The sequence below is a fragment of the Rattus norvegicus genome, chromosome 2 (genome assembly GCF_021556685.1).
Source record: "Rattus norvegicus strain SHRSP/BbbUtx chromosome 2, alternate assembly SHRSP_T2T, whole genome shotgun sequence".
Classification (NCBI taxonomy): Eukaryota; Metazoa; Chordata; class Mammalia; order Rodentia; family Muridae; genus Rattus; species Rattus norvegicus.
In genome coordinates this window covers 195,018,660-195,305,124 of record NC_141535.1, presented here as the reverse complement: position 1 = coordinate 195,305,124, position 286,465 = coordinate 195,018,660, and the positions used below count along the sequence as shown (strand labels likewise).

Sequence of the window (286,465 nt, the reverse complement as noted above, 5' to 3'; positions counted from 1 at the left end):
GAGGCAGTAGCTGCTGGCATGTAACTGCCATCACCCTGCAGCTCATCTTGGTTTGTCATCTTCATCTGCCATCGTCAGAGGCTCCCTTCACTCCTCAGTGAGACAGTCTCCTTTTCTGAAGTTGTAATGTACTTTTTCGTTTACTTCATTAAAACGAGTAATTTGGAGTAATTTTTCTCACCTTGGAATAGTAATAAAATATTCTGCATGCTTTGAGTCCAGCCACCGTGTGTACCCACATAGAACAACAAATATTGTCAGTCCTGTGTCTGAGTTTGGGTTTAGGAACCAAGGGTCAGAAGGAGAAACAATGGGTAAGTACTGTTTCCTTTCCTGATCTATACTCAGGATGTTAGAAAACAAAATGGGCTCGTATAAACTATGTGTTGAAATCTGCATGTGAAGAAACACTCATAACTCAGAGGAGGAGAATTGGGCTTTGGTTTGGGTCTTGCGCTTGTTTCCGGTGCTTCGTCTGTAGTGAAGTAGCCCCACAGCCATCTACACCACTCCTCAAAGGACACCTTGGTTTGCTCATTCAGGACAGGATCTGGAAAGCCTGTCTGTGAGAAGCAAATGAATGTGAGCATTGAGCCTGTCTGACTACCCAGCTATTAGCATTAATGACTCAGAATATGAACATGGATATTCTTCCAATACAGTGCAGCTCTTAGGTTCATCTTGGGTTGCTTTTCTGAAGTTTCATCTTGGATCTATTGACTGTGCAGTCCTCTTCACTTTATCATATTTAAATGTCCTGTAAGGACAGCTAGAGGCTTTGAACTGGCTGCCTAGTTCTTTTTCGGGAAGGCAACATGGATCCTGTTTTCCAGATATTAACAGCCTTCAGAGGAAACTTGGGAGTTGCAAGTGCTTTGGGCTTGTTAAGAAGCAGACAACTATAGCTCTAGGCCCAGCTGCTAATTGCTTGTGCAAGAGACTGGTTGTTTCCATAAAGGAAATTTTTTAATAAATCCTCCCATTTTAAACAGTTGTGTGGTTCTTACTTCAAACTGATGTTTTCAGTAATTTTCTTTAATCTTACCCATGTTCAAATTCTTACACTACAGTTGAGGGCATTCAAAGCAGAGAAGAACATGATTTTTATGTGCCTATCAACAGTTACTGTATTTATACTCTCTGAATTCACGGTGTACATCACCATGTGCAAAGTCCTTTCCTTGTAGACTTTTAATCTTTAGAAAATGGCAAAAGATCGTGCTGGGGAATTGAGTGAGAGGACACCCCAAGTGCTTTCTGTGCAAACATAGGGACTTGAGTTCAGATTTCTACACTCTCACGCCCGTATGAAAGGTGAGGCCTAGTGTAACTGTAATCCCAACTCAGGGAAGTGAAGACAGATGCTCCCAGGAACTCACTGTCCATCAAATCTAGCCAGATGGGGAGCTCCAGGTTCAGTGAGAGACTCCATCTTAATGCAAAGTGGAGAGCAAGAGACGAAGACACTCAACATTGACCTCGGGTCTTCACAAGCATGTGCAGGGGTACATACACTTACACATGTGCACATGGCACACATACCACACATACAGATAGATAACACTGCTGAAACCCCCACGTGTTTATTACAACGAATACTGTAAAAGTTGTATGGTACAGAGGGCAATAGGAATGAGTGCGTGGCATTCAGACCCTGCCCCACATGTGGCCCATACATATACAGCCACCAAACTAGATAAGATGGATGAAGCAAAGAAGTGCAGGCCAACAGGAACCGGATGTAGATCTCTCCTGAGAGACACAATCAGAATACAGCAAATACATAGGCCAATGCCAGCAGCAAACCACTGAACAGAGAACGGGACCCCCATTGAAGGAATCAGAGAAAGGACTGGAAGAGCTTGAAGGGGCTCGAGACCCCATATGAACAACAATGCCAAGCAACCAGAGCTTCCAGGGACTAAGTCACTACCCAAAGACTATACATGGACTGACCCTGGGCTCCAACCTCATAGGTAGCAATGAATAACTTAGTAAGGGCACCAGTGGAAGGGGAAGCCCTTGGTCCTGCTAAGACTGAACCCCCAGTGAACGTGATTGTTTCGGGGAGGGCGGTAATGGAGGGAGGATGGGGAGGGGAACATCTATATAGAAGGCGAGGGGGAGGGATGGGGGGATGTTGGCCCGGAAACTGGGAAGGGGAATAACAATCAAAATGTAAATAAGAAATACTCAATAAAGATGGGGGGGGGGGAGGAATGAGTGGGTGGAAGGTTTATATGTTCTTGTGTTGGCTATGTGAGGAAGAACTGAAAATGTGAGCTCATGGGACTGCATTGGAGAAAGAAAGGCTGTCACACGGGGAAAGGATGAGAACAAGTGCTTTACTGGAGCATGTGCTGGGCATGTTGGAAGACTAATGACGAGGTCAACGTGGCTGGAGGACAATGAAAAAGAGGAAGAATACTGTAGATAATAGAATTCACTGGATTGAATATAGACAAGGAAAATCACAAAAAACACAACATAGAATCAATACTATGTCATCAGGAACACTGTTGTGGGCTGGGGTGTGGGGTGTGGGGCTCAGTACATTAGAGCACTTGTTGCTCTTGAAGAAGGCCCAGAACCCAAATGGCAGCTCTTGTTCTGGGGATACTGACCCTTTTCTGGTTTCATGGGCACTGCCCTGCACACAGGTGAATATATATACATGAAGACAAAACACTCATATATTCAGCATTCCTTATGAGGCACCAGCTCCCGACAATTTGGCTCACAAAGTTGTCAGAGAGGATTGGGAAAAAAAGCTCTGACCCTTAGTTCTGTGTCAACTGACATGGTTAGTTTCCCCTCAGGTTAGCATAGGCAGGACACTCTGGGTGTTCTGTAGGTGCTAGCTCTCCCTCTCTGTCCTTACATCACAGGCAGCAACCCCTCTGTCTAAGGTTATGCTTTGTCATAGCTTTTAGTCACGTCTGGTAGGTACCAGCTTCTTCATTGACATCCCATTATCAGGCCCTTCTTGTGGGTGAGAAATCCACAGGCCACAGCTACTAATGCAATTCCTGGCCAGCTTGCCCAAGGAACATCTGGGATGAGGGAGTGCTAGACAGTCAGCCTTCCTAATTTGAAAAGTAGGACTTGGAGCTGTGGGGGTGAAGCCTGCCTGTCCTCGTGAGTGGTGTAGAGCTAACAGAAGGGGGAAGACACTATTTGATCCTATATTTCCATCAGAGTTGGAAGGCCTACACCAAAAAGCTTTGAAGTTCTTTGGACCCCTGACGCCACTGCTGGAAAACCGTTTTCTGGAATCTGAGCTTACTTGATACTTGGAATCTCAACAGAAGTTCTGAACAGTTGCTTCACTCAGATTGGCCTAAGGCTCTGTGATGATAACCAAAGTCCTTGGGCCAGTGGTGGGTGTGACTTGAACATGGACATGGTCTGAGGTGGCCAGGGAGCTGGTACACGGGTTCATTTCATTTGGAAGAATTTTTCTTGCTTTTTTTATCCCCAAAGTACTTGATGCAGGCCTAGGGAGGAGGTGGTGGATCAGTGGCAGTGTGGGTCTAGTGTAAGTCCAGGGAGTTAATTCCAGCGCTTTCTCTCTCTCTCTCTCTCTCTCTCTCTCTCTCTCTCTCTCTCTCTCTCTCTCTCTCTCTCTCACACACACACACACACACACACACACACACACACACACACACACACACACCCTACCCTATGTAGGGTTCTGATGACCACCCCTCTTGCACAACTTCCACACAAGTGCCTGTGGACCTTCTGCCTTTCTGGCAAGCAAGGCCTGGTGGGGAGACAATGCCTGGAGTGTAGCCAGAGGTGGGCCTGGAGGTAGAGAAGGCGCTCACCACCCAACTCTCAGTTTCCTTCCCTGCTACACTGCTCACCCCACCCCTCCCTTAACAGTCACAATAAGGGGAGGAGGATCTAGCAAGCTTGGTGTTCCCATTAGAGCATGGCAATTTAGGAAAACATCCTGGGGTAGGAAGGTCTGGGACCAGATGCTGATGCTAAATAAAAACGAAAAAGGACCTCCATGGAGGTGATCCAGGTCAGGAAGGCTGGAGGAAAGAGGCTAGGCAAGAAAGGGAGGAAATCGGGGGGGCTAGGGCAAAAGAGGACTTCTCCAGAAACTATTGAGAGAAAAGTAGATCATCACCTGAAAGGCCTGAGCAGTCCAGTGACAACAGAAGGTGAGGTAGATTCCACAGCCAGCCAGAATTAAAATAGAGTTGGCTTGAGAAGCCAAGCAGGGAGAGTTTTGTACAACAGCTTGAGGAGGGGGCTGTCTACTGTTTCCTGCTCTGACAATAACTGGTCATGGCTCCCCTCTTTTCTGGGAAATGAACTTCCGGTGCTGTGAAAAGCAAAGTAGGAGGGGGTCAGCTAAGAAAGGCTTGGCCACTGGCGGTTCCTAAACAGGATAAACTAAAGGTTGGCTCAGCTCAGAGCTCCCTGAGAAGTGGAGATCACGCAGGCAGCAGCCCTGTGCTCAGTATCGGAAGCAAAGGTGCTGAGTAGTCACTAGCTCGGAGGTGGCCACAGGTCTGCAGGAGAAGGAGAGTACTGCAGAAGCAGAAGCCACTGACCAATCCAAGTAAGCACTGAGGGTTAGGCCAAGGCACAGACAAGACCTACACAGGGCTGGAAGAGAGGGGCTCTCAAACTTGGAAAAGGCAGTCTGAGCAGGAACTGAACTTGTTGGGACAGTTCAGGCAGACCCAAAACTTGAAGCACTTAAGGTAACCCATCTCCTTGGTGGGTAAAGTGGGTGAGAAATGCCAGAAACGAGGCCAATCAAGCTAGCTGAAGGTCTACTTGAGTAAGATTAGGTCTCTGACACTTGGGACAGATAGGAAGACAGAATCAAGTCACAGATCCCACATCCAACTGGTATCCTTACAAAGCCCTGACCCAAAACCACTCTGCCTGACCAGAAGAAGGGAGATGCAGTGTTGGGAAGAGTTACAGATAGCAAAGGTACAGAACACTGGCTCCTCTTGTCTCTACACAGGGTAGAATCCAGTCAGGGATCCTGCTTGAGATGCAGAGAAAAGGAAAATTTAAAGTGATTAAGATCCCCTGTGAGAGGTTGGCCCCGAGCTATGGAAGACAGATTCAAGGCCTCTGACCAGCACAGAGATGCTTTCAGGGGACCGTGGGGGTGGTGAGGGAGCGAGGACTCCAGTGGGAGACTGGAATGTAAGAATAAGAACTTTGTTGCAGAGACAAAGATGACTCTTTGGTGTTGGCTGCATGGGTGTACAGTGGGCTAGGAGGAACTGAATGGAAAGGATGGGTCGCTCAAAGGGCAGGGAATCTTGTCAAATTCAGGCTTCGTAGGGACACCCCTCTCCCCGAAAGTGGCTAGAGAAAAGGAGTGATGTGACCAAGAAGGTAAACATCTGGTCAACAGAATTTGGCTCATGCAACTCCATCCCTGGCCTGCAATTGAGGCTCCAGGTTGTCAGGGAGGGAGACTTGGGTACCTAAGACATTGGGTGCATCCTTAGGGAAGGGGAAGGCCCTGAGGCAGTACAAGCCCCAAGTACCTTCCTAGCCTGGCCCAGACTATCCTTCCCCATTTGACAAAAAGTATGTGTACCATTTGACAAAACAGACCAGGTAAGCCACATCTGTGAAGTGGACAAAACCACATTTATGCCCCTCTAATCCTTGCCACAATCCTGTGATAAAGTGAGAGTCAATGTGTACTTTTTAGCAGAACACCAGGGCTTAAAGTAAGCACTGTTTATTTTCAGCTTTATCTATGGTTAGGCAGGAGATGGGTTTATAGTGCCATTTCTGTGGAACCTGTGTGCTGGTGTGCTGTGCCGTGTGCCTGACAGCATTCCTGCTACATACAAGAGCAGAGGAGCCTCCAGCAGGTCAGGCCATACGCTCAGGCTCTCACAGTAAGAAGCCTGGGTCTTGATTCCTATCTATTTGACTCCAGATCAGGAATTCATAGAAATACTGGTACTGGCCAAAACACCTAAGTGTCCTGGTTGGAGAGATCACCTGGGGTGAATTTACACTTCTCCGGGGAACTGCAGACAGGCCCCATTTCCCCCCGGACAGGCTGGACTCATGATTTTATCCTGCAGAGAATGTTGGGGTGATGAGAAAGAAAGGGCCTCTCCTATGGCGCCTCTGGGAACAGGTGAGGATAGTCGGTGGAGCTGAGCCAAGTGTCTGTTCCTCAAGATTAGTTTGGGTTAGAGATCACCCTGAGGGTAGGCTACAGAAGAGCATGGGGGAGAAGTGGTAAAGAGGAAACAGAGATCTGGCAGGCTCTACCAACTGTGCCCAGCAGGGAAGGGATCTTCCAGTAGATGCTGTGGTTGGAGATTATCTACAGACTGACCACAGACAGGGTTACAGAGAGGCAGGTAGATCCCTGAGAAGATACCTAGGCCAACTAGAGGCCTGCCAAGGAGTTAGGCCAGGTGTGGGGCAGGCCTGTATGCCAGGAAGGGTATTAAAGGCACTCCCAGCTTATTCACATGTCCCAATTAACCATAAAAGGAGCCCGAGAGGCAGAACTAAGCTGTCAGTTTCTTTCTGCCTATTCTCACGATCTCCTTCCCTGACATGTGGCCCCGCATGCCGCATCACTAAGGCCAGAGCATGTCTTGTCACCTCTTCACTTCAGCAGAGTGAGCACTCTCCATCACTGTCTCCTCGAGAGCCAAGGAGGTGGACAAAGTAAAAGCTCTATGAGGTTGGGTCTCCATAAGCTCTCGTCAGCCAAACGTGACCTAGTAGTTGGGACATTCTATCAGTCCCTTTGAGACCCCACAAAATTCCTCCAGTGGGTAATGAGCACGCCGCTTGTCAATCATGAGGAGACAAGAATAATCTCAGGAGACAAATGTTATTCTGGATCTGGCTGTGGAGCAAATATGGACAGTTTGCCAGGTAGCATGAACACAAGATTGGAAGTCAGTTACAAACTGTTTCAATCCCAGCTTTGTACTGTGTGACCTTGAAAGCATTAACTTCTCCGAGTCTACTGGGTAAAATGAGCAACCATTTCCTGGGTGTAGCAGAAAAATAAAGATCAAGGTGACAGACACCTGTGGGTTCTCTTAGAAGCCAAAATTACTTGCTAATCATTTTGTTTTGGTCCCTTGACCCTTTTCTGGCCAGGTGGTGGTTAACTGGATTTCTTTGTGTGCCTTGGTAGCTGTGGAGGCCAGCTTTCCCATTGCTGAGTTCTCTCCTTCTGTCACAGTGCCCAGTCAAAGAAGGAGTCTGTCACGTCAGTCGATTTAAATAATGTGAACAGTGACTAGTCCACAAAACAAATGAGTTGGCTTCCTACACCGTCCCAGTCCTGTGTCCTCTTGAGTAAATGTGTCATATGTGCCACCCTTCAGGGTGTGGGGTTTTCACATGTTCATTCTCCACACACATTGCAGCAGCCATCAGAGGCAGCTACAGTTACCTTCCTTCACCAGAGACAGAAGTTCAGTGGGGACAGAATGGATGAGGACCCATTTGACCAGAAAGAGCGAGCCTAGCTGATAAACACCAGGCCAGAGCAGATAGGCCTGATGCCCACAGGCTGGAGCTTGGAACTGCTTTCCTTTTTGAGTAGCCTGATGGGGGCAGCCAGCATGGCAGGGCCCTTTGACCCCACTGATTAATTGTTCTGAAAGAGATAGGCACATTGCCTGACAAAAAGCTACAGATTAAAAAAAAAAAAAAAGGCCACCTATCATTTAACTGCGTGGGAACTTGCAGGTGACCCTTCCTGCTGTTACTTTTACCTCCTCATCCCTATGCCCTAAGCTCTTCCTTCCTCCACCCAGTCCCCTGGGAGTCTAGACTGCAGGCAGAAGAGCTTCTCTTGTGATTTTTCTTCTCTAATTTGCTCTTAATGCTCTGGGGGCAGCAGGCGGCTTGCCTCTAATTGCAGTTGTCACACCTCATCAAGCTGAGCTGGGTCTGCAGGAGGGGGCGAAGGAGGAGCTAAGGCAGCCTCCGAGCTGGGCTTGAACAGGGGCCTACTTTGTTCTCTCCTGGCTAAGGGGTGGGGGCTGAGATGGATTCCCTGGGTCCCAGACTTGCACGCCTGCTCACTATATAAAGTGCCTGGCATCAGCCCCACCCTCAGGGTCCCCTGTTGACCTCCAGGGTGATGCGGGTAGATGTGTCCAGTTCGCTGAATGACTATGAGATGTAGACTAAGAAATGTTCTCAATGTATGGGTATTATCTCTGGGTTCACCCCAACCATCTGCTGCCCTGCAGGAGCATTAAGATAGGCAACAGGGAGTCAGGATGGGCTCTCACTGCTGGACCAGGCAGCGTATGACTCTAGGGTCCATTGATAACCATGAGATTGGCCTGACCTGTTTTTCCTCCTGGCAGCCGAGTGTGCTCTCAGAGATGGCTGCTTATGGAATCACCGGGGTGAACGCACATTGCTTCTCCTCTGCACTTTAGAGATCTGGGAGCATCTCAGGCTTCCTCAACACCACATGCACGCACGCACGCACGCACGCACACCCCTCTGCTTGTTCTGCGTCCCCAGCACCCAGCCATGGGTGAAATCTTGGTCCTAGGAAGGGCTATAAATAGGGATTTTCCTATTTCCGGTGCTCCATTCTGGGATACCAACCCTTAAAACAAAAACAAACCCCTTGCCTGCATCAGTGCCTTGTCAGGGAAGCAGACCATTAAAAAATGGTTGGGGGTCCCTGAGACAGGTCTTTATTGGGAGTTCCTCTGGGAAACCTGAGGGCTAAATGCCCCTTTGCATATAGAATGTTCAAATGAGGTCTTGGGTAAGGTAATGGAGGAATATCATAGGCTTGTCCTGGACTCCTTTCCTGCCTCTCCCAATTATTGTCACATCCAGCCTCTAACAACAACAGTGCATGCACACGCATACACACACACATACACACACACACACACACACACACACACACACACACACACACACACACACACAAATACACACATTCTCTCCAGGGACTCAGCTCAGCCTGGCCTGTGACAGCCTCTCTCCACTGTTCTACTGAGGCCTGACTAAGAACTCTGCTTTCTTTCTGAGGATGGGAACTTGCATCTGGCCTGAAGACCATGCCATCTGCCCACCCTCCCCCAGGGCCCTCACAAGTCTGCATTTTAGGTCAGTGAGCATCTCTCGAATTCAGACCCAAACAGCTGTGTTAATGTCAAAGCCCCTACAGGAGGGTTCTAAAGCCTTGGGACTGCTTGTGGCCGGGGTTTCAATATGTCTGGGCTCTCCTGTGCTGGAAAAAGGGAACCGTCCCGAGCCCTTAGAAAGGCTCCTCTTCTTGACTTTCTTCGAGCGTCCTGCTCGTGACTCAGAAACCATAGGAGTCATCCAACCAGGCTTCTCCTTGAGCAGCCGGTCTCGGTCAGGCCGCACACTACGCAAGAACTTCCTAAAAATGTTTGCAGTTAGGGCAAACTTACGACCCAGCTCTCTGGACTGACCTTTTTCTCCTTTGGGTTCACCGGATCCCCCAGTCTCACCCCTCTCCCCGCCCTTTTCCAGTTCTGGTAAGTCTAGCCAGTTGCCCACCAGGTCTGCGAAAACATTGTCTCCCAACACCAGAGGCTGCCGATTTCTGCCCCGTGACATCAACGTGGAGGTCCAGTCATCTGGCTCCACCCACTCTATCCCTTGTTGGGTACAGCTCTGGTCCTCTGGCATCTGGGTCTTGGGAAGGACAGCCAGCTCCTTCCCACAGATACTCCTACGGCATGGAAACTTGGGGCTGCCGTCAAAAGATGGTTGACTGGAGGAGGGACAGGCAGCAAGCCCAGCAGGCCCTCCACTACCCTGCCAGCGAGGGCACTCGGTCTGTTCCTGTGAGCTCTTAGGGCAGCTGAAGGTGGGCGCGCCTCCAGAGATCTCCAGCTGTTCCAATGCTGTCTGCACCTGTAAGAGCTTCAGTTCTTGAAGTGCACCCATCATGCAGTTCATCTGATCCTGTAAGCCATCCCCCACCTCCTTCATGGACATCTGTACGGAGAGAAAACACAGGGTCACTGAGTGCTGGGGCTGCAAGGGAGGGTTACCCTTCACAGCCTGGAACCTCAACCTGTAACCTCTGAACATACACTTTTAGGGGCTTCCAAGTCAGCCATTGGAACTTCACCTATTCAGTCTGCTGCAGGGCAGGCCTGTGTCAGGAGAGGACAGATCTGAACACTGCTAGATAAGAGAATTAACATTAACAGTCATGAACTAACCAAGACAGGCACTGTTCTAAACGCTGCTCAGCGTTTCTACCACTTGCTAAATCCACAGTACGCTGAAAGGATAATTTTATGTTGAAAATGCATTCTGTATATCTAAGCCATCAAACATCACAGCTTGATCTAAACTATGTCAAAGTGCTCAGAATTTATATCATCCTACAGATGGAAAGCTTATCCAATACAATCCCATTGCCTAATAATGAAGTATTGACTTCATTACTGCACTGCATAGGCAGAGAGAGAGAGAGAGAGAGAGAGAGAGAGAGAGAGAGAGAGAGAGAGGAAGAAGAAGAAGGAGGAGAAGGAGGAGGAGGAGGAGAAGGAGAAGAAGAAGGAGGAGGAAGAGGAGGAGGAAGAGGAGGAGGAGGAAGAAGAGGAGGAGGAAGAAGAGAAGGAGCAGGAGGAGAAGGAGAAGAAGAAGGAGGAGGAGGAAGAGGAGGAGGAGGAAGAGGAGGAGGAGAGGAGGAGGAAGAGGAGGAGGAGGAGAAGGAGAAGGAGGAGAAGGAGAAGAAGAAGAAGGAGGAGGAGGAGGGGGAGGAGGGGGAGGGGGAGGGGGAGAGAAGAGACAGACAGCCATGGTGGCTTGCACTTGTATTCCCAACACTAGATTTGAAGTACAAATAGAAGATGAGGCAGGAGGATTACTTTGAGATTAAGGACAGCCTTGGATATGTAGTAAGTTCCAGACGAGCCTGAGCCATAGAGTGGTACTCCATTTCAAGCAAGCAAACAAACAAACAAGCAAACAGAAAAATCTAAAATGGCTTTATGGGAATGCCTTGTCCAAAACTCATCAAGCTGGGGACTAGTGTTTTATGTGTTTGTTGGGTTAGTTGGCTGCTATGTGTGTATGTGTGTGTGTGAGTGGGTAGAAATGTATATAAGTACATATGTGTATGTATATGTCAACTTACATTAATAGATAACCCTATTTTAATCCCCAACTGCTCTTTGAGATTGTACTGTTATTGCTTCCATATGACAGGTAAGGAAACTGAGGCCCATAAGCGATTAGACAGTAAAAGGTGGAGCCGAGTTCAGTCTAAGGCTGTAGTGACAGAAGCATACCCAGAGAGAGGGCTTGGAGGTTAAGGACACTGGCTGCTCTTCACTGAGGACCCAGATTCAATTTCCAGCACCCACATGGTGGCTCACAACTATATGCAACTCCAGTTCCTGGGGATCTGACACCTTTTTCTGGCTTCCTCAGTCCATAGCCCTATATGCAGACCAAATACCCATGCATGTGAAATTTTTTAAAAAAAATTTTTTTCAAGAATGATAGTAGCCACTCTTGTCCTTTCTGTGACATTGCTCCCTAATGGATAATGGTGGCAATAAACACTTGAGAGTATTTACTACGTGACAGGAATCACGCTGCAGAAGCTAGGTATCTTGTCTCTTCAGTCTCTATAAACCCCAGACGGTTGCTTTTCTCTCTACACTGAGTGAGTAAGCTGTAGCAGGAGGGAAGTAAGGGACGCGACGCCACACAGCTCATAGAGCCAGGCCTTCAGCCCAGGTCTGTCTCAACAGCAACCAGTGCTCGCAGATGGCTGGGCAAGAGGGCCAGACTTGAAGGCTATTGTGTCCTCTATGGAACAGTAGAGGGGGGAGAGGAAAGGGGCACTCCAGAGAAAGCATAGGCCTGGGGCTCCTTCTAACCGTTCTTCACATTTGACTGGTCAGGAGAGAGACCAGGGGACTCCTCTGTGCCAGAAACCCCTGCCCAACCCTGCCAGAGCCCTCTACCCCACCAAGCACCTGTTCCCTCACGCCTGGCTCCAGCATTCTCCTTGCCTTCTGAGCCTCGCTGACTCTGTCATACCAGAAGCAGGGATTCTGGGGTCAGTTCCCCTAGCCCCATGTCTTCCGTGCCATCTGGAAGGGGCTGAGGGACTCACTTGACTTGGGTGAGGGCCCCACTTGTTGGCTGTAGAGGGGAGGCTGCTTCTGATAACATTCACAAAGTTTCTACCCCCTGTGCCCAAGCTGCCTTGGGCCTGCCAGCTCCCTCCCTCCATCCTGATCAAATTACTCACAGTGAGGCTCTGTGCAAGAACCATCTGTTTTTTTAAGCCCCCCAGAGACTCACGGGATCATTTTACCTCCCAGTCTTGCCTTAGTGCCCAGAGCTAAGTCCAAGGCGTGGGGGAGTGGGGGACTAAAATAGGGGAGACACAGAAGCACCACAGTGTGGGCTGTCAGTTGGCCCTCTCTGGCTTCCAGGTTGAATCTCCTGCCAACCCTGGCCTGGTAGGGAGAGATCTGCCCAAGCTCCTTTGAGCCAGCAGCACTAAAGGTCAGCGGAGGACTGTCAGCCCGAGGGTGAGGGCCTGGAGGCCTTTTCTAGGCTGCAGAGTTTGCCTTGCTTTGTGCATTCTCCCGAGACAGGGAGAGAACTGACACAGGCTAAGAGCCCTGAGATTTGCTGGGGGCACATATGTGCCACTCGAGTGGCAGGAGACACAGAACCCATGGAGTAGTTGTGCCCGTCGTTGGTAGTCCTTGTCCTGACCCCTTCTTTCACACATCTATTTACTACATATTTACATCAGCTGCTGCTGGTATAGACCAGACTCTGGGATGCAAGCCTGGCTCAGCTCCTTCCTGAGAAATTGCATTTCCCTCCAGTTGCCCTGTTGATCCCCACACTCCAATCTACTCCCCTGTCACCCGGAATCTCTATTCAGTCACTGTGTTCCCGTGTAACTTGTTCCTGCGCTCGGTTGGAGATATCCTGCTTCTTTCCTTCCGCGCTGGGAAATGCTACAGAAGCTTCCTCCACACTTCCATTCCGGCCCCAGACCCATGAGTGTCTGCCATTCTTCCGCATGCCCATCTCCATCCTGTCACCTCACTTGGTACCTCTCTATTGTCAAAACTCAGTTATTATTGGTCTCCAAACTGTTGTGACCTCCAGACAAGACCCATGATAAAAATTATAATTCCTGAAATTTGAATCCATGTCCCGTATGTCTCCAGTGTGCTCCTGCCAGGGCATCCTCTTAGATCTTTGAGGTACGTGTCTCCAGAGTCCTACTTCTGTACTGGATCCATCTACGTCTTAACCATCCACAGTTTAAATGTTCAGTTGCTCATGAAATATTTATTGAGTAGCGGCTGTTTAGAGGTAGAGACTGAGATCTGCATGTCACTGTATCATCCCAGAGCCCACCTGACACTTTACATGACACTCATAAACCATAGATGGGACTACTGACTCCCCTCCCCACAACATCCCTATACGCTGTTTGCTACCTGAAGTCTCTTATTAGACAGGGAGAGAGAGAGAGAGAGAGAGAGAGAGAGAGAGAGAGAGAGAGAGAGAGAGAGAGAGAGAGAGAGAGAGAACAAACCAGGGCCATTTCCCAAGGTTTCAATTCACCAAGCAACAAGGAATCTAAACTGGCAGGCTTTTATCCAGAAGGAGGGACACAGTCAGACCAGAGGTGGTGGGAGGAATGAAATGACCCCATTCAGTCTCCTCCACTGTGGAAAAATCCATAAGAAATAAGGCTGACATTTTGTACAGTTTTCCAGCGGGAATGAATGTGTGTGGGAATGTATAAATTCAGGGTTGTCCATAAGACAGGGCCTCCTTTGTAAGAAAACAAGGACTGAAGTTGTATCCATATTGAAAATATTCTGTACTGGTTCAGAACTTGGGGTCTAGAAATAAAAGGAACGGGGTTCAAATCCCAGGTCTGTCATGTAGTAGCTGTATTTTAATTTTTCTATAGGGTAATGTCATTTATTAATTTGTTCTACTTTCTTCAAAATCTTGTTTGTTATGCAGTCCATCTCAGATTCAAATTCATAATTCTCCTGCCTCAGCCTTCTGAGCGTTAACATTATAGGATGAGCTAGCACACCCAGCTCAGTTTCTCCAGTGGCCTGAAAATCTTATCCTCCTGCTTTCCCCCTCCCAAGTGCTGAGGTTATAGGCATGCTCTCCATGCCCAGTTTTATGCAGAGCTGGGAATCAAACCCAAGGCTTTGTAGTAGCCCGGCACTGGAACAATTGAAGTTCATTGCGGGCTCTATTTCTCCATTCTTCTTTTTTAAATTTTTTTAAATTTTAAACAAATTTTATTAGATATATTTCTTTATTTACATTTCAAATGTTATTCCCTTTCCTTGTTTCCTGTCCATAAGCTCCCCTCCCCCCCTCCCCCATACGGGTATTCCCCCCATACATTCCCTTTACTGCCCCTGCATATTCCCCTGCACTGGGGGCCCACCCTTGGCAGGACCAAGGGCTTCCCCTTCCACTGGTGCCTCAACAAGGCTATTCTCTACTACTTATGCAGTTGGAGCCCAGGGTCAGTCCGTGTATAGTCTTTGGGTAGTGGTTTAGTCCCTGGGAGCTCTGGTTGGTTGGCACTGTTGTCTCCATTCTCTAGAGTAGGAATAGTAGTCTCTGCTCCGATAGCTACTGTGCAGACTAGATGAGGCAATAGTTTCCTCCATGGACCAAAGAAAGCATCGATGCAGGCTTCCAGTGTGCCTTCAAAATATTTCTTCCTTTGCGAATCTTCACACATAATGATGACAGGATTCCATGTCTGACCAAAAGATGGTCTGACCAAAGAGAACACTTCTTTTGTTCAGCTCCTCATTCCTCAACCTGCCTTACTCAGGCAGAGGAAGGGAGGAAAGGGAAGCACAAGCTTCCTCCTGACCACTCACACTGACTTCCGGGAGCCCAGCTTCAGGCAGAGGACAAACTGTCTCTAAAGGGAAGGCAGCTATGAGAGGGATGAAAAGAAGGAAGCTGTGGAAAGCTGGGAGGGCCAGGGGCGGTGCAAACAGTAGCATCCTCTGGGCCCTGTGTGAGGGGAGCCAAGAGGACAGCCTTTCCCACCAACCCCAAGGGGATGATGTCATCCATGGACAAAGAGCCAGAGGCTGTGCTGCTCTCTTCACTCAGGGCGTGGGACCATCTGGGATCCCAGGGCTTCTCTTGTCTTAGAACCAAAGTGGGAGGATGTGAGCAGTGTGGGGCGGGAGCTAAGAGACAGGGTTAGCTTAGACAACCAGAAATAAATAGTTCTGAGTACTCATCTCCATGCTGCAGCCTCTCAGTATCTCAGAGCTGCAAGGGTCCAGTCATCCCCTACTTGCTTTTGGGAGTCAACTGGTAACATCCTGAGATCTGATTGGTTCTCATCTGAGTAGACATGGATCCAACAGCCCTGCCTCCTCGGCAGCTCTACACCATCAAATACAAAGTCCTTAAACATTTCCTAATGGAATCTCTTCGAGAAAGGCTTCAAAGGTCTCCTCACCCACACCTTTGCCCTCATATCATCCCCAATTCATTGCTTATCTCCTGCCTTGCTTAGGATTTGTATTTTTATCAATACATTTTCTGCATATCAAATTTTAGTCTCTCTAGATGTAATCTACTCTCGTCTTCCTGGTGTGGTCAAGAGTCCTGTGCTGTAGTCTGCCCTGACACACTTGGTACTTGTCATTGGGAAGGTTCACCTGTGGTCTTTAGGTCACTGGGAAGATTTTACCTATGTTCTTTAGGTTGTGAACTTGTGCAATGTCAACCCTCCTGTGTCAGGTATGTACCCTTTTCGTTGCATTGCCGAACACCGCCATTGCTCTGGGTAGCTGGCGAGGGCAGGAGAAAGAAATCCCATTTGATGGATTTAGGAAGTTAGGGGTTCCCTCAGATCATCTTTTCTAGAGCTACTGTTACCCAAACACTCTTTTCCAAGCCTTGGCTACGTTCACTGTATCTTCAAATTATTTAAATTTCTATTTAATGTTTTACGTAAATCTACTAATGTTATAATCAATGAGTTTATAAAGGAATTTTCATGAGAAGTATAACATAGGCCATCAAAAGGTGGGAGCTGTAAGAATACATGTACTATGACTCCCGTCCTAAGGCTTTCTGGTAGGAGAACTGGGATCCAAAGGTTGCCCCCCTTCCTGTAGGCCAGTTGGAGTGCTGTGGAAAGCCAGGCCAGTCAATAAGAAGTGGAAGAAGGAGTTACCATCAGATGAGGAAGAAGCATGGAGAAACCATGGTCTGAGGGTTTCCAAACCCCAGTTCTGTTTCTTCCTACTCAGGGCTTCTAAGAGGAGAAAGCAACTGCCTGCCATTGGACAGTAGATCCCTCCATCTTGAGTCATGGAGCAGGAAGGGGTTGTGGGGTCAGCTGTTTGTGGACAGACCCTCTCATCAGCACTGGCTTGGCCCTTTGTGGTGTGGGAGGAGGAGAGGAGTTAGATGGAGATGCCAACATCCTCGGCTCCCTTCCCAAGTCCTGCCTTGGGCCCCTGACTGATCCTGCAGCTGTGCCCTCCTTCCATCCATCTCACGCCCTCTCGGAGCTCAGCCGAAATCCTTTGACACAGGCTCAGCTTTGCCCATGGACTTGGCAGTGTGCCCTGCCTCCCTTCCCCACCCCATTACTCACAAAATCCCCACACAGTTCCTTTCAACCCATGGGGAAGCTAGGAGGAGGCTCTGGGCCGGAAATGGGAAAAGCCCCACTTTTGCCAAGTGACCCATTCTCCAGCTCAGTGAATAGGGACCTTCTTGACTCTTGGCTAGAACTTTCAACAGGAAGGTAACACGGAAACTCTGCCAAGAGCTGCAGCGGGGAGGAGGGTAAAGACGGGAGGAAGTGAAGGGTGAGAAATGATGAGCCTACTTTCCCAAGAGAACCATCTTTTGGGGATCACATGGTCAGGCAAGAAGCAGATGGGGAGAGAGGCCCAATATTGCCTGCTCTGGGAAGCTGGCCTCTCAGCCTTAGCCAGGCCTCTTTCCTCTGATAGTATTAGCCCATCTCTCCTGCAGTCAGCTCAGGAACCTGGAGAACTTCCCTGCGTCTCTCCTTCTTAGTTCAGATCATCACACCCTCTTTCTTGACCTCTTCTAAATCATGTTTCTTCTTCAGTCGCTTCCTTCCCTCATATGATATCCTGAGTCAGGATACATATCTCTGACTAGGCTGTTCTCTGGTGCACGGGGGGAAAGTCAGTCTTTAGAACAACACTCAAGGCTATTCCACCCACGATTTCCCTACATATAGTGTTCAGTCCAGCAAACTCAAGTTGGTCTTCAGACACCCACACGACTTCTGCCTCTGTGCCATCTGCCTATGTTTCATTGTGGGCCCACCTTTGTGTGAGTCTTCATCGATCTCCAAGGTCTCGTGCATGTGCTGTCTCTCTGCAACAGAGCACGTGCATCACAAAACTTGCTGCCCCTTTGTCAGAGAGCTGAACCATGACCCTTAGAGCATAAACTCCCCGTCTTTGAACATCCTTGCACATCTCACTGAGCAGGTAGGAACAGCGGCTCTGTCATCATCTGTCTAGGTCTGAATCCAACCCTCACTATTTATCACCTCTATGACCTTGGCCAAGTTGCCTAAACTTTTCCAGTCTCTATTTTCTTGTTTTAGAAATGAGAATTACACTGGGCATAGTGATTCACTGTAATCACAGCCAGTCTAGGTAAGCTTAGGCAGTGAGACTCTGTCTCAAACCAGCAAGCAAACACACACACACACACACACACACACACACACACACACACACACACACGAGAGAGAGAGAGAGACAGAGAGACAGAGAGACAGAGAGACACAGACAGACACAGACAGAGAGACACAGACAGACAGATAATAATAAAAGACAAAGAGAAGACAATAGTAAAAATGCAACTTCTTAGGTTGTTTTAATAGTTAGTTAATTATTTGGTATATTTTTTTTTCAGAACTGAAGCTTGAACACAGGATCTCACACTCGCTAGGCAAGTGCTCTATACTCAGTCACTATACAGCCCTAATATTTCAACATTGATACTTTAACATCGATATCCATATACACTTTCTTTTCTACTAAATAACTATTCCCTCCCTGAAGACCAAGTCTGCATATGTTTTTACTTGTATGTACACACAATGCTCATGTCTGGTCAGTGCCTTAAGCCAGTATGAACTCAGTAAAGCTGTCTGACGCTTATGCAGACCAGTCTGAGAAGCACGACATCAAGTTTATCCAAGACTGGGTCTGGTAACACACCTTAGTCCTGATCTTGGGAGGCTAGGAGAAGTAGACTTTCGAGTTCAAGACCAGATTTTACTTATATTGTCATTTACTCTTCACAGTAGCCATATGAAATAGGTATCTTTAATAATCCATTCTAAAGATGAGAAAAGCCACTAATATGCCAGGGTCAGACAGGGTCAAGGTTGACCTGACCCCAAATTCTATGTCCCTACTTACCCCAGACTAACTGACCCAGAAGCTCTCTTTCTTCCCCTGGGGAGAAAAAGGGGTGGAGTTTGCACACAGAGAATGAGATGTTTTTGCAGAAGCTTTTCTTTGTTAAAAAGAAGCGGGGGGGGGGGGGGGCAGCTGCTTTGCTCAAGACTTGAAAGCTCCAATTATAACTTTTCCACACCCTTCTTTTCTCCTTATTTTGCCTTTAGGTCTCATTCCTTAGTCATATGCTAGGACATCCTAAACTTGTAGCCACGAGTGACTAAAGAATTGCCTTCTGGGAGTTCTGTGTAAGTACTTCACCCAGCCTGTGAGAAAGAAGTCCACTGGGTGCTTCCCCAGGGGTCAACTAGGATGGACGTTTCATAATGTCCTCCTACAACATTCCCCTCCTCCAGGAAGTCTTCCCAGCCTAACTGAACTTCATGAGCTCTGATCATTCAAACTTTGTGTATTCGGTTTGTTCAGAATTGATCAGGACTCACTGGAAGTGCCAGTGAGCATCCTATGTCTGCGTCTCCTGTGTCCTGTGTCTATACATTTGTTGGAACTGTGAATGAATGCCGTGTTTAGGGAACAGCTGGTCCCAAGGCCTGTGTCCAGGCAGGCCTCTCTTTGGCAGCTGGAGAGAAAGGGAAGCACCAAACCTCGCAGCCCCTACCCCCACTTTAGAAGAGTGTCAGCTGCTGCCACTTTCTCAGCCACATTTCATTCCTGAAACTCTACCCTCCTCCCCTTCCAGGCAAGGAGAAAGGACCAGTGCTCTAGCTACCAAGTTAATTGAGCCAGGGTCTCTGAACTCTCAACCTCCTTCCTGCATTATTACAGTTCAGGCTTTTTGCTTCAGGAAATTTGACCATTTAGCTATGTTGGGTTTTTTTTTTTTTTTTAAGGAACAACTCTTCTTGGTTGAATTGCAGTGCCTCGGAAGGAACTGGATAAAAGAGGAAACACGGAATGCCCTGGACAAAGACATTTTCACAACCTGTTTAGACTGCCTTTTGCAACAGGCTCATCCCATAGTGTCTACAGGACATTCTTGAAGGGAATTTAATAAGCAAATGTAGATCTTAATCAGAATTCCATGAGCATCCCTAGGCAAGAACCAGGAAATCAACGGTCCTTTTGCATGGCACAGAAGATCCCGTCTGGAGTGAACCAACTGCAGACAGCCTGTATGTAATGTGTGTGGTACCCTACTACAGCCTGAGAGTATAAAGAACCCAAAGTTCCCTGTCCCCACCAAAGCCAAGACCCACGAATTCAGTCCCTACAGTCCACGGAAGAAGGCAGCTCAGGGGTAGCCTAGGCTAACAGCGCTTTGCTTTCCTCTCGGGGATACTGAGACCCAGAGATTCAGCTTTTCCACTTAGACACTGAGGTGAGGTATCACAGGGTGGACGAGCTGATAGCCCTGCCGGCTACTCTGCCAGGACTCTTATTCAGTTGGCACTGGGGAGGGAGCGGAGTACCACAGGGTCGAAGAACTCTGCCATCCCAGTGTCATTCTGGGACCCAGGCCAGGCAGTTGGCTTCCTCTCCAAGACAAAGGCTGGAGATGCTCAGACAAAAGGCCAAATGAAAGCTGAAGGGGAGTGGGTGACTCTAGTCTCCCCTTCTCCCAGGCATAGGGGCTCAAGGCCTTGGTGGGGGTTTGCAGATTAAAATCTGGGAGCTCAGCTCAGTGCAGATTTCTCTTCTTTTTTAAAAAATTCTCTTGACATCCACAGACTGTCTTCCTCCCCTCACCACCTCCCACCTAGAGTGATGTAAAATGCAAATCACTAAGAGTTAGAAAAATCCATCCCCATGCCAGGAACACCCACAAACCCTCTATAGATGCTGCTCCTGATGTAGGTGGCATGGTCCCAGGTTCCGGGCACAAAGAGGATTCTATGAGATTCTTTTCTCGGCTTTGATCCTCAGCCGTTGTCCATGATGATCTTGGTCTTTCCAGTACTGGCCACACGAAGTGGGACCATGAGGGATATTTATGGGCCATCATCCCAAACTAGCACGCCGTGCACATGAACTCTGATAATGTGCAGGGCATGGCACAGTTCAGAAGCTCAGCAGTGGACATCACCAAAGAAGAGGTTTGGGGGTCTCCTAACTTTCATATCTGCGAGTCATCACAGAAAGGGCTCAGGAGGAAGGACTAGAGAAGTGAACCATAACCTGAAAGGGCTGTCTCTTGAAACGGACCAGACAAGGCTAGGGCCAGGTCATCTTGGTCAGGGAGCATCAGTGAGGGCACCTGCTACTTCTGTTTCCCTTCTCTGCCCTAGGACCACCAACGCCTGCCTGTTAGACACTGCCAAGCAGGCAGAGTGGACTCTTTGAAGATAGGACTGGAAAGGCTATCTTGGGATCTTAAGAACCCTAAGCTGGGCACTCTCTGGATCCGGATCTGCTGTCTAGTGCCTGGATGGCCTGACTCTGAATAGAAAAAGAACATGGGAGCAAAGTGAGAAAGGAGGACCTACTGCCATGGGAGATAAAATGAAAGACAGTAAGAGGTTGAGTGGGAGGAGGAAGCTAAGGCAGTCTAGTTGAAGAAGGGATGGGCGGAGCAAAGATGCATATTACCTACCCCTCTGCCTGAATCCTGGTGGTAAAAGGAACACTAAAGGGGAGGGAGAGAGGGAGGGAGAGGGGAAGAGGAGGGGAGGGGAGGGAGAGAGCAGAGAGAGAAGAGAGAGGAGCGAGAGAAGAGAGAGAAAGAAATCAGAATCCACCTGGCTTCCCTAACACAGCCTTAACAGTCACTTATCCCTCTTTAGTGATTCATTCCCCCTCCTCAGGGTAGCACACTCACCCTCAGCACCCCGGGGCCCCGCACACTCCCAGCGCACTCCCCAAGCCCAGACCTGACATCTGGCCGAGCCTCCACAACTCCCGCTCTGCGATCTGCCAGGCGGCACCCCTCCTCCCCCGTCATTACAGCTGCCACCCCCCTCCCTGCTGGCAGACAAGCCTGGGCAGACAGCCGGCCAAGCCTGCCCCCGCAGCCGCGCCAGCTCTGCCAAGCCCAGCAGAGCTGGGGGCCCCGGGCGGTGCCAGCTCCCCACCAGCGAGCAGTCCAGACTGACCTCCTGCCCAAGACAGGGATCCGTCTGCGCGCTGCCGGAGCCCAGCACCCGACCACTGTCGCCCGCTGCCTGTGCCTGTCATTCCTGCGACTCTAGGCACTCGAGCCTTACTCCGTCTGTGTGCCTTGTCCCCTCTGGGTGTGCCCTCCTTTCTCTTCAGTTCTGTCACATTCAACTTGGCTGGGTGCTCTGACTCCCTGCTACTTGCCCATATCTCATCAGAAATCTTTGCCAAAGTTTGTTGCCTCTGAGCGACCGCCCTAGCCTCTACCTACCAGTTGGCATCCTCTCTCCTTTCCTCTCCGCGTCCGCCTGGTGCAAGGAGCGCGGGGCCCAAGCCAGGTACCTAGGTCTGGGTGGAGCAGTCCTCCCTGTCCCCCGCTCCTGCTCCGCTCTTACCAGCTCCTGTTTGAGGCGACGCAGATAGCAGTCCATGTCCCTGCTCTCCTTCTTCATTCGCCCATTTGCCGGGCTCGGGCTCACGGGAAAGTAGGGTTCTCAGTGCGCTCCGCGCCCCTATCCGTGCTGTGCTGAGCCTCGGCTCCAGCGTGGGGACTTCAAGCAACGTCCCCCGCCGCCGCGGCTCTCTGCCCCGGGGTAGGGGCGGAGGAAAAGTGCAGCAGCCAATGAGAACTCAGAAGGGGTATCTTCGGCCAATGGGAAGAGTGGTCGGGGTAGGGGGTGCGCGGGCCGGGCAACCCGAGTAAGTCTGTCAAGGGCTGTGGCAGCCACCAGCAGCAACTACTGGGGGACCCGCAGGTCTTAGTTAGGTTCTGTGGGTTCTGTGGGGCAGTGGAACTGCCAATGCCCCTAGTCAAGTGCATTAGCTCTTACAAAAAAAGAACGCAGTTTTAGGGCTAGGCATAGGGTCTAGGACTAGGCAGAAGGGTCATAGTGTTTCTTCTTAACTCCGTTCAGAGGGAAAAAAGCTCTCCTCTGCCTTCCCCCTGAAGTCCCTCAGAAGCCCCTTCTTTCTAAAGAGGATCCTGGAAGCGCGCAGCCCCACTTCATCTACCCCGGGACCACTCCTCGCCTGCGGAAGGAAGCAGCTTCCGCTAGGTCTCAGCCCATGTGGCAGTCTGTTGTGTCCAAGGTACACATGGTGATATAGAGTGAGAGAGTCAAGTTCTCAGCTTTCCAAAACTTTTATCGTGGGGGAGAAGGAACTATGAGACAAACAAGTAAATATGTGGATAGTCACTTCAGGGAGCAAGTTTTAATGGAAGATTTAAAGATGGGATGATGGGAGCTGTTTCAATAGAGTTGGCATGGCAGGGATTCTAGAATCAGGCCTTTTCCCCTCCCTAGATCTCCCTAGGGCTGGCCTTCTTGAATCTGGAAGAATAGGACTTGAAAATGCTCTGACTGTAGTCGACAGGCATCTCCCTGGTACCCAAGGTGCACCAACTCCCACGGGACCTAAGGGACAGAGTTGGGGCACAGCGAATGGGGTGCTTCTGCAGGCCAGCCCAACTAGATACTTCTAAAGCGGTCCTCCTGGCCGCTTGCCCGACTCGAGTTACCCTTGGTGAGCAAAAGCCTTGCCATTCGGCCGCCAGAGTAATTAGGGCAATTTGCTTTGCGTTGTTTCAAGAAAATTAATAGGGGAAAGTCTGCCCCTGGCAAGATTTTGGTGGTCTGCGTGGGACAGAAGCAAAAGGACGCAAGAGAAGGCGCTAAGGGAGAAGGCAGACACTGTGGGCATTCATTCGATGCCAGCTAAGATTATTTCTGCAAAACAAATTGAGGAGGTAGGTGCAAAACCTGGTGACTGACCGCGCTCCTGAACTCCCTTCTCACTCCTCTTCAGAGTGATATGTCACTCAGAACATTAGGCTGAACGGTGCTGGTGCTGTTGAATCTGTTCAAGAAGTTCACCAGTCAGAGCAGCATCCTCCACTGCGACCTTGGCAGCGGAGGTGGGTTCCCTACCCCGAAGGGCACCGGTTTTGTACAGTTAGACCTCCACCCTGCAGAACAGCAGCCAGTTGTAAGGAGCTCTCGGTAAACATTTGCAGATCTGTGGTTTTCTCCATCCCTGAAACCTGGGCATGAACATCCTTGGAATTTAAGGTACTCGCTGTGGTTGAAACGCCAGAAGAAGCAGTCTGTGAGCTCTTGACAAGAACCTAGCACTGTGGTCGGGGCTACAACTCAAATGCTTTCCTGGGCCTCAGTTCCTCCTGTTTATCACTTAAACTTATGTGAGTCTAATAGATCATACTCTTTACAAACCTCTCTTTCTCTTTAAAGATTTATTTTTATTTATGCCTGTGCCACATGTGTACAGGTACCCTGGGGGGCCAAAAGAAAGGGGTACAAATCCCTCGCCCTCCCCCTGAAGCTGCTCTTTCCAAGCAATTTTGACTCGCCTTTTTGGTGAGTGCTGGAAATGGAACTTTGGTCTTCTGGAAGGGCAGCAAATGTTCTTAAGCACTAGGCTGTCTCTCCAGCCCTACAAAACTGACTTTTGACAACCACCCATGAAATAGTCAAGACGTAGGAATGCATACCCCATTGTGCAGGTGAAGAAAGCAGCATTAGCAGAGGCTGCACACACGCCATCCGCTCTGAAAATGGAGGAGATGGCAAGAACAGAGCTGATAACACAATCTCTGTACAGAGGTCACAAGAGGACTTCTGGACGAACCAGGGATGCACGCATTGTTATATGGCTCCCGAGGACTTTGGAACACGTGTCCCAGCAACTCTGAAGTCCTTCTATGATGTTGGGCCATCACGAGCCTGAGGTCAGTGTCACTAAAGAGAGTAGAAGTGCCCCCTCCTACCTCTTTCTCTCCTCTCACTATCTCTACTTCTTCCAGAAAGCAATAGCCATGAAACGAACTGCCGTTCTATTTCTTCCCTTTTTAAGGGTCTAAGTGATAGAGAATAAAGCCTGTTGCCATGGTTATATAAACATGGGTAAATATTCCTGGCCTGAGAATGGGGGCTGGGGGGACATGATTCAGTTTTGCTGAAGAGGAATCAGATGGTTCAGCCACCATCCTCCCACCGTCTGAAACTCAGCCTAGAGAGACACTGTGTCTATCTCAGTTGACCGTAAATCCTAAAGGGGTCAGAGGTCTTGAGACTGGCCGTAGGCATCCTTCTCAAAGGCATCTAGTGCTGACATGGACCCCTCGAAAGGCTTGTGAGTATCTGCTCCCAGCTAATGGGGATAAGTGGTCGATAGACTTCCTGAGGGTGGGGGTGCATTTTCTGGAACCAGGCCCAAAGGTGTCAATCACTCGGCATTTGCACCCAGCTTGGTGAGGGAGGGTGCCCCCCTTTGTCCTGCTGCCAGAGCCCGAAGGTCCTGGCACCTATAGATGAGCTTAAAGGGAGAGGCAGAGCTAGCTGTGTCCCAACAGAGTGCATCCTGAACTAAACAATAATAATGCTGCCATTCTCCTGGCTTCAGATCCTGTGGCCCCACCTGAAAAGTCCCCACCCACCAGGTCCTGGCTCAGTTATGGAAGAGGTGGTGCCCAACTTCTCATCTCCACTGGCGACAGAAGAGCTGGGAGATACATGGCCACACATGTTCTAGAAACAGTAACATAATAGCACCCTCCCAAAGGGTGGAGCCTTGTCCCTGCTGTCCTCATTCCTCACCTCCTGTGGCTGCAGAGACCATTAGCCCCTTCCCCCACCTACCCCCAGAGCATCAACAGGAAGGGCTGACCTTAGAGATAAACATGTGTTGTTGGAATGTGTTCAGATACCACTCCAGAACAGCAACTCTCCAGGGAAAGGACTTGTCTCACAGGCTGCCCCAGAGGTGTCCATGTTTAAATACACTGAGGTATGGAGGGGAGTAGGCTAGACAGAGACTTGACTCTTCTTGGAAGAGGATAACTTCTGTTAGCATGGTATCTTCCTCTGCTCACTGTACATGGAGGACTGGCTTCCTGTTGCCAGGAAGGGCAGAGACAGTGAAGTAGCTTCTACAGTGGGAGAGCCTCTTGGATGCTTTATGACTTGGTAAATGACCCAAAGGCATTGGAAATAAAAGCGCCACAAGGAAACTTTAAAGATTTGGTCTATTATTTTTACTCTCTCTCTCTCTCTCTCTCTCTCTCTCTCTGTGTGTGTGTGTGTGTGTGTTTGTGTGTGTGTGTTTGTGTGTGTGTGTGTGTGTGTGTGTATGTGTGCCCGTGCATGCACACACGCTCGTGCCTGCCAGCCTGCCTGTCTGAATATGCCTGAGGGGGACAGAGTCTTCAGATGTCCCTGGAGTTGACATGAGACATGAGAAGTCTAACATATAGTAGAGTAGCCATTACTCTTAACTGCTAAGCCATCTCTTTAGTCCCAAAGCTCTGTAAGTTTTCTTTCTTTTTTCTTTTGTGTGTGTGTGTGTGTGTGTGTGTGTGTGTGTGTTGTTGTTGTTGTTGTTGTTTGTTTGTTCATTTTTTTTTTGAGACAGTGTTTCTCTGTGCATGGGATTCACAGAGATCTCCTGCCTCTGCCTCCCAAGTGCTGAGATTAAAGGGGCGTTGCCACCACTGCCTCAGAGCTCATAAATTGTAAGTGTCCTCAAAGAGTGCCATTATTCTTGTTTGCAATTATCTAGTCATTTAATGAAGGGCTAAGTTCATTTAGGCTCCTATTTTGAAGATGCAGTCCATTATAACCAGGAAGGCAGGAGGGCAGGAGCCTGAAACAGCTAGTCACATTGTATCCATAGTCAGGAAGCAGAGGACAATCATCCATTCTCCCCAGTTACAGGCAGGAGGACTGAGTCCCACAGGAGAGAATAGAATGTGGTATCCTGCTGCTACAACTAAAGAAAGAAGGGTGCGCCCTAAGGGCTGTGCACTAAAATGACAGCCATCCAAGGAGGAGGTCCTAGCAAGTTCTTGTCCACGAAACTTCCCCTGGTGCTGACACACAGCCACATGGCTTTAAGATCATGTGATTAGCCATGCAGGTGCTAATACTTATGGGAGGGGAACAGAAGGAAGGTGTTAGAGGAAGAAAAGGCACCGTTTTTTTGTTTGTTTGTTTGTTTGTTTTGTTTTTCAGTAAACATGACTTTTCCCCTCCTTTACCTGGACAAATCAGTGGGATTTCTTGTTATTGTTATTATGGTGGTCATTTTAGACAGGATCTTGTTTTGCTTCCCTGGCCTGGGGCTCCTTACACAGACCAGGCAACAATCCTCCTGCCTCTGCTTCTAAAATGTTGAGATTACAGCTGTGCCCGCTCATTAGGGATGTAAACAATTAAGCTAGTGTAAGTAACACATATTTAGTCTGTGGGCTGATAGTCATGACATGGAATTACTAGTAGCTGTGGGCTTAATGCTTACAGTGCCTAAGCTGCAGTTTCTTCACTCCCTGGGGAACAAATATTTCCATTTTGTAAATATTTGTCTGTCAGAAACTCGACAAAGAACACCTGAAGAATGTTAGGGAAATGAAGAATGTTAGTTCAGGGAAACATTTCCGGGTTTTGTGTAAATTTAATGCTGGTAGAAGTCAATTGTACTGAGAAGGCTATTGGCTTGCCCCCAGGACGCCCCAAGGACGTTCTACAATGTCTGGGCCTCTAGAGGTACACACTGGCTTCTCTGTAACCTTACCAGGCCCTGTAACTCGGGGCAAAAGCTCTTTCACTATCTACTACTTGGCCCCTTCTACCGGCTGTAAGCAAGCACCAGGGGCTGCCAGCTTGCCAGGGAGACACTTGTTAGCAAGAGATTAAGGGAGGCTATCTGCTTCTCCTGAGGCTCTGAGGTAAGCAGAAAATGAGGTCACTTCTCAGGTTTGGCTGCTAATAGGCTGGCTTCTAAGCCTCCTCTGGTGTTTTGTGGGGTCAGAGAACTGTGCTAGCACAGATCATTTGTCAATTTGGGGTACAGTAGAGATGTCAAGGAGAACACCCTGAAAGGAGCCAGAGCCAAAGATGACAGCTGGACAGGCGGAACTCTCTTCCTGGAGTTTGCAGTTGTCTGTACCAAGAGACTCGGGTTCCCAGATAGGAAAGGCAGGAGGCCAAGAAATAGCATCACACTTAACAAATGGATATGCACACCAAAGCATGGGAGCCGAGAACACTCAGGAGTTGAACGCTGCGGAGTTTGACGGCCTCCTCCCCAACATTGGGCGGACTTCCTTTGCTGTGATCATTCACCGTGACTCATTATCCATAGAAAAAGAAGGGACAGCGGGGGACGAATAATGACTCTCCAAATGGCCGTTTGTGCCTCTGCATGGAGAGTTTTGAAAATAACTCGATTTGAGATTTCTGATGTACAACATAGAATCTTGGAATTGCAGAGGAACTTATAGGAAAAACAAAACAAAACAAAACAAAACAAAAACAAAACAAACAAACAAAAAAAAAAAACGAAGGCTTGTGAGTTCATGGGAACACTGGGAAAGATGATAACCAGTCTTGGGTCTCTAGTATGCTGTTGGAAGCAGTCCTGACTTTACAGGTATAGAAAAAAGGCTTTCCTTGTGTCAAGCCCTGAATCCATAGATGTGTACACCCCCAGTTCTCTTTTCTGCAGATGAGAGAGGGAAGATATGAGGGGAGATACCTGACATGTGCCTCAGCCATACCCAGGGAATGCTAAATACACCCACTGATGCTGGCCCTGGCTATGACTCCAGAATCTACCCTCTCAACTATGCTACTCATTGTATGGCCTTGAACCGATAAGGTAACTTTTCTGGGTCTCCCTTTTGTCCTCTATGATTGCTACAGTTTTAAATATTCCTAGCACTCTGCATTTCCTGACCAAGCCCATGATTTTACCAGTCAAGAAAGTGAGGGACAGAGTGTTAGTTATCTGCCCCAGGTCACTTTGCTGCTAATGATAGAATTAGCACAGGAGTCAGGGCCAATGATCTGTGACCACTGTCCCCAGACAAGACCTCCTTTCCTTCTATCTCCTCCTGCCAGGTGTTTCTAGAGCAGGGCTTCTGTAGGTCATGACCTCTTTGGAAGTCACGTATCAGATATCATGCATATCAGATATTTACAGTATGATTTGTAACACAAGAAAAAGTACAGCTATAAGTAGCAACAAAATAATGTTATGGTTGGGGGTCACCACATTATGAGGAACTGTATTAAAACATTAGGAAGCATTAGGAAGGTTACAAACCACTGTCTTAGAGGTCTCTAATTCCTTCCCTTGGAAGAGTCCTGTTCAATGTTTTCAGATAGGTTGGTGCTGTTGGGGTAGAGTGTGCTCAGGCATAACATGAAGGATGAGTTTAAGAGGCCAGTGGTATTTGTCTAAGTATCCACAACCTGTCTGGATACTGCTAGCCTTTCCCATGTCATGAATAGTGACATGAGATGAACTCAGTGTAGACCTGCTATGGCACACATACATTCCCCTTGATGGTGTTTCTAGTTGTTTGTCTTCTATGGCAAACAACCTCGACATAAGCTTAGGTTATCTCAGAAGAAACTTTCAGCTGAGAAAATGCCTTCATCAGATTAGCCTGCATGCAAATCTGTGGGGCCTTTAAATGATTAATGGTTGATCTGGGGGGCCCAGACAACTGTGGACCATACCACCTCAGGGCAAGTGGTCCTGGGTTGTATGAGCAAGAAAGCCAAACAAGCCATGAAGAGCAAGACAGGAAGCAGTGGTCCTCTGTGGCCTGCTTCCATTCTGCCTTGAGTTCCTGCCCTGACTTTCTTCTATGAGAGAATGAAAACCGAAAGCCAAATAAATTCTTTCCACCCGAGGTTGCTTTTGGTTGTAATTTCCATCACAGCAACAGAAAGCAAGCTAGGATATCTTGTCTGAGCACATCTGCCACCGCCACTGTGTGTAGAGGCTGCTCATTAACTAGTGTGCAGCCTGGGGCGTGTAATGAGCAAGCCCGAGTGGCAAGGTGTGACAAGGTCCCAGCGGTACTAACTGATTGGTGTTCGCCACCTTTGCTAGAATCCCCATCCCAGTGCTCCGTACTGAAGAAGAGATGGGAAGGGGCGATGTGTCAATAGCATCATTGGTGTGTATCTGGGGTGAGAACAGCGGCCTGCGGATGAGGCATTGCTCTATTCACAACGGTGTCTGCCTGTATGCATGAGTGAGAGTCTATGTGCGGCTCTGACACCGAAGGAGCTCACACCTACTAGTGAGTAGAAAATTAGCTTTGGCAGGTGAGGAACTGGGTGACAGGTGAGGAAGCCAGCAGGGTATCACTGCTGTTCTCCTCCTCTTGCTGATTGCTGGGCTCACTAACAATATCTTCCCACCTCACCTCCTGCCCTTAATTACAATTAGATTGAGTGGAAATGACGTGGAAGGACTCGGGCATGTGGGCAGCTGATAGAAGAATGCTGGAGTGGAATCCTGATCTTTGGAAGCAATGCGTGTGTTTTGCAGATAGGCTGCACGAGGCCATTTGGGAACTGGCATTTTCCTGGTGGCCCAATAGTGCAAGCCATACAGCTTAGGTTCTAGTGGGTGGAAGAGAAGGCATTTAATCTCTAGGGACTAAATCCTAGGGGATTCTGCCATATGGTACAAAACTAGAGGCAGTGTGCACCAGGACTAGGAAGCAAAAAACCCAGGTTCCTGGACTGACTGAGTCAGCCTGGTAGTCTTTACTGCCTCAGTTTCTCTAGCAACAAAGCAGAGCTAGCAGCAATCTTACTGTGGTTTGTCTGTCGTGGAGGTAAAGTATGTGAAGGCCCTTTGAAATGTCAAAAGAAGTGTTCTAAATGTGCCTAATGCCTCAGTGCCAGGGGAATTTGCCAAGCCTCCTGGGAGGCAGCCGTCTGCCTCTGCATCAGTTTCCACAGCCTGCGCTCAGACAGGTCCTAAAGCGTTGCACATCTATAAATCCCATCACCTCTCTCCAGTCAGCAAATAAGGGAAAGCAGACTGATGCTCTGCCTCATCTGATCTTCTTACCAGTGTCCGCCCCGCCCCGCCCCGCCCCGCCCCGCCAGAGGCGATGATCCTGCCGCCCCCCTCCTCTTCCTCTGAGCCTGTCAGTTTAATTTAACAAGGTTGCAGGAGAAGGTTGATTTAATCAAACCAGTTGCTGTATCCATCCTCTCAGAGGTCCCTCAGTGTCATCACTGAGGCTCAGATTAGACAGCGACAATGATTTCCTTTCTGGCCATTGCCTTCCCTCCCTCCCTTTCCCTGGAGGGAGCAAGGGGGCAGACCAATCTGCCGGGACCTAAGAATAGATGCAGGAGGATCAGAGGAGGCGAACAGGCTCTGGCCCTAGAAAGCCCCTCTCCGCGCCTTACATGGCCTTGTTTAAGGCTGAGCAGCAACCCAGAGGGTGGGGAGAGAACAAAATGTGAGCGGAGCTGCTTTGCAAAGGCTCAGGGCTGCCTGAGGACAGAGCTATGCTCTCTCTGGTGGAAATATCTCCCTTACAGCAGGCAGACTGGAGCGGAAGGGCGGACAGGTGGTCGGGTGCTCTATCCCACCCCACCGTACTCGTGTCCAGGTTCTCAGCCCAGATTCTGAGATATTTGGGGGTAGAAGACAATGACAGTAGCAAGGTGAGGCTCTATCCAGCCTACTTTCTGAGGTTCTGTTCTTGTCAAGAGAACAGGAGCCGTACGTGACCCAGGGCTTCCAGGTATGCTGGAGTGTGAAGTAACTGGTGATGTGGTCACGGTGTGGGCGGGCGCGCGAGTGCGCGCGCACACACTCACGTGTGTGTGTGTGTGTGTGTGTGTGTGTGTGTGCGCGCGTTGCTTGTAGTAGTGATAGTGGCTGAAGGGCAAGATAAAGGAGGAGGGAAATCTGTCTCTGATACTGAAAGTTTAGAATTCCAAAATAAATCTTTCATGACCTGTGACCCTTTCATTTCTCTCTTTCAAGGCCCCTCTCTCTAGCAGCTCAAAGAAGAAAAACAAAGGGCTTGAGGGGATCCTTCACTGAAGATGGTGAAGTCTCCTTGCCTTTTCTCATTTGTGTCATATTCTTCCATTGACCCAGCAACTGACAGGTACACCCATCTCTAGGCCCCTTCCAGGCTCGTCTCTGAGCTGTTTATCTCTTGCTCAGATATCTAGCAGAACTCACAATGCATGGGAGACGAATATGGCCAGCAGAAACCCTTCCTGACATCTCCAGAGAGAATCCCTTCCAATGCATATTCTATTGAGCACATCTCACAGTGGCTGACAGCCGCTTTATCAATTAAATTCCACATCCCAGTCTTTAGAGACACCACAAATCTCCCTAGCTAATAAATCACAGGCCCCCAGTTATTGTTAAATGTCCCATCAGTCTCTAATAAACTCCCTGCCAAAAGGGACAGGTTATTTATTATGCTGCTGGGACAAGAATGAATTGGGCCCCTTTCTCAGAAGAAGAGCAAACATTCTGCCTTCCTCTCTAAAGATTGGGGCAGTGGTGTTAAGTGGGGCAATCAATCAGCTCAGGCCGTGAACAGAGGAGAATCTGGTACGTGTATATGTGGTATATGTGGGAGGCTTGCCTAGAGCCTCAATCCTGAAGCCGGCCGTGTAAATCCCATAGCCAGAGGTGGCTATTCCGAATGCAGGGGCTTAGACCTTTGGGATATATCACCCATCCCCAGTTCCATTCTGAGGAAGTACTGAGAATGCCATCCATGTGGCCATGGGGCACTTGTCAAAAGCTAATTCTCCATATTAGGAAATGACATCCAGGACTGAACGGAGTCACAAAACATTTTGTGCCTTGAGAGCACATGATGTTTCTTGAGGCAAAGTTGTGCTCCTCTACTGCACATGAACTGAAGAATAAGACAGAAAAAAGTGAAGAAGTCTGGGGAAAGAAGCTAGAAAAACTCTGCCTTGAGGTTCAGGGTAAGCAGCACACAGGCAGTGCTGGGACTTGGAAAGACCCAGGAGCCAGCAGGTATGCAACCCAGGTGCATACTGGCCTTGCTGTTATCTGCCTTAACAGACAGCAACCTCAGTGATGCATGCAGACCTGCAAACTAAGTTCTAACCCTCCAGTTTATTGTGACTCAAGTCCCATTTTCATTCTCAACCTCGGTTCTCTTCACTGTTATATAACACTCCCCTCCCTCCATGACATGCTCATTTTGTATTCCTTGTGGTGGCAAACAAGGCGTTCCATAAGATGGAGTCAAAACATCCCTTCTAGCCTCACTTCCCGGAACTGCTGCCGCCCCAGCCTCCGTTCACACTGAAGGACTCACCTTCTTTAAGCTATTGAGGTTCTTCATGTTTCCACACCCTACACAGACTGTTCCAGTACCTAGAATAGCTTCCAGCCTGCCTCCTAAGCTCTCCTGCCACCCCCACTCCCTGAGGAGGAGTTGGAGGGAGAAGCTTCATTCCACAGAAGTAGAGAAGATCAGCCCCACCTTTCAGGGACACCAGCTTCAACTCCAGGTACTGACGCCACCCACTCAGTGCGGGGCATAGGGAATGGGTCAAGGGCACAGTTTTCCTCAGAGTTTCATGTATCCTTTTTATTTTTTTATTTTTTTTATTTTTTATTTTTTTATTATCTTGAGTATTTCTTATATACATTTCAAGTGTTATTCCCTTTCCCGGTTTCCGGACAGACATCACCCTCCCCCCTCCCCTTCCTTGTGGGTGTTCCCCTCCCAAACCTCCCCCCATTGCCACCCTCCCCGCATAGTCTAGTTCACTGGGGGTTCAGTCTTAGCAGGACCCAGGGCTTCCCCTTCCACTGGTGCTCTTACTAGGATATTCATTGCTACCTATGGGGACAGAGTCCAGGGTCAGTCCATGTATAGTCTTTAGGTAGTGGCTTAGTCCCTGGAAGCTCTGGTTGCTTGACATTGTTGTACTTTTGGGGTCTCGAGCACCTTCAAGCTCTTCCAGTTCTTTCTCTGATTCCTTCAACGGGGGACCTATTCTCAGTTCAGTGGTTTGCTGCTGGCATTCGCCTCTGTATTTGCTGTATTCTGGCTGTGTCTCTCAGGAGCGATCTACATCCGGCTCCTGTCGGTCTGCACTTCTTTGCTTCATCCATCTTGTCTAATTGGGTGGCTGTATATGTATGGGCCACCTGTGGGGCAGGCTCTGAATGGGTGTTCCTTCAGTCTCTGTTTTAATCTTTGCCTCTCCCTTCCCTGCCAAGGGTATTCTTTTTCCTCATTTAAAGAAGGAGTGAAGCATTCACATTTTGATCATCCGTCTTGAGTTTCCTTTGTTCTAGGGATCTAGGGTAATTCAAGCATTTGGGCTAATAGCCACTTATCAATGAGTGCATACCATGTATGTCTTTCTGTGAGTGGGTTAGCTCACTCAGGATGATATTTTCCAGTTCCAACCATTTGCCTACGAATTTCATAAACTCGTTGTTTTTGATAGCTGAGTAATATTCCATTGTGTAGATGTACCACATTTTCTGTATCCATTCCTCTGTTGAAGGGCATCTGGGTTCTTTCCAGTTTCTGGCTATTATAAATAAGGCTGCGATGAACATAGTGGAGCACGTGTCTCTTTTATATGTTGAGGCATCTTTTGGGTATATGCCCAAGAGAGGTATGGCTGGATCCTCAGGCAGTTCAATGTCCAATTTTCTGAGGAACCTCCAGACTGATTTCCAGAATGGTTTTACCAGTCTGCAATCCCACCAACAATGGAGGAGTGTTCCTCTTTCTCCACATCCTCGCCAGCATCTGCTGTCACCTGAGTTTTTGATCTTAGCCATTCTCACTGGTGTGAGGTGAAATCTCAGGGTTGTTTTGATTTGCATTTCCCTTATGACTAAAGATGTTGAACATTTCTTTAGGTGTTTCTCAGCCATTCGGCATTCCTCAGCTGTGAATTCTTTGTTCAGCTCTGAACCCCATTTTTTAATAGGGTTATTTGTTTCCCTGCGGTCTAACTTCTTGAGTTCTTTGTATATTTTGGATATAAGGCCTCTATCTGTTATAGGATTGGTAAAGATCTTTTCCCAATCTGTTGGTTGTCGTTTTGTCCTAACCACAGTGTCCTTTGCCTTACAGAAGCTTTGCAGTTTTATGAGATCCCATTTGTCGATTCTTGATCTTAGAGCATAAGCCATTGGTGTTTTGTTCAGGAAATTTTTTCCAGTGCCCATGTGTTCCAGATGCTTCCCTAGTTTTTCTTCTATTAGTTTGAGTGTGTCTGGTTTGATGTGGAGGTCCTTGATCCACTTGGACTTAAGCTTTGTACAGGGTGATAAGCATGGATCGATCTGCATTCTTCTACATGTTGCCCTCCAGTTGAACCAGCACCATTTGCTGAAAATGCTATCTTTTTTCCATTGGATGGTTTTGGCTCCTTTGTCAAAAATCAAGTGACCATAGGTGTGTGGGTTCATTTCTGGGTCTTCAATTCTATTCCATTGGTCTATCTGTCTGTCTCTGTACCAATACCATGCAGTTTTTATCACTATTGCTCTGTAATACTGCTTGAGTTCAGGGATAGTGATTCCCCCTGAAGTCCTCTTATTGTTGAGGATAGCTTTAGCTATCCTGGGTTTTTTGTTATTCCAGATGAATTTGCAAATTGTTCTGTCTAACTCTTTGAAGAATTGGATTGGTATTTTGATGGGGATTGCATTGAATCTGTAGATTGCTTTTGGTAAAATGGCCATTTTTACTATATTAATCCTGCCAATCCATGAGCATGGGAGATCTTTCCATCTTCTGAGGTCTTCTTCAATTTCTTTCCTCAGTGTCTTGAAGTTCTTATTGTACAGATCTTTTACTTGCTTGGTTAAAGTCACACCGAGGTACTTTATATTATTTGGGTCTATTATGACGGGTGTCGTTTCCCTAATTTCTTTCTCGGCTTGTTTCTCTTTTGTATAGAGGAAGGCAACTGATTTATTTGAGTTAATTTTATACCCAGCCACTTTGCTGAAGTTGTTTATCAGCTTTAGTAGTTCTCTGGTGGAACTTTTGGGATCACTTAAATATACTATCATGTCGTCTGCAAATAGTGATATTTTGACCTCTTCTTTTCCGATCTGTATCCCCTTGATCTCCTTTTGTTGTCTGATTGCTCTGGCTAGAACTTCAAGAACTATATTGAATAAGTAGGGAGAGAGTGGGCAGCCTTGTCTAGTCCCTGATTTTAGTGGGATTGCTTCAAGTTTCTCTCCATTTAGTTTAATGTTAGCAACTGGTTTGCTGTATATGGCTTTTACTATGTTTAGGTATGGGCCTTGAATACCTATTCTTTCCAGGACTTTTATCATGAAGGGGTGTTGAATTTTGTCAAATGCTTTCTCAGCATCTAATGAAATGATCATGTGGTTCTGTTCTTTCAGTTTGTTTATATGATGGATCACGTTGATGGTTTTCCTTATATTAAACCATCCCTGCATGCCTGGGATGAAGCCTACTTGATCATGGTGGATGATTGTTTTGATGTGCTCTTGAATTCGGTTTGCCAGAATTTTATTGAGTATTTTTGCGTCGATATTCATAAGGGAAATTGGTCTGAAGTTCTCTTTCTTTGTTGGGTCTTTGTGTGGTTTAGGTATAAGTGTAATTGTGGCTTCATAGAAGGAATTCGGTAGGGCTCCATCTGTTTCAATTTTGTGGAATAGTTTGGATAATATTGGTATAAGGTCTTCTATGAAGGTTTGATAGAATTCTGCACTAAACCCGTCTGGACCTGGGCTCTTTTTGGTTGGGAGACCTTTAATGACTGCTTCTATTTCCTTAGGAGTTATGGGGTTGTTTAACTGGTTTATCTGTTCCTGATTTAACTTCGATACCTGGTATCTGTCTAGGAAATTGTCCATTTCCTGAAGATTTTCAAGTTTTGTTGAATATAGGTTTTTATAGTAAGATCTGATGATTTTTTGAATTTCCTCTGAATCTGTAGTTATGTCTCCCTTTTCATTTCTGATTTTGTTAATTTGGACGCACTCTCTGTGTCCTCTCGTTAGTCTGGCTAAGGGTTTATCTATCTTGTTGATTTTCTCAAAGAACCAACTTTTGGTTCTGTTGATTCTTTCTATGGTCCTTTTTGTTTCTACTTGGTTGATTTCAGCTCTGAGTTTGATTATTTCTTGCCTTCTACTCCTCCTGGGTGTATTTGCTTCTTTTTGTTCTAGAGCTTTTAGGTGTGCTGTCAAGCTGCTGACATATGCTCTTTCCTGTTTCTTTCTGCAGGCACTCAGCGCTATGAGTTTTCCTCTTAGCACAGCTTTCATTGTGTCCCATGAGTTTGGGTATGTTGTACCTTCATTTTCATTAAATTCTAAAAAGTTTTTAATTTCTTTCTTTATTTCTTCCTTGACCAGGTTATCATTGAGTAGAGCATTGTTCAATTTCCACGTATATGTGGGCATTCTTCCCTTATTGTTATTGAAGACCAGTTTTAGGCCGTGGTGGTCCGATAGCACGCATGGGATTATTTCTATCTTTCTGTACCTGTTGAGGCCCGTTTTTTGATCAATTATATGGTCAATTTTGGAGAAAGTACCATGAGGAGCTGAGAAGAAGGTATATCCTTTTGCTTTAGGATAGAATGTTCTATAAATATCCGTTAAGTCCATTTGGCTCATGACTTCTCTTAGTCTGTCTACATCTCTGTTTAATTTCTGTTTCCATGATCTGTCCATTGATGAGAGTGGGGTGTTGAAATCTCCCACTATTATTGTGTGAGGTGCAATGTGTGTTTTGAGCTTTAGTAAGGTTTCTTTTACATATGTAGGTGCCCTTTTATTTGGGGCATAGATATTTAGGATTGAGAGTTCATCTTGGTGGATTTTTCCTTTGATGAATATGAAGTGTCCTTCCTTATCTTTTTTGATGACTTTTAGTTGAAAATTGATTTTATTTGATATTAGAATGGCTACTCCAGCTTGCTTCTTCTGACCATTTGCTTGGAAAATTGTTTTCCAGCCTTTCACTCTGAGGTAATGTCTGTCTTTGTCTCTGAGGTGTGTTTCCTGTAGGCAGCAGAATGCAGGGTCCTCGTTGCGTATCCAGTTTGTTAATCTATGTCTTTTTATTGGGGAGTTGAGGCCATTGATATTGAGAGATATTAAGGAATAGTGATTATTGCTTCCCGTTATATTCATATTTGGAAGTGAGGTTATGTTTGTGTGCTTTCATTCTCTTTGTTTTGTTGCCAAGATGATTAGTTTCTTGCTTCTAGGGTATAGCTTGCCTCCTTATGTTGGGCTTTACCCTTTATTATCCTTTGTAGTGCTGGACTTGTAGAAAGATATTGTGTAAATTTGGTTTTGTCATGGAATATCTTGGTTTCTCCATCTATGTTAATTGAGAGTTTTGCAGGATACAGTAACCTGGGCTGGCATTTGTGTTCTCTTAGGGTCTGTATGACATCTGTCCAGGATCTTCTGGCCTTCATAGTTTCTGGCGAAAAGTCTGGTGTGATTCTGATAGGTCTGCCTTTATATGTTACTTGACCTTTTTCCCTTACTGCTTTTAATATTCTTTCTTTATTTTGTGCGTTTGGTGTTTTGACAATTATGTGACGGGAGGTGTTTCTTTTCTGGTCCAATCTATTTGGAGTTCTGTAGGCTTCTTGTATGCCTATGGGTATCTCTTTTTTTAGGTTAGGGAAGTTTTCTTCTATGATTTTGTTGAAGATATTTACTGGTCCTTTGAGCTGGGAGTCTTCACTCTCTTCTATACCTATTATCCTTAGGTTTGATCTTCTCATTGAGTCCTGGATTTCCTGTATGTTTTGGACCAGTAGCTTTTTCTGCTTTACATTATCTTTGACAGTTGAGTCAATGATTTCTATGGAATCTTCTGCTCCTGAGATTCTCTCTTCCATCTCTTGAATTCTGTTGGTGAAGCTTGTATCTACAGCTCCTTGTCTTTTCTTTTGATTTTCTATGTCCAGGGTTGTTTCCATGTGTTCTTTCTTGATTGCTTCTATTTCCATTTTTAATTCCTTCAACTGTTTGATTGTGTTTTCCTGGAATTCTTTCAGGGATTTTTGCGATTCCTCTCTGTAGGCTTCTACTTGTTCTCTAAGGGAGTTCTTTATGTCTTTCTTGAAGTCCTCCAGCATCATGATCAAATATGATTTTGAAACTAGGTCTTGCTTTTCTGGTGTGTTTGAATATTCCGTGTTTGCTTTGGTGGGAGAATTGGGCTCCGATGATGGCATGTAGTCTTGGTTTCTGTTGCTTGGGTTCCTGCGCTTGCCTCTCGCCATCAGATTATCTCTAGTGTTACTTTGTTCTGCTATTTCTGACAGTGGCTAGACTGTCCTATAACCTGTGTGTCAGGAGTGCTGTAGACCTGTTTTCCTGTTTTCTTTCAGCCAGTTATGGGGACAGAGTGTTCTGCTTTCGGGCGTGTAGTTTTTCCTCTGTACAGGTCTTCAGCTGTTCCTGTGGGCCTGTGTCTTGAGTTCACCAGGCAGGTTTCTTGCAGGGGAAAAGTTGGTCCTACCTGTGGTTCCAAGGCTCAAGTTTGCTCGTGGGGTACTGCCTAAGTCCTCTCCGCTGTGGCAGCAACCGGGAAAATCTGTGCCGCTCCTTCCGGGAGCCTCCGTGCACCAGGGTTTCAGATGACGTTTGGTGTTTTCCTCTGGCGCCTGGATGTGCACAGAGTGCAGTCTCTTCTGGTTTCCCAGGCGTGTCCGCCTCTCTGAAGGTTCAGCTCTCCCTCCCACGGGATTTGGGTGCAGAGAACTGTTTATCCGGTCTGTTTCCTTCAGGTTCCGGCAGTGTCTCAGGCGCAGGGGTCCTGCCGCTCCCGGGCCCTCCCCTACGGGAACCCAGAGGCCTTATACAGTTGCCTCTTGGGCCAGGGATGTGGGCAGGGGTGGGCAGTGTTGGTGGTCTCCTCCGCTCTGCAGCCTCAGGAGTGCCCACCTGATCAGGCGGTGAGGTCTCTCTCCCACGGGCTTCATGTATCCTTTAAAGCACTTGGACTTGGTGTGAGGATGAGAAGGATGGAGGAACAAGGAAGTCACTGCTCTGAATACCCAATGCTGTCTCCCTCAGTTTCTAAGAACTTCTCACTCCCACATGACAGCCACACAGAGCAATGGAGGACCTGAAAAATGTCAGTGGTGCATATGATTTCACACCAGCTTGTGCTACCTGCATGTTTCATGCTTGATCTTTTCCCCTGGCTGGGCTGCCAGCTCTTTTAGGACAAGCAGAAGTAGGAGTCCTGGGCTTTGCTGCTAGGCAGATCTAAGCCTAAGCTCTGGGATCCTGACGAGGTTCCTCTCTTCTGAGGGGTTACCACAGGGAAGTAAGGAGCTCCTTTCTACTGCATTAAAAGTCTCTTTGCGTAATAAAACCTGGCCTTCAGCTCACCCCTCTTGCCTTCTTAAAGCTCATTCTGTTATAGTTTAAATGTGAGATGTTTCCAACAGGCTCATGTATTTGAGCACTTGGTCCTCAGCTTGTGGTGTAGTTCTGGAGAGGTGGGGGACATGAGGCCTGTTTAGGGAGGGGATGTGGGATGCTGAGAATGGACCTTGAGGATGGTGACTCAGTCTTCCTTCTGGTCTTACTGCGTGCTTTCTGGTTTGCCAACATGTGAACAAATAGAGCAGCAACAGCTCCTGATGCCCCAGACGAAGCTGCTTCAACTATCCCAGACACCATGCCTCCCAGGTCAGGACAGACAGCGCCCTCTGGATTTGTGAAGTAAATCTCAGCTCACTGAGTTGCTTCTGTCAGGTGTTTTGTCCCAGCAATGAGAAAAGCAATACTCACTTTCCTTCCACTCTCATTTTAAGACATTCTAGAGTGTGCTCTGGGTCTGGAGAGATGTCTCAGTGGTTAAAAACATGAACTGCTCAAGTTCAATTTCCAGAATCCACATGGCAGCTCGCAACTCTGTTACTCCAGTTACAGGGGATGTGAACACCATGTTCTGGTCTCCTCGGGCATCAGGAACACAAATGCAGATACTCATTCAGGCAAAACACCCATTTTCTCTCTCTCTCTCTCTCTCTCTCTCTCTCTCTCTCTCTCTCTCTCTCTCTCCCCCCCCCTCTCTCTCTCACACACACACACACACACCATAGTAAACATGAAAATTAGAAGTGTGTTGTGCTGTGGCCTTCTGAATCTTAAGGCCTCTGGTTTTTACTGTGATAAGATCAACAGCTTCTGCTCATTCTCTGGAGTTTTATAGATTACACAAACTCTTGGAAGAGGTGGAAAACTCTCAGTTGCCTCATACGTTATCCCCCATCCCCTTCTTTAGTCATAGACTCCTTTCTAACCTGCAGTTAGACGAGCATGGATTGTGGGGGAAAAATATGTATATTTCCCATGGGCCCAGCAAGAAGTCTCCTTGGGCAAAAGCGCTTACTGCCAAGTCTGATGATCTGAATTCAATTTCCAGAACTCACTCGATGGAGAGAAAGAAGTGATTTCAACAATATAATTCCCAGACTCCCTTGAAGCCAGTTCTGGTCACTGAAATTCATGTAGAAGTGTAGTAGCTTTCTGAGAACACTCCTTTTTAAAAGAGGGCTTTCTCAGGCTGGAGAGATGGCTCAGCTGGTAAAAGACTGTCCTTGAAGAGGCCCTAGATTCGACTCCCAACACTACATGGCGGCTCACAACCAATATATGACCACTATTCCAGGACAGTGGTGCATCCAAACATACATGTAAGCATAACAGTCATATTCATAAAACAAAATAAATAAGTGTAAGGGGGCACCTGGCATAAAGACCTCTACTCTTTCTATTTTGACACTTCCTTCATCCTAATGTCTGGAATGCAGATATCATGGTTGGAGCGAGAGCAATCATTTGGTTAGCAGGATAGAAGCTTGGGTACATGTGAAACTTGTGGACTTGTTCTATCATGTTACTTTGACACAGGACTTCTCTATTAGGGAGGAATGAACTTCTACCGACCAAGGTTTCTAACTTGGCTCATTTTCAATCAGTCCTAATTTTGGCCCTTAGGTCTTCCTAACTCTCCACACCTTGGTTAGCTGGTTAGTCTTGACTTCTGTAGTACCTTGTACTTCCAGTGGAGAGAGATCATCTGTTGTCCTTGAGGTCACTGGCTCTAATTGTTTTGTTCTGTTTTTTTCCATCTTCAGCATTTGAATACTTAGTAGGTGTTCAGAAGATTTGTGTGGATGAATGAAAAACTATGCGTGGATTAATCCAAATATATTGCAGTTGGTTTGAGGGTCAAATGAGTAGAAGTGGCTGTAATAATTCAGTTTTCTTCTCTGCTTACCACATTCCCCCAGTGATCCTTAAATGCCGGGGCAGCTTCAACACCAGCCTTCCTTAGCATCCTACCAGAGATATCCTTTTAGCCTCTTCTTTGGCTTAGGAGAAGTCACCATGAATCTCTGTACCCATTCTGGGCCCAAGTCTCACTCTTACTCTCTTACTTCTTCAGTTCACAGATGTCTCCCTCTCAGGGTTGCTAGAGAGTCTTTACTGGCATGGCATGGATAAAGTACCAGAGACATTACAAGTTATGAGACATTAAAGATTTAGGTCTGGTTGCAGGAGGTAGGTAGACTTCAATGCCATTGAGAAGCCTAGATAGTTAGAGGCCCTGCCAGAGGCAAGGAGACTGAGACAATCTACCCAATAACTGTGTCACCCCCACATCCCATCTGCATTCCAACTATCTTTTGCCTTTGTGCTTTATCTTAGAGCACTTGTGTTTAAGACATAACATTGCTGCAAATTTCAACTCCTGAGGGATTTTTTGTTTTTGTTTTGTTTTGTTTTTAAAGATTTATTTATATCAGTACATTGCATCTGTCTTCAGACACACCAGAAGAGGGCATCAGATCCCATTACAGATGGTTATGAACCACCACGTGGTTGCTGGGAGTTGAACTCAAGACCTCTGGAAGAGCAGTCAGTGCTCCTATCCTCTGAGCCATCTCTCCAGCCCTTGTTTTTAAATATAATACAATTTAACCCAAATAACAGAATTGCAATATTTGTACCTGTAAAACATCATAAACAACAAATGTACTAACAGAATGTCTATAAAAGTGTAAAATGTTAAGAGCCAGGTTCTTTGACTGTGATTGGCATGAGTTTCACAGAACTACTGCTAAACGCACAAGGTCCAGAAGAGAACTTTAAGCAGGAATGTGTCAATCATTCAGTATTTCCTAGGTCTCCCAAAGCCTGAGGCTGGTGCTGGGATGAAGAGCCTAGAGTGACAAAATTCCTTGAGAAGTTGATAGTTTATTGTGAGGCAGAAAATGTAAACAATTCTCGTGGCAGGACTAGGTCTGTTTCCAGAGTGAAGTCTGAGGTAGTGTTTAAAGGGCAGCAGGAGCAGCATCTGAGGTTGGACCAAAACAACCCAACAAGCTTTTGGAAAAGTCTCCCATCTTTCGGTCCCCCCTTGATCGCCACTCCTTGCATGGAGCACAGCCAGGATGTGAGCATTATCTGTCCCAAAGCTATCGCAGGCCTAGTAAATCCTTGGGCCTGTTTGGAGAAGAGCCTGCGTCCTTCCCTACCTCCATGATGACAGAGCCCTGTGACTACTGGAAGGCTGGAGCATTTGTCTGGCTACGGAGGACTCCTCCCAGTGTCTCTGAGCCATTGCCGAGCACAGGTCTACGAAGTCCATTTCCTCTTCAGGATGTCATTGTTGTCTCAGACTCTGTTCTGTTTTGCTCAGAGATCTGCCTGCCTCTGCCTCCTGGGTGTTGGAATTAAAGGCGTGCACCACTGCCATCCTGCTAAGAGAAGCTTCTTTAATAAAACTACACTTGCCTATGAGTTAAAGAATAAGATTTAGAAATGCAGCTAGGGACTATGCTGGTCTAGCAAAGCAGTGTTAGGAGGTTCTCTTCTCAGATCCATCGCCTCACTAGCCCCAGGAAGTCAAGCTAGGTTCTAGTACCAGATGTGGTTCTGCTCCTGTTGCGTGGGCCTTCAGTCCAATCAGACAGCTGTGAGTTACCACGGTGATGGGAGTGGCACTATTGTGTCTTTATGGATATCCTGCCGTAACACTGCTGTGAGTCATAGGTATGTCAGGTGGGTAAGTGCCTTACCTTCTTGAACTTTAAGATGGAGACGATAGGATCCATCTCTTGGAGGTGGGAGCTCCTCAGGGAATTCGAGTCTAATAGATGTTAGCTGTCACCACAGCCATCATCATCATGACCATCTCACTTATCCCCATCATAATCACCCTCCACCAGCATCAACCGCTCTGGCATCTCCTTTCTTATTTGCTTTCTCTGTTCTCTTTGCTTTGCTTCTCTCTACAGAGCATCCCACCAGAACTTCAAAATTCATGCTTATAGGACCCCATTTCTCTGTTTTGCTTACTGGGGTTAAAATTCTGAAGCACAGGGCACAGACTGAATACCTGAAGACACAAGCAATGATCTTGTCAAAGACGTTATCAATGACCCTTCCCAGATATGTATTTACTCTGTAGCCCAGGCTAGTCTAGAACTCATTATATGGCCTAGGCTAACCTCAAACTTGTGCTAATCCTCTTGCCTCAGATTCTCAGGTGCCAGACTAGAAAGTACAAGCTGCCTTGTCTACATTTTATTTCACTGCCCATTCAAGCTGTTAAACAGTTAACCTCATTTTTGTGGTTTTAAAAACTACATTCAAAATGTCTTTTCTTCTGAAAATGCCAAATAATATAAAAGTAGACAAAAGTGAATACTAGAATCCTCTCCTCCCACTTCTTAGGGTTAAATGCCTTTATTACTACAGTATACGTTCTCCTGGGCACTTTTCATTACACACATTTAAAAAAAAGTAACGTGTGTATGTGTGTATGTGTGTATGTGTGTATGTATGTATGTATGTATGTATGTATGTATGTAATATTTGTGTGGGTATGTGCATATGCCAGTGTGTGTGTGTGTGTGTGTGTGTGTGTGTGTGTGTGTGTGTGTGTGAGAGAGAGAGAGAGGATCACTTGCAGGAGTCAATTCTATCCTTCCACCATGTGGATTTCTTGAGTAGTCAGGCTTAGAAGCATGCACCTTTATCTCACGAGCCATCTTCCATAATTTTGTAAAATTTTAAAAGCCATGTTTTTAAAAAGTTGTGGTCAAATCACTTACCAAGTTTAGTATCTTGGTCATTTTTAAGTGTACAGTTCCAATGTTAACTTACATTGATGAGAAACAATATTTTTGTCTTGCAAATCTCAAACTCTGAACCCATTAAATAACTCTTTGCTTTTCTTCCTACTTTTAACAACCATTCTATTTTCTACATCTATAAATCTGATTCACTCAACAGCCTCACATAAGACAAGGGTGCGTAGAGTAGTTCTCCTCTAACTGGCTAACTTATTTGGCAGAAGGTCCTCGAGGTTTATCCATAGCATTTGCCTGAATTTCCTTCCTTTATAAAGCTGCTTACTACCCCACTGTAACTTCCACTCTATTTATCAGTTCATCACCTTAAAAAGCTTGTTTCTGATGATTCTATAAACCTACGTGGGACAATACCTTGAAAAGAGAAAGGAAATATAACGGTTAATATTAACCATCCACTTGACAGGATCGAGAGTGTCCTGGAGGAGGGCCCTTGAGCTGCCCTTGGGTGATTGTCTCTCTTGGGTCGATTGATGTGGGAAGACATCCTACGTGGGCAGGACCATTCTCTGGTATGGGATCCTGGCATGTATAAACTGAAGAAAGCGGCTTCACACTAGCAAACACTCACTGTCTTCTGCTTCCTGAAAGTAGATGTAACGTGACCAGCTGCTTCAAGTTCCTACTGCCTTCACTCTCCCACCATAAAGGACTATATCTTGAACCATGGTGCAGAAAACCAAAAACAAAACCCTTTTCCCTAAAGTGGCTTTTGTCACCGTATCAGGAAAAGAAACTAAGAGAGGAAGAAAGAAGTGAGGAATGAGTTTTACTCTTTAACTGGGAATGTGGTTAAACAGTAAAGTTAGTATGCCAACATCATGGGTTTAACTCAGGAAAAAGAAAGAGGAAAGAAGTCATTTCCATGGCTCTGAGGTTTGTGGTCTGGACAGAAAAGATTCTGGATAGGGAGGCCAATCTAGAAGGGTTTTGCAATAGTTAGGATGACCAAAAGACCAAGGTAGATACTATGGAGATTGAAAAGGAGTGGATGAAACATTTGGAGACAAAAGAGGGTGAGGGCAAAGCAAAAAGGATTTCTCAGATTTGTCATTTGTGGATTAGGTGTGTGACAGATGTGGGTAACTAAGAGGAACCTTGAGATCTTTAGTTCTTCATGCGGATAGAGGATGCTTGCTTAGTGCTTTGTTAATTTCTAAGCATCAGCATCTGTCTTAATGTTTCCATTGCTGTAAACAGACACCATAACCAAGGCAACTTTTTAAAGGACATTTACTGGGGTTGGTTTACAGGTTCTGAGGCTCAGTCCATCATCATCAATGAGAAAAGTAATAGATATGCTTAAATTTGGAAGCCTAACTAAAGCTTTGTTCTAAGAGTTCTTTCAAAAAACAGTATTGTTTAGTAACGTGTCAGATTATGTTTCTCGTACCAGACAGAAGAGAACAAATCAGAACAGCTTTCTGTCCTCGTGGAAAGTGGGGGAGACAATAAACATAGGTAGTTATCATGAAGAAACTGACAGGTATGGTGGCACACACCTGTCATCTCAGTATTTGAAAAGTTGAGCCAGGAGGATTTCCAATGTGAGGCCAGCCTGAGCGGGCATAGGGAGACTCTGATTTAGAAAACAAACCCACCAACTATGCTAACCAAACCAAATAATCAAACATGGGGTTAGTGGTGGGAATAATGGGAAAGGCCAAGAAGCAGTCAGGATGGAAGCGACTTAAGATTTCAAGAAAGGCCTCTGTGACAGGGTAGGACATGAACGGGTCTAGAGGAAGGGTAAATGGTGTGCTAGTTGCCCACCCGAGAACGGAAGAAGGGCACACAAAAGATCCGTTGAACCCGAGACGTCTATTAGCCTAGGGTTTCGAGCGAGCGATCAAGCAGACCCTAGGGGTTGGCATCCAGTTCAGGCTTCCACTTAAATACTAGGCGACTCCGGTCACGCGCTCCGCACTGTGCTAAGCGCCGGGGGCACCTACATGACAGGGCTGTGCTGGCGTGGTAAAAGCCGTCGTTTCCGGGCGCTGTCTGAGACCACAGAGACCATGAGAAAGGTTATGGAGAGCGAAGACGGCCTGGCTTACAGTCGAGCTCGACCCAGGGAGCCGACTCCAGCCCGGGCGGCGACCGACTCGCGAGCTGCGTCACAAAGCACCTAGTGGACGCTCGATTCTGGAGCAGCGCGGCGCGGCCTGTCCCTCAGAGCCGCAGGAGGTGGGCGGCGCGCCCACCAAGGGCACGCGACGCGCCCACCAAGGGCACGCGACGCCCTCTGCAGGCCGCGGGCGGCAACACACTGGTAGCCTAATCTTCCCTCGCTCTTCCCGCTTCTTCCTCAGGCTACATTTTTTTTTTCTCCCGCTAGAGTATCAGCCTCCGACTTCCGTTCTTCCCCTCCACTTCCAGGTGTGTCCGTGTCTTCTCGGGGAAACAGCCAATAAAGTTTTTCTCCTTCTCGCTCCCAGGGGCCCCGCCTCAACTGTAAATATCGCGAGATCTGGAGGCGCGGCTACCATGGCGGCGGCGTTTGAAGCTCTACCGGCCTCGACAACCTCCGAATCCGCTATGGCGGCGGAGCTTGAGGCCGCACCGGTTCCGGCTGCGGAGCCAACTCCCGCCTCCCCGTGGAACCTGCGGACCGCTCACGACATCGGCGGGCCGCGCACACGTACCGGGGACGTGGTGCTGGCGGAGCCTGCGGACTTCGAGTCGTTGCTGCTGTCGCGGCCCGTGCTGGAGGGGCTGCGGGCGGCCGGCTTCGAGAGGCCCTCTCCCGTGCAGCTCAAGGCCATCCCGCTGGGGCGCTGCGGGCTTGGTGAGGACCAGGGCCAGCCGGAGGCAGGGTGGCGGCGTGGCCCCAGAGAGCTCCCGGTCCGCGCCATTGCAGGGCTCAGGCCAGGCTGTAGGCGCGCAATTGAATTTGAAGATGCTTAAGACTTTCTGTTTCTAGCCTGGAGTCCAAGTTGGAGAAGATCAGCGGTAGAGATTCAGGGGGCAAGGGGTTAGGAGAAATAGCTCGGTGGTTAAGAGATTGAGGTATCAAGCACGCCTCCTGCACGTCTGAGAGTCAACTAAAATACAGGTGGCAACTAGGTGCTCATAGGAAAGAACCTGTTCGTTCTCTTTTCCCGTATTTGGTATCTGGTATCTGGTGGCTTCAGTGAATCTCGGTAATGATACATATATAATTCTTTTCTTCCTCAGATTTAATTGTTCAAGCTAAATCTGGCACTGGAAAAACTTGTGTATTCTCCACCATTGCTCTGGACTCCCTTATTCTTGAAAACTATAGTACTCAGGTGAGTTTAACTCAGGATCCAGAAGTGTGTGTAGCACGTGGACTCTATTGAGAGTTATGAAAAACTAGTAGCTCCTACAGATGGTGAGTTTTATTATGAACGGGAACCAAAGCACATGAAAGTTACAGAAGTAATCGAGGTGGTAACCTTGGTGAGTTGTGGCCAAGAATATCATTATTAGTATTTTAAACTTGTAATTTTCTGTAATAAGTACATCTTGACTATTTGTCAATTGGAATCATTACATAATTAAAAATTCTGTTACTGACTGGATTGGGGTTAGACATAGAAGGTAGAAGTTCTGGATTATATGCTATGCTAGGGCAGAAATTTCAGATGATTCTCAAAGCCTTGCGAGTGTGTTGTATTGATCTCTCATTTTCTAGGTTGCCTCTGATGGTTTTAGGATTATTTTACTCAAATTAGTAGATTTGGGTTGGGGGGGTTGTTCATTAAAAAGCTTTGTTCGGCCAGTGTTACATATGAATGGTATCCTAGGCACTAGGGGTTAAGCAGCGAATTAGATGTGATCCTAACACTGTCTGGAGTGTTGTAGTGATGGCTGACTTCATTTAAGTTCAAGAGTGGCTTTTATGATTATGGATCTTCAATAATAGTTCCTTTAAACCCAGGATTCTTGTATTTGTTGTCTAGTATCTGAGTTCTATATACACCAAATCCTGAGGGATACTGAGTATACTTTTTAAGGACATTGGCTAGTCTGTTTGCAAATTAGAGTGTGTTTGCAAGTTTTGGCTTTGTGGTAGTTGGCAGCAGATGAAATTCCAAAGTTGAGTAAATTTCATGTTTTTAATTAGGGTCTTTATATTGTTAAAATAATGAGTGGCTCTGTGTGTGTGTGTGTGTGTGTGTGTGTGTGTAACAAAGTAATAGTACATAATATTTTATAATTGGGAAAAATCAGAATTAAGAAAAAGAGAATAAAGTACCAAAACCCCAAATCTATCATGTATACCTAGAGTTAAGGGACTTTTTAAAAAGTCTTATTCCTATTTTTTCCTTTTAAGCAGTATGTTATTTCCAATAGTTACCTTGCAGGAGTACACAGGCCTTCCTGCTGTTCTTCATGTGTATCTTACTACCTTTGAGTTTGCTTTTTCTCTCCTGAAGCATTAGTGTGTTCCATAACTAGCTCTATGCTGGATATTGAGGTTTCTTCTCAAATGTTATTTCCTTATGGGGCTCTTAAAACCTTTTTGTTTGAGGCAGGCTTGTCCTAGCTGGTCTGAAATCTGGAACATAGACCGGTTTTCAACTTGAGGCAGTCCTATTTCTGCTTCCAAGTAGTAGAATCACCTGTGCATACCAACACTCCTATATATATATTTATTTGTTTGTTTTGTTTTGTTTTTGAGGCAGGTTTCTCTGTATAATAGCTCTGGCTGCCCTGGAACCTACCTTTGTAGTTCAGCCTGGCCTGGGACTCAGAGATCCAAAGTGCCTCTGCTTCTCAGGTCCTGGGATTAAAGGCATGTACCACCACCCTTAATAGTTGTTAACTGAATAAATACATGGGATATTTTCTTTTGTCTTAAAATGAAAAGTAGAACATCACAATGATTGCATCACTCAAATGTATTCCTCTGACTTGTTAAAATATTGTTTTCTGATTAGATTTTGATATTGGCTCCCACAAGAGAAATTGCTGTTCAGATACATTCTGTTATCACAGCCATTGGAATAAAAATGGAAGGATTAGAATGTCATGTCTTTATTGGAGGGACTCCATTATCGCAAGATAAAACCAGACTTAAAAAGTGTCATATTGCTGTTGGCTCTCCTGGTAAGTCATTAATAGCTGTTGGTAGCTAATGCTCTTGAAGGATAGAACAGTGAACATGGCAATAGCAAATGGGCGTCTTTGGTGATGGGAATCATTACCTTCAGCATAATGGGGAGCATTAGACCAGTGAGACACATGGCTGGGTTATCAACAGGACCTACTCATCTCTATTCAAAAGAGTGTGGGAGAAGACACATGGGTAGGCTTCTGAGACCTGAAGTGACTTTAGGAAGCCTGTTTAAGCCATGGATTGAAGTTTCTTTTGTTATTCCCTCTGGTAATCTGCTCATAAACCACTCAGAATCAGAATCTAGGATCCAAGCATTTTGATAGCAGTCATGTTTATTTTCCATGTTTGTTGTGATGACAAGTGAGGGGAAAAGAATGGGTTCAAACAAGATGAGAATTTAAGATTACTAAGATCATGAGGGGTATGTGACTACACTGAGGATACTGAGCAGTGTAACCTGTGGATAAATAGAGTAAAGCACTCCTGAGGTTTGTACAGACTTGATATGTCATAAATATTTCAGGTTTTGTTGTTTTCCTGCCATATAGGTAGAATTAAACAGCTCATAGAACTTGACTACCTGAATCCAGGCAGTATTCGTCTCTTTATTCTTGATGAAGCAGATAAGCTTTTAGAAGAAGGCAGTTTCCAGGAGCAAATAAAGTAAGAAAACTAACCTGAATACAAAAACGCTGTACCGAAGCATCTGTCTTTAGCTTTTCCAGGGAGTGTTTGCTGTCTGCATAATTTTCACGGTATGTGTTTTCCTATATTTTAACAGTTGGATTTACTCCTCTTTGCCTGCCAGTAAACAAATGTTGGCAGTGTCTGCTACTTACCCTGAAATTTTGGCTAATGCTTTGACAAGGTATATGAGAGATCCCACTTTTGTAAGATTGAATCCCAGTGATCCAAGTCTGATAGGTATGTATAGATTCTACATTATCAGTTTGTGATGTTCTAGAGCTTTCCCTTGTCTAATTGGCTAGTTGTTACTGGAATTTACCAGATGTATTTGTTTTAACTGGGACTCTTGACTTCTTTGTAGGTTTGAAGCAGTACTACCAAGTTGTCAACTCTTACCCTTTGGCTCATAAGATTTTTGAGGAAAAGACTCAGCACTTACAGGAACTTTTTAGTAAAATCCCATTTAATCAAGCCTTGGTGTTTTCTAATTTGCATAGCAGGTAATATAACTTAGTTTAGGGAACTTAAAAAAACTAAAGAATAGGCATGGGGCAGTAGTTGAAAGTTGTAAACCTTTTTCTTTTTTTTTTTGTAGAGCTCAACACTTGGCTGATATCCTCTCTTCTAAAGGTTTTCCTACTGAATGCATTTCAGGCAAGTTCAGCGCTTTGTTTTTGTTTAATATATTACCTTGAAGCCTTCCATGTCAAGAGAGAAAAAACATGAGTGTGTGAAGTCAGTCTACTATTTTCTTTGTGTGTGTGTGTTTGTGTGTGTGTTTTGTTTTGAAGGAGTAACTTGGTGTATAGTAACAACTTAGAAAAATCAGGGATCTGAAAAAATTTTAATTAAAGTCTCTGAATTATATTTGCAAAGAACTTAATACTATAAAATAAACCTCATTGTCTTGAGATATATTTTGTTTCTTCAATATAATCAAATCATTATTAAAATGCTAAAAATTAAACATGGTATATGGTGTTGCATGTGCTCAAGAAGCAGAGGCAGGAAGGTCATGGGCGTAAGGCCATATTTGCCTGTTATGTTTTTGGTCAGTATAGACTGCATAGAAAGTAAACATGGCAAGACTAGCTGGGTTTTGATCCATCTTCTCCCCTCACCATCACACTTGGTCTTTTATATGTAAGTGCTCTTCTGCTGAGCTGTACCTCTGCCGTGATTTGACTTAATGGTCTGTGGAAGGCAGAAGTAACTCACTTCACCCACAGGGTTTATTAATTGCTGGATTAATAGAAAAGATTTAAAGAGTTTTTGGTCAGTGAGATCCTTTCAGTTTTATATGTTGTAGTGTAATTTTTAACTTGTTAGCTGGAGCATGCTCAGTATGTTAGACTATTTTTTAGTGAGCTGATAGCTTACTTAACTCTGGGTCACATTTCAAAACTAGATTTGTGGGATGTAAAGAGGAATCAGTGTTAAAAGCCCTCTGTGCCATCCTGTGCACAGAATTTGGATCTCAACACCCACATGACAAGCCAGGTAGTATTCTTACTCCTGGGGATCTGATGCCCTCTCCTGGCCTCTGCGTGCATAGGCACATGCAGCTGCATACAGTCAGACACAGAGACACAAGCACACACAAACTCACAGATCTTAAAACCAAGATTTGTAAATAGTTGGGAAGAATATTTTTCCCCTAAGTATTTGTTAGACTTTGTAATGTTACCATTTAAAATTGATTTTTGATTTTCAAATTGATAACCTAAATCATACTTTGAAAAATATCAACTTTAGATTTTAGCACTCAAATTTGCACAAGACAGAATTAACTAACTGGCTGGTATATTTCTGTAAAACATTAAGACTGAAAATTATGAATCTTATTGTGGGTTTGATAAATATATCTTAAAGTTTTTGTTGATGTTCTTGAGATGGGATCCTACAGATTCTAGGCTGGGCTTGAACTCTTAAATGTTAGGATGACAACAAATGTGTACCACTACACCTGACTTGCTTAGGTGTTTTAAGTGGTGTTTTTGGGGATGGGGTCTTTCTAGGTAACATGAATCAGAATCAGCGCCTTGATGCTATGGCTAAACTGAAGCAGTTTCATTGCAGAGTCCTCATTTCTACAGATTTGGTAAAGCTCCTGGGTGACTGTTGGTCTTAGCATGTGTTGTTATCAGGCTGCTGTCCTATTTCATGTAGGTACCTAACAGGTGCCAGAAATAAGAATCATCTTTTGGTTCTGGGGAAAGTGCTTTCTTAAAAATGTGTTTAATAAGTTTAATTCTACTTACTCATTGGAAATAGATTTCTTTTCCTCTGAATCCTAAATATTTGCCCATTTTAAATATGGCTTTTGGTTATATCAGAAGAGCATAGTGTGCATTGGTAGCCATGCTGTAACTAATACAAACATTTATCTTTAAGACTTCCCGTGGGATTGATGCGGAGAAGGTGAATCTAGTTGTAAATCTGGATGTGCCGTTAGACTGGGAGACTTACATGCATCGAATTGGCAGAGCTGGCCGTTTTGGTAAGGACAAAGGAAGTTTAGTGCTTTAACAAGACTGATGTGAAAGGTACTTAGACTGTTGTTTCTGTAGAAATGAGTTACTATGTCATGCCTTACTCTTAGGCACATTGGGACTGACAGTGACCTACTGTTGTAGAGGGGAAGAAGAAAATATGATGATGAAAATTGCCCAGAAATGTAATATCAACCTTCTCCCTTTACCAGGTATGTGTTTGTTTCCTTTTGACATTCTTTTATTATAATATTATTGTTTTATTTATTTATTTTGAGGCAGGATCTCTTTATGTAGCTCTGACTGTCCTAGAACCCACTATGTAGACTAGGTTGGCCTTGAACTCACAGAGATCTGCCTCCCTCTGTCTCCTGAGTGCTGGGATTAAAGGTATATACCACCATGCCCATTAGTCAAAAGTTTTGACATTCGTACAGTTGTAATGATAATACAGACATAATAAAAATTATATGTTCATTAATTTTTACCACAAGCCTGTGAAGTACATAGTGTTGCTAATCTGGGTCTTGTAGATTAGGACATTTTGGGCATACCTTAACATACACGTTAAGTAAAAGTGTTAACTGATAAGTAGAGATTTAAAGCTAACTACTTGACACGTGAAAAATATTCTACTGTATAGTTACAGGTTTTTGCAGTTTTATTTTATTTTTGAGTGGCTTCTAACTCAGATTCACCTTCCTCTAGTGCTGGGATTTTAGGTGTGCACCACCATGCCTAGGCTGAGAATTTCTTATTCTCCTTTATGTAGATCCTATTCCTGCTGGCTTGATGGAAGAATGCTTGGATTGCGATGTGGAAGTTAAAGCTGCGATGCACACTTACAGCTCACCAAGTATATCTACCCAGTCCCCCAAAAAGCAAGTTCAAAAACCAGAGCGAGCCTTCCAGTCTCAAAGAACTCCTGGTAGCCATATGCCTTCCCCCAGAAACACTTCTGTATCTACACTGTCAGCCAAATCAAAGCACGGCAAACAAAAGCTTCCTGTGAAAAGCCACTCAGAGTGTGGGATCCTAGAAAAGGCAGCTCCACCACAGGAGTTGGGCTGTACCACACATCCGGAAGAGCAAGTTAAGAACTCTGTTCAGACCTCTACTGAGGACTCCTCCAGTAACAGCCAGCACCAGGCCAAAGAGACCTCACCTGGGTCACTCCCTAAGATTCCTTGTCTGTCTTCCTTTAAAGTCCATCAGCCGAGTGCTTTGACTTTTGCAGAACTGGTAGAAGATTATGAACACTATATTAAAGAGGGCTTAGAGAAACCTGTGGAAATTATCCGGCACTACACAGGACCTGGGGCTCAGACTGTGAATCCTCAGAATGGTTTTGTGAGAAACAGAGTTTCTGCAGACAGAGTGCAGATGTTGGTGAGTAGTAGCCAGTCTGGAGACTCAGAGAGTGAGAGCGACTCTTGCAGCTCCAGGACTTCTTCCCAGAGCAAAGGCAATAAGTCTTACTTGGAAGGCTCTTCTGACACTCAGTTGAAAGACTCTGAATGTACTTCTGTGGGTGGCCCTCTGTCTTTGGAACAAATTCAGAATGGAAATGATACCTCGACTCAAGTGGAGTATCAAGAATCCCCTGAAACCCAGGTAAAGGCAAGGCATAAAGAAGGTGCTAACCAAAGGTCTAAACCAAGTCGGAGAAACCCACCACGGCGCTCCTCCTACCGAGTACAGACAGAAGCCCAGGAAGAGGGTTGGCATGACTGTCACAGGGAAACAAACGCGAGTTCTTCAGATCCCTACCAGGATTATGAGGAGTACTGGAGAGCGTATTACAGGGCATGGCAAGAATATTATGCTGCTGCTTCCCATTCATACTATTGGAATGCTCAGAGACATCCGAGCTGGATGGCTGCCTATCATATGAATACAGTTTATCTACAAGAAATGATGCGTGGTAACCAGTGAGGTTAGCATGTGCCTGAGACTGTTGACTGTCAACAGATCATTAGATACACATTCTTCACCTAGAGCAAGTAGGATTCGGTGGCATTTTGGAGGAACTTGAGAGGACTTGAGGCTTTCTACTGGGACACAATTATTTTTCAGATTATTTTTAGAACTTGGCTCTAAAGACCCCCCCAAGGTGCCACTTCATGTAGGCTGGTCCCAAAAGAAACCTTTAAATAGGTGACATATGCCACTCCTTACTTAAAAAACAAAATAAAAACAGTTAAAATTTGAATTTAATGTCATTCTGTCAAGTTTCTTACAAAAGGATTACACTACATTTCCTTTTTTTTTTTTTTTTTTAAAGATTTATTATATAGAGAGCATTCTTCCTGTATGTATCCTGCAGACCAGAAGAGGGCACCAGATCTCCTCATAGATAGTTACAAGCCACCATATGATTGCTGGGAATTGAACTTTGCTCTGAATGAGCAGCCAGTACTCTTAACCGCTGAGCCATTTCTCAAGGACTTGCATTACATTTCTGTATTGCTGCATTGTTGTGGAAATTTTGTCATAGTAGATCTTTGATGTTTTGGCAGGAAGGAATTTTTTTTAATATTCTCTGCTTCCAGTGGTAGTTTTATTAGCCATGAAAACAGATTTAGGTAAATGCACTGAATGCATTCCATCCATCTTCCTGATGAAGCTGTGAAGACGCCCACATTTCACTATGTTAAGTGGGCCAGCATCATCTGTTGCTACCTTCTGCTTATGTAAGAGGTAGCTTGTCCTCTTGTGTCTTGGGTTTTAAACTTTTTAGAAGATATAGATAGGTTGACCCCAGAAAATTTCTCATTCCTTAGTGGGATTGTAAACAGCATTTCAGAGGGCTCATAGGCCTTCCGAGGTGGATCTATGCCATCCTGGTGGAGACTTGACCTGGGTTGCATAGATCAGACCTGTGCTACTGTGTTGCTGGTAGACTAATGGAGGGTTATACCTCTGAGTGTTCAGTGTTTGACAGAAGGTGAGTTCATTCTGTTCTGACTTTTACTATAGTATATCCTAATCATGTTGATCTGTCTTAGAGAATTTTCTGTTTTTTTCCTCTTTTTTTTTTTTTTTTTTCTTGAATACTAGGATCTAAGGAGATCTATCATTTTTCTGAGATGGTGGGGCCTCTAAAATTAGGATTTAGAAAAGTTATATTTAGGGGCTAAGTGTTCTTTTGTCAGTCTGGGATCTTGCTGTGAACTGGCATTTAGGTGAGAGATTCCTTTATGTATTGAGCAATCTATTCACTTTTAAAAAGGAAAGTTCTTCATTGTGTACATACTTAGCAGTGTAGACTATCATAGTGTTGTCAGCAAATACCCATAGCCATTGTCATTTAATATGATATAGTCTTAAACTGCTCAGCTTTGACTTCCGTGATTTGGCATGGTCATATTCAGACATATGAATACTATACACGTATTGTGAAGTTACATGAAATAATTATACAAACCTAGATTAGATCCAATGTATCACTAAGCTTCAGAGATTTTTTAACTGCACACTTAAATAAGGTTCTGTCATTACTATGTAATTGAACTTAACCTCTTTCTACTCTTCCCCCCTACTCCCCGCCACAAGAGTCAACTTCACAGTTTGTCCTTGCTAGGGGATTTTAATTAGGATACCACAGCATCTTAATTAGGGATGAGGCTACCCTTTAGACTAGAAATTAATTGGATCTCTCTGGGTTTGTTTTGTGTTTGCTCCCCTTCCCCTTTTTTCTTTTGCTAGAAAATTACTTTAGTTACCTACCCTCTCGGAATCCAGCCTTCTCAATCAAATGAGACTTTGGAGCAGACTTTTGGGTCCCTTGTAAGATTTAATTTTTATATGATTCATAATGAGAAACTTTTATGAGGATAATTCAAATTTGTAAATGAGTCTTTATATAAATCAAGGTAATTTTTGAATTTTTAAAATCTTCAGACCATTCATGACCTGTAACAAGGTTAAGCTGGAATTAGGAGTTCATTATTACATAGAAATCTTGGTGAAACCTTAGGCTAGTTCCCCTTTCCTTTTTTAAAATTTTTTTCTTTTATTTGTGTACTCACATACACCAATGGAGGCTAGAAAAAGGTGTTGGAGCCCCTAGAACTGGAGTTCAGACAGTCATGAGCTATTCAACATGGGTGCTGGGAATGGAACTCAGGTCCTCTGAAGAAACAGTGAGTGCTCTTAACCAGTGAGCTGTCACTCCAGCCCTCTGGATAATGATGAGAACATAAGAGATCACAGGTTACTTCTTTAGTGACTTTTTTTTTAAAGTATCTTCAAGGTAAACTTCAGTCCCAGTATACTTAAAATAATTAAAGAATGATCTTATTGTGGGTCTTGTCTAAGATAAAAGAGTGGTTTGGAAGGGAAGTTTTTAAGGGCTTTTTCCATTTCCCTTTAAATATAATTTTCCTGGCCATTGCTGACACAATTCACAAGACTCTTATTGGGGCAGAATGTGTTTATTTTGTATTTTTTGAGTAAGTGCATGTACACTTCTTGATACTTGACATTTAATGCTTTAAACATTTTGTTAGGAGATGGGCATAAAGATGCACGTGCCTTTAATCCTAGCACTCAAGAGGCAAAGGCAAGCCGATCTCTGAGTTCAAAGAGAGTCAGAGCTACATAGTAAAAAGTTTTATTATATTTTAATTGTGTATATGCCTACATGTCATGGTGCATGGGTAGAGGTCAGAGGGTAACAGAAGTCAGTTCTCTCCTCCTACTCTGTAAATCTGGGTATCAAAACTCAGCATCAAACCAAGGGCTTTATGCACTGAACCATCTTCAGGTCCCACACTGAATGCTTTTTAATGAAAAAGAATTGCTGATGGCACTCAGAATTGCTGAATGAATACAGTTTCCATGTTTTGCCCAGCTTATTGAGCTATGGGTCTTTAGTGACACCTAGTGGGTGGTAAGGATGTGAGCATTAGAATGCTTAGAATGAATTAGAGTGCTTAGAATGAATTTCATAGTCGACTTGGGCATACTGTATCCCCCCGCCCCCCTTTTACAGTTTTCATTGGGATCTGTTGTTTGTGGAGAATGAAAGGATTTAAATGTGTGTCGTCAGATGGCAGAACATGAAAATGCTGCTTCTCTCATATCAACAGAATTGTTAAGGTTAAAGCAGATCTTCAAGATTCTTAACTACACCCTATCCCCATCCAACCCCTTTAAAATCAAGACAGAAACTGAAGGGAAGAAGTTAAAAAGTGACTGATAGGAAGTCAAAGATATATGACAAGTCTGAGCTTGTACTTCTGTTGCCCATCAGGTCTTAGAGGGAGAGGGGAAGTGGGAGAGGGAGATGGGTTTGAGACCTTGGTCTAAGTGGAACAAGTATTAGAGGATATATAAAAACCTTTTTGTTTAGTAACTGGTCCTTAAGAGAGAGCTGTAAACAAATTCAGCCCAGTGTTGTGCTGTTAAAACAGTGAACTTGTCTGAGGCATGTAGGAAGGCCAGAAGTGCCAGGAAGTTGTAATAGAGTTGCTTACATGGAAGGAGAAGAGGGGGAGGGCTGGTTAGATGAGGCCTTTACACCTAAGATTATGTCCCTGATCTAGCAGCCTGGAAAGCTGGCTGGTGTAAGGCAGTACTTTTGGAAAGGAAAACACTGGTGTTAAAAAGGCAAACCTGACTTGAAAGCTTGTGGCACATAGTTTGTTTAATCCAGGTTGGATACATCAGGTACAGCAGTGGCACAGGACTCAATACTGTAAATGATATGCATGTTATAACATTTGCACTACAGTTTCAAAGAAGACAAGAAACTTAAGAGCTTTTTCCCCACAGAAAGTTTTCACATTTGTCTTCCTGCAGTTTTATACAATGTATTTCTTTGCCAGTGTGATGTTGGTAAGCAAAGCCCAATAATTATACGAAAATAGAAAAGAACACACTTGATGTTTTCCACAAGAACATTAATGGGAGCGCATGACCTCTAAGGAAAACATTGGAATGTCTGGTTATCAAAAATATACCATCCCTCCCACCTCCCTGGTTTGTAAAATAGTCCATTGGTCCAAGGAGTCCCCTAGGACTTGGGTCTGTGCCCTGCACTGGCTAATGTGTTATCAGCCAGCACAGTTTAAGAACCTGCTAAGATAAATGTCATTCCAACATTTGATGAGAAACGTAGAATATCCTGAATAAAAAACAAGACCCACAAGGAACCCCTTTAAAAAGCCATTTTGTTTCAAAGCCACTTTCCCTTGGTTCTAATGCTTTTCCTGATACTGTTTGGCCTCCAAGTGTCATGGGTCATGACTGTTTTTCCTTTATCCCATCACTTTAAAGCTTTGCAAGTAATGAGAATTCTTTAGAGGAAATATAAAAGTGTCTCCTGTTCCTCTTATGGTGGTTACCATGCTAGCTAGCATGAAAGGGAAGCTATTACTTCAAATGAACAGTATTGGGATCCTTCTGCCTTACTTAGTTACCTAGTAATTGAAACGAGGGAGCCTGAATCACTAGAATCCATTAACAATTTCAAATCTAATGCTAGTTCAATTTCAGTCACTACTGCTATTTTTAAAAAGACAAGGAAAATGATCTAGGCATATAATGCTCCCAGGTACTTTCCCTACTTGCTTTCGGACAAGAAAAGGTCACGATCCTGAACTGCAGAGAAAACAACTGTATAAAGTCCTCCACAGTTCTGTATGTGACTTCTGTCAACTGCAGAGTTGACATCATCCACCACTTCCTTAACATCTGATCAATGTGGTCATACACTAGGAATGTTCAACTGTTGAGACTATCTACTGGTCTTTTGAAAGAGGTTCTGTACAGTTAGTCCTGAGCTTGAGACTAGTTAGGAAAACTGGGAATGAGGACAGAATAATGGTGTATTTCAGGAGGTCCTGCTAATTCAGGAATGCTTCCTTCCCCTAATCAACACTCTTGAAATCTGGCTTTTAAAAATGAGCAAGCCTTAGAGCAATGGAGCAGGATATAGAAGACACTCCCAGGACCCAAGTCCTGGATCAAATCATAATTTTGCCACTCGCGTGCTGTGAAACCTTGAGTGAGGCATCCAGCTTCTTTGTGCCCATTTCTTCTCTCTGAGTCAAAAATTTACTAAGGTGACTTCTTCACAGATTGTAGTGAGAAGCAATAGTATGCTTTGAAATGTCATCGTCCAAGCCTCCTCCTCATTGAGAAAGTCAAACGTTTGCCTGAAAGATCTTGGGCATTCGCTTGTTCATCTACTTCTTAGAGAAGTGATCACCCATGGCTGGCTCTACACAAGAAACACTGTTTCTAAGTTTATAATTTGTACTAGTACAGTCAGGTGATTTCCAAGAGCTATATCAAGTCATGTTGACATTTACACATGAGTGTCTCCTTATGACATGGCAACTTTGATGGTTCTTCTCCAACATAGTAGCTCTGTGAGGCAAGAGGTGTGATGAAAAACCTCAAAACCAAACCAAACCAAACCACATTAGACCAGTAGCCAAAGAGTCTTGTGCTCTGGTCCCTATTCTATCCTTAAAGACTATATTGCCTTGATGGTATCAACTTCTCTGCATCTTAGCTTTCTACACTGTAAAATGAATTAGTCTTTTAATTTCTCATATGCTCAATACTGTATTTTCCAAGTTATTTTCATTTATTATTTGAGTGTAGTCTTAGTCTTTTTTTTTTTTTTTTGTCCTTTTCTTTTTTTCATCACCAATGCTAAGTAAGGTTGAATGGAGTGGTGGAGTGGGGAATTTACTGATACCCTAACATGGTTTGTACACCGTGAGTCATTGCATCAGAGAGCTCTTGGTCTCCAGAAGAACGTGGTATCCTGGTTGTTGCCTTACTAGCTGATGAATCAGATTTACTAAGTTGATCGAAGTTTTGCCGCTGTGCTTCCCCGTGAATCCCCTTTAGCAGATATGGCTGTGAGCTGTTTTCTTGGGTTGGTATCTTTGAGCATAGGTGAGTTGGGTTCCTTATCTCTTGTCAAGACTAAAATGGGGGAATGAAAATGCAGACAGTTTAATGATTATTTTTAGGAGCTGGCATGATATGGGCTTTGGAGATGAAATAGAAACAACACAAGATTCAGGTCTCTGAAGTCAATAAAAATGGAATTTTGGAGGTGCAGGTTTTAAAATATATTTCTTTTCATGAGAAGCACAGTATGCTGCGTTGGTGCACTGTTCAAGTGACATGGAGATCCTTGGTTGAAGCAGCCATTATTCTAACTCTCTAACGACTTGTTCTGAAATAGAACGGTGGTTTGTATGAGAATTCAAGTGTTCCTTTTCAACTCTTCTCCTTATTCCACTCAGCTCTTAGGGCTTATCATGCAACTAGACATTCCTTTGTTCCATGATCCACTCTTCAAAAGGAAGATCCTCTTCTACTACTTGGCCTACCTGCTAAAATTGGGTCTAGCTTGGCTCTATGCCTTGGCTGCTAAAATATGTCTGAAGTTACTAGATTGGAAGAACCACTCCATTCCTATAAGGGGAAATCTTGAGGCCAGGTCTAGGAGAAAGGACTGTCGGGCCACTGAGGATGAAGACAGGGAGACAAACATGGAAGGAAGGGCCCCTTTCTTCCACCCTTCTAGCCACTTTCTGGTTTGGTACCGCTTCAAAACACCAGGACTCCTCTGCATTCAGGGTCACTGGGGCTGGAACCAGGAAGCCCCATGAGTGTCCTCAGGTTAACCGCTGTCTAGTTAAAACTCATCTAGATGGCTGTAGTGGGTAGAGAGAGTTTGAGCTGTAAATGAACAGCTTATCTTTATTTTAAACAGCTGTAGAATGGGTAAGAAATTCCAAACAGCTCATGTGCCTCAGATCCTAGGCTTCAGAGACTGCAATAGAGTATTTGGGGTTGAGAAGGGCAGGAAAGGACTCTTGTCACTAACCCTGAGGCTCACTTGCTCTGCTGTGAAGTGGTGAAAATGATTAGGAAGATTCCAGAAACACTGTTTCCCAGGCCCACTACCCTGCAAATAACTTGAACAAACATATCCACATTTTCAGGATATAATCTGCACTCCCTCATTTGTGTGGAGGTCATCAGTGGTTCCACACATTAGCTATCTTCAGAGATGAGGGCTCAGACCTCATGGCATCTTTTAGACCAGGCAATGATCATCTAGAGCCTCTTGCTTGCTTTCTTGCTTTGAAACATTCTTCATGAGATACACAAGCTTAACTTTCACAGTTCTATTTAGGAACCGCCTTGGGTGGTAAGCCAGGGTCTCCTCCCATCCTCCTCACTTGAAGATGCTCATGAAGCCTCTTGGCAGAGCTCCGCATGGACTTCATGGTGGATCCTAAAGGAGGGTACACAGCAAGGCGCTCTGGAACTGTGGGAGCTTCTTGGTGCTTCTGTCTTCATTGGGGCATAGCAGAAACAACTGCTTTCTGAGGTTGCTGATTTCAATTTCAAGACCACCCCCCCACCTAAACTGCAAAGATAAGTGGTTCCAATTAAAAGGGAAGCACCTCTGTTCATAATATAGACTTACCTCACCCTTAAACTCAGCCCACTGGCTTCCTTTCTTTTCTGTATTGGCATTCACTCGGCCTGACCCCAGGCACAAGTCTGCAGTACTTGGCAGTGACGGAGAAGGATTTACTGTCCACGGCGAGACAGATGGTTGGACACAGAAACAGCCAAGGTGAAGCAGATAGGTACAGAGACAAAGGAGACGGACGGACCAACGGAGCAGAAGGTTTGCTGTGTGGTTGCTTGACAGTTCTGTGCAGGTCAGCTGGGCAGTGAGGGCCCGGCTAAGGTGACCTCACCCATCCAGGGAATGGGGAGAGAACTCAGCAGTAACTGACTTTGAGCCTAAAAGCTTTTGCTATAAAAGAAGAAAAATAAAAACCAACCTCACAAAATGCATTGTTTTGGTTTAAAGGTGTTGGGTTCGTGGAGAAAAACATTTCACGAATATCCATTGATGATTTTGTTTTCCACCTTTTCCCATGAATAAATATTATCCATTAAGATCCTTGAAAAAGGTGCTTAAATACACAGTGTTATAATTTCTTCCTGTTTGCATGTGACGACTCGGCCTCTGGGCTGCTCTTGGTCTTGTGTTTTCCTCACTGGGGTCTCCAGAAACAACTGTTATTTGGTCTGAGGTACCCCCACCAGGCCCTGTCCAGGCAAGCAGCCTGCACCCCCTAATGGCCAATCCCCTACCCACCCCCTCCCTTCCTCTGGCCCCAGTAAGATGCAATGTCACAGGGCTATGTCCACTCCAGCAGGGGGATCCTTGGGTACCCTTTGCTGTTTCCTTTCCCTTCCAGGCACAAGTCTCAGTGCTGGAGGTGCAATGGGGCAGGCAGAAATAGTGGGAGGGAGTGGTCCCAGTGGCCACCCACCAACATGCCAGCCCCCTTTACTCCCCACTACCCCCTCAGGCCCTCTGTCCAGTGTTTTTACAAGGCAGAGACCTTGACAACATTGCTGGTTATGGAAGGAATGTTCGTGTTGGGACCTGGGCTGGCAGGGGGTGGCCGACTTTCTCCCTCTGGGGTTAGAGCTGGGGGAGTAGGGATGCTGATGATGGCTGTTGTAATCTGGGATGTTTTGCAGTTTGGTCTCAGTCCGTCGTCTGCTTTCAAATTAAGGCTGGAGCGACTGGGATAGAAAAGAGTGAAGTGAAAATGGTTCCTGCTATTGGCACCCAGTTCTCCCTTGATTCCCTGCACTGTTTTTGCTCTATGTTCTATCAAGGAACTCAATGGCCCTTGATCTCTCCCTTTAATAATCAGCCTTTAATTGCCATTCTAACTATTATTAACAATTACCAAATCATGCAGATAGTACTTATTCCCAGCCCAGTGGACTTATCACTTGTGATGCTATGATCTTTACGTTTTCTGAACTCTCTAACTTATTTGGATTAATGGGGAATGGCTTAAATACAGAGAAGGAAAGGTCCACTTGTGACTCACATTCAGCTTGGAATTAGCCGTATATACCACACAGCTGAGAAAAGTATTTTCTTAGGAAAATGACCATAGTCCATCTTTTCAAGTTTTGAATTCGTTCTGAGTCCCTCACCCCCACCACTTAAACCCACTTTTGACCTACACTGCTACAGTATCATCCTATAGCCCACGGAGACCATTGGATTAACTTTAGTGCAGAAGAAGGTAAGTGGGGGAGGAAAACAGAGGGGCCCCATGCAGTAGATAAAGGGAGCCACTAGGGGATCCCCGAGGTTCTAATGCTGAGCTTGTTTAATTCTGGAAAGGGAATGACTCAAGACTTTGGGGGTGGCAGGAATGGAAGCCACCCACCTAGTGGTGAGGGAGGGCTGCTCACTGCCCTGGATGTGGATGGTGCTGAGCTCTTGCATGCTGCGCAGGCGGGTGGCCGGCAGGTTGGAGTTGGGCAGGTGCGTGGTCTTCTTGCTACGGCGGGAGCAGCAGGTGGTGGTGAGGCCCGAGTGGCTGGACAGAGAAGGGCTTCTGGTGGATGGGTAGTTCTGCATTGAGCTCTCCATGCAGTTCTGCTCAAACATCTGCTCATCAATAAACTCGTGGTTCTGTGGGAGGAAGGAGAGAAAGTGAAAAAGAAGAAAGGAGGAAGGGCAGAGCTCCAGTCTCTGTCTGGCTGCCTGTCTGCTTGGGGCTGCCCGGATTACAGATAAGTGTTTGGGAGGGGTTTCATTTCCACAGGTGTCAACGTCAAAAGAATCAGATTGGCATCCCTGGGCATTAGATTGGGCAGGGACACAGTTGTTCAATCATTGTGTTTCATATACTCCATCTACAGCTTTGAGAAGAAGGACGAGAAGAGACCTAGTGGTATCATCAGAGCTGGAATCGATTTTTTTCAGTAAGCTCAGAAGTCATTGAATCTGAGTTTTCTTGTTCATCTTTACACATCTGGTGACTTATAAGTGTGACATAAGTTTGTAAACATTTTGGACCTTTCATAAAGTTGGAGGAACATTGTCCTTGAATGCAAAGGGGTCAAATTGCCAGGGCTAAGATTTTTTTTTAAATCTTTTTCTTTCCCTCTAGTTATAGCATACGGATCCTTAACTACCTGGCAGTACAGGATTCCCTGGGTCCTAGGGATTTCCTAGTGTAAGCATGGGAAGAGAATATTAACAGGGTTTTGACTGGAGGCCACAAGAGTGGCTTGTATGTAGCTAAAGCCAGGACAATTTGAAAGTTGCTGCTTGGCTAAGGTGATTAAAGCTCTGTGGCATTGGTAGTGAGGCTAAGACTGTCAGAATAAGGAGAAAGAGAAGTGTAAGAACAGTTCAGATAAAAGAGTCCCCTGTCAGCCAATACCAGGAGTTTCTAGGAAACTTGGGAGGTAGCATAGAGCTTGGCATTCAAGAGGAAACCTTGAAGCTGAATCCCACTGTCCCCTCTTAGCCCCTGGGAAGGTCAAAGGGAAAAATAGGAAAGGAAATTGGGTAGTTTGGGTGCAAAACCACTGGGAGCCTGAGCTGGTACTGGGTGTGACAGCAGAGACAGCATAAGCCCAGGAAGAATCAGCTGCACATGCAGAAAACCAGGCTAGGGGTAAGCAGAGTAGATCCACAGACTCAAGAGTCAGAGAAGAACAAGTGAATTTATAAAGTTATACCTTGATGGTGGAGGTTCGTACAGACAACAGGGGATCATCCACAAGATAGGATAACCCCTACAGGACAACATGCCAACAGAAGATAGAAACACCATTGGTTGTACATTCCAGCATTCCAGTCTTGACATTCAATTTCTCAATCCCAGCATTCCACCCCCCAAGTTCAACATTCCAGCCCCTGTTGCCAGCATTCTGCTCTTGTCCCAACATTTCACCCCTTGGTTCTGATAGGAGCCTGCTGAACCCAACATTCACTCTTTCCACACCAACATTCTTCTCTTCCTATCTCAACATTCCGCCCAGGGGTCCCACATTCCTTCCCTAAAATCTGGCATTCCAATATCCCATCTCTGCAATCAATCCAGCATTCTCTCAGATTCAGCATTCCATCCCTCCAACCCCAGCATTCCATCTCTTAAACCCCCAATGCCAACATTCCAGCCCTTCAAACCCCAAGGTTTTCACCCATGTCCTTTAAATGTATACATTCCACCCAGCACATGCAACTTGGAATGGGCAGTGGGGTCTGGGCCTATCCCATTGGCAAGCTCAGTTTCCTCAGGAGAATTTCTAGATATGCATAGATGGTTTTTGACCATAGATGTTGGGACCTGTGTTTACAGAGCACTTTCCATTCAGAAGATCTCATGGGGTTTCAACTGTCATCCATGGTATCCATTTTTGGCTTTGAGTAAGGGGTATCTAGCATCTGGGAGGCCAGGTTATGAGCTACTAGGAATTAAGAAGTTCCTTTCCAGAGTGTGCTGAGCCCTGACTCTAGGGTCCAGGGAACTTCTGGAAAGGAACAGGAGGATGTTCACTTCAGCTTTCTCTTCTGACTTCTCCCACCCTATGGTTCCTAGCACCTTTTGCCAAGGGTTCAGGGTTGGCCCTACTGCCCTTCCTCTCAGGCTGTCAATAAGGCACAAGCATCATTCCCATTCCAGCTGGGGCACCCTATGCCATGATCCCCTTAGCATTTGGCCTTTCACAATCCGAACTCCATACAAAACTGCCAAGTTACTAAGTGGGGTTGGGAATGATAAATTCTTGGCTAAAGAATATATATTCTGCCTCCTTCATTAATGTAGGCATGAAAGGGACCCATGGATTGCATCAACTCAGCTACAGGGGTGGGATGAAAATCTACCCTCAGGCTCAGCTTGAGTCTTTGAGGGTGATGTCCATTAGAACTAAGGGATGAAAAACAAAAGTTAGTCTTCAGTAATCAAAACACATGTTGGTGTTACAGGGGAATGGGAAGGCTATGGGAATGGCTTCTTCTCTAGAGCTGTAGGACACAGCTGATCTCTTACTCTGGTGACCTTGCCTCACCCCTTAGGGTCTTCATCCTAGAGGCTGAGAGACTATGGTTTTGGATAGGAAGGGGATGGATTAAACTATCTGGCCTAGGATGATAATGTGCGTACAGTCTTGGAAGGTCAGGGATGAGGCCTGAGGGGGCAGTAGGCTGGAACTCACAGTGGTCTTTTCTAAGCAGTGTAGCAGGTGGTGGTGCTGGCTCTCGATGAGTGACGTGGTCTTGCCCATGTGCTCCTCTTCTGGGGTGCCCTAGTGAGAAAAAAAAAATCAAGGATACGGCTGATGTCTTCTCCTCTCTCCAGCCTCTCCATTTCCTCATAGAAGATAGAAGGACATGGAAAAATCTTGATAAGCCATACTAGGACTTATCACCATAAAACATACTGGTCTTGGGCTGGGGGCCCTTGTCAACAGTGGGTTTATGGGCTGCAGTGATATTTTCTGGGAGAGATATGTTGGTGGGAACATTTGGAAACATGTCTCTGTCAGAGTCTAGATTGAAGCTTTCTGGGGAGTGCTGGTATGTGTGGATGAGAAAACATGTTTCTATTTTATCTACTCTGCCAGGTCTTCTGGACACTTACGGTCAGCTCCAGAGCTTCATTGAGGAGTCCATTGCGCTTGCTGTGCAGGTAGGCATTGGAGCTCCCTGTTTTGGCCACACGGATTCTGGCAAGGCGGGCCTTCTGTGATTGGCAGACAATAAGAGAGACAATAAGATACGAGAAGAGCGAGCCTGGCAGAGCCCATGACAGCAGCTGCCCACTGAGCTGCCCCAGCATTGTCTGAGAAGGGAAAATGAGCTCCTGTGGTCTCACCTTATGCAGCTCTATAAGATGATAGAATGGATCTGAGACCCGTGTACCTACTTTTGCAATTTAGCCATGGTCAGGACTCCAGGAATCTTCACAAACATTCAGCCTGGGTAGAGTCTTGGTAGAAGGAATATCCCAGTTTCAAGTTCTCTCTCCTGAAGCATTTGTTACCTTTCCCAATCAGTATTTCACAATGGCTTATGCCATTTGATTATCTCCTGTCCCTAACGAGACTGTATAGACCCTAGAGGACTGTGTGTGCTAGCTGTCCTGATTCTCTTCTGGATTCCAGTGTGGTTTGTTCCTCACATGCTTTAGGTTCCCGAATAATTATGAAAAAAGTGAAGAGAGCAATGGTACCAGCCACACCTCTTAACTGCCTTGTCCGTTTCCTCCTAGTACTTACCACTAAGGCAGCATACCTGCTTGTCTTGCTGCAGTTTCTCTCCTGTGGTAGAACGTAAGCTCTGGAGGGCAGGTGGTTTGCCTTCTTTGTTACCACGAGGCTCTTTATCTTTTTAAAGTTAAGAAGTGTATTTATAGGTCCACGACTGACTTTGGAAGTTATTAGTAGATACATCAATGGATGTATCAATATACATCTATGCTGCGCACAGAAGTGGGACGGATATACTGTATATAGAGGTGGGCTGGTGTACATGTGCAAAAAGGAACATATTCCAGTATATCACTTTGGCTTTACCTACCATGACTGGAACCCTTCCTGGGAAAGTCCTCAACAGACAACCCCCTGACCCCCACCCCATAGAAGGGCTGATAGCATCTTGGGCCAAGCTCATCTTGATTGCTGAGGGAATAGGAAAGGCTGGGCATATGATATATGCTGGCTGCTCTTTTTTTTCTCCATTAATGACTATTAGCCATAACAACAGTATAGCAAAAAACAGAGCACCAAACATCTAGTCTGGGACTGGAGGAAAGTCCTTTGGCTTAAAGTACATAGCTTGGGCTCTGTAGGTCTAGAACCAGCTCTAAGATAGTGCTGTAAGACAAAAAAGAGCCCATGAGATTCTTGTCCTACTCTGGAGTGGATGGTCCTCTTCCTGCCTCTGGGTACAATGACATGTACCTGGACTCTGAAAGAAGGAGTCTGGGGAGTTGTGGCAATTTTCATTTCTTGTTATCCTCTCCCAGCTATCCTGCCTTGGTTGGTTCACATGCTAAGAAAAGGCCATGAACTGTCCCCTGTTTCCTGGCAACTCTCCCACTGTCTAGCATCTCCTTGTGGGGACAATTTAACTCTTTTCCTTGGTCTTTGAATGTAGGGAAGAGGCTAGAACTAAGTTTGGAAGGTCTTCCTATAAATCCAAGGATGGCTGCTCCTCTACATGGAGAGAATGAAGAGGAAGACATACAAAAGAAAGGCCCATGGGCTGCTCCTGTCACTCCCCATTTCTGAGAACCATTTATTCATTCATTCATTCACTCCATGTCCAAGACGAGTCTGCCTAGTAACTCCGCTGCCTCCCTCCCATGGTAGATGCTGATAGTCAAGTGACTTCCTCACAGCTCATGGAGTTGGCTGCTGTCACTTTGGGGGAAGGCGAGGTATTGAGGCTGCATATGGAAATCCAATTGTGTAAAGCTCATTATAGCCTTATATAATCTGATTGCCACTTACAGCCAGACCTTTCTCATATGTAGGCTCTGTCTTTATTACTTTCCGGAGATGAAAGGTTCTCCTGTCCTCCTCTGTGGCACTTCTTTTAATCTTATCTCACTCTGGATTCTATTAAAGTAGAAGATTGTCACATCAAACATAGCGTATCATTTAATCATTCCCAAGCGGGATTCAGAGGTTTGAGGCATGCTTGCAGAACAGTATCCTTCCATGTAAAACGGGGTGGTGCTCTCTGCTTGGTTTTGTGTTCCTGACGGTCAGAGCCTTGGGCTTGTGCACATTCTTTTATTGCCAGCATCCAGTGCAGGCTCAACACTGAGCAGGAGTTCAAGCAAAGCTTGTGGTAGCCAAAGGAGGAAGAGCAAGCACGGTTGGCTGGAAGTCTGCTTATAAAGCTATTGTAAATGGACCCAGTCTCTGTGTGCATTGGTCAGTTTCCACTCTCCTCCGCAACCATAAGGACGCCATGAAAGATAAGAGAATGTAGAGGCCATGTGGGCTATTTCGAAGGCCAAGCAATTAACAATGAATTGATTTAAAAAAAAAACATGGAGTGCATTGGGGCAAGCCACTCAGCCAAGCTAAAAGAATGAACTAGAAAGGATTCAGCTCATGTCTTCTAACTAGGAAGCCAAATACAGCATCTTTCTCAAAGTGTCTTTCCCCTTCTTCCCTGAGCTTATCTTCATCCTGGTACGTTTCTAACTTTCCAGGCCAAAGCCAAGGAAGCTGAATCTTCAACAGGTACAAATGGAACTTTGGGGTGGGAGGAGAGAGATCCGGTACAACACTGTCAACCCTGGACTCAGCCAGGTACCACTACTGATCAAGATCATTCGGTGACCCCGGAGGAACCTGTAACAACTGAGACTTCCTAGCTGGCAGCTGGCAGCTGGCAGGGACACCCTGCACATGAGTCTTTGTATATCTTGCCCTGAGAGGGGCAGAAGGAAGACAAGGGAGAAATGGATACACAGGCAGTTGTACACTTAGACATTTATCAGAGAGACATTGAGACATGTTGATATAAACACAGAAATGCTCACCACTCTTGTTTGTGATAACTGGAAACCATTGCTATCCTAGATGTTCTTCAACAGAACCATCCAGTGGAACACTACTGAGGGGGAAAACTGAAAGTACATTTTTGGTGAATGGATTTTAAATAAAAAAATTTTTTTTCCAGACAGAATCTTATTGAGTTACCCAGGCTGGCTTTGAATGATGTAGCCCAGGTTGGCCTTGAACTTACGATTCTCCCATTTCGGCCTTCTGAGTATCTGGGATTACAGGCCTGTACCATTAGACCTGGAATAAGGGATTAGTGATACAATTTGAATTACTGTATGGGAATTATATGAATGAAAAAGGCCAGTTCTTAAAGGTTACTTGCCGAATGAGTACACATATGCAACTCCTTGGAAATGAAAGCATTTTATAGGTGCAGATCAGACAAATAGTTCCCAGGAGTAGAGGAAAAGGGAAGGCATAGTAAGAGTGTGTTCTCACAGTCATGCTGCTTCTGGGTCTCCAGGAGCTGCATGGGTGAAGAAAATGAAACACACACACACACACACACACACACACACACACACACCACCACCACCACCACCACCACCAGCACCACCACCACCACCACCACCACCTCCACCACCACCAGCACCACCACCACCAGCACCACCACCACCAGCACCACCACCACCACCACCACCACCACCACCACCACCACCAACAACAACAACAACAACAACAGCAACACAACCCAAACCAAAGCCCCTGGGCCAGTCTAAGGACGGGTGAATGAGGTTGCTTCATACCATGTGTGTACTGTATAGTTTTATAAAATGTTAGCATTAGACAAAAACTGGCCAAAGTACATAAAAGGTCTATTTATGGAACTACGTGTGAATCTATAATTATTCCAATAAAATATTCCTTGAGAAATAAAGGATATGGTACTGAGGGTGTAGTTAAAGGATAGAGCATTTGCCTACCGCAAACAAGGCCCTGGGTTTTAAACCCCGGTACAACAAAAGTAAAAATGTCAGAAAAACTAAAACAATCTCTCCTGAAACCAACGAATGTGGGTAAAACTATGGCAGGTGGAAGCTTCTTGAAGCCCTATCCCAAGTGCCTTTGCTGGACAATGTTGGCTCATCTCTAGTTCCCTTGGGTCAGAGAAGATATCCCTGCGCGCGTGGGTAGATGGGATGCACACATTTCTTTTGGAGCCTTACCCACCAGGTACTTGGGCTGGAGCTTACTTTAATGTCCTCGAATCTCCCAGAAGCATGGTCAGGGCTAAGGACTATCATCAGCTCCCCTAACCTCCTCCCTGTCCTGTCTCTCTACTTTCACTAAGTCCCCTGAGCCGGCCTTGCCTTGGCTCACCATGACGGATTGAGAGCTGGGAGCAGACAGTATTGTTTTTCCCTCTCACAGGAAGCCGGAGGTGAAGGAGACAGAGCTGTGCGACCTTGAGGAGAAACAGTATCCAGGCTAGGTGAAAACACTGTAAATATTTACTTATTTCAAAGGATAGAGAAAGGGGTTGGGGAGGGCTCCTCTTGAGTGGTTTAGAGGGAGGAAAAAGCCAGAGTTGGCCCTTCTGGATTTTAATCACACATCATAAGCTTTATACAGTCTGAGGGAAACATTCAATGCTGTACTCTTTGGGGATGAGCTTCTTTGAGAAGTAGGAATGGTGTGGGCAGGGAGGGAAAGGTGGCTCCAGAGCACAGCTACCTCTGGAGGGGCTCTCACCATGGAACCTGGCACTTCTGAGAACCCTAGCAGCTCTGCGGGGGGAAAAACCTGTGTCTGTGCTTGTCGGGGGCAGGAGGGGGAAACTAGGGGGGGCGGTGGATAGCAGCATGTGCCACAGGATTCCCTGGCCCCGGGGTTTAGATATGGGAGCCCGGTGTGATGGATTTAGTCATTGTTCACATTTACCAGCTGCCCTGAGCAGGGAAAGGTAAGACTTCCATTTCAGGGGTGTCTGGGAGTGGGGAGACCTTGACCTTGTGCAAAGAGATAGAAGGCAGATGCTATAGGGGACAGAGGACCTCAGGAGAAAGACTTTAAGGCTGGCAAAAATTACAGACCAGGTATGGGTGCAGGGGAATAGGAAGGTAAGGAGGAGGTAACACAACGACACACAGAGGTCATTTTTGGGTGTGGGGACACGCTTAGTATATGATTATATTATTCATTGTATATTTTGCTATTTGTCGTTCTTTGTAAGTTGTTGTGTAACCATTGTTTCAGAGTTAGCTTAAACTTGTGGCCTTTTATAACTTTGTTATAGCCAGTATGCACAGACCTGTTCTGAGGTTCTAGATTCTTTTGTACAGTGATTCCTGCTACCCAGGAATTACTCCTGCCAGTGGGAGCAAACAGTCTAGCTGTTAGGCCTGTCACAGGGAAGGTGCTTACATAAATGTCTGTGGAAGGGAAGGGATGGAAGAAAGAATAAAATGCAGAGAGCAAAATCCTCGTCTCATCCTCCAACAAGGTGCCCTTCTGTCCTTTGTACACAGAGACTGACCTCTGTGTACACAGAGACACGGGTCATGACCTCCAGAGCCCTGCACAATAAGGGTGCCATTTTCATCCCAGATCAAAAGGGAAGTAGACACGTCCCTTCAGATATCCCTTCTATTCTACTCTAGAATAGAATCACCCAGGAGACTGGTGAGGTACACTCAGGGAGTATCTATGTTGTCTATAGAGAGAGACCCATTTTAATGTGAATGGTGCCAGTATGTGGGCTGTGGGCTCAGATTTAAAAAAAAAGAAAGACAGCGGAGCACTGGCATTTCCTTCCTCTCTGCCACCTGTCTGTCAAGAGATGAAGACAATTTCCATCATGTGCTCCCCCTGTCGCCATGATGTTTGAAGGCCAAGTAGACAGACCAATCTTTCTGAAACTGTGAGCCAAATGGTCATCTTCTTTTAATTGTAAATGACAGGCATTTGTCACAGCAATGCAAATAACACAGGAAGGACCCTTGTAAAACTACTGCCAGGAACCATCTCTGGATGATACCTTGGAACTGGGGCGTGGCTCTGCTGTCCCAGGGAGAAGCCTGAAGGCCAAAAGAGAAGGGTTTCTGGGCACAGCAGCCTGTAGGCATCCTGCTCTGTATGGGTAGACAGTGGTATTTCACTTACTTGTCTTCTAAGTACGGACTTGGCGTAACAGAACGTTGCCCAGGCCTGGTGCTGACTCTCTAGTCATCGACTGAGTTCTGTGACTTGACACCCTGGTGCTTACTAACGTTTGATGTTCCACTTGACCTAGAACTCAGTGGCCACACTCTCTTCTCTTCTCACAGTGTTCATTTTCTCTTTTCTTCACATTTATTTTTGTCCCTTGGTTTTGTATGGGTCCTCAACAGGATATGAAAATGACATTTTGTTTCCTGGTAAGCTCTTGGGTGGGACAAGGAGGAGCCAGGAGCTGTTTGGCAGCCATGGCTAGGGGTATAGAAATGGGGCTATGGCTCAGTTCAATAGACTACTTAAACGGGGGACAATCAGGTTCTGTGTCAGTAACTGAAGATTTGTTGCATTCACAGCAGACTGGGACTGAGGACATTGGTGGGTAGGAGGACATGACAGTGCCTCACCTTTCCAAGCCAGATGGAGTCTATGCAGGAATCCTCTAAGGCATCTAGGCCTGGCAAGGCTGCCTGAGACCCCCACCCTTCTTACACCCCCAACCCTGCCTCTAAGGCTTACCTTCTGTGCCCTGCGTTTATCTGCTCTCTGGTTCTGATGGTAGATCCTGCTAAAGTTGGAGACTATGACGGGGACTGGCAGAGCAATGACCAGGACGCCGCTTAGGGAGCAGATGGAGCCAAATATCTTCCCAGCAATTGTCTTAGGCACCATGTCTCCATACCTGTAAGAGAGAGGGAGAGGGCGGGCACAAGAGAGAGGATGGAAGTAAGGGGCCATGTGGGAAATAAGTAGGGCTTCTCAGCCAATCACTGGCTTGCCCACACATTCATTTATTCATTTAGTCATTAGTGTGTCATAGTAGCTACTGTGCACAGGAGTAAGGGCTACGATCTCAAAGTGAGCAAAGGAAGCGAACCCCTTATGTTCATGGAGCTGACTTTCTAGAAGGAAGGCCACACACAAGTAGGTGATCATATTACAAAACTCTAGGAATAAGGTAACCAGACCCAGAAGACAAGCACTTATGTGGATTTTAGCATCAAGACTTAGACTTGTGGTTAATTTGGAGTATCTGTAGAACATAGAAACCCAGAAAGATCATTGGTGATGAGGGAAAGAAAGATCTTAAGGGAGGGAGGATAGTGGAACAGGGTGATAGGAGGGGGAAAGGGGAATAACAGGAGGAGAGGCTTAAGAGGGGTGAGGGATAGGAGGGAGGGCAAGGAGGGGTGGGGAGGGATGACTAATTCCAAGGATGTTTGAGAAAGCTAAATAGTAACCTACTATTTTATAGCCATGTATATTATATACACACATATACATATATACATACATATATATGAAAATATATATAATACAAAAGAGTTAATTGTAGTTATTCTGCATAGGACTTAATGCTTCTCCCAGAAGCTATAGGTTGCCAAATAAAAAGCCCAGTGCTGAGTGTAAGATATCTCCCCTTGAGTTGTCAAAGGTGTCCTGGAGACCCCCGAAACAACACAGTCTATTGCCACTGCTCTGGTTTGACCACCAGAACTTGGTAAGACTCTAAAGACAGCACACACACTCATCACAGGGCATGGAGAAATCAGTCAAGTTGGTACTGACCAGGAAGCTTCCTCCCTGCTGGGCAGTTTTCACAGCATTACAAAGTGCTAGGCAGGCTTCTGGGGTTGGGGGAAGTCAACAACAGTCTTACCCTGCTGTGAACCCTGTAAACTGTAATGATGTCAAGATATGATGACAAGGCAGAATGAATGTTATGGGGCAACCAAGAACTTGTGTTTAGGTTTAGGGCCTGATCCACAGGAGTCCCCACCCCTAAATGAGGAGCTATAAACATTTGATAGCTTTTAGTAGGGAGGAACTGTCAGCTTTCTGTGAAGATATGGCTCCTGGGAAATCAAACACAATCCAGGGGTGGCCCCACACCCAGAAGTACATGGGCAGCACAAACTGGAGTTGATGAAAGGTCAGAGACATTTCTTTGTGAGTAGATGGTGGTTGATGCAGAAATGAACAACTGTTCAAGTTCAGAGAACACCTGACTGTGCCATGCTCTGCCACAAATGAGGCACCTGTAATCATATTTATGTCCCCAGGCTCAGGGACAATCGTAGATGAAGGGACAGAAAGATTATAAGACTCAGAGGTAGGGGAAGCCCGAATCTAAAGAGTGTCCTCTAGCCATGACAGAATGGCAGTTCTCATGAACTTGTAGAAACTGTATTTGCCTCCACAAGGTCAAGCCAGTTAGTGTGGCTTTAGCATGAAGTGAGATGGGCTTCAAGCGTCCCCACAGCTAACTGAGGAGATATGGATGTTTGATGGCTTTGGGGGAAGCATGGACAGTCAGTTTTCTTTGAAGATATGGCTCATGGTAGGTTGATCACTCTCTAGTGAGTGGCTGCACACCAAGAAATATATAGACAGCACAAATTGGAGTTGATTGATGCAACAACCAAAGGAGGAAGAGGAGGAGGAGGAGAAGAATGATGATGAAGAGGAGGAGGAAGAGGGGGAGAAGTTGTTGTAGCAGTAGTAGTAGAAAATTGGGGCAGCTAGGAAAGATGTGTGCTGGTTATTTTTGTGTCAACCTGACAAAAGCTAAAGTCATTTTGGAAGAGGGACTCTCAATTGAGAAACTGCATATAGGTAAGTCTGTTCAGTGTTTCTTTCATTAGTGATTTATGTGGGAGGGTTCAGTCTACTTTAGGTAGTGCCAGCCCTGGGCAGGTGGTCCTGAGCTGTATAAGGAAGTAGGCTGAGTAAGCCAATAGGAACAAGCCAACAAGCACTGTTCCTCCATGGATCTGCCTCAGTTCCTGCCTCCAGGCTCCTGTCTTGAATTTCTGTTCTGACTTCTTTCTGTGACCGAGTGTGATCTAAGAGTTGTGAGATGAGATGGCCATTTTCCTCCCCAAGTTTCTTTTGATCATGGTATTTTATCCATCGCTAGAAAATCTAGCTAACAGGGAGCATCTGAGAAGGATTATGGGAAGCGTGTTGATAAATATGATCAAAATATGTTTTGAATGAAATTCTCAAAGATGTCTATTAAACTAAAGCAGTTATTAAAAGTCCTAACGACCCTATGACATGTGGCTGTTTCTATGAAGAGAACAGAGATGAATGCTGTGGTTAGGGAAGGTCTCACTGAGATAAGATCTGAAGTGTAATTCCCAGCCATGCAAAACACCTGGGTCTGGGTGTACCAGGCAGAAGGACGTACAGAGACCTCAGGTAATACAAATAGTTCTTTCCAAAAATTATCTAGGGGTCAGCAGGGCTGCACACAGAGAAGAGGGGATAATATACAGAAGGCTGAGAAGGTAGGCAGGACACAGCATTCAGCATCCAGTATGTGGCTGAGGGAGGGGTTTGGATCTGAGTCCAAACACATGAGGAGTCACTGGTGAGTTTGAGACAGAAGAGCAGCCAAGCTCTCATGTATGATAACAAAGAAAACAAACTCAGTTCTGTTCATGTGAGGACTTATAACTTACAAAGCTCTTAGAGGTTTACCTCCCATGAGCCCAGGAGTCCTTTGAACTTCAAATTCTTTACCCTGTTGTACACATGAAGTGACTGAGGCCTCCGTTCTTGCATAGTTTGGCTGTGTGTAGCTGAGATAGAGCCTGCTCATCTTGACTATCTCCTTTCTACCAATCATACCGTCTCAGAGATTCGTGTGGTCTCCGACACTCAACCCCCTTAGCCACTCTGGAATAATGCTGGACTCCTCCCAGCTTGGAACTCTCTTAAGTGTTTCACACGATGGCTGTTGCCCCTGGGATCAGTGTGGCCTGGCCCTTGCTCAGCCCCAGGCAGGCTGGCCTGAGCCTCCTTCCTGCAATCAATAAGATGCTCTCCAAAGCAGTTATGTTTAGCCTCCTCTTTACCAAGATAATTTAGAGGCCTTATGAAGGAAAGAACTATGAGGATTCCCTTGGTCAAAGCTGTGAGCCGTCTATGTCTGTAGCATGTCCGAGGAATGGTTGATGCTAAAATGAAGAAACGTAAAGGCAGTGATACTGAGGGGATCCACATGTCCTGGGTTTCCACAGAGGATGTGGAAGGTGACAGATTAGCCATGTTGGAAGCCTGAGTTCCTGACCTGAAAAGTAGTCCTGAGAACTGTTTTCCTCCCCTTTCCTTCTCACTGAACAGAGCCCTGAGTTCTGGCTTAAGCTGTCTCAGGCACATGCTACCATTAGGAGCAGTTCTGATCCTTCTGTGACCACCTTTACCTCTTCTTGGACACTCAGGAAATGGGGGGGGGTGAGAGCTTGGATTTTTTTTTACTAAGATGATCTGGGCTGAGACCCTCCTAGGCCACCATTAAATCACTGTGTGATTTTGAGGAGCTTTTACTTTGGACCTCAGGTTCTTTTATAAAGAGAGAACAACAAGGGCAACCAGTGTTAGGACCTCATTTGATACACGTAGGTGATGGACTGAAACACATTCACTTCTCTGCAGGCGTTCTGGAAACCATGATTTCTGTTGATCGGGAGCTCTAAAGATAGAGATTGTGTTTCAAATCCACACAATCCCAGTGAGGATGACGAGCAGTTTCTATGCAATAGATCATATTAGTTGAGCTTCTCAGATGACATGACAGACTGAAAGGTGGCTACGCCTCCACCACCATGGAGGAGTCTAAAGACGGCAGGCCAGAAGCGGGAGTCAGGAGGGCTGCATTAGACAGTGGCTGTGGCTGGTGAGAATCCTGAGCAAAACATGGTGGTGGTTTTAGACATTTGAAGAAGTAACGGGGAGGAGAGCTATAGCCACTGCTGGACAGATGGTCTGAGGGAGCAGATGACGGAGAAAACAGAACAACTCCACTCTGCCGAGAGGAACGCATTTCATACGGAGAAGACTGGGACCTATGCCCATCAGAAGGGTTTGGAGTTTGATGTCTGGGGGCGGGGGGAGTGGGCATGTACCTAGCTAGACTCAGTGGATTCCCTCACAGATGTACACAGCCCTACATGGAGATAGGAGGGAATTACAGGCAGGGCTGCAGAACCACTTCATGAGATCCCCGATCACAGTGTAACAGAGTAACACCAAGAGGCTAGAGGCTTACGATGGCTTTGTTGGTATTTTGAAATCGAGAAACCACAAACCAACAGGCTTGGCATCCATCGCTTCCGCCATCAGATTGCTGGCAGAACGCAGAGGCAGATTATTAAGCGGACAGCTTGTGAACTCTTGGAAAGTAAGCCGTGTTTGCTTTGTTATGCACACATCTTGCCAACTTAACCTTATTTCTTGTTTTGAGAGTGAGGTTAATGGGCTGGCAGATCAGGAGATGGCTAGAGGCCCATCCCGGCGTGACTTTGTAGGATGTCTTTTTGCCCCAGTTCTTTACAGTCTTGACAAGCTAGAGGAAGTGGTGTGGATGCAGAAGTGATTAGGAGAGGCTGAGCAACCATCTCGAGTCTGGCACTTCTTCAGGACAACCAACCGTGCTCATATGCCAACCAAAGAAGCACACAGCCCTGCTAGGACGGTCTCCTTTAGGGAAGGCATAAACATTCATGAAATAAAGAAGGGATCTACAGTTAGGTTTCCAGCATGTGTCCCAGAATCTTCCAGCAACTTGTATAAAACCAGAGGGAGGCAGTATGGCCTAATAATTGGGAGACGAGCTGGAATCAGACCTGGGTTTACACCCTGGGCCAGGATGACTCACTAATGAGTCAAATGACCCTGGGCAGTTTATTTAACCTGCGCCTGTTCCACCTATAGAAAGGGCTTCACATCCTCAGAACTGTGATAATAATTTAAAAACTTAGTTCCGTGCTTGAGTAATTGTTGTATATTACCCAAGCATGGATACAACTTGGGTAAAAGTTGTCTATAGTGTGGTGGGCTTGTTTTTCTGTTCATAGACTACTGTGTGGCCCTCACTCATCGACAGAACGTGAACTCTGTCTAGGAAAGCTGCTAGTCACAAGTTGGCCACGCTGTTCTCATTCCCTCTGGTCCTAGCAAGTTCCAAATAAGGCTGGGTCTTCCCTAAGCGAGGCCAATGAGTTTCCATCCCAGATTTATTGTTGACCACTTTGTTGAGATACAGAAAGTACACTAAAGTTCTACTAGGTAAGTTGAATATTTCATCAACTTTTATCATAGTTGTCTAGTTGTACTTTCTACCACTCTGTGGTAATCATTTGTTTCTATGAGGAATCAAATCCAGGGCTACACATTCTAAGGAAAGTGTACTACCGGCAAGTTGCTTCTTTCTCCACCACCTCCTCCTCCTCCTCTCCCTCTTCCTCTTCATCTTCCTCCTCTTCTTCTTGTTCCCCCATCCCTCCCTCCCTCTCCTTTCTTATTTCTGCTGTGTGGGTGTGCATGTGCGTGCGTGCGTGCGTGTGTGTGCGTGTGTGTGTGTGTATGTGCGTGCGTGTGTGTGCATGTGCGTGCGTGCGTGTGTGTGTGTGTGTGTGTGTGTGTACCTGTTGGAGAATGAACCCAGGGCTTGCTGCATGCTACACAAATGTCCCACCATGGAGCTATATCACATCCATGGGTCATCTTTATGACTCGTCAAAACCACACATTAGAAGTCTGAGACCATCCACAGCCCACTGATGCTGTCTCTGTAGGCCTCCCTACTTCGGATGTTTATCTCATGAACCACAGAACTTGTGTCTGACTTCTTTTTATTCATTGTGTTTAAGAGTCAACTCCTTCTTAGGGCTCTACAATATTCACTTGTGAGGCTAGGTCACCTTCTGTTAACCGAGTCACCAGCTGACAAGCAACAGGGTTGTTTCCACAGTTTACCAATTTTGCAGGCTGCTTCTTCACAACAAGGGAACAGCCGTGTATTAGCTTTTAAATGGCTGTGTTCTCATGAGCTGGGTCACATAGTAATGTTTAACAGTGCGAGGTATTGCCAGGCTCTTTTGAACAGAATAACATTTATAATCCCATCAGTGATGACTATGGGGTCTGGTGTACTCTTATCTAAGATAACACTGGTTAGTTTCTGTCTTTGTGATTATGGCTTCTGTAGTGAGTTCAAAGTGGGAGCTCAGTGCCTTTTGAATTGCATTTTTCTGATGGCTAGTGGTGCTGGAATCTTCCTCCCTCTTCTGGATTGTATCTTGTAGTATACATCACTTTAGCATGTCACCATGTGCTACTTAAGCTTGTTGAAAGTGTTCTCTGGGAGTGAGCTCCCTCCCTTGCTGTCTACAAAATTCTGTCTTAGAACAGGTTGCTCCCTCCTAACTCTGTAATAAGGAGAAAGAAAACCATCAAAATGGCTAAGGGCTTTAAAACATTGTATCATTGAGAACAGCTAGAAGATAAATTATTTCCCACCATGGTTGTTATTGTTTACACTATACCATTAAATGCATACCTTTGGGACGGGAAGCCAGAAACCCAACCATGAAGGAGATGGAAAGGTCTTTCTGCTCAGGACTCTCATCAGGAACTGCAGCTGACTGCCTCAGTTTCCCCCGCCTGGCTCTGCTGGATGAGTGTAAGCACCCAATGTGACGATGTTATTTGTCTGTTTTTTGTTCTTTTACTTGGAAGCCTCACCTCAACCTGTGTGAATGCTCTACTCTGCCTGGGACTCTCTCAATCAAGAACTCCAGCTGGCTGCCTCAACAATGCCTCCCCAGTCAATTCCTGCTGGATGCTTGTAAGCCCTGAGTCTGATGCGTCTACCTATTATTTGCTTTCTCAGTCAGGTGACTCCAGTCATCTCTGTTGGAGGCTTGGAGTGCTCGATTTGGCGCTGTTTTGCCATCTATCTGCTGCTTCAGCCTACCTGTTCCTTGCTATTTACTCCTTTTCCTTTTGCTTGCCCCACTCATTCAAAACCAAAAGCAAGGCTATTGTAGCTCATTCCTAGACCACACAGAGTACACCTTTGGGACCAGATCAATCTCTTTCACAGAACTTGAAGCTTCAAAACACCAGTCTATGGAGCTATTGGCAGCTACTGTCTCTGCAGTGGGTAAAGACCACACTGCTGTTAGGAAAGACAAGGACTGAAGCACAGAAAGGGATCAAAGGTGGAGTGTGATGGGGTTTGAGCTGTGGTTCTAGCTGTTGTTGAAGGCCAGCTGTACCCTCAACTTCCCCAGATCTCAGTGGTTTGGCCCATCCCCTCCGCCCCCTGTGGATCCAGCCCAACAGTGGTTATTATTTTTGCTTTCTCTTCTTTCATTTGGAGCCAATAAAGATGGTGACCAAGCTGCCACTGTTGATTGTCCTAAGGCGTTTTCAAGTTTCTTGATGATAGAGTAACTGTGAAGTGGAGTCTTTAGGAGGCCAAGGGATTTTCACAGGTGGTAATCATGGGTGAAATCAGCCAGGTTAATTTTAACAAAGACAAATGATACCACCAGCATTTGATTCAAGCAATCAATGACTTGCATAGCTGACAGAAATCTATATTAAAAGAAGAAGAAGAAGGTGTGGGGAATTGAACTTCAGCACTGTCCATCAGTGTGACAGTTTCTGAACTCCTCATGCCACCTTGACAGGAGAACAAGAGACATTGACAGGAGACCAGATCCCACCCAGGAAGGTGATTTAGGGAGTGGTTCTTCTCAATTCCTGATGCACATGGCTGCATTTCCAGGCTGTGCTACATGTTACAAGCCAGGCACCCTTACATACCTATAGCAGATTGCCTAACTGAATCCCACATGGAGAGGAGGCCACGATGCAGAATTATATTGAAATCTGCCATCTAAACAATGGGAACATTTTGCTTGAAGGAGTAGGACTGGGGTGAGGGTGGGGTTATGGAGGGAAGAAGTGCTGGATTATATTAATCCTGTGCTGTGCTGGATGAGGACTTCATCCTCACCTGTGGGGCTTATGGTAGCCCCCCCACCCCCACTCTCAGGCAGGGGTGAGAAGCCAAAGTCTATGGAGGACGAGACTGTGCTCAAGGTCAGTCTTGTAGCAAGAGGCAGAATAGTTGAGTTGTACCTGCGCTCTCCTACAGTCCTCTTCTGCCCTTTACTTCCTTCTCTCCCAGTCAGGAGAAGAAAGAAAGGAGTGAGTGGAGCTGGGTTGATGACAGTTCAGGAAGAGAGCTCTGAGGACTCAGCTGGAACCGTCTCCCTCTTCTCCACCCAATTCCACATCCCTAGTAGTTGCAGTATGGTACAGTGATCGAAACCGTGGGTCCTGAGTGCCAGCCTGCCTGCTGAGTGCCCAATGCCTGGCTTTGCCACTGACTGGTGGCTTTGGGCATATTACTTGCCTTCTTTTTTTTGGTGCCCTGGTATTTGTAGAATGGTGGAGGAAATGAGTCTCTGTCTCTGAAAGTGTTCTCTCTTCACAGGCATTTATCAGGTAAGCTTAGGCCACTGTTAGTTCTAGGCTGGACTTTTGCAAAGGCCTATAGACATGACTTCTTATGTTAACCAAAGATGTATGTGCTTAAAATGCAAATCTAAGGGTGTCATCGTCCTGCTCAATGTGTATCAAGAGATGTATGTGGCACACACAGGCAGAAAGGCCACAGGCAGTGCAACATGTAAAGACCATGGATAGTTGGCAATGCTGAGACAACATGCCTGTCACTTAGCAAGCCAAAGTAATAACCAGGATGGTCAAGGGCAGGTGTGTCAGGTGGGGGGCACACAATTGGTGATGGTTCCAAGTCCCAGTGGAAGCATGTGGCTTGCTTTCTCTGAGGAATTTCAAAAGAGGGTCAAGGGGGGAAAATAAAAATAAAAAAATCTCCGAGCTTAGAAAATCATTTAAACACAGAGAGTCATCTCTATTCCAAGTCCCCCCCCCCCAATTCCACCCTGGCTATGTAGGTGCATAGTATAGGGGCGAGAAAGCCTTTCCTGGAGCAACTGAGATGGCTCAGTGGGTAAAGGGGCTTGTTGCCAAACTTCACACTCTGAGTTCAATTCATGTGGCAGAAGAGAGAAATGACTCCATCAAGTTGTCCTCTGACTTCCACATGTGTGCTCTCCCTCCCCCCAATAAACAAGCAAGTCTAAATAAAATGTAAAACAAAGGTGATGTTTGAGGCACAGGAGACGGGACTCCACCCGCTAGCACGGGCACCTGTCTGTACTGCACAGGTGGGAATCCAGGATTCGGCGCTCTCTGCTTCCCGCCCCTTCCTTTAGCATGTCCTCAGAAATCCACAGTGATGTCTGGGCTGAGGCAAGAGCATGGAAGCTTACCTCCCTAATACAGAAGGCTAATTAATTTGTATTAGGGCTTAGGGATAATTAAACTTTTTATCTGAACTTAAGCTGCACAAACCACCCGCCTTGTACAGTTAATTGCGCCTTCGTTTCCTCCTCCAGGTGCCAGAAGATAAGTGCAGCTGAGCTGGAGGCTGCTTCTGCCTGCCTCTCGGGTGGGGCCAGAAGACCACTGGGGGAGTCCACTGTCACTGCATGCCAAGGGACTGTCCCTTTACTGCCACACTGTAGCAGCCCAATCAAGGAGGCTCATCCCTGATGCACCTCTACAAAGACCAAGTCTTGGCTACGCTGCCACACCTGGTCCCGAGTCTACCTTCTTCTCTAAGAAGCAATGACGAAGGCTTCTTCTTTGGGTGGGAACAGGAGAAGAGCCCTGAGGACTGGCTGGGCCACTGTGGTGAACCCTGGGAACTCAGAACTCTTGGTTCCTTCCAAGTGCATGAGCCCAGAGGACAAGAAGCACGTAAAAAACATTGAGCTGTTTTCTCTGGATAAACAAGGGTGCAGCCTCTCTCCGTGCCCTGGCCCTCTTCTGTGAGGCGGTGTGGCTGGAATGTGTGCATTTCAGTTTTTCTCCCCTGTCTGGGACACCACACATCACTTCATTTGCTCCCCCCAACACCCTAAGAAGGAGATGCATTGTTATCCTCAGATTATAGACCAAGAAACCAAAGAGCATTGTCAAGGTCACCTGGCCATCTAGTTGCAGAACTGGGATATGGGAGGGTCTCTTTGACTCCAGAGTCCCCGTGAACAACTGCTAGTCACTCTAAAGCTGTGGTCTGGAGGGGCCAACATGGCAGATGGCAGCAGGGCCCAAGAGTAAGGGAGAAATTTCTTTTTAGAAGGGATTCCTGAGGGAAAATTTAGAAGGGAAAATGAAGCAAAACTCCCTCAACTAAAACACACACCCTGCCGCTCATGTCTTCAAAGTGAGATGCTTCTTGGTGCTCATCTGCTAAGTAAGTCCCAGCTCCAACTGGGAGCAGAAAGATTGTTAACCCTAAGGAGTAGACCCACAGAGGAGAGCAGAGACTCAGAGTAGGGCCAACAGCCACAAAGGAAGCGATAGCTTAGCAGTAGTTTGTGTGTGTGTGTGAGTGTATGTGTGTGAGTGTGTGTGTGTGTGTGTGTGTGAGTGTGTGTGTGTGTTTTGTTTATATTTTTGTTTTGTTTTCTTGAGACAGGGCATCATATACCCCAGCTGGCCTTGAAGTCTTTGTGTAGCTGAGACTTGCCTTGAACTCCTGTCTCTCTTGCCTCCATCCCCCAAGTGCTAGGATCATAGGCACATGGCTCTTTACCCAGTAGTGATCTGTTTTCATTGGGCATCAGTGTGGGTCATATAGTCCTCAGCAGCCTTTCTTCTGGGGTAAGTTAACTGAAGATCAGGTTAAAGACACACTCAGGCTCACCATTCTGGGACTACAAACCAGGCAGGCTGACTTTAGGGCACTCTTGTCTTCACTGTGCCTTCCTGTAGGAAAGGACAGAAAAGCCTAAGGAGAAAGGGCAGCCCAGAGAGAGGAAAAGGAGATGGCAAGGGTAGAAGCTCACTGAGATGCTCCTCTGTGCTGAGGATAATATTCTAGGTCTATCTATACACACAGACCCCAGAGAAGGGCTACGTGAATTTCTAGGCCACTTTCTAGGTTTTCATTGCTAGACAAGGTTACTACCAGTCACAAATGCAGGCTCTTGCCAAGAGATGGGCAACACTATTAATCTCCTCACCTTGCTTTCTCAAAAGCCAGGCTGGGTGACAAAGCTGATACTCCAAACCAGGGTTTCAAATCTTAGTGTGCATGGGAACAACCTGGAGGCCATAGTAAATCAGGCTGCTAGGCCCTAACCAGTGACTTCTGATTCTGCAGATCCATGGTGGCACTGGCAAACCTGCACTCAAGGTTTCTAGGTGACATTGATATTGGTGATTTGGGAACCACACACCTCTAAACCATGTTTTTCCCATGTGACACATTTCTATAGACTCAGAATGTCAAGGGCAGGGTGTACAGCCGCCAGCTTCTGGTTACGTAAGTCACACCACAAACGAGGAGACTTAAGAAAAGTTCTGAGTTAGAGGGAGAGCCTGCCTGATGGTGCAGAGTGAGGTGCTGTTGACAGCATATAATGCACATGTGCATGCAAACACACAGATAAACACAGAGGCAGACGCATGAACATACAGACACAAATGCAGACACATCCACGAATAAACATAAACACACACAACAAACACAGATACAGTTAGATGCACAAACACAGCCCCCTTCTCTCCCGTTCTCCCGCCGCCCATGCTTCCTCTACATTGGAAAATCCATGCTCCCAGAGGCTGCAGGCCTCTCCACGACCTCTAACTTCCCTCCGAGTCCTTCTTTCCACTGAGAATGATCTGCTCTGGCAGCCCACACGCTTATTTCCAGATGTTGTTCAAATGTCACCTCCTCGGGCTCACCTTGACTTGGCAGTTGGCATAGCTGTCACTCCTGTCTTTGTCATCCATCAGGGCACCGACTCCTTTATGCCCTAAGAGACCTTGCGAAATGTCAGTTTTCCTCATCGGTTAAGGGCAGTCTGAAGGGGGAACTACTCATCTCTGGATCCCGGGTGCCCAATACGCTGCCTAGCGCACAGTAAGGACTCAACAGCACACAAGTCCATGAGAGTAAAGCAAGCTCTTCCTACTGTGTGGTTCTGTGAACTGGATTGGCCTTGGGGCTAACAAACCAAACTGCAAGCTCTAGAAAGGCAGAGATATGTACAAACTGTGCCCAGCACAGGCCAGACACTCAAGAGACTTGCTGAATGAGTGAAGAAACCATAAATTATTTTTCAGTGGGATTTTTCTTTTGGACAACTAGATCTCCAGAGGGTTCTATTGCCATAGGATATCTACCTCCTAAATGTGCTTAAATCAAAAAGTTGCATTTATTTATTTTTATTTATCTGTATGTGCCTATATAAGTTTATGTGCACCATATACATGCGGGTGCCAAGCAGGTTAAAGAGGGTGCTGGATCCCCTGGAGCCGGAGTGACAGGTGGGTGTGAGCCTGTCGTATGTGCTGGGAACTGAAAGTGAGCTCTCTGGAAAGCAGTAAGCACTCTTAATTTTTGAGCTATCTCTCCAGCGCCCTGCAGTTACTTCCTGATGAGATGTGTGGTTCACTTGAAGCAGATAAAATTCTGTTTTACTCCAATAAGAAGGAACCCATCACAAGGCAGAATCACAACCGAGGAGTGAGTAGGGAGCAGAGGAAGAACACCACTGTTCTGAGGCATAAGCCAACAAGAGCCCAGTGGTCTGGGATTTGCTCCTGGGCCAACAGGAACAAAGGACTACAGAAAACTAAGTTCAGTCCTGGGAGCAGACTCAATGGCTCCCAGAAGTCAACACCATATTTAAATCCTGCCCTCATGGAGACTCTTTAACCTGGGCCTTCAGAATTTCCACACGTCAAGAAAACAAGAACCACAAGGAAGGAAGCAATTGTGGTTAAGGGACAGAGGAGGAAAGTGGATTCAGACGTTAGAGTTATGATACAGAGTACTTATCTATGAAATGTTCTGTGAAACAACCAAAACTGGAGTTGCAAAAGTGAGCGAGAGTAGAACACTTCTGGGCAGCTTGGGGCAGGGACCCAAAGTCAGCACTTCCAGAAAGGTGCTCCGGGCAGCAGTGCGGGACGGCAGCTCTTGCTTATTGCTTCCTGCTTGCAAAGCACCCGGCCCAAAGGTGGGGCCGGGGACTAGAACTTCAGTCCAGTTCCTTCTTGTGGACAGCTTTGCAACTGGATCTTCAGATTTTCTTGTGAAAATGGTTCTATATGTTCCTGAATTTCAGGAATGACATGGAAAATTCCTTATGTTCAAGAGTAAGAACTGGCCTCACATTCTGGCTGGACAGTTCGAATCACCTGGCTGAGTGACCCCCTCTTAAGGAAGGTACACTCTCCTGGAGTCGTGATAAAGCGATAAGGAGAATAACTAGCATTTGATGAGATAACATGTGTTTCTTTACCAACTCCCCGGTGTCTCCATAAGATGACACGGGTCCTGTTGTGTTAGCCCACCTGACACAGAAAAGAGTAACTTCTCCCTTTTCTTTTCTCTTTCTCTTCTTTCAGATGCCGACCAGAACCTAAATTAATTAATTAATTAATTAATTTGATACCCTGGGCCTTCACTCTTTTTCTACAGCTCCTTCTGCTTGCCACCATGTGGCTGATCTCCATGGCAACGGAACTCCAGCAGCACAGCTTTTCTCTGTTCTCACAGTCCTGGCAGCTGTTGAGACTTACAGTTTACCTGCCCTGAGATTTTCTTTTAAATTCTCATGGAATTGTTTTCAAGCTTCAACCAACCAGCCAGCCAATCAGGATCTACTAGGATGGGGTGAAAAAGAATCAGTTCTAGGAGTAAAAAGTTAAAACTCCCACATTCATTAGGACTGAGAGTAATGATATCGGTTATCCTCACGATAGGATATCTCCTACAGAAGACCCTCTCTTTTCAAACTAATTCTTGAGGACCCCCATGTTGTTCCTTGCTTCTGGTCCTGCGTTCATTCCTAGTGTGACTAGTCGGAAAGCAGTAAAAAGCAGAGTGTGTGTGTGTGTGTGTGTGTGTGTGTGTGTGTGTGTGTGTGTGTGTGTGCATGCGCGCGCGCTAACCTTATCTCTGAAAGAAGCAATCTCAGTAGCCACACACTGCAGAGCTGAGCAAAGCTAGGTTACTATGAAGCCCAGTCTTTTTGGGTCCCCTGAAAAGCCCACTGACATGGACCAGCAGGGGTGGTGAATAGACAGCAAACCAACAGAAAAACTAGATGGGGATAGAATAGCAAGTGTCATCCGTCCATCTGTGGATAGAAACCAGGGAGAGACACAATCAAGTTCACCACTGGTCTCCCCTCAGAGAGCACATTCGGGTGGAAGCTGGGGTTTGCTTATTTACAATGGCACTTCCTAAATCTCTGGGCAGTTGTTCCCTGACCCTAGATGTGCTTGCTTTGAGTGTGATTGTCAGAAACATTTGTCCTTTGAGGAAGAAGTAATAGAAGGAAGGGTTGAGGTCCCAGAGGCTAAGATGCCTGGGCTCGTAAGGAGACGCCACTTAGGGTGGTAGGGCAAGTGGAATCAAGCCACATAGGCATGCGTGCCACCCTGATCTTGACTGGCAGGCTTTTCTGGAAACTGCACGTTGCTCAGTTCATTCTCCCCAATCTCAGATCCTAGGAATCCGTTCACCATTATCTTCCCATACTCCTGGGTGTATGAGTTGACCCAGAAGAGCTGTGAGGAACAGTACATGTCTGACCAAACCGTGGAGTTCCCTTAGAGACCTTGTCCCACAGGCGGGCACCATCTGCTGCTCTTTCTCCATATGTGCACCACAGACGCCCTTCTCCCTGGGTCAGATGCTCGGCCTTCTGCCACTTGGGGCTAGCAAGCATCCCAGAAATGGATGTGTTAGCGCAGCTCCACAGTGGAGCAAACCCCAGGACAAGCCTTTGATTAACAGCATGGCGGTCATGTGATACTGATGGGAAGGTTGGATACAAGGGATGAAGGCTCTTGAAAATACGCAACAGAGGCCTGGTGGGACCAAGGTCAGATGCCAGTGACTCTCAGGGGTGAAGCAGTGAGGCGGAGGTGGTAGAGAGCTAGGCTTTGGATGCTGGGAAGCTCGGCAATAAGCCTGTGACTTCCTATGTGCTGCTGGTTGATATGAATCTTCTCTGAACTCTAGTCTTGCCTCTGTTAGTCACATCTCATTCTGTTTTCTGTGGAATAGGTAGAGACAGACAGGAGGAGAAAGTTGGCAGGATGAAACTTGTCAGCTTGAGAGAGCCAAGTCAAATTAAGGTGCTAAGAGGTTAGGTATTGGAGCCTGTTCACAGCCACCGAGTATTCCAGTCAGCACACACTGTGCTCTTTCCTGCCTGGACTTTTGTATTTTGTCTGCACTCCTCTCCTCTGCTCTGAGCTACGCTGAGGCCATCTTTTCATTGGTGTGTGTGTGTGTGTGTGTGTGTGTGTGTGTGTGTGTGTGTGTGTAGGGGTGTTTCTCCTTCCCCTTCTTGTTCCATCCCCATCTTCTGAGGACTAGTTCTTCTTCTCCCATTAAGCTACATCTAACTCAGTCTTAGACTTACAGGCCTAGCAGGCCACCCTCACTAGCCTCTGTCCAGCCCAACTGGTGGACTAGAGTCAGTGCACCCTCTTCATCTCTCCTGTCTCTCCTCCTTACCTTCCCCCTCCAGCTCACTGACTTCCAGCATTCACAAGCTTCCTGGGTCTCATTAACTTAATCTGAAAAAACGAACAATAGGAACTTTCTACATGGGGCTTTTATGGAAGTCCAGCCCATCACAGCATTTTTCTAAGCTGGGAAGTGATAGCCTCTAGTTACCCTGCATGAAGCAAGCCGGTCACTACTGGGCTGCTCTTGCTGTCAGTTCATTTTTAGCTAGCCTCTTTGAGTTCCTCTTCTGCCTTTGGGGGACTCTAGAGCTTGTCTGATCCTGTACCAACATGACAGATCTCTAAGTTCCTCGGGCATAGCCTGCCTCCTCATCTCATTTGGCATAAACTGCTGGTAGCTGTTTCCCAGTTGCCTTTCCCTCTTCCCCTCTGTTGCCCGCTCTGTATAATGTGGTTCTGGAGTCAGAGACCACGTGCAAGCCTCTAGCTGTGTGACTTCAAGGCAGTGAGAGCCTCTAAACCTCGGCAACACCCAGACCTCATTGGCACATTTGGGTTCATGTCTTTCCAGTAGCAGGGCAGGCCTGGCACAGTGTAATGCCATTGCCCAGAAGAAGGCTCCACGGCTCTGCATGGCCCCAGTGCTTGCTGGGCACATGGCCAGCTGTTTAAAGGACACCTTAGGGTGGAGGGCTAAATTCAATTCACATTTCTGCGACAGTGTTTTCCTTGAACTTTTAACTGACTGGATTTCTGGGTCCCCCAAATTGTTAACAATTACTTCTAACAGTCTCAGGTACCAAAACTTGCTCCAGAGCCTGGGGCCAATTTAGTGTTTCCAGTGAATGGTGGAAAATTCTGAAGAGTCCTTTCACATCTTACAAGTTTGCAGCCCCGGGGCTTAGAGTTTCTGGGCTGGGTTTGATTAAGCTCAGTGAATTCAGCCAACTCTTGATCATTCTCCAAAGTATTTTTTTTCTCCCTTTTTCCTCTGGAAGGTGGAGATGGTACTACATATGAGATCTAGCTGGCCTGACTGAGCATGGGCTGAAAAGGCAGATACAGTAGGTGCCCTCTGTCTGCCAGGAACAGGAGATTTCGTTGGTCATTGCTCTTTGAGCCTTTGCATCTCTGTCTCTTCACTGTCGCACACTCTCCTCTGGTCCTGAGGAGAAACTCTGACACCAGTTTAACATCCTTCTAGTTCCACATTGCCCTCCTGCCCTCCAGAAACATGCCAGTGACAGCAAATACTTTTGTCTCCCTGGTCTCTGCTTCTCCAGTGCTCCTCCCAATGCTTGCCACTGTCGGGTTTCATTACAAATTTTATGAATAAATGAATGCTTATCTGATTCTTTTACAGTCCCTGCCTCTCAGCTCCCCATGTCCACAAGGGTCCAGCCAGGCCTCCTTGACCTGGTATCTGAACTTGTAAGCCCAGGCAGCCTTCGGGAATGCTTTCTCTCTCCACCACCTTCTCTCTACATGTGCATTGAGGAAAGGAAGAAAGGAAGGGAGGCCTTGGGGGTGCTCTCTCCTCCCATCTCTCTCTCTATGTTTGGGGGAGGGAGATGGGGAGATGGAGAGAGGGAGTGAGAGTGAGGAGAGGGAGGGAGGGAGGGAGGGAGGAAGGGATAGAGAGAGAGAGAAAGAGAGAGAGAGAGCAAACCCATCTCATACCATATACATGCATCCACACACATAACAGGCCAAAGCTAAAAGATACTTTTAAAATGATCTGTTCCTAACAGGTGAAAATTATTGCCAATTCTATATAGATTTAGAATCTATAAAGAAATCTAAAAATTAAGTATGAATCAATAAATGGGCTCATGACAATAGCTTTTAGATGAAGAAATACAAATGGCCAATAAATTGAAAAAATGTTCAATATCCTTAGCCATCGTGGAAATGATGAAAGTTAAAACTGCTTAAAAAACCCTAAGCAAACAAAAACTGCACTGAGGTTTAGTCTTGCCCCAGTTAGAAGGAGTGCTGACAAGGACGTGGGGAGAGAGGAGCTCTTATTTAATGCTGGTGGGGTGTAAAGTGGGGAAGCCACTATGGAAATTAGTATTTCATTAAAATTAAAACTAGAGTCACCACAGGATCCATTGATACCATTCCTGGGTACTTGCCTGAGGGGTTCTAAGTTGGCACATTGCATAAATTCTTGCACCTCTGCGTTTCTTTCAGTACTGCTCACAATATCGAAGATATGACCAAACCTAGATGCTCATCAACAGATGAACTGCTAAGCAGAATGTGGTGAGATACATAAAAGAGTTTCATCCAGCTATAAAGAATGCCATTACGACATTTGCAGGATAGTGGGTGGATAATGGGTAGAGTTTGAGATTATTTTAAGTAAAATAAGGCAGATCCAGAAAAACAAATATCACATTTCTCTATCTCTTTTTTTAAGGTAAGAAAAAAAAACCCCTTCACTTAATTTTGCTTATTTAGCATAAGTGAAGCCACTAACATTTAATTAACCTTTTCCTCTTTAATTTCTTTTTTTATTGGATTTTTAATTTACATTTCAAATACTATCCCCTTTTCCCCACCCAACCACCCACCCCTTCCTGCCTCCCCACCCTGACATTTCCTTACACTGGGGGGGTCCAACCTTGGCAGGACCAAGGGCCTCTCCTCCCATTGGTACCCAACAAGGCTATCATCTGCTACATATGCAGCTGGAGCCATAGGTCTGTCCATGTGTACTCTTTAGATGGTGTTTTAGTCTCTGGGAGCTCTGATTGGTTGGTATTGTTGTTCTTATGGGGTTGCAAACCTTTCCAGCTCCTTCAATCCTTTCTCTAACTCTTCCAATGGGGACCCTATTCTCAGTTCAATGGTTGGCTGCAAGCATTTGCCTCTGTATTTGTCATGCTCTGGCACAGCCTCTCAGGAGACAGTTATATCAGGCTCCTGTCAGCATGCGCTTCTTGGCATCAACAATATTGTCTGAGTTTGGTGGCTGTGTGTATATGGGCTGAATCCCCAGGTGGGGCAGGCTCTGAATGGCCATTCCTTCAGTATTTGCTCCAAACTTTGTCTCTGTATCTCCTCCTATGAATATTTTTGTTTCCCCTTCTAAGAAGGACTGAAGCATCCACACTTTGGTTGCCCTTCTTCTTGAGCTTCATATGGTCTGTGGATTGTATCTTGGGTAATCCAAGCTTTTAGGCTAATATCCACTTATCAGTGAGTGCATACCATGTGTGCTTCTTTATGATTGGGTCACCTCACTCAGGTAGGTTCCCTATTTGAGTTCCATCCATTTGCCTATGAATTTCATGAAGTCATTGTTTTTGATAGCTGAGTAGTACTCCATTGTGTAGCTGTACCACATTTTCTGTATCCATTCCTCTGTTGAAGGGCATCTGGGTTCTTCCCAGCTTCTGGCTATTATAAATAAGGCTGCGATGAACATAGTGGAGCACGTGACTTTTTTATATGTTGGGGCATCTTTTGGGTATATGCCCAGGAGTGGTATAGCTGGGTCCTCAGGTAGTACTATGTCCAGTTTTCTGAGGAACCTCCAGACTGATTTTCAGAATGGTTTTACCAGTCTGCAATCCCACCAACAATGGAGGAGTGTTCCTCTTTCTCCACATCCTCACCAGAATCTGTAGTCACCTGAGTTTTTGATCTTAGCCATTCTGACTGGTGTGAAGTGGAATCTCAGGGTTGTTTTGATTTGCATTTCTATGATGACTAAGGATGTTGAACATTTCTTTAGGTATTTCTCAGCCATTTGATATTCCTCAGCTGAGAATTCTTTGTTTAGCTCTGTACCCCATTTTTAATAGGGTTATTTGGCTCTCTGGGGTCTAACTTCTTGAGATCTTTGTATGGCAGAAGGGAGGATATCCTAGGAGAAGGAAGGGAACTGACAAGAGGCAGAAGAGATCTGGGGACACTGGTGAGGGGGACAAAAGAGAACAGGCGTAACAATGTTTATGTGTGGACATGTCATAGTTAAAACAGTTTCTTTTTCTACTAACAAGAAAATTAACAATAATGAAAGAATATGACCTCAAGGTAGGTACCACTTAAGCTGAAAGAAATATGTTCTGTGCAGGCTCAATATTCATGTATTTTGAAATGGCAGTTATCTGAAATTCTACAGGAAAAGCAGCAACACAAGGAAGCCAGGTAGTAGGCTTGGGGTGTGTGTGTGGATGGGTCACTTACTTTTCTTGTGTATCCTCACATCCTCGAACTTCCTCATGATAAAAAAAAATAAAGCTTAAGAGTTAAGAGAAGGATCACTGACTCTTTCCCCTGGTGTCTGGACTCCCAAGGCAGCTTGCAGACGAGAAGCAGCCCTGCAAGCTGAGAGTGCCGGTGTTTGCAGCCCTCGGGAGCTTGAGGCACGAGAGTCCAGAGTTGGAGGTCTACACAGTGAGACTCTGGCTCAGTAAAGAAAGGACATAGATAGGGAATAAAGGGAGGAGAAGGAGGGAGGGAAGAATGAGCTCCTCAAAGTCCGTATTGCACTGTAACTTTCTATTCATGTGGAGCTTTCTTGCTAACATATTACTTTTGAGGGCAGGGCTGTGCCTTCCATCTCTTACTTTACAATAGGGCTGGTTTCAGTGAACTTTTGATGGAAGCTACCCAGCTTTTTACCCTTGAAGAGCAAGATCTCCAGGGTCATTACCCTTGGTGTTGTCTCTGCGCTGATCCTACCCCAGCTTCTCCCTGGGTCTACCGGAGAGATGGCTGTTGCCACGTGCCATGACTCCCTTGCTTTTTGGATGATCAGAGCCTCTCCATCTCCTCCACTGGTTGGTCAGTACTGAACTTAACTTAGATCCTAACGTGGGCAAGGGTTTAAAGGTGTGCTGCAAGGGGCTGACAAGGAACCTGAGTCCCAGACTCCCCTGTAACTGGTATGTCCACCCACAGATGTAAGTGTGACAGACTTTCTTTCTTTGAACATTCCTTTCTAACCTCTCTGCTCTCTGCCCTTCAATTAACCTTCTGTGTCACAGGGCTGATATGGCTGCAGCCTGCAAGGAAGAGAACATTATAGGGTCAGTCTTGGGGCTCCTCTATCTTTCCCCCATAAACCTGACTGCAGTAGGAAATTCATCTGTGGTCCCTGAGGAAGGGTTGCAGTGGGAAATATATCTGTGGTTCCCGAGGGAGGGTAGGAGATGATAAAGTAGCTTTGCTATGGTCCTTGGGAAGAGTATGACTAAATAGCATGTTTAAACACTTATTGGTGGACAGACACTGGTCCTGGATTTTTGTATTAGTTCATTTAATTCTCCTAACAAGTCTCAGAGAGTAGTTCTGTGATTGTCCCAATTTGGTGGGCTAGGAAATAAAGGCTGGGGGAGGTTAGCTAATAAGCACCAAATTACATAGCTAATGAGCCAGAGTGCTGAGATCTAAGCCCAGGCAATCGGATTCAGAGCTCATGGACCATCGTTCAGTGAAGGAGGGATGCCACCATCAGCTCAGAAGCGAGCATGCTACTCCAACTCCCAGAACACCCCCTTCCAATCCCATAACCCATTTGGTCCCCTCCAGGAAGAGTGCACAGGGCTGCAGTGTACATAGCAGATCCTTCCAGAATGTTGCAGGGGGACTGTGATGGGTAGATAAAAAAGGAGGGGCTGGTGTGTTTTTGCTATGGAATGGGGCTGGTTAGCATAGCAGGGAGGGCAGCTGAGGCTGGCAGACAGGAGCTTATTTATGTGCTTTCTCTTTGTCAAAGGGTCCTTTTCTAATGACTCAATCGGCTATTAATCTCAATGGAACATCGACTCCAACACTGAGATCAAAACAGTAAGAAAATCTGCAAGAAGACAATGCACCCATCTTGGTTCATTCTGGACAAGGGCATATGGGGACACTGGAAAACAGTTCTTCCAAGGGTTGCCAAAGATCTGCAGCCAATCTTTTCTCTTGTCCTTAACCCTGTCCTAAGCCACACTCTCTCCTCCCCAGCAGTGGAGTCTTTCTTAGGCTACATACAACTGACCAACACGCAGTCTGTTTTAATTCACCTCCTGCATAAATGATAGGGAAGTGAATGATAGAAATAATCCTGAGTCTCCAAAGAGCACAAATCAACTCCTCCTAAGGAGTTTGGCACCACAGAGACCTTAAACTATAGGGAAATGAACACTTTCCTTGAAAAAGTGGGTAGAGCTGTGGGGAAGAGGAAATGGAGAGATGAGGGCAGGGAGTTGGAGAGGAAGGGAGGGGGAAAGAGGGCCTTGGAGATGGAAGAAGAGGTGTGGAAAGTAGAGTAGGGGTGTGGAGAACAGGCTGGGGAGGCAGAGAAGAGGGAAGGAGCATCGAGATGATTGTAGGAGTCAGGGGAAGGGCAAGGATGTGCCAAGGAGGGCAGGGCTGTGGAGAGGAGAGGAGAGGCATGAAGGGGAGTGCAGGTTTGTAGAGAGCATGATTTTGTCCTTTGCTTGGCTTAGAGGAAGCACGTGCAGAGAATTCACCTACAGCCCAGTAGAAGACAGCACCTGGCTTGTGGGAGGAAACATAACTGCACAGCGAACTCCTGTTTTCATAAACTCTGCAGAAGTGTGGGACTAAGGTATTCTGAAGAGGCTACTGGGTCATTTCATGGTAGCAGCAATAGGGCAGGCACAAGACCCAAAGGAGAGAGGCATAAGTAGCTCCTATCAGGCTGAATCCTAAATCCTCAGTCCATCCTCTCTCTGAGATCGTTCCACTAGGCAAGTAGTATTTAGCATCTCCCCACAGGCACCCTTGCTTGTTGAGCCACTGGCCGACGTGGGCTTCCAGCTTCTGGGACACTTGCCTGCTCATTTGTGTTCTCCAGCTACAGAAGAAGAGCTAAGAACAGAGTCACTTGAGGAGAGTCACATGTTATTCAAAAGACCCTCCATCCCCAAACAGGGGTCTAGTTTCTGCTTTACCATTTCCAAGTGAGAAGGTTCCTTGTATGGAAGTCCTGCTCACAGGATATCTCTGCTGATGGCTGTCCTGGTCCAGCTCACTTATCTGTCACTTCGTAGACACTTCTGTGGTAAATAGCTTCCACTTCCCACTCCCGTGCCTAGTGTAGTGAAAAAAATGACGGGACTTGAGTTTAGAATAACCCCGACTCGACTCAACTCAGGCCTTCTGTTTGGGAATCACTTGAGTAGGGTAGATTTTTTTCATCTTAAATTTCTCATATGTAATGCGCAGGGCGGGGAAATTCCTATTTAATCATCTCACATGAGCTGTAAGGAGAAATGAGAAAAGGACACTGGTACTAGAATTGATCATTTTGAGTAAATTAATCTGCCAAAGATAACTTAAAAATACACAGTGAATAAAACACACAGAAGCAACAAAACAACAGAGATTTGGGAGGCCATACTCTCTGAACTCAGGTAAACCTGGGACTTGGTCCAGAAGTAAGAGGGCAAAGAAGAAGTATAATTTTGCAGATTCCCCTTTCCTACCCAGGGTTAGAAGCCTGAAGACATATTCTCCACCCATGCAAATTCCGAGTTCATTTCTAGGTTAAACGCTGGAAGCAAATATAATCGCTCACTGGTCTTACAACTTTAAGTTGGGTTAAAGTGGTCATGGACTGTTGGTCCACTCAGGTGTCTGGAAGAAGAAAACGGAAGTCCTTTTTGGAGAAAAAAAATACTTATTTCAAACTACTGGTAATTCCTTCTAACAATTTTCAAACACACTGACTAGCACAGAACCACAGATAACCACACAGACAAGGAAAGAAGGCACCATAAGTGAGAACCAGATGAAATTATAAAGGGATGTACAAATAACCGAAATATGAGTGTTATTGGACTTGGACAACTATGATTACAATCACAAAGATAAAAGCTTGAAAAACTTGCTGGAAAAAAATGGCTTGGCAACTTTGGGAAACAATTTCAAACAGAAACTCAAGAATTAAAAAGGACAATAACTGAAATTAAGAATCCAATGTATGTTAACTAAACATACCTTATGAGGAAACCAGTACACTGCAGGTTAAAGGACCTAGAAACATAGATAGAATGAAGAACATCTGTGTCCTTGTGCGAATCCTAGCTTGTAGCACTGGGAATTCAATAAATGGCATGCCTCCCTCCTCCTTTCAGGTAAAAAAGTTTCTAATCTCGGAAAAAAACTTCTCAGATTCATTTGGCTTACTATTGATCATTCTATCACCCCGAGTTTCCTCAGCACCTCTGTTCTTGGTATTCCTACTGACAGGTCTCGTTTATTTCTTGAGATCAATTAGTGTAAGAACTTAAGTCATTTGCCACACTTAGGGCTTTGGGTCAAATGTTTCCTGTTCCACCAAAAAGGAGGAAGGAAGGAAGGAAGGAAGGAAGGAAGGAAGGAAGGAAGGAAAGAAGGAAGGAAGGAAGGAAGACAGAAAATGAGTCCAGGTCCTCCTGAGCCCAGGTGATCTGTATAAGGATATCCCATAGGATTATGGGTCAGGGGAATTTCCAGTATGGCTTCTTGACCCTCTCTGCAATGTATGCTGGACAGGAAAATTGCTAAGATAACCACAAATGTCCCTGGTTTCAGAATAAACAGAGAATGTGCATATGTGATCTTGCTTTTCTCTTTCCTCAGAGCTTGTCATCGTGGCTCATTCTGGAAACACTGATGGACAAAGTTAATAAGAGTGGTTGGTTACCACTAATAAGGCCAGCAAAGTTGACAACTAAACAAGAAACTATGTACTTGGACATCATTTAATTGTCTTCAGCTGTCCAAAAGACTTTGAGGCTCAGGTGGATCTCGACAGAGATGCCCATTCTGTGCATCGACTTTTGTCACAGAGATGCCCATTCTGTGCATCGACTTTTGTCACAGAGATGCCCATTCTGTGCATCGACTTTTGTCACAGAGATGCATCATTTTCAAGCACAGGAGCAATAAGAATGAAGATGCTCTGATAACAGCATAACATCTCTAGGTCCACTCTGGGTCATCGATACCCCTGACCAGAACCTGGGCCAACGGCTTGTTGCTCTTCATAGGCCCCAAAGAATAAGAAAGAAGGATGGGAATTGGTTCTGAAGAAGATAGAGTCTTGAGAGCTTGTCAGTGGGCACTGTTGGCTCTGGCCAAGCTTGATGAAAGTGCTGAGCAAAAGGCTGGACGCTTTAGGAGTGTCTGGAGTTTAGGGATGTGGTTTCGTGCAGGTAGCAAAGATCAATGGAGGTAGCTGTGCTTTTATGAGGAAGAACCTACAGAGTCCAATACTCCATTTTTACCAGTTCTATTTCCACAATCTGGAAAATTTATGCCATATTTCCTCTGTGTGTGTGCGTATGTGTGTACCCATGCACATGCACTGACCCACTCATATTATCAAGGGTTAAAACGGTCTTTGTGTGTCAGGACTCGACTGAGCAGTAGTGCTAAAGACTCAAGACTGATGAAGATACAGGGTTCTCAGCATACCGCTGGGCTGTGCACCAGCTACAAGAGGTCACACTCAACCCTGATGGCTCTCCCCTGCTCCCAGCCTGCTCTAGAACTCTTTCCATTTACTCACTGGTAAAATTTACTCCCCTCCTCGGCTAGTCAAACGGTTTTTTCACAGCTCCTTTCTGGTCTCTAAAAACAGCACAGGAAATTTCAAGCAAGACGCCGTTTCCTGGTTCAGCATCACCCAGGGGAGACAGGATATTATGAGGTCAAAGATGGCGGACCTGCTGCAGCTCTTGTTTGTCCACAACCATGTAGTGGGAGAAGGTGGAGGAGGTCAGCATGTAGAAGTACCAGAATCTATTTGTAGTTCCACTTTGAATAAGCTCAGAGAGTGCTTGTATCTCATGTTCCGTGTGGCTTTTATTCTCCTCTTCTGCTGTGGAGTCAGTTATGCCCTGGACTTAGTATCTTCCAATTTCTGGTCCTGCTGAATGGGCCTTTTGCCCCTCATGCAGGATACCACCTTGGAAGAGTAGACCTCTGGTGGTCCTGGGACCCAAGGAGCTCTGCTGCTCTGCGCATTTGTGTGCCCACATGGCTGCGCCTGCAAGCCCACACTGAATGTAAGCTGATTGGGCCGGACTTCTCTGAGCTCCCATCCTGACTATAGAAACAGCAGGTGTCTGAGAAGTATCCTTTCTCTTCTCAGCGAGAATCTATAGCCAATTAGCTGAGCCCAGAGAGGTGGAAAATGCTTCTGTCTAGCCCTGGAGCGAAAGCAAATTTGGTGTTTCTTGTAGACACCTCTGTGAAGGACAGGGATGCAGGCGAGCCCCCAAGAGCCCGAAGAACTGGCTCTCACTGTCAGCCCCAGGCTTTAATAACAGAAAAGGCAGTGGAACACTCCACTCTGTAGCTTAAAATAAGTGCAAAACTTGGCGGTCATATCTTTTTCGCAGTTGGTTCTGTGGTTGTTTGCCTGTGTGTGCATGCAGAGAGCAGGAACTCTCCCTCGGGTCCAACAAATTGGTGGCCTTGTTTTGAGGGTCTGTGGCAGCTGTAAGAGGCAGTGATCCAATAAGGAAGGGCTGAAATAATTGGTCTCAGGATGTAAGCTCCCTCTGGCCTCTGCCTGTCACCCCCTCCAGCTACAGGGCCTCAGGCAGGCTGACATAAACCAGCTGGTGTGACGTCTTTCTGTCACCGAGGTCAATATTTCCTTTTATCAGATTGTATATGTATGAGACCGTGAAGGTGGCAATACAAGGCTTGGGCTATATACGTGAGAGGCTCTTGTCTTTCACTATGTGGAATATGTGAGTCTCAGCAGACCACCTCCGACTGTGCCTCACTCCCCGTCTGCTCAGTAGGTCAGGCGATTCTTGTATCACCTATCTGCATGGAAACAACCAATCATGCTTATGAAGGGGGAACTGTCCCTCGGCCTGAGCTAGGTGTTTAGCACACACTGCCCAGCTGATGACGGTAAGGCTTAATAGAACAGCAAAGGTTAAGTGAGGTATACAAACCCACAAAATACTACACCAGTATGAAAGCAGATATAGTTCTACTGTTTGTTGGCTACTCAGACTTAGAATATCCAGACAATACCTGCTAAGTTATCTGGAGTAACCATTCTTCCCAACCCTAAGCACTGACTGGGTCCAGAGGGCTAGATTGGGAAATAGATGGGAAATGAAAGGTGAGAGGAGGAGTCCTCATGCAAGGCTTGAGCATGTATTTCTGGGCTCTGGAGTGCATGCCACTCACTGAATCCCAGAGTCAAATGTTCTTTCAGGATCACCCACTCCCATCGGCACCCACAGCCAGACTCGGCTGCGTAAGGCTGAAACTTAATTATGTTTTAAAAATCTATCGCTTCCATTAGGTATGACTAGCGTTCTATTTTAAACTTCCTCTGCGGAATGTTACTCACTGGGGCTAGGTGAGTAACATTAGCATTTTTCTTTGAGATCTTGAGACCTAGAGAGCTCAGGCAGACTTTCTTTTTCTTACGCCCCACCTGCCTGCTCTCTGGGCACCGCACAGAAGTGTTCCAATGTGGTGGCAGAGTATAAGAACAGGGAGAGCTCAGGGTGGGGCTCTCACTTATAACCCCAATCCTCAGGAGGTCAAGGGAGGAGGATTAGAGCATCTGCTGAGTTCCAGGGTAGAGCTACACTGGGTGAGACCTGTCTCAAATCAAGCAGCAGCAGGACATGTCTCTCAGAGCTTCAGTTTCATCACGTGGAAACCAGGGTTAACACATTACTGGTCAGAGTGAGGTCCAGTAGGCAAAACTTGGAAGGGCTGGGTGGCCCTACTTAGTGCATGTTCCAAAATGGCTGTGGCTGAGGGGGAAGGGCCTGTCCAGCTGCTCTGCATCAGAATGATCTCAAGGAACAGAGACCAGCTCCCTGGCTCTCACACCCTGAGGATCCTCCTCTCAGCTGATGCTCCCCTTTGTGGAGTGGCCTCTGTCTGCCACGCTGTGCACTACGGGTTATGGGAAATACAGAGATGATGGTGTTGGGGGCATCCCTTGGCGCCCACCACTACCAAACATGGAGCAATACGAACACATGAGTGCTGGGTAGAGTCCTTTGCACAAAATCAATCAATCAATGGGCCACATAGGTTTTGTGACTGTTGATTCATGCCGAATACTGCTAAGCACTTCTTCCCATAGGACTTTGATTTCAAGCTTCATGAGAACCTAGTGGAACAGGTTCACAGAGGGTGAAGCTAGAACTCCATGGAGTCGCCTTGTTTATAAACAGTAGTAAAAGGCCTCAAGCCAGGTCCTACTTCACAAGAGCAGTTAGTGGACACTCTTGCCCTGACTGCTGGGCATGGAGGGGTGCAGCACCCCACAGAGACCCTGCTGCCCACACATCTAAAGTTCCAGCTTTCATCATTGCTTGCTCAGCTCTCGGGCATCCAGAAGGATGCTCTCCCAGTATCTTCTGCCCCTCACCCCACAAAGATACAGGCTGCCCTCAGGAGCCAGTGGAGGCAGGGAAGCTTGTCTGTGTCTAGATGGCAGGTAGGCCTGGATATTCCATTCGAGCAGAGGAATTGTAGTCTATGAAGAATCCAGCCATTATGTGGAGAAGAGCTTCTAGCAGGACAGTGGAGTGGGGCGGAGGGGAAAGGGTCATGGTGGCCTTACAAGAGCTCTGGGTCATTCTTACAACCTAGGATCAAAAGACAGCAGTTCTGAGGGGGGGCCCTATCAGCCTCCAGATGCTTAAATTAATGCACAATCTAATTTAATTTCCCTTTCAGAAATTATGCATTCCTAAAAAATACATGTAGAGTCAGAAAGGAGCTGTGGCAGCGAAGAGGCGAGCAGTGGCTGGTAAGCTCGAGAGGTGTCCCTCCCTTGGCTGGGCCTGTCTGGTGTTCTCGGTTGGAGCCTTCCACCCCTGTGTACAGCACGCTCATCCAGGTCAGCAGAGGCAGCTGTCCGAAGCTGAGATCTGCTTGAGGCTCATGCCATCCCAAGTGAGGCTTAGCCACAGTGGAGCCAATGGAGTCCATGTTGCTCCTACCTGTGTTAAGTACAGCAGCTCTGCCTGGGCATCAGATGCTGGCTCTCTAGCTGGGTCAAAGGTCCTGAATAGGTTAGACTGGCACTGAATATATAACATGTAAACAGCTGTGCAGGCTTCAGGCATGGCTACTATTGATTCCTACAAGAACCCTGCAGCAGCAGATTCCCATTCTAATACCTAGACCAGGAAACTGAGGCTCAGGTATTCGATTGCCTTGAATTGTGCAAGGTATCCATCCAATGAGCATTCATTCGTGGTCAAGCATATGCAAGTATGTCCCTTTGTTGAGGGCCCTGGCTTCCCAACTACACGCGAGTGCTTTTTCTGGGCATTTGTGCGATGTATTGGAAGCACCTGGCATTCATCAAATAGAGAGCGGTTATGACTTAGCATAGGGTAGGTCACCAGGAATAAAAGTGAATAGCAGAACTGGAGTAGTCCACAGCCCACAACAGACATGAAGAGCCATCAGACACGGGAAAATACTTGTATCTGTGATATCCCAGACATTATATTAGACACGGGGCCCCAAAGGATGAAAAGCGATGAGACTTGGGGCTTTGTACAGCCCACCATGTAAACAGACGCGCCATTACGTGGTCAGGGGACTTCATGATAAAGGTAGCAACAAGCTGCAGTGGGACCTGGAGGAGGAGGCCTGCAAGTTTGATGGGGTCACCTGGGAAAGCACAGTAGAAGCAGGGAGCCTGTCCAGCTCCAAATGCAGACTTGATGCCTGTACTGGCTGGTTTTGTGTGTCAACTTGACACACGCTAGCGTAATCACAGAGAAAGGAGCCTAAGTTGAGGAAATGCCTCCATGAGATCCAGTTGTAAGGAATTTTCTCAATTAGTGATTGGGGTGGGGAGAGGGCCCAGCCCATTGAGGGTGGTGCCATCTCTGGGCTGGTAGGCCTGGGTTCTATAAGAAGGCACGCTGAGCAAGCCAGGGGGAGCAATCCAGTAAGCAGCACCCCTCCGTGGCCTCTGCATCCTGGAGCTCCTGCCTCCAGGTTCCTGCCCTGTGTGAGTTCGACGAGTCCTTTGGTGATGAACAGCAAGGTGGAAGTGTAAGCTGAATAAACCCTTTCCTCCCCAGCTTGCTTCTCGGTCATGATGTTTTGTGTAGGAATAGAAACTCTGACTAAGACAATACCCCACTGACTGGAGAAATTTCCAAGTTTCTGAAAATCCAGTCGTTTTGTGAAGAATTCACAGGGGCACAGAGGGGAGGGGCTTTTGGGAGTGGGTCTCAGGGGACTTACAGGAGGAGCCGCAGGTCACTCTCAGAGCCTAGCAAGAATCGGAGGCCAACATTTTTGATTGGGTGGAGGTACCCAGAGTCCAGTTGCTTAAACTAATGCACAATCCAATGTACTGGTAAGAAGAGAAAAAAGAAAGCAAGCAAAGCAAAGCATCCCCTGTGTATCCCTGTGTATCCCCTGTGTATCCCTGTGTATCCCTGTGTATCCCCTGTGTATCCAGTATGCACATGAATGAGACCTAAGCAGAGCTGAGCGGCCACGGCCCAGCAGAAGAAGCTCTGCAAACAGCAGGTGCTTGCTGAACACATGCTGCACTAAGGATTAGCAGAGAGATGAGTAATTGAGGTGCCTCTGTCATCCTCACATTTTCTTATCACTCAGATGAATCAGGTTTTAACAAATGCTCAAAGCAGAGACTTCATTACCACAGAAACCCCAATTGCTGGATAAAGATCGCTTTTACTTACGAGCCTGAAGTTACTGCCAGAGAAGTGATGCTAATATTAAGGTTTGTGCTTCTTCCAATGTCCTACTGGCAGGAGTGGAGACAAGCTCTATGGCTAAGGCGGTGACCGACTTTCTGGATGGACACATTTCCACAGCCTTCAGACTTGATATTCAACACACACACACTTGCTTATCTTTCTTGCTTGAGTCCTCAGGATGTGTCTGTTCGGCCATATGATGGAGGCTCCAAGCATGAATATCTTTATCAAATTATATCGTTATGCCTGACAATATTTACACCCAGATAGCTTTGTTGCTAGAACCCAAAAGCACAGGCAGGAGACATTTCATCAGTTGAACACTGGAGAGGAACAGCTAATTCTCTCGATGTGGTAAATGAGCCAGAAAGGCCAAAGGAGGAGTGAGACAGAGCCTGGACCACAACCTTTGAAGGTGGGGTTGTGTCAGTGGGCACCTTGAAACACTGAGCCCTCCCCTCTCTGTGCCACCTCCAGCACTGGTGGCAGGGACAAGTCCACTTGCCTCTTGGAAGTCTGGTCCATGTTGTTTCCTCTTCCCTCCCCTCCGCCCCTTCCTACTTCCTTTCTTTAGCGCCCAGTCACTTCCCTCCACATGACAAGCTCTCCTTGACTGGACTTGACTCACTGTACTGGTCACTGTTCTCACCGTCATCACCAGATACCTGAAGGAGATAATTTAGAGGGAGGAAGATTTATTTGGTTTGTGGTTTAAGGGACAGTAGTCCACAACAGTCCATTATGATGGCAGATGGCTCCACAATGACAGAAGCATATGGCTGGGACTCATTACCCAACAATTCAAGGGAACAGGGAGCAGAGATAGGGGAGGAAACCAGACCAAGAGAAACCTCGAAGTCGGATGCTTAGTGCCCCACTTCCCCCAGCACACATCCACCTGCAGAGGGTCTACAACCTTCTAAGACAGTGCTACCCGTAGGAGACAAGTGTTCAGATACGTGACCTATAGGAGATATTTCACATCCAAACCCTACCAGTGAGGTTCCTTTGACTCATCTTCCCAGCTTGGCCTCCATTTTTGCACATCTGTATCTGTCTCTGCACATCTCAAGTCTACTAAAAAATCCTAGTAAGTCAGTATCTGAGCATCCTCAGCGTCCAGCTGGTTCCTCAGTTTCCAGATCACCCTGGCCTACCTCCAGCAAGAAGCCCAATAGCTTGGCTTAGCTGGACTTCACCTTGTTCCTGTTCCTGATGCTTGTTCTTCATGAGTTTTCATCTACCAACTCCCGCTTCCCCAGGCTATACATTCTTCATCATCATTGCTGTATTCAATGGAGTCTGTGTCTGTCCTGAGTCCTCCTTCCTCCTGTTCTGACAGCCTTGAATAACATCCGTGTCTACTGCTTCATGACCTCACTCTGGTTTCCAACACACACGAGTCCACTTCTCAGAGGGGGCATGAACAGAAGTTTGGAAGGAATTTCTGGTTTGTCCTCAATATCTCCCCCCTCTACTACCACCTCCCCTACTACCAGCAGCTATTAAGGACTCTGGAGAATAATCTGAGGGAAGATGAAGGGTAGCTCTGGAATGCCCACAGTGTAAATAGTACCAGCTGAGCACCCCTCTCTCTTCGGAATCTATGACAAGTGTCTGCATAGTTGTACGCATATAAACCAAGTACTTCACGTGTACACACATTCACAAGCAAGTCAAGGGTTCCCCTCTAACTGCTGAATGCTGTGAACATTTCAAGTAATTGATTAACACACAGAAACATATCTAACCTCCTTATGTGCTAAAAAAAGTAGCAGCTGTCATTTCAGCTCATCAAATATCTAAAATCAGCTAGTGAGAGAGAGAGAGAAGGAGGGAGGGATAGAGGGAGGGAGGGGAGAGAGAAAGAAGGAGGGAGGGAGAGAAGGAGGGAGGGATAGAGGGAGGGAGAGAGAGAAGGAGGGAGGGAGAGAGAGAGAAGGAGGGAGGGGGGAGAAAGAGAGAGAAGAAGGAGGTAGGGAGGGAGGGAGAGAGAGAAGAGGGAGGGAGGGAGAGAGAGAGGAGGAGGGAGGGACAGAGGGAGGGAGGGATAGAGGGAGGGAGGGAGAGAGAGAAGGAGGGAGGGGGAGAGAGAGAAGGAGGGAGGGGGAGAAAGAGAGAGAGAAGAAGGAGGTAGGGAGGGAGGGAGAGAGAGAGAGAAGGAGGGAGGGATAGAGGGAGGGAGAGAGAGAAGGAGGGAGGGGGAGAGAGAAGGAGGGAGGGGGGAGAAAGAGAGAGATAAGAAGGAGGGAGGGAGGGAGGGAGAGAGGGAGGGAGGGAGAGAGGGAGGGAGGGAGGGAGGGAGGGAGAGAGGGAGGGAGGGAGAGAGGGAGAGAGAGAGAGAGAGAGAGAGAGAGAGAGAGAGAGAGAGAGAGAGAGAGAGGGTTGAATATGACCTGTCCTGGTAAGAGGCATGAAAATGGACATTCGCATGCAATGCCAATTGGCACAGTTCTTTGGGAATGGCACTTGGCAATATTCATTAAGACGTCTGAAGTAGCCCAAGACCAGAGTGGCCCAATAATTTTACCCAAGTGTCATTCAGAAGGAACGGCATGGAAGTGTTCAACATGGCCTTGTTCACTGTAGCACAAACTTGGTCCTGACCCAAATGACTTACAGTAGGGGGGAAGGAGCTAATTAAGTCCCACAGAGAAAAATAAATTAAAAATAACCCAGAGATATTGATAGTGGTTGAATGTGGGTGACCACTCTATGGTTAACTCCCAATTGTCTTATTTTAAAAATTCTTTCCCATTAATATTTTTTCAATGAAAGAACATCATGATTCCATGTCTAATAAAAATAACCTCTGTGTGAAAAGTTGGGGGTAGATCAAACAATTGATAGAAACCTGGGAACATGGACATAGAATTTAATGATGTGATTGAATTGAACCTGTAACAGGAATTATCTAGTCTGTCCGTGATGGGCAAACCGGCCACTATGGATATATGACTGAGCATCAATAGTGGAGCATTCCAAGAAAGAGCTGTAATTAGCTTGGTTTTTACACCACCAAGCTACTTGTTAATTTTCTTCATTGTTTCTGGTTCTCTGGCATCTGCTAACCATATTGAGGCTGACTGTTCAGTCTAATGCCAGGTGTGAGTTGTTCTTGTGGGCATGTGCACATACACACACACACATACACACACACGTGTGTGTGTGTGTATACATAAGCACAGATTCATGCACACATACACACACTCTTAATCTCACCAATCAGGGTCCAGAGCTGGGCTCATGAGCTTCTTCCCTGGGCTAGTAGGTTCTGGGAAACAAAGCTCATACAAACGAGACAGCAGATGGTTAGTTTCTTTCTCCACGGCTTGGGGTGAAGGTGGCTCTTGGATAAGGGGAGGAGGATCAGGGCCAAGAGAATGAAAGTAGATCTATCCATGCTAGGCCTAGTTATGCCCCTCCTTTCCAGAAGGAGCCCTTGAGAACAAATTCTGACTTTGGTCAAATCAGCATTCAATAGCAGTGTGATTGGTGCTGGATCATGTAGAGGCTAAGAGAAGCTGTCATATGGAGAAGACTGGAATGGAAGGTCCTCCATGACTGTGGTGGGCTTGAAGGATGTAGCTGGGAACCTGATGTTTTGCCAGGGAGGGATTCCTGCCTTTCTGGGAGCTTCCTTCCTCACTGCTTTATCAAGTTTACAATCGCCAGGTTTCTTGGCGGCCCCTTAGAGACCATGAGTTGTTGGGAGAAAGGGTGAGTGAGAGAATGGCCGAGTCTGTGAGCACCCCAAGTGCTCTGTCCCTCCCGTTGACTGTTCTTGCATGAAGCTTGCCTCTGGCCTCCAGGAAGCTCTCTGCTTTCGCCCTAGGCCGAGGGTCAGGTGGGAAGTTGTCCCTTGGAGGGGACACAGCTCAGCTCACACGAACAGGAGTGCAAACCTAGGGTTCTTTCTGTATTGTTCTAGGCAATTTCTAGGGGTGGACCTGGAGGCACAGGACCCAGAGGACACCTAGCACACACCTAGTCAAGAGGCAGCAGCCCCGGCCTTATCTTCTCTCGAGCTTCTCACCAAGCAGCAATTCTTTTACATTTGAGCTCAGTTTGGCTACTTACTTCACACACACACACACACACGCACGCACGCACGCACGCACGCACGCACGCACGCACACACACACACACACGCACACGCACACACGCACGTGCACGCACGCACGCACGCACACGCACACGCGCACACGTGCACGTGCACACGCGCACACACACACGCACGCACGCACGCACACACACACACGCACGCACGCACACGCACACGCACGCACACACGCGCGCGCGCGCGCACGCACACGCGCACACACGCACGCACGCGCACACGCACACGCGCACACACACACACACACACACACACACACACACACACACACACACACACAAAGCACAGAGCACAGGGTAGACAGGACCTTCTGAGCCATGAATGTGGACCACCTCAGCCTTGGTAATGTGTGCTTGACTCTCCCTGGGTGTAGCACTGAAAAGTTATAATGGCCATTCTCACCTCCGAGGAACCAGAAGAGAAAAGCACAGCTAGAATTTAGATTAGAGATCCAAATGAAGGGGGAAAAAAGAAAAAAAAAAAAAAGAAAGACAGCCCAAAGCCAACCGGGAAAGAAAGCTCATTAATGTTTTCGCTCCTCTACTCATTAAGGAAGAGCTCACTCATAAATATTCACAGAATTCTAAAGTAAGATGGACCTGAAAGGTAAGTTAGAGCAGAACTATTACGGCTGCCGAGCAGCCTGACCAGGCTTTGGCTTCCGTCTTCCTAAAGCCTTCTTCTGTCTCCCAGAGGGTACTGAAGATCTCCCAGCATGCCCCTGTTCTCTCCCATCTTACGATGAGCAGAACCAAAGAGCGTGTGGGTTGACTAACTCAGCCACAGGCTTTCTACCACTTCCTTCTAGCCTTTAACCAGGAGAGTTCTCAGTTCACTGAGCCTTCTTGGGCCTGAGCCTTAGTCACCCTGTTCTGGAGCCTGCAGGGCTCTCTGATCTTGCACACTGTGGTCAGAATTAATTTCCTTCAGCTCAGGGTTAATTGCATCACTCCTTCCAAAAACCATTCATTGGCTCCCCCACTGCCTATGAATTAAATGCAAACTCCCTGTGCTCTGTGGTCCAAACGCTCCTTTATGACCTCAATCACCATTACTTTTTATTCATTTCCCAAAGTTCCAGCCAAATGGAGCAAAGAGCTCCACTCCATGCTGCTCTACGCTTTTTTAGCCGCCAAGGCTTGCCTTGTTTGTGTAGTTCCCACTTCCTGGAATTTCCTCCTCAGCTGGTTCTGCTGTCAAAATCCGATGCACCTTTTCCACTCAGCTGATCCTGTCTTCTCTTCTGTTAAACTGAATCCCGTTTCCCACAACCTGGCATGATTTCACCTGAAGGATTTGGCTTGTATGTCTCTTAGTCTACATTGTTTCCTTGTGTCTTGGCATCCAGCTAACTGATGATGATGGTGGTGATGATGATGATGGTGACGACGACAACGATGACGACAATGACGACTTTCTGGATGCCTACTATGTGCCTGTTACTTTTGCAGACTTTCTGCCTTGTGAAGTGGTTCCTGTTGCCCCATCTGTCAGCTGTAGGTTCTGAGAGGTTAAATGCCAAACTCTATCTGCTTGCAAAGTTTTGCTGTCTCCTTCACTGTATTGCGTTCACTTTTGGTCGCTGCCTTGCATGAGCTGTGTCCTGTCAGACGTTTATAAATCCTACCCTCTTCCTCTGCCCTGGCCCTGGTGAATGAGACCTTATTTGGAACAGTGTCTTCGTGAATGGAATGACGTCAAGATAAGGACATGCTGGAAGAAGGTGGGAACTCATCCAGTAACTAGCTGTCACTGTCACTGTCACTGTCACTGTCATTGTCCTCCTCCTCCTCCTCTCATCAGGACATCGATGTAGAGGTGAAGGCACAGATAGGAGTGGTACACCGCCAAGTGAAGCGTTCCTGGCCACACCGTCAGCAAGACAGAAAACAGCTTCTTCTAAAGGGCAGCAAGAGGCCCAGCTAGCATCTGTGAATATCTTGGTCTTGGATTTCCATCCTCTGGACCTATGAGCATATGCTTTTGTTGTTCTTAGCCACCCAGCTTGAGGCTCTCTTTGTTATACTAGTCCAAGGAAGTGGACTCTCTATAGAGTCCGGTTTGCATTTATTCTATCGTTACTCTTCTGAGGGACTGGCAAACTGCCTCCACACAGACTTTGTCCTGAGAGGACTCGTGCAATGCTGAGAGAATTCTGACTTTTTGAGTGGCTTTTTTCACTTATCATCAGGTTTATCGATGCTGCAGTCTGTGTCAGAATCCTTTCTCCCTTTTGAGGCTGAGTCATACTCTAGTGAATGGATATACCAGATTCTGTTTATCTATTCACCATGGATGGGCACTTGGGCTGCTTCTGTTTTCCGGCCCTTGTGAGTAATGCCATGGACATGAATGAGTCGACACTGGTTTTCAATGCTTTGGGTATATACCCAGAAGTTAGAATTGCTGGTAAATCCACATTTAATATGTTGAAAGTGACCTTTTTATAATAAAAAAAAAACAAGGATAGAGTGGAGGCCAATCTGAAGCAAACGGTATCCTTTTTTGAAGGTCAGGTGGTGTGTTCTAAGGCAGCAAAGGCTGTGTTGAGTCAGGAGAGGCCCTCTTCCTCGTGAAGCCCCTGGCTGAATCCTGAGAAACCAGCAGTGGTGTGAGTGTCATCATTTGAGACTTTTCTAATTTCCATAGTCCCTTATGAGTGGCAGCAGCCCCCACCACCCCTCCTGTTTTCTTCCTATCGAAACTACTCAGGTTCCAAACAAAATACAGCCGGACAGTTACATCACAGCCTCACAGACTGGCTCCCGCTCTGGAGCACCTAAGAGTTGAGCTCTTTAAAAGGCAAACTACTGTCTATCTTTGTTCCTATTTTGAGCTGCTTCTCTCTGGTGATGCCAGCTCTGGCCATCCCAATCTGAAGAGCATTCTCCTTGAACGGGAAAAGTAAAGAGGAAGTGGGGAAGAGAGGGAGGGAGATGGGGGTGGAGGGAGAGAGAGAGAAAGAGAGAGAGAGAGAGAGAGAGAGAGAGAGAGAGAGAGAGAGAGAGACAAAGAGAGAGAGAACAAACAAATAAGAGCTGAATAATTCATTTCATTGTGGGGTAAAGTGATTTTTTGTGTGTGACTACTGCTCATGTGGTCCTCACTGCAAGCCTCCGAGCTAAGTAGGGCAGGTCTGCAGCTACTCAGCACGGTTGAGTGGCTTGTATGAGGTCCCCAGCTAGTCAGCAGCCCAGGCTGAGGTGAGGGATGAGCTCAGACCACAGACTATTAGGGGAAATTCTGAGGACACAAGCACAAATGACCCCAGTCAGAGGCATCTGAAGGCACTAATTTGGCTACACTGGGGGCTCTGACAAGTTCACATCGGGAAAAACAAGAATCTAAGGAAAAAGCTGCTTGATTTGGAAGCCCCCAGGGAAGGATGCAGAAGATGCTGGCTTTTTAGGAAAAGCTGAGACTTGGGAAAAGTGCAGAGGCAAACGAAAAACATTTTTAGTTATGCTGATAGCATGCTCTCGTGCCCTCTCTGAGGCCAGGGAAAAAGCCCAAACAACCATAAACAACGAACCCAACAAGAAATAACGATGACTGGAAGGATCGAGCCGGAACTGAGCATCGGCCTGGGAGGTGCAGAAGTGCTGACCTGGGGGAGAGCTTCAGAGGTTAGAGCTGGGAACAGAGCCTCAGCTGGAGCAGGACAAACAGGCGTGGTCTGGCCTGGGCCAGGTGGGTGACTCACAGCTCCTCCCTCACCTCCCTGAGCTCTGGGTTCCAAGTGTCTGGGGCCCAGGCCCTGCTCTGTGTTCAGCACCCTTCATCCATTCCTCCCCCTCATTAGGAAGGGAGAGAAGAGAAGGTTAAAGAGGAGTTAGACACAGGACATCAAATTAAAACTTTATCTCTGGTCTTATCAGAAAGATTAGAAGACAGACAAGGAGAAAAAAAAAAACACTTCGAAACCCAACTCCATGCTTATTCAAATCACCATCACGTTATTGCCTCAGACATCATCTGAGTCAGCTGGAGTCCCAGGGTCTGCACTTCAGTCAGCCATTCAGCCATTCAGCCATTCAGGTGGTTACTGCTGTTTCCAACAGTGGGGCTTTTGGTAACCAAGTCTGGAGTTTTCTCACCTTCCAGCACAATGGCTGGTGGCGGTGGCCCATGGTGCTTAGCTTTCCATGAATCTCCACACACATTTCTTAGGAAGCACCCATCCCTTTCCCACTTTTGGGGAGAAGCTGAGGTAGATTCCTCATGTGAATGATGGCACAGTCCTGCTTGACGTCAGACCACAGACTCCCCTTGTTTGCTGGACTAGTCTGCCATTTCTGTGAGTCCTCTGGATCTTTTTCACTTCTCTTGTGTCCTTAATAACTTTTATTCCCCCTTAACAATAATGTACACTCACTACAAAAAAATATGATCGATGTAGAAAGTATACCTTTCTACAAAAAGAATTACACAAATCGCTCTGTTCCACCACCAAGGAGACCATTCCCTTCCGGCCTCAGTGCATCCTAAACATCATAGAGGAGAATGGGTACAGTCTTGTCTCCAGCTCCTTCATGCACTGCATGGTAGCATCATAGATGTTATTTGACACAGTTGCCTTTGGGTTCTTTCTAATTTTGCTTGTACAAACAACATTTCTAATAACACTATTCCAGAACTACCAGCGGGCCCTCAGGAGAAATCCAAGAAGTGACTCTCCTGGGTACCATGCCCATTTGCAGTGTCTGAATGCTTCACTCTTACCAGCATCAGGTAGTCATCAAACAAATCAAAGTTGAAATTACTGATAATTTATAAGAAAAACATAGCTATTTAGTTGTTCAGATTTCCATTTTGACTGGTAAGACTGAAGATAGTCCATCTTCTGGGAAGCCAGGGCTATTTCTTCTTGAGTGAATGGTCTGTCTCCCCCTTCTAGCTCTTATATTATGCCTCAGGAGTTTTATTGTTGGCTTGCATGTACTCTTTACATATTAAAGATATTAATAATTTCTCAGAATTTGATGTAAATATATTTTCCCAGTTGGTTTTGAAAACCTAAGTTTACTCAGAAATTTCCCAGGTGGCCATTTTGATTTGTTTGGATGTCCCTTTTACTTCGTTGAAATTAGATGTGGATTTTCAATCACTATAATTTCATTTTTAGAGTCTCTCATTCCTTGTAAGCTATGTCCAGTCTGCGTCTGCTCCTATCCATGTGCTCTCCTTCACAAGCACACACTCCTGCTACTTGACACAGACACAGAGAGACACAGAACCCCAGGCCTTTAGGTTCGGATTTTCCTCCTTCCTGCTATGAATGCTTGAGTCCGAAGGTCACTTTTGGTGGCTTATTATGCAGATGAATTCCTAGTGTCTGGAAAGTTTCCAAGGCTGAAGAGTTCACTCAGAGTTTTCACAAGATGTGGTACTACCTCAGAACAAAATCCTTACTCAGGAGAGATGCGAACTTTCTACAGTCGTAATAATAGACATATTGACAACAGTTTATGTTCAGGATGCTTTACATAACTGACCACTGTTGTACACATGGAAGCTGGAATTTCTTGGAGTGGATGAAAGCAGAGGCTTGTAATAGGGAGAGCTGAGAGAAAGAGGAAAGCAGAAGGTGCTGGCCTGAGGGAGGAGCCCAGCAAGCACCCACATTCTAGCCCCCTGATTTTTGTGGGTTTCTCTCTGAAGAGCCCAGTTAGTCTTGGAATCACAGCTATTATTAGAGGTCCCACAATACCAGAAAACCACACAAGTAGAATTTTTATTAAATTAGGTTGATTAGTTTATTTCGAGGCAGGACCTCATGTAGCTCAGGCTGGCCTCACACTTGCAATGTAGCCTAGGATGATTTTGAGCTTCTGACCCCTGCTTCCATCTCCCAATTACGAGCATGTACCATGGGTTTCATACAACACTTTGGAGCAAATCCAGGACTCTGTGTATGCTAGGCACGCATGCTACCAACAGAGCTACATCCCCAGCTTCCAAACGGGATCCTAATCCCCGCCTTTCTTGCTAGTTAAGTATTGGGATTCCTGAGGCCAATGAGGGCAGGATTAAGAGTGGCAGCAGTGGATACCCTGAACCCACCTGGAGGTTATGGGTATGATCGTCTGCATGCTGCCACTGTTTAGTGGCTGCCATTATTACTACACTCACTTTGTAATGGGGATTTCTATTGGGTGGCTCCAGAGTGTGTCCATCGCAGCTACTTCTCTCTGCTTCCCCTAGTAGGAAATGCTGGTTTTATCCAGGACATCTCCCCTGCTCTGAGACATCCTGAGGATTGTCTGGGACTGATCAGAAGAGAAGAAATGGGTTTCCAAAGAACCTAGCAGGAGTGAAACTGCTGTCTTTTCTCTGGAACCCTGCAAAGAGGAAAAGTAGGAAAAGAGACTAATGGTTCAAACCTGTTCTGATCTGGGATTTTTTTTCCTCCTCGCTGACACAATTGGGATTGGCTCAGATTCTTGGAGGCACAGTGGGGGTGTGTGTGAATGCAGCCACCTTCTGCTCAGAGGCTCCTAGGAATTACATTGAGGAGCCCCAGGATCATCCCTTGGTCCAAGAGACCTATCATGGGGCATCTTCATTGGAGACCAGGCTCTATCTACATTTTCTGGGCTCCCAGAAGTGGCCACAAGATGTGATAAAGGCTTCACTCCCAGGACTTACCAGTCCCAATTTCCCTAAGGTTATGAGCAGAGATGACCCCCAGCCTTTCTTCTCCCACCTGTGGCTGTCTCAGAGTAACTGTCTCATGCTCCAAGTTTCTGTCTTTGCTTTTGGCTCGCTACTCCTCTTGTTTGAATAGATGAAAAAGTGTGTTTAGATTATCCAGCCCCATCTGTCAATAGTCACCAATATGAACTGTCTGTCCTACTGAGGCCAGATCCCTCACTGTCCCCTTAGAAAACAAATGCCATCTGTGAGCTTGGGCATTGCCAGCTGCTGCCACGACAATCCCCTCTGGCTCAAGGCTGCTGGTTATTTTGATGGAGAATGCCTAGTCCTTCCCAGAGCCAGGGAGGACTACTTAGAGCAGGCATGTATTCTATGTTCCTTCAGCGAGCTCAGGGTCTGTCATGAACCACGAGCCCGGGATCTTAGTCTGTGTGGTGTTGCTATGATAGAACACTACAGTGTGCACAAAGCAAAGGGCTCTGCGTCTTACAGTTCGTAAGGCCAGGCAGCACAATACCAAGGAGCTGACATCTGGTAAGAACCATTTTACTCTGTCACAACATGACAGAGGGCAGCATATGGCAGACAAAGAAAGCATAACAGCTTGAGTCTGTCTTCTTATAAGGCCACTAATGCTATCATGGAGGGTGGGAGGGCACTTAAATGACTCCACCTAATCCCAATTACCTAACGAAGGCCCTGTTCCAAATATCATCAACATGAATTTGGTGATTAAGTTTCCAATGCATGAAACTTGGGGGAAATTCAATCTGGGGTGTGGCAAGAGCCCTCTCAGCAGCTCTGTTTGGCACTGCCTTGTATCTAGATGGACAATCTTGTTCTTTCTTGCCATTTATTTGCCACCAGAGCCATTGCTGGGCTTCTGCTCTCAACAAACAAGGTGCATGGAACTGAACCACCACCTTCTCTGAACCTCCAAGTCTCACAATGCCCACAATCCTTTGGGGTCTTGCTGACCCCCAAACTTAGATTCCTACTGACCCTGAGGAGAGGCAGACTGGCTGGGTAGAGCCACCTTCCTAGCTGTGGTCCCATTTTTTATCCTTTCTTAATGAACCCATACAGATGAAGACTTCCTATCATTCCAGAATCACCTTGGAACCCAGGGGTGCAAAGATAATTTTATGCACTTTCTGTTGTCATGTATGTGGCTTCAATGTGGCAAAAGAGAAAGTCCTGTGAGCAAATGGATGCAGTTACACTGTTCTGAGAGTTGTGGCAGCACAGTAAGACCAACTAAATTCTACAAGGATTGATTGTAGACTGAATGTGGTGGTGCATGCCCTTGGGAGGTGGAGGCAGGAGGATTAAGAATTCTAGATCATAGTTAACTATGTAGGACACTCAAGGCTAACCTGGACTACATGAAAGCCTGCCTCAAAACCAAAATAAACAATGGGAGAGCAAAAGGGGGAGGAAGACAAAATGATACCTGATTGTCTTATGGTGTGGGGCTGGGAGAAGCCTGAAAATGAAACGGAGTAAACACATGCCCAGATCTTGAAGAATGAGAAATAAACCTTTGGGCAAACAAGCTTCTGCTGATACCGGAATAGTGATGTGCAAGTGGATACTTCAGGCAGACAGGACAGGGTGGAGAGGTTAACCAGAGTCCTTGAGATGCAGAGAGCAGAGGAAAGGGAGAGCGAGGCAGATCAGGAAGCCATTGCAGTGGGAGCGAGTGAGAGAAAGTGTCCTTGGTGATCTGTAGGTCACCAGCTCTAACAGCAGAGAATCACTGGTATCGATAACTAAGACAAATAACTCCCTTCAAAAGAGGGGGAAGACAACAGATCTGACTTCAGACACAGGGAGGGCATCAGGAAGGAATAGGTGACCACGTGTTAATGTCTCACGTCGAGCACTCTCCCATCTCATTCTCTGTTCTGTCAGCTCCCTTCAGAGTCAGATCCATATAACTCTGACTCACTAAATATCTTCAGCTGAATGGCCTGTTCCTTTCAAACACCTCAATTTAATATATTGCCATGTCCTCCCCCAAATCATTTCTCCTTCTGGGGGACTCATATTAGGAGCATCCAGTAGCTGGGTATCATCTTTGATTTCCTCAGTGACACTGGCTACTATCAGCACAGTTCCTACTTGCTACTGCTCCTGCTACTCTATTTCCCTCTGGCCCTTTCCCTGTTACTACACTCTTTTCATGTGGCAATTGCCTTAACCATATTCTTCCTAGTTTGGCTGTACTCTTTCATTCCTCTGTGTCATTAGTGGATCTATCCATATCTATCTTATCCAATTCCCCATTGAACTGCAGGCTCCACAAATGTAGAACCCACCTATGCCCACTGTCATGCCCATTGCTTAGGATCTGAGGATGTCAAAGAACACCAGTTGAGCAGACAAATGACTCTAAAAATGCAAGCCCAAGCCAGTCACTCCCTGTCTAGACCTTTCCTCTGACCCTCTTTGAAGGTCAATGCTGGTTTCTTTGTGCAGCATTGAAGATGTGCCCAGCTCTGGTTCCAGTGCAGTTCTTCATTGTTCATTCATGGTTCTCCGCTTGGCTTATATTCTAGCTCTAATCTCCTTGCAAGTTTCTGAAGCAAGGAAACCAACAGTGGTTAAAGTATGATTTGTAGATTTCTGGGGGTCCTATAGGCCAATGGACCTGAGTGAAGAATCTTTTCAAGATGAAAGAAAGCCAAAAGATTTAAAAATAAATGATTTGAAAGGAAGATTGGTAGAGTTGTGATCCACAGTATCATTAGCATTTTGGTGTTGTATCAAAAGAGAGGAGCTGGCTCTATCAACCAAGATTGGTAAAGGACTGGTGGCTTCCCAACCACCTATCTAGGTAACAGAACTGGGAAGACTCAAGTGAGACAAACAGGCTAGTCCTTCCCTGCATGACTGTGAAGAGAGGTGATTTCCTCCACAATGGGGCCTGGGAACTTCGGCTGCCTCACCCTAGCTTGGACTCTGCTGTGTGAAGCTGGGCTTTCTTTATATGTTTCAACCAAAAGCACAGATAACAAAAGCTAAAATGTAGACATGGAATCCAGCTGTCTTCTGTTGAGGAGATGAAAGAGATTTTTTTAAAAATCGTGAACCAATGCCACTGTTTTTACTATTTTATGATTTTGGGAATATGGCCACAGTATCTTAAAATTTATGCTCATACACAATAATATTACTTTATCTATTTGTTTTGAGGTAGGGCCTCACTCTTAAGAGACCCACTTGGGAAAATATTAAAGTATAAGACTCCCCTAGTCCAATGTAACCCAGAAACCCTGATCTATAAGATCAAGAGAATGAGACTCATGGCTGCAGTTGGGGATTCTGAGACTGTTAAGTAACAGGCTGTAATCTCCTGGAGCAAAGGGGTTACTCCCTTCCTTGCCTGAGGAGATGGTTCATCTGGTAAAGTACATGCTGCATAAACACAAAGACCTGAGTTCAAACTCCAGCACTCATACACTGCACTGAGTAGTGTCCTCTTTTGTTCCAAGAGAGAAGAGTTGGAGATGGGCAGCTGTCTCTAGGGACAGTCAACATCGCCTAACTTGTGATTAACATCGAGGTGAGAGACTGTGTGTCAGAAAGCAAGATGGATAGTTCCTGAGGAATAACACCTGAGGGTGGACTCTGGCCTCTTTTACATTTGTATACACATGTACACACACACAAACCTCCTGAAAACCACACACACACACACACAGACACACACAGACACACACACACACACACACACACACACACACAAAAGCAAAGATGTCTACTTCTTTCATTTGCCTAGAATAGGGCATAGAGTTGTGCCAGCTCCACGGATGGGCATAGAGTCCTACTAAACTGGGGGCAGACTTCCTAATCGTGTCATCACCATTGTCATCATCATCATCTTCATTGTCATCATCATTGCCACAGTGTTAGAGATGAAATTCAGAGCCTCCTTACAGTAAGAAAGAGTTCTGCCTCTGAGCTCCGCTCTAGCTCTCCCAACACCATCACAACTGGATTGTTCTTGCCACTCAACTGCACTCTGCTCCCTCTATCTGCAAGCCTTGATCTCCTCAGGAAGCACCCAGGAAACTAAAGACATAGGTCTGCAAGTCCTACCAGAAGACAGGACAAGAGACCTTCCCAAGCGGAGACATAGAACCCCAGCCACAAGCCAGATCTAGAACATGGGCACCAGGAGGTAGAATTTTTGGCAAGCCTGGAATGTCAGACGACAATGTGGGCCTGATCCAGCAACTTTGCTTTTTTCCCTTTTGGATATTAAGTACCAGGAGTTTCCAAGAAGGACTTTTCCAAGTCATCTTTAAATAGATTTTACAAGACTAATTTATTTTACTTGAGTGTATGAGTGTTTTACCTATGTGTACATCCAAGTACCATGAGTCTCTGGGGCCCACAAAAGAAAGAAGACCGTGTTGGATCCCCACAACTATAGTTATACACGGTTGTGAGCCATCACGTGGGCTCTGGGAACCAAACCTGGGCCCTTTGCAAGAACAAGTGCATTTAACTCCTGAGCCATCTTTCAAACCTTCAAATCATTTCTGATAAACATCAACATACTTATCAAACCATTTCTATCACTAATATCATTTTATACACATATTTCCTCATTCTTTTAGGTCGCTTCCCCTTTCTAGAGAAATCCTCACCCATACCTCTTTTCCCTACACAGACAGCTGAAACTATTTCTAAGGTCAGGACCAAGCAAAGCAACCATGGAGGGGGCATCTTCCTAGACTCACGACTGTTTCATCTACAAACACCCAGCTCTGTTCCAGATGGAGTATGTCTACAGCCCTCCAGAATGCAGCGGCAGAGTGATCGATGTGGTGCTGGCAATATGGGGCCGAAGGGAGGCATAGCTCTAATGGAATAAATACATCTCTGGTAAATCTTCCCACCAAGACGCCTTTGTAACGAGAGACAGTCACTCTGTTCCCCATGGTCACTGTGAAGGCTGACAGGCTTCTGTATTTCCAAGGGAGCCATTTCTCCTTCTTCCTTCACCTCACCAACAGCAAGCAGGCATCCTTTGGGGCCTAAGAAATAATTAAAGCTTCAGGGGCAGGTGGAAGGCAAGCAGGGAGGGAGCCAGGAAGACAGTAGGACCAGACACTGGCAGTGTTGCCGTGCTTGCTGGCCTTGGTCCCTGATTCCCAGTGACAGCCGGGTGTCCACATCCACTTGTTTTCATGGAGACGGAGAAGAGCTGGAGGCTTTGCTTTTTGCCAGCTTTGACACCTCTCTGCTTTGCACATTAACAGGCTCACTGCTTGACACCATGTCTAATCTATCCACTGTTCTGCAGAGGGGTGTCAAGAAAACTTGCTGGAGATACTAAGGGCCCAATTATAGTGCCCAGCTTACACTTGGATCTTGACAGATGCTGGGAGCCTTTTAAGAATGTGGGATGATTAGTGCAGACCTTTCCCTGACTTGCAAGCATCCTGGAACCCATGCACCTGCTTTGACGGGATCTAGTGTATCCTTAATGAATGGCCTTTCCTGACGTGGCCCATGGGGGCGGTTAAAGGCTCAGTGATAAGGAAGTTGGTGACCAGAAAGGAAAGGTGACTTGCTTGAAATTGTACTTCAAGCTGGTAACAAGGTTTGGTTCCTTAGGAATCAAGCTCAAAAATAAGAAAGCCAGGTAGGTCAGGGCAAGAGCAGCAAGCCAGTCTGAATTTGTTGATAGAGTAGAAGAACAAATTAAGGGGAACGCTGTCCAAATCACAGCAGTGCTGAGTTCTGGCACAATTACTCTGCCTTCTGCTGTTTGTACACGAAGGCCAAGAAGTCTAAAATAGGGTCTCTTAATATCACTTCTCTTCTTGGTTCCTTTTTTAAAAAAAAATTTTATTTAATGTGTAAGAATGTTTTGCCCACATGTATGTCTGTGCATCATATGTACGCTTAGTGCCCAGGTCGCTAGAAGAAGACATTTGACCCCCTGGGGCTGGAGTTGAAGGTGACATTTAGCTGCCTTACGGGTGCTGGGAACTGAACTCAGATCCTCTGGAAGTGCAACCAGTGCTCTTACCAGCTGAACCACCTCTCCAGCCTCTCTTTCTCGAAGGCGTAGCTTACCAAAGAGAGAACTAATATGAATGTATGCAGGTTGGTATTAAAGAAAGATAGCATTGGTTATTGGTGGCTGAAAACTATCAGGTAGAATAAAATCACTCAACTGAACAGATTGGAAATGGAACTCTCCCAGGAAGTGGCATCGAACAGGTATTATATTAGAAGGAAAGCGAATCATGCAGGATCGGGATGAAGGGAGGGCAGGAAGTCCAGTTTTCTATCCAGGGGGTAAGCTGAGAGGCAGGGCTTTTCACAGGGCCACTGAGAAGGACCTATCTGCTTATCCTGTGGTTTTGGATGGGATCATCTCAAGGATTTGACCTATGGAAGTCTCAGCACCCATCTCTCTCCCGTCCCTATGACTGTGATCCGCTTAAGGCTGGAAAAGAGGATAGTGGGAAGGCAGTAGCCACTGACTCCCACTGCGATTACTTCTTTAAAAGCGAAGATGGAATTTGTTAAAGACCGTTTTAAAAATACTTACTTAATCACAAGCATTAGAGCGAGCAAGGTACTCAGAAAAAGGACAGTACACATTCAAGACATAGGTGGAAGGCTTCTCAAGGGAGAGGGCTACGTGCCCACTGAGATCCCAACTGCCTTTCTGTAATGGGAAGAAGTCTATAAACATGAAAGCAGAGGCCAAGTCTGGGCTGGGACTCACGCTTTCCCCCCTTTTGTTCAGACTCATATTTACTTAAGAAAAACAGCCTGAAAAACCCAAACTCGGACATCCGAAGCCTATGGGTTCCTCCCAGTTGCACATACTCATATTAGTCCTTTCTGATTAAACTATAATCCTGACACGGACATATGTCACCTAAAGTTTAGAAAGAAACTTTGAGACCTCCTGGTTCAGTTCTCCATTGGAAGGGGAGCTCCCCCCAACCCTAGCCCTGCTCCTAACAGCAATCACAGTGGCAGGGCACTCTCTGAACCTTGCAACAATGAAGAGCTGAGGTAATTGCTTTCCTGTGCAATCAGCGTATCTAAGCCATCGACTGAGAATCTGCCCTGAGAGTGAGCCCAAACTCCCTTTTGAAGATTCGTGGACCTGTGTTCCCTGGCTTCTAATGGTAACTGAGCTTTCTGAGATCATACAGGGGAGTTTTGTAGAAACCCCTGAGTCCTGAGTGAATGTGTGTTCCCCATCATCTCAAGGATTTGACCTATGGAAGTCTCAGCACCCATCTCTCTCCCGTCCCTATGACTGTGATCCGCTTAAGGCTGGAAAAGAGGATAGCGGGAAGGCAGTAGCCACTGACTCCCACTGCGATTACTTCTTTAAAAGCGAAGATGGAATTTGTTAAAGACTGTTTTAAAAATACTTACTTAATCACAAGCATTAGAGCGAGCAAGGTACTCAGAAAAAGGACAGTACACATTCAAGACATAGGTGGAAGGCTTCTCAAGGGAGAGGGCTACGTGCCCACTGAGATCCCAACTGCCTTTCTGTAATGGGAAGAAGTCTATAAACATGAAAGCAGAGGCCAAGTCTGGGCTGGGACTCACGCTTTCCCCCCTTTTGTTCAGACTCATATTTACTTAAGAAAAACAGGGGTACAACCTCACACCTATGGGGAAATAACAAATCTCCTTCTGTTTCCAGGAGATGACAAATTCTTCCTCTGGTCCATGTGTATGTTGATATTGTATATATAAAGAATGCTCACCATAGCACCCTGCACCCCAACATTAATGACCTGAAGACTATAAAAGAAAAGGCTTACAGGGACTTCTCCTATGAAGAATATCTCAACCATGTTCAGCTGTATATAATAAAGCTGGTTCTTTATTTGTATGCACTATCTTACCTCCTGTTCCCTTGTATATAATAACCCTGACTCCCTGTTCAACTGTGTACAATCACGCTGACCTTCCAGGATGCTGCGGGTTCTCCACTAGAAAGCCTAGTCTATCTAATCCCAACTTCCTAGCCCATGTTTCTGCATGTTTGTCTTTTCTTCATTCCCTCCCCCACCCCCAGTCAGGTGTGTCCCCGAATGCAGTAGAATTTTATTCTATCTTTCACATGGCACCCCTGCATGTGAAGAGACTACTCTTCCAACCTCCCAGCAGGGCACAGCATAGGCTCCAATAACCTGTTTACATATCTGTAGATATTCTTCAGTCTGTCAATAGCCTTCCAAAATTTGGGGGGCCCTATTCTGAGTACAAATTAGCCAACCTATTTGTGCCTACTGGGTTCGGGCCAACCTGGAAGGACAGGCAGTACTCTGGGTATTTGAGGCTTAAAGGATGTTTGGTTCATGGGAAACTCAAGCTGAGAGTTGTTTCTCTAAAGACTCATCATACTCCAGGAATGGAGGCTGTGCCAACAGGGTTGTGCTAGAAGGGAAAGGGGCCACCCCTAATGAGATGAACTCCTGGTCTGGAAATGGCTTTCAGATCTCTGTCAGATCTCTGTACTGGCTGCTGCTGGGAGCCTCCGCTGTGTGGGATGTGTGTGTGTGTGTGTGTGTGTGTGTGTGTGTGTGTGTGTGTGTGTGTGTGTGGTGTGCGCGCGCGCGCGTGTGCGTGAGTGGTTTTGTGTGGAATGGTTGTGTGCGTGAGTGGGCGAGGGACCCATTTTAGTTGTTGTTGATTTTTCCAACAAATACTCAGAAAATCAGTGTCTGTGTCATTTTATGTAAATCCAGATCCATCTGTCACTGTCTATTGTAACTCCAGACTGTAAATTTTTGAATACATAGCGGTTGGGTTTCTTTTCCCCCTCCAATGGCATGCGGCTCCATCCTTTAGAAATGTCTGGGAACTAGAGATTTAAATCATAACATGGGAACTTTAGGCTCTGGGTGATGTTGAGGCTCCTATGCATCATCAAGGACACAAAACAAAGACTTTGCTTTATCCAAGACCCATGGCAGCCAAGCAGGAGTCCTGAAGGGCTGGCCACTTGCGCTCCCTCTGCCATGCCCCAGACACCCTGCTGCCAATGGGACTGGGCCGCCAGCCCAGATCCTTTGCCTTCTTAAGACTCCCTGCCACAGTGACCACAGGGCCATTTGTAAGTACCAGCCCAGTTTCCCTCTTCCTCCGTCATCCTTTCTCTCTGGCTGCTTTCACCCAGAACCTTCTCAGTTGATGTCTGATGTAAAGTGCTTGTGGAAACCAATGGGTCCGCAGTCTCCATTTTCCCTCTCTAGACCTGGACTCTATGTCAGTCTGTTTTCTGTCTGGCAGAGTGGGATTTTGCTTTTCTTTTCTTCAGAAGCTTTCAATGGAAGGGATCATGTCACTTACAGACCAATGGATTGGTATCCTCAGAACAGCATCATTTCGCATTGCTACTAGCCAGAAGATTACAACAGCAGCTACCACTGAGTGCTTCTGGGGTGGTGGCCTTCATTCCCAAGCTCCTCCAACCCTGGGAGAGTGAATTTACAGATGGAGAGAACTTGGGTGAGATTTCCAAGGTCCTATCCTTGCTCTCACGACCTATCTATTCTCCACTATCCAGTCTACACTTATCTTTGAATCATATACTTCATCCTTAAAGAGAACTCTGTGTCCTGCCCTGGTACTCGATTGCTCTGAAGTCTAAAGGGGCAAGCATTTCCAAATGATGTGCTCCCTCCACAGACCTGCACCGGCATGAAGGTGATGTCTGTTTAAGGTGGTTTTAATAACAACATGAACCTTGTTCACCATAGCTGCTTCCATTAGAGCACTTTCAAGTTTTTTTATGTTTATCCTCTCAACAACTCTGCAAAACTGACCATAAAGTATCCTTCTATGTTTTAGAGGATAAGGAAATGTTATAGTTTGAGTAGGAAATGTCTCCTACAGGCTCATGTGCTGAAGGAAGGATCAGGAAGTGTGGCCCCACTGGAGGAAGTAAGTCACTGGAGGCATGCCTTGGAAAGGCATTTTTTTTCCCCTGAGGAACCTAAAACTGTCTTCATTTTCCACCCACCACTAGGTAATCTACTTCTCTCTCCCACGTGTCACAGTCATGCTCAGCTTCACCTCAGGCCCACAGCAATGAAGCAAGCCAACCACAGATGGAGACCTTTGAAACTGTGAGCCAAGGTGAATACTTCTTCCATATGGCATCTATGTCAGGTACTTTGTCACAGCAAGCAAAGGTCCAGACAAGCGCATGTCCAGGGACATACTCAGGGTTCCTGTAAACAGCCGAGAATGTCGCTTTCATTGGCTGGCTCCCCTAGGCCCTTCGAAGCGATGACTCTCTCAGCCATTCTTCAAGGTGAAGATCTTGTGTTTTTCAGAGACTCTCTCTGAGACACTGACCAACCCTTGAAATGATGTCTGTTCCCAAAGAATAAGGTGCAGGTCCTCCCCTGCCTCAGTTAGGCCTCTGCTACTATTATGAGACACCCACTTATTGAGCAAGTTGTTACAGGCCAGGGCCTTGCTCTACCTTATATGAAGTTGTTCTATCTTAGCGTGGTGTGCAGACGAGGGGGCGACCACTGAAGAGACTGGGGGTCTTGGCCAGATTACATAGATACCACATGGCACCCTGCATTTGGTTTCCACTCTGAGTTTGGGGGTTTAAGCCAAGTGTGTGGGTCTGGACTCCAGTGAGTTACTTTAGTTCAAAATTAACTCTTTAGCAACCACACTGCCAGAACCAGGTAGCCAATGGAAAGCCCTAGGTATCTTTCCCATAGACTGAGCTTAGTGTAGATGTCCTCAAAACACAAAATAATTTTTGTGCTAAATGCAGGATTTTATACATTGGGTCCATTGTATTTTACCAGAAATAGCTTTTTTTAAAAAATTGTTACATATAAGTACACTATAACTGTCTTCAGACACACCAGAAGAGGGAATGAGATCTCATTATAGATGGTTGTGAGCCACCATGTGGTTGCTGGGAATTGAACTCAGGACCTCTGGAAGAGCAGTCAGTGCTCTTAACCTCTGAGCCATCTCTCCAGCCCCAGAAATATCTTTTAATAGCTTTATAGTCACAGAAGAATCATGGAACTGGTACAGAGAGAGTTCCTATATGTGCATACCCTCCCAATTATTAAATTTACTTATACCGTAGTAGTATAGTATATTTTCATTATTTAGGAACAAATATTAATATTTTAGCATTCAAAACCTGTTGTTTATGCAGATTTCCTTAGTTTTACCCAGGATTCCATCTGCCCCTGGGACTGTGTTATTTTCATGGGTTTAGGAGCTTCCAGCCTTGGGTGATTCTCAGACTTTCTTTGTTTTTGACGATGGCATAGTTTTTGAATAATCATCGCCAGTTATTCTGGAGAATGTCTCTTCATTGGCATTTGTCTCATGTTTTTCATCAAAGTGAGGAAAGAGGAGGGAAGAGAACACATCACATCACATCAATGGTGCATGCCACCCATGTGTCTTGTGTGCAGACGTGACCCCAGTCACCTGGCAGTGTCTGCTACATTTCCCCACTGTGGAGATAGGGGGAGGAATGTGGCCAGCAGCACCCCACACTTAAGGAGTGAGGCAGGGGCTCAGCCCCCTTGAAGGAGCATCTACACAGAGTACCTGTTATTCTGCCCGTCTCTATTACATTTAATTGAAGCCTGAGCCTGCCACAGGCTGGAACCTGTGAGACCCTGGTACTATTCCCATGTAGTAATTTGACTTTCCCAGGTATGTGGTGACTGTGTCTACAGGCACAACTTCTATCTTGAAGTGTCACTTATAAACACACTGAGAAACTCAGACCTGGAGACCTGTGTACACGCCCCCTGCTCAGAGATTTTCTTGATGTGGCTCTGGCCATTTGGCCAAGTCCAAGTGCCATGGTCCTCTTGACACTTGGAGAGAAGAGATGAACCTTGGAAGGGACATTACTGTGACAGCCTTATTGTTCTCCATAGCTCTTTTCTCCTCTTATCTATTAGGCAGTAGGAATGACGTCACCATTTTTCTGAGACAAAACTATATGCCAATGGTACTTTCTTTTTTCCTTCCTTCTTTTCTTTCTTTTTTATTCAGTCTACATCCCAGTCACAGCTCTCCTCTCTTTTCTTCCCAGCACCATGCCAATGGTACTTTCTTGACACTTTAGAAAAAAATACTAAAAAGAAGAAGAAGGATAAAAATGAATCATTTTGGATTTCCTTAATTTATTTAGTGATTTCCTACTGGCTTCTTTTCTATCTAAAGTCATTGCACATTACTATTCCACTTCCTTTTAGAGTTCTGACAGTTTGACGTCAGCATGGTCAGTGTAGATTCTCCAGGACTTTCCTCCAGGCACCTTCTCTGCTCTTCCTTCACGGTGTCTCAGCGATGGGCACCACTGCTTTACTGTCTCACCTTGAAGCCTTTCAATCTCAAGACATCAAGCACCTGGATCTGGAGTCTTGACCTCCTCCACGGATGACAGATCGACACTTACGGACGGGTCAGATTGCAGCTTGTTCTCTTTGGTGAGGAGGACAGAAATGACGGCATTTCTGTCCCTTGCTCTTTTCCAGGGGTGGGTCCTCCTCACAGGTGTAGATGTTCTGATCCTCCCCTGCCCTCCCACCATCCTCACTTCCTGTATTCCGTTGTTTGCAGAGAGCTAGTATGACGTCATCTTCTCCAAGGAGGCAGTCTTTGCCTTTTTCATTTTTCCTGCCTGAGGCATTACTTAAAAATAACAAAACACACAAAGGCTAACCTTTATTTAAGGGATTAGCAGTCAGAAGAGGAGAGCAGGGGCATTACCAGCAGGAAATGATAATAATCTTAATAGGGATGGCTAAAACATGGTGAAGTAAGTGTGCCAGGCACCAGCCCAAGCACTCAACATGAAGCATTTCATTGTTTTTAATAATAACCAGTTATGATAGACATCCTTCCCATTTTGCAGACAAGGAAACTGAAGGTTGGTGAGATTCAAATCTGGCGGGGTTCCTAGCAATATAACTGCAGAAATAAACAGCAGGGCGCAGTGGCACATACCTCTAATCTCAGCACTTGGGAGGCTGAGGCAGGCAGATCACAAATTTGAGGGGGTACACAACAAGACTCTACCATAACAACTAAAAAAGTAAGTAGAGAAATATAAAAGTGTCCTTTCCCAGAAAAAAAAAGGTTATGATTTATTTTACATATCTGGGTGTATTTGGGCTTTTATAACAGAATGCCATAAACTAAGAGGTTTATAAAAAACATTTATATATCACATTTATAGAGGCTGGGAGCTCTAAGATCAAAGGACTGGCAGACCTGGTGCCTGTTGCTCTAGTCCTAGCCGGCTTTGAACTTTTAATCCTCCTGCTTCACCCTCCCAAGTGCAACAATTACAGGTATGCAGCAGTCCCACCTCTGAACAGCACCGGGGACCTAGTTTTAGTAAACACATTTTGGATGAGAACCAACACTGGGCTTTGGCATCCCCCACCAAGGAAGTATTTACAGAGTATAGTGTCTTCCTGTCTCTGACATGGCCTGCACTCTCTCTACGCAGGAACTCCTAGAGGCATTGTCAGTTCTTCTGTGTTAGAAATTTCCTTCCTTCCTCCCCTCCTCAATCCCTCCCATCCTCCCACGCTCTTCCCTCCCTTCCTCCCTCCCCCTTCCCTCCCTTCCTCCCTCCCCCTTCCCTCCCTTCCTCCCTCCCCCTTCCCTCCCTTCCTCCCTCCCCCTTCCCTCCCTTCCTCCCTCCCTACTTCCTTCCTTCCTCCCTTATTCACTTACTAGCTTATACTGAGGTTCAAACCCAGGGACTTGAGCATGCCCAATAAGCATTCTGACAATCCCAACTCTACAGTAGATCTTAACACATGATCCTTCAACATTTCCTGAACTCATACAGAAAATGTTCCCACAGCTATAAAGTGTGGTATGTGTGCCATTATGGAAGAAAGGGACTATAGATTTTATCATATTCTCAAAGTGGCTTCCTATCCACTCTTCTTGCCCCATATAAAAATGTGTGTCAGTTCTTCCATCTTTTCCTCCAACTATTTGTGGCCGTGTACAGACAGCTCATTCTCTATCCTCTCATCCACCTGAGCTCTGCTCTCTCTGGCCCCTGGGACTGGATCACTTCCTGCTGTGCTGCATCCCCTGGGTCTCGGTCCCTTGGGTCTCCCTTTCTGAGGATTCTGGCTCATGTCTGCGGATATGCAGTGTGACCTGCCCTGGTTATTGGCCATGCCAGGGTCACATGACCATCTCTTCTGGATCCCTAGTCCTATGCTTTTTTGTTCACTGCACAAATAATTCAGTAACTACAATGGCCAGGGGCAGTTGCAGGAAGGATGACGCCCCAGAGAACAAAACAACATAGACAGTACCTGGAAAGCTGGCGTTCTTTTCCTGTCCCTGCCTTTTTAAAAATTGAAAATAGGTTCTGTTTTCACACAATACATCCTGATTACGGTTCCCCTCTCTACTTCTCTCAGTTTCTCCTCAGCTCTGTTCCCATCCAGATCTATTCCCTTTCTGTCTCTCATTAGATAAGAACAGGTTTCTAAGAGATACTAATAGAATATAAAATATAAGGTAACCCAAAACCTATTGGAATTGTACAAGACAAACAAACAGAAGGAAAAGAGCCCAAGAGCAGACACAAGAATCAGAGACCCATTCATTTGCACACTCAGGATTTCTATAAAAATACTCCATTGGAAGCCATAGCATATGCATAGAGGACCTGGTACAGAGCCAGCAGGCCTGTGCGTGCTGCTGCAGTGAGAGAGCCAACATTTTTATCAACAGTTATTCTTCTTGTGGAGCTCACTGAAGTCTAGACTTGGTCCTATTTGTCTGGTCTACCTTTCAAGGGAAAAGATTATTAGTGGATCACGTTAAAAATTCATTAGTTCTTCTGCTTTTAGCAGACTCCTATGAGAGACTTCTAATTAGGCAGAGGCTCCAGCCTTTCTCCTTGTTCCTGTCATTCTGCAGCTGGGTGTTGCTCCCATGTCTGCTCTGGCAACAGTGTGCAACACACACACTCTCAGACCCTCTCCTCTGGGTGACCCGCTCGCTCCCAGGCCCCTAGGTTCACCAACCTCATGTACTGCTTCCTGGAGAGGTGGTCTCTCCCTGTGCAGCAGGGATTTCCACATCTCTGCTCCAGGTGCCTCGGTTCCACCAATAGGCAGGAGGATTCAGGAAGTTACAAGTCCTCTTGGTTCCCCTTTTGTTATGAGTAGGTAGACCGATGTCAGAGAAGGCAACTTCTCCCAGCTATCTATCTGCTGCTACTTGTGCCTTACCTGATATATCTTCTAGCACATTCTGGGGGCCTGGAGTCATGGCTCAGCAGCTAAGAGCACTTGCTGTTCTTTCAGAGGACCTAAGTTTGGTTCCCAAAACCCACGCCAGGGGCTCATGAGCTCCTGTAACACCAGCTCCAGATGACACACTGCCCTCTTCTGGTCTCTTAGGGAATCCCCCAACACACACACACACACACACACACACACACACACACACACACACACACACAAATCTTAAAAAGAAAAGAAAAGAAAAAGTTCTTTTCGTACAATCAGTCTCCATGAAGCTCAAGCTGAACAAGAGCTGTCTGCATGAGTACTATGACGGCAGCAATACCTAGATGTTGGTGTGAAGAATAAGTGAAAAAAAGTGTCAACTGCAGTGAGGTCTCCACGTAAGGATATATCCCTGCCTTTTTCTGTTTCTGCCTGCTTCCTCCAGGGGCCCCTGGCCTTTTCTGGGCATTTTATTCTCTCTGTTGATTTTCATTCTAACGTCTTATTTCAGTGTCTGCTTGATTGGAGCTCTGCAGGAGAGAAAAAAGACTCTGGAAATATATCCTAAAGATGTCAGAGTATCAGGAGGCTTTGTCCAGGTACCCTAAAAGCATCAGCTCAGGAGGCCCAGAAAGAACTCATCATTCCCAGCAGTCACTGGTGCTCAACCCCTGCCTTCAGGCCAAGGCATACCAGACACTTTGTGGTACAGAGACAGATCCTGGGGAGAGGGAGGGCAGCTGGGAAGTGGAGCAACTGAGAGGCTGTATGGGCATCAGTCTGGGTCCCAAATGCTGGCCAGGAAGAGCCCAGGTGTTCTGGCTCCAGGGCTAATCCTGGTAAGCTGGGTATTCATGGGGCCCACGGGACTCACAGGATGCCTGGCAGAAATGCCAATGGGCAGGGCAGACTATGACTGGGCTCTGAATAGACCTCCCCTGTCTACTGTCCAACCAGCCTGGGTGGCCCTTTCAGCCAGCTTCTCCATGCTAGTGTCCATATAATCACAGGAGAAGGAATAACTCTTGACAGACGTTGGAGAATGTCTAAGAATGGAAAAGCAGTGCCACTGTTGACTGAGAGGTACAGAAAGATCCCGAACAGGGGAAAGCCGGTTAAAGGCATTCAGGCTGCCACAGCCCCGTCTGCGTCTGAAAGAACTCGATAAAGAGATTTAAGATTCAGGCTCCACCTAGCTTACTAATAAGAAAAGGAGAAAATGCCACTCAGGAGAGATGGAACCACTGGGGTTCCATGCAGCAGCGGGAGGCATTGCCAGAGAGGAGCAGAAGCAGGAGAAGCTGCAGGTTTGAAGTTCCCGTTCAGGAAGGAAAAGGCCCAATTCTTTGGCCCCACTTTGGCTTGCTCTGATTTGGTCCTTGATTCCTGGCGGCCCTTGGGGTCAGTCATGAAACAGACAACAGTGGTATGCACAGCATCCTGAGAACAAAGACAAGGCTCATTTCAAAGCCTCGTCACAGGCATGGGTGGATGAACAAATGGCGCACTGTATCGCACTGTCTAGCTTGAGTTCAGCTGGGATACTCTTTCTTGCTTCAATGCTGTTTACCCTTGAGTTGTAGAGCGAAAGCCCAAGTGGAGCTCAGGGATGGTGCAGGATAGGGTTAGAAGGGGGCTGTGGAGAAGAAGCTCCAGGGTTTGGGCGACTACAGCAAGGTCCTTGGAACTCCAATCAGTCAAAGTCCTGAGCATAGACACAAGCATGGCGTATTTCCGATAGAGTCCAGTGCCGATGCAGGCCCTGCCATGTGGCTGTCCCAGCTGGAAAATGTGGACGTGGCGAAGGCCACATTTGCCTGGCATTTCCATCATGGGTGGCAAGAGATCTGACAGTAGGGCCAGATGGCTTGGGCCCCAAGCTCTGTTTTCAGAAAGTGGGGCAGGGCTCAGAGGCCCATAGAGGATCTAAAAATAAAGCCTGTCTGTTTTTGCTCCCTTGTGGGAACCTGGGTGGCCTCTGGGAACACACGAGCTATGGTCCTCCTTGCCTGAGTTCTGTTTTGTTTTGCAGTAGGAGTCAGATGGGCCCCATCCCCTCCATTTTAGTGTTATCTAATGAAGCCAACACTGTCAGACTCGGAATAAGGAAGAACACGGTGAAAGGGACAAGAAGAGCTTAATCAATAGATTAGAACAGAGGCGGGAGAGGTGGCTACACAGGTAAAGGTACTTACCACCAAGATTTCATTCCCCCTGCCTGGAGCTTACATGGTGGAAGGAGAAAAGGCTCCTGCAAGTTGTCCACACACCCACCACCATTACCTCCTCCACCACCACCAAACAGCAGCAGCAAGCTGAAGCTGGCACTGGGGAGATGGCTCAGTTGGCAAGGTGCTTTCTGGGCAAGTCTGAGGACCCGACGTCACACTTCTAACCCCTACAGATGAGCGAGGCACAGACAGAAGCATGGGTCTGCAACCCAAGCCCTGGGGTCTGGGAATGGAGCTAGGGGAGTGGGGGAAGGTACAGGTAGATCTCTAGAGTTTGTTAACCATGCTTAGTGAGCTATGGTTTTGGTGAAAGATTGTCTTAAAAAATAAGAGAGAGAGAGAGAGAGAGAGAGAGAGAGAGAGAGAGAGAGAGAGAGAGAAAACACACAACCTTGACCTCTGGCATTCACACATATGTACACATATATGAAGATACACACACATATTCACATACACATTCTACACTTCTAAAATCAGAACTTCATTGTTCCGTAATCACTGCTTCTTTGACACTTTGGTATGTCATTTAGGGGTGCACTGGTCTCCATCAATCAAAATCTCAGCAAGTGCCAGAAATTGTAGACAATATAAGCCTTTTATATATTGTGGTTTTTCTTCCATATGTTTCATCATGTTAGCATGTAGCACCAGAATGCATCTATCCCTCCCTGCTCTATGCCCTGCTGTCCCCTTGGTGTCATTGTGCTTGGCCCTTTGGGATCATTATTAAATAAAGTGCACCCATACTGCAAGTCCCTCTGACTACTGGGATAGCTACTCGGTGGCCGTGAGTGGACAGTGCACACCAGGTAGGTTTACTGAACAAGGAGACCCAGCTCCTAAGTGGGATGGATTGGGACACTAGGGATGTTCATCATGCCACGGAGATTTTAAATCGCTACTCACGATTTAAACTTACAAACTATTTCTGGAATTTTCTACTTAATGCTTTCAGATCTATGGCGACTATAGTGGGTAGGAACCACAGGAAGCAAAATCTCAGGTAAAGATGTCTGTGGGTGGGGAAGGGACTTGGGCTGGGGTGCTGCACTGGAACACCAAGTGTGGAGCTTGAATGGCACCTATAGGGTCATATATTTGAATGCTTGGTCATTAGGGAATGGTGCTACTTGGAAGGGATTAGCAGATGTGACCTTGTTTGAGTAGGTGTGGTCTTGTTGAAGGAAATGTGTCACTGGGGGTGAGCCTTTCGGGTTTCAAATGCTTAAATCAAACCCAGTCTCTCTCTATTCCTGCTGCCTGCAGAATCAGATGTAGAACTCCCAGCTCCTCCAGCACCATGTCTGCCTGCAGGCCACCATGCTTCCCGCCATGATGACAATGGACTGAGCCTCTGAAGCTATAAGCCAGCTCCAACTAAATGCTTTCCTTTGTAAGAGTTGTCATGGTCATGGTGTCTCTTCACAGCACTAGAACATTGACTAAGACACCAAGTGTGGTTGGGGAAGGGACTGCAGGGTGGCAGTTACTGTACTGGAAACTGGAACGTTTCTAGCAATGTCTAAATCACTCCAGGCTGCCATAGGTGGAGTCTGGAGACGAGGCTGGGTTGGGGTCAGGTTTCATGTTCCCCGAGACTTTGGCACATTCGAGGAATCATAGCAAACACGATTTCTACATTTCTTTGCCTTTCATTCTTCGGGTGTCTTCTGAGAGGAGCAGAGACACAGTCATCAGCAGTGAGTATATCAGAGGGATAAGAGAGGCTCTATGCCAAGCAGGAAGCACAGGTTCACAAGAGAGGGGCGCCCCTCACGTGGGAGTGAGGCCTTTATTGGACCACTCACTGTCTCCACCCCCTCATCATGCTAGTTATTAGGCCAGGCGCATAGGTGGGAGGGAGGGAAAGTGATAGAAAGTCAAGTCAGACCCACACCCGGGGACCTCAGAGTCACTGCTTCTGCTACACCTGGCCCAAACGGGGGCTCATTTTCAAAGAGGTGGGCCCTCTTCTCCAAACCCAATACTGCTTCAAAATGATCTCTCTTGTGTCAAACTAGAAGAAAAAAATGTGCTTCTTCCATGCTCCGCCTACAAGTCTTCCTTCTTCTTGGTCTCCATCATTTATCAACACTGTAGCAATTGCAAGGCAGGACATTTAATTCCATTCTGTTCTAAGCTATTATCTGGCATAGGTGGCCAAGTCTAAAGCAGAACTTCCAGTCCTCCACTATCTCCTGACCGAAAGTCTCCATTCTCACACAGATTTTCAAGAGTAGGGGCTTCTCCTCAGTCTTCCTCAATCCCACACATTGACTCCAAACAGAAGCTCTTGCTTCTTATGTTCCAGAGAGAACAGTGGCCTTCTGCCTCTGTGTCCAGCACAGAATCTATAATGACCTGTGTCCACCGAGGTGGAGGAGAGCCTCTGCTGTGAATCCAGCAAGTGTTCCCCAATCTTTGAAGAGCAATGTCTTTGCGGCTCTGAAGTAGCAGGTGCTGTTGAGATGTCTCCCCTCCCCAACCCTGGCAGAAATTCAGTTGTCTCTTAACTGTTGGGAACTAGTTCTCTCTTGGTTTCCTCGGCCTTCCAAATCACGGTCCCTTTGCTCCACCTATGATGTAAGGGCTGGAGCTTCTCAGTGCTTCTTCTGTCTTTGATCTCCACCCACTGCCATCAACACACTTATGGAGCCAAGGTTGGGCTCTTCAGTCTGAACCTCCATTAGACATGATTCTGCTGTGTTCATTCCTCACTGGATCCCCATCTTCTTTAGGATAAATTCAGTCTTTAGCTGTGGCAGCAGAGCCTGTTTTGTAAACCATGTTCTCTGGCTTCATTCCTTGTTTCTCTTTTTTCCCATTTTCTACAGAATTATGAATTATGGTGACCATATAATTTATCATCCTAACTGGGATTGTTTGAGAGTGAACGGGGGACAAGCTATTATAATTAAACGACCAAGAGATGATAAACTAGGACAGTTCCAGGCAAGCTAGGGTAGAACCCATCCCATCTACCTACCATGCCCTTATTGAAATATTCACTGTCCTCCCAAACATACTGTGGCTTTCACCCCTGGGCTTCTGAACAAACAGTTCCTACTTCTAGAACAAGCCTATTTATTCTCTTTTAGGAGTTTCCCCCAGATTACATAAGGTACATTTTCTCTGTAACCCCATGGTACTCTATGCTGTCAGTACTAATAGGAAAAAAATGGTAGCCAATATTACTCCATGGTATACTGAGCTGGCACTGGGACAGACTGACAATGGCATCATGTATAAAGTCCTTGGTCCCAGACGACTGGGGATGGATCTCAGCTTACTGGGTAGCCCCTTCTTGTCTGCCATTGCTTTCAAAGTTTCTAAGAAGATAGTGTAAGCCAGTCTACACAGCATCTCCAGGAGCAGTGTCACCACGAACTGCACAGTCACCACTAGTTTTCCTTTTGAACAGTAACTTGCTCCGCGCCAGGCTTTGCCTGTGACACCTGAACAACCCATCCCAACAGTTCTGCCAGGTGAGCATTCTGATCCCTGTCATTTTACAGCTGGGGACACAGCATCTTAGAGATGGTTCTTGCCCTTGGGATAAGCAGAGGCTCAAGCTTGAGTTCTCTAGCAGCATGTAAGACGTCTGCCCATTCAGTCTCCCTCCTCACACCAAGGGAACTTTACATCTCAGCCTGAGCCTGGCACCTGGCACTGATTCAGTACCTGCTTGAAAATGAAGGAAAGTCCGTGTGACTTGACAACTGGACAAAGTGTGCTTGTGCATGACCCAAACAGAACACTAAGAAAGGGATTGTTGTCAGGAGGTAGGGCTGTCTGGGGCGGGGGGTGGTCTACACTAGGACGGAGGTAGGGCCTTGGAGCTTTCCCCACAGGACTGAAGTTTATATTACAGAGACAGAAATAAATAAAAGGACTCCTCCTCCTAGATTTTAGGCTTTAAAAACCTACTGGGGAGGAACAAAGTTGAGCATATATTAGCCCGTGCCTGTGTGTTGTGATGACTTGGGCTTCTCTTGTGCTGCTGAGATAATGGTAGCCAGGACAACACGTCAGTATCTCCATGTTCTCTTCTGCAGTAAAAGCTACAGGAACAGCTGCCCAGGGTGCCAGGGTCTTCCCTGAGTGTTCCCAATAGTTGAGCAATAAGGACCATGTATGTGTGTGTGAGTGTGTGCATGAGTGTGCATGTATGTGGGTTCCTGTGGAGGGGGCCATCTAGCTGAGTCTGGCATATTAGTTCCTGTTTCTGAGGCTAAACAGCAGCAAATTAACAAAAAATATTCTTGCCTGGCCTCACACTGCTAAAGAATAAATATAATTATCCTTAATCAATACAGGCCCTTCAGCACCGGCTAATGGCTGTCCTGGGCTTAATTGCAGCAGGTGGGGAGGGAGCGTGAGGAGAGAGCATTCTAGCTTCCCTCTCACCTGGGCATTCCCAGATCAGACAGAGGGGTCCAAAGTCAATGTCCTAGAAGCATAGCCTCAAGGCTGCTGTGCACCACGGTGTACACCCCTGAAGGATGCAGCAAGTAGCTGTATGGCTGTCCCGTGGAGACAGGGGGACACCCCTGATTACCTTTCTCATTGCTGTGACAAAATAATCTTCCAGAAGGAAGTTAAGGGAGGGAGGGTATATTTTGGCTCCTGGTGTTAGAGGACAAACGATCCATCACCTGAGGGGGGGGGGTTGGGGTGGGGGTGGGCACGGCAGCGCAGCAGGATAGCACTGTTTACACTGAGGACACATCTTCCCTCCTCAGTTACGTCTTTCTGGAAACCTTGTCACAGACATGCCCAGAGGTGTGTCTCCTAAGAGATTCTAAATCCAGCCAAGTTGACAAAGCCTATTGATTGGCCACCATGGATAGTTTCTGATTGACACACAGATGCCATTTTCTGCTTATGTTTTCCCCTACAACTTGGTTCCTTGCTTGGATTGGTTTCTTCTATGACTAGACTCCTCCTCTGTCCATCTGTCTGTCTTTTTAGGGGCCTGATTTTCCCATGTTGTGCTCCAGCTTCCTTACGGCAAGATTCTTGATCTGAGCTATAGTGTCCTTGACTTGGGCCCTCCATGTCAAGGGCCTTCTATGGAGCTGCCTGGCTTGGTGAAAGTCCCTCTCAAGGCAAAGAACAGTCTATTTTCTTACCTATGGAGCCAGGTGGTGAGCCCCAAACCTAATGGACATACCACTGCATTCCTTACTGTTGCAACTTAGTACCTATAACCCCCATTCTCTTCTTTGTAGATAGAGGGTGTTGTGTTCTCCTCCAACCAACCCCTGGTCACGACTGCCACCTTCTTGGTCTAGTCTTAAGAGGTCCTGATGGGAACTTCAAATCTTTTGGCTCCCTCAGTTGGCCTGCTCTCTGCTCCCTGATTAGAGAAGCCCAAATTGCCTGAGTACCTAAGAATAGCAACATCATTAGTGACTGAACAACCTGACAGACAGCACCCAACTCCCCACCCCTTGTTCCAGCATGGTTGGGGACACATCTCCTGAGAGCTTCTGCTCTCTCAGGAATGCATGAAGGCTGTGGCACCATCTGGGAACTCTTGCAGCTAATCCACAAGCCTCCTCTCCCTTTTGGAGCATGCCCAAAACTAGCTAACATTCCTTTCCTTATGAAAGGCTAAGAAATGGATGACCATGTTTCCTCTGTTCTCCACACATAGGCTTCTCCACAGTCTCTCCTGGGAGTTCAGGACATACAGAGCCTGGTTGTAGTCCGGATACTAGGTGAAAGACTCCAAGAGAGGTGGGCTAGGAGGACCTTTACAATATGCTAACACGGGTTGAATCAGATCTGTGTCTACTCTGGAGGACGCAGTAGACAAAATAGTTTTTTCCTGTTTGTTTTCAATGAATAGGAAGTCCAGGAAGCAGCTCAGGGGTTGGGAAAGTGATGACATTGCTGGGGCTTGGCTCCTAGTCCAAATGGCCCAGCACATTGACATAGGTACAAGCCACAGTGGCCGAGACAGAATTGAGTGAGTGTCTCATATGCAAAAGAACTCTGCAGGGTTTATTTTTCATGGTGGTGATTGAGGTTTAGGAGGTTCATATTCAATGCTGGGATCTCTCTTGTTCACATTAGTGCTGGGTTCCTCTATCACTCAATTATTAACATCTTCTCCATCTCCAAGATTATAGCCCTCCGTTCTGCCCCCTCTATCTGGAAACTGCTCATCATGCTTTAAAACCTATTCTGATCATAAGACAGAGGTCTACCCTGAGCTCCTACTTTGTCCATCCCTGCAGTTGTCCCTTTCTCTTTGTGTTATGCAAAGGCTTTTCCCATGACGATGGTGGACATCTTCCAGACTCATGGTGGATGTCGTCTGTCTGCTTCCTCACTAACAGGGTAGCAACGTGTCTGACCATCTCTGTGCCTTGAGTCTAGCACAGCACCTGTCATTCAGTAGGTTTTCAGTAACGGCTTCGTGAACAAATGAGCAAAAAGGGCGTCTTCCTGCCTAGCTTGCAGGTTCTCTGTGGCTATGTGTCTTCTCAAATCGGTGCTGCCTATTGCACCTCTGTGGGTAAGAGGTGTCATTGCTCCCAGTCTCCTCATAAAGCCACTGGAACTCAATGAACATCTCAGTGATTCCTCCTGGTAGACTCGGTCCCTCCCTCCTTCGCGCTCAGGCCTTTGTAGTGAGAGGCATTAGGATGTTTATTCCACTGAACTGCAGCCAATTGTCTACAGCTCCGTCTCCTGCACTAGACATAAGCTCCCCAGGGACCAAACGAGCTTCTCATTCTTCTTTATACCCTGCACCTAGCAGACTCTCTGGCATCATGTGGGTGCTCGGGGACAGCCTGTGGAATGAATTGCCACCGTGAGAATGGGAGTGACTCACAGATGAATAGGGACACTGGAATGAGAGTGCTGTGGCTCTGGGTTCTCCTAAGAGCCACGCTGGGGCCACTGCTCCCCACTTGCTGAGAGCAGCAAAGAGCTGAGACAGCTGGCAGAGCTGACCTGCTCTGGGGCTGGCTCCTGTTAGCCCCTGCTTGTTCCTGCTATTAAGCTTAAGGAGCTCTTGACCCATCACTCGCCACAGCTGCCACTGTGTAGGCAAGTGACTATTTGTAGGGGTCACGGGATATGTGGGCCGCAGGTGCAGGCGTCTACTTCGGAAGACTGATGGAGCATTCCTAAGCATTCCCTGCTCAATAGTAATCAGATATCCCCCGTGTCTCAGTCCCTGTTACAGGTCCTGGAAGGCTGCACTTTCTGGCAGGAGGACCTGAATGGCCAGTGGCTGTCAGAATTTGAAGGAAGGTTTGTAAAGCTATGATGGGGTCGGGATGTACTAGATAGAAAGACCAGGAACAGTGAATGGCTGGTGTCAGGGGAAAGATTCCCCACTACCTCCAGGGAAGCCCAGACCTCTCAGTGGTGCGTGTTGAGAAACCTGTCCAGCAGGCTGGGCATCCTTTCTGGATACAGGCTGTGCTACACACACTTGGCCAAGGGCACTGCCTACATGTGCCTGGTCCAGAAGGCTTCCAGCGTGGTGCTGGACTCTGTCCCCAGCACCCTGTTTAAAAGGCAATCATTTTAATAAATATAAATTGTGGAGCTCATGCCTGAGAGCAGAACTGAAATGGAATCGGTAATCCAGACAGAGGGGAGCGCAGCTGCACCGGGTTAATCACACACACATCAAGCATATGGTGGTGCACCTCCAGACCAACAGGCAGAGAGCGTTCGTTCTCTGGATGCAATTAGGCCCTGTGCATGCATAAAAAATGAGCCAGTGCTTCCAAAAGAAGAATAAAATTGCCTAAGTCGTAACCTCAACTCAGGGTAATTACAATCACTGAGTCTCACCACTTGGTTTAAGCAGCATTCAGGAATCCATTGTTCCACAGGTGAACCTGCTTACCTCATCAGCTTCCTTCTGAGGGTGTGAGTCCTCCGGTTCCAGGCCTCTATCCCCCCAGTGCACCCCATTCTGCTCCCAAGTACCGTGCACCAGATCTTCTAGGGTCATTTGAGAAGCAAAGCCTTGCTTTCAGGATAGTAATGGCCAGCCAAGGGCTGAGGATGTAGCTCCAGGAGAGTTATTGCTTAGCTTGTACAAAGCCTGGGGTTGAGTCCAAAGCCCAGCATAAACCAGGTATGGTGGTACACGTCTGTGAGCCTATAACCTGAGCATTGAGGAAGGGGAGGCAGGAGGGTCATAAATCCAAGGTCATTCTTGGCCACATAGTTAGTTTGAGGCCTGCCTAGAATATACAATCTCTAAATTAAATAATACATACATACATACATACATACATACATACATACATACATACACACACACATACTTAAAGGCCTACATACAGTGAGCCTGGCATGTTACCAGCCTTGCCCACAAATCCTCAGTAATTTGGCAATGCTAGAAGGTAAATGATACTATTAAGTCTGCTTTTCAGATGGGGGAATCAGGGGTCAGAAAGTTGGGCAAGGCTGTCAAACAGGCAGCCAACATCTTTCCTTCATGCTTTGCCACCTTGGGAAGGAAACCTCAGGCTTGAATTTCCAGGATTAGCACCCTAGGCAAGCCATTTCATCTTCCCTCTCTGGGAAATTGCGATAACAAAACTTGCCTTCAGGGTTGTTCCGACATGGGGAGATTAAGTGAACTCTCATATTGAGAGGAACAGGCAGGGAGCAGACCCTCTATTAAGGTCCGGAAGCAGCAACATGTAACCAGTGGGAACCTAGTTCCAGAAACAGAACCGAGTGGGTTGACAATTGTCTTCCTCCTCTGATCTTACCCTTCCTTGAGTCTCATCTTTGTCAGATGCCACCTGGATAAGGGTGTCTTGACCTCCCAGTTTGAGTTACAGCACCCAACCCTGGCACTGCAGAGCACTGCTTTCTGACTCCTATGCTTCCCCCATAGTTGGTGAGATAGCTTAGACGGTAAGACAGTAGTTAGTCTTGATTGAATTGAGAAACACCCAGACTAGTAAAACATCCTTCTGGTGTGTCAGGGAGGGTGTTTTCGGAGAGGGTTGGATGAGAAGGGCTCCAACCACACCCAGGGGTCAACCCACTGATGGATTCGATGTGGCAAAACTGTTAAAGGTTGGGGAGGGGCTGCTAGTTCCGCCATGACGCTCTGCCTACTCCTTCTTTTAAACAGTTTCTCTTGGGTCTGTATCACAGTAATGAAAAGCTAACTAGCACATCATCTTTTCATTTGCTATTCATTTTCCTCTGTTTATGTTTCCCGTCGACGTTAAGCTCTTTGCCAGGGAGGGATATGACTATTTACTTTGTTCACCGCTGATCCAGCATTGAGGATCATACCTGGCAACGCCCCCCAAATATTTGTCAATGAATGGCTAAGTGACTAACCTTAACAAATGTTAGTCTTCTCTTAAGGGAAATCATCATCCTTCCTCCTCCTCTTCCTCCTCCCCCTCCTGAGGATCACAGAGATTGTGTTTAAAGTCTCTGACAGGGTGTGATATTCGGTACTTGCTCCAAACATGATGGGCATGACACGAGCACTTATTTGTTCAGTAACTCCAGGGCTGGGAACAGTGATAGCATTAGGTAGATGCTCACTAGATATCTGCTGAGGGGATTACTGTTTGAAGGTTCTTTGAGTGTGGCAAAAGTGGCTCTGTGGGAACCTGAGGCCCTGAGGTTTCTATACCAAGGTCCCACAGAGGGCCACAGCATAGTGTGCTGGACGCTTACAAAATGGCCACTTGCTGAAGAAGGCACCAGCAGTTGACTGAGTTTGGGGCTTGGAGGTAGGAAGGTCAGCTAAACTTGGATTTCTGATGAACTTTTAAGTACTTTTAAGTATGTTTCATGTAATACTTGGGACAAACTTAGACTAAAAGGAAATGAACTACCTCAAATATTTTTGCTGAGTATTAAGGGCACCCTGAGAAGAGGGAGGTGCCAGGAAGGTCTCCTCAGCTTCAGTCTTCTCCTCCTCTGCAGGGATCACAGTGCTTACACACACACACACACACACACACACACACACACACACACACACACACACGCACACGCTAATCTCTAAGACACAGAGAAAGGCAGGAGAGAAGCAAGGTATGGGGGAATGTGTTGGGTGTCTAGTGGAAGGATTTAAGGTGTGCTGAGAGGGAGGCACTGGCTGAGATGGGCATGGCCTGGGATTCTGGGTGCAAAGGTTGACAGTACTGGGTCCCACATGACAAGGATAGCACCAAGTTGCTGCTGTTAAGAAACCTCTCATACTTGCAAATGCACTTCATCTTAAGGAGGGTATCCTTGTTGCTTGGCAAGAGGCAAGGGTAAGACCAGGAGGTCCCTGAAGCACTGACCTTGCTGACTCACTGTAACTGGTCTCTGAATGTAGGCTTTCTGTTTGAAACAGGGTGAAACGGGGGTCATATTGTGCACCCTGTGCCATCTCTGAAGTTACTTAGAGGATCTCATAACATTTCCTAGGAGCTCTCCGTTTCCCTGGCACAATTGGATATTTATACCTCTACGTTCTACTCAGTCCTGTAATCTGTGTGTTCACCAGACTATGTCCAATTCCAGCCGGGTCTAGCTGGCCACCTTCTGCACCCTAGGGAGATACTATGTGAACTGAGATTCCTAGGATGCTGGGGAACTCAAGCGAGGTCAAGCCCTCTGAAGGACAAACCTTGTCTCAGAACTCGGGGTGCAGCCTCCCAGACTCCTGATGTCAAGGCCTGGGATGTTCCTGACCCTACAGTGGCCCTGGATGGCTACTGGTATCCAAGCACTAGTCTCAATCCCCATCCCTGGGCTCTGTGGAAAAGGGAGGCATGTTCCAGCAAGTGAAATCCAGGAGTAACTAGGTGTTAAAATCCATCCGTAACTACTTTTCCCACTTTGGTTCCATCTCAGTGGTCCTCCTCAACTGAGTGTGTGTGTTACACTAAGCCACATCCCAGGCTGGCAAAGGAAGACATAGAGTAGGAGCTAAATAAAGTCTGGGTCATCCATCAAAAGCCAGGGGCTTCCGCCATTTTCTTCTGAATTGTGGGAATGAGGAGTCTTAAGAATGAAATGAAGTTGGTGACATCCTCATATGAGTCTAGGAGAATACACTTCTCACCTTGGACCCTTATCCTAGCTCCCCATTCTGTGCCCATCACCCCAAACAGAAGGCAACTTATTAAGATTTTAAACAAGGCTTCTCCAGTTTCTGTTTGCAGAGATGTGGGCAAAGTTTATAGAAATCAAGGGGTAAAGAAAGAGGAGCTATTACAACTGTAGGCAAATGAGTGGAGGGACAAAGAATCATGTGAAAAGGAGCCTCTAGAGCAGCTATGGCCTTCAGAAGCTGGCTAGAGCCTAGCTAGCTAAGATAGCCATGGGCAGGCAACCTCCTGCCTCACCCCAAACTCTACTTTTTAAAAAATATATTTTTCTGAGGCAAGGTCTCTCTCTATTTAAAAATTTTAGCTCTCTTGGAACTTACTATGTAGACAAGGCTGACCTCAAACTCACAGGTATCTGCCTGCCTCTGCCTCCTGGGTGCTCAGATTAAAGGTGTGTGGCCATGCCTGCCCTCCTTCCACACTCCCAATGGGTTTGTCCGACCAGCCAAACTCAACAGGAAGTCAGGTGGAGAGGGACGCTGTGGGGCTGGATGGGAGGCACTGTGGGCCCCATCTGAAAGCTCTCTATGATATACAACCAATGGGGTCATGCCCCTACTATATACCTGCCTTGGGGTAGGGAATAAGTGAGTAGCAGAGGAGTTTGTCTCCCAAGGAAGATGCGGTGGGGGCACTGACTGGGGTATGGTCAGAGTCCAGAAGTTGCAGTCAAAGGAGCACACAAGGTTCTCTGAGAAACCTCAGATTTCCACCTCTCATAAATTTGATCAAGTCCTTCAGTTTTTTTTTTGTTTTTTTTTTTTTTTGTTTTTTTTGTTTTTTTTTGTTTCTTTTTTTTCCGGAGCTGGGGACCGAACCCAGGGCCTTGTGCTTCCTAGGTAAGCGCTCTACCACTGAGCTAAATCCCCAGCCCCATCCTTCAGTTTTTGGACTGGTGATTTCACAGGAATGTTGTGATCAACCCACAGGACAATAAGCGTGAAAACTCTCATCATGATGCAGAGCCATGTCGTAGTTGTAATAGGACCTGAATCTCAACGGCAGCTGGAGGGCTCCTGGTGTTGGCTTTCCCTCCAATCCCAGGATTGCTGCCTGTTGTCCCCCTCAGCCACTCATCTCCCCTCCACATGGTGAATGCTAAGCCTCTGCCCAGCCTGGGGTCTGCTCCAGGAAGCAGGCTGCCAGCCCCACCTGCCAATCGCATAGCTCCCAGCACTCAGCCAGACTCATGCACTGGCTCCACGCCTCAAGTGACTGCACTGCTGGATGCCAAGAGAAGAGGAAGGAGCTAGGGGCTTCCTGGTGTGCCGCTCTGCAGTATCCTGTGCCCTGCACCCCAGAGACAAGCAGCTGAGAAGGGCAGGAAGAGAGGGGAGGGACCCTCCAGCCTGAGGAAACCAGCAGCTGTTAGCTACCTTGTTAACCAGAGAACAATCATGGCTGTTAGAAGTCAAGGGAATCTCATGTTTATTCATAAGCAGTGACATAATCTTCTGTGCCGTCCACAGTCCCTGGAGGGGCTTTGTGGCCACTAGTCCTCCGTTCATTTTCTTTCCTTCCACTTTGTTACTGAATGAGTACTGGCACTTCTTGACTCATTTTCAAACGGCAAATGAACATCTGTACAACGTCTCACAGTTTATAAGCTGGGAAGTTGCACACAACTCTAATATTGTCTACATCCACCAAACTATTCTATAGATACTTTGGGCTCTAGGGTCCAAGAGGTAGAGGGGAGAGGCAGTCTGTGGGCATGTGGGGATGTAGTGGGCAGTCAAGAACAAATGGATGATTCTGCATCTACTCACTGGGCACATGGGTCGGTTTTAGGGTGGAGACGGGAGAGGAGTCGGATGAACTTAAAGAAGCTCTCTGGGATAATCTCTGAGAGCTCCTTCAACTGCAGTATAACAGGGGAAAATGCTCAACACTATTGGGGCAGAAGAGGGGCTGGCAAGCTTCTGTGAAGCGCGGGAGCTGTTACCTCTCAGCAAGGCCTCTGCGAGCGAGCGGCTTGCCTGGGGCTCCAGAGAACACCAGCTGCCTTTTCCCCACCGTTCATACTGAGGGTAACAGAATGCTCGCAGACATGCACCCTTCTCGGAAAAGCCTCCCCACATACTTTCTTCGTGTGACCATCTTTCTGAAGAGTCTTCTCATATGACTTGAACTGGGTACACTGGAACTCTGGTAGCACACGTTTCCATTCCTTAATGGCAATCCCTCCATTAGCACCCACGTTCCTTAGTGGATAGGCTCCCATATCAGGAGGCTAAGTGTGAATGAATGACACTGGACCTTTGGCAAGGTTCAACTCCTGATGATGAGCATGCACTATGTAAGCTAGGTGTTTTTACTTTGCTCATTAAGAAAACTTCTTTTGATTGTAACAATATCCCATGAGACTTTTCAATGTCCCCATTTGAGAGGCTATTGATGGCAATGTTCTACATCTCAACAAAAGAAACCTTCACACACACACACACACACACACACACACACACACACACACACACAGCTGCCCAAGTGAGTGAGCTGTCCCACATAGGCGCCCTCACTCTGTCACTCTGTCCTTCCCAACCCCAGAGATCAATGTGAACAGTCCTACAGTCTATCAACCCCACCAATGGAATACATGCTGATTCCATGCACCCATCACTCCTTTTTCTCTTCCTTTTCTTTCATTTTGGATGCTGGGGATTGAACAGGACTCTTCACTGTTAAGCACAGGCTCTACCACCAAGCTATACCCCAAATCCCCTCTGCCAGTTTCCTGGATCACCCCACTGTTTCCCAAGGGATATTTGTACAAGGACAAAAAAAATCTTAACTAGCTCAACATTATATATTCATGACTAACAGTAGTATATGCCTGTAGTCCTGGGAGCTTTTCAGGATGCTAAGGTAGGAAGATTGCTTGAGCTTAGGAGTTCAAGGCAAAAACAAAAACAAAAACAAAAACAAAAACAAAAACCCCACACAACAAAACTCCCATAGAGTCATTCATTCAACGTTCATATTTTTGTGTGATACTAAGACTTTTATGGTCTCTGAAAGCACTATGGGTCCTATGCACTGTCTTCTGTGGCTGGTGGATAAGGTTGTTGGCTTGGCATTGAAAATTCCAGCATCGCAAGAAACCCTCAAGCCTCACAGCTTGTCCTCACATTCTACTCCAGCTCTTTGTACTTCCTCCTCTGACTTCCTTCAGATGTTACCTTATTGGTGTCACTTTCTGTGACCACCAAATCAACAGGCTTGTTTCTCTTCTTTACTCCTCCTGTCCTTTTAACACGTGGTATTAAAGATGACCTTTTGGAAAAGCAGACTTAATCATGTCTGCCTCTACTTAAAAATGGTTTTTGTTTCCCATTGCTTTTAGAAAGAACAACAACCCCTTCTCCTGAACATGCCTTTAAAGCCCTGATGTCCCATGATGGAACGATGCTCTGCTCTATGATGGAACAATGCTACATGCTCTATGATGGAATGGTGCTGTGCTCTATGATGGAGCGGTGCTGTGCTCCATGATGGAACAATGCTACATGCTCTATGATGGAACAATGCTACATGCTCTATGATGGAATGGTGCTGTGCTCTATGATGGAGCGGTGCTGTGCTCCATGATGGAACAATGCTACATGCTCTATGATGGAGCGGTGCTGTGCTCCATGATGGAACAATGCTACATGCTCTATGATGGAACGATGCTATATGCTCTATGACAGAATGGTGCTGTGCTCCATGATGGAACAATGCTACATGCTCTATGATGGAGCGGTGCTCTGCTCTATGATGGAACGATGCTCTGCTCTATGATGGAACGATGCTCTGCTCCATGATGGAACAATGCTACATGCTCTATGATGGAATGGTGCTGTGCTCTATGATGGAGCGGTGCTGTGCTCCATGATGGAACAATGCTACATGCTCTATGATGGAACGATGCTATATGCTCTATGACAGAATGGTGCTGTGCTCCATGATGGAACGGTGCTGTGCTCCATGATGGAATGATGCTGTGCTCCATGATGGAACAATGCTACATGCTCTATGATGGAACGATGCTGTGCTCCATGATGGAATGGTGCTGTGCTCCATGATGGAACAATGCTACATGCTCTATGATGGAACGATGCTGTGCTCCATGATGGAATGGTGCTGTGCTCCATGATGGAACAATGCTACATGCTCTATGATGGAACGATGCTGTGCTCCATGATGGAATGGTGCTGTGCTCTATGGTGGAACAATGCTATATGCTCTATGACAGAATGGTGCTGTGCTCCATGATGGAACAATGCTACATGCTCTATGATGGAACGATGCTATATGCTCTATGACAGAATGGTGCTGTGCTCCATGATGGAACAATGCTACATGCTCTATGATGGAGCGGTGCTCTGCTCTATGATGGAACGATGCTCTGCTCTATGATGGAACGATGCTCTGCTCCATGATGGAACAATGCTACATGCTCTATGATGGAACGATGCTATATGCTCTATGACAGAATGGTGCTGTGCTCCATGATGGAACGGTGCTGTGCTCCATGATGGAATGATGCTGTGCTCCATGATGGAACAATGCTACATGCTCTATGATGGAACGATGCTGTGCTCCATGATGGAATGGTGCTGTGCTCCATGATGGAACAATGCTACATGCTCTATGATGGAACGATGCTGTGCTCCATGATGGAATGGTGCTGTGCTCCATGATGGAACAATGCTACATGCTCTATGATGGAACGATGCTGTGCTCCATGATGGAATGGTGCTGTGCTCCATGATGGAACAATGCTACATGCTCTATGATGGAACGATGCTGTGCTCCATGATGGAATGGTGCTGTGCTCTATGGTGGAACGATGCTATATGCTCTATGACAGAATGGTGCTGTGCTCCATGATGGAACAATGCTACATGCTCCATGATGGAACGGTGCTATGCTCCATGATGGAATGATGCTGTGCTCCATGATGGAACAATACTATATGCTCTATGATAGAATGGTGCTATGCTCTAGGCTGATGATTTGAGGACATTCTTGTTGGACCATGCATTCTCCTTCTCAAGTCCTCAAGTTCTTCTGAAGCCCTGCACTGGTTACTTGGGAGAAGCTCCTTGGGTCACCAAAACCTGGCCATGTACTCATTTGGGAAGAAGAGTGGTCTTAGTCATCTAGGACAAATTGGGCCTGATGCTGACAGTGTGGATAGAATGAGAGCAGGGGGCACTACAAGCGGGGCTGTTTACTTCCTGTGCCCCCCAGGACCAGGAAGAACAGAGAAGAATCCATTTCCAGAAGGTCAGGGCAACAGTGTCAGGGACATACTTGGCCATATCTGCCTTCTTTCTCAGCTTTGGACATTACTCAAGGCTCCCCAGTGCTAAGCAGAAGCTCTACTGTGCAGAACTTACAGGATCCAAAGGGTGTGGGGGACATGGCCCTCCTGCATGCCATCATCTCAGTGGTGGAAAATGAGAGCCAGGAGATTTTTACCCATGATGCCTTATGCCTGTGAATGTCAAGCGTGTGACAACAACTGAGGGGATCCCAAACCTGTGTCATGTGGCAATGACTAAACTCCCTTGCCACCCCAACCCATGCACTGTGTGGCGTGCTTGTCACATCAGTGCTTGAAGGTAAACCTCGCTTGCTGAGGTGAGAGTTTGGAACTGATGTAGCCAGGATGGTAGGCATAGGGAGTGCCTTCGAGAAGACTGTACTTCCAGTACAAGAAGGGGCAACTTGAAGAGAGAACTTCACTGGTGCTATTCTGATAGGACCATACCTGAGCTGTAACAAGGTCTCCTATCTCAGGCAATGGTTATCAGAGCAGTGTCTGAGATATAATGGACTCATAAAAATACTTGGTGATATGCTTCTGATAAAGCTCGCTTGGTAGTTTGAACACTTACCTAACATACAAGAAGCCTGAGTTGAGGCCCCAAGTCTAAACTGGGCATGGAAGGACATGTCTATCATCAATGCACTCGGAAAGAAGAGTCAGGAGGCTCAGGAATTAAAGGCCATCCTTACTACATAGTGAGTTTAGACCTTAGTCTCACAAAAATAAATTTACTGAGCATCTGTTCAGGGTCAGCATTCTAAAGGAAAGTTTGTACTCCTTGTCTCATTTAAGCCACACACATTTTTTACAAACTAGTTAATGGTTCCATTTAACAGATTCGACACTCAGAGAGAATGAGGCCACACAACAAATCAATATAAACAAGGCCACACAATAAAGAAAAACTGGGATTTGTCCCCAGGTCTGCTTGACCTGTTTCAAACTGCATTGATGCTGATTTAACACTTGTTATGCGACCAGTGAAAACTGGGCCATGGGCAGACAGCTCTACCTGAGATGGAAACAGCAAAAGCAAGCTCACAAAGTCTTGGCGGAGCGACAGTGCCCGGCTTCTCTCCTTGGATCGGGCCTTAAAACCCCACTGCTAATGCATGCAGCCTGCTTGTGTTCCCTCCTTAGCTCTCCCTGTGGCTGAGTGGCTGCTGTGAAATTGCAGTGACAGATCCAGTTTAGTTCCCAAGATGAGCGGAGCTTGCAAGGATGTCTGCCTCAGCAGGAAGGTGACCCCCTCCCCACCCCCAACCCCTGATCTGTCCTTGGCAGCAACAAACAGCTCTCCTCTGTCATTCAGGTCGCTGCTAAAACACCACCCCTTCCATTAAGCCTCCCGGGATTGACTAGCTGTCAGCTGTGAGCTGAGAGGAGCCCTTCAATCCAGACAGAAAAAGGTGAACCCATCTCAGCCAGTGTCTGTCTACCAGCGCCATGCTGGCTTTTGTCACTTCCCCAGGGTGCCATGAGACACCTAGGAGCTCTGAGGTGGTGGCTAGTGGAGGTACCTTGGGAAAGGCCAGGGACAGGAAGTGAGGTGAGTAGGAAGTATGAAGTAGATGTCAGAGGTCATAGGCTGAGAGCCCGTGTCTGCAACATGGTCTCAATTTCGTATTCAACTCCAAGACAGGGATACCCGTAGGACAAGATGACACTTTTGAGACGTTGGCCTTGCAAATCCTTTTCCTTTCCCTCTATACTCCCAGCTCTGGAAACCGGATGAGTACTTTTTCCAGAGAGTTGCACAACACTTTCAGAGCCCCATCTTGCATATAAGAAAGTAAGGGTCACAGACTTGCTTCAGGGCCACTGCAGGCCTTGCTCTCTGTTCATGGAGGGGAGCCAGTGATGGGAGGGGACCTGCTGAGAGCAGACAGACTTCAGGGTCCTCTGCCCCTCCCTTGCCCTCTCATCCTCCTCTTCCTGAGGCAGCATTTCCAGGCTGGTGGAGCAGGCATGGGGTGCAGAGAAGGCTCAGCAGGGAAGAGGGCCCTGCAGGGCCAGGGCAGACACCAGTGACAAGAGCAATTTATTTCCCAAGCGCAGATTAGACAGCAAGTGAGAAATTCTTCCTCCTGCCATCCATCAGTGGGCAGTCTTCAAGAGCCTCGTGGACTCGGGAAATCTGTCTTGACTGCACTGTCCTGCCACTTTACTGGGGCCCCTGTGGTGTGAGTCTGCCAGAGACCCCTAAACCAGGAGGAGTCCAGCCCAAAGATCACATACAGAGGTTGGTACCTTGGAAACTGCAGCTGCATCTGGTACCCAGGCTCCTGAAAGAGGTGGGGTCACGTCCAAAGCCTCAGAGCTTTGGCGCTAGTGTTCTGGGCTGACTGGACACTCTACTCTGATAGCCGAGATCACTGGGCTCACGTAGTCTACTTTGACAATGGGGTGCTGGCTACATGTAGTGAAGCATGAACAAACATTTTCTATAAAGGACCTGACAGGAATATCTGAGTCTTGCAGGTCTCAGTGTCTCTGTTACAACTACTTAGTACAAAGGATATTACATGCAATGCATACATGAGCTGACATAGCCATGTTCCAAAATAACTTTACAAAATCCAGCGGAATGGATCTTAGCAGATCGACAATGCCCAAGTAAGTACCTGAGGAACCTGGAGACCCTCCCTCCTCTAATGAGATTTATCAATGATAAGTAAAAGATTTTACAATGAAAAAAACTGAGCAATAGAGCCACTGACATTTCCACTAAACTAACATGAAGATTCTATAAATGTTCTGTCATGTGTCTGAAGCAGAGAGATAAGTTCCTCTGTGGCCCTAGAGTGACACACTCTCATAGTGGCCCTAATCAGTGCTGAGAAGACCTGCACAGCAATCCAACTGTGAGTTCCGAAGCTCCCCGTCCTGAGTTCAACCTCTTTCTACTTTTGAGCCATAAGACCTTGGTCATTGTTCCCTCAGGTCCCACCTCAAAACTAGGAACAGGGCCAATGGATCCTCACTTGTGACAGTTATCGCAACACTTGGGAGGATTTCCAGTATAGAGTCAGACCTCGGCTAGCCCCTAATAAATACAGATCAGGGTCTAGCTAACCTTGTGACAGTGAGAATGCTGAGGTGTGAGAACAATTCCTTTACCTATTTTGATTAGACAGGGAACAAGGCTAATCACAGCAGAGAAAAGAAGGAAGTGGGAAGGGAAGGGAAACACATTGACTGTGTTACTATAATGAACTGGGTAGTGCTTTACATATTTTATTTCATAAAACTCATATCCCACTCTGCAATATAAGCATCAGTATCTTCATTTTAGAGCCAGTGTCATTAAACTCAGAAAAGACATGTGAGATGTTCAAGGCCACTAAGACTCCCTAATTAGAAGTTCATTCTTCCACCAGTTTGTTCTTTCTTTTTTTTTTACCAACTCTATGTTGACAATTATTAACCTACTTTGTTTGGGGGATAAAGAACAAGATAATGGACTCATGATCTAAACCAGGGAGACTTTATACCAACCATCAAGATAGTGCTATAGGGGAAGCTAGGGAACTGAGGCTTCACCAAAGAGAAGACCCTCATTCTGAGTCTTGAAGGATTATTGGGTCTCGGGTATCCTCAGAGAGCAAAGGGGAACACATACCCTAAGAACAGTGACATCATATGCAAAAACCCAGAGACACCGAACAACACTATGTTTTTGAAAGGAGTCATTCACTTGCTGCAACAGGACCGCAAGGATAAGAAGGTGTCAAGGAGAGGCAGACCCAGGGGGTCATGACAGAGGGTTTGAACTTGATCCTGCGTGCAATGCGGAGACATTTAAAGGATTTAAGTAGGATAATGGAGGTTGGAGTAGTAAGTGAATGAGGCAGGAAGTGGGAAGGCTGTCTTGAAAGACAACAAAAATAATTCAGAGGAAAAGTGATGACAGTTACTCCCAAGGAAGCAGTAGGATGGGTGGGGAACAAATTTGAGAGAGCTGGGGGCGGTAGCTGGCTGGATTTGATAACATGGATGAAGGGTGAGACAAGGAGGAAGGAACAGAATCCTGGAGGACTTGGGAGATGTCTTAGGTGATGAGATAATTAGGGAGCCCTGAACAGTAGGGAGGCTGGAGGAGGGGAGCAGGACTTAGTGTAACAAGGAAGGCGGGCTTGGGTGAGGGTCAGGGTGAGGCAGACAGATGCAGTGGAGAAGAGGACTGCACACACTTTCTTCTCCTCCCCGTGTGGAACTCACTGAGAAGAGCTGGAAAGCAACCAACTCTGGAAATGATGAAACAGTGCACCAGGGGCTGTTATTTGGGGCCGTCAGAACTTCTCAGGAAGGGAGTTCTAGAGTGTGACCACTTACTGTCCTAACCCGGCTAGTGTAAAGGACCTCTCTTTCTCCCTCTCTCCTTCCCCTCTCCCTCCCTCCCCACTCCCTCCCTCTCTCCCCCCTCCCTCCTTTCCTGTCCTCCTCTCATATTTAAATGCTAATGGACACAGAGGGGAGGCAGAGGGTAGAAAGAAAGGCAGGGGAGAGAAAGACACCAGAAATGGAAAGCAGTTTGTGGTGCTGGTGACCCTGGAGTAGGCGGGCACAAGCACCTGCAGAAATTCAAACGGGCAAACCTCTTAGCCGGAAGTGTCCTTGGCCATGGTGCTGAACGCTGAGTCTCCACTACCACGTGGCAGTGGGAGACTGAGGCCTGTATGTTCTCCAAGTTCCCTGTTAGTGTCCCTGGGAACTCTCAAGGGCCAGTTTCTGCTACTGCCTTTCACACATCTTATCCAGTCGCACAGGAACTCCTGTATTCAATAATTCAAAGCGCTCACACAGGTTTTGCATTTAGTTATTCAGACCACACTACTGAAGGTGGCAGGTGCTTCTCCTTGTGAGAACCTTAGTCAGAAGAGGGGAGAGCCTGTCTCTGAGGGCAGTCAGGCGGTGACCAAAGAGGTGAGGGATGTTCAGTGAGCTAGTAGGATTCATTTTTTTTGTTTTAGTATTGTTAATCTTTTATTAGTGTATATTAATTGTACAAAAGAATAGCTTTCATGAAGACATTTTAGTGCATATATACCTTCTCATACTCTTCACCCATTCTATTGTTCCCCGTTTACTCTTCTATTTTTCATCTTTCTTTCTCTTTCTCCATCCCCCCTTTTAAATACAGGTCACACTATATGTTCCAGGCTGGCCTCAAACTCATGATCCTCATACAATGTCAGCCTCACGAATCTAGAAATTACAGGCATGTGCCACCACACTCCAAGAGATCTTGTGTGGAATGTGTCTAGCAATGTTGCATGTGTACACTGGTAATAGGTGACAGGGCGGTGGAAATTTTAGGTGCTATTATATAGTCTAGTCTTTAACAGAAAACGATGCATACAAAAGAGAACGTTTCACAGTTGAGATTCCAGCTATTGCAACCCAACCCAATTACGTTGCTGTTGTTAAACCGACTTAGGCTCCTTCGCATTGTTTCCTCAAATACCTTTGGCTGTACATATTTGCTTGTGAAAAGCTTTCATTTTGTGAGTGTGCATTATTTTTAAATACAATTTTAGTGTTTAGTATGAGATTTCTTAGGGCACCTTACATTTTTTATAGCAGTTTTAAGGTTCCTAGCAGAAATGAACAGACATTTTATTTTGTGTGTTCATGTGCACATACACATGCATGCAAGTGCACACACCCCTCACCCCATATACAAGAGATGAGCAGACAAGCAATGGTGCTATTTGGGGTCAAAACCATGAGGTGACTCTAATATATCAATAGTGGCTTTTTTCTTTGCTTCCTGAGTAGAATCTAATGGCTATTTCCAGAGAGGCCCTCTATAACCAGTCAGCATGCCACAACACTGGATTATGAGATGTGGCCTCCCAACAGGGCCTTTGAAAAGCACTGCAAGCTTTCAAATACATACTGTAAAAGGAATCCTGTGTGGGGGAGCTAAAGCATGACGGTTTTGTGTCCTGCTCTGTCACAGACTATATTGACTGAGTCACCTAACTTTTCTGTCTTCATTAAAAAAAAAACTGCTGAAAAAGCTAATATCATAGTTGTGGATGAGTTACTACAAATAAAATATGCCTAGAGCCATGTCTGGGCCACAGTGGGCCCTTGACTGATAACAGGCTGTGTCTGATGGTTCTACCGTTGAGCCATAAAACCCTAGGGCAACTCTTATGTTAAGGCAGAGCAGTAGCTTGGTCCTGATCCGGGCACCAGACAGGGAGTCAGTATTTGTCAAGCAAAGCAGAAGAATATCAAATTAACCTTTATAGGAGCCAAGGGTCTCGAATTAGGATCTACTGAAGACAGAAAATACTCTTTAACCTCTTTGGATTCCTGGGATCAATGTGTTTGACGTATTTCCTAGATACACAGTGCGCCCCAATTATATCTGGAGTGAGACTGTGAAGTTGGGGAGCAGACGGGTCTTAGGGTCACCCTGCAGCATCAGTTGACTTTATGCAGTGAAGGTTGTGGAGGGGTGGGGTCTGTGCTCTCCCCTTTCTGAAGGTGATCTGCACGTCTAAGAAGGAAAGCTTTAAAAATCCCTAGAAGGAATTTTAGAGCAATCTCTCGTGGCAGGTGCCTTGACAGAAGCGGATTGGAAGCTTCGGGGTTCATTGGCAAAAGCTGTTTGGCCACAGTGGAGATCCTAGCTCTGTAGAAGCCAGTGTGACTGAGCAGGCAGCATGGGCCTTGGCATCAGATAGACCCTCGGTTCCAGCTGTGGCCATCCCACACACAAACTGGCTGACCTTGAAGAAGCTGTATTAAGCCTCTGCCTCATCTGCCAAGCAGGGGGATAATCCTCACATCTGCCTCATTGAGTTCTCTGATTTCAGTGAAATGAAGCCGGCGAAGCACTTAGCAGCATGCCTGGCACACTCAGCACTCCGTAAGTGGTTGCTATTATTATTTTAAGCAGCTGACTATAATAGCGCCCATTTATTAAGCACTTACTATTTGCCAAACACTGCTAAAGTGCTCCGTGCATATATAAACTCCACAACAGCTCTTTGAAGCACCGTTCCCATTCTATAGTGGTGGAGACTGAGGCTAGGGAATGAAAGTGTTTTCCTCCCAGAGGGAGAGAGGAATCCAAAGCAGCAAGTCAGGCTTGGAACTTGGAAGCCTTGTCTCCAAAGCCTGTGCCCTCTAATTTTAAGCAGCGAGTCCTTTCATATCCCATCCACCCACCCCAGGCTCACCCCCCAGCAGGAGCACGAGAACTATCTGACTAAAACCAGAATGGTTTTTCCTTTGGGGCATTTGGGCTTTCCTTTCTGAAACACTTGCTTAGGCTGGTGAGATGGCTCACCTAGTGTTTGTGTAGGCGCAAGCTTGACAATTTAAGGTCAACTCCCCTAACACACAGATCAGTTGACTGAGAGAACGGACTCTACAAAGGTGTCCTCTTATGTTCACATGCTCACTGTGGCAATGCACTTGTACAATAATAATTAAATAAAAATGCAACTGTACTTCATAGACCTGAGAACCTTTAAAGTTAGCTCGCAAGACACAAAGATATACAAGTGTTTGTTGCGGGCAGAACTCCTAAGCTTCCATGGCTGTCTCTGGGAGCCCAGGAACCTGAGATAGACTTCCTCCTGAGCTGCACTCCACATCTCTCCACAGCCCAAACATTTCGCCCTCTGCCACAGTGTCAGCAACCCTCTTTCAGACCCATCACTCCAAGGGTGGAGAGGAGCTGGGCTAAGGACTTCAGTGTGGTCTAGTCTTCTGGGATGTCTCTATTCCCATTCACAGACTGGAGATAAGTATGAGCTAAGAGAAAAGGTGAGCAAGGTCAATGAGGGGTCAGCAAGCAGATGGGACCAGCGCCTGGACTGCGCCGACACTAATCTGTCCTTGTCCAAGTTCTCTCCCACTCCACATATAGTCTGTAGGGTGGCCCTGGGAGACCATGCTCACATACAGCACTGGGATAGCTATCAGAGACATCCTAGGGGTTCAGAGCTCTGGGCTCTGAGTACCTTAGTCTCTGTGTGCTCAGTCTGGACGAGAGAAGGGGAGTGGAGATAGGATCTGGACCAGGTAGGCTCATGAGTATCATCTCGTGTAAGTATACCATGTGAGTACCATTATCCCACGTCTACAGATAAGTCAAGCTGCAAGTGGTGCCACTCACCCGTGTGTGTGTGTGTGTGTGTGTGTGTGTGTGTGTGTGTGTGTGTGTGCGCGCGCGCGCGCATGTGGGCATGCGCAGGCATGTATGCGTGTAAGATTGTCTTCCAAAAGAATGCATACATAGGAGAGTTATATACACCCAGATAGGATCTAAAACAATATATTTTTTATCAATTAAATACCTAGGACAACATATCTTTCTTCTTTCTTTCTTTCTTTCTTTCTTTCTTTCTTTCTTTCTTCCTTCCTTCCTTCCTTCCTTTCTTTTTTTTTCTTTCTTTCTCACTATATCAGGGGTTGGTCTTCAACTCAGACCTCCTGCTTCAGCTTCCAGGGTGACGAGATTATAGAGATTCGCCGCCATGCCTAGCTTACAGGGGTTTTTTGTTTTGCTTTGACAGGGTGAGAGGAGAAGTAAAGGCAGGAACTCCAGTGGATGTTAGCAGAATAGTAATAGAGCAAGTTATTGGGCTCTTCCTGTGTTCTGGGACTCCTACGTGTTTTCCATGCACCACAAATTGAGACCCGTAAAGCAGTACATGCTCTTCCCATTTTACAATGAGAGGACTGATAGAGGGGACAGACGTTGCCCGGCATTACTGAGATAGCAAATCTTGGTGCCAGCATTTACTGCTTGTTTCAGCTCTGACCATTTTCTATCCATTCTGAGATTTCCTTGGCGATTGGTTTCTACAAGGCCTGGCTACAAACAGTCCTTCGAAAGAGTCCATAAAACAGGGAGATGGAGAGACCTCTTTCCTCTGCTTCCTGTTCCTGTTAGTATAGCTCTTGAGAAAGTCTGTGGCTCCAGCCACTATGTCATGTGTCACTTCAGAACTGTCCCCTGAGGTACCTGCTATAGTCCACCCCAGGGCCTGAGCATCAGCCTCCTGAACTCTGGCTACATTTGCTTTGTCTCCTCAGCCCTAGAGATATTCCTGAATTTGTTTTCTCAGGATGGCTTTCAATGTATTCTTGTGGCCTTTCAAGGCTCCCACTAGGCAGAGGACCAACCCTCTGTGATCAGATTCCTCTGTTTGAAACGCCTAGGGTAGCTTTTCTGCTTTGACTGGCCTCTGGCTACTCTGAAACCTGGGTGAGGAAGCTCATTTGTGGAGCCTGTTCTCTCAGCCACCAGGGTCCTACTCACTTAGCTCTCAGTAGTTATGGACACTTCAAACCTCAGCAGGTAAGAACCAGAAGTCCCCTGTTTTATTTCATGCCCCAAACTCCACTGTCCCCTGACACTAAACTTAACTTTTCACAAATAAACAAGTATAGTCTCCAAAACCACAGGTCTTTACTGAAAATGTGCAGAGGAGGAAATCCAAAGGAAGGGTCCACGGGCATGGGAATGCTGAGCTGCTAGTCTGGCTGGTTCACGGTGATGCCGGGCATCAGAGTCATCCTGACATGAAGTTGAAGGAGCTTGAGTTCAAGGTCACAGTGCAAAGACTTTGGCACTGAAGGAAATTACTGGGGAACAGTCATGGCTTATGGCTTTAATGAGAGGGTCAGCTGATGCCGGTACCATTCTGAGGACATGACCGTCAGTACTCAGAAAGGGGCACGGTTTGGAAAACCATCAGCTGTGAAGCTCTTTGTCAAGGAGTTCTGATCAGGGACTACAGAGAACGAGACGAACCAGAGGAAGCACATACACCAATGGGCATGTCCTTACTGGGTCTCTGTTGGAGGTCAGCGGGGGGAATTCTTAGTGAATGAAACACACACACACACACACACACACACACACACACACACACAAAGAATGAAGAGGTGGCTTCCATCCAACCACCCATTCATCCATCCAATCATCAATTCATACATTCATTCATCATTTAGTGAACATCTATTGAGCTACTCTTCTGTGAAAAATGTAGATGGAAGCAGCGATTAGTCAGCCATGGATCTGGTGCTGAAGGATTCTGAGCTCCAGTAGAGGAGATGTCACAGAGACATACCTATCTGCATGTGCAGTGGGAGGCAAGAAGAGAGAGGAACAGGCAGCTCTCAGCTGGAGCAATTGCGTGACTTGGGGAAGACAGCAGGCAACTGCAATTGTAAGGGAATTGCAGAGCAAATGTGGGGAATGTTGTGAAATTTGAAGAGTAGAAGTGAAGGGCTTGTGAAGAGAAGTGATGAGAGGCGAAGTTTGAGAGGGAGCTTAGGCTGCATCAAGGACAGACAAGTCACAACTGTGTTCTGTACATAGTAGGGAGCAATTAGAAATTTCATTCTGGATATGACAATGAGAATTATCTTCTGGAAGCATGTCCTAGAAGTGCAGTAGAAAACAGGGAGCAGCATGGAGCAGGGAGGACAGGGAGGAGCAGGGAGCAGGGAGGAGCAGGGAGCAGGGAGAAGCAGGAATCAGGGAGAAGCAGGAATCAGGGAGAAGCAGGGAGCAGGGAGGACCAGGGAGCAGGGAGAAGCAGGGAGCAGGGAGAAGCTGGGAGCAGGGAGAAGCAGGGAGCAGGGAGAAGCAGGGAGCAGGGGGGAGCAGGGAGGACCAGGGAGCAGGGAGGACCAGGGAGCAGGGAGAACCAGGGAGCAGGGAGAACCAGGGAGCAGGGAGGACCAGGGATCAGGGAGAAGCAGGGAGCAGGGATGTTGACTAAGAAGCCGTGATGATGACTATGAAGTAGAATACGATGAAGAAATGCTGAGGAGGAGAACCAGGAACGAGGAAGAGAAGACAGATGAGGACATTGAGTTCAGATGGAAAGACAACTAGTAGGACTGGTCAAGAGGCATGGAGGGACTGACTTTAGGCGATGGAGAGGATGAACATGAACAAAATGAAAGGGACAGAGCTTGAAGTCCAGTTTTGGACACCCCAGGTTTGAGGATTATAATTCGCCTAACATCAAACACAGCACGGATTTTGTGAGCAATCAACTGCCTCTCTCACCAGGGCAGATGGAGCTCTGAAGTAGGATGTGATTTCCAAGGACAGAAGAAAAGTAACCAAGGAATGCCTGCTGGACCAAATAAAAATTATAATGTGAGGAAAGGAAGGGTGAAGACCAGGCAAAAGGCGAGGGCGTGGACAGGGACAGGGGCAGCTCTGGAACAGATGCTGAGATAGGGAAGGGGTCTGGGGCCTGGGCAGTGATCAGAACTGATCAGAGAGCAAGTTTAGTGGAAGGGAGATGGCCAAAGCCAGATGGAAAACAGCCAATAAATAAATGAATAATAAGCAAGCCTTGTATTTGGGGCTCACTGGAGTGCTCGAACATTCTAAATATCACATTTTAACTTGGTCCTATCAGTCCCATTTTACAGCGAAGGGAGCCAGGGCCCTGCAGAAAATAAGAAAGGAGGGCTGTACATTTCCTGTGATTGCTCAGCACAGCCCCAGTCCTGTGAGAGGCTTTAGGAAAAGGGCTTGAGGTTAAGTAAATTTGTCATTTCCTCTTCTAGGAACCCAGATTAGCATATTAAAGACATGGAAGTCCTACACTGTAGGCACCTGTTTGCTTTTCTTAAATGCCATGTTTTCTCAGTGTGTTTGATTTGCACACCTACCACTCACATCTCCCACTGACTGGATGTGGAAGACTTCATGACATCATGGCCAGAAACCGCAGGGGTAGAAAAACCAAGCAGCCACGGGGTAGTGATGCTTGCTTTTTGGGGAGGGGGGTGTTGGTAAGGGGAGTTAGGGCAGTAACATTTTACAGTGAGCTAAAGGAAAGATGATGAGTGATAACGAGAAACAAGGAATTTTGGTGCCAGCCAATCAACCCAGAGAACTCAGAGCTTGGATTCTTGGGCGAATACAGGTGAGAAAATTGCTATTAGCTTTGCTTCAGGCGCCTAATGCCAGCTGTCCACTCCTGTGCACCCCTAGAAAACAGTATCAGTTTGGGGAGAGAGACACCCCTAAAGATTGAGGGAGAGGTCTAATGCTATGAAGCCTCTTGTACCTAATTCATCCACCATGATCATCCTGGTGGCTCACCCACTTGGGTCAGGGTGTCATGGCTCTCACTTTGACACTGTTTAGCACACTGGGTTTTGCAGCCCGGACCTGCAAATCTGATACCTTGATGTGCTTGTATTCCCCAGAGTCGGTTGGGAGATTGGATTGCCTACTAGTATGGCCAATGCTTCCTTGCATCCCCAGTGCAGTTTCAGGTTAGAAATGGAGAGCCCTGGGCCATCAATCCTGATTCAGGCCTCCTGGTGAGGTATTCAGGAGACTGTAGCTTTGTGCTCTCTGCACTCTTCCAGGAGGTGTGCACAGTGTGTGTGTGTGTGTGTGTGTGTGTGTGTGTGTGTGTGTGTGTGCCTCACACAAGAAGAGGCTCTGCTCCCAACAGATGCAGACTTAGCCAGGTCAGATGTGGCAGTGCCATCCCCACGACTCCTGCTCGCAGTACAGACACAAGGAAAGGACCACAGTGGTGACACACATGATATGAGATACTCACAGCATGACAGGTGGCAACAATCCCAGACTAAGGGTTTCTGGAGAAGAAAGCCTTAAGCCAGTGGCTTCACGTGGGGTCAGGAGATGGCAGGCAGGAAGGAGGTCTGCCTTGGAAATTAGATTTTATGAATAAGAGAGTGCTTGTTTTGGCCCTGAGATGATCCTCAGGGACACCCCAGGTGCTGCTCACTGGACCTGGGGCGCCCGGCTAAGTGTATTTTAATATTCGGCTGCAGCCGAATATGGCCAGGGAATCTGGCTGGAGAGGATCTCTCTCAAGCAGATGCTTACTATAGACTTGTTCTGAGCTCTTAAGATGTCTTCTCTTTCCCAGCTGCTAAATGCCCATTTCCAAGTTATTGAAATACACCAGGAAGTATGGTTAATATGCGAATATAGATTAGCCAGCCCCCTTGCCACTAAAGCAAAGCTGCCTGCTTGGCAGCCTCTGGTACTCAAGATTCATGAAATATCTGGCAGGAACAGGAGGGGAACGGAGAATGACCCAGCAGGGGTGGGGATGGGGGTAGTTTAACTCTTGGGCTGCTAATGAATCTGATTGCAGCCAACTTTCCCTCTGACCTAGATGGGTTACACACTGGGTGAGCTGTCTGTAGAAAAACGTTAAATCCCAGGAGGTTTTTCCATTGCTCCACAGACTCCAAAACCTTCCATGAAGCCTGACCCAGCCGTTAATTGGTGTGCACTCCCAGACGGGCAGTTCATTTACATAGCAGTGGAGGCAAAACATAATTAGGAAGGCAAACATGCTGTAAGGTATACACAATACCTACATTTCCTACCGCAGCCAGACAGCACTGAGCTTTCTGATTATCCACCGTTTCGCATTAATAGTTCCCACTGGTTCTTCCAATAAGAAGGAGCCACACGGTCCAGGAGGCTGTTCTAACCAACACCTGGAACAGGCACACTACACCAGCGTTGTTCATTCAAAACAGCTGCCTTGGGATTGCCAAGAAACCTAGCCCGAGAAACTCCTGCAAGTTCATTCTGTGTTTTGAAAATTGCATGTGGAGTCTCGTGTCTATTCTTTGAAGTGTCTGTGAGTCACTGAGAGGCCAGACTTCCACCTCAGGAGGGCACAGTTTTCAGAAAGGCTTTGTAGCCGGGTATAGTGAATGAAGTGTGATGTCTAAACTTGTTTCCTACTCCCTTGCATATATGCGGGTTTTCTTCCCTCCTGTAGTTTGGGATGAACTTTGCATCAGGAATATGACCTAAGCAAGAGGTGAGCTCATCAGCACTCCTCTGACAGAGACAAACAAGTTGCACCCTCTCCCCCCAATAGTGACAAGCATACTTTTTCTTTTTCTCAACTCTCAGCCTGGCTTTCACTGACAGTCATTTATGGACAGTCCATCTCACTAGCCCCCAGGTCCTGTCCTTTGTGAAGATGCTAAAACACTGCTTTCTCCTCCTTGCTCTGGGCTAGTGTGGCCTGCCACTTAACTAATCCTCAGCCAGTCCCAGGGCTACTCATTGCCCTGTGCCAGGGAAGGCACATTCACATGCATGTCAATGTCCAAGGTAATCAGGAGGATGAAACCATGGCAACAGCCTCCAGCAAATGAATCAAACATCCCAGTGAGACACTCTGGTTCCAGAGGGGCAACGTGGGCTGCAGTGACCTGAGGACTAGACATTTTCTTTTCCAAAGAAAGGGCATGAAGCTGTTCCAAGAGATGATAGTGGCCAGGACATGTGCATTCCTGAGAGGACCACTCAGAGAACAGCAAACCTCCTACTTAGATTTAGGAGTTCTGATGTATTGGTTCAATAATAAATCAAACGTTTTTGTTTATAGTCAGAGAGAAGACTGGGCCAGCTGCGAGGAAGCAGGCAGTGTGGGGGTGGCTATCTGCTTAGGAAGTCCGTGTTGAATCTACTGGTTAAGAGACATTCTAGATCTTTGTGTTTCTAGCAAGGCAGGTGAGTTTCCCCAAGACCCTCCAAAATTTCCCCAAGCCATTCCACTTCCCTTAGAACACCTAGGCTACAGCTGTTGCTTTGGGACCTGCTACTTACACAAGTAAAAGAGAGGCTTCCAAAATGGAAGGTCAGACAGTCCACTCCCTGGGGAAGGTGCCTGCTGATCAGGGACATTATTTTGAGGCAGCTATAGCTCCCCCCATTTGCCTTTTGGGGATCAAGGTCCTGTGAGGACAATGGTCCCTAGAGATGTTTCCTGACACCTGGGAAAAGTGCATTCTGGGGTTGTTCCTCAGCTCCTCCCCCCACAAACCCCAGGGATGTGCTCTAACTTCTGACAATTTCCTTGTCTTCATTTCCCTGGACACAGGGCTTCCAGATTCAGGGAAACTAAAATTCCATTCTTTCCTCTAAGGAAAACCATTAGACCTGCACTTAGCAACCACCAGGAGGGTATTTTTAGCTCTCTGGCAGAAGTGTAATGTACAAAATGTAATAATCTCGGCCTTGAAGTTCCTCACAGCCCCATTCAACATGAAATTGCAGCTGATGGATGTTCTTGGAGGCAGCGGAAAAACAGGGCCATTGAGGTTGTCTGCTATTGGGCTTCTAAGTTTGGGATATGGGTACCAGAGACAGAGAGAGTGGGAAGGTGAGCACACAGTTTTAGGAAAGACACTATTAATCCAGTCCAGAAGCAGGCAGATGTTTGCTTTCTCACTGGGCCAAACTTATAGCCCAAGAGCATTAAGCTGAAATTTCAGAGTGAACCAGGCTCCCAGACCTCTTCTCCAATATAAGTGGGACCTATGGGCAAGGCCCTTTATCTGCCAGCTACATCTGCAAAAAAAGCCTTTCAACGTAGAACATCCTCAATTCCAAACCCGCCTGGTAAATGACACAGGACAAATCCATGGGCTTGGGTGGGCAGTGGCCCAAAGCAACTAAGCCACGTGAATTTCCTGAGTTGCTTAGGAAACATTCGGTACAGCTACATGGCTGTTCCTGGGCCTGGCCTGTGTGTGGCTCATTCCCTTCCTAGGCTCTCTGCAGGGGAGAATTTTACATCTCAGGAAACCCCCCCACCTCACCCTGAAGAACATCCCTTCTTCCGAGCTGCCTAGACTGATTTCAGCTGCTTGAAAGCCAGTAATTGTGAGTGGATTTTAAACCCTAGCCCAAGCAAAATAAAACCACGCAGGCTCAATTCACTTCTAAACACTCATGACACCTATTCTGAGGCTAAAGAAAAGTGATTTTTGAATTAGTTACTATTTTCAGACCGACTAGGGAGAAGAGAAGACTCTCATTTTGCTCTCTTCCTTTGCCCAGACACTCCTAAAACAGGAGGCAGGACGGGAGAAGGAGAAGTAAAAGGAAGCTGGCAGGGAGAGCACGGAGATGGGCTGTGGTACTTGTCTAGAGAGGGAGGGAGCAGGGAGTCTTTGGGATGTCCAGATGCATCCCTGGTCCTTCCTCTTGCCAAGTCTGGCTTCAGCACCGTCTTTCTGTCTTCATGTGGAACGTGAATGGCTGCACGCCTGAGAGGACTGATTGAGACCCTGTCCCCCATTTGTCCACTCGCTCATTCATTCGAACATGTTTAGAAACGTATCTGCTAGGCACTGTGCTAAATACTTTGGGAGATGTAGCGGTGTTTTAGACGGGATCCTATCCTCAAAGTAATGACCCCGAGATCCTTTCTATTTCAGAGGTATCCTGGCTGCTTTAAAACAAACAAACAAACAGAAAACCTCATAGTGAAACCCCAATTAAGTACCATGTACTATTTGAGGCACTTAGAAGTATTTTTTTCTCCTTTCTTTTGTACAAAGGACTGAACAGAGGTTTTGTGCATGGTTAGAAATGGCTCTACTACTGCGATAGATCTGCCTTCCTTAAATTTTGAGCTAGGTCTCACTATATTGCCCAGGCTGACCTTGAGACCACCCTGTATTTCAGGCAGCCCTTCAACTTGAGATCCTCCTGCCTTAGCTTCCTGGCTCGCTAGAATTAGAGGGCTATACCACTAAGAACAGATACTAAACGTTTGTTTGCGTATCATCAATCTACAGTGAAGTTGGGAAGAAGTAGGTTTAAATGTTAAGTTCCCCTACATCCAGGAATGCTTAGAACTCCACCAAACCATTTTCTTCAACACTCCTAGCTTATGCATGCTAACAGGTGAACACTTGAGAAAGGGTGTGGGACTCTGGGGATGGAGAGACTGAGTTGCTTGTAAGGGGAGGAGAAGGGTCGTTCACTCTGTTTATAACCAATGAAGAAGCCCAAAGGAGACAGTGCAGGTGCAGGTGCAGGTGCAGGTGCAGGTGCAGGTGCAGGTGCAGGTGCAGGTGCAGGTGCAGGTGCAGGTGCAGGTGCAGGTGCAGGTGCAGGGTTTGTGGGGCTAGAGGAGGATGAGACTGGAACAGTTTCTGTCTTATGCCTTGAGGATCCACAGACATTACTTTGGTTATCCACGTCCAGGAACAGGTATGATGATGGAGGATCATCTAGATCAGCGAGTCTCAATCCATGGGTCTTGACCCCTTTGGCAAGTACTCTATCTCCAATATATTTATATTATGATTCACATCAGTAACAAAATTACAGTTATGTAGCAGCTGTGAAAATAATTTTATGGTTGGAGGTCACCACAACATGAGGAACTATATTAATGGGTTGTAGGATCAGAAAGGTTGCGAACCACTGCCCTATGGTTTTCCCAAACCACCAAGCCCATGGTTCTTGAATACCAGCCTCCTGTTTATAGGGAAGGCAGAGCAAAGGAGTCTTGCCTTCCTGTTGAGGACACATCCCAGAGCACACATCCATGCATCCTTGGCTGCTAGTGAAGCTGGCTGAGGACTTGAAATTTGTTATGAATATTCCACTAGCACAAAACTGATTCTCCAAATATCAGGAAGAAATGGGTTGGGGAGGGGACGGGGTCTTATAAGTGCCAGCATGTATATTATCTTATCTTCTCAAAAAAACACCCTTTGGGGGTGGGTGTTATTATTTTCATTTTTCCAAATGAACAAGATTTGACATGGAAAAGTTAACCAACTCACTCAAGGTCAGGTAGTTAGTAGACAGGGACAATGTGTGCCTAGGACAATGACCTCTATCAGAGCCTCAGTGCTGTGTCACCCCGGGTTGCTGGATGGACAAGTCTGTACTTATCTCCCCTGGCTTGTTGCCACCACCAACCTGCAGACAAGCAGTCAGAGAAGCACATACTCAGAACCTCTTCCTCTCTCTTTGCTGAATCCCATTTCTCAGAGTGTGAAGTGCACTCCCTCCTGCCAGCCACAATATGGCCTTATAATGCCTAATAAGACACAGGCTTCAAGTCAGCAGGAGCTCAGCTATTGCTGTGCAAAGGGGAGATGAGACATGGGAGACTGCTTCCACTCCAGGCTCCTCCATCCAGGGTGCCTAGGGCTGGGCCAAGAATAAAGACTAGGCGGAGGTCCCATGGGCACCTTCTCTGATGTATTCCCTTTAGTAACAACAATTCCTTCTGGTGGAGGGAAAGGACAGGGTGAGCAATGAGAAGAAGTACTCGCTCTGTCTTTAACCTGTACAGCTGGCTGCTGAAGCCGACAGATGTGGGAAACTGAAGGAAAGGGCAACCTCATTAGTGGAGCTAATGGGATGCTCTGAGCACCCTCCCTACATTCTTAGCCTTAGAAGAGAAGTCCATGGGCAAAGGGAAGAGAATATAGGGATGCACCCAGACAGGAGCCATGTGATGATGGCTAACTTTCTACATCAACTCAGCTGGACCACCAGTGCTCAGGTCCCTGGTCTAATATTACTCTGTCTTTTGAGGGTGTTTCTAGATGAGATTAGTATCTGAATCAGCAGACAGAGTAGATGACCTGTCCCAGCGTGGGTGGTCCTTATCCACTCAGTTGAAGGTCCAAAGTAAGATATGAAAGCCTGTCTGTCCTGCCAATCAGAAGGTGGGCTGGTTAGTCTTTTTGTCAGTTTGACACAAACTATAGTTACCTGGAAGAAAGAACCTTAACTGGGGAATTGTTTCTCTCTGATTGGTCTGCGGATATGTCTGTGAGACATTTTCTTGATTAATGATTGATGTGGGAGGGTGGGCCCAGTCTATTGTGAACGAGCCTAGGCATTCACCCCTAGGCAAGTGATGCTGGGCTGTATAAGTGAGCAGATCAAACAAGCAAGTAAGCACTCCTCTAGGCTCGCTACTTCAGTTCCTGTCTCCAGGTTCTTGCCTTGAGTCACTGCCCTGGCTTCGTAGTGATGGGCTATAAAGAATAAACTGAAAGAAACCCTTTCCTCCTCTTGTTGCTTTTGGTCATGGTGTTTATCATAGCAGCAAAAACTTACCAGGACAAGAGGACAACTTCCTACCTGACTGTTCTAAGTTAAGATATGGGACTTTCCTAGGCTTTGGACTCTAGCTGAGTAATTTTCTCTTATGTCTTTCTCTTACTAACTTTAGGACTGGAACCATACAGCAAGTCTCTCAGGTCTCCAGCTTGTTGACGGCAGGTGGTGGGATTTCTCAGTCACTATAATTACAAGAACAGATTCTTCATAGTCTGTCATCTATCTACCCTATCTATCTATCTATCTATCTATCTATCTATCTATCTATCTATCCATCCATCATCTGTATGTATATATATGTGTATATGTATATATGTATGTATGTATCTATCTTCTATTATCTATCTTCTATCTATATATCTATCTATACATCCATCATCTGTATATATATATATATGCATGTATCTATCATCTATTAATCTATCTATCTATCCATCCATCCATTCATCTACCTACCCACCCGCCCACCTACCTACCTATCTAGTTATTTGTCCTTGGTTCTGTTTCTTTGGAGAATCCTGAGGAATACATGCACCACAAGAGTCTGCTGGTAAGGACCTGCCTGGAGCTGGTGGCTGGCTTTCTGTATGTGGTCAAATGTTTTGCATGAATGCATTTGTATTCTTGCCTCTCAGCTTCCAGAGACTTAAATGACCCCTGAAATATATAGCCTTGAACAGAAAACTCAGAGTGAAGGTGTTTCTCAGTCCAAACATTCCTAGATATGGCCTGTTTGTAAACGCTCGAAATGAAAATCCATGCTTAGAGCTCTTTATTCTTTCTCAGCTCTGCCTGTGCTATACGGCTGAAAAGACCCACATGGTGTGGTCGGATGAACATCACTTATCTCAGCCCTGCAGAGGGGAGCTTACTTGGGTGACCAGATGCATGCAGGGTCTGCAGGAAGACAGTGGTTGAATTCACTTCTTGTCGTGAGCAGCCCCTGGCCTCTCATCCTAGTATGTGCTCTCTGAATTTCTTCAAGGTTCTTGTCTAAGTGTTTCTGTTGCTGTGATAAAACACCATGACCAAGAGCAACTTGGGAAAGTAAAAGGTTTAATTCATCTCACAACTCTCAGGCCACACTCCATCACTGAGGGAAGTCAGGCAGTCAAGGCAAGGGAATCTGGAAGCAGGAACTGAAATAGAGGCCATTGGAGAATGCTGATTACAGCTTGTTTCTCATGGCTTTCTTAGACACCTCTTATAGCAACCAGGACCACCAGCCCAAGGATGGCACTGTGGGCTGAACCATTCCACATCAATCACCAATCAAGAAAGTATACTGGTGGGGACATTTTCTAAAGTGAGGGTCCTTCTTCCAAATGACTATCTTGTGTCCAGATAACATAAAACTAGACAGCATAGTCTCCAAGGAAGCCACCTTTCCTCTCATACCTATTCTGCTCTTGGCTCATCCACATTCCAAATGCATGATTTCTAAGGAGTCGATATTTCTGTGATAGTGACTTGAGACAGGTAAAGATCCACATCTTTACCACTCAGAAATAGGGTTTGGGATCATTCCCATCTCCACCACTACCTGTAAGAGTTTGGACAAGTGACTTAAACTTTTTAAATCTCAGCTTACCCATCTAAAATGGGGTTATAATATAATCACTAATACTGTGGTGAGAATGGAAGTGTGTGTGTGTGTGTGTGTGTGTGTGTGTGTGTGTGTGAAAGACAGAGAGAGAGAGAGAGGGGGGGAGGCTATAGTACTACTATGGCTACTACTAGTGTTATTAGATATTCATAGATTGATGGAATAGTCTCCCCTTCTTGAAGAAAAAAATGATGATGATGATGATGATGATGATGATGATGATGATGAAGAAAACAAAAAAGAAATCTAGACATTCTGTTTCAGACTCTCCTCACTCCCCCCCATCAGGACTTGACAGGCCCCAATGACCTAAGACTTAGAGCTGGATCTTTACTTGGCTGGAAGTTGGCAATCCATGTAGGTATAGGGTATAGGGGCATGCATCCATGTGGGGTGACCTTACCCATGATACTTTTGGGATATGAGGTGGGAGCCCTGGGACCTCAGGTGACCCAGCTGGTGACTCGGGTGGGTGTTAGGAGCTCATGTTCCTTGGAGCATCAAGAGGGAGGCACTCTGAATGGCAACCAATAATGTTTTGAAGTTTCCTGCTGGGACGTCTCTGCCAGGGCCCTCTGAGTACAGCTTAGGAGCACAATGTCTTAAGTAATAAAGGAAGAGGAGGAAAAGAATAATCCGGAGAGAAATCAACTTATGGTTCATTTAAACCTTATTGAAATTTCTACTGTGGAAACATTTAAATATCATAGTTACTGCCGTGTGCCTTCGCTCTCGCTCGTCCCTGGTGGATGTTCCGTTGCACATTTGGTTGAAGAGCAGAACAATAAAGCTGCTTGGAAATTGCTTTCCTACTGCTAGGTAATTACAACAGGTTTTTATTCCAAATGTAAAGAATGAACTGCTATTTTTTTTAATAAAGAAAGCTCTCGTTCTGTCCCCGCCCCCCTGCACCCCAACCTCAGTCTGCACCCCACGTTCCCCAGCACGGCCTTCTATTTTCTCCAAGGAGCAGCTGGAGGCAACTGACAGGGCCTCAGCAGCCAGCCTCTCTGTCTCCCAGCCTGGGAGCATGTCATGCCACTGTTTAGAGAAAAGGACAGCCTCCTCCAGGTCTCTGTCAAGAACATTAAATATTTAGCCTGACTCCATCCAGGCCATCAAACACACTCAGTCTCCTTTTTGACTCAAAGGGACACATTTTCCCATTTCCCCACCTCCATCTCTCTCTCTCTTTTTTTAAAACCCAAGCAAGCAATTCGGGATTAACTGAGCACTCCTCAGCCTGTTTGATACAAGCTCATCAGCTCTCTCACCCCACAGAGCAGTCTGTATGTTGCTGGATGCCCAGTTCAGCCTGAAGCAAAGTGAGCACCTGACCATGGCCAGGTGGGCACCAGTCCCTGCCAGCTGTCTGCACCTCATGTCACCCAGATATCTGGGTTTTCAGGTTTCTAAGTCAAGGCTCAGTTCGCCACACTTGATCCTTTCCTAAACCACTGCTGGGTGTAGGACCATCTATTCTCTGTGCTGTGTCACCTCCAATGTCACTGTAAGAGCCAGGTCATGTCAGGAGTCTTTATATCTCAGTGGTCTCAGCAGGAGTCCTGGACAGCCTCTAAGGGTGAAGAACAAGGCCTTCAAGGTTGGCCTATCATTCTACAGCCGATGCTCCAATCACTCCCTGCTCTCTATACCTCAGCTTCTTTCTTTGTGAAATAAAAGTGGTTGAATAAGACCTTCGTATCTCTTCAGCTCTAACAACCCATAATTTGATGTTCATTAATACCTGCTCCAATCCACCCTGTGCTGATTTCTCTTAGCCACACCCATCTGCCCAACCATGAGTATAACCAAATGGACAGAAACCATACAAAAACACTGTGCTTCGCTCAGTCACATGGCTGAGGAGGGGCAACTGTCTATTATCAGGCTGGTTCCTGGGAAAGGAAGAAAGTGGGGAATGCACCAGTGCCCTGGCACAAGGAGGAAGTATGAGCAGAGACACAGAGGCACTGAGGTGGAAGAGGTGGGTGGACTCCTCAGCAGAGGCTGACTCCTGGTTGCTAGCTGCTGGCTGCTGGCTGCTGGCTCTGGCCTCCTGCATGGCTTCTGCTATGATCTTGTAAGAGCCACTTTAGTTTTCATCTTCTGTTTCATGGGATGGCATTTCTTTACCCTCAGCTTGGAGCTTTAGCAGAGAAGTGAAATTTTTTTCTTTAACAGAGAGGGGGTTGGGGGAGGGAACCCAGAAGATGGATGGATAGACTGAGGTACAGATTTCCTGTGTATGTCAGGAACTACTATGTCTTCACACTTCACACGGGAGTAAGGTATCCAGTTGGAGCTCTTAGGAAGGGACTGCTGTGGAGTTTTGGAGATCAAGAAAGGATCTGGAAGTACAGCTTTGTTCTCTGTTCCCAGTCTGGGAGACTCTGTGGAATGAATTGTGAGCGAAGGCCTAGCTCCAGGCTAAAGTAGCACCCAGGCTGGTTTGTGAGGTGTGAAGGTGTGGGGGATGGGAGGAGAGCAGCGGCTGCACTGGAGGCGGACAAAGGGAGAAGACAAAGATTATTTTAAACCTGTATTAATCACAGCTCCAAACAGGGACTGGGGGTGGGCACCGCAGCTGTCATAGGGAGGCTAGAAGAGGGTGGTGAAGACAGTCCAACAGGGAGGGGCTGGAACCCCACACTCTCCCCTAGGACCGTGGTACAGCCAGCTGTGGTCTAAGTCTCTGTGGCTTGCTTCAGTGTCTCTAATGAAAACATAGTGGGAACCACACTGTGACCCACTTTTCCAGACCAGCTGTTCTCCTGCCTCTACATGCTCTTCCTTGACAGATGACCTCTTAGAGCCACCAAAAGCTGGTCAAAGCTTCTCACAGCCCAAACCATTGTCCTCTTCCTTGGCCTGTCACACAAAGCTCTGGAGAACTGGCCCTTTTCAGCCTTGGAGCTCCATAATGCTGTGTGTGTGTATGCGTGAGCGCATGCATGCGTGTGCGTGTGCGCATGTGTGAAAGTGTATGTGTGTGCGTGTTAGTAATATCAGAGATGGAGTCCAGGCTCTCAAAATGTGCTGAACAAGCACTCTACTATTGTTGCATCTGAAGCCCAACAGAAATTGTCCTCAAAGTCCTGTAGCCACTGAGTTTACATCCAAAGAAGACTTTGTTGTTCCTGTCCTTCACCTCTACTTCTTTACTTTCTCTCCTCCTTTCTCCCCTTCCTCCTCTTATTCAGGTAAAGAAATAGAAACTTGTAGAAGTTAGATAACTCAACAGGTCTGCTGCGCTGCTCATGCTTATGCCTAAACATTCTGGTCAGTTCCACAGGTATTCCGGAGAGTATCCCCTCTCCCTGCCCCCTCTTCCTTGTGGGTCCTCTTTTCAACTTTTGTTTTTACAGCCTCCTCAGTCTTCAGGGCTTAGCTCAAATGCCAGCTATGGCAGGAAACCTGCTTCCCTGACTGGGTACATCCATGGGCTTGATACACATGTGTTTGATCCTCAGTGCTGTTCACATCGGTCCTATTATCCCCATTTTAGAGAGAACAGAGTCGTAAGGGAACTGAAGAAAAGTCTGTGTGTTCATAGCCACTGAGTAACAGAATAGAGATTCACAGCGAGGTCCCTTGATGGCCCCAAGTTCTGTGTTCACCAAATATTCAGTCACATCAATAACCTTCTATACTTCCAAGGTCCTTTTTGGGAGATTGCGTTTAGGGTTATAAGAGTCTGTATATAATATTTCTACTGTAAGTACTCAATACTTAATTACTACAGTATCGACTGACTACGTGGGCAAGGCATGGAGGACACTTATTTTTCTTTTGCTTTTATGAGTGGGAAGTAGGCATTGTTATCTCTGTTCTTAGGAGGAGAAAAGGCAGATCCTTGAAGCCATTAAGAACTGTATTTCATTACACAAGTCTCAAGGGAACCTTAGGATTTGCTGCAGCTCTCTCCCAAACTCATGCTTTTCCTACTTTACAGGCCGCCTCTAGAGGTTCTTCAACAGCTGGGTCAATGCTGCATTCCTCCCTTAAGGAGTGAGACCCTAATAGTGTAGACAGCGTAGGCGCTCTGTGGACACAGTCATCCCCAGAAGGACGCATGGTCCTCATGTCCTCCTTGGGAAACCTGGCCTCTGTGGGTTCTGCTGACCATGAATGGCTCATCCTCTAAAGTTTCAATTCTTTTCTAAAGTCACCTAAAGAAATATAGGTAGTTCTCTACATCCTTTATTGGCAAGGTATTTTGTAGGGAGGAGGGGACATGTGTATGTGTGTGTGTGTGTGTGTGTGTGTGTGTGTGTGTACATTTATATATACAGGTTACATGTAGAGGTCGCAAGTCAGCCCAAGGTGTCATTTCTAAGGTGCCATCTATTTTGTTTTTTTAACACAGGGTCTCTCGTTTGGCCTGGAACTTGCTGATGAGGCTAGACTTTGTCAGATAGGCCTGGGGATCTGCGTGTCTCTGTTTCCCCAGAGCTGGGATTACAAGCACATGCTGCTGCATCTGGCTTTTTTTACGTGCCTTCTGTGGATCAAACTCAGAGCCATGCATGCAAGCACTTTATCAATTGAGTGATTTCCCCGGTCTTGCCAAGGCTTTTGAGATGTTACATCAGGGACAGTCACTTAAGTGGGAAATAGACATTTACAAAGTCTGAGCCAGAGCCTGGTTTACTGCACCCACTCCCTCGTTAGTGACACTTCTCCATGATTTCCTAACTCTCTATGAATTATATTTCTGGCTAGAGTTGGGGACAGTGGTGAGGAAGGAGTCAAAGCTAAAGCCATCACCACAGACATGAGGCATTCCTGTGAAGAAGGGTACCCTCAGAAGATCCGTGTCCCAGGAGAGAGGAAGTACACATAAAACTGGGGAGATGGAGCCCAAGCCGTTGTGCACAGTAGGCAAGCTCTCTGCCATGGAGCAGTCCCCAGTCCTGTGATGTTCTATTCAATTAGAGGACTCCCTTCTGCTAAACATCAATTGAATGTTGGTGTAACTTTTGAATAGTAGTGATTATAAAGAACCAACAAGGATTCATCAAGGTCAAATGACAGTAATCTTTTAATTCAAAATATTTTGGTACTTTTCTAAGACAAGGTTTCTCAATCTTGGCACAAAAGACACCGAGTCTGAAGATCTTTTGGTGTGTGCATGTGGGGCAGAGAAGAGTCTTGTTCATCGTAAAAAACTTAACAATACCCTGGCCTCTTCCCATGTAGTTTTCTCCAACCACTGTCAGTTAACTATCAAAAGTGTCTCCAGGTTTGCCATATGTCATTTAGGAGAGGGAGGAAAAAACTTTCCTAGTTGAGAACCTTTGTTTTAAACTGATAGACTAGTAAAACAGTTCCATCTCCCCCTCTTTGTGTGTGTGTATGTGCATTTATACATATTCATGAATGAAGACGTATGTGTGTGTGTCTGTGTGTGTGTACATGTGTGCACATGTGTGCAAAGGCTAGAAGATGACATCAGGTGTCTTCAACAATTCTCTACCTTATCTTTGGGAAAGATTCTCTCACCTAACCCAGAGCTTGCTGATCCAGTTGAACTGTCTGACTAATGAGTGCTGTGGGACTTTCTGTCTCTGCAATAGGTTCATGTAGATGTGGCTCTTATGTGGGTCCTGGGGATTGAACTCAGGTCCTTGTGCTTAGATGATGGTCATTTTCTTCACTGACTGAGGTGTCCTTTGGCTTCACCATCTCCTCGGCCCAGGAAGCTAGTTCTTTCTTCTCCTTTCTTTCTTCTCCTTCCTTCCTTCCTTCCTTCCTTCCTTCCCTTCCTCCCTCCCTTCCCCTTCCTCCTTCCTTCCCTCCCTGTCTTTCCCCTCTTTTCTCTTTTCTTTCTTTCCTTCTTTTCTTTCTTCCTTCCTTCCTTCCCTTCCTCCCCCCTTCCCCTTCCTCCTTCCCTCCCTCCCTGTCTTTCCCCTTCCTTCCTTCCTTCCTTCCTTCCTTCCTTCCTTCCTTTCTTTCTTCCTTCCTTCCTTTCTTTCCTTTCTCCTATCCTCTCTCTTTCTTTCTTTTAGATGGAGTCTCTTTCTGTAGCTCTGATTGTTAAACTCAGCAGAACTCACTAAGCCGTGAATTCATAGAGATCTGCCTGCCTGCCTCTGGAGTACTGGAATTAAAGGTGTGTGTTACCACACCCAGATAGGAAGGTAGTCCTTCAGTGAGATGTGAGATGGATGTGGGACCTAGCCTGTGAGTTAAGGAAAGCAGTAGACTGAAAAGCAACCCTGGTCAAGTTGTACTAGTGAGTGGCAGACTGTTGTGCACCTCAGTCTGGGTTTGCAGATACACGACAACATCAGCCTGGGGTACATCCATAGTGAGAGATCCTCGGCTCTCTAAACATTTCTATCAACAACTCAGAGAAAGACATTGACAACATGCTTACAATATACATAAGTGTAATTGTGTCAGATAAAAGAATGAAAAGTTAAAGGGGCCTCATGCACTGGTTGGTGAGATCCTGCTGACCACCACAAAATTCAGAGCTGTGTGGATCAGATGCTACCATTTACGTAAAATATGAGTGAAAGATAAAGGCTAATATTGGTATTCCTTTATGCCTGCACAAGGAAACTCCACAGGATACATCAGAAACTTAGAACGTTGTAATCATGGCCAATGTCAGGGGAGGGAAGACTGGACGGACTGGAACAGGATGTTGGGAGAGCTTCTCATTGTCTGCCTTTATGTCTTTTGTTTTCCAACATGGAAATGTATTGATCTATTCATGCACTGAAATTAAAAAGAGATCTCAACTCTTAGTCAAAATAGTAGAGTGCAATTGAACACATGTCCGCCAATACTACATTCATGAAAAAAGTCACGTTTGGCAAGTATGATGAGGCTAGACTTGGCAGGTTCATATGAAAAACATTTGAGTTGGTTGCAGATCACAAGGCCACCATTCAACAGAGAGACACACCAGCACCAGTGATAGCAACTTCAACTTTCCACAGGATCCAGATCAAGGTCACTGTCCCATTGTACTCTGGGCAGGTGAGACCAAATTCAAAGTCTTACCTTCAGGTCTGTCTGCTATATTTTTGGAAAGGCATTGACAAATGTGCACAAAAGGCAGTGACCTAGATGACAATGGGCCTGGAAATCATGGGAAATATGAGGACTAGGGGAGGAAACTAAAATGCTTCTATTGAGGAAGACTTAGAGAGGACATGAAAGCTGTCCCTAGACATTTGAAGGGTTTATAGGAGAGGAATTAGAGGCTTCCACATGGCTCCCGGTTGCAGAAGCAAGCCCTATTCAGTTTACTGGGAGGCCAGTTTCAGCTCAGAGCCATGCAAAGGCTGCCTTGTAAGATAATAATAAAATAGTTACACTTACCAAACACTTACATCATAGCCATGGGATAAGCACTTTCCCCGCATTATCTTTCTGGCTTTTCACAACACTCCGCCAAATGTGCTTTCTTCATTGTCATTTTAACAACAGGGAAAATCAGGCCTCAGGAGGGTTCAGTAAATGTACTGGAGGTGGCACAATAAGTAGATCATGGACTGCTGTGACCCCAACACACCTATTATGCACCACTAAGCCTATTGTGTAAAGGTGGTGAGGTGTTCAGAAGAGCACTATTCAGCTGAGATGTCAACCATGTCTGGCCACAGGGCAGTGAGGAAATCCCTGCAGAGAGCAGAAGAGCTCTGTTTTACACTCAATGCAGAGCCCTCTAGAAAGCTAAGCTCCAGGTGTGTGTGAGAGGGCCAGGAGTGAAGCAAGCTCCTGATCACAGTCCTCTGGGAGTGAACCTGTCTTGAGCTCTGATCAGTAAAACATCAGTGAGCTATAAGCCAGTTTGAAACATTACCCAGTTCTAGACAGTTGGCTAAGGACAGCACATTTAAGTCACCATGTTATCTCTTCTTACCCCGTCTTGTGTTCTGTAACTTTACTTAGTTATGGTCAATCTTGGCTCAAAAATATACATGGACTATTCTAGAAACAAATAACCCACCAATTTAAAATTGCACATCATTTTGAATAGTGTGATGAAGCCTCCCGCCATCCCATTTGCCTTAATTGGGGTTTCTATTGCTGTGATCAAACACCGTGATCAAAAGCAACTTGGGAGAAGCAAGGATTGATTTGACTTAGGCATCCACAGCACCAAAGAAGTCAGGACAGGAACTCAAATAATGCAGGAACCTGGAGGCAGGAGCTGGAGGCTATGGAAGGGTGCTGCTGACTGGCTTCTATTTCTTATAGAACCCAGGACCACCAGCCCAAGGATGGCACGACCTGCAATGAGCTGGGCCTTCTCACATCAATCAGTAATTTAGAAGATGCCTTACAACAGGATCTTATGGGTCCTCAATTAAGGTTCCCTCCTTTCAGATGACTCTAGTTGAGTTAGGCTGACATAAAATTGCCAGCACATCATTCTAATCTTTCCCAGCATACTAACCATCCCCTTGCGAAGTGTATCCATGCAATACGCTACCCACATATTACTCACAGTTCAATGGCTATTCAGTTACCGCAGAGGACTGACACCACAGTGGTTGGGCTTCAGGAACTCAAAATATACAAGTGTAGAATTAATAATTCCAACAGTTCAAATATGTCGAAGAGTGGCTGCAGAGCGCTTCCTTCAAGTTAAAAGTTTTTTCTTTAATGAGGAAAGAAAAGAATTGTACGCTGAGATTGCTAAGATCAATGGTGAGAACAAATTCTCCATCTGTGAAATTATGTAGAACGAAAACAAGACTCATGCTAGCGAGTCTTGCGGTCGCACTTCAAACTGCAGAAGTAACAGCCTCGGTGCTTAGTTAAGATGGAAAAGGTACAAAATGTGTGTGTGTGTGTGTGTGTGTGTGTGTGTGTGTGTGTGTGTGTGTGTCTGTGTGTGTGAAGTACTGTGCATTGAGTTTGAAGTTACCTTTAGTTTGAGGCTCCATGAAGGATTTTAGAATGTATCTCCTGCTGTCCCTTACCGCAACTCCTACATACCATGCCTTCCAGTTTCCAAGGAGCCTTCATCAATACATTCCCATTTAACCCATCAATGTCCTTGTAAGGAAATATCACGTTGGCAGGGGGAAGTATAAAAGGATGGGGGATGTGTCTTCAGAGGTAGGAGGAGAGGCCAACACAATTGGTGGTCATGTAGAGAACAATGAATCAGGAAGAGGAGAGAAAAAGAGGTGATGCTGCCCAGCCTTATCTGGGGGTCCTGACAGGCCCACCCAGCTGCTCACAAGCAATGATATTTCTAAGCTAATCATACTCCAACAGTAAAGAGCAACTAAGAAGCCTCTCTTCCTCCACTGTGGCATTGTGGTAAGTCATGACTTTGCAAAAGGAAGAAGCAACACAACACTCAAGCCATATTCAATACTGACGGAGCAGGAACAGATAAAGCCAAGCCTTACAAAGTGGCCTGACACTCTCGCTGTAAAGGAAAAGATGGCAGCCAGGGCTTACATGTGAGAAGGAAGTGCTCTGGAGTATCTGGAAAAGCTTAGCCTCAGCCGCTTTGGGGAAGCTGCCATTGGATGGACCCTTGGGAAACCATTTATGCCGGGGACTTGGGAAGTTGCATTGCAGACCCACGTACAGGTCAGCTTTGACAGAAGATGGAAAGCTCCACCCTATTGGACAGGCCACAGGGTACCAGAGGAGTCGACACAGTGGTCCACGCAAAGGCCATTCTGATTGAGTGCATAAGAGTATTTCCTCAACTCACTACAGAAAGGGCAGGAGATAGGGCGGCAGACGGTGGGCTGGGCCCTGCTCAGAGAACAGGGTCATGGACAGAGAGCGCTACCTGTGGGACTGGAGGGAAGAAGTGCAGGGCTCTCCAGACACCTGGCAAAGGACCTGGAGCCTTGTTCTCATAGGCCAGAGGCCAAAAAAAGAAACCAGAATGGGGTTGGTAGGGTAAAAACAGGAGAGGAAGGAGCGAACTAGGAAGTGGAAAGAGAGGGGGTGTGGAAAGAGAATTGGATAGGGGTGAAAAGCAGAGATGAGAGATGGGGTGAGGGGACAAATGGACACACAGTGAGTGTGGAGGGAAGCACAGTGAGGAGACACAAATGCAGGGGATATGGGAGAAGGAAGCTCTTCCTAAGAGTATAGCAAGAAAGGGACAAGGAGGAAGGCAATGAGGCAGAGAGCAAGAAAGAAGAGAAAAAAGCACAGGCTGGACCTTGGCTTGGCTGAGGTGGAGCCCCAGAGGACAGAAGCTCTCCAGTTTTCTCAAGGTGGGCATTTCAGCCCTGTGTCCTGTTACTCACAGATAGCAGCTTTGCTGACAGAACTTTTCTCTGGCTGTGCCTGCAGGGAAGTCAGAAGCAGGCAGAGAGAGAGGTCAGCTATTCACTGGGACCTCTTCAGATCAGGGCTGTTTATCTTAGTAGATGTGATCTATTGGTCTGAGTTAACATGGCTGCTGGGCTGAGTTTTATGGGCTATGTTCAGCATGTTGCTGCTCTTCTCTGGACCAGGTTACAAAGTACACGTGTCACCATGAATGAGCAGTCAGCTGCTGGAAAGTGTGGAGCAGGTGCTTGTCGGTGGGTCATCTTCACAGAGTATGCCCTTGATAGGGCAAGGAGGAAGATGGAGGGTCTTAGCCCTCTCTGTCCAGAAGCATACCTGTCCATTCAAGTCACTAGACAGGGGCTCACAAGTGCTCACAGGTACTGCCTCTGGGCCACACTCTGACTTAGGTGCTTAGAACATCACTACATAAAATAAAGATTCTGACTCCTCTGCCATTCTTGGTCTAGTGGATGGTAGGATTATGTATCAATGAAATAAGTCACCAAACCCATGGTGGAACGTGCCGAGGAGGAAGGCCAGAGCAGTGGCAGAGGAACAGGGAAGCATGGGAAGCCAGAGTGGGCTTTGTGAATGAGGTAATACCTGAGAGAGTTGGTCACGAGGCTCTCCAGGAGTGACAGGAAGAGTCAAGAGAAAAGACTGAAGTGGGACCATTCCTAAACTGGCTAGGGACAGCAGACCAAGTGACGAGGACCAAAAAGAAGTGCTGCAGGAGATGAATTTAGGGAGGCCATGAGAATCACATCATGGAGAATGTTAAGGACAAGATAAACACGGTCAATTAGGACCTGAACAGGTCCAATGATGGTTCGGTTCACTTATACAAGTTTGGAAAGGGCCATGTTGGCTGCTGTGATGAGTTAAGGTGTCCAGAATGTGCTGGTGGTGCTGGTGGCACTGGTGGCAGCAGCAGCAGCAGTGGTGGCAGCAGGCAATCTTAAGTGACACAGTAGCTCTCACTAGTACGGTAAGAACAGGGAGGAGAAACACAGTTGGGTTTTGTGCCCAGAAAGAAGAAATGCAAAGTTTCTTAGAAGTTGGATTTGGAGGTGGGGGATGGGAGAGACTAGAAGGGTCAAGGATGATTCCAGGGTTTTTGGCTTGTATACCTGAGAGGATGGAGTTTTCCATTCAGGAAGATAAATGAGTGGGCCTGGGAGAAGAAAGCACAAGTTCAGTTTGGGATCCTTTGAATTTGAGACATTGACTGAATCCCTATGTGGAGATGCTAAGAGCTCACACAGTTTCGTCAAGTATCGAGTTTTGGAAAGAGCTGTGGCGGTGAACTTTTGTTGACAGCTTGATTGGATTAAGAAACACTTGGGGCATTAGTAAAGCACAGCTTTGGGTGTGTCTGGAAGAGTGTTTCCTGAATGACTTAACTGTGGAGGGAAAACCCACCCTGGATGTGGGTAGCACTGTCTCCCTGGGGGGGGGGGTCCCAGAGTGAATGAATAGAAGGGGAAAAAAGAAAAAGCTGGCTGAATACTGGCGTAGCCACCTCCTCTGCTTCTTGACCGTTACCATGAACCACACTGCTCTAGTTATCCAACCGTTCTTTGTTCTGTTTTCTAAGCTGAGATCTCCTACTTCACAGGGTTATGATGAAGCCACTTAGCAGTATTTGTAAAGTGTCACAAACAGTGTGACACAACATGTGTTTACCAAGGGAAACCGATAAAAGTAAAAGAGTATGAGCAGATGAGTCTGACAATTCTTTCAACGAGGTTTGACAGTAAGTAAAAGGAAAGGAAGAATGGTGGAAGTCTGTGGTGGGGATGTGGAGTAACGGGAAGGCATTTTATGAAGATAGGACAGAGAGGCATTGAGTGCTAAGGGCATTAGTATATCAAAGAGACTCATTGGTATAAAAGAGAGATGAGGAAATACTCCAGATGGCTTCTGCACGACCCTTAGGGTATCCCTACCAGCGTCTTCTCAGCAGATCTTACTTCCCTGTTCAGTATTCTACCACCTGCGTCCTTTCTTTACTGTATTGATCACCATTTGATTTACTACATTGCTTATGATGTTTTTCTGGCCCCTCATCACAGGATAAACCTTGTAAATGCAGTGACCTGCTTGCTTACAGTTGTCCCTCCAGAGCCTAGGCCAAAGCCTGATACACAGTAAGTCCTCAATAAGTATTTGCTGAATGAACAATGCATCAGTAGCTGTAGGAACAGCCTCCTTGCCCATTGGGGAAGATAAGCTTTCTTCTTCACTGGTTCAAATATTTTTTGAGTGTCTATGTTCCAGGAACTGCATTAGGTTCTGGGGATTTAAGGGTTGAAGTAGATGTCACCTTTGTCTTTGCTTAGCCATTTTCCTTGGGAGGGAATGTGCATGAGATTAAAAACAAACAAACAAACAAACAAACAAACAAACAAACAAACAGCACAAGGCAATGTAAAAGCTCTGTGAAAAGCCTTACAAGAGAAGAGGAAAAAGCCAGGTTCTTAAAAGCCCGGGTTCATGGACTGGGTAGAGCTTCCTAGCAAAGGGAATCTGGGGTTGAAGAACATTCCAGCCATGGCCAAGTGAGATGAGGGGTGGACTCATTGTTGTAAGTGGTGGGCAGAGTCTAAAGCTCACTTGAGGTCTGGTTTGGCAGGAAGCTAGTTTGGCTACTTGGGTCCTCATTTTCTCTCTGTTCAGACTCTTGCTCTTCCCGATGTAGCACATAGTAGGCTTTCCCCTGACCTGTCCACCACTGCCCGAGACCTGTGTCTTTGGACCTCAGACAACAGGCACCTCTGAGGAAAGGCCTCAGACCTCCAGCAACAAGTCATACTTGGTCAGAGCCCAGGAGTTGCATGCTTACAAAATAACTGGGACTGCCTCCACATGCCTGGCTCTATCCTAGGCATGTGGGCAGCAGTGTAGAACAAGGGGTAGGGGGCAGCAGTGTATTGGGGAGATAGTAGCATAGAGCCAGCCTACATGTAGATTGGTGGTCTTCCTGCTAGGCCTTCTGGAACCTCTAGTTCCTCACAAGTCAGTTTTCACACGTCAGCTGTATCAGGCTTTTCATACAGCACAACTGGTCAAATCACCCCACTTGAAACCTTCCAGCCAATTTCATGACATCTCACATATACTCCTAGTAGGCCTGTGGCTTGGTTACTTTCTCATTGCCAGTAGCTTCCTCTATGCTCCACTTGATCTCTCTGCTGTAGTCCAAGACCTCCCTCTTTCCTCAGGCATGGCAGCTCGCTCCCACAGTGGGGATCTCACTGAGTGGCATGCTTCCTTTGCATTTAGAGGTTCTCCAGCTTTCCACAGCTACTGTCCTCCTGCAGCCCTTCCTCAGAGTCCTTGACTCACTTCCTACTCTACTCAGGTCCATCTCTTTCTTGGCACTTGGCTTGAAGTTACTAAGGCATGTGCATCTGTGTTTATTTATGACCTCTGCTGACAAACAGCAAGTCAGTGTCATAGCTAAGACAGTAGCTGGTACCTTGTAAATGCTAGCAAATTTTCTTCCTAAGACCTAGGAGGAGAGCAGGAGGAGGAGGAAGAGAAGGAGCAGGAGGAGGAAGAGGAAAAGGAGGAAGAGGGAGAGGAGGAGGAAGACAAAGAAAGAGGAGAGTAAAGGCTCTTGCTGCCAACCCTAATCACCTGAGTTCTATCCCTGAGACCCACAAGGCAGAAGGAGAAAACTGACTCCCCACAACTTGTCTTCTGATCTCTACACACGCTCATGTGCATACACACACACACACACACACACACACACACACACACACACACTCAGGCACACATACAGGTATGCATACACAGATGCACAAACACACACAAAAACAAAAGATAATTTTAAAAAAGCAAAGAAAGAAGAGGAGGAAGGAAGATGACCCAGAGGAAAGAAGTGGGAAGGGGAACAAGGGTGAAGGCAGTAGAAGGAGGAGGGGAGAAACAGAAGATGAGGTTAGGGAGAAGGGATGGGAGGAAGAGACTTGGAAGAGAGGAGGGAGGAATGGGTAAGGGGAAAAGGCATGGGGAAGAAGAGGGAGGATAGAGAGAAGAGAGGGGAATAGAGAAGAATGGGAGAAAGACTAGAGAGAGGGAGCAGGCAGGAGGGGGAGGACTGCCTCAGGGGAACAGGCTGTCAAGCAGACTTGGGGGCGTGGAGTGTAGAGCCTTGACTCTGAAGCTAAGGGGAGGCCCTCGGGACATGGAATACATACCACAGTCTACTTGGCCTCAGAGAACAAATGGGGAGGTGGAGGAAGGAGTAATAAAAATTAAATTAAAAAAATTTAAGTTGGAAGAACAAATTATTTGGAGACGAAGCAAAAATATCTGTGACATCCCGAACACTGTTTTAATGACAGCCGTGTGGGAGGACAGTTTAGTCATATTTCTCATTTTCCTTTCCCCAGAGAGCTGTATTCTAGCTCTTAGGCCTTGATATCAACCCTGGCATGTTCCCTCGATCAGTCACCTTATTGGGTTATTTGGAGTGAGTCAGGGGGCTGCGGAGAGGCCTTTCTCCATCTGCTCTGGATGTCTTCCTCTGCCTCCCTGGGGATAGCCCAGGGCCCAGTGGGTGGGCAGGAAGCTGTGAACAGCCTGCTCCTTCCCAGGCCCGGTGTGCAGGCCTGCTGCATCATGCCTCCTGTGAGCTCCTGGGGTGAGGATGAGTTTCAGATCTGGGGCCACATCCGGTGTGCACACGCATTTCTTCGAAGAAAGCTTGGTCCAATGCCAGCAGGATGAGCACAGGAAGCCACCCTGCTGTCCCCGCCTTCGGACAAAATCACTTTCAGAAATACTCAGGAGGATTGTCACTGACTGGAAGGCTCACTGCAGGCCCACACTCAGTGCCTGACTGGTTTCTCCTCCCCGTGGTACAGAGAGGCAGGCAGGGGTGACTGCTCTGTGGCTGGGAACTGGGCTCAGAAGTGAGGTGCCATCCCAGGAATGTAGTGGCTGCATGTAGGATGAAACCCACCTGGTACCATAGTGCAGAGTTAACAGTGCATAGGTCAGAGGTCAAGAGGGAGTAGGCACGATCCTTCTGAGACCCAGAAAGGTTGTGTGGGCCTGGTTCTGACAGAGCACGATGTCATTTGGACCTTACAGCTCGCTGGAGTCCTGTCTCTGATATCTACTAGCTGTCTAGCAGACAGCATTTTACTTCAATTTTCCACATCCATTTTCCTTACCTGTAAAATGGGAACAGTGAGGTCTGCTAAAGATGCCTGCTCATAGGCTCATGTGAGCTTAAGAAAGGTTATAATGCTTTGTAACCTCTACAGCATGGTACCAGAAAGGGAGGTGGCGTCTTTCAAAAACACTGCCATATTGACATGAACATTGGTTGGCATTGTGTGGGCTCTCGGGTTCTAATGCTGGCTCCTTTATTTACTATCTGTAGAAGGCTGCACAAGTCACTTAACCTCTTCATGCCTCAATGTACCATCAATGGGGGTGGAAAGACTACAAATGCTTTCCTCATGGCGTACCACTAGGGCGGAGTCCAAAAACAAACATGCACATGGTAAGAGTCCTGGTGCCTGCGAAGGCCTTAAAAGCTGCCATTATCACCATCAGCGTCTCCACCACTCTAGACCGCCAGAGGGCAAGACCCTGGAGGCGCCTGCCCTGTCCACTGTATCCCTGTACAGAACACACAGAACGACATTCGGCTCATGCTGGCTAATAAAGGGGACGCACCAGCGTCTACCAGCATGTGCCCTGCCCAGTAAGTGAGAGAGACTTAAGTCCTCACCAGTGTCAGTTCAGTGTCTTGGGATGTTTTTTGGTGGGGTTGCCTGACAATGCAGCAGCTCCAAACCCCTGAAGGCCTCAGCCCTGACCCCTGCTTGTCTGCTTGGTGGTTCTTACAGAGTAGTGAAGGGAGTTTGTTTTAGTCCTGTCTCTTCTCTCAGAAAACCTTACTCCTTGAGGTCTTGGCAGGGCTCCCAGGCCTCAGTCCTCAATCTTCTTGACTGCACCTGGTTTTGTGGCTTCTAGTTGTGCTGAAGGGGTCTGAGCTTCAGATGCTTGTTCTTATGTGTGCAATAGCTGGGCACCCAGGCATTGTGTGAGTACATGGGGTGGGTAGATGCCAAGTGTCCATGCAAATGTAAGGACATTGGGAGCACTGGCTGGGGAGTATGTGGGTGCACGTGTGTAACTGGGAAGGGCTGAGCATGCATTCAGGACTGGGGTGGACAACGGGAACAAGTCATAGGTGGACTGGTCCATATGTCACGACTGAGGTATAGACAGAGACTGGATAATGTGTGCAGAGAGAAATGCACCCTGTATCCTTTCTCCATAAGGAACCCGAAGTCTAGTTAAATGTGTGCTATCTGTAAAGGAGGAAATACTTTTTATTTCCCAAATAAATGGCTTAGGTCACCAAATAGGTTGGGATGTCAGAGGTCTTCCATCTTCAAATATAGCCAGTATGCATCACTTTCAGCCTCATCAGAATACGGATACCTGCGATGGTCAATTCTGATCATTAATTTGATTGCATAAAGAAACACCTAGAACATCAGTGAGGCACGTCTTTGGGTATGTCGTTGACAATGCTTCTGAAAGGGTTAATTGAAGAGCTTCCCTGAATTTGAGCAGCACCATCCCATGGTCTAGGGTCCCACCGAGAAAGGAAAAAGCTGGCTGAGTGCCTGGTCTCTGCTTTCTCTGCTTCGTGGTCCTCTGAGGTGTAAGCTAGCAGTTTCCTGCTCAATGCACACCTTACCGCCATCATGAACTACATCTCCTGAACCATGAGCCAAAATGAATTCTTCTTCCCCTGGCTGCTTCTTGTCAGCAATGAGAAAAGTAGCTCACATAGCTTTACAAGAACAGTGGGTGAAACTGGACTGCTGGGTTTGTTTCCCAGCTTCAGCATGCTACGTACCTTCTCACTTGCCTTGTCTGTCAAATAGGGACAACACTGGTCCTCCCTGAGGTGGTGAGGATGGATGGGTGCTTGGGGGTGGTGGTGAAGGGTGGCTCCCTCGTGGTCTTGTTATCTTAGTCTTTCTCTGCCTTTATCTTAGCCGAGTGGGAAACAATGATTTTACAAAGCCTGGCCAGGGCCAGCAGTTGAAGGGCCTCCTTGGACTCCCTGCCAGGACTAACTGCTCCCAACCCCCTCACCATCTATAATTCCAAGGTCCTGGCACACATGAAGCTTGCAGCTTCTCTAGTCATCTTGGGACAGGGATTACTCAAGATCACCACTGGAGGCAAAGAGCCATCCACCTTGGGAGCTTCCTGAGGGCCAAGAGGAAACTTGTTGCTGGGTCCTGGAATTGGCAGAAGGAGATGTAAGCATGTGGTTCTTGGTACTTGTTCCTGAGGTGAGGCTTTAACAAATGACAAAGTAAAGGTCTTCCCATGAAGGAGAAAGCAAGAGTCCAAGGCGGGCGGGTAGGGAAGCACAAAGTAGAGGAGACCCCAGACACTTTCCTGGAAGAAGCTGAGACCATGGGATTCAGCAGCAAGTTGGGGAGCAAGAGTCTGGATGGGGATACTCCTGCAGCCATGCCTGCCTCAGCTCTCAGCTACAAAGCCAGCCTAACATGGCATCCCACTCGTCTCCCTCTTTATGGACTTAGCTTTGCCAGGGCTCAGCACCATCTCAAACGGTCTTTTTCAAACAGTGACAATGACTGTCACATGAGTGCATGGGACAGGGTGACATCTGATCCCATCCATTTTATAGCTGTAGAAGGGGTGAGTGTTCTGTCAACCTTCCTCAGGCCTCCAGTTGTGAATGAGCCTAAGACTTGCCCACAGGACCGCCTCATAGTGACCACAGGGATAGCTGTTAAACCTCATGTAGTCAGTTCTCTGCTCATTTGCTCAAGTCCTTGTTTATCAATGTTCCAACAATAGACTCCGGAGCCTAGAGTGCCTCTGCTGTAGAGCGGTGCTCAAGTCCTGATCCCTTGGGTGGTGCCTACAGGTGGGCAACAGAAAATGGCTCACGCTCATTCCACAGTACCATCAAGCACGCCAGCCTCTATCCATCTTCTGCTTCTCATTCTTCTGCTTGAAGAGTCTGAAAATGGCTTTGTGTTCTGCTTCTCAGCCTGGAGCTACGACTCCATTTGGGGAGGTGGAGCCTCCATGGTATTATACATCACATTCTAGGTGACAACAAGAATGTGTCTGCGGAAAGGCCAAACACCATTCACAACGACCACAATCCTGACACTATTTCTATGAGTTCATGCTTGCGAGGCCAAATACAAAGGCTCTAACACAGAAAGGAAATTGAATCTTACTAGTTGCTTGCCAGACTCCTTCAGGAGTCAGACTCGTAAAGTTGCTTTGAATTTCCCAGATAGGGGTGTGTGTGTGTGTGTGTGTGTGTGTGTGCGAGCGTGCGTGCGTGCGCAAACACACACGCCTGTGCATGTGCACGTGTGCAGATTGGTGGCAAGGGAATGGAGCTAAATACTCCCAGGAGAGTCATGTGCACACAGGGGTGCTTACATGCATGGTACTTGAGTATGGTTTGCCCCATGGCTGGAGGTCAATGCTCCAAGGAGGCAGTCTGAAGTTCCCACATGAGTTCCTAGGTAGACCACACCATCCCTGTTATACTCTGAAAGACTATGCAACCAGGCCCAGAGCAGGGCACTGCTGGTAACCTCACCTGTACCCTTCTATGTCCCTCTCCACAGACTTCTATCAAGCCTTCCCTCCCTTTCACATCTTCTTGTTTCTCTGTGTCACTTGTGGCAGAAAACAGACTCTTTTGTCTTAGCGTCATCTATGATGCTGTGCCTGAGACACTGCATAGCAGTGTAGCCTGCATCACCTTCCAGGACACAGGGAAATCACTTCAGGGACTTATGACTGGTGTGGTTCCCTGCAAAGTATCCATGACACCAAGCCCTGTTAGAGCCTAGGAGATTCGAATTACAACCTCCGTCTTCCCAAATGCAACTTACAAATGACACAGACCACATGGACGAGAAAACCATGTGGACCTTCCCTCCTCCATCTTGTTCTCCTGGGTTTCAGAAATCCTCCTGCTTCAGCCACATGAGGATCTGGGACTACTGGCATCTGCTACTCTGCCCGGCCATAGGTGAAGTCTTGCTGCTTACAAGTTTTGCAGTCAAGTTACTGAGTCTCCAAGTCTATTGTTTTCATCTTTAAAAGAGGGAGGACAAGACCATTTATCTTGTATACTACCAAATGCCCAGTGCCTGGCAAATACTGAATGCTTAGGAAATATTGGTTGCATAGATGAACATGTGAATGTAAAAGAATTGTTATTGGGATTAAAGGAGACGAGGGAAGTGAGGCATTTGTCACAACGATGTCACATATTAAACATTCAGTATAAAGCACTTACTGTTAGCTATTATCCACAAGCAAAATCCTATGGCTCAGTCAGTCTGGTTCCCAGAGCCAATATAAAGTCAGATGTTTAAAGCTAAATAGCATCTTGCCCCAAAGTATCTAGGCAGTTGCCTCTAGAGTCCAAAGGGTGATGTGTTGTATTCTATTGCATTTATTTTAACAAGTTTCTATTGAGCAAATCTTATGTGCCCAGAATTGATGATATCCTATGCAACGTGCAGCTAGATAAGCTGCCTTCCTGAAAGACTTGCTTTGTAGTTGGAGGCAAGATCGACACTTATTAGCATAAGTTGCCATCTGTAGCAGAGAACCAGGCCTGCATTTTAAGGGCAATGTAAAACTTTCATTTATTCCTTCAACAATATTCCTAGAGCCCTTGCTATACACAGAAGGCCCCTAGCTGTGCGCTGGGGACCCAGAGATAAGTTCAATGAATTTGATGAGCTGCTCCAAGATAAGAGATGGAGAGCTCACGAAAATGGGTCAGGACAAAGAGCATGAAGGCACAGTACCAAGCTCAAAAACTACCTCTGTGCTGGGCCACGAGACTCATCTCCATCACTTCCAAGAAAAGGGTGGACGAAGGGAGAGTGGGGTCCCCGAGTCTTAGTCTTCACCTAACATGAGGCTGGGGAACGCCATGCTATGACACCCCACCAGTCTCTGAAAGCAGCAAGCATCTCCATGATGGCCCCCACACATCCCTGAGCCTGATAATCTAGTTATCTATTCAGGTCTGATCAGAAGGCAATTTAGAGAACACATGCTTTGAGTTTGAGGGCTTTTTGTTTGTGTTGTTGCTGGTTGTTGTTGTTGTGTATGTGTTTTGAGGCATGGTCTCATACAGCACAGTCTGGCTTTACTTACTATGTAACCAAGGACGGTTGCGAACCCCTGACCTTCCTCTTCCCCTTCCTGGGTACTAGAATTCCTAGCTTGCACTGCCATACCAGCTTGGAGAGATCTGAATGGAGGCCAAGAGAAGCAGAGGACCAGAAACCTCCATCATTGGCAACAAAAGCCAGATATGACGTGGCCAGTGTGCTAGTGACCTAAGCACAGAGACAAGACTCAAACTCTCCCAGAGTCCAGCCTCATGAGGGGCAACAGGCAAATGGAGAACAGTGGGTGCCTGCTCTCAGTGTGTGGCCAGTGGCCCAAGGCGGGTCAGGATGAAGCAGGGAAGCCAATCCCAAAGTGGGTCTTGGTCTTATGCGGAGCACTTTGTACTGAAATTCAAGAATGTAGCATTCAGGAGGTGGGAGGGTGGAGGAAGGAGCAGCCAAGGGGCACGTGACTTAATAGGACACCTATAACCAGCAGGGACTGGGGAAGGAAGGAAGATGTTGGCAATGGATAGCAGTTTGGAGGAAGAGGTGTCCTAGGGTAAGGAAAGTGTGGGTGGAAAGTCAGGAGGCACGGGTATTACAGGGCTCCAGTGTCACCATCACAATCTTGGCAGGACACCGCCTCTGACACTGCCGTCCTAGGTGGAGACCAGTAGACTCCACTCCCACCTGCTCATGGGATGGTCGACACAGCAGTGTGAGACTGTGCCTGTCCTGTGTGCTCACAGCTCTCTAGAGTGACAGCAGTGGTTTGGAGCTCTGGAGCCAAGGTAGCTTTCGTATTCAGATCTAAGCTGTGCTAGCTCCTCTCTATTCTGAGCCCTTCGGCAAGTTTAGCCTGTCTGGTCCTTAGTTATTTTCTTTGGTCAAATGGAGATAGCAGCATATACCATGAGGTTGTTCTGAGGTCAACTAGATGTGCTGGGTACCATGCACCTACTATAGTGCCTGGAACATACCAGATGTTCAGTAAATAATATGACCGCTATCATATATTGCCTTGCCTATACTCAACACAGTGGAGTAATGGAACTTTGTTCACAGTGAGCATTCAGTAAGTATCACTAACAATTCATATTTGCGTATGTTGAAATTGATGGATATACAATCAACACACACACACACACACACACACACACACACACACACACACACGGAAATGCTTGTTCTTGCAAGTACAGGTTACTTGTAGCTATGGATGTATTTGGATAAGACCTGAGTGCTCAGAATTATCTTAGATGGAATGTGTCAACTGCCATTTCCAATATCCCAAAAGAATGTCAGACCCATTGGATGCTCCTCCATCAGCCCCTCCTCCAGTTCCCATCATGCCCATTTGCATGAGCCTCTGCCTCGGCCCTTCCTTCGCCTCTCTTGTCTTATAACTCAGAGTTTAAGAGCCTCAGGAGACCAGAACCCTCATTTTGCCTTTGCTTATCTCTCTAAAAAGCCCAGTGCAGGCAGCAGAAGCAAGCAGAGGAACATGCAATTACCTGGTGAATTCAGGCAAATAAACAATTTACTGACTCTGGTGTGCTAAACCCTTTCATGTGTCTTTGGAGGGTGTGAGATGGGACACTTAGAGCACATCTTCCAGGCTGGCTGGCCATTAACCTCAATTTCCAACCACTCAAGTCTGCCCTGCCCTCCCAAACCTAGAATCTTTCTGAGGGGTCATTACTCCAGCACCCTAGGGTCAATGCTCAATTTCTCCCAGCTCAGCCTCAACGGGCACCAACTGACCACTAAGCAGCCCCCTCCTGGGGTCTGCGTGCTGAGGCTCTGAGACTTCTTTGGTGCCCGAGGGAGCCTCCTCCCATGTCCAGGAGTGTGAATTCTGAGGTGTGGAGAGGAGCTGTTTGGGGACAGCTCCTCTGGTTGCTATAAATCAGCTTCCTCTTCTCTTCCCCTTTCTTTTTCCTATATACTTCTTTTAAACCTCTCAATGGGTGAAACGCAGCCCCCTGTAGACTGTGCCTAATTGAGGAACGTTAAACCTTCTCGTGGCTGGAAGTCAGCCTCTTTCTAAGCGTCCACTGGGACGAACCCAGTGAAGGAGCTAAATATAGAAAGGGCTCCCTCCTCCCCCAGCCTCCCTGTCCTCATGGGCACTGGCACAGTCGAGAATCAATGCTGGGCTTGGCGGCAGCAGGCTGTGTGACAGCCACCCCTGCTTAGAGACCCTTATCTGCACCTGCCACCGATTGGCTCTGATAGACCCTGACACACTGAGGACAGGAAGTCACCATGGCGACCTTGCAAAGCAGACAGAGGGAGGGAGAAGACAGGGGCTTGGCAGTGTGAGGCTGACTCAGGACACTTTGAGTTATCAACCTCTCAGGCTCCTAGCTGGACAAACAGGGGGTCCTGTCCCTTCACCCTAGCCACTTCAAGACATTCCATAGTGTAGGTCAGGGGTGGCCCTGCTGGTAACCATGGGGAAGCTATGTTATTCACACCGGAAGTCCACGGCATTCTCGGGACTCTTCTGTGTGCCTCCAAAGAATACCAAGAATGGATGAATCAGTCCCCGCTCATCAGAGCCTTTCATGCTAAACCAGCCCAAATGACTGATTTAGAAACTGCGTGGTCTTGTTCTTTGAGTGGATTTCTGAGGCATGCTCCAGAGCAAGCCCAGGTCTTCATTATCTCCACACACACCCTTTGATTAAGCACCTGTGACCGCACAGTGAGGTATGCTGGATACTGTATCAAACTGGAGAGGCCAGAGCAGGATGCGGTGGTAGGAGACACATACCCAGAACACTCAGGCAGTGGGCAAAACAAGGAAACCATTTGTGTCATCACCTCAGCAAATATCACAACCTTGTGAGTAATTGCTACAATTCTAACTGAAATACGAGCACAGAGGGTTGTGGTACCTTTCATAAGAACCCTAATGACAGAAAGATGCTGACTTTTCTAGCTCCAATGCTGGGCAACGAACACTAACCTGTAGCATCGGAATCATCTGGGGATTCTTAAGTACAGATTCCCAGACCCCAGAGATCAGATCTGGTGGGTTGAATTGGCTGCTTATCAGCCATCAGGTGACTATGGCGTACAACCTTCCTTGGGGCCACTCCTGAAACTGCCATTGTTCTGGACTCCGGTGGGCCTAGCTCTCAGCAGGCCTCTGGTTTGTTCAAAGGAACAGTGAGACTGAGTCCCATCCAGCCATCAAGAAGCAGAATCATGCAGTCCTTTGGGAGGAAGCCTCAGCTGCTGACTGGGAGGTTTGTTGGGAGCTGGCCACAGTGGTACATACCTGTGATCCCAGCAAACAGTAGGCCAAGGAAGCAGGATGGCAAGTGTGAAATCAGCTTAGGAAAAAAACCCTTGTCTAAAGATCTCTCTCTCTCTCTCTCTCTCTCTCTCTCTCTCTCTCTCTCTCTCTCTCTCTCTCTCTCTTTTTCTTTGTGTGTGTGTGTGTGTGTGTGTGTGTGTGTGTGTGTGTGTGTGTGTGTGTGTGTGTGTGTAGAGGTGCTGGGGAGTACCCTAAAGTGTCTCTTGTGTGCAGTGTTTGCATCTGAAACTCACACAGCAGAAAAGAAATGTCAGCAATCTCTACCCAGGTAGGGAAGCAGGGATAACATCCACTGTTTGGCCTTTCTTTTCAAAGCCTGGTCCCCTTTATTGCTCTGTGTTCTTAGGACTAAATGCTCAAATAGTACTTAAATAGTATGTAAAGGCTTTGGGGAACATACACATTTCCTTTCCTGGACACTCAAGTCTGACAAAGAGATAGCAGGCTAAGATAGGGAGTGGAGTCAGACTCCCTTATTTAAGGTGAAAGTGGGTTATGGAGCATCTCCCGTCAATCCCCCGGATTCCGGCTTGTGGAATCAGCTTCTGTGACTGTGAGTACATCTTCCTACTAGGTAACACAGGCAATACCTGGCTCATGTTCTGGTGCCCATTTACATGAGAACTTTAGGGCTAAGGAAACAGCTTGGTCAGTAAAGTGCTGGCCTTCTAGGTAGAAATACCTAAGTCTGAACCCCAGAACCAACTTTAAAAAGCCAGACATGGGGCACATAGTCCTAACCACAGCATCAGCCAGACAGGGACAGGCTGATCTCTAGGGCTCTCTGACTGGCAGCCTACCCTACTCTGGTGAGCTCCAGGCTAGCACACATCTAAACACTCCTGTGTACCTACACATAGATGAGTACACATGTGTGTATAAATATATATATAAATGTACACATTATACATATATGTATATACATACATGTATGCATATGTAATAATAATAATAAAAAAATAATAAAATGTATCATTCTGACACCAGATTCTTAAACTGGCATAAGAAGCCATGAAACTCTCAATTTAATGTGTGTGATGATAAAAAAAATGGTAAAAGTAAAAAGTTTCTGAACAAGCAATGCCCCCAAATTATTTCTAAATCAAATTTGTAACAGGTCTGAGATGGTTCTGGCAGCACCTTGCCTGTGTGGCATTGTACAGCTTCCATGTGGCCTTGGCTCTGAATACAGTGTGCACGCTGTGACGCCATGCAACACTGCCTGGAATGACCTCATCTCAGACGTAAGCCTGTCGCATGCTCTGACGCGCAGGGCATCTACTGCACATAAGTTTGCGCTCTACAGAAAGGTAATGGTTTGATTACAGAAAGTAAAGGCTCTCAGTGCTTTTCTATTGTCATGCCTCGGAGTGTGGACTTGAAATTATTATGTCTTTGGATTGGGTTGTGTTAGAATATTTGATTTTAAAGATTGCTGATTAATGGGCCAGCAAGATGGCTCAGCTAGTAAAGGTGCTTGTCATGCAAGACTGGTGAGCTGAGTTTAATCCCTAGAATCCATGTAAAGGTGAATAGAGAGAAACGGTTCCACAAAGAGGTCTTCTTACTTCACACATACAGTGTGTATGCATGCCAACACATATACTAGTCACACACACACACACACACACCACATATACACACCACATATATACACCACATCACCACACACACACACACACACACACACATACACCACATATACACACCACATATATACACCACATATATACACATCACCACACACACACACACACCACATATACACACCACATATATACACCACATCGCCACACACACACACATACACCACATATACACACCACATATACACACCACATATACATACCACATATACACACCACATATATACCCCACATATATACACATCACCACACACACACACACACCACATATACACACCACATATATACACATCACCACACACACACACACACACACCACATATACACACCACATATACACACCACATATACATACCACATATACACACCACATATATATACCACATCACCACACACACACGCACACACACACACACACACACACACATCAATAATACATTTAAAGGTTCTAAAATTTTACTTTGCAATGCACCAATGATAAGACATTTAAACATTTTAAAACTTGAGTTGCTGACTTGAGTTTCATTAAAAGAACAAAACAACTCCCTCCCTACAAAAAAAAAAAAAAGAACCAATCTCATTCTCATATTTAGTTTGAGATTAGAACAGGATTACCAAGAATTTCTGAAACTGCTGAGCATATGTCTGCTATTCTGTATAGCATATTTATGTGGACGTATCTCAGTGCTGCTAATAAGATCAGAGCGTCCCGGGAGAGACGGCCAAGCCGTTGAGTGCATTCTGTTCTCGCAGCGTAGCGGAGTTTTGCTCCCAGCACCCCTGTTAGGAGGTTCACAACTGCCTGTAACTCCAGCTCCGTGGGATCTGACTCCCTCTTGTGACCTCCTGAGGAGACAGCACCCATGGACACAAATGCACACACAGATAGACACGTGATTAAAAAATAAAAGTATTTACCAAGCCCTAAAACCACTGAAAACTCTGTGTCCTTCAGTATGGTACCAAACACTCTTGCCTTATGTAAATTTAAGCACATCTGTCTCATTACTGTGAAGTTTTGTTCTTGTCTTTAATAAGTGATAAAATTACACATATATTATGTAATTTTACCTAAGAATTATTTTAAGATAAATTCATGATTTGTCATCTGTAAATGTTTGATTTGCCTATTTATAGATCTGTGTATTTGGAGTTAAATACAAATTTCTCGAGTAAAAAGAGGGTGTGAGAAGAGGTTTAAGATGCTGTGGTCTAGGACCAAGTGTGGTACCAGATCTCTGTGAGTTCAAGGCCAACTTGGTCCATAAAGTGAGTTCCAGGACAGTTGGCGGTTACACAGAGAAAGCCTGTCTTAAACAACCAAAAATCAAAAAGAAGAGGAGAAAGAAAAGAAAGAGGGAGGAGGAGGGAGGAGGGAGAAGAGGAAGAAGAGGAAGAGGAGGAGGAGGAAGAGGAGGAGGAAGAGGAGAAGGAGGAAGAAGAGGAAGAGGAAGAGGAGGAGGAGGAAGAGGAGGAGGAGGAAGAGGAGGAGGAGGAGGAGGAGGAAGAGGAAGAAGAGGAGGCAGCAGCTGTGGTCTAGACTATGTTAGAGGAGGGTTTCCATCCTCTTGGATCTCCTGTTCTTTGGAGTAGGATCAACAGCTGGCACTTGTACTTTCACTTGTGGTATTCGAACCTAACACATCACTGTATAGTTAAAAATAAAACAGAACCATGGCTATCAGATCAACCCTGCAAGTTAGCCTTGAATGCTGTCCAGGCCCTGACCTGCTTCTCTCAGGGCTCTGTAGAGGCCTGAGCCTTGCTTTCCCCTATACCTTAGAGATGCCCCGTCAGCGTCAGCCCAAATTGTGTTTAAGGTTTCTTTGTTTTGTTTTGTTGTTTTTCTGAGTCCAGATTCACCTATGTAATGTCCTCCTCCTGAACCCAGTGTGACCAAGGTAGGAGACTTAAGGAGAGGAGAGAGAGCTGATCAGGTAACTCCATTCACTCTATCAGCCCTGGAGATTTTACTGTCTCCATGTCTTTCCTCTGAAGTGTTGCCTTCCCCACCCCCACTAGTTGAAACTCCCGGCTGGCTACTATCTCTTTGTCCTTGGCCTCAGGATTCGCTCAGTGAGACCGGCCTCCTGTCCTGTGGGCTCCTGTCCTTGGTGTGTAATTATTTATCCAGCTACCTGTTGCACTTTGTAGAGCACACGTGCTCAGTAAAAATCTGTGAACTGATCGGCAGAGGGTAGCCTGGCCACAGAGCTGTGCTCAGAGTCCCAGGGTTGTCTTTACAGGAATGAGCACAGAATGGTTTTTCTACACATGTGCAAAGTATGGTGGGGAGGATAGGGGAGCAAAGCTTTGTCTTCAAGTGCCCCATGGCCTCTGGGCATTCACATCTAGGGCATTGCCTTCGTGTAGGGACTGGTCTTGTTGACTTTTTTCATTAGCTGATAAGAAGTCACTTTGGTGGTTATAACAAGACTGTGGCATTCATATTTAGGATGCCCCCACCACACCCAGATCTGATCTGAGTCCCGTGCTAGCACCCTGTCAAACCAGGCCACATGGTGAAGGACTGGTGTAGCCTTAGATGGCCTCAGCTCTAACTGACATTTTGACCTTAGCCACATGAGCCAGAGGCACCCAGTACCTTCAATCACTTTGCATTCCTGACCCAGAGACTCTAAGCTAATGCTCTATTGTTTCTCTCAGTTAAGATTTGGAGGTATTTTGCTATGGAGAAATAGATGACTCATTAGCATAGGTCATTCATGTTCCTTTTGTGGGCACACAAGCTGCGGCACCCAAGGGGCCATAGGGCAGGCCAGTAGACCAGGAAGGGAGGCTATGGATCCTGCGAGGGAGCAGGGACCTGCAGAAGGCAAACAGCTTACTGGTGTCCTGCCTAAAAGACCAAATCAAAGATATTCTGCCTACCTTCTTCAGCCATTTTAGCATGCGCTGGATCCTACCTCCAGAATACACTCCCTGTCTCGGGATATCATTATCTTGAAATTCAAGCACTTCTTTCTTTAACTAATGCGAGTAGAGCAGTTTCTCTGGACCAGATGTGGACAGAACTGGGCACATTTTACAGCATGGACAGAGTTGCTATTTGCACAGTTCTTTCCCTCTAGGTGACCCTGAATGCATCTGGAGGTAGGACAGCCTTTCTCCACTGCTGGCTCCCCACAACACCCAGCCCCCAGTTCAGCATTCTGCAAATATTTAATAGTTCAAGAGGAGGACATGAAGGATTGCCTGTCAGAGACGCTTAAAGACATACACAAGGATAACAGTATGGGAGGCTGAGAGCTATTCAACTGACATCAGACATCTGTCATATGTCTGGGACAAGCAAGACCTCCCCACATTAGTGAATTGAATCCTCAAAGAATCTGCTTATGAGGTAACCAAAGTTCCCATCTCATCAGCAGGTAAATCAAGGCTTAGAGTGATGCTCATGGGACACAGTAAAACTACTAGTCAATGCTAGTGGAATGGCCTGAAGTAGCTCACTGAGTCCAAAGTCTCTAAGACAGAGGCAAACAGAATTTAGGTAAAGTGCGAAGCGACCGTGTGGCAGAGCCATCAGCAGAGTCTGGGAGCCTGCCACTGGAGCTGTCATTTCACCTTTTTCATAATATTATTCATTGTGTGTAGGGGGGAGCAGGGAGTGGTGGACACATGTGCCACAGTGACTCTGTGGTATGGAGACAGCAATTGATGGGGGTCAGTTCTTACCTTCTTCTTCATGGGCTCTGATGATGGGCTGTAAGGTGTGTCAAGCTTGGATGTAAGGGTCTCTGCCTGCTTTACCCTGTCTCTGGCCTGGCATGGTTATTCTTAGCACTGGGACTGTGCTGACAGCGCTGTAATTACAGGCGGGATGTGTGCTCAGCCCCACTCTGTCCCCCACTACCTTCTTCTCCCTACCCTGCTTCCTCTACCCACCGGAGTTTCCAATACAACCCAGATTTACTTCTTTTGAGTCGTTCTCTGATTCCATTTAATCCCCCCTTTTTCCTCTTCAAAAATGAAGAAGTCAGGGTTGTGGAGATCCCTGGTACTCATGTAAAATCCAGGCACAGTGACACACATCAGTAACTCTAACACAGGTGGGAGGACAAAGACAGGTAGGTCCCTGGTGCTTCATGGGCAGCCAGTCTATCCTTAATCAAGCACCAGCCAGTCTAGCTAATCTATTTCAGTGAGAGACTCTTGTATCTAAAAAATAAGGTAGACAGTGATTGACAGAGGAATACACTCAACATTGACTTCTTACCTCTACACATGTACACACATACAGGTGTGCACATATTTGTCACATACATACACAGATATAGATAGATAGATGGATGGATAGGTAGATAGATAGATAGATAGATGGATGGATGGATAGATAGATAGATAGATAGATAGATAGATAGATAGATAGATAGATAGATAAAGAGATCAAAACTTTTTAATCCATCCTATGGGGAGCCTTCCCCATTCAGCCCATTAACCATCCTGATGCTGGGGACAGATACGTATTTAGAAAAGGATGAGAGAAAATGTACGAATAAAAATAATAGTCATTTTAAAAAAATACATAAACAACAGGGAGCTTTTCAACAGACTAAGTTTTAGGTTAAAATGAGTCAAACTCTAATCTTGTGTCATATTTTCTTTTTCTCTCTTTTTGTCTTTCCTCTTTCTCTCTTTCTCCTCCCTCCCTTCCTCCCTTCCCTCCCTCCTCCCTTCTTTCCTTCCCTCCTTCCTTCCTTTCTTTTTCTTTTTCTTTGTTTTGTTTTTTTTTGCCAGTAGGAGAAAAACTGTGAGCTGGCCAGTGATGAGGCTTCCACGGGCATCGGTGGAGTTTAGCCTCCCAAGGCAGCTCTCGGTTCTGACTTAGCGTCCTTTCTTTCTGGGCACAGAAGGTCTGTGTTTCTCTCTCCTCCTCCTCGGCCCTACACATGCTCTTTCATGCAGTCAACAGTCCTGCCCCACAATAGGTGTGATTGCTTCCCATTACGTTGTCATGGCAACGCCCATTGCCATCTGGGGGGCGGGGCGGTGGCAGCGGAAACAAGTGAGTGGCCAATCAGGCTTTCCAGGAAAGTCTTTTCCGTGATCCACTGCTCACTGCCAACTGTGGAGGCCGGATGGAATAGAGGGTGGTGTAGGAGGGCCCTGCTGATGGGCACAGTGTTGGCAGCCCTCCCAGTCAAACTGAGGAACAGACAGAGGGACACTTGGTGTTAACATGGATTTGCTGACTGACTGATTATTGATCTGTATGAGGGAGAGGGAGACAGAGCAAATGGTCAGACGGGGAACACAGCCACCTTAGCACCGAAACTGTCACCCTATTCGGAAACTTAGATGAGATACCTGTTTTCTGTGCCAAAGGTTACAAACCCACTGGCACCATGGCCCCTGCCTTTTTCCCCCTGCACCCCGGCTACAAATGACTCTCCTTGCAGGATCTCTAACAGTCAGGAGGCCTGGTTGACAGCTATGCTTTGAATGCTCGGCCATGAGCGGCTGTGCTGTCTCCTCTGGCAGCAGCTCTAGGCTTGTTTCTGTTTTCTCTTTTAGGACATGGGGGTCATAACAGCACACCCTTTCCAGGCTTGCTGTGAGGATAGACTGAGGAACCAGCAAGCTGGGCGCCCGCTCCTAATAAGCACTCCGTGGATTCCCGCCATCGCTGCTACACCTACCTGGCCACAGACTTCCAGTGCTCTTTGTATGCACAAGCTGTACTGGTTCCCCATCTCCCTATTTCAAATCCATGTTCTGGGGATTAAACACAGCAGGAGTGAACTTCTGGTGGCCTGGGAGCCAACTATAGCTTTCCAGTGAAAGATATTTCCACACTCAGCCATCTCCCTAAGAAACATAGCTGTTGGCACCTTCTCTGAGCGCCTGGGGGTGGGGAGGGGGACCAGCAGCTTGACGTTCCTTTTTAGCATAGCTGTTGACTGCCATACTACCTTGTACTGCATGGTCCCTTTAATGACTGTGGATGAAATGGGCTTTAGACAGAGGGACAGCATCATCTTCAAGTGGACAGCAAGCCTGTGTGAGCATCTCTCAGGCTTGCTCTCGGTCCTGATACTGTCTCTCACCACTGAGCCCCTGGGGCATTCTGATCAAGAGCCGAGAAGACAGCAGGCCAGATCAGGCAGTTGAGGTCGACTGGAGTAATTAATCCTAAAGGTTACCAGTGCCGGTCCTGCTGGGGAGCAGGAATCCAATTACCCACAGTGACAGCAGCTTAGTCCCCAGAGGCACACTCGTCTGCAGGGTGGCGGGACAACGTGTCTACTTGAAATCTTCCTGACAAGCAAGTCTAGCCTCATCCTCCACTTCTTCCAGCCCCCTGGTTCAGATCTTAGCTGACCGGGAAAACTTTGGGACACAGGACAAAGGTCAAACTCTGAGAGACTGGACCAGGACTGCTTTTAGAGGTCTCCTGGGAAGTAAGTGCCTGTTTCCCCTGTTGGAACAGAGGCCACAAGAGCTGAGCCAGACCTAGACTATAAGTCAATAGTAGGAGGGAAAGAGAAGCAATGAGGGACTCCAAATGAGTTTACTTGGCCATTAAATAAATATGCAAATTTATGCAGATGGAAAAATGAGCATATAATTTTCAATCAATTGCTCTGGCATCATCTGAAATAGACCTGTGGTTCTGGATCAGAACACTGGGAGAGAATTCTGGCTCCATTTCCTCCATCAGCCCAAAGAACTCAGGGTAGGTGGGAAGGCAGGTGTGCCCTGTAAGTGGGGCCAGCTTGGACCAAGATAAGCTCAAGTTCATCTAGAACTTCCACCCTGGGCAAAAGTGAGATGGAAACCAAGCCTTTTGCATGGCTGCCACCAGGGAAAGGAATTTGACTTTTGTAATGCAAATTGGCTTCCTGGCTTGAAAGAACATGATTAAAATGATATGTTTCAATGTGGGAGCCAGACAGCAGATTTGGTATTCGAAAGCAGCGGCAGCTGCTGCTTACGCACAGGGGTGTCTACAAGGTGTACGGAGGAGTAAGAAGAGAAATATTTGCTGCGGCTTGGAGCCTCCAGAACTTGTTAATCGGCAGAGGCCATTCTGCTGGGACATCCAAACCTAACCACAACCTGGATGTAGGAAAGGCCAAGTGCCTCCTCTCTCCATCCTGGGAAGGATTCCGTCTTAGATGGACCATTTCTTCATTCAGTCAGTGTTTATTCAGTACTGCTCCCATGCGCCAAGACAGGCAAGGTCCTTGACACCATGGAACAGACAGTTTAGTGATGACGGCTGACCAGGGCTCAAATAAGAACTCTGCCCTTAATGAAGAACGTTGCTTCGGTGAAATCGCATTAGCTCTCTGTGACTTGGTTTCTTCAATTTTTCAATAAGGAGAAATGAGAGTGCATGGTATTACAACACACGGTGAGGGCTCAGTTTATCTTCTTGTCTTTAGACAACTAAAATACCATGGAGCATATGAAAAAGGATGCTTTCAAACAATGGACAGCAACTTCCTCATTCTACCGCCATTACCCAATTCCCAGGCTTGGCACAAGGAAAAGACACAAACACAGCCCCAAATTTTTGCAACTGAAGCAGATGAGAAAGCTGGAATGCTCAAAGTTGACACCAAAACAGGCTCTAGAGATATGAAAGTATTCTATTAACATCCTGACTGGAACACACACAGAGTAAACCCCATGAAGCTAGAGACAGAACCACTACTAAGCAGGACGACCACCTCCATAGCTGAACCAGGACTGAGAGTTAATGATCCTGTAGTCAGTTATGTGCGAGCCTCGTGGTAAGTTTTCAAAGCATCAAATAATTTTCAGAAAGTTACCACTTCAGATAGCTAATTTTGGTTGTCAACTTGACATACACCTGAAGAGGGAAACTTGACTGGAGAGTTGCTTCTATCAGATCAGCCTGTGGGACATTTTCTTGATTGCTAACTGATGTTGGAGGACCCATTCTACTGCGGGTGCTATCATTTCTGGGCAGGTAGGCATGGGTTATATCAGAGAATTAGCTGAGCTTACAACTAAAAGTGAACCAGCAAATGGCACTGCTGCATGGTCTCTGCTTCAAGCTCCTGCCTTGATTTCCGTCTACCTGTAAGCTGAAATAAACCCCTTCCTTGCCAAATTGCTTTTGCTCACAGTGTTTATCACAGCAACTCACAACAAACTAGAATGGCCACCCTATGTAATGGGGCTAAATTAATCTCCAACAAGAGGAGATGCTAGATGTCCTTCTTTGGCTTTAAAAGCATTAAACTGATCTGGTTGTGTATGCCCAAACAGAGAACAAAGCATACTAAACAGTCCAGCTAATAATAATAATAATAATAATAATAATAATAATTAATAATAATAGTAAACAAGGCATGGTGGCACACAACCATCATACCAGTAACTGGAAGGCCGAGGCCTGAGGATAATTACTTAGAGGTCAACCTGAACTGTATAGTGAGTTTGAGGCCAGTTAACATGACATAATAAGACCTTGCTCTAAAAGATAATTAAATCAAATCAAAACAACACACAAACAAGCAAATATGCCATGAAAAAAAACCTGACTGGTAATCAGAAGAAAAATCGATCCACTAAAAATGACTCAGGCATGACAGAGGTGATGGCGGAGGAGAATGTTAGAACTACTATAAGGAACATAATATGCTCACTCAAGAACTAGTGGGAAACAAGAACATGATGGGAACAAAAAGGGGAAGTTAGAAAAGTGGCCCCAGAGGTAGGAAGATTGCTCATCTGATCAGTGCTTGCCATGAAAGCACAGAGATCTGTATTCAGATCGACTGCATCCACATGAAAGCAGGGCACGGTGATAATGGGGCCATAACTGCATGGCTGAGGATAGCATGAACTTCGCTGGCATTCACTGGTCAGCTGGCCTAGCTCTGGGTTCAGTGAGAGACTTTATCTCAAAGAATAAGGTGAGAGTGGTTGACCAAGACACCTAACATCAACCTCTGATCTCCATGTTCACATACATGCATGTGCACTAACTAAGGTGTACATGTGTGCACACACAGACATACACCACATACACATAAATACACACACCAATAAGAAGATGACTGCAACGAAATACCTAGAAATGAAAAGAAATATAGTAGCTGAAAAGAAAAACTACAGAAATAAGATACAAGATCAGATACACCAGAAGAGCCAGCAGGGTGAAGAAACAGACATTTAAAAAATCTGAAAGTAGGCAGTGGGTACAAAATAGAAGGAGCACAGAGTGCATCAGATGTAGGAATTAACAGAATCTGGCATGCATGCAGTTGGAATCCCCTGGCAGAAGTGGGACAAAGAAAAAAATGAAAAAATGATCAGAATCAGCAAAATCTACAAATCCACGGATTCAAGAAACTTAATGATTATTGAAAAGGATAAAGAAAAAGTGTGTCGGTAAAGACACATTGCAACCAAATCACTGGAAACCAGTGGTAAAGAGAGAAGGACTTGAAATTGGCCAGTTGCAAAAGGACCTTGTATACACACGGGATATAAATGGGAACAAAGGCAAGTGACAGACTTCCTTATCAAGCAGTAGGCTCGCCAGAAACAATGCTCTCTGTAAGGACTGACAGAAACACTGTCAACCTAGAATTCTGCATCAAGGAAAAAAATTCAGAAATGAAAGTAAAACAAATACTTCATACTGAAGTTGAGATACTTTGTCCCTACTAGATCCGCCTATAAGAAACTAAAAAAAAAAAAAAAAAAAATCTCCAGGGAAGAAGAAAATGATCTGAGTTAGAAATTTGCATCTTCTCAATGGAAGAAAATCACTGGGAATAGAAGATATGTGAGTAAATCAAAATACATTTTCACTTGTTTTAAAGTTTTCTATGAAAATGTTGTCTATTTAGAGCAGAAAGTCTTTTATTGTATTGTAGGATTTATGAGACATAGTAAAAACATGATACGTCACAGAGTAAAGGAGGTAGGAAAAACATAGTCACACGATCTTTCATATTGTGCACAAAATATTATAATCTTTGAAGGTAGACACTGATATGTTGTTAGGTATATTATAAAGCACATAACAGAACTTAAAAATAAAAGACAGGGAAATATCAACAATGAGATTAAATAAAATATTCAATATAAAATAAAACGAAGAAATCAAGAACAAATTATTTACAAAGCAAGTAAAAAGTAAACAGCAAGATAGTATAGTTAAACTAAACTCTATCAGTATTGCATTAAATATAAATGGTTTAAAACTTCAATTAAAAATCAGAGGAGATTATCATACTGGAAGATAAAAACAAGACCCAGCTACTCGCTATCTATAAAAAAAGCGTTTAAAATATGAAAATATCAGTAAGTTCAAAACAGAAAAGATACACCAAGAACAGATCAAAACAAAACTAGAGATTCTATACCAAACAGATTTCAGAACAAAGACTATCTCACAAGGCGCAGAAGAATATTGTGTGATTATAAAATCAGGTAACTACATCAAAGGAATGTGACAATACTGATTGGATATGCACCAGTAATATGGCTTCAAAACACAGGAAACATAAACTGGTAGAAATGGGAGGAGAAATGAACGAACCATCGCTAGGTTAGACACTGTCTTCCATCAGCAAAAGTCAGAAAAGGGGGACTAAACATCAGTAGGATTGTGGGAGATTGGAACAATCCCATCAGCCGTCTTAGTTCACTGACACAATCTGCACAATCCACAGTTCATGTGTGTGAAATCATACACCGGGCTATAAAACCAGTCCCAATTTATTAAAATGGACTAAAAATGACTAACTCTTTTCTTTGACCGTAAAGGTCAATTAGAAATAAAATTTAGAAGGGTATCTGAAAATTAGTCAAATATTAGCAGAATAAATAATACACTTCTTACGAATCAAAGAAAAAAAATCACAAGAGAAAAGAAAAAAATTAGAACTGAGGAAAAGAATGAACCCAAGGCATCAGAACTTATTCCTTTGTAGAGCTAAAGGGGCATTTATAGGTGAACTTATGACATGAGATAATTTGCTATTTCAAAAAACCCTAAAATCAATGATCTAAGCCGCTTACTTAAGAAATTAAGGAAAAGATAATTAAAACCAAAGTACCAGCAGAGAAGAAATAATAAAGACTAGTGAAACAGAAAGCAGAACGCAAAACAAATGCAGCCAAAATTTTCCCTTATAACAGTGGATATGAAGGCCTGCTTCCACCATAGCCTCTCAGTACTTCCAAAAGGTCACGGTCAGTAGGTGAAGGTGTTTGCAGCTGACTGGACTCCCAAGCCCCACGTGGTGGAAAGAGAGAACTGACTCCTACACAATGTTCTCGAACTCCACACAGGCACTGTAGCACATGTACTCCACATAGAAGCACACACGAACACACAAATGCACATACAATTACCTAAGTAAATGTTTAAAAAATTGGGAAGAGATGACTCAGCCATTAAGAGCACTTCCTGCTCTTTGAGAGAAAACGGATTTGTTTCCCACATAGAGCCACTCACAGTCACTTGCAACTCCAGTTACAGTAAACTGGACATCTTCACATCTGTACTCACGAGGCATACACACACACACACACACACACACACACACACACACAAATAAATCTTAAAACAAACAAGCTGGGTATCAGAGAAATAGAACTATCTCCATAACAACAAGTTTGCAAATGTAGATGAAGAAATTTCTTAAAAGACTACATACAGCCAAAACTCATTTCAAAAGTAACAAATAACTAGGAGATTCTGGGTCTCTATCGAGTACATTGTATTTCTACTTTACAACCTTTCCGCAAATTCAAGGATCATTTCATCAATAAACTCTACTAACTCCATAGAAATTCTTCATCGAGTAGTTCATTGTATCAAAAAGGAGCCTGCACACTCAGTTCAGTAGATGCAGCAAGAGCTTTCAGCACAGTCCCACACCCATCATTACCTAAAGGCATAATAAACGTTGGCACAATGTTTTATCAACTAGAAAATAAGTATCCACAAAACTCTACAGCTAGCATCACACTTAAAACTGAAGACTAGGAACATTCGAACATCTGCTTGCAGCACGTCTAGCCACTGCTGTAGTCTGCACTGCAACAGTCTCAGACAACACAATAAGGCAGGAAAAGGAAATGAAACAAATTGGATTAGATGCAATGTCTTTATCCCCAGACCTCCTGCTCCTCCATGCAAGTTCCCCACTCCCAGGGGAAACTGTAGTGATCGCACAGTGGGAACTGGGCTACCTGCTCAGCAGATATTCTGCTGCTGATTCAAATGGTGACAGAACTGAGACCATGTTGTGTGTGTGTATGTGGGGGGTGGCGGTCTGTTCTGGCTAAAAGAAAAGCTGAGAGAAAATGTCTCCTTGCCTCAGAGACAACCATGAAGGTATGGATGGGAGAAACATGACATTTCATATTCCTTCCCACAAAAGGTTTTGCACTCAAAATGATTATAATCTTTTAGTGACCTTGGGAGGAAATAGTGCAGGGAAAACTATCTCAAAATGGTAGACAGAAAGCCAGCAGGGCTGTCACTCTGAGGGCACTAGGTGTGGTCTGAGATGGCATAGAAGAAGAAGCAGTCTCATGGGGTAAGGCCTGAAATGCCATGGTAAAGAGCTCGATTTTAATCTAAGCACTCCATTTTATTTCTTACAAAAGAGGGCTTTAATCCAGACTGCTATTCCTGAAGCAAGCTGTGCAAACTTATATATTATCAAATACAAGACTCTCACAATTATAGTTCCTCTGGTCAAACCCATGCTGGAGCCCCACACCAAGAGTCTTATCAAAGAATGAATGCAGTGAACAATTGTGACTTCCCTGATGTCTTTGGGCTGACAGAACTTGGATCTGATTTTCAAGAAGTGCTGCCTGTGTCTCTAGGCACAAATGGCACTGCCTTGAAGTAGATGAATGTGTGTGGAATGGAGTATTTTGAGGCCCCTGTTAGGAGTTTAGTTGTCACTATACCAAGAAAGCAAAGGGAATAGTTTAGTAACCTGGGACTCTTCTTGAATTAGGTTATCTACACCCCCATCTAATAATGCATTTGGAATCTACCTTTACCTGCATAAACTATTCCCCTCATTTGCATTGGGCTACCAGTAAACCCGTTCTGAACAATGGAATACATTTCACCTCTCCTTAATGACCATTAGTCATGGAACAGTTTGTCTTCTAACATACTCACAATATACCCAAGTCCCAGGGTAAGAGGGCCCAATCTAGTCTGAGCAGGTTTGGGATATGGGTACTACAAGGCAAAACTGTGTCCTTAAGTGACCATTAGGGAGAACCCTAATTTTTTATCTTATGCTTATGCATAATTGGCCATGCATAGGATTAAAATCGGATTCTCTATGGGAACAGACATGGCCAGTAGAAAATGATCACATGACCTTTTTCTATCAATCAAAACAGAGAACCACCCTCACTGTACCCCCTCAGTAGTCCATCTCCTCCTTCTCTTGAACTCCATAAAAGGAATCCCCAAACAACAAGCAGGGGCTGTGAGCATCTTCACTCATGTGGCCTGCTGCTCCAACGCAGTGTACTCTGTCTGATCTTCTCCATGCACAGCTTTAAATAAAGTTCCCTTGCTAATCTGGGCATTTACTTCAAGTCCTCGAATAAGAGGGCACCGACCCAGAAACACCCAACCTCACCAGTAACAACCCTTCTCTCTGGTCTCTACTTTTCCTTAGGAAGAGGGAGCAAAGGATAGTTTTGCCCTGAGGCTCCCGGAACAATATCAACCTGCTGTCCTGGCGATCATAAGAAGGGGACCTATCTGAACCCTCTGAACAGTTCTCTGAGCCCAAAGAAGGCTCCCAACCCCTTCCCATGTTTCACTCGGACCTCGGACTCACGGCGGACACGTTAGAAATGAGTCCTGTGGGAGGACAGGACAGCAGCCCTGTGGGTGCTGTCAGCACAGGAGTCCTGACCCGAGGAGGAGAGGTTGCCTTCCCACAGCCCGACCTCGCACATTCCTCCCGAATCTCTGGGAAATAATCACACTCCTCGCCCTGAAGAAACACAGTCAACAGATTCTGGTTTCCTAGATACGCCAGAGGCTTCTAAAAATAGCCAGGCAATGACAAAGCAAATTGGCATATGGACTGCAAATAATTCCAGTACCAGCTTGCTTGGCAGGCTCTAGCCTCCCTGGTGGAGTGCTGCCTCCTCTTCTCTCTCAGGTTTCTGAAACCGGCTATTGGTGCGGAACACCGCAGCCCAGGCAGGAGTTGGAGGGGCTGCTGTAGCCCTGAGTCTGTCCTCAGGGTTAGTCAAACCTGGGTACTGACGCCACCCCAGACATTCCTATTTCTCTCCTGCCCACCCAGCATGTCCTCCACTTTGCCACGTTCAAGGTGACTGACTATTCATTCAACCCAGTCTAGCCAAGTCCAAATACCCCAACAGCTCTGTCTGATGTCCCCATGCAACCTGTCCCTTACTTTATGACAACAACAGGGCTACCTTGACCTTGCCACTCTGGATTTTCTCTTGACAAGAATAACTGCCCATTCATACTCTTTATTTTGGCCTGAGTATGCTTTAGGCCCCAAAGGAAGGGCACCCAAATAAATGTCCTTCCTGTCTAAACCATTCCAACCTTATCTCCTGCATGTGGTAGGAAGCTGAGTGTGATAAACTCCACGTGGGATAGCATGCCTGGCACAGGAATTCCTAGGGTACACGGGTGCCTGACCTGAAGCGAGGTAAGTAAACATGCCAGCCACTTTGCTAAGTGATTCTTACTAGTTGTCTCGATTGTTCACCATTCAGCCTCTGTAATGAGCCCACAGAGGAGACGTTCTTATCTCTATAAACATATTCTGCTCTTCTTACCATGAGCTCTGCAAACCTACTGAGGGAAGCAGCTCACAGTCACCATGGAAGTGAGATAGTTTGTTGCTGAGAGGTGCGACAACACTCTGCCTCTACCACCCAGTGGCATAAGAGCTCTGGACTCCCTCTACCCAGCCGTAGCACCCTCCACCCGGTGGTACCCAGAGCTGTGCTGAGAGAACTATTTATATAGTTGAAGACTGGATGAAAGGACCAAAATGAGATGTGGAAGCATTCAGGGATAGCAGTCGTAAATGGGAGACTCTTCACTGCAGAAGCGGGACAGGGTATGGAAAGGAGTAGCTGGCTGAAGCATTCATCACGGCAAGGGACAGCAGGACACACAGACCTAGCCTCTTTCTTGTCTCGCTGCCATTGGCTAAGTTCAGCTGGTGGCAGGGAGCAAGAAGACCATCCAGGGAACAGAATAGGCTGAGGAGGCAGAAGACAGAGGGCTGAGTAGAACGCTCGGGACTGGAAGAAGATGTGAAAACACTCAGGACAAAGTCTCTCTTGGTTCTCAAAGCTTCCTAAGCCAGAGTTAAGAGAAGGCAGGGAAACTGGAGCCATGGGAGGCATCTACTGCAGACCGGAAGGAAGAGGATGAAAAGAATGCTGGGAGACTGTAGCACAGCTTGGTCTCTTTGGATACACCTTTAACTTCGCAATTATTTTGAAATCGTTCTTTAAAAAATCATTCAACTACAGAAATCATCATCCAGTTCATTGTCTTTCGCATCTCTGTCCTCTGGGCTGAGCATATGTATTATTTAAGGTCGTGTGCGGCCTGCAGAGCAGTGGAAGAGCCTTCTCCATCTTGTTCCCCTTGGTTGTGAGAACTCAGACCCGGGCTCCCAGCAGAAGCATTTCCCACACAGCTACAGAGGCCAGAAAACCAAAGCCCAACTGTGAGGAGTGATCATTGAGCCACTGAGCCAAACACGACTGTAGGCCGTCACATGCCTGTGTCTGTGATGTGGACAGCAATATGGAGTAGGCACTGCGTCCTTTCCCGATCCACATTTGAGGAAGCAGGTGGATGGAGTACGCCCTCAGTGGCCCCTCTCCGGCATCAGCTGGCTTCCAGCTAGATCCAAGGTTGGAGATACTGGACAAGGTTAGAGTGGGTTAGGAAGGGAGAGCCACACTTAGGAGGGAGAACACAACAGTCATAAGAGGTAGGTGGAGGGAGGGGGTATGGGGAAGGAAATGGGGGGATTTAGGATCAGGTGTGGGGAAGGACAGGAGAGATGGCAAGATGGCCATGAAAATGAATGGAAATCTGCAACTGAAAGGGGTGAGGAGGTGGGGGCACCTTTAGGACAAGCCTGAGACCTGGGATAAGGGAGGCACCCAAGAATTAATGGGGGTGACCTTAGCTGTGACTAACTATATTGGAGATATGGAACCAGAAAAGGCCACCTCCTATAGCCAGATAGGAACCCCAGTGAAGTGATAGGGATACCAATCTACTTACAAAGCTTTCAACTCAAAATTTATACTTTCTACAAGTAATGCAGGCATAGGAGAGGGAACATACACTGAGGCAATGGCCAACCAATAACCAACTCAACTGGAGACCAATCCCATGGGCAAGCACCAATCCCTGAGACTATCAATGATGCTCTGTTATGCTCGCAGACAGGAGTGTGCTGTCCTCTGAGAGGCTCCATCCAGCAGCTGACTCAGACAGATATAGACACTCACAGCAAACATTGGATGGAACTTGGGGACTCTTAAGGAAGAACAGGAGGAAGGACTGAGGGCCCCGAAGGGGATAGTAATTCCACAGGAAGATCAACAGAGTCTGGACCCTTGGGGCTCTCAGAGTCTGAACCACCAACCAAAAACCATCTATGGGCTGGACCTAGGCCTCCCCACTCATATGTAGCAGATGTGCAGCTTGACCTTCGTGTGGGTCCTGAACAACTGGAATAGGGGCTATCCCCAAAGCTGTTGCCAGTGCACGGGATACGTTCTACTAGCTAGGCTGCCTTGTCTGGCCTCAGTAGGGGAGGAAGTGCCTAGTCTCACACAGACTTGAAGTGCAGGATGGGAGGAAATCCAAGGGGTTGTCCACCCACTCAGAGGAGAAGGGGAGGAGCATGGGGGAAGAGTTGTGGGAGTGGATGACTTGGGGAGGGGGGCAGTGAACAGGCTATAAAGTGAATAAGTTAAAAAAAAGAAATTACATTAAATTTTAAAAAGAGGGGAGGGGAGCCAGGGTTTTTCATTCCCTCTATGTGCCTACTTCTAGAGGAGTCACTATGCTTCAAGTTTCTCTGGGAAAGGCAGGCCCAGAGAGAAAGGGAGGGTCCTATAATGCAGTCTGATTCTTAGTGGCTTCCTTTCGACAGTGGCTTCCTGTTATACTTACCATCTCTGATTTATCCCTGTTATTTCCAAGATCCAGTCACCAACTCTCTGGATTAAGTTTTCTCTGTTTCAGAATGAACAAGGTGGTGTATAGTTGTAATCTCAGTCCTTGGGAGGCAGGGGCATGAGAATCACTATGAGTTCAAGGCCAACCTGGGATACAGTCTGAGACCTTTTTCTCAAAAAGCTAACCAAACAAACAACAACAAACCCCAAATAGTCAGAACAGCCTCTGTTTTCTAGGTTAGAACCTGGACGAGACGAGAATGCTGTGCAGACCCATAGAGACATAGCTGGAATTCAAGTTCAGGACACCAGATATACTGCTTTCATTTTCTGCATCTTAAGTCAGAAATTATCTAGGTCCCAACTGATTGCTTTACTCAGGCCCCAAAATGGGGAGTGCTTTGTCCAAGGTTGCTATCTAATTCATGGCAGAGTAACTAGCTCAATGGGCAGCCCCCACCTCCCAGCCTTCCCAGTGTTTTTTTTCCCCTCTCTGATACATCAGCCCCCTGCTTCCCATGGCCTTTGATAAGTCCCTGCTTTGAAAAGCTAACTTTCCCTCCTTGCCTTGGAGCTAAAAGGTATCCTAGCCTCATCCTCCTCGAAACCATTGGGAGATGGCAGGCCAACCTAAGGCACTGAGCTCCTGCCAGCATCCCTAAATGTCTAAACCTATGGTATCAGGGTGTGGTGGAGAGGGTGACGTCAGGAAAGTGCCCATGCAATAGATGTGTGGACAGCACTAGGAAAAAACCCTCAGCTCCTGCCTCCACCATGAGGTTCTCAAGGCAGCTGGAAGACTCATTCTGAGGCTTTCCTGTCTCCAACTATTTGATGCCGTAAAGCCAAGAAATGCTCACAGGCAGCCCTGATTTGTCCAAGATGAGCAGGAAAGAAGTGCCTTCATTGTGAACTACAGCCCCCTTTAGCATCTTTAATTCATAAGCAGAGTGGGGTGATCAGGGAGACAGCAGCAGGAAGAAAGGCAGGGCAGGAGGCATGAAGATGAGTTGCCCAGAGTTAGAGTAAATTGATATTCCAGCCAGGTCTAGCACAGCTAAGCAGATTCAGTTTGTTCATGAGGAAAGGACACACACAGTTGTCAGGAATGGAAGGACTCTACCTACCCACCAGACCACTGTGCACTGACAGCACTGTTGAGGATCCACAAGTTGTTACTTCTGTATATCCATTCCTGCATCCATCTATCCATGAATCCATTCATGCATACACACATACATACATACATACATACATACATACATACATACATATATACATACATAATCCCTGAATCCATTTCTGCATCTCTATGTACATACATCCACCAACCCATCCATCCATCCATCCCTGCATTCATTCCTGCATGCATACATGCATATATATATATATATATATATATATATATACACATTCCTGCATCCATCTCACCATTCACCCACCCACCCACCCATCCATCCGTTCCTGCATCCCTACATCTACCACCCATCCATCCATTCCTGCATCCATCCATCCATCCATCCATCCATCCATCCATCCATCCATCCATCCATCCATCTCCACATCTATCCACCCATACTTGCATTCATCCAACAACTGCTCACAATTAACCGTGAGTTTTTCTGTTCAGAAAATTTAGGTTTAAATCTACCCTCTGCTCCAGAGTCAGTTATAAGACTTTGGTAAAGATATTTAACCTTGTGCTTAATGTCCTTCCTTTACATGTGAAAATAACACTCAACTAACATCATTAAGAGAGTTAAAATTAATACATGCAGGGGCTCAGAGCAGTAATTTGATTACAGGAAGCATGCTGAGACATGGATAGCTGCACTGGTTCTGAAGACAGATCTGAATTGGAGTTTTGTGTCTAGAAGCTGTAGTTGAATGGCTTTAGACAAGTTGCTTGATCTTTCTGCACCATGACTCTTCATCTTCAGAAGAGTCCCTGCTTCGTATGGTAGTTGTGGGAATCAACGAGATAGTAATATAAACTAAACGTCCAGTGGAATCCTCTACTGGTCCAACAGCCCAGCCCTTAAGGCTAATGTTTGTGAATGGCCCAGGCTTATATACTTAGGACTGATGACCACTGCAGGCTTCAGATGAGCTCTGGTACTCTAAGTATGAGACTCCTCCATGTCTGGCTCTGTCCTTAGCTATGTGACCACACGCAAATGTCTAAACTTACAAAGCAGGTTTCCCATTAGCAAAACTAAGGTGCTGAAACTTATAATCCCTAAGGGTTTCTTTTAGCTCAATCATCCCAAGAGCCATGTGACATTGTCCCAGCCCATCTCTACAGTCTCACTTTGTTTTGAGATCAGCATGCAGAAAGGAGTGGGAACAGCTCACAGGGCAGGCCAGCCTATAACCTGGGTGAATGCCAGTGATACTCTGGCAGAAGGCTTTCCTAGCCCCTCATCACTACCTGTACACAGAGCTCATGCTGCAAGTCCATGACCAAGTACAAGCGGACACATTCTTCATTCTGTGCCCCACCTCACTCGTGGTAAGAACTTCTGCTTGTCTGGCTTGTTTTGGGCAGTGTCCTTCAGGAGTTCCAGGACTTAGGAGCTTGCTATGCCTATGCCTACCCTAGAGTTCAGACAGGAATCCCACCCATATGACTGGAGGTGAATATGTGATCTTCTTACTTCCATTTCCCGAGTCCTAGTCCCCACTGTTCTACTATCCAAGGCAGCATCTGGGTGATTTACTTCTATGCCATCAGCGAGGGAGGCCACACATGTGTTTGCATATCAGAGCCATCCAGGCCTATGACCTTATTCTACATACCTCAATATCAAAGGTTCTTGGGCCCCTATCCTGTAGCAAGTAATCCACCCTACCTGACCCAGCCTCCTGAAGGCACAGGCATTGCTTTGAGTGAGGCCATAGGAAGTCTGACACTGTCAGAGGACAATGAAGCCCAAGCAGAATTTCTGCCCAAGCAGAGGCAGTGACAAAGCTTCATCAGATTGACCAAAAGCATTTCTTTTATTGCGCTTCAGCTCCTGGAGTTTTCTTTCATGGTTGTTAACATGTGCAGAGGGGGCTAAGCCACAGCCTGGAAATTGGGGTCTTGGAGTTACCCAAGGGAAAGGAAGGGCAGAACCACCTTGGTAGAATGGCTAAGGGTCCTTGTGCTTAGGAAACAACCTTCTAACAGGGACTTTGTCAGGCTTCAGGACCAGGACAAAAGTGGCCTTAGATGGCCTTGGTCTTGGAGGAGCTGAGATCTGACTGCGGCCACTATGGGCTATTTCAGGGCACAGTATTCCTAAGAAATCACAGTCTGACCTGTCCTCCATGTCCAAGCTCCCTTGCACTTGATCCTTTAATTTCCATGGAGGGAACATGTTCTGCCTCTCACTCTGACCCTGAGAGGGACAAGAGCGTCCTGACAGCCCTGTCCTCCTTGCATGCATCTCCACTCTGCCAGGGAGCACCTCTGAGAGAAGTGTCCATGGAGCCAAGCCACGTGAAGGCAATCTTATCTGTAGTCCGTGGGCCACCCAGCAAGACCTCGAACCAGATTCAGAGGTCAGGTGATGCTTCACTTTCTCCTCAAATGCCCACTTGACCTCTGTACTCAAATGAATTACAGGGATCCAGGTGGGACAAGGATGGGTCAAACCAGCCTCAGTTTGCATAGCCGTCCATGCTTTTGTGTTACAGCCACAGCCCCTGGTGTGGGCACTCACAGTTGACAGTTTCTGTGAGACATGCTGATCAAGATTCATAACAAGCAAGGGTTCTGCCTAGGGTCCCAGACTAACCAGATCCTCTGGGGAATGAGGTCACCTTTGACCTAAGCAGCTGAGTCATGGTTCTGGCCGTTGAAAAAAAGGCAGGAGTGCCCATCCATCAGGCCCTTACAGAAGCAGGCCAGAACACAGGGATTCTGGCCAAACCACATTTCCCTGGCCTACGTTGTCCCCAGTCCTCCTCTGACTGGCCAGCAGCAGAATACCTAGGGAGAATAATAAGAGCTATGAAGCCAGTTCTTGACAACAATGACTGACTTGCAGCTCACACTACATCTGACACTCTGCTGTGAGCTACACACTTTAGTTCATTCAATTCTTATGGCATTTTTCCTATTGTATTCTGGGCAGTACAAAGTGATGGGACTGGTTCAATGTGACCCAGCAGTAGACTCTAGGTCAGACTCTAAGCCTTAGGAATAGGTGTATAGAGTCTAGGTTCTTCCTAGCACATTACACTCCCTGAAACTTCATTTAATGTCAGGCAGGTAAAAGTTTGAGTGACTACTGGAAAGATTCTGGGGTCAGAAGCCAGCAGACACTGACTCTAACTATATGACCTTCAAGGCCTTCCTGGGGCCTCAGGTAATGGGATTAACATCTTATAAGTGAGATTAAAAACATCTGTCTAAAGAGGAAAACTGGAGGCTGGCTCAGGTCTGTACTCCTTGAACTCTGGAGGACTGCAACAACTTCGAGGCTAGCCTGGGCTACATCATAAACTTCAGGAAAGCCTGGGCTACAGGAATGCGTGAATGAGACCCTGATTCTACAAAAACCAAAACCAAACAAAAAGTGATGAAGAGGTTAAAATATGCAAATATCTAAGTGGTCTAACTTCTTGATTACTCTGGGTATACACCCAGTAATGGTATGGCTGGAACATATGGTCCTATTTTTAATTTCTTGATGAACATTCATAGTAATTCCTGTAGTGGCCACACTAACATTTCCACCATCTCTCTATTTACAGTAGCAACATCACAGAACCAACCTAGATGCTGTCCAACAAATGAACAGGTAAAGAAAATGTGTTATATATTCCCAATATTCGTCTATAAAGATAAAATAATGTCATGTACAGAAAAATGGGTGATACTAAAGACCACCATGCAAAGGGAAATAAAACAGCCTCAGAAAGATAAATACTGTGTTTTTTCTCATATACAGAATCTAGATTTTGATAAATGCGTAAATTTGTCTGTATATGTGTATGTGTGTGTATGTGCATGTGTGTATGTACTTGTGTGCATATATGTGTGTGTGTTTGGTGGAAATAGAAGGACAACCACAACAGGGGTGGAAGAAGTCAGAAGGAGGGAACGGAAGAGGATGGTGGTGGAGGACAGGCAGAATCTGGATGTAAGGATGTAGATGTGTGCCAGAAGCAGAAGGAACTGTTCGGGCAGGAGGAGGAGCCAGCGAGGGACACAGAGATGGGAGGGGGTAGACTAGAGTATCTGCAGAGAACAATGATGTCCATGAATGAAATGTCACAATGAAACCATTGTAGTTTACACTGAAGACCAATTTAAGAGAAGTAAAAACAGTAATATTCTTACTCCAGCATTAGTGACTATCGTGTGTAGTAAGGGCTTTTCTGATGTTCTTGCCTAGTTAGGTGGCCTGGCCAGTCATTTCACTCCTGTCTTGCCACCCCAGAAACAATAGTAACATCTAGGGTCTAAGCATCCTCTGAGCGCACCCAGTGGGCAGTGGGGAGACGCAGATTCTCCCGGCCCCCACTTTAGAACGCCATCTGAGAAGCGCCTTAAGTCCCCGCACATCTGCATAGATGTGCAGTCTGTGATGTACCCTTGCAGCCCTACCCGGCCCTAGGAACGCATCACTTCTTTTCCCACTTATTTTTCCTCTCCACACTACTCACCAGCAACTGGCAGGATATGTCTTTATTAACCATCTCCCCCAACTGTGCCACAAATTCCAAGAAGGCAGGAGCTGGCTTGTGTTGGTCACTGCTAAATCCCCAGCTCCTAGAACAGAGCCTAAGATAGGAGGTGCAAAGTAAACACAGGCCTGGGAGAGAGGGAAGGAATGTGAAGCAGACTGCCTCCCCTCTCTACCACGGGCTCCCACAGTGCTCTCAGCCTCTCTCCGCATCTCCTGGCTCCCTCACTGTGTGGCTTTGGGAAAATACGATTAGGTTTCCAAAGGTACCAGAAGTCTATAGAAGGCACATGAAGGGCTAATAAGAGGCTTATTTAGCACTGACTGAGTGCCTGGCCCCGGGCTGAGCATTTTATGCACATCAACCATATTAGCTCTTTTAGTCCCCATCCAAACCTGGTAATTTCTAGTTCACAGGGCAGAAAGCTGAGGCAAGAATAACTAATCAGCTGGGAGCTCCAGACCAGGAACTTGGCTCCAGAGCCTGATCTGCTATACTCTTTGATCTCTTGTGGTACCCCCACATTCTCTTCTCCCTCATTCTCCCTTCTCCCCAAAGGCCATTCCACCCATTCCGTACAGGCACCCAGCATGGATGTGCAGAGAGCTACAACACACCAGGCAGTTAGCCATCAGCTATCCTCAGAGGGGAGAGTCTCTTCCCACCTTCTCACATGGGTGCTTTTGTGGACAGTTGGTCATGTTCCTCCACACATCACAGCCCAGTATTTGAGGAATATCTAAGTAGCTTCTGGACTGGGTATCAGAACCTGGGGTAAGCTCCCGCCCTGATGCCACTTGGAAAATGGACCTACCCTTCCTCAGGCAATAGAGAAGGGGCATCCAAGATGTTATGCTAGGCTTCCCTCCCCCTACCCTATCTATCTTCTCTCTCAGTCCTAGTATCCCCTTCCTCTCCACTGATCTCAAAATGTCTTCTTTTCCTAATTATTATATATACTAATTATTTTCGTTTACATGTCTAGCTTACCATTTATATCTAATTATTGTGTGTCTCTGAAACAATTATGCATACCATTAAAGCTGTATCAGGGTAGCTCTGGTGAATTTTATTTAACTTCTGTACCAGATGATTTGTATGTGATTCATCGCCACGCTCTGTGGCACAACAGCTCCCTCAGCTGAGCTGGCGACACTGGGGTGGGTCGGACTGCTCCCATCCTGTGATGGTTCATCAGCACAGTAACAAGAGTGACAATGGCAGAAGAAGCAGCAACAGTAATCCCTATGTAGACTGAGCTCGTATACTGTGCGGCGTTAAACATTTATGCACGCTGTGATCTGAGAGCTTCGTGGCCATGCTGTCATTAAAGATGAAACAAACACATAGGTGCAGGGGTTAATGAATCACACTGGGTCACTCAGCTGAGCTCCATCCAGTTTAGGGTTCAAATCTAAAGGCTTGGCCACCCAATGGAAGCAGCTTTCTGGGTGACTGTCTCATGGAGAGTATAAGGTGAATCCCGGTGTGGGGAGCAGGAACCTGGGAGGCTATCTTGTCCACTCTTCTCACTCTCCAGAAGGGAAAAGTGAGGTTTCAGTGGGGACACAGCTTGCCTCAGCCTTGCGAGTCAGGCAGGGACAGTCCTATAGGAAACCTCATCTCCCAGAATGCTCAGAGAAGCCTGTGCCTCAAGGCAGCACCCATGAATTCCTGCTCGGCCCTGAAGTTGAGATAGGCAATCCACACCCTGGACTGGATCTTCAGCCTGGTCAGTATCAGCAGTTTGCTCTGCTCTACTTCTTGTCGCTGACCTGCTTCCAAAGAAAGCATCTTTTGGATGATTCCTGGTTCTGGTCTCTTCCTTGGCTGTCCTTTCTTCCCTAAACATGCATTTACCTTTGTTCCTTCTGTTATCATCCCTCAAAGGCAGTAATCATTTAGGAAGCACTTAGAATGGTTCGATCATCACACAAAATGCCCTGTCTTGCTTTTTCCCACTTACTCCTCACGGTACGATCATCACCTTTCTGTTCCCCAGGCATGGACTAAAGGCTCAGAGTGGGGATAAGATATCCAAGAGAGTGTGCCTGGTCCCAGAGCCTGCTTCCTCAGGCCATCGTTCAGTGCGATCTCTCTGATATCATCTATTGGCCATGATAGACTTTTCTGTGCTAAGTAGCCAAAATAAAATTCTCAAGAATGTTAAGCCCAAGGATCAAAACGTCTCCAGAGTAGGCATGCTGCCTCTTTTAGATCTCTGGACATTGTCAACACTGGTCACTGTAGGGACAGAGAGAGGATGGAAAGATTTTCAGGCTCTCTGCCTCTGGTTCCAGCTCTCAGTACCAGGAAACGCAAGTGGCCTCCATTGCTTGCCTGTCATTAGACTTAGCAACAAGGAAGGGCCGGGGGCAGACAAGGGCATTTAGGTTTGAGTTGGGATTCATCCTAGATCTAACTTAATACTCCTTGCCTCCCTGTCTTCTAGATATTGAGCTTGACCCAACAAGGGGTCCTTCCGTGAAGATAGCTCTCCACAGATCTGCATGCAAGCACAGGATTGGGTTCAACTCCAGAAGCCTTCAGCTGGTTCTCAGTTGCGACCTGACTTCCAGTATGTGAACTATGATGGCTGAGGCTGTTAGATCGACAGGATCTAGAATCACCTAGAAAACAAACCTCAGGGCAAGCCTATGACAGAGCTTCTAGGGGGGGTTAACTGAAGTGGGAAAACTCACCCTAAATGTGGGAGGACTGAGCTGAGGTCTTGGACTGAATAAAAAGGAGACAGCAGAACACCAGCATTCATCTCTGTTTCCTTACTGCGGACTAAGCCACCTCGAGCTCCTATATTGCCTTGCCCTCTCTACCACGATGTGCTGTATCCTCAAACAGCTTACGTGAATTCATCATTCCCGAGGTTGCCTTTGCTGGGTATGGTGCTGCAGTGGCAGGGAAAGTCATGAACACAGACCATCATTTTATTGTGCACTTTTGGAAACCCCTCTCTAAATGAACACGCCCTCTTTCGACTACAGTCACCAAGACCTGAGTTAAGAATATGACTGACTGACAACCCCATTCTCCTATGTCACTGACCCCCTCAGAGGTAAAAGGGTGGTCTCTTAACTTCTCTGTAAACAGAGAGGGAGAGCTCTGATGTGAACACACTCCAAGATGAAACTTGAATGAATGAGTTCATAGTTTGAGACAGAGCTTCATTCTATCCAGACAGGGCTAAACTCACTGTGTAGCCCAGGTTGGCTATTGTCTTCCTACATCAGCCTCCTGAGAGCTGGGATTACGGTGAGGACCACCAATCCCAGCTCTTTCCTTCTTACTCTTCACCTCCCATCCATATAGCAAGCAGTCTCTAGTTCTTACTATATTGTTTTAGGCCCCAAAGGCACAGATATGGGCTGATAGCCCATGGGAAGGATGGGACAAATCACCCTGCTGTCATAGCATTGTAGCAAAGCTGAGGCAACTCACAGAGCCAGCATATGGTGGCCTCTGAGGCCCCATGGGACCAGCCCTGCCTTCCTTACCTCCCAGACAGGAAGGTCTTAGCCTGCACCTGCTTGTATGGCTGTTCTCTCTATCTGGAAGGTTCTTCTTCCTCAGTAAATGAGTTGTTCAGCCATTCTCTTCCATGAGCTCACTGCTCACCTTGGGCAATGGCTTACTCTTCTGTTGTAAGACAACTCCTCCTGCTCACCCTCACCCTACTGCCTACCCTCCCCTGCCTACCCTCCCTCCTGCCAATAGTACTTCAGTCTTTTTTACGGTAATGGCTAATCATCCTTGCCAGTCTGATAGACTGAGAATCGCCTATCAGATTAACGAAGCAGACCTCTGGGTATGTCTGGGAGGACGTTTCTAGATCATGAAGGCACCAATCAAGTCAATGGCTTAATCCATGGATAGATTAAAGATGTGAATAGACTACTAGCAAGTAGTAGATCTGTGAAACGTGGGCCCTGGTTGGAAGAAGTAGGTCAGCAGGCCCTGTCTTCCATATATCACTCTTGTCCTGGTTCTCTTTCTGTCTGCCACAGGTACAGAAGCCCCAGCCCCCACCGCATGCTCCCATCGCCATGTGCGTGGGGACCTTGGACAGAACTCTTACTATGAGCCGAAATAAATCATTCCTCTCTGATGTTGTTCTTCTTTGCTTCTTATCATAGGGACACAAAAAGAACTGCACATTACTTAATCCTACTGCCCCCTGACATTTTTCTTGCCTAGTTATCTCTGGAGCGTCAACCTTTACTACTGTGTGGGTTCTATGAAGGTGGGGGTTTCATTATACTGTGCTCTTTACTCTATTATCCAATGGTAGACTACCTGCCATGTAGGGGATCAATGAATGCCTGTTATGTGGGGGGCAGGGAATAGAGGGCGTGGCCATTGCACGTTAGAAGGAGACAGACCCTCAAACCAGGCTCATCTCTTCCCTGTGAAGCCCAGACTCTTGAAGCCTCAACTGGATGGATATCCTCCACTCACAAATATGTCTACAAGAACCCCCTCACAGGACTTCCTCTCCTGGTTGGAAGAGCACAGAGCACAGCCCAGCCTGGCTCTTCTTCCTAATAGAAAGCACTGTTAGGAACTTTGGCCAAAGCACAGGACTGGGCTGCAGCGGCCCAGGAACCCTCATCCCCTCCTGATTGCATCCACATAAGGCTAAGATGAGTTTTCGCCTGCCTGAAACAACCAATGTGCAGTCAGGGACCAGCCTGGAAGGAAAGGCTGCTGTGGGGCTTGGATTCCCAGAAGAGCAGCTCACAGGTGACCCTGGCACAGCTTTGCCTGAACCTCACCTTACTGCCTACACAGCCCTTCGTTGGGGTGGTATTACTGAACAGTGGCACAATCCTGGAGGAATTCTGGAGGAAAAGGCCACCTAGCCTGGGACCGGGGAGGACATCTGTGCTCCTCTGATGTAACTGTTTGAAGGGAATGGGGAGCAAGCCTGTGATGGCATCAGGGTTAATAGAGCCTCCTGCAAACTTGGAATCCAAATGGCTCTGGCAGCTGCATCGCAATCTAAACAGGCTTTCCTGTGGATTTTTCTGATTAATGCAAATTTGTTTTGCTTTGCAAATTGAAAATCAGTTGCAAGCACCTGGTGTAATAATTCCAGTAGGATGCTGAGCTCCCCGAAGGGAAACCGTGTATCCTCACAGCCCCCAGTGCCCAGACTTGCCCATCCTGTCCCACCTTTGGTTCTTGGGTGAGCAGGCTCTGTTCTTAACCACACAGAAAACAGCTCAAGGCATCCTACCACAAACTGAGTACACCTCGGTTCCCACTGTGACTCATGCTGTCTTTTTTCCTCCTGATGCAAGGTGACAGATACAACCAGGGAAGTTTTCCAAACCCTTCCTCAGAAGCCCACCCTGTGCCTCCTGCAGGGATGTCATTATTGTTAGTGGCTCCAGCATGGCACTGTTTTATCTTTCAGAAAGGCAACTACCAGAGTTCAGGAGATGAAGTCCCAGGTCCCTTTTCTCTGTGCCTGTCCCAACAGCCACACATCAACATGCAAAGCTTCCTCCCAAGATTAAAAACAGAGACCTACTTGGAGGGGGGGGGGGGCTCACAAGGAAAGCTAGTGACAGGAGAGACCTTGTAAGAAGAGTCCTTTAACTGCTTCTCCTGTTCTGCCCAGCCTTGACCTAGGTACCTGTCAAAGCAGAACTAGGGAGTTACGTGCTGAGGGCCCGGAACACATCAGCAGCCTGTCCCCTCCTCCACCGGATGGCTACAGTGTATTGTTCATTCAGTTCTGAGGGAAGATGGTTATGAACGGCCGGCTGCTCGCTCCCCCCTCCTCTGCCACGCAATTTAAAGGCAAGAGACCGAGAAACACATTGGAAATCCAAATTAAAATATACTCCCGCAGCAATCACGCACCCAATTAAAGTCACCCGGAGCCTATTGTCCTTCTGCTAAATTTAGAAAATGCTCAGGTGTGTCTGATCCTACACCGAACAGATATTTTTAATACAGATTTAATCATATTTTGGGTTCTGAGAAGAAGCTAATTAGGTAGGCAGATTTAGAAAGGCTGTCGGACTGCGGACAAAGCGGGTGATTTAATGCAATTCACTGATGGGCCTCTTTGTTTAAAGCAGTGAGCTGTGTTAGGCCCAGGCTTTGTACTTGTAGCCAAGTAACCCGAAAACAGAGGGGACAATGACCAGGAAGCCTCCTGAGTGTGTGAGCAGTTGGTGAATCCTGGGCTGCAGGGTACCCCAAAGAACGGTCTGAACTGCTCTCTGCTTCCTGATTTGCCGCTCGCTCTCGATGCTTCAGAGGCAAAGGGGCTCTCACCTGGCAGGGCCCCACACTGGCTGAGGCATGTTTACTCACTGGGGCTAGAAAGACACTGTCTCAAGCCAATGAACCAAGAACCAGCCCCTGCTTAGGCCTGGGCAGGGGCTTCCGTCAGACTACGCTCCACTCCTGGCTCCCTTTCAGTAAACTATAGCTAGACCTGCATGGCAGACAATAGGGCAGGCTTCCCTCTGAGGTGACTTGTATAACTTTCTTTTTTGAGACAAAGTCTCACGTAACCCAGGCTTCCTTCGAACTAGCTATGTAGCTGAGGATAACCTCGAACTCTCAATCTTCCTGCCTCCACCTCCCAAGGGCTGCAATTACAGGCATGGTTATCATGACTTAAAAGCAGTTCTGAGCCCTGAGTTTCTCCTCCAGTGACACAGGAATTCTAATCCCTCCCTTGATATAAAGATAAGGAAGACACTTTAGACCTGCTGATGGAGGGCACCGCTGGACACTCATCCAGGCAGCTGTGAGTAGAAGGGTCAGTTCTGTTACTACAAGTCCCAGTTCTCTTTTTGTTTTTGTTTGTTGTTTGTTCGTTGATACAAGGTTTCACCTTGCAGCTCTGGCTACCCTGAAGATGATTATGTTTGCCAGGCTGGCCTTGAACTCACACACATCCACCTGCCTCTGCCTCCCAATTTCTGGGATTAAAGGCATGCGCCACCACCAGCCTTCCTTGCCCATGTGAGGAAGGGGACAGAGCCATGCACATTGCCTCCTGAGCATACTAAAGTTAAGCACAAATCTGAACAAAGTACTTTTGCAGATAAGAGAGAGGAACATACACAAGAACAAGCTGTGCTCTTGTGTGTGGAAAGAATCCAGAAAGGGTAAACTGGCAACCTAAGATCCTGCTAATCTCTGGGAGGTAGGTGAGAAGAAATGTTCACACAGAAACGATAGCCCCTATCTCTCTAGTGTAGCACCTGAAAGAAAGGCTTCTGAAGTGGCTTCAGATCCTAGTAACCCTGCATAGGACTCTTTCCTCCTTGTCAAACAGAGAACGGCAGTAGCCACTTCCCACAGTTCTTTTTTTTTCTTTTTTTCTTTTTTTTTGGATCTGGGGACCGAATCCAGGGCCTTGCGCTTCCTAGTTAGGCGCTCTACCACTGAGCTAAATCCCCAGCCCCCCAGGGCCTTGCTTTTGCTAGGCAAGCGCTCTACCACTGAGCTAAATCCCCAACCCCACTTCCCACAGTTCTTGTGATATGTTTATAAGTTAATGCAAAACTAGAGCCTGGGCAGTGCTTGACATGCAGGCTAAGTGCTTGTTGGGGGTATTGTTAACTTAGAGCTCAATGGTTAGGGCCAGGGGCGTCCCATGGGACGACCCTTCCACAGGACTGAGATTCCTCAGTGTCATCCTCATCCTTGTGGCAGAAACCCTGTGTTCCAAACAACCTTGTTTAGGAATTATGGGGGGGTTCATATGGCCGTTGTTCCAGAAGACTGCACACTTAGTTTTAAACCTTACACATGCATTAGCTTGCAGCTCCATAGGTTAAGAGGTCTGCAACAGGTTCTACTAGGCTAAAATCTTTGTGATTCCCACAGTCTGTCTTTCAACCCAGCAGAGTGGGATGAGCCCTCGTTTGGTGACATTGCTCTGACTTCTTGGCTCGACTGTCCCCTCTTCCACTTTTAAGGACTCTGGGAGGCAGGAGGCTTGGATAACTCCGGCTACTCCGCCCTTCCTACAGTGAGCTGCTAAGCAGCCTCAGGACCACTGCTAGCCTAAGCCTTCTTGGCCATGGAGAGCATATTTACAAAGACCCTGGGGATTCATATCTGGACATCACTGAGGGGGCACCTTACTGCCACACATAAAATCCAGCCCCTGGCCTGCTCCTCCTCTTTCCTCTGGACTGAGAGGTTTTCTTTATTTGCCCTTACTCCAGCTCTGGCAGCCAACCTTCTGCTTTTTGTCTCCATTAGCCTGAATTCTTTAGGGATCTCGTCTGAGTAGGCCCAGGGCTGCCTTAGTGTGATTTTGCCTTTCCCTGGAAGAAAATATGCAGATTTCTTAAGTCCTCAAAGCTCATACATGGAAATCTATTTTATAACAGCCCGGCTCCCTGACCCTGCAGAAGGTCTCCAACAAGCAGGGGACTTTTGCATGACAGCTTACCAACAGGTAGCCTGCAGATTTCAAAGAACAGAGAGATGACAGGGTATAGAGTTCCCATGCAGGGGTCAGATTCAAGACTTTGACACATGGCAGCACTTGTCTCAGTGAGAGACAATCTCCACAAGGCTAAGATGCCTACCGTACAGGGTTTGCCTGAGGTTAAAGAGAGGGATACATTAATGGAGCCACTGTGTCTCTGCGCGTGCTTGACTAAGGTCAGATGATACTCCAGTACCATCAGCTGTGCATCCGAGGCCTCCACAGGTCATGGGATCACAGCATAGGGAAGATTTTATACTTCACCCAGAGCAGTCATCAGTTTCAAATGGGATCGCTCTGGCCTGAACCTGTCTGTACTTTCCCTCCATTACTGGCAAGAGAGACCCAGGCTATCTCCAAGGGAAGTGTCACATCCAAGAGACAAAGACAGGTCTGCTGTCTACTTCAGGAGCCACTGTGGACGGAAGATCAGCCCAGCTGCCACTGCACACCTAGAAGCCATGCTCCCCTGGGCTGCTATCCACCCGGAGACCAAGGAGGAGGCAGAAAGAACCATAACTTCTCATACACTGTTCTCAGGCCCCTGGAAATTCCTTCCTTCCTTCTCTCGCCCTCCTTTTGTCTTTTCTATTTCCTTCCAAAGAAGGTACGGAAGAGTTCAGCTATAACTATTTAGTTTGGTTCTGTACTGGGACTGTGAAACCTCTGCCTTCATCTTTCCTATCTGTAGATAGACAAGGCTAATGGACACCTCCCTCCAACAAAGAAACAAGAACGAAGCCAGTGGGACTGCAGACAATACTTCACACTGCATGCACTCAAGCACGACTCCCTCATCTTCCCTTCTACTCCCAGGGGCTCTCCTCTGTTTAAGGACGTGAGACCTAACATGCACTTGTGTAGGCTGCTGCACTGAGAGAGGGAGCAGCCTGAAGATTTGATGAGTCCTGACTGTACACTAAACACTGTGGTTATCTCATCCATCACCTTGACCATCCATAGGCCCATTCCTACATCACAGCTTAGGAAACTAAGTCCCAGAAACACAGCTCATCTGGTGGCTCCACGCAGAAAGAGGATGAGTAGAAAAATTGTCACTAAGGAGTCACGAGAACCTTAGCATTACTCTTCCCTCTGCGTGACAAGAGGCAGCTGCCCTGACCACCCAGGGATAAGGAGTCCGGCCCTAAAACACAGCAAAATCTCATTTATCTCTGTCGTTATAACCATGTAGATCTCCCAAATTCCTTTCTGTTTTTCTCTGATGTTTATGATGCGTTTTATGATTTTTAGAGGCAGATTTACCCTCCTGATTATATATCTCTGAAGGCAGCTATTAAGATGAACTTTTATTTTCTGGGCCTTCATGCCCCTGGGTGTATGGGAAGCTGGCTGGAACTTAGCAGGGTATGAAACACTGTCCCAGGGCGGTGGAGAATTGGAGGTCTCAGAAATAAAGAGCTGAGTGGGGAGTGGAGAGGAGACCATGCTTGTTAAGAAGTCAAGAATACCTTGGGCTTGTGTTGTGTGCATGGTGAGGCACAGGGTTGGGGAGGAGCTATGTCTTCCTGGTGTGGCCCAGACTAAGGCAGAGGACAACAGCATGAGGACCTATTATCTGTCCCCATACATGCTCCACATCTCTGGGCGGCTCTGATATCCACTGATGCCCTAAGCTCTAGTGGACTCCATTCTCTGCAGGTGGATAATGTCTTTATCCTGGTGAGAACCACAACTACAGCAATCTTCCTCAGTATCCTCTAGGGCCATAGGAGGCTGTTTTATCTATCCAGGTCAACTGGTTGATGTCTGTTCCTTCTTCTTGATCCTTAAAGGAGGCATGTAGGTATTACTGGAGGTGGCCAGACTGACAGCCAAACCTATCCATCTACACATAAGCATGGAGCACATAAGGAAATTCAAGCCCTACACTTTTAAGTAGATTCTCAAATTAGCAAGAAAGACTTTTCATAGACATGCCATCCACACAGCCCAGGACGTTGGGGCCTTTAAAAATATTCAACACTTTGCAGCAAGGTCCTTCTGATAATTCATCAGTCAAAAGCTTTTAAACTGGCCCAGTCAGACCCACCTCATCCTCTCCAGTGTGACTGCAGACAGCTTTCTGAGTCGACTCTAAAGCCGGCGTTCTTGGCTTTTGGGTTATTCGTGCAACCACTTGCTTCTCTTACTCCTAGATAATTAAACTGTCTGTTTTTACTCACTAACACTGAGCAATACATAAATGAAATCATTTTAATATCTTATCCTTATCTGGTTGTAATTGCTCAAGGAGAGAAAAACATGTCCTTCTCTCTTGGGAGATGCAAATTTTGGGTATTTTGGTGACACACTAAGTGACAAAAATAACGAAATATTAAGTAATTAAAATGGCAACAACAATAACGATAATTCTGATGAAGTTGGTGGCAGCCTCTACCTTTCTCGGAATAGATGTGCCAGGAGGGGTGTTCAGTCCTCAGGGGCAGGCATTTGCTTATCCAGTGCTGACAGCGGAGCTGGACTGCCTCTCTGCAGCAAATGGTGAACACGCTTTCCCTGTGGATGTGTGTGGGAGACGGGTTGGAAGTTCAGATGTGCGAGCACCCTCCTGGGTGCTCCCTACTAACCCTGTTCATAGAGTGGACACAAGTCCCTATCTGTAACAGCCTTTCAGTTAGCTACATGTTCAGGCCCCGTGTCATTATTCCAACAAATGAGCTCAAGGAAAATAAACTCTGCAAGGCTGCCTTATAAAAATAGAAAAATGCGCAGCACAGGCCTGCTCTGTGTAATTCATGCAGAAAACATGGAAACATCTCATCCTGATAAACTGTGCTTTTTGTGGTTCCCCTGGATTTGCTTATTACACATACTCATTTTCTATCTATCATCTATCTATCTATCTATCTATCTATCTATCTATCTATCATCTATATATCATCTATCATGTATCTATCATGTATCTATCATCTATCTATCTATCATCTATCATCTATCTATCATCTATTTATTGATCTATCGATCTATCTCAGAAGCACAGATTGCCCCTCCATATCTATCTATCTATCTATCTATCTATCTATCTATCTATCTATCCATCCATCCATCCATCTATCTATCTATCTATCTATCTATCTATCTATCTATCTCATAAGCACAAATAGATCACCCCTCCAAGTCTTTCCATAGTACTGTTTTAGGTTTCAGGCTTCAGTGAAGAGATGAGAGTCCTCTTAAAAAGCAGGGTGCTCTCAGAGATCTTTCAGCCGGCTGGAGCCCGGGTATAGAAGCTGGTACAGCTCAGTCTGGTCTGGCACATTCATATATACCTAGTTTCTGAGATGACCCAGTGTGGGTATACAGAGAGCTCCCAGGCAGGAAGGAGGGTTTTGTGGAAGAAGCTGACCGGGAACATACCGGTATGACCACAAGGCTGTGTGGACTTAGAGGATAGTGTACTGTGTAGTGCTCAGGGAAGGAAGGTGAGGATGGCAATTTAGGTGGGGAAACGGCAAAGGTAAAAGTGTTGTGTACAAGAAGATGCCTTGTGTCAAGGTGCCTGGTCAGACAGGAGGAAGATGAGGCTGCCGTGAGGACGCAGGCCAGAAAAGAAAGGAGGGCCTAGCCATCTCCCCAGCACCTTGGCTTCACTGAGAGAATAAAGGGTGGCTGGCGTCAGGTCCTAAAACCCCACAATATGGCTCATTTACTCAGAGACCCTCTGCATTCTCTTCCTTGACTAAGTCAAAGGCTACTCCTGAAGCTCTCCACTCTCCTCCGCACCTTAGCAGATCCAGTTTCAGCCTGGATTCTAATGCTATCAGGAAGGCTGAGGAGCACCGACTCCTCCACCAGACACCACAGGCTTCCTGCATATTGCCACCTCCCGGGTGCCTAGCACAGCTCCCGGCACACATGAGTCACTAAGGAAATGTTGAGTGAGTGGCTGGCTAATGAGTGATTCTTGAAGCAGCTCAGGAGATGGCTGGCTGGGGCGAGACTGGAGGGGAAGACCTGTTGGAAGGTTGGTATCATTTTGCCTGAAGCATGCTAATCGGTTACATTAGGAGGCCGGAGCGAGGGGAAACATATTTAAGAAACCATCATCAAGCTGGCTGGTCTTGCATGGGGAAAGAAAGGGAAAAGTTCTTTGGATCAGCCCTGAGGGACAAGGGGGAAGGTTTCTGGGAGGAAGGGAAATGGTGTACAGGGGTTGGGGGTTGGGGGAGGACATAGAGGACATGGTGAGTAGAATCTAAGTTACCAGAGGCTCAGGACATTCCCTTCCTGGAAACATACAGCACCCCACCCCCAACTTCCTCAGGAAGGTTTGCACTCATGCCTGAAGCAGATCCAGCTCTTATGCATCCACTGGGTCATCAGGGGTCAGCAGACTCCTTGGGGAAAGAGCAAGAGAGGCCTGGCCTGAAGAAATTGGCTTTGTGAGCATGCAAGGAACCTGCTACATAAGTGGAATCCTCCGTGCCATGGGCGGGTCTTACATACTTAGTTAGAGGAAGCAGATGGCAGGCTGGCTAGAGGTGGTGCCCTCTCACTACCTCCCAGCCTGCTCTGCTCTGCTGAGTCCATCCCTGAAGTGCCGCTCAGATCAGACTGCTCTCCTGCTCAGCAAACCTCAGTGGCTCCTTGCTGTCTTTGCAACTGAGCTGAAGTCAAAACTCCTTTAGTCTGACCTGACCTATCTTTTCAATCTGCCAGCTCAGCTCACTTCCCCGAATTCAATTCAATGCAACCAGACAAGTCTCACGGACTCAAAGCCCCACAAAAGCACGATCCCTAACTTCTAGAGACGGGCAAACCTCAGAGGTCATCAAATGCAGCCTAGCTTGCTATAGACAAAAGCATCCCATCCGGTACCAAGTAGGGTAAGGGATCTGCTTGAGCCCAGTGTCTGAACTACGTCAGGAACATACTCCCTCGTGCGTTAGCCTGTCCACTCACTCATTCGATGAGCAGGGACTCAAGAGGGCCAGGCTTCTGCATACTTTCCCTGCATGACCCCACCCACACCAGCACCCTGGCACCATGGAATTTCCACTATAAAATGGGTGACTCCAGCTTCAGGCTCCCGTCTCTGCACAAGGCCCTCAAGAGCAGGGGTTGAAATAGCCTTGATCACTGCTGTTCTCAGCTCCAGGGTTCCCAGAATCAGGCGCACACAGTAGGTACGCTACAAAGACCTTCCAAAAACAAGTGAGGAGGCACGAGGGACAAGCGGAGGCAGGAGAGCAGCAAGCAGGCAGGTGTCCTGCTCTGGCCAGACTGCAGCATCGTCAGGGTTAACCTCAGCAGAGCGCGACACTGCCCAGAGATACTGCCCAACCTTTCACAAAAAACCTAGCGTTTTCTGCTCCTGTTCACCGACTCCACCCTGGATGGTTGGCAGCCTCCCTGGGAGTCTGCTTAGGATCCCCACAGGGAGTGACTTACAGGAAGTCCAGGGATAGTCTCCTGCCTATAGGGTCCCGAGTCTCTGGCTGCAGTCCTGCCCAGGTTCTTCCTCTTCCCTGTAAGGCTAAGCAGGTCCTCAGGTAAAATATAACCTGGAAGAACCCAGGCTCAAATCCCCAGCCCAGAGCCCTGGGGTCTGGAGGCTGGCACCATATCTACTGGGGTTTTTATCACAGCAATAAATCAGGGCCTTGTTTTACCCCAGAGTACACATTACTTTTCCTCTCTCACCAAAGCAAACTTCTCTTTCATCCCTTCTGGAGAGGTTCATTTAATAGTGTGTGAAATGAAATGTCAACAAGAATTAGAACAAATGGCACTGTAATCCCCAGCAGATGACAGGCAGCCAGGGGCAAGCCCGCTCTAGCAGCTGAGGGCACTGGGGAGGTGACCTGGGGACCCCACAGCCTTGACTCCTGGAAGGCAACCTCTAGGCACCCTGCCTCCCCACCTGTGACTGGAATCTGGTCCTCTGACACACAATTAGCAAGGGCAAATGTTCTCCAGGGTGAGGCCCTGGAGGCCTCATCATTCAGCCTATCAGGGGTGATGTAGAGGGAAAGGCCTCCACACCACAGCCTCAACCTGCTGACAGCAGTTATCTGATCACTTGTGGAGGCTGCTGTGGCTCTGCTTATCCTGCCCTGGAGATCTGGGGTGTAAGAACAATGCCTCAGTCCTTTGGCCCCCTCCAGGGGGCAGGAGCCGCATCCACATAATTGGATAATGGAAACAGTGTTCTCCCGGGCTTTTCCATGCTTAATCCGTACTAAGAATTTGGTATGCATTTTTTCCTTTGAATCTGCCCCTTCATCGAAACACAGATTTCACTGTTAGTCATGTACTGGGCGCTCTTCTAAGCACAGTATAGAGGTAGCAGATGATTCCTGTCCCGGAAAGGCTTGGGTCTGCTTGCAGCAGAGATGAGGAAAAACTATGAAATGAATAAGTAACAGCATACCTAGGGCTTGGGGAAGCAAGTTAGCTGTAGAGAGCTTACCCAGCATCCTCAAGGTCCTGGGTTCAATCCCAGTATTTGCCTAGCACGTCTGACACCTACTACTATAAGAAATAAAATAACAAAATATATAAAAGAAAAAAGAGAAAAGCCCATCTAGTAGAGAGTCAAATGGTGGGGGACCATGGGGACTGCACCACACACACTCATGGAACAGACATGGGAAGTGCCCAAGTCCACCCTGAGTCCTACACAAGAACATGGAATACTTTTTTTTTTAAGCTGCCTGGGTGCTTTCTCCAAAACCAGAGACAGCCAATGGAGACAGAAGCCCAATGCTCTAAGTTCCTTGGACATAGGTGGCAACTTTGAACCATGTGACAGTTTCTCGGAAGTGCCCATGGGATTGATCCCCTTCACCCAGCAAGATGACCAACTCACCAAGCCACCATGCCCACCATCTTTACTTCCCTCAGTCTCAAGCCTGCTCCACCCACACTGGTCTTAGCTCTCTTTTTCAGGGAGTCCCAAACTAGGATGCAAGGTGATACATGTGAAGTAGAAAGAAGGAGGGAAGGGTCTACTCTAAATCATGAAGGAATGGGTTTCCAGTCATTTTCTAGATAGAAAATGAGGTGTTGGCTTTGATTAAATGGCTTGGTCAGGGATTAGTAGGAAGAAAAAAAAGTTAGACTTCCTTGTCCTCTTTCTGAGGCCATGGTGGTGAAAGCTCTTAATCACCGACCTTGCATCTGACTGAAGAATTGGTGCCAGAACCCACAAGCACATGGGCAGGGAAGCAGAGGCAGCAGAGGTGCGGACTTCAGTATTTGGTCAGGGCAGGGGCATTTCGGGTTGGCTAAAGGGAGGATAGTCCCTAGAAGAGCCTTAGTGTTAGCTCCAAGGTAGCCATGGGATCCTGGCAAGCAAAACAAGCTACAGAGTAGAGGGCCCTTGGTCTCCATGTTTCCACCTAGCTCTGTCCACAGTGAGCACCCTGCACAGCCTGGACTGGCCATAGGTGTAGCTTTGACACCAACACAGAGCTGGTGCCCTCTCTCCTACCCATCAGAGTGGCGGTCACTTTAGACAGTGGCTTGTGGAATGCTCTCTTTTACAGGAAAGGTGCTTAGGCCCACAGAGGGCAACAAGGAGCCAAGCTGAGACTAGAACTTGAGTCTCCCAGTGTTTCTGAAAAAGTGGGAGTGGCCATTTTGGTTTCTCCCTGAAGAGCAGTTGCAGCGTGTGGCTTGTTTTCTGCTTCCACTGCCCGGGTGTTACCCACACAGGGCAAAGCTTGGAAGGAGAAGTCTGAGGAAAGTAAGGGTACTCCAGACGTTTTCAGTGCACTTGGTTGACATAGCATCTTGCGTGCTCCTCTGTCTCTTGAAGCTAGCAGACAGGCATCATTCAGCCCACTTAACAGTGGAGCAGACTGAGGCTCAAGAGTGATGTGGCTGGCACGCAAATCCCAGAAGCAGCGTGCGTGCTCTTTGCAATCACGCCAAGCTCCATGCAGTCAGTCAGGCCTCACAGAGCTCACCTTTCATTAGCTGCCACAAAGCCTCTACTTTGGCGAGTTTCATAAAGGACTCAATCTGTCAGGAAAACAGAGAGACAGCACCTCATCCATCTTCCAGACAACTATTTATTAGACTTATTATTATGTAAATACAAAAGAGGAGGGAAAGCTACATTTAAAAATCCAAGCGGGGGGTTGCGGTGGGGAGACCACAGGGGAGGAGGAGGGAGGCTGGATCCCTGGGACACTCAGCAGCCCACCTGATGATGGAAAAGCAAGAGCAAGAGCCCCCAGAGGAACAGAAGAAACACTCAGAAGTGCACTCAGCAGCCAGGGACGGGCGATACTCGGCTTACCGACCTGCTGTTCTGCTCCTGAGTTAGCAGAAAGGTAAAGCATAAACAAACAGCCAAATGGTCCTCTTGGTGGCTACAGTGGGAAAACAGCTTGGTAGTCCCCAAAGAGACTTTTCCCAGGGACCCAGGCAATCGTCAGTGGAGGAGCAGAGGCCGTGGGAGGATAAAGCCAGCTGACTCTGTGCTGGACCTGAACTGAGCCTCCACATCCCCTCTAGGCTTAGGCTTCTGACCAGCTCGTGGGTGTGTGTATGCTGCTGTCCCCGAGTGGGGATGCTGACAGGATCAGCTCAGTGTCCCACAGCCCCCTGCTGTCACAATGTAGGCTCATTGCTCTTTACCCATCCCCCATGGTGTCTGGCACATGCAGGCAACCCAGTAAACGTTCCTTCTCAAACACGTGAATACGTTTCCAGGAGATGATTATACTGGGAGGGGAGGAAAGGGGAAAGAAATACGAGTACTTCAGCCATTGTCATTATAGGAAGCTGAGGTGGACTGGCAGGGCAGTTAGCAGCCAGCAGCCTGCCAACCTCAGCAGGCCTGGCTGTTACCCCTCTACCTACTAGATTCTGCTACTCAACACTATGGGACCAGGATACCTGGACTGGTTCCCAGGGCTGGAACAGTGAGTGTTGTGCAGAAGTCTCCATTGGAATTAGTGGAAGGAGGGAAGCTAGTTGGGGTACTAAGTTCAGACGCACAATAGCCCACCCAGAGACCCATCCTGTGCACCCCTATGAGGAGAGCAGAAGTCAATGAAAGCTCAGATAGGATCTGGGCAGGTGCTTGGGGCTACCCAGAGCAGCCATTTTATAAGATAACAACAGATTTTGGTGTTGGCCTGGTCTCTCAACTTTGTCCAATCCCACTTCGCAGAGCTATGAGATTCCAGGGGTCTTATTTTACCTTCTGAGCTCAACAGTCACCTGAAGCTGCCAAGAAAGAATTTAAAACGTCGTCCTGGGCCTTGGGCAGTTCAGGGAATTCATTCCTCCTCACACCAACAGTATGGAAGCCTTCCCTGCATCAGATCCACTTCAGCCTCTCTGCATTACACACGTGGTGTAAGGAGCCTGTTCCTTCTTGATACCCAGTGGACTGGGCTCTGGCCCTGCTTCTACTGTCACTTGCTAGACTTGTGACCTTGGACAGTTTGGCTGAGAATTGAGGGCACTACCCACTTACTGAACCTTTTAGGATAAAATGTGTTTATGCCCACACAGCCACAGCATTTAGTGAGTCTTGATAATGTGGAGCTGTGACTTCTGATGAACTGCCAGCTCACCTGGAGTTTTGAATGAGGAGCAGAATGTGGTCCATACTGTGGCAGGCCCATATTCCTAGTGTAGTATACTCACCAGGGGGAGGCAGTTTCAATTGACCAATGTGTGTGTGTGTGTGTGTGTGTGTGTGTGTACACACACACACACACACACACACACACACACACACACACGGGGGGGGGGGGGCTTCAGGCAGAAACTGAACAGAGCAGTGATTTAATGCTGAGTAAAGCCTAGAAGGAATAAAGTGGTGCTTAGAATGGTGTGTATTCGGTGAACATGATTGGGAAGATGTGGTCTGAGCCCCTTCATGCATTTCTTTGGAAGAAGGCAGCCAGGTAGCCTGCTTAGCCCTTTGGAAAGACTGTTCAAGATCTCCAGGCCTCAGGGCCTGACCTTTCCCAAACCTTCAGATGCCCATCTCCATCCACCTCCACCCTGCCATACACACAAGCCTCCAGACCCCCTTGGGTGGTACATTCCTGTTTCCTTTAACCTCATTGTATGGAGGCAACACATCCTCCAATACTCCCCCAGAGACAGGCAGATGATTATTAAATAGCCAGCCATGGTAACTCTGAAGGTTATGTTGCTCTTTCTGTTTGCAAAGGGCTTTGCTATATCCTGCCAGAGCTATTTCCTGTCCTCACACACCACCCTACCATGGGTCTCACTAGACCAGCAGGCCAGGGAGACACCTATTCCATTCTCATACACACTCATGCATTCCCTCAACCGACAAAATGACTGCAATAAATATTCAAGGAAAGACAGTGTGGGTCAGAAAGTGTGGTCACAAGGAAAGAGAGTGTGGGTCGGAAGGAAAGTGTGGGTCACAAGGAAAGATGGTGTGGGTCTGGATCTCAGCTAGGCTAAACAAGACACAGTGGGAACATGGGGGTCATTCTCTGTCTCTCTGAGTTTCTAGGTGCGTGGAAGATCTTTTTGCATTCTCTCATTTAAGTCTCCGAGTATGCCTTAGGTAAGGCGAGCCTTGTAGGTAGCTTGCAGTTGGGCTTTGCTTCCAACATCTATTAGCCCACTCTACAGCTTCTGATTGGAAAGTTTAACTCATTTGCATCCAAAGTACTTATGGTAAGGACTTCTCAGAAACTAAATACTTAAGTGCATTTGTGCAGCGCTTCAAAGTTTATGTGCTTTCTCCAACACTATCTCAATGAACTTTCACTTGGGTCCCATGACAACTCTATTTTTGCTTTTCCTGTATTCTGAATGAACAAATTCAGACTTACATTAAACAACTTCCTCTAAATCACACCGATGGTACTCGGGAGACTGGAGACTAACAGGCAGCTTTCAGACACATGGCACCTTGCAGTTTTGAAGCAAAACAGTTGCCAATCTGAGGAGCTAACATGAGTAGAACACTTGTCACGGGGACTTTTCTTCCTCTGAAGCCTACAAGAACATCCTGAGGTGGGAGGGGCTTCAGATCTTCTTATAATGCTAACAAATACCTTATCACAATAAGCCAGCTGTTTAAGGATTATCAAAAAAGACATGGAATGTTGCATTGAGATAATTTATGTGATCGCTTTTGTTTATTTATTTATTTTTTGGTATTGTTTTATCTTGCTATGCAGCCTTTGTTTGGGGTACAATGATATTTCTGTATGTTTATGCATGAGGGGAAATCATCAGGCAGGAAGATGTAAGGAAGGGCAGAAGGTAACAGCTTGACCTCTAGGAACCAGTTCAGACACTGTGTGTGCCTCAAAGAGATTCTTAATGGTTTCCTGGTGTGCCCTGGAGCATACGATGACCAGGACAAGTCCATTTGATCATCTGATGCTTTGGGCAACTTGTCTCACCAGCTCACTGGACAAACAGAACTGGCTGGCTGTTATCATGCGAAAGGCCTCAGCTGGGCTCCTAGTCTGCTTGGCCCCCCCAGGAAGCTCTATTTCGAGGCACTGGGCTGGTGCTGGGCTTGGGGCTCCCCTGCCAGAGATGAGAGTTGTTCCCATCTGTAAATGGCTCTAGCTCCTGGAAAAGCAGCCACAGCCCAGTGCTTAGCAGCAAATAGATCACTCCCTGCTGAGCCTGTGACTCACAGGGCAGAGAGCCAGCCTCCAGGGAGGCAGCAGCCTGGGGACTTGCCTGGAGGCGCTCAGGACTAAGGTTCACAGTTAAGGGCAGAATTTATTTCCTCTCTTCTTCAGAGCTTTTGGGGCCCCTTCTGCTTTGATCTCCCCACCCCACTCCAGGGCTAGAGAGCCTTTCTATGTCAGCTGTCCAGACTGTCTCCCTAGTGACCAAAACTGACTCACCCAAAGGGTGTACCCCATTCTTCCTTCCCTAGTCAGGAGCTCTGATGCTCCTCTCAGATCTGGCCCAACCCTTACTCCTGTGCCTGGGCCAGGTTCCTGACCACAACCTGGTTGATAACTTCTGTGTGCAGCAGGGAGCACTTGACTATGTGCAGCCCAGCAAGGCAGGGACAGACAATGGGAGTATGAAGAAGGACAGTAAGAAAGGGGGAGATGATGGGAGGACCCGATGAGGAGGGAGAAAAGAGAGAGGAGATGGCAACCATGCACAGCGAAGATGAGAAGAAAGAGGTAGGGGCTTTGCTTTCACTGGGATCCTTTCTATGGAGCCCAAGGTCATGTTTCAATGAGTCCAGAAAACCACAGCAAGCATGTCTTGGTTTCTGCTTGGGTGGTAGGGAGGTACACGTATAGCACACATTGGTCACACAATGTCACACTGGTGACATTCCAAGGTCACCAGTGGCTAATCTGGTTGCACGGTTGGTGCATTGCACACACACACTCCACTGTAATATAAATAAGATTCTTGGAAATTAAAAATACGGTGCTGGTTCTTACCACTCACAGCTTGAACTGAGCCCCCCTTGCTCAATCCCAGTTTTCTTTCTGTGAAAACAGAGATGCTGTGGAATGTTCTGCTGGCCTCATTTGGCCACCAGGACACAGTGTAGACACTATGGGTGAAAATGCTCTGAAGAGTCTACAACTCAACAGCTACTTGGGACACGGGGAACAGCTACAGTGATACTCAGGGACAATTACAGGGAAGAGGAGCCTGCAGGCAAGGACCTGAGGCTGCTCTGGAGAGGGACAAGGAAGAGGAGAATGCCAGGGAGGACAGATGTCCGAAAATCCAGGCATGTGGGTGGGGATGAATACATTTGCCTGATCTATGGGACAAGTAAAACTATAGTCCTCCTTTCTGTTCTTTTGCTTGCCCACTTTCCCCCTGCCTTGACATTTCTGGCTAATGTCTTCCACCCAGAAGAGGCTCCCCTCAACCTCATTTCAGTCTAAGGATTAGTATCCCACACTTTACATAGAGAACCCTCCTTCAGGAGAGCTTGTATGACTCTCAATGATAGCTACTGCCAGATACCTTGTACACTTCTACTGTGACCCCAAGTAAGAAATATGTTTTACCCAGTCATCCATCCACCCATCCACCCATCCACCCATCCACCCATCCACCCATCCACCCATCCACCCATCCATGAATAATATCTAGTAAAAACAATACTTCTACAAGAAGTCACATTTTCCCTTCTGGATATGACACATCCCATGATATTTCTTTTCTGCTCTAAAAATTCTGGTCGTGACCCATTAAGTTAATTTCATGACCCACTAATGGGCTGAGAAACCACTGTTTGACAACACTTCCTCCACTTACCCTGCTGCCTCACTCCCTGCTCTGGACAGCTATGTCTGTGGCTGGGTGACAAACTCTGAGGACATGCACCTTACCAGGCTCTCCCCAGCCCTGAGCAGTCTGACCTCAGCAAGTGTTGAATGGGTTCATTATTCAGTGGGGTGGGAGAGGGGTGACTGATCACAAGGAAGGGCTCTTTCTTAGGTCCACTGAAGCCACAGAGAGGGAAGAGACGATTTGGCAGAGTTCCAAGGAGTAGAAAGTAACTCTCCAGCCTCAGGGCAGGATGCCCTGTGACGGACACTCTGTTGGTCTGAAGCTGACACGACTTGCGTTTAGTGATCATGTGCTGTGAGCAGGTTTGCACCCTTGCATATATTCCTTGTCTGCATCTACAAGCTCAAGGTCCCAGCTGGTGAATGGCCCAGAGTGGACTGAAGTCAGATAGTCTGAGTCTACACATGTACTCATCTGCATTCCCTTTAGCACCCTGCCCCTATGTCAGCTCTTACTGCCCTCTCTTACATTTGAATATGAATTTACTTAGAATTGGGAACTTTCATTACCAAGTGGAGACACAAATGTATTGGGGTTGGATGGGTAAGCCAAAGTTAGCACCTATGCGGGACACCTCAAATGTGGGTGCGTACAAGGAATGAGACGCGGAACATTTATTCATTCACCAAACATTTACTGAGCAACAGCTATGTGCCTGGAACTGGCCGTGGTGCTGAAGTCAGAATGCAGAGCAAAGCAAAGTTGTCTGCACTTGCAGAGATCCCGTCCCCTAAAAGGAAGGGAGGAGCTGGTGAACAGATCAGGAGGCGTAAGTGTGAAGAAAACCAACAACCATAGAAGGGCTGGGCAACCACAGGAGGGCTGAAAGGAAGGTCCATCCGAGTGGGGGCTGGGCGCCTGAGTGGTAGGCACCGTCTGAACAGACAGCAGGAAAGGCTTCAAGGGCCACCGAGGACACAGTGTGGGGGAGAAAAGAAACACAGCAAGAAGTCTGAAGGAAATGGTGGTAAAGAGCAAAGTTCTCCAGAGGCACGTCAAGGGGCTGGGGCCAGGAACAGAATAAAAGCCGGGAAGCAGGAGTGTCCTGGAGGAAATCTCCGACAAAGAACCAGGCAGCAGGGGCTGCAGTCAGCCGAACACACCTGCATCTTAGCCTAGGGACTGGCCTGGTCCACTGACGGGACACAACCACCTTGGAAAGGGTCTGAAGTCTGCTTCCTGGCTCTAGAGTTTCAGTGAGACTTAGAACTACCCTCAGCTTGGACTCTGCCTCCCCTTGGAGGTACTGATCATGGCTGTAAGGGGAAGTTGCTCTTCAAAAGGGTCTTCACCCATCCCATCGCCACCCTGAAAAGACAGTGCTAACAGAGAGATCTCTTCCACACAAGGATCCTCTGTAGCCTTACCCCTGTGTAGGATCTGAGAAGGAAGAAAGAATCCCTGAGGCTGGAGCGGGGGGTGGGGGGGCCTGAGCCTGGACTTCCCTGACAGCAATCCGTCTTACCCAGTCCTCATCTCCTACCAGAGTTGGCATCCGGGGAAGATGCTACTGGGAAAGGAGGGTTGCCCCACTGACTTTTCCCCCTCACACGTATGCTCCTTCACAGAGGGGTGTGTAATCCTAAGTATGAGAAACCCAGAAACTTCTACCTTCTCTTGACACAAGAGGCCAGCACTTCCCAGCTGCCCACGCTGGACTTTTAAAGCCGGAGAGATGGAGTGGGTGTGGGGACTTTTGTTTCCTTCTTCGGATTGTCTTTTGGCAGGGGACCCTCCGCACAAGCTGTTTTCAATCAGATGAGAGAGAAAAACACAATCGTGGTATCGACCGCATCCTATCGAACACTTACTATAGCATAAGCGCGTCGGTATTCTAACTACCTCCAATGAAAGAATTCGCTGCATCTCTGCAGAAGTTGAGGAGCTGCCAATATCCTTTCTGTACAGATGAGGCTCAGAGGGACTAAAAGAGCCATTCAAGCCCATCAAGATGGCTCAGGGGTAAATGTACTCATGGCACAAGCCTGAGCACCTCAGTTTGATCTGAGGGACCTGCAGTGGAAGGAGGGAACTGACTTCTTAAAGCTGTCCTCTGACTTTCACACAGGTACTGTGGCACACCTCCTCCAATAACAGAATGAACTTAAAAATACATTACTCAACATTACAAATTTATGCTAGAATTTTAAAACTTGGGTTGCAGACAGGGCTGCATCAGGAACTACCTACTGTATTCTCCAGGGAAAAGCAAAGTTCCCCTCTGTGATCTGAGCAGTCTGCCTACTTGGGTCCATTGAGGAACAAATGAACAAACAAGCAAGCAAGCAAAGGTTGCCAGAGAGTGGAAGAGGCTGGTTGGAAGGAGTTACTGTGACTGGAAGCTAAGGGGACAATCGGGGCCTGAAGGAAGCCTATAGGATGTTCATTTGGGTCATCTGCATGGGGAGAAATGGAAAGCTGGCACCTTCCTCACACCCAGACACAGATGAGAAAGATGCTCCCAGACCACTAGGTCAGCAGGGAAACGGTGAGTGGCCTCACGGATAATCCACGTTTCCAAGTAAAGGCAATGGTGCCTGTGAAACGGAGTGGGACCCCACCTCACAGGCACATGCCTGGGAGAAAGCCTCCAGGCTAAGGACAGAGCAGGCTAAGTACTCACCAGCACAGAAGTCATGCCTCAAGGTGAACACATGGATGGGGGTCTCCATTCGTTCTTGGGAGAAGAAGCGAGTCTCAGAGCTGGACAGTAGTACACGGCAGTCGTGCAAGTTAGAGAAGGAGAAGCTGTGGTGGGGGAATCCCGTGGCCTTCCAGATCCTCTCTCCACCCTCCCTATCTGCCATCCCTATGGAGGTCCAGCTCACATATGCGAACCTTTGCCCTCCAAAGAGGCACCATGGGTGAGCAAACCAAGTAGACAGCAGTATTCTCTCTGCTCCCAACCCAGTGGGTCACCATGGTTTCCGTGTCTCTCTCCCAGAGATGGCAGCTCCCTCAGGGGGACCATTCTTGTTGTTCCCGTTTTAGGTTCTAGTACCTGGTGATCCTGGAATGTCACCTTTGCAAGAGTCCCCCTTAAGGACTCCCCACCAGCATCCAACTTTTATGAGTCGTCTGCTTTCCTGTGAGACCTGAACTGACACTCGAGAAGAAAAGGGGAGGTGTTTGTGGTCCACCTCAGGTAGAACTGGGCAACAGGCAATAGGTTATATTTAGTGTCATTTAAAGTTGTGGTTACTAAATCTGACCCATAGAGCTGAGACACCTCAGGCTGCCTGTAAGCGTCCAGCAGGGTCGTGAGACTGGCCCAGATTCCCGCAGGGAAGCAAATGTGGCTGCGCACAGTGGGAGATGAAAGCGGAGTAGCTTCCGATGCCCTAGGTTGTCAGGCTGTCATGCTTGTCCAGTTATCTTTGGAGCCTGTGTGGGTCAAGCTCACGCATCTGCTCCAGGGTGGTTTCTTATGGGTTGGATATTCCACAAGTGAGTTCTATTTTTGTTGTCAGGGTCTATTGCAAACAGACCCTACCTAGGTCCTGCAGAAGCTTCCACTGAGAATGCTGCCCCTCTCCACTGGGCTTTCTACTTAAGTTTGTCATTTGGAGGAAATTCCTTCAGTGTCTCTAGGGAGGATATTGGTTCATATAGTAATGTGGTAAGGCTGTCAGGCAGAATTTACTGGAGGTTTTAAATTTTTAGTATGTACCAGATATAGCTCACATAGCGACTGTGTGGTAACTCATCACCGCCCAATAAAAGGAATGTTATTATTATGTCTAATATGCAGATGGGGAGATGGTAGTGTAAAGCCACCTAGCTAGGAAGTGTCTCGCAGAATTGACCCAGAGCACCAGCCTTATAGCACAGACGACTGATCCTGTAGCAGTGAAGAGAAGGGGGGTGGGGGAGGCTGCAGCAGCTGGGAGCACAGAGGAAAGGGGCAGCCTTGAATAAAGACCTCCCTGGCCCTCACTTCTCCCTCACCCTCAAGTGTCTGGAGCCCTAGGGAGACAACTGCATGTGAGATGACTGCCTGAGTGCAGACGTCACCCGCGCTCTGTTAGGCGCCTCCCCAGTTCCGGAACCTGAGGGGGTAGGAGCCCACAGCAGCCGCTGATGCTGATTAATTTCCACTGACAAGAGGTTGCGTCTTCGGCAAGCACGATATTAAATAGCTCCTTTTGATCATAATTAAGTTTCTCTCAGGCTGATGCTATAAATAGCCGTGCCCTATTGATTGGAGGGTCTGGGCTGTGAGCTCAGCACCCTCTGGGAGTCTTTCCAGCCTGGCCTGAGCTCACGAGTCCCACTTTTCTCTTCCTGACATGTAGCATTCCTGGTTTCAAGAGCAGCTCCAGCCCAATCCCGGCTTGAGGTCAGCTCATTCCTTCCACTAACCCGTTCCAGGGTCACAGTCCCCCTTCCCTGCAAACATCCCTGCCTCTCCCTACAGTGCTCACCTTGCTGTAGGGAAACTGAGGCTCAGAGAGGTAAGACTCTTGCTTACAAGTCTCTAGAGAGGAAACTAACGCACAACCGGGATTGCCTTTGCCTCTTCCTTGTCCTTAACAGAAGTATAACCAATACCGCTCAGCCTCACTCCCTGCTCTAATAGGATAGAACAGGGAGGGTCCGGGCTCCCTAAGACCTGGGGTCACCATAGGGTCAGGAGGAAATATCTACAGAAAAGCACACTGATTATGATTCCTCCACGTAGCCATTTTTATGTGCATTTTCCCGTTACCTGGTGGAATATCCTCCTTCCTCTACCAGACGCTTTGCAGTCGCTCCCCAGGAAGCAACATGGGTCATTTCTCAAGGCTACTTCCCAGTTGCATGTAGTGCCATGCTTGCTGATAACCACCAAACACACACAAGATAGCGCCATGCCAAAGCCATGGTTTTCTGGTTCTTGGCATGAACTCCTTCCATCCCAGGGAAGTGGTGGAAATGGTGCTGTGGCAGACACGTAAGATCTGCGCTGGAGCTGCCAGGCTTCACATGATCCCGCCTCTGCCATCACCAGGTGGTCTGAAGCAGGTTTATCTCCCCCCTCTAGAGGTCAAACCAATGGCAAATATGTTCCTTCCTTTGCTTTGATGAATAAAATTGGAAAATACCCATGCTTGTTCCTTCTCTTGGTGTCTGTGGCTGACTTTGCATCTCTATGACACAGCCCAAGTAGTTGAATAGAATACTCAACCCACAGAGCCTAAAACTATTTAAAACAATCTGGATCCTTATACTATGAGTTTGCAGGCCCTTCTTAGGACATGATGGAGTAGGGGAAGGGGAAAGAGAGGACTCTCGAAGTTGAGGTCAAACTTGGTAGCTTCTAGCAAAGAAGACTTCTAATTCTCCACTGTCCTGCAAATCAAAATGTGGTGGTGCTTTCCCAGTTAAGAACTCTTGAGCCTCTATGGACTCTGGCCATTGACTTGGCAACCTAGAAAAATGTTGTCTTCAAACCAGCAGCATATATACAGACACAGGAATGCACGCACATGTATCCATACATAGCTGGCATGGGGTCGGGTTGGGGGTGGAACAGAGTGAGACGAGGAAGCCTGTGACAGAGCAAAGGTCCTAATTTAGTGTATAAAGAGCAACTGCCTTGACCAGTTGTGCTCACCCTTGTCATATCCATGGTTAATCTGCTCAGGAAATGTCTGATCTTCTGTGGACTACTGTGAAGTCCAAGTAAGATATTGCCCCTGTCCCATTTGTGGCTCTCAGAAACAAAGCCATTCCCCAGCGGAAGGAGGAAAAGTTGGTCATCGACAGACAGCATGAAGGAGGCCCGAGAGCATGGAGGAGGCCTGAGAGCTTCCTTTGGCTACCAGGGAACTGGGGGGACAGGAAGCGGCTGGAGCCAAGGGAGGAAATGGAGACATTAAGCAGAATCGAAATAGATGAAATGAAAGCACATTGCGTTTAGCCTCCATTCTCCTTGTCTCCCCAAAGTGCTCCTCCCAAACTCTTGACTTGGGATGCATAGCTTTGTCTCTTCAGAGATGTTCCTGTCACTCCTTATCGATCCCCTCTCTACAGCTAGCAAGACCCTCCACCTGGCATCCACCCTGCCTGACAACAGTGCCCAACAGCCCCTCTGTTTCAGCCCTGGAGTCCTCCACACCAACCCAGTGGATGATCTTTTTCCCCTCAGTATGAAGTTGATCTGTTTTTTGAGGAGGTTGGGGGTGGTAGCGAAACAAAACCTCCCAGTTAGTTTTCACACAGAGGCTGCCGGAGGCCATATGCTGTGTTCTCCATCTCTGCCATTACACATCTTGCTTGTAATTGCTTTAGAATGACACTCATCATGTTCTATTTTATCACTCAATGACAGATGCATACAGGAGAAGGGAAACACACGCACATACACACACACTCACTGAGCAAGCCAGACTGCAGAACGGTTAGTCAGAGTAATTGTTCTGAAATTCCACAAGCTGGACTCGGCCCACTGGCTTCAAAAGCATTCCAGCTGTGGTCAGTGAGTCTGCATTTGAGTGGGCCCATGCTTCCAGAACCACTTTCCCATGCTTATCGGCTCCCTCTGAACTCTCAGCATCCTTTATGCTGCAGATTACACAGAGATGGAGATTTCTGTCCAAGGACGAATGGTGACCACAAACAGTGAAGGAGGCAGTAGCTTTTCTCCATTGTGTAAATGCTCCACACTGGGCACCCTAAGCCAAAGCTGCCCTCCCATTAACTGGGGTCTTGTTGCTCACATCACCCTAGGCAACTCACCCATCACTTCCCACTGTCAGACAGCCAGGGCCCTCACTCAGGAGTCCCAGGAATAGGAAGCTCCCAAAGGCCCCTATGATCTAAGTCACAAACATGGACTGGGCTCATTGGCTCCTGCTTCCAAAAGCTAGCAGAGACAGGATGTGGTATTCTCTTCCTGCCTACTTCTCGGGGGTGGGGTGGGGTGGGATGAAACTCAAGAGAGTAGCAATTGTACCAACAGATGTACTTGTATCCATGCTGTCCATGGCCCAAGGTATAAGAAGCTTCACAAATGGTCTCAAAGCCCTAGTAGCTTCTCCTTCTCCTGCTTTAAGCATTCCATGACCAAAGACACGTTTGTGTTTGCCTGAGTTGGCTCCATAGAAGTCTCCAGAGAAGCCCTCCGGGGCTCTGCTAGCCACTTAGGGCTTGAGATGTCAGGTCAGGGACTGTATGCTAGAGCCAAAGATCCTTAAGAGAGCTGATCTCCAGTCTCAGAATGGTGGATAAAGCCCTGCTGAGTGACCCTGCAGATACCTCCTAGTCCTTAGTCAACCCCCAGACACAGAGTCCATTATGGGGTGGGGGGACTATAGGAGCCAAAGACCATCTAAGACCAATTGCCCATGACTCTCTCTCCATAAGAACTTGAAGACCCTTGGCTCAGATCATGGCCCATGAGAGTCTCTTCAAGCCCAGAAAGTGGCTAAGGACAGATCACTTGGGCCATCCCCAGGAAGCCTGGGCCAAGGGTGAGGTGGAGAACGTGGGGACCCAGGCTGTGAGGGAAGAGCCATAGTCTTTGCTCTGACTTTAGAGGCACTTTCTCCCCACCCCCTCTCCTATTAAGATGGGAATGAGTGAGTCTCCAGGGATGGAGAGAGAACAGAACAGACTGTTTCCAGAGCACTTTCTACAGCACTCATCTCTCTATTTCTTAATTAGAAGCCCAAGGGAGCCTGGGGCCTTGGCAGTGAGTGAGGTTAGCAAGCGATGGGGGAATCCCATCTAAATGCCAGTTTACCCCTCCAGGGATGCCCCCTCTTTCCTAGGGCAGTGTCTTAACCCTTCTCCCCTCCCAACCAGAACAGTATGGAGGGAACCTGAGCAAGGGCAGCCTTGGCTACATTGTGCCTTGAAAAGGGGTTGGGTGAAACAGTTCAGGGGTACAGATCTTTCTGCTTGGGGACCCAGGCAAGAGTTTGGTCTTTTTTGCTCTTTCCTGGCCAGCCGCTGGAGGCCCAGATTCTGACTCTCCACAGAGAGTCTGCCCACCTGTGCTCATCAGAAATGCTCTGTGTGCATTGGTGCCAGCAAGGCCATTGTGCTCTCAGCAGCTCCATCACCCTCATTAGACCTGGTTGGCACAATGCTTCCTGGTCTTTGTTGAGTAAGTCCACTTTCCTGACCAATTCATCCCTGATAAATAATTGTTTCCTCACTCATTCTAGGCAGCTCTACTCAAGGGAAGGTCAGACACTGGTCTGATGAGGACAGCCCTTTCTTTGGTCCCCCAGTGTCTGAAGGCTAGGGTTGACCTCCGTTAGTGAAGGGCCATAGGCTGCTCTATGAGTCCCATCACATCCCTGGCAGCTGCCAGCATTTATGAGGCGCCTTCCCTTTCTGCCTCCCTTCCTACTGTCTAAATGTCTTTTCTCCCTCTTCCTGTGCTAAAGATATGCCTGTGGTATAGGAATAGGCCGGGGACCTGAGAGGATGTGGATGTGGGAAAGGGTATTTAAGGGGAGCACCTAAATAGCACTGTCCAGGAAGTGGATTGTTCTGCAGTCCAGTGTGATTGGAGTGACACCTGACTATGACCCCTCACCTTCCTCACATACACAACAGGACTTAAGCCAACCTCACTAGGCTGTGTGAACAATGACCATGGAGTGGGTCTAGTCCCATATCTGTGCTCCTCATAGATTCTGCCCCGTGCTTCCTTGGCCCGAGTTGCTGGCATACCATCTGGCATTGCTGGGTGAGCCAAAAGTTATTTACCAGTGACAGCTCTGTTCATCTGGCCATCACCAGTGCCCATGGACCCAAGCCTCAGGGATGGCTGATATTGAGCAGGCCCTGCTGCCAGTCCCCGGCTTAGGCACTTCATAAACATCCTTATTTTAATCCTCATGGCAGTCTTCATTTGTCAGAAGAAAAGAAAGAGAGTCCCATGTTGACCTCTTCCTGGTCACACAGTAAGAAAGTGGCAGAGTGATGGTCTGCTGTCGTTATGAATCTGCTCTTACCAATGAGAAGCCTTCTGTGAGATGCCAGGTTAAGGATCAAGCCAAAAACTTAAAGTGTAGCTAGGTACAATCATACAAACAGTACTAAGCAAATCCATGGTTCCTCACCCCCTGGTCTGGGGCAGAAAGGAGAATCCATTCTCTGAACATTCACTGAGTTCTCAAATCCCACCCCAAGAAGCCACATCATGCATGATGTATATTCACACTTGGGGATGGAAAGTCCCGCACTCATGTTGGCTTCTGGACCTCAGTAGAAACACCCGGCCTTTGACCACGTTAACACCAGTGTGGAGGCCCCTGACAACCCTGTAATTGCTCCCTGATATTTCCCCACCATGAAATCCAAACCATGCGGCTCATAACAAGCCCTTATTATCAGTGGCAGGTCACAAAAATGGCCACCAACATTTCTCACCCCTCTCCTTCACACCCGGTGTAATACAACATCACAGCTACTTCTGCCAAAAGATGCAATTGATTTCTCTGTCCTCTGAATGGGGACTTGGCCACTAGATATTAGAAAAATTGAAAGAGCAGAGGCTTGAAGAGAACTTGCACACCAAGGGTTTGACCTTTTGTACAGCAACTGGGGACTCTGCAGTTGCCGTCAATGGAGGGCTCTACTCTGCTCGGCTTTGCTGGGTGGTGAGAGGCCAGTGCTAAGCCAACCACCCCAGATGCCCCTGGTGCTCACTCATCAGATGAAGAACTGTGAGTAAGCCCATGCTAGACCATCCTTAGGGAACCACAGATAACCTGAAGGAGAATAGAGCTAGCTAGACTATGACAACTGCCCTGTCCACTTAACCCACAGAATCACGAGAAGTAATCAATGTTTAAAGTTTAAGCTGCTACATTTTAAGAGTGATGTTCTGTGAAATAGGAGCTAACTGATTCAGATGCCCACAAGGAGTGGAAGAAGGTGCTAGAAAATAAGTCGTGCTCTCCTTCAGAGCTGTGGTGATGGGAGTGCAGTCTGGCTTAGAGGTTATAGGGTCACAGAGGCAGAAAGCCCATTTAAAACCTTCACCTCTGAGAAGTGGGGTGTTCTTGGATAAGCCACTTAAACTCTCCATGCCCAAGTTTCCTTATCTGTAGCGCAGATTATGATGCCTATTGTTGGAGATGCTATGTAAGCAAGTAATAAACACAGAATGCCTAGAGGACTTCCTGGTCTACTATGTGAGGCTTTTCCTATTACTACCCAGACACATAGCCTTGTTACTTTTCCTGCTACAGTTTCCAGCTGTCATGAGGAGGATGCATGCTGACCACCAGATCACCGGCTCCAGTCAGGCTGATGAGGCAGAGAAATAGTGTTTTCATGGAGGACAGAGGCTGAAGATCATGGGAGACGGTTGAATGAAAAACAGGTTGGGAACGACTGCATCTGCTATTTTTCTTTTTCTCTGTTGTGTCCAAATCCCTGACAAGAAGCAACTGAATTGAGGAAGGTGTTATCTTGGTCCACAATTCAAGAGTGCATTCAAAGGACACCAACCATGGCTGGGAAGGCATGGAGGTGGTATGAACGTGATACTACTGGTTACATTGTATCTGCAGTCAGGAAGCAGAGAGAAATAAATGCTGGTATTCAGCTTTCTTTCTCCTTTAATCCAGTCCAAAATACATAGGATACAGAATACCCACCTCCATAGGATACATCCATCCATATTTAGTGGGGTTTCAACTCAATCTAGAAAGTCCCTAATAGATATGCTTAAAGGTTTGTCCCCTTGGGGACGCTAGATCCTGTCATGTCAGCAACCAACATTAACCATCAGAATTATCTTCTAGGCAGTTTTCTGGGGCTGAGATGAGCCCAGAAATGTGACTTTCCTCACCCACTGTGGCACCAACACACACATATGGTTTCTTCTTTTTTGAAAGATTTACTATTAATGCATGGTGTTGGCTGCCCTCGGTATAAGCAGGCTATCCTCCTAGAGAGGCCACGGCGGTGTTCACAGGAAGTCATTCTCCAGAAAGAGAAAGGGGAGAGAGAGCAGGACCCTAACCGGGATATTCCTAATGCTACCCACAGCCGGTGTCTTTAAACTGCCTCTGGTTATAACTCTATTCCTGGTCAGGAGAGAAATGAACACTTACACACCAATAGAGATGCCTGGGCTGCTGGCCAGGGCCCAGTGGGGAGAGGACAGGGGCCAAGACTCCTCCTGGGCCACAGGACTAGGCTCTGGGAGCTGCCTGCTTTGCACATAGTGCTGAACTGGAGCAGATTTTCACTACAGATGGCCCAGTTGGGACTCTAATAGCAGGTGGGTGAAGTGATCCCTCAGACAGCCAAAACACAGGATATCAAAGCAGCCCATGACTTGTGGGCCATAGCATACATGTTAGGGATAACAGATACAGGTATGGTGGACACTCAGGACCCCTCAGCTTCCAAGGTGGCTATGAGGGATGGAAACAGAGCTCTTAACAATGCCCTCTGCCTCGAGAGGTTTGGATGGCCCCAGCGTAACAGGTAATTCCTATAACCATACTGGAAAACTCAGTTCTATGAGGATATGCCATTAAAGCTCAGTTAGGAAAGTGACACAAATTGAAGGGGGGGGGGTCCCCTGGGATGGGTTTGTTTGTTCGTATGTTTTTGGTTTTAAGCAGAATTAAAGTGATATTTTCAACATCCTTGATGTTACTAAGCAGGAGACAGCAGAATAGGATGGAAACGCGAGAAAGGATTCCCGTGGTATTGGGGTGTTGGGGGGCCGGCTAGTTTCTTGCTTTGCATTTCACTTCCTTCCACAGCCAACTTTATGGTTTTTTTCCAGGTCATTTTGGTCATCTTCTGTGCCTGGTAACCAGAGTTGACAGGTGCTCATCATTGTATAAGGTCAGAACACATGGACAACATGTCAGAAATGTCTGTTGATTAAAGGATCTGGGCGACAACATACTGGAGTTCAGCCGCAGCTGGAGGCTCTGTTGCTCCTCCTTACTCACCCCTAACACTTTTCTTTTCATAAACAAGACTAAAAATTCAAGGAAGAGTCACCTGGCAATTTTCTCTAGGTTCTCCAGGCCCAGAGCAACTCTTTGAGAAAAGGAGGTAGGGGAGGGGTCCATTCATCTGTGGACCATTTCATCTAAGGAAATCTCCTCTCTCCCCTCTCCCTCCTGTCCCTCTCCCCTCTCCCTTCTGTCCCTCTCCCCTCCCTATCTCCATACCCCCCAACCACCACACCCCCATCCCTCCCTCTCTCCTCCTGGATCCAAAGGCCTGATTCCAGGAGTAACCTGAATATGTAGCTCTGGAGCAGGGAAAGACAGTCATCTCAAGGAGTCCACAAAACAAAAGGACTCCAGATGGCAAAAAGAAAACGACGTCCATTTTTGATGATAGTCCAGGTCACCAGAGAATCTTCCCTGCCTCACCTGCCACCCTCACAGCAGGGAGACCTTCTCATTCGCCCGTACACACAAGCACACACTTTTCTTTTTCCTTTTTTCTTTTCTCTTTTCCTTTTTCTTTTCTTTTTTTTCCTTTCTTTCTCTTTCTTCTTTTCCTTTTGAAGTAGGGTTACTCTGTGTAGCTCTGGCTAGAACTAGTTCTGTCCTAGAACTCACTCTGTAGACCAGGCTGGCCTTGAATTTAAGAGGCCCTCCTGCCTCTGTCTGAGTGCTGGGTTTAAAGGCGTGCACCCCCACTTACCAACACACTCATGCATCTCTATATGCCCTCCCCTAAGAGCACAGTAGCCATTTCTCTCTCCCCTCCAGTTTTCACTTTCTCCCTGGAGTTCCTTCTCAGCTCTGCAAACCATCTTTCTAGCAGGACTTACGGGCTCATACCAGTTCTGTCTCTTTGTGATTTCTCACAAAAACCCTGATGATTCCTTGGCCTCATCCAGATAGAACTGCCAGCTCCTCCTTTACTTTATGCTTTGAATGTACAACCCTTGTACCTGGGCTCACTCTCTAGTCTTACTCAGCTTAAAGTTTTTATGCACAGTGTGTTTCTCAGGCCATTGCTGGTGCTTCTCACTCCACTTGGATAGAAACACAGGGCCACAATACGGCTTCAATGAGCCAGTGGCCATCCATTGAGCTCCTTATATGTGCTGGGAGGGGGGCGGAGTGGGGATGAGGGGAGTGTCTACTTGTTGCTGGAGTCTAAGACCAGAGTCTCTCATGCTGAGGAGCCCAGAGCTGCTTGAAAGCATGGCTGTTTAATTCAGGCCTTTGGGGAGAGAGAGAGAGAGAGAGAGAGAGAGAGAGAGAGAGAGAGAGAGAGAGAGAGAGAGAGAGATTCCCTAGATGTGATACCTTTGCCATTTCTACATGGCTCCACTGCATTGTAACCACCTTAGCCACCTCTTGTTTCTCATCCTCTCCCTGCATTGGAAAGAAAGTCAATGGGAAGCTCACAGCCCCAAGGGAGCCTGCAAGCTTACCATCTCCCCGGTCCTCTCTAATCATTTAACGGTTGGTTTCATTCAAATAACTTAAAGTAAGGTAAGTCATGCTGCTTACACTATAGATGTGTAGGGTTGCATCCTATAGAGTCTGCTATGTTCCTATGGGGATCTCATGTAATAAATAAGGGAAGTGGAAAAAGGAAGAGCCATTTTCAGATGATGATGACAACAGTATAAGAAAAATAAGTTGGTGAGGAAGGCGGGGTATGGAAAAGATAGAGGTGCCCATGGGGTGAGTAGTGGAAAAGTATGGGGGGTCCAGTCACCCCCCCCAGAAGTCAGCCAGCCATATTTCACATGTTCTTAACTGTTAGCTCACGGTTTAGCAAGGATCCTGGGTGGTGGCTTACCCTAGAAGCTTACACACACATACTCTACTGGAACCCAGTCATACTGTCCATCCCAGGACAGATATCTGAGTCTCCAAGTGGTTTCTGTGACCATAATTCTCCCTGCCTTCCAAAACTATTTTCTAAAAAAGCCTTCTGGTTCCTCAAAACCCCTGATTAAATGAGGAGAACAGGTTCTGTATGTAGAGCCCTGTGATCACTGAATGAATCCTCCCAGACTTCTGCCAACTAAGAAATGGACCATAGCAAACAGGGGTATCTCCCCTGCCCCAGAGCCATGTAGGTAGACCAGATGCCCTCTGCTGGAGTGGGTGAGGCCAGCACTGAAGAGAGACAGTGAACTAGACCCATTAAAAGATCCTCACCACCAAGGTTGATGCCTGATGCCATTCTCTTGACCATACTGATGATCCCAGAGAACCGAATTAATAACTCCTTGCTTTTTCCAGCATGGCTTCCACCCTGGGGCTTCAGCAGACATTGACCTCAACTACAGCCTACTTCTTACCCCCAGGCTCCCGAAGGATTCCTAGGAAGAGGATTCCCAAGCAGGGCCTGTCAGGCCTCCCTATGGACTTGCGCTTCTTATGGGGAACTTTGGTCAAGGATTCTTAACTTCTGTCTTTTTTAGAGAAGAAGAAGTAGAAATGGGAAGGTTGCCAAGTGTCTGACCATCTAAAGACCAGTTCTTCTGGCGTTGATAACTCAGGCTACTAGGCTAATGACCTGTTTTCCTTGGAAGTAGAAAGGACTCAGGGCTTTAGTAGCTGTCTAGGAACAGGGAAGTCGCCAAATACATCCCTCTCACCATTTAGAAGACATTAACAACCAGAGAGGAGAGATAACCTTCCCAAGATCTCGTAGTATCCAAAGCTAGTTCTACCATCACTTCCACTGGTTTCCGATCTGGTGGTCTTTCCATGGTTCCCCAGAGCCCCACCCTTGCTTTAGGACTTGGCCAACCCACATAAGCCAGTTCAGGCATAAAGTACTACACTCTGAGTGTGGACTCCATAGCCTTTCCTCCTCAGATGAGAAGTTGCCCTTACATGGAGATATTCGGAAGTCAGGCATGGTGTAGGGGTAGGGAGCGGGGAGTGGGCATGGAGTTTCCTAAGCTCTCCCTAAGCTCTGCCCAACCTCTGAGTGTGGCAGTACAGATGCAGGAGAATGTTTTGTTAACAGACACAACGCCTCTTGCCTGCTTGAAACATTCCTGTTGAAAGAGGATATGGGGCTGGAGTCTGGAGTCAAGGTGGATATGACTCTGAAGACATTTTCTGGTGCAGAAGTCTTGGGAGAACTTCCAGAAGTGTTTGCAGGCAGAGGAAAGGGGCTGAGAAAGAAGGGAATGCACAAACAGCCTCCGATCGTATACTGTACACTGTATACTGTCCTTTCCCATCTCTCATGCACAAGAATGGCACCAAAGAGGCAGCACAGTCCCATAGCCACACTGCTAAAACCTAAAACCATCCATACCTGTTGTCTTCGTTAGGGTTTCGCTGCTGTGAACAGACACCATGACCAACACAAGTCTTATAAAGGACAACATTTAATTGGGACTGGCTTACAGGTTCAGAGGTTCCGTCCAGTATCAAGGTGGGAACATGGCAGCATCCAGGCAGACACAGTACAGGAGGAGCTGAGAGTTCTACATCTTCATCTGAAGGCTGCTAGCAGAATACTGACTTCCAGGCACCTAGGATGAGGATCTTATAGCCCACACCCACAGTGCCACACCTACTCCAACAAGGCCACACCATCTAACAGTGCCATTCCCTGGGCTGAGCACATACAAACTGTCACACCTGGCACCAGGGCTCTTCAAGGAGGAACCAGCATTGGCCATGACAGTTCAGGGGTTAAAACCCCTAGGTGACTGCTCTACTCTCCATCCCCACCTTTGTGGAAGTAAAAGTAGTCACAGGTCCACGACAAAGGGTCAGTTGCTAAGGGTGAGGACATCCAGGGACAGGAGGCCTGAGGCCAGGAGAAGAACACAGCCCTCTTCCCTAGCAGGCCAGTGTCCCTCAACTCTGAATTGGGCTGAGTTGTGATTCCTTTAGGGTGCTGGGAGGGGCCAGCTAGGACAAGAAGTAGCCAAAGGCCTCTGGAAAGGTTATAGGGATGCCACCAAACAAGGCCACTTGGGACCAGAAATTCTCCAGGCAAGGAAATAGTTTGAGACTTGCAAAAGTTATTATAAAAGATATTTATGTAGTAAGCATATTTCCTTGGCAAGGGAGAGTTTGCAATGCAGTGGAGTTCCCACCTCTGCCTGTGTTGCTCCCCCTTTTCATCAGCTGTGCTTTGCCTATTGGTAACCTCCCTGCCTGCCTGTCACCAGTGTCCATTTCTCCACAAGCCTAGACAAGCCCAGCTTCCACTTGCCTGTGCCGGCTGGCTTGGTCTCTCTGCCCTCGGACATTTTCTTCCTTACATTCTGTGTTCATCCATTCCTCTCAGAACGTTTGTACATGAACCCTGCAGTACTAGTGAGGTAGGCCATTGTGTCTCTCTTCTTGCACGAGACACAGCCAGGACGGTTATTTTTCCTTTTTTCTGAGGAAACGTCCTCCGGTTTCCTTTGGACTCAAGTGGCTGATGGGTGAGTGGGGAAGAGTGGATGCTACACAGACCAATTCCCTGGGAAACCCAGCCTCTGCACAGACAAGAAGTCAGCCTTGAGTAGGCCTCAAGACTTAACTACAAACCAGATGCAATAGCAGAAAATCTCCTTTCTAAGGTGGTTGGGAGGGTAAGCCGGTCTAAAGAACCTGTATTAAGCTCATGCCTCGGTCATTGTTGAAGCCAAGCATCCTCAGCTACTGCTGTGAAGGGTAATGGATGGCAGTGGTCTCTCGCGATCAGGGTGAGCCTATTTCCACTCTTCCGTCTGTCTTCAGAACAGATGGCAAACACTCACTTCTCCACTGCTGAATTACAGCTCTAAAGAGGCTCAATCACAGCTCTTAAGTCATTGCTGTGGCCTGGGCACAGCCTCTCTCGGACTCCTAACCACCTGCTAGGGGTGCTGTCACAAAGGAAACTAGGAGCAGCTGCTGCCCCTGTCCTGTCCTGTGACCCCCTATACTTTCCTACACAGCAGGCTCCCCTTCCTTTTACTTCCCAACTTCAGCCCTCTGTGTCTTTTAAGTCAACATTCCATTCTCACCTTTCATTCTTACCTATTTGTTTATTGTCAGGTCCTACTAGGATGTCCACTCCAAGAACTTTTCTGTTCCGTCCACAACTTCTCTTCCTAGTACAGTGGTTCTCAACCTCCCTAATGTCTCAACCCTTTAATACGGTTCCTCATGTTGTGCTGACCCCAACCATAAAATTATTTGTATTGCTACTTTATAACTGCAATTTGGTTACTGTTATGAATTGTAATGGAAATATCTGTTATGCAGGGTATCTGATGTATGCCCCCCAACAGAGGGGTCGTGACCCACAGGTTGAGACCCACAGCTCTAGTGTGATGCACATTCTCACTGTACCTGTTATATAAATGGCCAATTAATGCATTTAGTTTTTCTACTAGGGTCTTCAAGGTCTAGCTGAAATGCCATAACTTCCGTGGAACCAGCATTAACATGCCACTTCCACTGTCCCCTTCCTCTTTCCTTACCGAGGCCTGCAATACAGCTCTGTGAGCACAGACATCTTTTATTGGAGCGAGGCTCGTTAGGAGGCCCAGTGAACCCCAATGGACTCAAAAAACCTCAGTGTGACTGCAGTGTGGGAGCTTGGGCACAGTGTCATGGCCTTCCCATGCGCAGAATGGGATCAAATACCCACCTCATAGGGGTTGGAGCTTCCCTTCTCTCTCTTTGAAGGTATGAATATGAACTTGAGTTGTGTCTTCTTTGCTGTGAGGTGCATTTACTGAATTACGAAAGCATCATTTTCCCTAGTTGCTTCCCAAAGACCCAAATGAGAGACGGGGAGCCTGTCAGAGGACAGGTCCAGTGATTCAACAGGTGCAGCTAACATATTTCCCCCGGGGGGGAGGGGAGAAGAAAGCAAGTGGGAGAAGAAATGTCTCAAGTTCTTGAAACGTTGCCCCAGGGTCTGACACTGCAAAAGGCTGGCAAAGACTGTAGCTCTCTCAGTATCACCCTGCGCCAGGCGGAGATGGCTCTAGGTCTGTCAGTGACGATTTTGATCTCCCCTCCTATCCACATGCTCACATAAGGGCATATTTATTTACTTTCTATTGCAAAACCCATGAACAAAAATTGTCCCCTGGTGGGTACTGTTATTTATTTACCATTATAGGACACTAAAAATAAAACCGTGTTTTACTCAGAGGATCAATCTCCCCTCTTAGTTATAGCAGAAACATAGTATGAAAGTGAAGTTCTATAGGCCAAGGAGACAGATAAGAGAGAGGCTTTAGTAAAGTCATTTGCAAATGGTACCAATGTACCTATCAGGGCTGTGCACTCAAGTAAGACATAGGGCAAGAATTCCTGAAAGTTCCTTCCTCACACCCTGCCTTCAAGAGTCTCTACCAATTTTCTCACTTAGCTTTGTTCTCCCAGAGGAGCCCCAGAGCCATTTTCTGGGGTTATCAGCAAACTTCACAGATTCAAAGTCAAGGTCATGGTCCCTCTCTCTTGAGCCCCCATCAACCTGTTCTTTCTCTAGAATCTGCAGCTTCATGCTTCTCATTAGTCACTCTTATATTCCAAAGTTCCTTCAGACCGCTCCCGGCTGTCTCCATTCAAGTCCTCTCTTGTTCTGCTGTAGCTATCTGGATTCAGAACGTCCTCACTTCTTACGTCGTCAAGTCTATGAATGACTGTATTGCATCCAAAAGATCTTCTAACACCCATCCAAGAGCCAGCTGCCAAGCGAATCTACCTCATGGATGCACCTAGAACATGTTTCATGGCTCCTGATGCCTACCAACTGAGCTCCTTGCCCTCCTATTTTGGGTCTTCTGAGTCCCTGGCAAACACTTTGTGCCTACCTATTATAAGCCATGTTCCTGTCCTTATATCCTAAACCCCAACCAACAGGAGGCAAGCTTCTGAAGCATCATGCCCTGTCATGAGTTCCTTGTGTTTCCCATTCCCACTACTCGCCATTGGTTTGCCTAAATGCTGCCCACCTCCTCTGTGGGGCCAATCATTCATCAGAAAATATTGAATACTTATTCTGCAATACTACTCTTCTGATCGTCTCAGAACATGGCCCTTTCTTTCTTGTACATGCCTGTGAACATACATCCCTTGCTATACAATAACCTTCTCAGGATATCCCTCCCCCCACTCTTGTTCCCCAGTCTGACTCATTATAACAGTACTGGTGAATGAACCATGGACCTTGCATATACTATGCAAACATTGAACCTCTGAGCTCCATACCCAGCCCTCTTATTTATTTTTATGTCTCCATCATTGCCTTGTACTTCACCTTGCAAACAGGATGTTCAATAGTTACTGAAGCAAATGAAACTTATGCTATCTGTGGTTCCAATACTAGTTACTTTAAGCTCCCCCCACCCCCACTGCTAAAGTACATATATCCAGAGAGAAGTAAAAGTTAACTAATCCTTCTTAAAAGTCTATAAGCCTTTAATTAGGGTTAACTCTCCTACTCATGTCATTGGAAAAATAACTGCAAAGGATCCCATATCAGAAAGGGAAAAAAAAACATTATTTTCTATCAGCCTTAGGCAGTATTGTATGATTTTTGAACAGCTAGTGTTTTTTCTTCTTCTGTTTGACTGATCTATTGATATTTATGTTTATAATATCTCCTTAACTGGCTGGGAGACAGGGGTGGAAGACAATGTGCAGAGCTATGCTGATGGGAGGAACCCAATGGAGAATGAAACGTTTGCTCCATACAACCTCAAAGGAAGGACGATGAACCATCCTGATAATGTCACAGACATTCAGAGTGTGGCAGACATCCCAAGATGTCTCTACGATGACTGCCGAGAGTAAAGACTCCCAGCTCCCACAATGCTCACCCTGGTTCCAAGATGATGAAGTGCCCCTGGGAGTGGCGAGATCCGGGATGGGGTGGGGAAGGGGGCATGCTTCCGCTTTAGTTGGCACTGCAAGGTACCTTGCTGGGCCACTGGGAGCCACTGGATGCAAATCAAAGAGAATGAGATTTGCAACTTTGCATTGATAGCCAGTTAACGTAGGAGGGAAAGGTCCCCTTTGCCATTTCTGAAGCAAACAAATACCGCATGTGGCGATTCGGCAGCTGCATTAGTTGGTGAAAATTGATGCACATTTCATGTGTCAGGGAGCTGAATCCCAGAGAATGGAGCCAGCCTCCCAGAAAATGGGTTCTTTATATAGTTCCATCCATTTATTGTTTGATTGGACTTTCTGTATATTAAATTCAAGCTGTTCCGCCACTCATGGGTATTCTGATGCGTTGCCTTGGTGGGAAATAATGAAGGTGATGGGATTTTACAGCATCGAGCTACAAAGGAGGCGTCTCCGGCCTCATCCATCTCTCCATCAGCCAGCTTGTGTGTGAGGTGGCACTTATATTAAAATGATATTTCTGATTCACTTTAATGACACTCATTCAAGTCCTGGCACCCAGAATGTGATTACGTAAGCTAAATGTAATCTTCTTCCACCCAGTCATGGTCAGCCAAGGCTGGGCTCTCTTCCCCCTCCAGTCCTACCTTCCCACATACATTTGCAAGGGGCTGGCGTGTTCTGAGGAAAACAAGATTGGCAAATAAGAAGCCAAACTCAGCACGAAGCCTGTCCAGGGGATGCCCCCAAACACAGGAGTAACTCCTTTCTCAAAACAAACAAATTTTTCTTAGACGTTGGTCAGAGGTCAATATTACACACTCTTTCCAAAGACGATTTCTGAGGGCTGACTTCCTACTTTCCAGAAGAGAACTACTGACTTGAACATCACCAAAAGCAGAATCTCTACAAATGAGTGTTCCAGGGTCAGCTTCCCAGACACGGCCGGTTGTACGAAGGCTCTTGAGCCCAAGGATGGTGGAAGGGCCCTGCTCCAGTCCTTGGCTCAGAACTCCCAGCCTTTGTGGAGTGTGGTCCAGAGTTTTACACGGCCTAGGACTAGCACTCCTTCCTGGTTGGAAGAACTGAACACATTCAAGCGCAGCTGAGGGGGCTCGTTCCTGGCTGAGGAGAGGGAGGGCCCTCTGTTTTTTTGTTTACAGTATTTCAAGGCAGAATAATTGTGGTTCCTCAGGAAGAATCATGTTTGTGTTTACCAGTGTGTTTAAAGAAAGCACCACAAACAGAGTCGAGCAGAGAGAGCTTGAGATTGATTTCCAGACATTCCGGAAGGGAACTGGGAAATGAATACCAGCGTGGAAATCCTTTTTCAAAAATTGCAGTGATCCGAACTGCCAGATCAGAAAGCAAAGGCATCACAAGGCTCCCAGAGCGAGACACCTGAGCTGCTCCCAGGGCCACCCATGTGAGCTAGCCATTTTTGCAGAAGCCCTGGGTTAACCCTATGTTGAAGCAGAAACCACAGTCTCGGAGTGGTCTCTGTGTCAGAGCCAGGACTGGGCCTTCACAATGGTGAGCACGTGGCAAGCATATCAGTAGCTATTGCCTGGGTAAGAAAAAAGGGAAAGTTCCATCCAGCTCTCCAGCCCTGCTGCCAGCTACTCCTCTCTCCGATGCTGTGGCTACAACTTGGTTGTCTGGGCTTGCTGGTTCCCTGCCGATGTCCTAGCTGCTGCCCTGGGTTTTGGAGTCAAGCCTCTTCTTGCCAAATGTTTCTCCCAAGGGTGTAGAAGGTCATCATGGCTAATCCCCTGCCATGAACTTTTAGCTGGCTTACTGGGAGAAAGGCCAGTGAATACTTCCTGAGAAAGCTTCCTGGTTTTTCTACTTTTAAAGTAAGTGTGTGTGTGTGTGTGTGTGTGTGTGTGTGTGTGTGTGTGTGTGTTCCACGTGTTAGTACATACAAGCAGAAGATATCCCCCAACACATGTGTATAGACGCTAAAGGTCAACTTTGGGTGTCTTTTCTTTATCTCTCTTCACTTTTAACTTTTAAGACAGAGTTTCTCCCCTGAAGCGCTTCAACCCAGCTATTCTGACTGGCAGATGAGGTGCAGGGACTCACCTGTCTTCACACCCTCACTCCTGTGCTGGAGTATAGTTTTGCCACTGTGCCTGGCTTTCAAGTAGTTTCTGGGGATCCCAACTGAAGTCCCCATGCTTGCACAGCAGGCACTGAGCTACTGTCCCAGCCTTCTCTCTACCTCTAAAGAGCCAATCTCTGCTCTCACCCATGATGTCACTACCATTGCCACGTTATCTTATGTTAAGGGATCAAGAAGGGCCTCTCAGATGCTGAACTCACCCATCAGAATATGGACGGAGTAGAGAGAAACAGGAAAAAAATCATCCGGTAAGAGGGTCCTTAATATGGTATTCTTGGAATAGCAAGGAAATTCCTAATGGAATCTCTCAAGCAGTGGCAGGAGATCAGAAAGTTAATGGGAGAATCAACTCAAACTTCTGACAACCATGCCACCTTGGCTCTGAATAGGAAGTCCCTGGGGACTGTTTCCAGGGGACCTGGCTGTTAAAGAGTAACCCAGCACTCCCTATGCGTTATGATGTGTTTTATTCTCCCATGTATCCTAATAGTGTGTTTATTTATCTATTTACTGGATTGTCTTTTCTATCAGAATGCAAGAATCGTAGTGCCTAGGACTTGATATTTGGGGAATATTGGAGAACAGCTGAATGAAGAGAGGCATGGTGGGTGGGAACTTACGGTTCTCTTTATGTCTCTCCCTAGCCCTGGAATGTCTCAAGATGACCATGTCAAGTAGCCTGATCCTATGCAAAGGCTCACAGCAAACATTCCTTGCAAGAAGTCCCAGCCTTCCTAAGGCTGAGGCCTTGAGTGTTTGTCCTCCCTGTCTGCTCAGTTCCAGGAAGACTCTTGGAGAAGACGGTGGAGGTTCACGTTGGGAAGATGACTGTTCACATTCTGAGGAAGGGAAATGTGTGGTTCTTCTGGCAGATTCACATCGCACTGTTATGAAATTATAGTGCTTGTGTATTCTGAGAGTCCGCAATGCCCTCTGGTACACAGTAGGCACTCACAAACACTGAAGGAAAGGAAGAACCTTTGTTGAGATGTAAATTTGCATCCTCTTTTGGGAATTCTAGCGCCAGGAAACTGTCAGTTAAGAAATGCTAACAAAGAAAAGACCTGCAGGTCATTCGTTCTCAGGAAGCAGAATACGGAGCAGGCCTGTGGGCAAGGGTCTACCTCACATAGATAACTTTGTCGGCCAGTATCTAGACTGAGGTATTGGTGATCCCTGTAAAAGTATAGACAGAATATTTAAAACTGAAGAAGTAATAAAACCACATCTCAGACAAGCTTCATATCTGGCACCAGGGGAGCCTGATCGAGAAGCTCAACCTTTGGTGTTCTTCTCTCTACTTCCAAGTCAAGTCTTCCTGCCTCCTGGAACCTCAGACAGGCTCCCTTCAGGATTAGGTTTTTAAGGGAAATGCAAATCACCTGCAGACTGCTTCGTGCTTGGAAGAAGTAAAAGAAAAAATCCATTCTGCTTTTGTTAAAGTGATTTTTGGACACTGTCAAAAATGCTCTCATCTTAGAGCACAAGGTGACAGACAGGCTGCTGATGACAATTATGTAAGTGAGTCACCGTGTGTGGAACAGAGGCTGCTCTATACCTTCCCTGACCTTTCCCAAACCCAACTTCCCCGCCCGCTTAAGATGTTCAAGAGCTGTCCAGTCCATCCAGGCCTGAAGCTGCTCCCCAAACCACCACAGACTCTGTGGACACACACCCAAAGGCTCCCAAATTCTTGCTTCTCTGTTTCCTCACCTGAGTCGCCCCAAGGTCTTGCTCAGCCAGTCCAGATCCACCATAATGCTAATCAAAGCCAAGCAAAATTAAGAAGGGAAATTTGCTTTGACAAAACTCACCTCATACAATACATTCCCAAACTAGTTATGTTTCTTATTTAATATTGGGAGTTCCGCGTAATCCCTTTCCTTTGTTAACTGAGATAATTGGGGATTTGTTTTATTTATAGCATCAATTATGAACACAGAAATTAATCTTTGAATGGTGCATTTGGGAGCTCAACTGTCAAGGGAGCACAAGGGAAGCCTAGGCACAGCTCAGGGGTCTTTCCTACCAGCACAGGAGCCTGCTGAGGAAAGACATCTTCAAGCCTGGGTGATAATTTGGGCTGTCAGTTGTTCTTGTGTGCTTAAAGTATTTTGAAATATTAAATAAATGGTGATAATTGGCTTCAGGAGAGCCTTCCCTGGAGAACATCTACCAACACACGAGTGAGGTAGTGGGAAGGCAACCAGAGCCCGGCAGAGCAAACACCTTCACTTACATTGGCTCTGAGCACCTTGCCTTCACTGCTCTGAGAAGGAGCTGAAGCCGTGCTGTTGATTAGAAATGGGAGCTCGGGAAGGAGTCGGGCAGGGAAGGGCCACAGACAGCAATTGGACAGGTGCAGACTTGGTCCATCATAGTTCCTAGTCACATGGGTTCAAAGTCAACATAGACTAAGAAAAAGATGAACTTCCTGCAATGGTGGAAGCGGGCTAAAACTGGCCAGTGAATGTGGTTTGAACAGAAATCAGCCAGGAGAAAGGGAAAGTTTCCAGGATTGAGCCAGAGAGCCCCCTAGTAAGGGCAAGAACATAAGTGTGGTCTTGTAGAGCAAGCATCTCAGCGGACAGATCAGGAACCAAGTACGGTCCGCTCTCCTCGCTCCTGGAACAGCAGAGCTGAGGCAGCACCCAGGACCGGAGTGGCTGCCGGCTCAAATCTTAAATTTATCCTCAAAAAAGGACAGTTAGATCTGGGAGAGACCGAGAATGATATCCAACCAACCAAATGGGGAAGGTGTCCCATTTACACTGACCCCTCCATTAGAAAGCATTTTGCCAAGCACCTGCTATGTATAGCCAAACAAAAGAGCCTGGTAATGGTGCCAACTGCCAGCTCAGGTCAAAGTCAAAGTAGCTTGATCTAGCACAATCAGACAAGGTGGAAAGAAGAAAAAGAGCTGCTTTCTCATAATCTGTCTGAACTGCAGGAAGATAGAACTAAAAGTTTCTTTTCTAGCTCATTTAGTTCACTCCTCAGAAGCTAGATATTTCAGAGTATTGTGGATGGAGAGGTAAGCCTGTTTGTCACTGGGGAGTGGAGTGAGGCCGTCCAGGACCTGGAGGGGAGCCACAGCTACCTCTAGTGTAGGCAGACACTTTTCCTTCTCACTTACCGTCTCCTGTAGTCAGCCTGCTCCCTGAACTACTCCAAGAAAGCAAGTGTGAAGCCAGCACTGTCCACCCCTGATGTTGGACTCGCACCTGCCTCTATAGACAAACCCTCAAAGAAACCACCCTCTACCCCACAGTAAAAACAGTAGCAAAACCCCAAGCTTATCTATGAGAGCAGCCATTGGTCTCTAATGATGTCTTCTGACCTGTGCAGAAGGAAATGTAGGGTGTGTCCAGTCTCTGTGTGCCCAGGACAGGGCCTGGCATATAATATTCAGCAAGCTAGTGCTTGCCTAACTAGTAATTTGACTAGAGCAGAATATCACACATCCTGAGGCTATCTTTAAAAAAGCAATAATAAGTAAAAATAAGCCCAAGGGGCCCGACTGCTTTCTACTAGAGGTCATGATGGAGTGGGAACCATAGGACACAGTGAAAGGAGAAAGGACATTGAAAACACATAGACTGGCATCTGAAAATCCGCTCTGTGACTATGGGAAATTTACTGAACCCCTCTGAGCCTCACCTTCTGTATCTTTAAGGAGCTTTTCCTACCTTGCAAGGCTGCTGAGAGGACTTAAAGATAATATATGCAAAGTGCTCAGCACACTGCTGACACACAGTAGACACCCAGATGCTATTATACTAATAATAAAAAGTAATGGGCAGGTGGCCAGTAGTGTTCCTATTAATCTCCTTCAAGATGATCCCATTTTAACTCTGACACCCATCAATCTGCCTGAGATTTATCCCAATACAAGTTCCTCCCTTTCATGTCAGGAATCCCATCAAGAGGCAACTAAAGGCACTGGTGACTCGGGATCATGTCAGGGGCATGCCTGAGTGTTGGGATAAGGTACCTGGGCTTCTTTAGGAAGAGGAAGAATAGTCAGGATCAGTGAGATGGAACAAATATGAAACCAAGCACACAGGTCACATTGTCCCAAACATCCCATAGTGCCAAAAGCTTACATCTGCCATTTGCTCCAAGAAAGATAAAGTCCCAGAGCTAAACATTCTTACTCTGGGGAGCAGCTGTCTGAAAGCATGTGTGCATGTGTATGCATGATGTGGGGTGCGTGTGCATGTGTGTGTGTGCATGTGTTGTGTATGTGTATGTGTGCATGTGTGCGCATGTATGCATGATGTGGTGTGTGTGTACATGTGTGTGTGTTGTGTGTGTATGTGTGTGCATGTGTGTGTGGTGTGTGTGTATATATGTGTGCATGTGTGTGTGTGGTGTGTGTGGTGTATGTGTATGTGTGTATGTGTATGCATGATGTGGGGTGTGTGTGTATGTGTGCATGTGTGTGTGTGGTTTGTCTGTGTGTGTGGTGTGTATGTGCATGTGTATGCATGATGTGGGTGTGTGTCTGTGTGTGTATGTGTGCATGTGTGTGTGTGGTGTATATGTATGTGTGTATGTGTATGCATGATGTGGGGTGTGTGTGTATGTGTGCATGTGTGTGTGTGTGGTGTGTATGTGCATGTGTATGCATGATGTGGGTGTGTGTCTGTGTGTGTGTCTGTGTACATGTGTGTGTGGTGTGTGTGTGTGTGTGTGTGTGTGTGTGTGTGTGTGTACGCATGTTGGTCGGGAAGAATGGCTGTCTAGCTTTCTTTAGACAGACAGACTAAAGCAAATGCCTGGATCAAACCTGGCCTTCGCAAATGGATGATGACATCCCTTTGCTCTCCTCCCTGCTCCTCCCTTGTGGCAGAATGACAAATGCAATCACTTTAAAAGGTCCAATCACCTGCTCAGTCATTCCCAATAAACACACGCAGCACTGTGGAATAACCTATAGCACCACAACAGGGGGTGTTCAGCCAGGAAAAAAAATTGAATCACCAGGATCCCACCAACTGAATTGTCAAAGACCAAATAAAAAGCTTCATGAATTCTCCATCAGCGATATAACGCTTCCTTGTCTAAGCAAATCTAGACACGGCATATGAATTGTGGAGGGATTTTTCATTAGTCTCATGGCTTCCAACTGCTGAGGCGGAAACCCCTCTGAAATCTATGTTTCCACAAAGCTGTCTTGATTTGCTCTAATCCTGTTAGGGTGAAGATTTTAATCTCCTTCCTGGGCCCCTTCCTCTGATGGAAAGCTTCACCTCCCAGCATCATAAATGTATTTTTGTGACCTCAGTGGAGTGGAGAACTCAGAGATCTGGAAAAGAAAGTCACCTGAGCCCTCACTGAGTACTTGTCTCTCCCTCTGATGATACTGCTGCTTGTCTGACCACATGACCCATTGAGACCATTTCACAGACACACGGGTAGGTTGGGGTCATTCCAGCTCTGACTCCAGCTGATAAAACAAGACTGTTCCTTCTTTCTTGAGAAAAAAAGAAACCAGTACCTTGCTTTGCAGAAAACCCAAAATCATTGTCACAGAGAGAAATTCTAATCAGAGACACCGAATCCACGAGTGTCTGTGGTGGCAGAATAGAAACAAGGCAAAAGAGAAAGCAGCTTGGGAATATACTACAAAGAAAAGGCACAGGAGGGGACATGGAAGGAAACCTGCGTGTGCAGATTGTAGGTCATTCACCTGACTTCTCCTAGCCTCTGCCCCACTGCCCACCTCTCTTTTTCTTTTCCTTCACAGTCCTTAGAAGCACTCCACCATGCTACCATGCACACTGAACTGGTTGTCTGGAGGACAGACATGGTGACTTACTTTCCCGTGCTTTATAAAACATGTGCCTCACCTCCCCCAATAAACTCGATTCAGAGCAAGTCACCACCCACAAACAAATCACTCATTCCTTTTCTGACTATTCTGCTTTCCTGGCACCCATGACTTGAGTGAAGGGCTTTTATCTCCAAACCTTCTCTCTTCAATCCTGATACGCCATCTAAAGTTCTGTAATCAATCAACCCAACTCCACCCTTATTCAGGCCAGTGGTGCTGACTTACCCCAGTGTTGTCATGGTGACTATGGTGTACCAGAAAGACGCAGGGATGCTTGTGAACTTGCTGGCGGAGGAGCCCTTCTCAGCATAAAACATCACAGTGGCAAAGATGATGATGGCCATGGTGAGGGAGAAGAGAAGAAAGCCTAGTTCTGAGGCACAGCTCTTCAGGGTGTAGCCTAGGATCCGTAGGCCCTGGGAATGTCGGGAGAACTTGAAGATCCTGAAGACGCGGAAGACCCGGAGTGTGACAAATGCCCCGGACACGTCCTCGTTGTTGGTCATGACCAGGCCAATGTAATAGGGCATGATGGCCACCACGTCGATGATGCTCATCACACTGCGGATGAAGCGGTACCTGCTGGGTGCCGCGAAGAGTCGGAGGAGGTACTCCACCGTGAAGATCATGACACACGCAGTGTCCAGGCAGAAGAAAGCCACGGAGTAGCGCTCTCCACACGGCAGTTCCTTGCTCCCAGGCACCGTGCCGCATGGCACCGTCTCCACCACGTTGGTGATCACCGAGACCGCAATGAAGAAGCCTGTCACGTAGTAGAAGACCAGTGCCAGGGTGCTGGTGTGTGGGTTCTCGAAGGCCCGCCACATGGTCTGGCGGAAGCTGAGGGAGGGCATGGACTCCTGGTTGTTCTCAGACTCATTGTCATCCATGAGCCGCTCAGCGTTCTCCCGCTTGCGGTCTTTGTACTCCTCATAGCAGCAGTCGCCAATGATCTCAGGGAGGATGCCATAGAAGGCCAGCTCATCGTCGTAGGCAGAGATGCATTCATAGCGTGGGTAGTGCAGCTTCCCAGTGCGGTAGAAGTTGAGCACACAACGGAACACTTCCGGGTCACGGTCAAAGAAGTACTCCTTGGTGTCCTCGTTGAAGAAGAACTCCTTCTCTGTGCTACCCAGCAGGGTGTCGGGATAGCGCTCCAGAGTGGTCCTCCAGGTCTGGAACCGACGGCCACTCACGTTGAGGACGATTAGCTCATCTTGCCGCTTGTTCTTGTCGGCTGGAGCTAGGGGCATGGGGCAGTTGGCCACTGGCATCCACCCAATGGCCGCAGCCCGGGCAAAAGGCAGCCAGGCTGCAACTCCTGCCGCCATGGTGACTCCAGCTTTTGGGCTGGTAGCTGCTCAGACACTACGCACCAGCTTGGAGTTAGTTAGTTCAGTGACCCCTGGAGGATAGGAGAGAGCAGAGAAAGGGCCTGAGTCCACTGTGATTTTTGGAGGAAAGGTACAGGGGAAGGATCATTGCTGAGTCAAACAGGAAGTCCCCATGCAATCACCAAAAGAGGGAACCACAATAGTGATACAAGGGCAGCACCTGACAAGGGGCTGTGCAAAGGGCCCGGTCATCAGATGTCTCGGACTGACTGACAAAGTGTCAAGCTCGAGGGGGCTCCAGGAGTACTTGGGAAGGAACACTTCTCTAACAGGAAGACCTGGGAAGATGGGTAATAATGAGCTCTGAAAGGTTATGGCGTTATTACGAATTTAAATTGGGAGAGGGTAAATGAGTTCTCATTAAACGAATTTAAAAGTGGGATAAACATGCTAATTTTTATTTCACTCCTCATCCACCAGGGTAATCAGGAATGGGGTGCCAATGAAGGATATCAAGTAAACACATCCTTTCTATTTCTCCCTGGTGGGAAGGAGACCGGGGCTGGGTTTAGAAAATTCTGTCAAGGCAGGTGACTCAAGGAAGCCCAGAGCCCAGTGGAAAGTTCGCCCCCTAACTCCCTTAGAGAAGGCTTCAGCTGGCGGATTGCTACTGACTCTTCAGGATGCTTGACCTGGTCCTTACCCTAGCAAGCTGATATCCACTTCCAGCCTTCAGGGAGCATAATGGACAGACCAGGGAAAGGTTGGGAGGTTGTGGTTGGCTGTCTGGGATTTCTCTCCCACCCAGAGAAGGAATTCTTGGGTTCTTCGTCCACCTGCCTTCCACATACTGTCCCTCTCCCTCCCCAGAAGACCGAGTCACGCTCAGAGCCTTTCCTACATTCTTTGTCTTCTGCCTCCATGTGCCCAGAACCCAGAGCTCCCTCCCATTATGTAACAATGCACCATCCCATGCCAGGCTCCCTCACCTGACCTCTACTGCACCCTTCGAGACTTCGTCTAGGCTAGGCACCCTTGTCTCCTCACTCACGGCTTTCTGAACCACGTGTCACAATCACCAGCACGGATGAGGAGACTAATGGCAGAGAGAACTATGTTTGGCTTTGGGAAGCACATTTACCTTCCCAGATCTGCCTTTTTAAAGATGATAGTGAAATGGCTCTGCAGTCCCCCAATGTATACCATCTGTGGGAAGACATGTGGCGACACAGAAACATACGTAACAGTGACGGGGAATTGTCTGGGGTTGGCACGCTCAACTCCACTAATCCTAAACTGATCACACAGCTCAGAGCCAAATCCTAACTCAAGAGTTATTTGGATTCTCTAGAACTCACTTGGCTTATTTCTGCATTGAAGCAAATGAGGCAGAGGTGACGTTCGGAGTTTGCTGTGTTGTTTGTTGGTTTGGTTGTGGCTGTCGGGTGGTTTTTATTCCACAGAGACTTGTGGTGAGTTTTGGCCTTTGTCTCTCCAGGAATGCTACTCTGCCTGCTTACTGACCCCCAGAACTTCTGACTCTTATGCTCCTGAGCTGCTACTGGTCTTTCCTACCTGGGTGCCTCTGAAACATCCTGTCTCCATCCAGAATGTTGCTTTTCACCTTCTGTTCACAGCATTCCTCACCCTAGGCCATTCACCCTGTCTCTTTCACACCCGTTCAAAGGACTGCAAAACCATGAAACACTATGAACACCTGGGTTCCCTTGACACTCCTTCCCACTGACATTCTCGTCTCACTTTCCCTCCCCGATTCCTCCCGTTACCCTGAAATTCATTCTACCCAGAGTAGTCTAAAACAAGGCTCTTTCTGTGCTCAACTCTACAGCCTATGAAATAAAATCCTAGCTCCACGGCATAGCGTTCCAGCATCCTCATAAAGGGACCCAGCTTAACATATCATCCAGACAGCCCAGGGACCCTACCCCCTTCCAACAACAAGAGCGGGGACTGGCTCACGGACAAACCCTGGAAGTCTGCCTCTAAGTATATCCCTCTGTCCCTCCTCTCGCTGGATGTCTGCCTCTGTGTATATCCCTCTGTCCCTATCTCACTCTACTCACTAAAATCCTACCTGTTCTTTCTCGGTGATGCTTCCTTTTCTTCCAGGCTCTCCTTCCTGTAGGGTCTCTGCACTCTGCCTTTCTCCTCTAGCACCTACCAGGTCAAGCTTGGATTACAGGTGCTTTATATCTCTCCACTAACAGGAGTGACATTAATGGTAATAAACGGCCAGATTTTCTATGCAAGGTACTGCACTGTCTCCCATGGCTGCCTCACTCAATCCTCACAACGACCCAGGTGGGGATCCCAGGCAGAGATCCCAGGTGGAAGAGTCTACCATGTGCATCACTTCATGGAAAGCAAAACCTAAGGCTTACAGATGGCCGGCATCCTGATAACCTGCAAGTGCAGGGCACGGATTTGACTTTGAATGGACTACTCATAACTGATCGCACATGGTTCAGTCAGTGCCGGAAGCATCCATGAACCATTTCCATCAAGCTCCCAAAAAGAAAAAGAAGAAGAGGAGGAGGAGGAGGAGGAGGAGGAGGAGGAAGAGGAGGAAGAGGAGGAAGAAGGGGAGGAAGAAGAGGAGGAGGGGGGAGAGGAGGAGGAGGAGGGAGAGGAGGAGGGGGGAGGAGGAGGAGGAAGAGGAGGAGGAAGAGGAGGAAGAAGAGAGAAAAGAAAGAAATCTGGAGGAGACATCACTGTAGTACTCATCTTACATGGAAGAAAACTACAGATGAGGAGTTGTCATGATTAGCAAGTAGTCAGAACTCTCTGGGCAGGACACTCCCCAGGCCTACAGAGATCTTTGAGGACAAAGGCCATGCAATCTCAGCTTTCTATCAAGACTGGACACTGAGTAGTGGTGGTGCCTGCCACGCTTGAGTAGGTGCTCAGGCCAGGAAGACTGTTTTATAAAAGCTGTTTGCTCTGTGTCAGTTCAACTCTTAGGCCTTGCTGCTTTGTTTCCTGAGGTTGCCAAAGATGGCTATTCTCTTTCTAAACTGAACTCTGAGGAGTTCAATCAAAATCCTGAATAACCGTAATCCTGGGAACCGACTGGAGTCTCAGTTAAGTGTCCTCAAGGAGTTGCTCTCTGCCTCAGCTTTCCCACCTGCATGCTAAGGGGGAATTTGCATAAGTCCCTCTCTTCTTTAGTAAAGGAGGTTGTTCCGATGCTACAGAAGACAAGAATGACAATGACACTTCCTATAGGTGTCACTGCTTAGAGGATAGACAAACAGCGTGGGCCTGATGCGCTCTTGATTATAGGAACTGAGAGAACCAAGAAGAATGGAGGTCATTCATCCATGACAGCGGGTAAGCCACACACCGCTGAGAGCAGCTTCGGAAACATGTCCTGCATCCTGTAGTTGTCTTCAAGCATTTGCCCTTACAAGGAGCTATGTTTTCTTTGGACCAGATGTTCCTCTCTTTCAGCATGTACTTAGCTGGTTTCTAAGGGGCTGAACACAGGGTATAGATAATTCCAGTTCTGACTCAAGTCATGTTTCCCGGGCACTGACAAAGCTCTGGGCATTGTCCAAGGCACGTTTGCATATCACATAACATTAATTTATTTCCCAGAAAAATCCTACGATGTTTCTACCTATTAGCGACAGGAAAAAATTGCCCAAGCCCCAGAAGTTTCCCTCAAAGTGGCTAAGTCAATGTATATATTCGTGGACATTTTTCAATACAGACCACTGTCTGGCTCACTGCCAAATGGCTTTCCTGAACTAGGTGCAGCCCAATCCTGATGCTCCCGTAGAAGTAGGCAGCGGAGAGCACAGGCTCTGGGGACCCTTCAGTCTGTTTTGGTACTATCCCGAACTTTTGGGAGCAAGTCACTGTTAACTTACTGGGTTGCTGACTCCTCATCTGTAAAATGAAGGAGCTAGAAAAGACTGTGACAGAGGACCCATCGGTTCTAACGATTCTCCTGGATCCAGGACACAGAGGCTACAGCTCTAGTCTCTCTGAAACTGCCTTATGATGGCTGCCCATGCAGAGCGGGAAGTAGAGCATCTGGGTTGGTTGCTGTGGGGATGCAATTAGCCTGAGCCTCATCTCAGCAGAGGGAGTTCTGGGAATTCCTGATGAGGCTGATGCCCAGAACAGGGCACACGACCTGCATCACTTGGAACCCAAGGCAATCTAAGACCTAGTCCACCCACAGAAACCCCCTCATCCTCCTAGAATGGAAGAGGGCTAGGCCTCAGGCCCCTCCTGGCCCCTTCACTCATGACCCCTAACAGCCCTGTTGTATCTGAGATGGGCACTGATGGGGGTTCAAGTGGCCAAGAAAAAGAGACTGCTGAATCAGGATGTACTCTGGAGAGCCTTGTTAGCCAGACACATGGCTCTGAGCAGACAATGCCCTTCTCCTGCCAGTGTCCCAGTACTGCCTCTTGGGTTCTAGAATCCCATTGCCGCTGCCTGGCTTTGCAAGCCGAGCTCCACGCTCTTACCCTCTACTCTGAGTCAACTCTTGTAAGGCCATGAGTAATTCACAGACTGCTTTCTGATGGATAATTGAAAGCTCAGACAGAGGCAACATCAATCCTCTCCCTATCCATCCTAAAGTCTCTTGTCCCAAGGGCAAACTTTTACCCTGTGCAGTAATCCAGGACAGTCTATTCCAAGAGGGCCATGCAAGTACCAGACTGTCTCTGGAGATTCGGAACCTATCCTTCTGGTTCAAAGTACCAAGACAATAGCAATTATCCCTTTTCTGCTTTCTGTGTGCATGTGTATATATGCACACATGGACATACATGTACACACCTGGGTTTGGAAGAAGACTATCATCCTATCAGACACCACGCTGACATCCATACCAGCCACGCCCACCACACAACCCTGCAGGGATGACCTGGCTTAAACAGGGCTTCTGCGGGTTACTGCTGCAACGCTCACCCCTAACAGCACCAGCGCCTCTCAGAGCTGGCCTGGGTATGAACCCTGCAACAGGCACTACAGTGCGGCCCCATTTCCAGCCAATGGCACCGCACACACCTCCCATACCACGGTTTTACTAGGACATGGATGCTTTACAAATGAAAACTCTGAAGCTATTTTTGTTTGTGGCAAAAGAGTTTGACGGTAGGAAAGATTTGGCTGTGGGGCGAGGTGGGGATGCAGGAGGGAGCGATTAAAACCAGGTAAACGGAGAAATGCCAAACATGAAAAATCCAGAAGAAAAGAGAACACGTTCTCCTGCTGCAAAAAGTCAGGGCCTGCTAAGCAGCTTCTATTTTAGACGCAGAGGGTCAAAAAAAAGAGGCAGACCTCCTGTCCTGGGGTTTGACACTTCACCTGAGCACAGACACAAAGCAGCAAAAATGTCACATCACCAAGACCTGCCCTTCAATGACCTCGGAGGAGAGTCATCAGAAACCAGAGCTGGTCTTGGGAACTGTTTCATGCCCCCAGGGAGTCTGTCCCATGTCTGCAGGACTTTGTTGGGTATAAAATGAGCATGGGGAACCAAGCTGGAGATCCTTGGGCCACAGGCCTGGGACATGCAGGTCCTCTTCTTTACAGTGCCACTCCTAGGATGGCCAGTGCAGTTTCCCCAAACTCTTTCTCCGGCCTCCTCAACAGCAAAAGGGAACAAGCTGTTAATCTTTCTTCCTCTGGAGGTCCCTTGTGTACTTGGGTCTTATAGCATTCAAGACGCGACACGGAAAAATAGACCCATCAGCTCCTTTCAGTGGGCCGGTATGTGCCCACATGGGGAAACGTACACATGCGTTGCATTGAATGTATGCCCAGGTGCCCCCCTTTCTTTCCGAGATTAAGCATCCAGGCTCCCTGGAAGTCACAGTAAATAAGGCATCGATTCAAGCATCACCTACATTCATGCATGACCACCCTGTAAAACCTGGTTGCGGATTGCATTGTGCCGCCTATCACCCCGTGAAAGTTCAGAGGCTCCGTCAAATACACGGAGACTTTTTGTTGCCTTGATTTCAGGTCTGGAACCTCAGCCTGTTGCTGACTTATCAAGGCTGCCCGGGATGAAAGGAGAACAACGTGGGCTGAATCAAATGCCAGCACTAAGAAAGCACAGGAATTTAGTTGATTTCCAGGTAACTTCTCTGCCCATCCCCAGTGTAAACACCCTGTTAAAGCAAAAGAGTATTTGAAACCCCTTCCCCGGGGCCTCTCGTGACACTTATGGGACCTTTGCTGGGGATCACGGGGTGGAAGATGTGCCAGGCAAAAAGCTGGACTAGCCCCCAATCTCTAACAGGCACAACACAGGCTCGCCTGGCTGGAGAACTTTGCGAAGCGCCCCAAACAGCTCCTAGCTTCCACTCTCAGCCATTTCTCTTCTCAGCTCACAAAGAGCGGGGACACAGCAAACCGTCGCCACCTGCAGCCAGATCCCCGGGCGCTGATTCTGGCGCCCGGCGAGGGAAGGCAGGCCAATGGCAAGAGGGCAGAGGTTCACACCCCCACCCCCAAACCTCTTTGCGCCACAGTGCCCGGAGGTGGCTCCGCAGCCGAGGGAACCGACGCCCCCAGGCCGGCTGCCTGCTCCCCCACGGCCCGGCCCCACCCCCAATCCTTCCGGCGCCCCAGCGCCCACCCACCCGGGCGCGGGAGTGGGAGGGTGCCGCGTGGGCATCCGGAGCAACAGGCGTGGGAGCAGCGCTCCTCGCACTTGCTGGCTCCGGAAGGCTCGGTCGCTTCCCTCTTACCTTCGCCGAAGCCAGCCCCAGGCCCCGCGCCCCGCGCCCCGCGCGCGCGAGAAAGCTGCGGCCGGGGGCCGCCGAGGCGCAGAGCGCCCAGCAGCGCGAGGAAGCGCCCAGCCGCCGCCGCTCGGGCGGCTCCCCTCGCCGGCGAAGTCTCGCTCGTCCCTCCTTCACTCGGTCGGTTCGTGCGTCGGTCCGTCCGTGGGGCTGTCCCTCCCCCGCCGCCGCCGCCGCCACCGCCACCGCCGCTCCAGCCCGGGCTTGGCAGAGCGTCCCTTCCCCGCCTAGCCGCTTCGCTCTCCGGCTCGTGAGCTCCGGTTCGCTCGTTCCCTGCCCCCGCCGCCACCGATGCCGCGCAGAGCGGAGCCCGGCCGGCCACGGGCTGCCTCTCCCGAGGTCCCTCTCCCGAGGAGGCGGTGGGGGCGCGGCGCGGGCGGGGCGGAGAGGAGAGTCCGGGGGAGGCGGCGAGGCTGCGCCCTCCGCTCCCCACCGATCCCCACGGGCCGAGCGGCCCCAGGCCGGGCCCCAGAGCACAGAGCGGCCAGGCAGCGGAGGGAACGAGGAGGAGGACCCGGGAGCCTCGCCGCGGGAGGGTGCCCAGGGCGAGGGCGTGCGAGGGGGAGTGACTCTGCGCGAGGGTGTGTGTGTGTGTGTGTGTGTGTGTGTGTGTGTCTCGCGCGCGTGAGTGGGGGGGCTGCAGCGGGGGGGCGGGGAGACTAGGCAGAGCCTGGTGCGTCTCCCCAGGAGAGTGGAGGAATCCTAGGGTGTGCCTGGAGGTGGTAGTGGAGTGTGCCGACGCGAGTGTGAGCGCGTGTGCCGGCGAGGGTGGGCATGGGGAGAGCGTGGCAAGGTGAGCTTGGCTTGGGGGTGGGGGAGGAGCCGGGCGTGCGGCGTGATCGTGAGTTCGGGGGCGTGTTGAAAAGAGGTGGCAGGGAGCGCTGGCGTGTATGCGCGTGGAGTGTGTACACTTAACTGGATGTCTGTTTCCCATTCACTGCCCACGGGGCAGAGCAACTAACTCCTCCTTGGTCACCTAGTGAGGTGCAGCCGGTCGCCCACAAGCTTCCAGACTGACCCTGAACTGTCAGTTGCATGTGCTGGAAAGATCCCAAAGAAGACAAACTGCTTGTCCTACAGGAGTGAGAGAGGGCATGGGCAGAGGTTCAGGATTCACTCCAGTGTCCCATCACAAATATCCAGAATTAAGATTGGGGGTTTGGGAACTTTCATTTCTCTCTTTCCAGAGTGGGTCCAGGGTCTGGATGCTTTCCAGAAGCCCAAAGTTCCCTTTTGCTTAGTACTCGGACCCAGCGTGAGGAGTGGGAGGCCCACGGGTGCGTAGTGCCCAGCCGAGAGTTCCATGACCACCGCGGCAGCACGAGTAGCGCGCAGTCCTGGCTGCTAAGCCAAACCGTGGCCGGCTTTCCCTGTGTCTCCGTGTCTCCGGCCTGGGTGCTGGGAATCCCGGGCCTGGAGATCGCGAAGCAGGCTGCTTCGTGCCTCTGTCGGGACCGGAACGCTGTGGCTTGAGAGATGGCAGCTCTGAATATGGAGAGGTGTGTGGTGAGACACAAAAGCAGAGGAAAGAAAAATGTGTGGCGAGGGTGATGGTGTACTTGGCAGGACGCGTCTTTAAATGTGGCTGGAAAAAGACCTTCCTGAGTCAAGAATAGGGTTTCTGGCTTGTGGCAAACGGAGCCTACTCCAGAGTAGCAGTTATTGAGGTCTCAGCTACTCTGGGCCTCCCGTACTTTGGAGCTTACTAGGCTCACTTACTCCAACCAAAGCTCCTTTAAATGTGTCAGTCTGAAAGGTGTACAATTGGCCCTTCAAGAGGTGGGCGTGGACCCCATTAACATTTGCCAAGAGTCCTAGAACCCTGTGGGATTTGCATACTCATTTGCATACAGTAATAATGATTAACAACACTGCCACTCCCTGGCCAACCCTGGAAGAATTCAGGGAAGGCCCTGGCAGGGATTCTCCCTCCCTCCTCTATCTGGGAAAGAGGTTTTTGTGGTTGCTGCAACTGCTGCTAGTGGTGGTGGGGTTTTTGTTTTGGTTTGTTTTGGTTTTGATTTTGATTTTGTTATAACCTCAGTTGAAGTAAGTGACTCTTCAGAGTAGTTACTCTGTCTCTGAGTGGTCTGGTCTCAATGGGGACACACTTTCACTGCCCAACTTTGGAGCAGTGAAAATCCAATATTTTATTTCTGTTTAAGTTTTAATTTCCTGTACATTCTTGTCATTGTTCCGCACCATAAAGGTAATTCCAGGACCGAGTTTCCAAAAACTGTCAGGGGAGTAATGGTTACCTGAGAACATCACCAGACTCTTGGAGTAGTCTACTAACAGGACAACTTGTGGCCTCTGGGGCTTTGTAAGCCAGGACACTCAGTCACCCTGCCCCACCCCCTCCAATCTCATTCCTCGGATGATCCTACTTAGTAGTCTAAGTGCAGTGCCTGTGCACTGCTCTCCTTTCTGTCTCTAGTATCTGGAGAAGAGTAAGGGAGACTGGGATTTCTAGTTCAGGCCACTGTGGGTTTTGTTTACATTCTCCTTGAGGCTGGGTGGTGAGGAGAAAAGAGGTATCTGGATGAGGTTTGAGCAGCATTGTCCAAGAGACACTGGATACCCTCCATCTCATCCCGGAATCTCCCTAGCCATGCCTGTTGACTCCTTCCCCCTCTGCCTCTGGCCCAGCCTGGCCGGGATTTTTCACTTGCTTTTCCCCCATGACACGGCCGCTTTTCCTTTAACTCTCAGCTTCTATTTAAAAAGCTAATTTGGGAGCTTGTCGATGCTCCCAATTCAGACATTTTAAATAGGAACTGAAAGTCAGGAGCTGCCAGGGCAGTAGGTTTCCTCCTCTTACCACTGACAGGGCTGAAGTGTTGGTTCAGTCACTCAGGCCGTGTGTGTGTGTGTGTGTGTGTGTGTGTGTGTGTGTGTGTGTGTGTTGCAAGCTCAGGGTATATTTCAGGTTATCTTTTCTATTTAAAGACAGTGCTCCTATGGAAGACTCTGTGTGTGTGTCCGTGCGTGTCTGTGTCCTTTCCAAGCTGTGCACACATAAGGATTCTTCCTTAGTCCCGAGGCTCTGGCCGCTATTTGAGGAGCTTGTCGCCATGTGGACTGTGAGAGGAAGGAGCTCAAAGTCTGCTCCTTCTTTGCTGACATACCAGGCTGTTGTTTCTGTGCCGTTCTCTCTAGCACTGTTGTACTCAGGCTTGCTCTTTGAGGCTTGTCTGGGTTTCCTAAAGGGTTGCTCTTGCCCTCACTTCTTGTGGCTGTCCTACTTCGATTGTTTGTCCGTGCTGACCAAGCATTTTGAAGTTGGGACTCTTCTGGGGGTCACAAGCTTTTTACGTTGAGAATGTCCTGTACCTTGAAGGGGAAAAACATACTCTGAGGTCAGAGTGATAATAAGTTTTGAACCTGTCTCTGCTGTTAGCCTAGCTGTGGGACCATAGGGAGCTTACTTAACCTCTCTGTGCCTTTCCCCCCTCATCTCTAAAATGTCCAATGATAAAATTGCAGCTCTTCAGTGACTATCATAGATAACATACTTAGAATGATGCCTGGAATTTGGGCAGTTGGTTGTTTAAGATAGGAAGTACAGAGAAATCTGTCTAGGGAAAAAGTGAGAACTGCCAGATTGTGTGCGGGTGCATGGCACATACATTAAACCAATATGCACATGACAGTACAAATGCCAAGCCAGAGTCCATCGGGTCAAATTTTATCTCATGAGGCAATCTGTGTCCCCAAGACACAGCATAAAGGAACAGAGACAGTTAAAGGGACAGGGATGAGGAAAGAGCTCAGCAATCCAGATGCCCATAGGAAATGTCCAGGAAGTGAGCTTTATGCAGAAGGAATCAGTTCCAAGTCCTGTTTGTCCACAGGCTCCAACCTCCCTGCTTTACCCAAGCATTTATCCAAGCACATACAGGCAGGTTCCAGGAAACGAAGCCGTGGGGAGTATTCAGCAAGGGTAGCCCCCAGTTCTTCATGGTACTTTTATTTCTTCTTCTTCTTCTTCTTCTTCTTCTTCTTCTTCTTCTTCTTCTTCTTCTTCTTCTTCTTCTTCTTCTTCTTCTTCTTCTTCTTCTTCTCCTTCTCCTTCTCCTTCTCCTTCTCCTTCTCCTTCTCCTTCTCCTCCTTCCTCCTCCTCCTCCCTCCTTCTCCTCATCCTCTTCCTCCTCTTCTCCTCCTTCTCCTCCTTCTCTCCTCCTCCTCCGCCATCCTCTTCTTTTTCTTCTTCCTCTTCTCCTCCTATTCTTCCTCTTCATCCTCCTCTTCTTCTGGTTCTGTCCCTGCTTCTCACCCCTTGTCTCACCATCAGGCAGAGGAACTGATGAATTTGCTATCAGAGTCCATTTGCTTCAGTTCAGAGGAATATTAGTCTATGGCGTGGGACATGGGAGACCGTAAGCCAGAGAGGAGCTACAAGCATAACCACATGGGCTCTCTGGGGAATCTGGGGTATCCGTTGTGCTTTGCAAATCCTGAGGTATATGCAGTGTCTTAGTTACTTTTTTTTCTGCTCTGATAAAACATCATAATCAAGGAAATTTATAGAAGAAAGCATTTAATTTGGAGCTCATAGTTTCAGATGGTTAGAGTCCGTGTCCATTGTGGTAGGGGGCATGATAGGCAGGCATGGTGCTGGAGCAGTAGATGAGAGCTTATATCTTGATCCGTAAGCACAAGACAGAGAGGGAGGAGAGAAAAGAAGAGAGAGGGGAAGATGGGGGAAAGAGAGAGCACTAGCTAGCTAAACCTCAAAGCCTACCCCACAGTGACACACCTCCTCCAACAAGGTCCCACTTCCTAATCCTTCCACACAGTTTCACCAACTGGAGACCAAGTATTCAAACACATGTGCCTATGAGGGGGTGGGGATGAGGGCAGGGCGTTTTCATTCAAACCACCACATCTAGCTTTGTAGGTCAACTCTGAGCTGGGGAACAGCACTAAGTTGGCTGCTGGCTACGTATTCCATGGCTTTATGGTGGGCATGACCACTCATAGACACACTAAGAAAGGTAGTTGGGGGGGCATTGCAGCATTCCCCTTGTTTTTGGAGACAGGACTCCTCATTAGAAACTGCAGCTCAACCCGTTAGGCTAGGAGGCTGGTCAACAAGCCCCAGTGATCCTCCTATCCCTGTTCCCGCAGAGATTGGATCATACGTACATACTCCTGCACCTGGCTTTTTCTGTGGGTAGAAATTAAACTGAGGTCCTCACACTTGTGCAGCAAGCACTTTACCAGCCGAGCTGTTCTCAGCTCCGGGTGCCTCCTCTTGCATGTGCACTGTTTCCAAAACCATTTCTTTCTCTTCCTTGCTTCTTTCTCTGTCTGTCCTTTTCCAGGAAGAATCTATACAAATGTGGGGTGTTGACTTCATTCTTGTGCTGAGGGTCCTTTTCTGAGCTCTCCCTGGCTCCTTGCTATTCTTGCTACCAGCTTTCTCTGTTCTTGACCACCCGCACCTCTTTGCCACATCTCACTACCCTCTCTTGTTGGACTATCCCCATGATGTCATCTGTCTCACTTCCAGACCTACTTGACCCACTTACACTCTTTTCCTGAGCTCAGTCCTTTTCTAATGACTTCTTGCCACATCATATCTTCAAACCTTTGCAATGCTGTCCCCCTACCCTCCAAAACGCCCACCACTACTTTGTAAAGATTGATTCCGCTCAAATGTAGTGAGTTTAAAGTGATTATGTACAGGAGCATGGGGAACTCAAAAGAGCTTGGGTGGGGACTTGGGAACACTGCATCCTTCGAGTTCCCTGCCCAACTTGCACCCAGCTCTACCAGACAGCTTCTCCTCCCAACAGTTGTTCAATGTTTGGATCCTTGGTTTTGGCAGGTGGTGGCGATGGTGTGTGCTTGTGAATCTCACAAGTTCCTGGGTTTCCTGAACCTCTAAGTTCATTAGCTTCTTATTCCTATGAGTCACTCTCCTCCTTCCAGGAGAGAGTTTGTCTCAATTCTGAGGAAGTAACTACAGAACACTCTCTTCTTAGCCAACTTCACTTGGCCTCAAACCTTACCCAGCACAAAGTTTACATACTAAGTTTTGGTAAAGTCCTTCCTGTCTCTCAGATGAACTATTTGCCCTTTGCGGGGTGGTGGTGGTGGTGGTGGTGGTGGTGGTGGTGGTGGTGGTGGTGGTGGTGGTTTCTGCAGTCCTTCTTGTGCATCCTAAGGGTAGTACTTTCCGTCTGTACAGGCTTAGTTGTGTGCACACAATGCCTCTCTCTAGCCATTATGTGGTAAGGCAAGGACTCAGTCTCAGACCGCTCTGATTCCTGACACAGTGTGCAGTACATGGGAGATGCTCAGATTATGATTTATCCTAACAGTCACCCCTGTAGTTCCCTTGATGATGAGCGTGCAAAGTATGTGATAGATTTGCCATCTGGTCTGTGTCCCTTTTTGGTGGATCTCGAGCATGGGCATGAAGGCACAATGGGGAGAGAAAAAGGGCAAGGGTATTCAATTTGGGCTGATCCTAAATGAAAGAACCCCATCCTACCCCCTTTCCAGGGGAAGAAGGCTACAGTCTGGGGTTCAGCTGGCCCTGCCTGTGCAGACTGCGCCAGTGTTTAACCAGACTGGTTTACAGAGAATTCTTTTCTTTCCACCCTACAAGATGTGAATCACATCCTCAGAACATCACCTCTTTGGGAACATCTAGGAACAGCCAATTGCAATGTCCCCGTTTCTCTGCAGCAGTGACCACAAAGACCATCGTGACTTAAAAACACCAAAATCGAAGGCTGCTGGGTTTGAAGTATAACCTTCTGTGAGAACCACATCAACAAAGCCAGGACAGTGGGGGCTTAGTGGGCAGAGTACAGGCTTCAAAGTTTGACCCTTTTACCACTGTACGACTTTCCTTCGCCTGCCAAACATTAGAAATGATGGTATCATATCTGAGGACTCATAAAGATGGTGTCATACTATGAGGAAACATGCCTCAGATGCATGTTATAAACTTGCATTATAAATGAAAATGTTAGCTGTTGTGATGATGTTCGTGAACTTTAGGTTGGTCACCGAAGCTCTTGGAAATGATGAATGCACACCTGACCCTCATAATGCATGAGATCAGAGTCCACTCTGTAGACATTCCTTCCTATTGCCCCCTCTTTCTGTTCTGTGGCACCCTTTAAGGTTTTTTCCTTTTAAAAAATGATTTATTATAATTAATTTTTACTATTTATATATTATTATATGTGATATTTTATTATGAACCACATTTTATATATTAATTGTGTATCATTTAATTAATATGTCTATAAAGTGAGTTATATAATATTTAACATATTTATATTTGTGGTATATATTATATAGTATATTTTATGTATATATTTTATATATTATATATAAATTACATATATATTTCCTTTTCCCTTTTTTGTGTGAATGTATATTTGTACACATGTGTGTGGTTGTGTGCACCCATGCATGTGTGTGTAGAGGCTAGATGTCAGGTGTTCTGTTCCATTGTTGTGTTCCTAATTCTCTTAAGACACGGTCTCTTCTAATTCTCTAAACCTGGAACTAGGCTGGTTGCCAACAAGTACCAGTGCTCCTCCTGTCTCCACTGCCACTACACTAGGGTTATTAGCTGGCATCCAACTTTTTATGCACTTTCTGGGGTCTGAATTCAGGTCTTTATGATTGTCCAGCAGATGCTCTTACCAACTGAGCCATCTCCCCAGCCCTCCAAGGGTTCCGTTTCTACCCATTCCCTCCTTGCCAGTTAGAATTGTTAAATCATTTAGACTAATATACAAGTGACTGCCTTGTCCAAAGACACAAAATTCGCATGTAAACTGGACAGAACACTAACCCAGACAATTAAGTAGAGTGAATGAGATTTCTAGTGATCACCAAAGTAATGGAAGAAAACAGGGGCCCAAGAAGTGCTTCTTGCCTCCACAGATTTCTTTCTACTGAACCAAATGATGTGACTCTAAAGAATGAGGTGGGTTGGTTCTGAATTCTGAAGCTTGAAAACCAAGCTTCTCGCCTTTGCAGAAAATCGAACTTAGGAGATTTGTGCACTAAGTTCATAGACCTACTGCATTTGGCAAGCAAGCAGACACAGTTCATGAGCATCCAACCCCTTCTGGCGCTGCACATCTGTGATGCTTGCAAACAGTGCTGTTGCTCTTCAGAGTTCAAAGCCTGGGGTGACTGTCTCCTTGAGTCTGTGGGAGACTCAGCTACAAGATCATCAGTTGTTTTGGTGACTGGACAAGAATGCAGAGACAGGTCAGTGGTTGTGACCATACTGCAAGGTCTTAAGAGGCTTCGGAATCTCCACAAAACCCTTAGTAACATAGATAACCAAGGCTCTTCAGAAAAGTCCTTTTGGTAAGAAAATTATGTCCTATGCCCCGTAACTCCTCACTAGCATTGACCATTATGAACCATAACCAATAATGCTTCTTCTATATCCTAAAGCCTTTACTCCAGAGCTTTGAGTCACATTACAGTTGTCACATAATGCCGTCAGTAAGTAGTTCCCCAACCTCACCCTTATTAACGAAAGCTCTCTCTCCAAGGGACACATCCTCCTTCTGTGATGCTGAGAATGTTTACCCAAGAGAGTTGTGTCTGTGTTTGCCACATATGGTCTTGGGATTTGAAAAGGCTCAGGAATTTCCAGCATTCTGCCCAAAGTCTGTTCTGCTCTTTGAAGGGGCACACATACACACTATGCCTGGCAGTGATGTCTCCATGTACAAGGTTCTTGGCATCAGTTAGGTCTGCTCTGATGAGGCCCGAGTCCATTCAGAATCCAGCTGGGTTCCTGTTTTAGTTAGGGTTTCTATCTCTGTGATAAACATCAGGACCAAAAACAACTTGGAAAGGAAAGGATTTGTTTCATCTTATAAGTCTCAGTTCACACTCTGTTGCTGAGTAAAATTAAGACAGGAACTCAAGGCAGGAACTTGGAGACAGGAACTGAACTAGAGGCCATAGAGGGATGCTGCTTACCAACTTGCAGTCCATAGCTTGCTCAGTCTGCTTTTGTATACATCCCAGGACCACTTGGCCAGGAATGGCACCACCCACAATGGGCTGGGCCCTCCCACATCAATCACTAATTAAAACAATGAAAATCCTACAGGCTCTCATACAGGCCAATTTTATGAAGACACTTTCTCAGTTGGGAACTTGTCTTCTCATATAACCCTAACATGTATCAAATTGGCAAACAAAACAGAAACCACCAACAAGAAGAGTTCTTTGTTTCAGATGTGTCACCTCCCTTAGCTTTCTTCAAATCTTACTTTACTCCTGTTTCACAGGGAGTTGAGACATAAAGCCACACAGTAAAGTAGTTGTCCATGGCATCTGTGAGCCAAATATTTATTTTTAATAGACACAGATACATTTTCTAGGGTCCCTTGAAGTTAGTTTCAGCTTTGTGACTAAGTTCTGGTCAAGATTGTTGGCATCGGGAACTGGCTTTACAGTAAGGAATCTGCTTTAAGGTCTCAGGTCACCTCCAAATCAAGCGATGCCAGTGACATAACCCCTAAGCAACTACAAAAGGACCTGTGTGTCTGTTGCCATGGCAAATCACCATACATTCCAAGCATCCACCTGGTCCACCTGCCAACCTTTCCTTGTGTGTTGCGCACCCACGTGCAGTTATGTCACAGTCCAAATAACAGGCAGAGTCCTCTGACCTTACCCCTCTTTCCTTCTTCGTTGTCCACTGTGTCCTTTCCCCAACATAAAGTTGTCCTGTGGAAATGTGCTAGCCTGGTGTGATCTGCCCAGATGAGCTGCCATTGGAACACAAGAAAGGTAAGGTGTGCCAGTCTCCACAAAACACCCAAGGTAACCCTTCGCGTGCTCAGTCTCTATCCTGATCCAGTGGCTAAACAGGATTTCAAAGGATTCAAGGAAGGCCCAACTGCAAGAAGAAAGAAGCCTGGATTCCTACACGAGAGTCTGGAACATAAAAAGACCCTTCCTAGCTCTATGCAGACTATGATATGAGCAACAACATAAACTGGCATGCTAATTGCTGAAGTGTGGATGCTGTGCATCGGAATAATATGTCTACCCTTATCAATACAGTGCTCCAAAGAAACTTTAAACCCTAAATCTGAACAAGCCTTCCCAGTCTTCCCTGCACTTGAGTGCTTTTAGGCACAAAAAATATGTGTCACTTATAAGAACCTCCTACAGCCTCAGCCTTTAAGTATCTCATCTCTTAGATTTGTACTTTCTAGTATGATAGCCACTAGCCACATGGGGCTATTTAAATTAATTTTTAAATTAAATTAATAAAAATCCCATGTTTTGTTCTTTAACTGTTGGGGTCTTGCTTCAAGTGTTACACTGACAAGTGGCGTTCATGGTCACTGCGCTGGACATAGCTGGTAGAGACTGTCCATCACGAAGGAGACAACATAGAGCCATTTTATGCAGACAAATATTCACATCCCACCCTTCCCAAGAGCCCCACAGAAAAGCTGGGAGAAGCTGTGGTCTTTGCTCTTAAGAGCCCTCAGGTTGCCACATCTCTCTCCCTCCTGCCTCCCCTGACATCTCCCTGCCAATTGGGTCTTTGTTCTTAACTTTTCCAGTGAGCCTTCTAGCTATCATCTTACTTTTTTCTGAATTACTCAGGAATGAGGTTGTAGAGACTGCTTCCTCAAGCAGAATGAGCCTTGTTTGGCCAAATGGATGATGGTGTTTCCTGAGAGCAGGGCAAGAGCCTCATTCC

General features: G+C 46.9%; 3 protein-coding genes and 1 long non-coding RNA gene across 10 annotated transcripts; 2 read left to right on the top strand and 2 right to left on the bottom strand.

Moving 5' to 3' along the window:
* Positions 1-6,843: 6,843 nt before the first annotated feature.
* Positions 6,844-22,211, bottom strand: Inka2 (inka box actin regulator 2). 2 transcript variants are annotated; one of them, XM_087624682.1, is made up of 2 exons: positions 21,085-21,112; positions 6,844-9,993 (listed from the first exon to the last, which is right to left on the bottom strand). In XM_087624682.1, the coding sequence occupies exon 2, from the start codon at positions 9,991-9,993 to the stop codon at positions 9,151-9,153; it is 843 nt and encodes a 280-aa protein (XP_087480808.1). In that variant the 5' UTR covers positions 21,085-21,112; the 3' UTR covers positions 6,844-9,150.
* A 24,854-nt stretch (positions 22,212-47,065) lies between these two features.
* Ddx20 (DEAD-box helicase 20) lies at positions 47,066-55,079 on the top strand. Of its 2 annotated transcripts, NM_001191711.1 has the most exon segments (11): positions 47,090-47,390; positions 47,780-47,874; positions 49,510-49,678; positions 50,237-50,351; positions 50,470-50,612; positions 50,737-50,875; positions 50,971-51,029; positions 52,394-52,476; positions 52,770-52,875; positions 52,978-53,079; positions 53,640-55,079. In NM_001191711.1, coding segments are annotated over 11 exon segments (2,475 nt in total). In that variant the 3' UTR covers positions 54,803-55,079.
* Positions 55,080-58,498: 3,419 nt separating this feature from the next.
* Kcnd3 (potassium voltage-gated channel subfamily D member 3) lies at positions 58,499-276,097 on the bottom strand. Of its 4 annotated transcripts, none has more exon segments than NM_001270962.1 (8): positions 58,499-63,460; positions 64,126-64,373; positions 65,432-65,488; positions 66,914-67,003; positions 67,339-67,440; positions 73,955-74,117; positions 267,840-269,019; positions 275,689-275,706. In NM_001270962.1, coding segments are annotated over 7 exon segments (1,968 nt in total). In that variant the 5' UTR covers positions 268,946-269,019; positions 275,689-275,706; the 3' UTR covers positions 58,499-63,258.
* LOC134485946 (uncharacterized) lies at positions 209,953-220,879 on the top strand. Of its 2 annotated transcripts, none has more exons than XR_015676736.1 (3): positions 209,953-211,149; positions 217,177-217,223; positions 220,565-220,879. It is a non-coding gene; the product is annotated as an uncharacterized LOC134485946 (long non-coding RNA). The 2 variants fall into 2 exon arrangements; XR_015676735.1 differs by having other exon boundaries at positions 210,073-211,168; positions 220,565-220,876.
* Positions 276,098-286,465: the final 10,368 nt, after the last annotated feature.

Bases quoted from the DNA above. Each gene is read 5' to 3' on its own strand.
- Inka2 (XM_087624682.1), bottom strand. From the start codon at position 9,993: ATGTCCATGAAGGAGGTGGGGGATGGCTTACAGGATCAGATGAACTGC.
- Ddx20 (XM_087635775.1), top strand. From the start codon at position 50,504: ATGTTGGCAGTGTCTGCTACTTACCCTGAAATTTTGGCTAATGCTTTG. The intron at 52,477-52,769 runs GTAAAGCTCCTG...TTTATCTTTAAG, and splicing joins TCCTCATTTCTACAGATTTG to ACTTCCCGTGGGATTGATGC. The intron at 52,876-52,977 runs GTAAGGACAAAG...CCTTACTCTTAG, and splicing joins TGGCAGAGCTGGCCGTTTTG to GCACATTGGGACTGACAGTG.
- Kcnd3 (XM_087632969.1), bottom strand. From the start codon at position 268,945: ATGGCGGCAGGAGTTGCAGCCTGGCTGCCTTTTGCCCGGGCTGCGGCC. The intron at 216,410-267,839 runs GTAAGTCAGCAC...TATTCTCCCTAG, and splicing joins GTCACCATGACAACACTGGG to GTATTCTGCTGCTGGCCAGT.